Raw genomic sequence first — 243,793 nt, 5'->3', positions numbered from 1 at the left:
CGGGGGGCGGAGCTTGCAGTGAGCTGAGATCCGGCCACTGCACTCCTGCCTGGGCGACAGCGAGACTCCGTCTCAAAAAAAAAAAAAAAAAAAGCTGAGGGTGCACCCACAACCGGGAAAGGTGCAACCGGCCACACACCCAGTGACAGGAGTGTCAGCAAACCACAGAGCGTGGCGGAGGGGGAGGGCAGCCAGACTAAGTGTCCAGTGTTTGTAAAGTCTCCACTTGTGCACAGTAACATCCTAAGCCTTCACATTCACTCACCATTCACTGGCCGACTCACCCAGAGCAACTTCCAGTCCTGCAAGCTCCATCCATGGTGATGGATGTCAATGGGCTATTTCCCCAACGTAGAAAGCAGATTCAAGAAGATTCAACAAAACATAGCAAGACACTTGCCCTCTGCAGGTGGACCGTTTTTAATCTTTTTATATCATATTTTTACTGCACCTTTTCTGTGTTTAGATACACACATACTTACCATCGTGTTACAATTGCCTACAGCATTCAGTACAGGCCCATGTTGTATAGGTTTATGGCCTGGGAGCAATGGGTTAAATCATGTAGCCTAGGGGTGTGGTAGGTTACAGCCTCCAGGTTTGTGTAAGTACACTCTGATGTTTACATGGTAACAAAAATATCCTGCCTGGGACCAGAGGCAGGAGAATAGGGAGATTAGGAAATTGAGGCTAACTGCCTTCTTTTCACTTGTAGGAGATGCTACTGGTGTCCCAACGGCATTCCCTTTGCCCACCCTGGAAGTACCTAGTGCTTCAGTGGCAATTCTCATGTCTCAGGTGCCTCTGCCTGAGGGCTTTCTCTGGATACAGGGGTGTGCTTGGCCCAGGCATAGAGCAGGCTGCAAGTGCCCAGGGGCTTATAACCCACAGGAGAATCTCCTACTTGTATCTGAAACTTTTGTCTCAGAGTCTGCTTTTGGAGAGACCCAAATTGAAACAGATGGCAATAATATGAAATATTTTTAAGAATTTGAGTGATGAACTTTAATGAAGTTCTAATTCTTTTAAAAAGTATGTCAAATGTTCCGTTACATTTCGTTACTTTTGCAGTAATTGTTCCACTTCACTGAAATCCTTTTCACCCAAATATGCAGCTGGAAATACTATAATAAATAACACAGCTCCCATTTTAAAGGAAGGCAAGGCTGGGCATGGTGGCTCATGCCTGTAGTCCCAGCCTGTAATCCCAGCACTCTGGGGGGCCTTAGCAGGAGGATCACTGAGCCCAAGAGTTCGAGACCAGTGTGGGCAACATAGTGAGACCCTGTCTCTACAACAAATCAGATAATTAGCTGCGTGTGGGAGCATGCACCCTGTAGTCCCAGCTACTTGGGAGGCTGAGGCAGGAGGATTCCTTGAGCCCAGCAGGTCGGGCTGCAGTGAACCATGATCATGCCCCTGCACTCCAGCCTAGGTGACGAAGTGAGACTCTGTCTAAATGTATATATGTATATATCCCACAGTTCTGGAGGCTGGGAAGTTCAAGATCAAGGCACCAGCAGATTCGGTGTCTGATGAGGGCTGGCTCTTTGTTTCCAGCTGTGCCTTCACATGGTGGGAGCACAAAACAAGTGCCCTCAGGCTTCTTTTATAAGGGCACTGATCCTGTTCATGAGAGCTCTGCTCTGATGACCTAATCACCTTCCAGATGACCCACCTACCAGCACCACTGTTCAGTGGGTTACATTTCAACATATGCATTCTGGGGGACACAAGCATTCAGACCAGAGCAACATGTAAAATGGGATAGGCTCCAGACCTGAAAGAATACCAACAGGCTTTTCACCCACATAATAAGCATGTGGTAAGATAGTCAAAAGGTGGTTAGAATCGAGAACAATCTGGTTTTTGTGCAGCATTGTGTCTGCCACTGTTGGACCTCATGTAATATCTCCCAATTCATTGTCGACAACCAAAAATGCCCTGTGAGTTTCCAAACTGCTCCCTGTTGAGTAAACATCCATTGTGAATACTATTGGATCATTGAAAAGATTTAACTACCCTTTTCAAAGATTCCAGACCCACTTTCTTTCTTTTATCTTTTTCTTAGAGAAGGGGTCTCACTCTATGCCCAGGTTGGAGTGCAGCGGTGCGATTATGGCTCACTGCCGCTTTGAATTCCTGGGCTCAAACAATCCTCCTGCCTCAGCCACCCAAGTAGCTGAGACTACAGATGCACACAACCACGCCTGGCTAGTTCTTAAAATTTTTTGTTTGTAGAGGTGAGGCCTCCCTATGTTTCCCAGGCTGGTCTCAAACTCCTGGCCTCAAGGGATCCTCCTACCTCAGCCTCCAAAATTCTGGGATTACAGGTGTGAGCCACTGTGCCCAGCCCCATTTTCTAATAAGTATTAGTTTCATATTATATGTTGAAAGTGGATCTGAAGCAGTGCAAAGTACATTTGAAGCCTATTTTATCCAAGGATTGACCACCAACCCTAGTGATTATCTACCAATTTCCCCAGAAGGCTGCTGCAGAGAATCTCTGGAGATTTGGAGAGGGACTTCTCAGCCACAAAGTGGAACCGGATATCACCTCTATGCTGTGGGGACAGTAGATACCATTTGTATGCAGCTCGATACTTTGGAAGTTTGTGATTCTTTTTTGTTGTTGTTTTTCACCTTCTCTACTACTCAGTAATTTGTAGGAAGAATTTCAGTGTATCTCAGCTATTCAGAAGGAGCACTGTACTAAAGGCAGGTGAAAGCAAGGGGAAGGTGGTTGTTCAGGATGTTTGGCCAACCATCTTCCCTCCTGCCTGAAAAAGACTCTCTCCTTTGATCAAAACTCCAGTCAGGATTCTCTGAGTTCTCACTAGGCCCAACCTTGGGCTTTTCTCTCTGTCCTTGCAGAGCCCATTGTGAGCAAGAATCCTGCTAAGTGGGTCTAGTGAAAAGCCCCTACTCTTGGTTGATCACCCTTGATATCTGGTCACCCTGGTCTGCTTTCAGCGAGAATCCTATCAGGTCTGTTTAGACAGAAACCCCCTTATCCTTGGGACTTCCTCTTAGCAATTTTCCATGCGCTGCTTTCCTCCCTGCTCCTTGATTATAAATCCCCACATGTCCTTGGCAGAGTTGGTGTTGAGTTCAATTTCTCCCCACTGCAAGGCCCTGCAGCGCCCCACTACCTATCATCACGGCCCCCTGAAATGGAAGTCTGCTTTACCATCTAATATGGTTTGGCTGTGTCCTCACCCAAATCTCATCTTGAATTGTAATCCCCAGGTGTCTAGGGAGAGACCTGGTGGGAGGTGACTGGAAATGGGACAACAGCAACCATGTTGCTCCCATGATACTGAGTACTCACCAGATCTGATAGTTTTACAAGGGGCTTTTCCCCCTTCACTCGGCACTTCTCTCTCCTGCCACCTTGTGAAGGACGTGTTTGCTTCCCCTTCTGCCATGATTGCAAGTTTCCTCAGGCCTCCCCAGCCATGTGGAACTGTGAGTTAATTAAAACTCTTTCCTTTATAAATTACCCAGTCTTGGCTGGGTGTGGTGGCTCACATCTGTAATCCCAGCACTGTGGGGGGCCGAGGCGGGTGGATCACCTGAGGTCAGGAGTTCGAGACTAGCCTGGTCAACATAGTGAAACCCTGTCTCTACTAAAAATACAAAATTAGCTGGATGTGGTGAGGGGCACCTGTAATCCCAGTTACTGGGGAGGCTGAGGCAGGAGAAACACTTGAACCCGGGAGGCAGAGGTTGCAGTGAGCCGAGATCGTGCCAGTGCACTCCAGCCTGGGCAACAAGAATGAGACTCCATCTCAAAAAAATAAAAAAATAGGCTGGGTGTGGTGGCTCATGCCTGTAATCCCAGCACTTTCGGAGGCCAAGGTGGGTGGATCACGAGGTCAGGAGATCGAGACCATCCTGGGTAACACAGTGAAACCCCGTCTCTACTAAAAAAATGCAAAAAAATATTAGCCAAGTGTGATGGCGGGTGCCTGTAGTCCCAGCTACTCGGGAGGCTGAGGCAGGAGAATGGCGTGAACCTGAGAGGTGGAGCTTGCAGTGAGCCGAGTTTGTGCCACTGCGCTCCAGCCTGGGCGAAAGAGCGAGACTCCATCTCAAAAAAAAAAAAAAAAAAAAAAGGTAAAATAAAATAAATAATAAATAACCCAGTCTTGGGTATTTATAGCAGTGTAAGAACAGACTATTGCACCACATTGAACAAGTGTCATGAATAATTTTTTCTTTAACCTTACCCACTTGGAGATTTTCCTGATGCTAAGACCTCAGAAATGCTGTTTTTATTGAAGGAAGACAATAGCTTCACATCAAAATGAGCAGGATACAACATTTTGTAAGACACATTCCCTGTTTTTTATGGGCTCACCCATTCACAGTAGAAGACAGAAACCCAACAACAGAGACACTGGCCTAAGTATGATAAGTTAGGTGTGCATCAAGCGTGATGCCAGCACAAAAGAGGGGACACCTACTTCTGCCATTACAGTTTGGAAGAGGTATCATTTCAGTTGATATGGTGCAAAGTATTTTACCCGGCAGAGGGAGTGGGTAACTTATCCACTCAATGATGTTCTTAGAGTACCTAGGTAGGAGTGCTAGGCAGCAAATGATTATTTTAATGTGTATGTCCACACATTGTTACGTGTAAGTAGCCTTATTAATTTGGTTGTAAATAAAAGGTTGAGTAACAATAAAAATGAAATCACCAAATTCTATAAATTTGATCTCAAAATATGCTGTAAGTTCTGACATTATTCGTACTTTACCTGGGAAGGCAGAGCGGTTACCTAGGAAGGTGAGCTGTGGAAGTCCGCTGTGGATTGGGATACCTGATCTCATGATGAGTCAGGCTTACCCTGACTCCTGGGTCTCTCTGGTGGAGACAGCCCTTCACCTCTGCAAAGCTTATCCACATGTCCGGTGATTTCCTTATAGTGTACGTAGCTTTATCTAAGGTTTACAAACGTAATCCTATTTCCCCAATGTAGAAAGCATATTCAAAAACAGGTTGAACAAAACATAGCAAGGCAATAGGTGATTCCTAGGGATCAACAGAATGAGTTCTTGTAATAAAATCTAAAGAGAAAAGGTGGAAATATCAGCCAGGGTAACAGAAATGGTATGCACCAGGAGTTCCAGGAATTCACAGTAAAGGTCAGATGAGTCACACGGCTGTAGGGTTTCCTCCACCTCTGCACTACTATCTGGGCGGGGTAACTCTTTACTGTGGGCAGGAGTTGGGGGAGGCTGGCCCCGTATTGCTGGATGTTTGGCAGTACCCCTGACCTCAGCCCATTAGATGCAACTAGCATCCTCCCCCACCATGTTGTGACACCCAAAAATGTCTCCAGATATTGTCCCCTGGAGGTCAAAATTGTCCCCCGAGAATCACTACATTAGTGCATCTCAGACTTTAAGGTATGCACAAATTTCCTGGGGTGTCTTGTTAAATACCAGTTCTGCTTTAACAGGTCTAGGGTAGGGCTTGGCACTGATTAGTGCAAACAAAATCCCACGTGAGGCTGAAGCTGCCTGTCCACAGACCACACTTGCTCCTTAGAAGACAAATCTGCAGCCACCAGTTAGCCTGTTCAGGTCCTCGGGATGCAGAGTAGATGTACAATCAAGGTATGGATCACTGCAGATACGAGCAGAGTCTGGATGCCATAGTATCTTGCATTTAGTTGCAAAGAATATTTATAGAATTGAACGTAAGTGAAGGGTTTACGTTTTTTTAAGCTTTAGAGCACTTTTCAATTTCAGTTCTCAAACTTTTTGTCTTGGAATCCCTTTACTCTTAGAAATTATTAAGAACTACAGATCTTTAGTTTATGTGGGTTTATACCTATGAGTATTTACCATAGTAAGAATTGAAACTGAGAAATGTAAAAAAAAATGAAGTTCATTAAAAAAATAACAGTAACATACCCATTACATATTAACATATCTAACTTTTTTTATGCAAAATTACTTCCCCAAGCAAAAAGTTATTGGAAGAATAGCACAGTTTAACATTTTGGCAAATGTATGCATGTATGTATGTATTTATTTATTTTAGGATGGGGGTCTCTCTCTGTCCCCCAGGTTGGAGTGCAGTGGCACAACCTTGGCTCACTGCAACCTCCACCTCTGGGTTCAAGCTATTCTCATGCTTCAGCTTCCCGAGAAGCTGGAACTTCAGGTGTGCACCACCACACCCAGCTATTTTTTGTACTTTTTGTAGAGAAAGGGTTTCGCCATGTTGGCCAGGCTGGTCTGAAACTCTTGACCTCAAGCGAACCGTCTGCCTCAGCCTCCCAAAGTGCTGGAATTACAGGCCTAAGCCACTGTGTCTGGCAGGCAAATGTCTTGTTCAATAGAAAACAGCTGGGTCCTCATAGCTGCTTCTGCTTTCAGTTTGTTGCGATACACTGCTTTGGTTGAAGCATATGAGGAAAACCTGGCCTCACCTAGATACACCCTGTGGTTGGAAAAGGAAGCATTTTAATACCCTTTCACACGATACATTATTTTTTGATACTACACCATAACTTAGCCAGTGGTAGTTTCTTAAAGGTTAATTGCAATGAGGAATCTGAAACCATACGAATGAACAATTTGGACTGTTACACTAAAGTTTATCGGTGTATTTTATGGTTCAAATTGATCTTTTACCGACATAAGATTTCATAACATTATGCATCAGTCAACTGGAAAGTCCAGTTATGTAGCTCTGTACAGTGGTCCAACTGTACGGTGGAAAACTCCACTGTATACTTGAGAGAGCAGAAAATAAAACTATTGTCTTAGCATTACTCTGAAAGTAGTTTTGGACTTTGCATCCCCTTAATGGGTCAGGGTGTAGCCAATCAACAGCTTCTGCAAACATAAAGGACGTTTTGACTGTCGTTTTCCTGAAAAATAACTCGAACGAACCTAAAGGTAAATGTAAAATGTACTTCAAGACTGTGAAAATGGGCTGGGCTCACACCTGTAATCCCAACACTTTGGGAGGCCGAGGCGGGCGGATCAAGAGGTCAGGAGATCGAGAACAGCCTAACCAACATGGTGAAACCTCATCTCTACTAAAAATACGAAAAATAGCCAAGCGTGGTGTCAGGCACCTGTAGTCCCAGCTACTTGGGAGGCTAAGACAGGAGAATCGCTTGAACCGGGGAGGCAGAGGGTCTCCGTGAGCCGAGATCGCGCCACTGCACTCCAGCTGGGGAGAGTGAGACTCCGTCTCAAAACAAACGAACAAAAAAAAAGACTGTGAAAATGAACTTTCCGAATAAAGCCTAAAGAAGCAAATAAAAGTCATACTTTTGCCTTCTAAACATAATCAATGTTAACATTTTGGCCCACTGGAACCTCTCTTTGAGGGTAGGGACTCTTGATCTACGAATCTCAGATTTAGCACACTGGCTGGCACTTGTGAACACTGAAAAAGCTTTTTTAAAAAAGTACTCCATAGTCCATCCCTTTCATTTAGCTGGGTAGTCTAAATGGGGTCAATTTCCCCATAATATATTCTTACATAATTGTATGTATTTCTGGGGTACAGTATGATGTTTCCATACATATACACATTGTGCAACCATCTACTCAGCGTAATTAGCACATCCATTAGCAAAACACTTGTCATTTCTTTGTGGTGAGAACATTCAAAATCCTCTCTTCTAACTATTTTGAAGTTAACATTATTGTTGAGTATAGTCATCCAGATGTGCAAGAGAACACCAAAACGTATTCCTCCTAACTGTAACTGCGCCCGTTGACCAGCCTCTCCCCATCCTCCCTCCCCACTAACTCTCCTCTGCACAAGAATAACCACTCTTTTACTCTACTTTTACGAGATCAACTTAAAAAAAAAAAACTTTTTAAAACGACTGCATAATATGCTTTCAGGCTCACACTCATTTAAAAACCGTGACTTTGGCAGAGTAACCTCATTCTTCTAGGGGAAAAAATTTAAATGGTCTGAGTACGGAAGCTCGCCGGGGCACAAGTGCTGGGTCGCTCCGCCGGGCTCGCCGCGCCGGGGACCCCCAGACACCCGCCACCACGGCAGGGAGGGCAGGGTGCTGACTCCTGGGACCACGACACTCGGCTCCGGTGGTGGGGATTCCGCGCGGGACCCACGAGAGAACAAAGAGTGGGCTGGACGGCCCAGCTCTCCGCACCCGGAGGGACCTGTTCCACCTCTCCGGCTCCCGTACCCCTCCATCCGCATCTGAGCGACCAGATCCCACTGCAGTCAACAGCCCGCGGGGTGGTCAGCTTCGAGGGACCGCCCGGAAAGACACAACGCGCGGGGAAGGCGCCGGGCGTCCAGTCTCGGGAGAGACTAGAGATGGCGTTCCTGCCCAGCGCCGGCAATCCAGAGGAATCCGCGGCCATCGCGGATCCACCAGAGGTGAGGCGGCACTAAGCACAAGTGTGAGGCTCCCGGGAGCTACGCCTCCGCTGCCCCAGTGCCATCCGTTTTTGCCTCAGGCGGCTCTGACCGCCATCGTTTCAACCTGGAGAGATGGGCCCTCCCCTACGGACGCACTTCCCTTCCCGGGCAGGAAGGAGGGCGCTGACCCCGGGGGCACACGCCCCTGGCTGCGCATGCGCCTTTCATCCGCGGCGAGTGGCCTCGCGGAGCCGGATTCGTCGCTCTGCCGGGAGTGCGCCTGCGCGGTCGCCGGGGCTTCCCACCTCAGCTTCCCCTCCCCCGGCCCCCTCGGGGGCTCCGAGCCCGGCGGGACCATGTTCACCAGCACCGGCTCCAGTGGGTTCTGTGAGTACTGGCCTCCGCCATTCTGGCTGCCCCCTACACGCCACCCTGGGCACCTCTTTGAGGAGGCTGGGGCAGCGGGGACCCTCGGGTTTGCCGGAGGTGGTGGGGCCGACCCTCCAGACCGGCGTCCGAACCCTGCTAGTTCCTGGTCTTGGGGGTCAGCGGAAACCGTCTCCATTTAGGCCTGGAGGGGTTAATGGGAACAAAGCCCCGCTGCCCGCCCGGACCCCACCTGGTATCCCCAGGTGCGATGCCCAGGAGTCTGTTGGGGCCGCTGCAAGTGGGCAGGTGCCCTGGTGTGCTCGTGGGCCGACCCCAGGCCCTTTGCGGCGCGTGTGCCGCGCTGAAGGAAGGGGCCGTCCCCTCACCTTGCCCCATTCATTTAGGCTCCTGGGGGACCGAAGTGACTCCCCCCGCCCCCACTTGCAAAGTTCAGCCTCTGCTTTAGAAGCTGACCTCTCAGTTTCACTTGGATGTGTTTCTTCTCCAGCCTTCAAGAAGAGTTTTTAGACAGACAAACACTGATGAGAGTGCTTTCAAGTAGAGGGAAGTTAGGAAGTTGTGACGAGGGAGCGCAGCTGTGCTGCTGGATGTTGCTGTTTTCTTGGCGTATTAGCGGTGGTCAGCAGGTAGGGGACGGAGAAGTATTTTTACAGCCAGTTGAACGGCTTTTCTCGCTGACACTGAGTGTGTGGAATTGACTTTCCGTACGGTAGACTGCGTGTTAACAGTTAGGCACGGGTACAGCAATGGAGAACTGCTCTAATTTTGCAGTCGCTTGTCACTGTTCTTACTCCATGTGAAGTTAATGCTGCTGGAGGAGAGAAACATCTGACATTTCCAAATATTAAAGATCTGTTGGGAATGTCATGAATCTTCTGAGAATACGTGTCTTGTCTTATAGTCTGACAGTCAGTTAGTATCAGAGCCACAGGCATGATTTGAAATCTTCCTCACTTCTCAATTTCTCCGGTTTTGAAGTGGTTTCAATATTTATGATTCCCTTTGTTTTATAATTAATTTGATTTATGGCATCTTTCATGCGTTGGTCCCAGAGTATATTACAACTACCAACTAATCTTCCCTGGCCTGGCTTGGTGGCTCATGCCTGTAATTCCAGCACTTTGAGAGGCCGAGGCAGGCGGATCACCTGAGGTCAGGAGTTCGAGACCAGCCTGACTAACATGGAGAAACCCTGTCTCTGCTAAAAATACAACATTAGCCGGGTGTGGTGGTGCATGCCTGTAATCCCAGCTACTCGGGAGGCTGAGACAGGAGAATTGCTTGAACCCGGGATGTGGAGGTTGTAGTGGGCCAAGATTGTGCCATTGCACTCCAACCTGGGCAACAAGAGTGAAACTCCGTCTCAAAAAACAAAACAAAACTAATCTTCCCCAAACTACCCTGTAGATAAAGAGCGTTATGACTGTAGCTGAAGCTGACAGCTCAAGAAGGCGGTGTGGTTTTCCTGGGATCATACAGTGAGCCAGGTACTGGTGGTTATGAAATTAATGGTAGAATTCTTCAATTTCTGTTGTTCTTTAGCATTTTGATCTATTCTTGCTGGCCAAAGTACATAGAAAAAATTTAAAGGGCAAGAGAAATCTGTTATTGGTTGCTGTACTGTATTAGCCATGAGATTATATTGGCCAAGTGTATTCAAATTTGATACAGGGCGACTGTAGGGATGATAATGTTTCATTATCTATGGCACATGGTGGTGAGTGTTGAATTCTAGGAACCAAACTGTTGCCCAGGGAGAGACCTAGGCCCAGAGCCCCTCTGCAGCTGTCTTGGCCTGTTTCTAAAATTAAGTGCTTCTGCAGTGTAAGAGTTGTTGGGATGGCCGTTCCTCAGAAGGCTGTGTCTTACATGCTGGTTTTACAAACATTTTGGGCATCTCCTCTGGGCGATGAACTGGGCTAGGTGCTGGGAATGCAGCAATGAGCAGGTCCTGGTCTCAGTGCTTATGGTGCTGACGGAGCTTAGGCACAGTTTTCCAGGACTGGTCATTAGAAAATGCTGTGTGTCAGCTTTAACATTTTTCTCTGGAGAAGCTACCCGCTGAGGGGGAAGTGATTTTCTTTGTTTTATTTATTTATTTATTGAGATGGAGTCTCACCCTGTCACCCAGGCTGGAGTGCAGTGGCAGATCTCGGCTCACTGCAACCTCCGCCTCCCGGGTTCAAGCGATTCTTCCCCCTCAGCCTCCCAAGTAGCTGGGATTACAGGCGCCCACCATCACACCTGACTATTTTTGTATTTTTAATAGAGATGGGGTTTCGCCACGTTGACCAGGCTGGTCTTGAACTCCTGACCTCAAGTGATCCTCCTTCCTCGACCTCCCAAAGTGCTGGGATTACAGCCGTGAGCCACTGCCCATGATTTCCTTTAGATAAGTTGAAGGACCCTTTAGCAAATCAAAATTCTGATCCTGAGTAAGAATCTGAAAGAAGGATGATACGTGTGCCTACCCCCACCCCCATGGGTGGTGAATAACAGTCCCTTTCCAGGGAGAAATCCTTGACATTTCCTACCACCTGCATGTTTCCAACGTTTTGTGGTTAGTAGATAATAGTGTTTTAGTGTTCAACTTGCCTTTCTCTCTCAGCCTTTCAACAAGTGTCTGTTGAATACCTATATCAGCCACACATTGTTGATATACAGAGGATAAAGTAATAAGCAGGAAAAAGGAGACCAGCATCAAACAGGCTAACAAGTCAGTATGATTCACATAGTGGTAAGTGACATGAAGACAATGAAAGGGTAACTGTAAACACCGAAGTTATGGTGGAGGACCACGTCAGCACGCATGGTCACGGAGGGTAGCTGGGAAGGTGACACTGAGCTGAGGCCCAGATGGTGTGAAGGAGCCAGCCATATGAAAGTTTGTTGAAAACTCTTCATTTTGAAGAAAGGGGACAGCAATACAGTTGAAAACACCCTACTGTGGCTGTTTCAAGTGCTTGAAACTATATTGCTGTCTGCCCAGTCACGTAATTATGACCAGGTAAAAGTGCGTAGGATTAGTGATCATGACTTATTTTAGATTCCTTACTTATAGACCAATGCTGTCACTCAGCTCTACGTTAAGTAATACGTGTATCATTTACTGCATTTATTAATAAGCTCCTGTTTACCTCACAGTGTGTTCACTGTGTAATGATGGACTCAGCCAACATTAATTGCATGCCTAATATTTTCCAGATAGAGTTCCCACTCTCAAGGAGTTCAGTGTCTATTGGGGCAAAACTTTTTTAAAAAGAACGTCTGTGCTCGGTGCTGTGGGTTTGTTGCAGGGGGTGGGCTGGTTGTGGGGAGGCATAGTTAAGGAAGACTTCCCAATGTAGCAATATTTGGGCTGACTTTTGAGAGTTTGGCAGGCATCACAGTGTGGAGAAGGCCTCTGGGAGGGACAGAGACTGGACAGGGCTTGGCAAAGAGGCAGGAGGGAACGAATTAGGGGTGGTTATGGCTGGAGTGAGCAGTTCCTAAGAGGTGTGTGGTGAAGTCTTTCAGAGGACAGTGGAAGGTGAGACAAGAACTAGGGACAGAACTTGTGAACATTTTATTTTTTTATTTTTTTTTGAGACGGAGTCTCACTCTGCCACCCAGGCTGGAGTGCAGTGGCGCGATCTCGGCTCACTGCAAGCTCCGCCTCCCGGGTTCACGCCATTCTCCCGCCTCAGCCTCCGAGTAGCTGGGACTACAGGTGCCTGCCACCAGGCCCGGCTAATTTTTTGTATTTTTAGTAGAGACGGGGTTTCATCCTGTTAGCCAGGATGGTCTCGATCTCCTGACCTCGTGATCCGCCTGCCTCGGCCTCCCAAAGTGCTGGGATTACAGGCCTGAGCCACCACGCCCGGCCAGAACTTGTGAACATTTTAAACTTTAAAGAGGGAGAAGAGTAAGTGCCAGGGAAGAAAACTGAGGAATGGCCAAGGAAGTAGGGGGACACGTGGGAGGAGAGAATTTCAGGGGAGAGTGGCTGATAGCATTACACGTTGCAGAGATTTTCAAAACAGGCCTGAAGTGCGACCTGTGGGACAGAAAGAGGTCCCCCAGAACCTTTCCAGAATAGTTGGGGAAAGAATTCAGATTATAATTAGCTGAGAAATGAGTGGGATATAAATGGGAGACAGTGAGCTTGGAAAGTGCTTTCAAGATCTCAGTTCTGAGAATCAAGAGAGTGAGTTGTGGTTAGAGGTGGCCGCAGGTTTAAGGGGGAGTTTTTTTTTTTTTTTTTTGCGACAGAGTCTTGCTCTGTCACCAGGCTGGAGTGCAGTGGTGCGATCTCGGCTCACTGCAACCTCCGCCTCCTGGGTTCAAGCGATTCTTCTGCCTCAGCCTCCCAAGTAGCAGGGACTACAGGTGTGCGATACCACACCTGGCTAAGTTTTGGATTTTTAGTAGAGACAGGGTTTCATCATGTTGGCCAGGTTAGTCTTGATCTGATCTTGTGATCCGCCTGCCTCGGCCTCCCAAAGTGTTGGGACTATAGACGTGAGCCACTGTGCCAGGCTGGGGGAGTTTCTTTAAGTGAAGAGGAGGCTTAGCGTGTTTGAAAGGTGTTGGGAAAAACCCAGTGGGAAGGGTGTGATTGAAGATACAGACAGGAATGAGTGATAGACCTGAGTTGTGAGGAGGTGAGGATCTGGAGCCCAGGGCAGGTGTGCTTCTCATTGCTGTGGGAGGGAAGAGGAGGGGTTACTTTTGGTCATGGAGCAGTGGTTCTCAAATGCTGCTCCTGTACCAGCTGCAAACAAAAATCAATCACGGTGTTTTCTGAATGCACACCTTCCTGGTTCTCCTCCCCAGAGGGTCAGATTCAGAAGAGTTAGCATGAGTGTCAGAAACCTGTTATTTTTTGTTTTAAGAAATGTGTATTTTTAAAGCCTCCTTGTCCCCCCACCCCAGGACATTTTAGTGGACAAACAGATTGAGATGGAGGCAGGAGGGAAACCATAGGCAGGGCAGAGAGACGGAGTCTGATGGGCTGATGAGAGAAGATAGTAGGTTGTGTCAATAAAGCGGATTGGATCTGGGGAGAGGGAGGAGTTGAAGTTGACTCTGCTTTACCTCTTGGGCAGCTGGGTGGATAGATAAAGTTCCCAGTCACTAGAGAGGGAATGTAGAGAAGCAGGAGCTCCTTTCGGGGGAAGATGAGGTTAGCTTTGGACCTGTGCAGTGTTGAGGGGTTTGCAGAGTCCAGTCAGAGGTACTCGGGACACTTGGGGAAAGAAATCCAGAGTTGGATTGGATTGGACATGAGTAGGTGAGAGTTAGGTTGTGGGTGTGAGTGAGGACTCCAGAGGTGGGGGGGCAGTTGGAAGCTGAGGACAGATCTTCAGGCCATTCCAGTATGTAAGGGATGGATAGAGAAAGGGGAGGCAGAAAGTAGGCAGAGCTGGGGGCTTCTGTAGGATAAGCTGCATCTCCTCCCCTAGTCCAGTGGATGGATGTGCCCTCTTCCACGGAAGCGCTCATCCCACAGCTGCTTCCCTGGCTCTGCTCACCACTGTTTCTCTGCTTGCCAGCCTCTGATCCCTCCTTGTCTCCAGCGTATCAGCCCATTTGTGGCATCTCTTTCTTCATATCCTGTCTGGAACCTGTAGTTCATTACCGGAGCTATGGTCTCATCCAGACTCTCAGAGACCTGGCACGTCTGTTCTGCGGTGCTCATCGAGTAAAACCCTAACTTCGTAATGATTTATGGGGTCAAGTCTGGGCCCTTGACACCGTTTCTCAGCTAAGTTTCTGGTATTCAATTCTCAGCTAAGTTTCTGGGATTCAGTCATCTCCTTATGCTACCTCCATTTTGTCCTTGGCTCAAGGCTGTTCTCAGTCTCTCCCCATCTCTTCACCCCCCATCTCACTCTTCACCCATCCAAAAAATTGGGGCCATCACCTGGGTGCTCCTTCTACTTCCTGCTTCCTCTCCCTGACTTGTTTCTGTCCACACTCAGCTTTGTTCCTTTCCTCCAATCCAGAAGAATGAAGCAGCCTCCTCCTGAGGCCCACCCGCCACCGATTCTGAACTCTTTCCTGTCTTTTCTAGCACCACTCCTGCTTCTTTACCTTCATTCTCTCTCCTGCAGGAATGAGGCTGGCATGTGGTTACAGCGGATGCTTTCTCCAGCGGGTGCCTTAGTGGCACCCCCTCCCTGAGTTGGGAGCCTCTACCTGCTGCTGCGTTGACCTGGGGGGATGCATCCTTATTTGGTGAGAGGGCATAGTACAGAGACGTAGCACACAGGCCTGGAAGTGAGACTGCCCGTACTTCAGATGCTTTCTTGATGGGTAGGAGGATCAGAAAAGTTCATGTGTGTGGAGCTCCTAGAATTTTGCCATAGTAACTACTCAGGTGTAAGTAGTATTAACTGGATCTTTCTTCTGAGTCTATTCTTAAAAATACAAAAGTACAACCCATCCAACAACTCTAGCGTGTGCCTTCCCAACTACTGACCACCTTCTTTCCAGCTCTTAAAAGGTGATCTTCCCTTATTTTTTCCCCCTTCTCACTTCCCTTCACTTTTTAGCCTTGTGCCATTAGTCTGCTACTCTTCAATGGCAGGGCCCTGTTCTGGGCTTATTGTGGCTTGCTTCTGTTCCACTGTACCACTGAGCTGCTCTGAGTGAAACTCTTACTTGATCCAAAACATTTGGTAGGGAGCCTTGGGCCAGATGCAGTTAGAGAAGTTTGATGAGCCTAAGGTCCACTGGTATCAGCCTGTGGCGTGGACATTTGTCTCACTGTAGAGCTGGGTGAGCCCTCAGGACTGGTAGGGTCATTCGAGGCCTGTACTCTCCACCTTCATTCCAGCTTAGGATCCTGCCTTCGGAATCTGATACCCTGTCCCCCGCATACTGCTGAATTGGATACCAACGTTGACTCCTTTTTTTTGCATTCTCACGAAGGAGCAAACCATGTTCCTACTGACATTGTTTCTTACGTATGCATTCAGTGTGGGAGTTGATCCAAATAAATCTTTATTTTTGCCTCTCACTGTCTCTTTTTTTTTTGAGATGGAGTTTCGCTCTTGTTGCCTAGGCTGGAGTGCAATGGCGTGATTTTGGCTCACTGCAGCCTCCGCCTCCTGGGTTTGAGCGATTCTCATGCCTCAGCCCCCCAAGTAGCTGGGATTACAGGCATGCACCAATACACCTGGCTAATTTTGTATTTTCAGTAGAGATGGGGTTTCACTGTGCTGGTCAGGCTGGCCTCGAACTCCTGACCTCAGGTGATCTGCCTGCCTCTGCCTCCCAAAGTGTTGGAATTACAGGCGTGAGTCACCGTGCCTGGCCTTCACTGTCTCTTTAAAATACACTCAGTTGGGGAGCTGTTTGCTTTTATGAAAAGCTAGCAGGCCTTGTGACTTACCCTTTATGCTTTCATTCACTGATTCAGCAGATACTTACTGAGCACTCCTGTGGGCCAGCCGGTCTCCTAGGTTCTCAGGATTCAATAGGAAGTAAAAGGCCACATGTGCATTTAAGTGGTGATGATCTTAGGTGATAGAAGTCTTGAAATGTAGGCTCTCCTTAAAAATTAAAAGTGTCCAGTTCAATATGTTAATCAACACTTTAGTCTTCATTCAAAGATAAGACTTTCCCCCCCTTTTTTCCCAGTTAAAACTTGTAGTTGGCAACCATCTCTGTCAGAAAAAGCAGTGTGACAGGCTTCTGGTGCGTTCGGCTCCTCTCTGTCCCTCAGATTTCTTGTGTCTGACTTCACTAGGCTCTGGACTGCGTGGAATAGGAGGAGGAAGGAGTGGTGAGGCGCTCAGATTGTTTTTCTCGGGCTCCCTGAGCCTTGCACGTGGTTAAAGCCGACCCTGTGTCCTGCAGGTGCTTCAGGGGGCTCTTCAGAGACTCCTGACTTCTATCCCTGCTGCCTCCTTAACCTGAGGATTTGCATCTTTATTTTGGTCGATTTATTTTGGCCAGTTTATTTTGGTGACTCCTCAGCGCCTAGGAACTTAGATCCCCCTATAGTTTCCTCCTGCTGGAGTTCTTTTGGCCTGCGTGGGGACACTGTTGTTTGAACCCAAGAAGACCCTCTGCTGACTCTCGTGCACAGCCGGCTGGTACTGCGTGTTCCTTGCCCTGGTTGTGCACGTGGGTCCCAGTGCTCAGCACAGCTTCCCCGGCTCTCTAGATTTCCCGGATTGGAGATCCACTGTATCCTTGCCGGTCACAGATTTAGTGCATGAAATAGGCCATCGAACGACGACCTCAGCTTGGTATGAAAGTGTGGCTGAACTCACAGGCACTCAAGGGTTCACTTCACAAAGCCACCTCCTCCTGTCCCGTCTTCATGGGAGGGAACCCTCACATTCCACTGTCTGTAGCCCTGACCTGGCTGAGAGGACTGTGGGACTCAGGGGACTGCCTTGCAGTCACTCTTGGAAAGTTCTGCATTCTGCTATGGAGCCTCTCTTTGGTGGCCGCAGCCCTTCTCTTTTGGTACCTTAGCGGACACTCCTGTTTTATCATCTTGTTTTGGTTGCTTTTGTGTTTTGTGGGCCAGGAACTGTTTGACTCTCTTCTTTAAGGCAGGCTTTAGCGTTTATACTTTTCTGCTGTAACCAGGCCTGGGTTGCCCAAACCTGAACAGCTCATTTACTCTTGGGGACACACTCTTCCCCACCTGTCTTGCGTTTTTGGGAACTGTGTTATTGAAACTTCTGAGGAATATACTCTTCATAAATTTTAGCAGCCAGGCACAGTGGCTCACACCTCTAATCCCAGCACTTTGGGAGGCTAAGGCGTGTGGATCACCTGAGGCCAGGAGTTCGAGACCAGCCTGGCCAACATGTTGAAACCCCATCTCTACTAAAAATACAAAATTAGCTGGGCATGGTGGTTGGCTCCTGTAATCCCAGCTGCTCGGGAGGCTTAGGCAGGGAGAATTGCTTGAACCCGGGAGGTGGAGGTTGCGGTAAGCCGAGATCGCACCATTCCATTGCCCTTCAGCCTGGGTGCGAGACTCTGTCTCAAACAAACAAAATTTAGCTAAAAAGGAAAACTAGGCATTAACTATGGAGGGACAAGCTTAAGAGAGGATGCTTGGCCGGGCGTGGTGGCTCAAGCCTGTAATCCCAGCACTTTGGGAGGCTGAGACGGGCGGATCACGAGGTCAGGAGATCGAGGCCATCCTGGCTAACATGGTGAAACCCTGTCTCTACTAAAAAATACAAAAAATTAGCTGGGCGAGGTGGCAGGCGCCTGTAGTCCCAGCTACTCAGGAGGCTGGGGCAGGAGAATGGCGGGAACCCGGGAGGCGGAGCTTGCAGTCAGCCACTGCACTCCAGCCTGGGCGACAGAGCGAGACTCCGTCTCAAAAAAAAAAAAAAAAGAGAGGATGCTTTAAAAAATGTTTCTTTTCGTCGTAAAAGTAACATTAACCACACTATAGGAAGTTTGGAAAATAGAGAAATCCAGTCTTAGCATTTAATTTAATTTCTTCATCTTTTCTTTTTCTGTACACTTATGTTCTTGTTTTAAAATAACTGAGTTTGTTATAAAATGAGTACATGTTCATCAGAGACAATTCTGCGATGCAGGAAAGGAGTTCAGTGCAATGCAGGAAAGCACTAGGAATAAATAAAATGGCATTTATTGATATTTTGGTGTTTCTGCTGTTTTTCCAGTACAAAAACTAGTATCTAAATAAATAGGTAAAAATAAATTTATCTCAATACTATTTTCTTGCTTTTATTCCGCCTAACAGAATCTTTTAAAATGTAATCATAATGACCATGTATGCGCTCCGCTTTTTTCTTTTTCTTTGAGACGGAGTTTCACTCCTGTTGCCCAGGCTGGACCACAGTGGTGCGATCTCGGCTTGCTGCAATCTCTGCCTCCCGGGTTCTAGCGATTCTCCTGCCTCAGGCTCCCAAGTATCTGGGATTACAGGCATGTGCCATCACGCCCGGCTGATTTTGTGTTTTTAGTAGAGATGGGGTTTCTCCATTGGTCTCGAACTCCCGACCTCAGGTGATCCGCCCGCCTTGGCCTCCTAAAGTGCTGGGATTACAGGCGTGAGCTACCACGCCTGACCTATTTTTGTATTTTTAGTAGAGACAGGGTTTCACCTTGTTGACCAGGCTGGTCTTGAACTCTTGACCTCAGGTCATCCACCCACCTCGGCCTCCCAAAGTGCTGGGATTACAGGTGTGAGCCACCATGCCGGGCCCCGCTTTTTCCCTTTGTCATAAGCGTTCCCCTAGGATGCTGTGCTTGCAGAATTGGGTTGTTTCTCCCCTCTTTATTTTATTTTATTTTATTGTATTTTATTTTAGTAATACCGAGAGCATCTTAACTTTCAGATACTCGTAGAAGTGAAAGTAAGTTAAATAAAGTGTATTCTCATATAACTTTTAGTACATAAGTACATACGGCCAAATTCCAATCCCAAAGGGTAGTACCAATTTCAACTCCACCAGCAATTTAAGGGAGAAAAGATTGCTTTTCTTAAGTTATTACAGTTCATTTTCACAGTAGCCCTATGAGGATAGGTATTGTTATTTTTCCCCTCCACAAATGAGGCTTTTCAGGCTCAGAAAATAATTTGTCCAAGACCACATAGCTAGTAGTATGTGGAAGAGCTGAGATTTGACTCCAATTTGCTTGCTTCCAAAGCCGGTACTTTCTACTGTATCATACAGTGAAAATTTAGTCCCTTTAGTAGAAAATGGCAATGGCAATATGACTTGTTAAGCCTTAGGACAAACACCTGGGAAAAAGAATCATTATTTAAACAAGGGTGCTAAATGTCTATATATAGTTCTTATACCTTTTCAATCAGTGACTAATAAGTGTGAGTTATTTTTGGTTTTACTGATAAAATGCTATGTGCTAGGCACTGTTCTAAGCAGCTTACATATATTGACTCACTTAATTCTCAGAACAGCCCTGCGAGGTAGACAGTTATCCTCCCCAATTTGCAGCTGAGGAAACTGAGGCACAGACATTTAAGTAACTTTCCTACTGAGGAGCAGAACTAGGATTTGAACCCAGATGGTCTGGCTCCCTATTCTGTGTTGCTCACTACTGCTTCTCAGCCTTAAAGAAGTTTATCTCCGTGTGTCTCCCAACCACTGGGATTGTCTTAGGCGAGTGATGTAAATAGTAGCTCAGGTTAGTTTAGAGCTTGAGTCTCAGTCATTGGAAACTGCATCATTGTGTCCTGGCAATGTGCTTTTCCCTCCTCCCCTTGGGACCATGGCAGCTGCTTTCCTGGGCTCTACCGGGCTCCTTCTCCTGGCTGCCAGTGCACCAGTCTCCCTCTCCCCACATCAGAACCAAGATCCAGTTTACCTTCGGTAGACATGTTTTATGTCCTAATTAGGATCTTTTGTAGCAGTTAGTGCTCTACAGCTTGTTTTTATTTGTATATCCTCTGTTTTTCTCTTCCCTTATCAAGTCATCTTCCTTTTCCAACTTTTTCCATTCTCAGTCTGTCTCAATATCAGTTTTAGTAATGTAGGTGGAACCTATCTTACATCAAGAAATTTTAAAATTGGCATTTTTATAGCATTTTAATAAGTGAAACTTGCTAAAGTATATCTCATCGGTAAGTTAGCATTTTTGAAGTGTGCTTTGTGAAACGATACTATGAGGAGCTCCTGAAGTTTTAACCCTCATTTAAATTGTGAGTGTAAATGAGAATTATAAAGTAATCCTTATTTAAATCATGATTTTCCCCCCAGATTTTTCCCAAAGGCTTTCTAAGTTACACTGCCATTGTTTTCAGTCATTTCCCAGAATTTAGTCCAGTCACTGGACATGATACAATGGGAAGAGCATGACACTAATCTTTGGAAAGGGTTCTATAGCCAAGTTAGGTTGGGTATGTTGTTGGCCATATTGTTTTTTGACATTGACAATGCAGATTGACACTTCAAAGACCCTTTGCAGCCCTGCAACAGAGAAATCTATTTGACTTTATTAACTCTGTTTCTAAGATTTATTGGGGGAAATAAAATATAGGGAACAAACATAAATTTCCATTTCATTGTACTGCCCAGATTTGATAATTATTTCTGTATTGTTGTTGTATAATTTTTTTTCTCCTTTATGTGTGCATGTAAATACACATTTTTAAAGGAAAGGTCAGCCTAGCTACAGTTTCATATTCTGCTTTTTTCATTTACTCTTCTTGAATGAATTCACTCCATGTCATTAAGTAATCTTCAAGCCAACTTTTACCATTATCTTTGTTTTGCCTTATTACAAAACTGAAACATGTTGAAAAAGTTCAAAAATTATACAAATATTGTATGTAGTGTAGAAAGGACTAGTCCCACATAATGACTCCCACACCCACATCACCCTTGTTGGTAGTCTAGTGCTCATTCTTTTAGACTTTTTCTGTGTATGTGCTTATCTATGCATTCTTTTTTTTCCTGATACATGTGTATACACACATCCATACACCTATACATTTGGTTTTATACAGAAATGGCATTCAGATATACATTTGATGTTCTTCCAGCATCTCAGATATGAAAAAACATGAGTTTGAATGATTATAACTTTTTTTTTTTCAAATTTTTTTTTTTTAAATTTAAGATGGGTTTTCACCATGTGGGCCAGGCTGGTCTCGAACTCCTGACCTCAGGTGATCTGCCTTCCTTGGCCTCCCAAATTGCTGGGATTACAGGCATAAGCCACCACGCCCTGTCTGTAACTTTTTTTTTTTTTTTCCTGAGACGGGGTCTTGCTCTGTCATCCAGCCTGGAGTGCAATGGCATGATCTCAGCTCACTGCAACTGCCGCCTCCCGGGTTCAAGTGATTCTCCTGCCTCAGCCTCCTGAGTAGTTGGGATTACAGGCACCTGCCATCATGCCCTGCTAAGTTTTGTATTTTTGTAGAGACAGGGTTTTACCATGTTGACCAGGCTGGTCTTGAACTCCTGACCTCAGGTGATCCGCCTGACTCGGCCCCCTAAAGTGCTGGGATTACAGGCATGAGTCACTGCACCTGGTCAATTATAACATTTTATTGTACTAAAATAAGTTTTTTTGCAGTATTTTCTCACTTAGAAACACTTAGAATATCTTTGTAACTAAGTTATTGATTGCGTCTTTGACTTCATTTTAAAGAAATCATAAATGTTGAATTATAGAGTCAAAGGATAAGAATATTTTATTTTAATTTAGACAGAGTCTTGCTTTGTCGTCCAGGCTGGAGTGTAGTGGCATGATCTCAGCTCACTGCAAGCTCTGCCTCTCAGGTTCAAGCGATTCTCCTCTCTCAGCCTTCTAGTAGCTGGGATTACAGGTGTCTACCACCACACCTGGCTAATTTTTGTATTTTTACTAGAGATGGGGTTTCACCGTGTTGGCCTTGAAGTCTCAACCTCAAGTGATCTGCCTGCCTCATCCTCTCAAAGTGCTGGGATTACAGGCGTGAGCCACTGCCCCTGGCCTGATTGTGTATTTATTGTAGAGCCAGGGTTAGAACCTAGGTCAGAAAACCTGCCCTGTTGTTTCTTGAATCTTGCATTATTTTTTGCCTTGGCATCTTTGTTTGTTTGTTTTTTCCTGAAATCCCTCCTGGAGTAAATTTTTTTCGTGTAAGGACACAGGTAGTGAACTTCTGAATCTTGCTTGGCCATTCTTGTGCAGTCCTGAATGACTGGATTCCTAAGTACCTAGTGTGGGTTTCCTCTTTGTTTGTGGGTACAGCCTTTTCCAGCAAGAGGCTCAAACTTCAAATGGCAGGGCTGACTCTAGGTTCTGTTTCAGTATGCAAGGCATATGAATAGGCTGGTTTGCATATAGGGTGCAGAGGTGGGGAGTAGGTAGTGGTGGGGGGAGGCAGGAATGTGAGAACCCCTGCAGTTGTCAAAGCGTTAAAGCGGGGCTCAACGCTTTCTGTGGCTTGTACTCCTGAGTGAAGCTGCCCTTCTTATTACCCTCCTTTTCCATTCCCCGTCACCTGTGCTGTGATCTGGTTTGGAAGTTTGAAGTTACCCCAAGCTCTCTTCTAGTTTTTTGCAGACCTCTAACCCCCTTAATGTTCTCCTTAAGCAGATTGCCCCCCACCCCACCCTTTCTGGAGAGTTTCTAGGATTTTATTTTGGGGGAATAAATAAACTTCTTTTCCAACCTGGAATGGTGGGGGAAAGGCTGTTTGTAGACAGTGGGTTTGGGGACGGGTTTGAGGCCCCACTATCATGCTTGCTCGGTGGCATTTGCACCACTGGAGATTATTTTAGACAGGGTGTGGGCCCAACAGTAAACACCATTGAAATAAAAGTCAGGTCATAACTCCCTTTTCAGTTCTTGACTCCCTTTTCAGTTCTTTTTTTTTGAGATATGATTTTTATTGAGCTTATCCACCACAGTGGAAATAATGTCTGTACAAAACCAAATGTTTGTTACTATAACTTCTGCATCACAATTAAAATCCAAACAGTTTTAAAAACAGTTCACTCAATCAAAACCCACTACTCCAGAATCAATAGCTTCTTTGAAGCCACAGTAACACTTAAATATGGTTAAGACTCAAATGCAGAAATTTGGTTGGTTGGCAAGCTAATTAAACTTCCAACTTGCTCAAATAGAATCACAAAAAGACAAAATTGTGTTTTTCACAGAAATACAGTCCACTGGAATCACCAACACTGGACAGCTGTTCTAGTGTGTAAGAGTCCTGAGAGAACACGGAATCCAGGCATCCATTAGACAGTCCACTGGAATCACCAGCACTGGATAACTGTTCTAGTGTATAAGAGTCCTGAGATAACACGGAATCCAGGCATCCATTAGACAGTCTTCTGGTGTCCCTTCTTCCCAATCAGAGATGTGTGGATGTGTGGAATGACACCACCACCAGCAATTGTACCCTTGATGAGAGAATCCAATTCTTCATCTGCACAAATAGCAAGTTGCAAGTGACGAGGGGTAATATACACTTTACCTTTAAGTCTTTTGATGCATTTCCTGCCAGTTCAAGTCCCTCTGCGGTGAGGTACTCCAGGATGGCTGTGCTGTACACAGCGGCAGTCGTGCCCACACGTCCGTGACTGGTCATCCTAGATTTCAGGTGTCGATGAATATGGCCCACTGGGAACTGCAAGCTGGCTCTCTGCGAGCAGGAAACCGCCTTTGTCTTGGCCGTTCTGGAGTCCTTCCCAGCCTTACTGCCAGCCATTTCGAGTTCTGCTGAAGCTCAAGCAAGGCAGAGAAAGGGCTAATCAGACCCACTGTGAGATCCCACCGCCTACTCCTTCGTTGCACCGTGATTCAAACTGCCCTTTTCAGTTCTTACTATTCGTGATTGGATCAAATAGAAAATCTTGGTTTGGTGCTAGTCTGAAAGACCTCTCTAATAATGGCTATTTTCCCATTGTAACAAAAAGAGCAGGAGGTAATATTAGACTTTAATAACTTTGTTTTGTAATACGTTGGTGCAAAAGTAATTGTGGTTTTTGCCATTAAAAGTAAAATGGCAATTACTTTTTTTTTGTCTTTTTTTTTTTTTTTTTTTTTCCTTTTTGTGGAGAACGGGGTCTCGCTGTATTACCCAGGCAGGTCTCGAACTCCTGGGCTCAAGCTATCCTCCTGCCTCTGCCTCCCTGAGAGCTGGGATTACAGGCGTGAGCCACCGCGCCAGGCTGGCAATTACTTTTGTACCAACTTGTATTTGTGTGTGTGTGTGTGTGTGTGTGTGTGTTTGCGACACAGTCTCACTCTGACGCCCCAGCTGGAGTGCAGTGGTGCAATCTTGGCTCACTGCAACCTCTGCCTCCCTGGTTCAAGGGATTCTGATGCCTCAGCCTCCCAAGTAGTAGCTGGCATTATAGGTGCCCACCACCACACCTGGTTAATTTTTGTATTTTTAGTAGAGACAGGTTTTCACCATGTTGGCCAGACTGGTCTCGAACTCCTGACGTCAGGTGATCCGCCCACCTTGGCCTCCCAAAGTGCTGGAATTACAGGTGTGAGTCACCGTGCCTGGCCTAGTGTGTTTATTTTTATAGTTACCACCTACTAATGAGAAAGCGACACTTGTTTTCCATTTACTGTAGTGATACCAAATTTCCTTTAAAATATTTATGTAAATCACAGTAAGGTGATTTAAAGAAAAATATTAAATAACAGGATCAGGGCAGGCAGAAACTGTGGTGCTGTAGTGGTAATGCCTGCAGTTTGAGAAATGCCCTCAATTCTCCTGAGGATTGCTTGTATTCTTCCCCAGGTCTTGGTATTTGTTGATTCTTTCTCTGGACTCAGTTGAAAGGACACATTTCTCTGGTGTTTTGAGGGTTCTTTTATTTTGAAACAACTTTGGAAGGGCGGGAAGGTGGACAGGTGTCCTGGGTCTGCTGTCTTAGACTGGAATTTTACCTGGCGGTCTTCTTGGTTTCATTGTTTTTGCTGGATTCTTTTCCTCTTTCCTTTTTCTTTTTTCTTTCTTTTTTTTTCTTTTTTCTTTTTTTTTTTTTTTGAGATGATGTCTTGCTCTTGTCCCCCAGGCTGGAGTGCAATGGCGCGATCTTGGCTCACTGCAACCTCCGTCTCCCGGGTTCAAGCCATTCTCATGCCTCGGCCTCCCTAGTAACTGGGATTACAGGCGCCTGCCACCACGCCCGGCTAATTTTTGTAGAGACGGCATTTCACCATGTTGGCCAGGCTGATCTCGAATTCCTGACCTCAGGTGATCTGCCCGCCTCGGCCTCCCAAAGTGTTGGGATTACAGGCGTGAGCCACCACACCCGGCCTCTTTCCTCTTTTTCGAATTAATTTTAGTGTTTGGGGTTTCAATGGGGCTTGTTCCCCGCTTCAGCTAGGCCGTTGCTCAGTATCAGCCCCCCCACCCATTAGGTGCTGAAGGGCCACTCAGAAGCCCAAACTTGCAAGGATTTTTCTGCTCGGAGCTCTTACGCTTTTCTCCCAGGGAGAGGTCCCGTGGCTCATCAAAGCTTTAAAACAAGACTTGGGTCTCTCCGCCATGCAGGCGTGTGTTCTGCTTGCCCTCTTTCTCCAACCCAGACTCACATAGGCTACGCTGAAACTCTGTCGAGGCAGACCCTCTTGTGTGGCCTGGGGACGCTCCAGCGCCATCTTTGTAGCTCGGGCATGCTTGCTTGTCACCCTGTTTGGTTGATTCCGACTCCTTGGGTCGTTGAACACAGGGAGGCACCCCGGCTTGGGGCCAGCTGTTACCGCACACGCCTCGGCATGCGGCCCTCTGGTGTCTCAGCTGCGTTCATGGATGCCCACCCGGCGGGGCTTCTCCAGGCCCCAGGCGTTTCCTTTGGTCTCTGTAGAGGTTGTGGGGGGCGGGTTGGAGAGGAGAGTTACTTGCCAGCACTTTAAAATTGGCTTATTTCAGACCTAAGTTCAGGTGTCTGTGATGTCCTGAGGCGGATGAGTTGTTATGTGGCAGCATCCACCGAGCTGTCGCCCACCTTCTTCCCATCGATTCCCCCATTTCACTGTCTGCCTGGCCTCTGTAGGCACTTGAATTTACAACACATTTTCTTGCCACTAACCACACATTTCCCCTCCTTGAGAAGTATTATTTCTTCTCTCTTACAGTTTATCACATGGTCCAGAACTTTCTGTAAGCTTCCTGATTCACTTTTTAAGAGTTATTCCCACTGTTAACTGATTTATCCCATATTTATGTGTTACAGTCATAATTTTTTAAACTTCTTTTGGCTTTTAAAATTATTATTTCATTATAACTATATTTCTTGTGTAATTAGTACTTTTAGTAATTGCTGCTTTTTACATTTAATGAAAGTGTTAATGTCTGTATAAAATCTCCCTAAGAAGTATAAACCCAACTGTTGGCCACCACAGCGGTGGGACCAAAATGAACATTTAGGTGCCCAGTGCCTTTGCTGACTTGCAGATTTGATACACTTTTCTCTGGCATGCAGGCCTCTGTGTTTGGTGCTGTTTTAGGACTTCCTTTTAAAATTTTACAGCTCACTCTTTCCTCTCCTTTAATTCATACTGTTTAAGTATTTTAGATGTGGAACACATTTTTTGTATATAGAGGGTAAGTCCTTCTCTTTCCTGACCCTTTTTTTTTTTTCTGGAAACTTCTTAGCACTTTCTCCGGCTTATTTTCCAGATAAACTGTATAACTATTGCTTTGATAACAAGTGTTTATTGACTGCGGCCCTGAGCCAGTCACTCTGCCCAGTTGTTTGGGGACCTGCATGAGGAGCGTTCAGTGTGGCAAGTGTCCAGTGTCATTGAATTCTCCCCAATGCTTTAGGGACAGGAGCTGGTTGATGGCTTCCAGTGTTTTACTTCTAAACACTGTAGGGAAATGGGTGTAACAAAAATAAACCTGCAACATTTTGATTCCTTGGCAGTCTTTGTTGAGATGATCACCAGGAGGCACTCATTCCTCCCTAATGTGGTCACTGAATCTAAGTTTCATTAAGTTTTCTTCTAGGAAGTCCAGAGACTTGAGAAATAAATCATAGTGGAAGTGGAAGGTGTCTCTTGCAAGGCATGGGTTTACTGTGCGTTTATGGATTTCTGCCCTTAGTTTTGGTTTAGCTCCTTTCTGATGAAAAACTTTGTAAGAAAATTACTTTATGAGACATCAAGTCACCCCATACTTGTGAGAACCCTGAGAAATTTGCCAAATAGTTAAGAAGTCAGACATAGGAAAACCAATGTTGTGGTAGGATATGGCGGCCCCTCCTCTCAAGGGTGTGAACCATACAGGGCTTTTTGATGTCTGTATTTTTACAAGCGTGGCTTGTGGAGGCAGGCAGTTTCTGGGTTGCTCCCCTACCTGTCTGTCTTCAGCTAGAATGCTTCTGTAACAGCCCACAGGACAAAACTTTGCAAGGCCTGTGGTTAGTGTCTCCAGTAACCAAAAGATACATATTTTATTCAGGTAAAATTTGCCGTTTTAACCATTTAAAAATGTTCACTTATTGACTTCCAGTACATTTACGTTGTTGTACAATTAACACCAACCACAACTTAATTGCAGAACATTTTATCACGCCAGAAAGAAACAGAGTACCCATTAAGCCAAGCTTGTCACCCTGCAGCCCATGGGCCATATGTGGCCCACGACAGCTTTGAATGCAGCCCAACACAAATTTGTGAACTTTCTTAAAACATTCTGAGATTTTATCAATTTTTTTAAGCTTATCAACTATTGTTAGTGTTAGTGTACTTTATGTGTGGCCCTAGATAATTCTTCTTTTCCAGTGTGGCCCAGGGAAGCCAAAAGATTAGACATCCCTGTATAAAGCAGTCATGCCCTACTACCTTCTCCCAACTGCCCCTGACAAACACTAATCTGCTTTCAGTCTGTATGGATTTTAAAATTCTGGACATTTCATATAAGTGGAATCATGCAGTATGTAACTTTGTGTGACTGACTTTTTTTTCACTTAGCATACTGTTTTTGAGGTTCATCCATGTTGTAGCATGTATCAAGATCCATTCCTTTTATGGCTGAATAATATTCTATTGTATAGATATACATTTTGTTCATTTGTTGATGGACATTGGTTTGTATCCACTTTTTGTCTTACCATGATAATGCTACTATGAACATTTGTATGTAGGTTTTTGTGGAAAAACACTGTGTTTTCAGTTTTCTTGGGTATATGCCTCAGAGTGTAATTGCTAGGTCATGTTATAATTCTATGCTTGACTTTTTGAGGAACCAAAAAGATATATCTTAAGTATTAAAATAGTAATCATATAAAGTTATTGTACTTCCTTTTTATATATTAGAAAGAAATGGTTTCTTTATAGTCAGTCAGAACCAAGTTCAAATCCCGGCCCCTCTACTAACTAACCGTGACCTTCAGTGGGTTATTTACCCTTTCTTAGTTTATTTCTTCACCTAGAGAATGCTGATAATTAATTCCTGCTTTAGGGCTATTATAATCACTGAGATGGTATTACATGTAAAGTGCTTTTATTAGCATAGTGCCTGGCATAAAATACTCCACATATACTGTAACATTTATTTTAGGATAATACATAGTCACCCAAGCCTGATTAGTGTTTATTGCCTCAAAGAAATGACTGTGTACTTTGGTCAAACCAAAAAGGAATCAGACCCGAAAGGAAATCTTAAACTTTGTATTTTTATATTATCTTTGCCAGAGAGGTATTTTGCATTTTTACTTTTAGATTATGCATTGTCTGTTATTCTCAAAATTTGTAGCATCCCTATTTTCAAAGGTGGAAGGATCTCCTGCCGGGAAGTGACTTTTTCTTTTTCTTTTTTTTTTTTTTTTGAGACGGAGTCTTGCTCTGTCGCCCAGGCTGCAGTGCAGTGGCCAGATCTCAGCTCACTGCAAGCTCCGCCTCCCGGGTTCACGCCATTCTCCTGCCTCAGCCTCCTGGTAGCTGGGACTACAGGCGCCCGCCACCTCGCCTGGCTAGTTTTTTTGTATTTTTTAGTAGAGACGGGGTTTCACCGTGTTAGCCAGGATGGTCTCGATCTCCTGACCTCGTGATCCACCCGTCTCGGCCTCCCAAAGTGCTGGGATTACAGGCTGTGACTTTTTCTTAACCTTCTGTTTGATCTTTGCTTGGGTTCTGTATGTGTGAACCACTTCCTGGTTCTGCTCACAGAGAGGCCGAAGATTGCTAGTGACTTGCCCCATCTCAGTGTGTGAGGATTCGCCATATGGATCTTTTTCTTGAATTAGTAACTAGTTACAAATTATTTTTTCTTATTGTCAAAATAGATTTTTTTGTATAAAAAATTAAGATCTCCATGAACAGGCCAGAGATTATCACTGTTAATATTTTCGTAGATGCTTCTAAAAAAAGTATCGATATATTATTTTTTGTATAATAATACCACTAGACCATTTTGCACTTACTATTTAGGAACATCTTTCCAAGGTGTGAAATATTTTTCTACAACCTGTTTCTTAATGTTGAATATTATTCCATTTTTATGGATAGAACATAATTTACCCATTTCCCAATTGGATATTCATATTGTTTCTAGTCTTTTCACTATTATAAACAGTGCTGCGATGAGCATTTTTGTAGCAAAATCTTTGTGCTCATTTATGATAATTACTTTGGGCTAAATTTCTAGAAATGGATATCTTGGATCTGTGTTGCAACCTCCACAGACTGCAGTCTTTTTATATTTCATTCACAATTACATTTACTTTTGTTACACAGGGCACCACTTTGATTTCTGTTAGTGCTCTGATTTCTGTTCTGTTTGTGATTGTGTATGTCTTTTACTTGAAATCCACCATGAAGGTGAACATTTCTTTGAACTGTGGCACTATATGGCAATGCAGTGTAGTCAGTTGTGCTTGCAGTCCGGATTATCAGAGCTTGCATTCTGGTTCTGCTGCTCACTAGCCTCTTCTTGCGCACTGTTTCAGTGTACTCTGCCTCACCTTTTATTCTATTTCTACAGAGTCCCATTTGGTGTATAAGCTGGTTTGTTGTTCTTATTTCTCTGTTCCTCCTGTGGAGAGCTTCTTTTCTGTGGCCACTCTAGACCATTGAGGATGGAAGCTGATGGATAAAAATGCTGCCCTGTTCCACCTGAGATGGTAGTTGAGACACATTCACCAGGCTTCTTAGAAAGTCCTGTAGGTTCCAACACCCGTCAGAAACATCTGTCACTCATGGCGATCGCCTACTTGACAGTGCCCTTCTTTGGACTCTTCCTCTGTTTCCCTCCCTGTGTCCTTCACCACTGCTCCCTGGGATCATATCCCAAAATAAAGTACCTGCCTGTAAGCCTTTGCCTCACCTTTTACTCTCGGGGAACCCCAGCTAAGACATTTTGTTGTCATGGATAGGTATTCTCCGAGTCACATTTTTGTCTTCCGTATAAATCTGAGAAGAGTAATGTCGACCTCATAGGGTTATTTTGAGGATTAAACCATGTAATTCATTCATTCACCACATAGTTACTGAAAGGCAACTGTGTGCTAAGTGGTGGCATTCTGGCTATGGGGATATTGGCAGTGAGCAAGACAGCTAGGACCCTATCTTCATAGAGTTTACCTTCTGATGAAGGAGACAGACAAAGAAGCAAACAAAGAATTTCAAGTAGTAAAGAATGCCACAGAGTAAATTAACCAGGATGACGCACTCAAAAGCAAAAAATCACGATTGAAGGCCACTCTGGGGAGGTGCTGTTTGAAATGAGGACTGAATGATGAGGATAAGCTGGACATGGGAAGAACATTTTGGGTAGAGAGAGTAACAGGCACATAGGCCCTGTAGTGGAGTGGCAGGAGCAAAGTAGCACACATAAAGTGTCATGCTAATGCCTCCACTTCCTAAGGGCTTAATAAATGTTGGTTGGCATTAGTAGTTACTAGTTGGTTATATTAGTAATTAATAGTAGAGGTTAGATCAAAGGGATAGCCCATTGTTAACAAATAGCACTAAGTGGTCAGTTTAGCCTTATGGGTTGATGACAAATTGATTTCATAGAATAAGCAGTAATTGGGCAGGATGAGAATGGTTTCATAGTATACTTTAACTTGTTGATATGGTAAATTACACTGATTTGTTTCGTATTCCCCGGATAAGCTTTCTTTGGTCATGATGTATTTTTATATAATGCTAGGTTTGATTTACTGATGTTTTGTTGAGAATTTTGCATCTGTTAATATGTTAATAAAGTATATTGGTCTAATTTTTGCCTTTTAATATCTTTATCTGGTTTTGCTAACAGCGTATCATTGGCTTCATAATGTGAGTTGGAAAGCGTTCCCTATTTTTCTGTGTTGTAAAAGAGTTTGTGTGGAATTGGTATTTAAATGCTTGGTAGAATTCTCCCCTGAAGCCATCAGGCTTGGAGTTTTCTTTGTTGGAAGCCTTTTAACTATAAATTCAATTTCATAATATCTATAGGACTGTTTCAGTTATCTATTTCTTCTTGAATGAGCTTTGGTAGATTGTGTCTTCCAAGAAGTTTGCCTGTTTCATCTAAGTTGTCAAATTTATGGGTATAAAGTATTTCGTAACATTCCCTTTCAAAAAAAATCTAGTTGTGATAAATTTTAGTAGTGATAAGAAATACATAATATAAAACTTACTATTTTAACTATTTTTAAGTGCACAGTTCAGTGACATTAAGTACATTCACATTGTTGTGCAACTTCTTATTGTCCTTTTAGTGTCTCTGGGATCAGTAGTGATGCCCCTTCTTTATTCCTGATATTGATAATTGTGTCTTCTCTCTTTTTGTCCTGATCATTTCTGCTGGAAGTGTATCAGTTTTATTGATCTCAGATAACCAGCTTTGAGTTTCATTGATTTGTCTCTATTATAGTTTGGTTTTTCCATTTCATTGATTTCTACTCTTAATTATTTTTTTACATCTGCTTGCTTAGGTTTTAATTTGCTCTTTTTCTGTTTTTTTTTTTTTTTTTTTTTAAAGATTGTAACCTACACCATTATTTGAGACCATTTGTCTTCCTAATATAAGCATTTTTATGCTACACTTTCCTCTCTAAGCATTGCTTTAGCTACAGTCCACAAATTTTGCTTGGTTGTGCTTCAGTTTTTAATTCTGTTTTAAATATAGTCTAATTTCCTTTGTGACTTTCTCTTTGACCCAGATATTGTTTAGAAACGTGTTGTTGAGTTTTCACATATTTGGGGGATTGTCCATCTTTCTGTTGTTGGTTTCTAATTTTTTTGTGGCCAAGGAGCATGCTTTGTATGATTTTAATTCCTTTAAATTTTTTGAGGAATCTTTTATGCCCAGAATATAGTCTATTTTGGTGAATGCTCCATCTGCACTTGAACAAATGTGTAACTTGCTGTTGTTGGGTGGAGTGTTCTATGAATGTCAATCAGGCCAAATTGGTTGATAATGTTTTTCAGGTCTTGTATATCCTTACTGATTTTACTAGTCAGCTTGGGCTGCCATAACAATATACCACAGACTGGGTGGCTTAAAGAACAGAAATTAATTTTCTCACAGACCCAGAAGCTAGAAGTCCAAGCTCAGGATCTTGGCAAGTTTGGTTTCTCCTGGGGCCTTGCAGGAGCCTGCTGCCTTCTAGCTGGGTCATCACATGGTCTTTCCTTTGTGTGTGGGAGCATCCCTGGGTCTCTCCTTTTTCTTATAAAGACATGTCACATTGAATTAGGGCTCCATCTGTCCTTATGACCTCACTTAACCTTAATTCCCTCTTTAAAGGGCCTCTCTCCAAACACAGTCAACATAGAGCTTCAGCATACCAATTTGAGGGGGTCACATTCAGTCCATAACAGTGATTTTCTGTTTACTTGTACTATCAAATTACTGTGAGAAGAGTGCTGAATTCTCCAATTATGTTTGTGGATTTATCTATGTCTCATTTCAGTTCTATTAATTTTTGCTTCATTGAAGTCTTTTCTCAGCTCTCAGATTCTATGATTCTCTGTGTACCCCCCACCCAATGTTTTAATTATGAAAAATTTCAAACATGCCACAAAGTAGAAAGAGTGGTACTCTGAACACCCATATACCCACCACCTAGATTCTACAATTAACATTTTAGTATGTTTGCTTTAGCAAATATCAATCCCTCTATTTATTTGATCAGTACCATATTATTTTTAAAATGCATTTCAAAGTAGATTATAGTCATATTTTCTCTAAACACTTAGATGTGCATTGTTATTAACCAGAGTTTAAGAATTATTTAAAGGTTTTTTTTGAGTTAAAATTTTTATGTGGTAAAATACAAATCTTGAGTTGATGAGTGAATCTTATTGTGTATAATGATACTGTATACTTATCCTGTGATGTGCAACTTTTTGGATATTTGTGTATTATTGCTTTCCACATAGGTTTTTGAGATCTGACTTCTGCTCATCTTGAGAGGAATACTTAATGGTAATTATCAGATCTGTATTTTTAGGGGTTTGTTTGGTCCTGGACAGAATTAAAATGGTTGTGTAAACAGGGTCAGTTATTAGTTCAGTAAGTATTTGCTTATATTTAGTTTTAATTTTTAATTGTGGTAAAATGTACATAATATAAAATGTACAATCTTAACTATTTTTGTGTCTAGTACGGTAGTATTAAGTACGTTCATATTGTGCAACCGATGTCTGTAACTCTTCTCATCTTGCAGAACTGAAACTCTGTATCCATTAAACAACTTCCCATTTCCCCCTTCCTCCCCTCCGCTATACCCTTCCTCTGGCAACCACTTTTCTACTTTCTGCCTCTGTGAATTTTACTACTCTAGGTACTGCAAATAAGTGGAATCATATAATATTTATCTTTTTGTGACTGGCTTATTTCATATGGCATAATATCCTCAAGGTTCATACATGTTGTTGCATGTGCCAGTTTCCTTCCTTTTTAAGACTGAATTGATCACCCTTATATGTGTGTGCCACATTTTGTTTACCCGTTTATCCATCCATCTGCCGGTGACACTTGGGTTGCTCCCGCCAGTATTTGAGCACCTCCTTCACATCACTCCACTTTTGTTTAACAAACACTCTTGACTGCCTTTACGTGCCAGGTCCTGTTAGAGGCATGAGGGATGCTGCAACAGGGAATGTACCAGACAAAGCTGCTGCCCTAAATAAGCTTGTGTTCTAGTGGAGACTGAAGGTGGGGGAATGGACAGTAGACCAAGAAATATATTTCCTTGATTCTAAAATGCATTTGTTCCCACATTTTAATGATTCTAAAGTTGGAACGCGGCCTTATAATTGATGATGTCTTAGAATTATATTTGGCAGCGTTTATTTTTTAGTGGCCATAAAAATAATGGTGTATCAGTTTGAATCATAGAGTTGATGAATCACTATTAAATCCACTGTTAAGTACTATGAAAAAAGCGGGACAAAGGATAAGGTGACATTTGAGCAGAGCACGTGTTTAGTTTAAATGATGTGTTTTCATAGCAGGACATCATCCCTGAAGGAGGCAGTGTGTTGATTCACATTTGGCACAAGCTCTGACCCCAGTGTGAGCTGGTAGCACTTTGCAGACTGGTTATTTTCAGTGACACTGGTAGAGAGGAGAGAGACCTGGCAGGTGAAGGCTTGGGGACGCATTTTGCTAGATGGGCCCGGATCTTGTAGGTGGGAAAGACAGCATGTCCGGAACTTAGTCAGAGCCATGTCAGCAACTGCCAGCAGTTCTTCCAGTGGCCCAGAACAAAACTTAGTTTTATTCCTGACTTCTCCATCTGCCCATACACCCAGTCAGTCAGCATATCCTGTCTGCAGCACCTTCACAACATATCCCAATTCCGACCCCCCTCTTCATCTCCACCTCCACCCTGCTGGTTTGAACATCCTCCTTTCTTCCTTGGATTCCCTAACAGCCTCCTAACTGGTCTCCTATCTTCCACCCTTTCCTTGCTGTAATTTCTTCTCAATTTAACAACCAAAGTGATCATTTAAAAACATGTCCAATCATGTTACTCCTCTACTGAGACCTCCCCAAAGCACCCTGCACATCCAGAGGAAAGGTTTTAAAGTCCTCATAATAGACTGTAGGGCTCTCGACTGTTTTCTCCCATCACCACTTCTTTGACCTTAGCTCCCTCCCTGTGTGCCTCATGCTCATTCTGCTTTTGCCGGTTGGCAGCCTTATCATCTCTTAATCATGTTGAGCATGTTTTCATCTCAAAGCATTTGTACTTGCTTTTTTTCCCACCAGGATCACCCTTCCCTCAGTTATCTACAGGGCCTACATCTTCAGGTCTCTGCCCAGATCCACATGACAAGAAGGTCTTCCCTAACCAGGTTGGATAAGACGGCACCCCTCCTTCCCCACCAGCAGTGGGCCAAGTTATGCTGCAGTAGCAAACAACTCTGAAATATCAGGAACCCGAGACAACAAGGCTCACATCTCCCTGCTGTTCCATCTCCATTGCGAGTTACCTGGGAGGGGTCCACTCTACACTGTCGTCAGCCCCGGGAGCTGGCTGATGGCTACACTACCATCTTGCACATTGGCAGATGAAAAGAGCAAGAATGATTCCCTGGCTCTAAAAGGGTCCTCCTGGAAGTGACATAGCTTTCATTTACTTGGCCAGAGCAAGTCACATTGCCATGCCTCACTTCGTTTGGGAGTAGGGGTGGGGGGCAGTCCTACCATGGGTTTGGGAAGAGACAGGAAATATGTGGTGAATAACAAAGCCACAGGTTTTATTTTCCCTAGTTCATTTTGCGTAGGATTTATTTCCATCTGACATAATGTATATCTACCTTGTTTTGTTTGTTGTTGCTTTTCTCTCCTGTCTAGACTCTAAACTACAAGACTAGGGACTTTGTCCACAGTTTATTGCTGTGCTTCAGGACCTAGAATAATGCATGGTACAGCATGGATGCCTACTCATATTTAGAGAGTGATTGAGAATACCAAAGCAAACCACTCATTTATTCATTTGGTGAATGCGTTGGCAGTTTGGTATTCAAGTTGGGAATGTGGATTAGGGAGATTTGAGAGGTTGGAGAGGAAGAGATGGTGTGAGATAAGAAGTTGTAGAGCAGATATACTAGAGAAAATCAGTGGAAACACTCGTAAGTGGAGAGTGTCACCTTGAGATTTGAGACCCAAGAATTTGTGGTGAAATCTTGTAGCTCAGCTCTGTGACTTTCTCCAGTCATGTTGAGTTGCTCAAACTGGCAAGGAAGAGGAAGGAATGACGGGGCCCATTGCAAAAGGACAAGTGGAAACCCAAGTTGAAGGAAACATGAATCAAGCTGCCCCTTGCACTTACATCACCCCTGCTCCATCTTCAGTCCTGTCAGAGTCACAAAGGAGCTTGTCTTTAATGGGGGAAGCCTGGGGTGTTGTGATGGTGCTGGTGGTAGGAGCAATATTCTCTATATTCATTCTTTTCTTTGTTTTTTGAGATGGAGTCTCGCTTTGTTGCCCAGGCTGGAGTGCAGTGGCACAATCTCGGCTCACTGCAACCTCCACCTGCTGGATTCAGGAGATTCTCCTGCTTCAGCCTCCTGAATAGCTGGGATTACAGATGCCCTCCCACCACGCCTGGCTAATTTTTATATTTTTGGTAGTGACGGGGCTTCACGACGTTGGCCAGGCTAGTCTCAAACTTCTGACCTCAGGTGATCTGCCGGACTTGGCCTCCCAAAGTGCTGGGATTATAGGTGTGAGCCACTGCGCCCGGCCCTATATTCATTCTTTTATTGCATTTTCTTCTCGTGACACTTTTGAGGTAGATTCTTGTCTCCATTTTACAGATGAGGAAAATTGAGGCTGAAATGGCTCAAGAAAGGATTTAGGTTGGTTAGGCTCATAGTCATGGTACTCTTCTCTACTTTTGAATTACTATGCAATGAGGAACTCGGTTAAATTTTAGATTCCTTGGAGCCTTGTTTGCATTTTGGTCATGAAGAAAGTGTGCAGCCACTTTACTAATGGTTGCAGTTTAGATGCTCGCAAGACCTTACCAGAGAGGAAATAGTTGGGCTATTTTTATATGCTTAAACAAGTACAATAACCACAATGTCAACTGTAACTGGTAAATTCGCCCCCAGGGAATTTCTTATGAATAAGATGAAGGTGCACCTCACAGAATCTGAGACTGTCCCCATCAGTGAGGCTTTTCTGTGATATTGCCTGTTAATGATCTGGACATTTCATCTGTGCAAGGGACGATGCTAGGATTTATGATGGATATAGAGAAGAGTGAGGCATGTGGCCTCCCTTCAGGAATCTTTATTGTAGTTGGGATAGCAAAACTGTACAAACCCTGGCTGCTCACAGTAGTGTGTGGGAACGAGGGTGCAGAGTGGGGGAAAAGCCCTTCAGGCTAAAATGGTTCACTCAGGCTGATGGAGGAAAGTAGAAACAACTGTTATTTGAAGGCTGCATAAGATTTAGATAAGGGAATATCTGTGCTAGTAAGGAAGGCATTGATGATATTTGGGGATTTAAGTCTGGAAAAAATTTCCAAAGGCATTGAAACAGAAAGCAACATGTTCAGGAGGTAGTGAGCTGTGTGGTTTGATTGCAGCAAAGGCTCCTGAGAACAAAGCAATGGAGGTTGTGCTGAGGAGGCAGGAGGCCCAGAATGTGGGGAGGTCTGGACAACCAGGGACAGGGACTTGTCATTTGAGCTTGAAGGTCATACCAAAGTGACCACATTGCAGCCTTGTTTTAGGAAAGAGTATACACACACACACACACACACACACACACACAGTCCTTCCTTTGCAAGGTGATGCAGGACCGTAAAAATGACTGTGCAAGTTGAAACCAGGCAAAGCTATTTTAATAATCAATGGGGAAAATTTGGATTGTTCCGTGATTTTTAAAAATTTTTGTTGAAAGAATGCTTTGTTAAAACTTTAGACTTTCTCTTATATAGTTATAAATGCATAGGGAAATGAAAAAATAGTAAAACAGTATACTGTAATTTATTAAAAACATTAGCGACATTGAGAATTAAAGTGTTTTGTTTCTTTGTAAGAAACTTCCAAAGAGCGATTTGAGCAGTGTTTGCCTTCTTCCTATTGTGTAACTTATGGGGAGTATCTCTATGATACCTTGTGACTTGTCATACGCCTTTCTGAGTTTGGCTGAGTTTCCATTATTTTATTCTCTCTGCTTTCAATGTGACAAAATATCTCTGAGAGTTTCCTTAATATGTAGATTTTTGCCAGCGTCACTTCCCCAGGGACATCACAATCACTATTTTACTGTACTATTGCTTCTCCAGCAAATTATCACAAACGTGATGGTTTAAAACAAAAGAAATATGGCCAGGCACGGTGGCTCATGACTGTAATCGTAGCACTTTGGGAGGCTGAGGCGGGCGGATTGCCTGAGCTCAGGAGTTCGAGACCAGCTTGGGCAACATGGTGAAACCCTGTCTTTACTAAAAATACAAAAACATTAGCTGGGCGTGGTGACGTGCGCCTGTAGTCCCAGCTGCTTGGGAGGCTGAGGGAGCAGAATCGCTTGAACCTGGGAGGCGCCAGAGGTTGCAGTGAGCTGAGATCACGCCACTGCACTCCAGCCTGGGCAACAGAGCAGGACTCTGTCTCTTCAATAAACGAATAAATAAATAAATAAATAAAAATGAATTTATTATTCTACAGTTTGGAGGCCAGAAGTCCAAAATGGATCTCACTGGGAAAAAATCAGGGTGTCAGCAGGGCTGCATTTCTTTTGGAAGCTCTGAGAAGGAATCTGTTTCTTCGCCTTTTGTAGCTTTTTGAGGCAGCTCACATTTCTTGACTCATGACCCAATTTTATCGTCAAAGCCAAGGGTGATTGGTGGACTCTTTCTTACATTGTCACTCTGAAACTTACTCTCCTGCCTCCCTCTTGCATTTAAAAGGACTCCTGTGGGCCAGTCCAGCGGCTCACGCTTGTAATTCTAGCATTTTGGGAGGCCAAGGTGGGTGGGTCATGAGGTCAGGAGCCTGAGACCAGCCTCGCCAATATGGTGAAACCCCGTTTCTACTAAAAATACAAAAAATTAGCTGGATGTGGTGGCACGCGCCTATAGTCCCAGCTACTCGGGGGGCTGAGGTAGGAGAATCGCTTAAACCCGGGAGGCAGAGGTTGCAGTGAGCGGAGATTGTGCCACTGCACTCCAGCCTGGGCAACAGAGGGAGACTCTGTCTCAAAAAAAAAAAAGAAAAAAAAAAGACTGTTGTGATTGCATCGGATCCAGCTGGATATCTTGGATATCTTGGATAATTTCATCTCAAGGACATCTGGTTAGCAACCTCAATTCTGTCTGCAACCTTAACTCCCACTTGCTGTGTAATCCAACATAGTCACAGGTTCTGGGGATTAGGACGTGGACCTCCTTGGGGAGCCAGTATTCTATCACAGTCACCTTCCTGTTGGTAAGTTCACCTTCACTGAGTTTCTCTAGCTGCCTACCTTGAATGGTGGCAGTGTCAACATTCCCGTGGTTTGATATTTCTTTTATAACCTGATAACATTTGATTCAGATTTCACTTTCAGCACTATTACTTTTTGTTTCTTTGCTGTATACTTTTTTTTGTTGTTGTTTTTGAGATGGAGTTTCTCCCTGTCATCCAGGCTGGGGTACAATGGTATGATCTTGGCTCATTGCAGTCTCTGTCTCCTGGGTTCAAGTGAGTCTCCCACCTCAGCCTCCCAAGTAGCTAGGACTACAGGCATGCCACCATGCCCAGCTACTTTTTATATTTTTAGTAGAGACGGTTTTGCCATGTTGACCAGGCTGGTCTCAAACTCCTGACCTTAAGTGATCCATCCGTCTCAACCTCCCAAAGTGCTAGGATTATAGATGTGAGCCACCATGCTTGGCCCTCTTGGTTGTATACTTTCATGTTTATTGACTAGTTCCTTCTTTTGATGATATATTTTTGTAAAATGTCACATGAATTTATCATTGGAAGATGAGGCAACACAACAGCATGCTTCACTGTCTGTGCATGAATGAAATAACAGCTGCCTAGTGACCAGTGACTGACAGACTTGGAAAGAAGTGACATACATGATTGGTTGCCCGTCATAATGCACATCTTATTGACATAATGATCTACGTACTGAAGAGCTGGTGTTATTTTACCAAATCATGGTAACTGAAGTCTGTGCCTATTAGAGCTATGCAGAAATGAGGAACTGCCAGTGTGTGTATTTTTGTACCATGTCTACATGTGTATTTATATAGGTTAACGTGTGTTACTTGTTTTTTTAAAAAAGAAAATTGGGAGTTAAGATAAAAGTTATTAAAAGTGTGTATCTATGGGAGTGGGTTGGGGGTATAGGATAGAGGAGATAAATAACTGAAGTGAAAGTAAACCTTTGTTTTTCATAGTTTTGGTTTTTGAACAATGTAAATATTTAACATATTCAAAAATTTTAACGGAGAAAGAAGCAAACTTTAATAATGAATGTAAACAGAAATAAACAAATCTGAGTGTTATAACCACTAGGGATCTAAAAGAATTATTTCAAGTAGCTTTTGAACACAAGACCCTGTCCATCCTTAGTTGAGATATATATACACATAAACACACTCTAAGGACCAAAAAAGAAAAAAAAAATCTTCAAAGATATTTTAAACTTTGCCCAGTCGGCTTAATGAATAGGTTATTATTTGTAATGATACTGATATTGTAATATTAAAATTTTATGTATAACCTAGGATAAAGCAAGCAGGTAACTATTAATAATTAAGAGAGAAAAGACAGAAATGCAAAGAGCTTAGGAAAAAGCGCTGTAGGCCAGGCATGGTGGCTCACAGCTGTAATCCCAGCACTTTGGGAGGCCGAGGCGGGCAGATCGCTTGAGCTCAGGAGTTCGAGACCAGCCTGGGCCATGTGGTAAAACCCTGTCTCTACAAAAAAAAAAAAAAAAAAGGCCGGTTGTGGTGCCTTGCCACTGTAATCACAGCTACTTGGGAGACTGAGGCAGGAGGATTGCTTGAGCCTAGGAGATGGAGGTTACAGTCAGCTGAGATCACACCACTGCACTCCAGCCTGGGCAACACAAGGAGACCCTGTCTCAAAAAAAGAAAAGAAAAATGGCACTGTAGTGTTAAATTGTTAAATTTGAATAGGAAATATCATTATGAATCATGATTTCAAAAATATATTTTCTAGCTCTGATTACTGAAAGAGCTAGAAGCATTGGGACCCAAAATGACACTGAGCACATCTAGTGCTCAGATTTGGTTTCTTTTTTTTTTTCTTTCTTCTTTTTTTTTGAGATAAAGTCTTACTCTGTTGCCCAAGGTGGAGTACAGTGGCGCGAACTCAGCTCACTGCAACCTCCATTGCCCGAGTTCTAGCGATTCTCCTGCTTCAGCCTCCCAAGTAGCTGGGATCACAGGCACGCACCACCATGCCCAGCTAATTTTTGTATTTTTAGTAGAGACAGGGTTTCACTATGTTGGCCAGGCTGGTCTCAAACTCCTGACCTCATGATCTGCTTGCCTTGGTCTCCTAAAGTGCTGGGATTACAGGCATGAGCCACTGCGCCCAGCCTCAGATTTGGTTTCTAAAGGCCGTTTCCCAACATTCCCTAACAGGGATTCTTAGAGAAATTCTAGGTCTTGGGCAGGACGGGTACAGGTGAGCCTAAAGCAAGGATAGCTGGGGCAGACAGAGCAAGTCATTGAGGGCTATGGTTGAAAGACCACAGGAGCTGGTCAGAGGGCTTCCACCTGGACAGTTTGAACATTGGAAAAAGAATGCAACTGATTGTAACACATTGATTAAGTAAAAATCCATGAGTGTAGGGTGATACCGAGATACAAGGAGAACGAAGACAGAAGGCCAGCTAAGAAATAGAAAAGTAATGACACAATTATCAAAATTATTATTATGTAACCCCCAGCGTAAGTCTTAAATGTAAACTTTTTCACAGTAAAAGGATGGGAGAAAACAACTATATGAAGAGAAAAAAAAGGCAATGTTTTTGGTTCCTATGAAGCTTTAGTATTTCATTATTTGATGGAAATCTCAGTCATGTTTTTGTAACCAAATCTGCTGGTACCACTTGAATTCTCAAGACTAGTCTTTTGATACTATAAATATTACAGGGTTATTTTATTATTATTATTATTTTCAGTTGCAAGATTTAATAGAGTGAAAACAGAGCTCCCATACAAAGGGAGGTGCAGGGTTATTATATAAAGTAATTAATTATTTCCAAGGAAAACATGTTATTTCAGCGGTTTTCCTAGATTGAGATTCACTTCCTTTTTCTGAGCCCCCATCATGGGCCGGACACTGTGCTAGCCATTTCTACATGCATTACCTCACTTCTTTCTAATTCTAACCCTGAGAATTAGGTCAGATGAGGTGAATGAAGCTCAGAGAGATCAGATACTGTGTCCAATGGCAAGCATCAGTAAGTGTGAAAATGAGGGTTCCAGACCAAGTCTTCTGGGCCCCAGGTCCTTTCCCTTCTCATAGCTCTTGTTCTGTCCCATGGATTAGCTCAGCAAGTAGCTTGTTGAAAACAAGGGGCTTGTTTTCAGGGTCTGTGAGAGAGGAAGGCATGAAAATACAAAGGTGGAACCAAGGAAGACCAGAGGGAGAGAAGAGCTACTTAGATGTCTCACAATAGTGTACATTTTGATTAAATGACATGCTTGGAGGAAATGTTCCTGAGTAGGTAAAAGCTGATATTTTGTTCTATTGGAAAAAAAAAGTAAGCTAGAAGAAAACATAATTTGCTTCTTTTTTTCTCTCATATCAGAGGGAAGAGAGAAGACATTTATAGTTTCTAAAATACCCTTAGTAGTATAATTCTGTCATACTTAATATGTAAATGACTAGATCAAGGAGGAAGAGGGACGTGACTGCTTTTGGTACAAGGCAAAGGTCACACTAGCTTCTCCTGGAAAACTGACCTGGGCTCCAATTGTACTCATGGTGGAAAATCTCAGGAGGCCACTGCCATCAGCAGTGTTAACACTTTTAGCCTCGTTTAATTTTTTAAAAACAAAACACCTAGGAATCAATTAACCGAAGTGTAATATATGTACAAGGAAAACTATCAAACACTGATGAAAGAACTTGAAGAGGACACAAAAAAATGAAAGGGTATTCCATGCTTATGGTTTGGAAGAATTAGTATTGTTAAAGTGGCAATACTACCCAAAGCAATTTACAGATTCAATGCAATCCTCTTAAAATATCAACGACATTCTTCACAGAAATACAAACAAACGAAAAAATTCGTAAAATTTATATGGAACCACAAAAGACTCTGAGTAGCCAAAGCAATCCTGAGCAAAAAGAACAAAGTGAAGTATCACATTACCTGACTTGAAAATATACTACAGAGTAACCAAATCAGCAGGATACTCACATCAAAACAGATGCATGGACCAGTGGAGCAGATTAGAAGATCCAGATATATATCCATGCATTTGCAGCCAAAAAAGATGCCAAGAACATACAATGGAGAAAGAACAGTCCCTTCAAAAAAAATTGTTCTGGGGCCAGGTGCTGTGGCTCATGCCTATCATTCTAACCCTTTGGGGGCTGAGGCGAGAGGATCACTTGAGGCTAGGAGTTTGAGAGCAGCCTGGGCAACATGGCAAGACTCTATCTCTCCAAAAAAAAATTAGCCAAGTGTGGTGGCTTGGGCCTGTAGTCCCAGCTGCTAGGGAGGGTGAGGTGGGAGGATCACTTGAGCCCAGGAGTTCAAGACTGCAGTGAACTGTGATCATGCCACTGGACTCCAGCCTGGGCAATAGAGTGAGACCCTGTCTCAAAAAAAATTGTGCTGGTAAACCTGGTTAACCATATGCAGAAAAATGAAAGACCCATATTTCTTACTGTATATAAAAATCAAATCTAAATGGATTAAAGACTTAAGTCTAAGACCTGAAACTGTGAAACTACTAGCAGAAAATGTTGGAGAAATGCTCCAGGACATTGGTCTGGGCAAAGATTTTTTTTAATGTAAGACCTCAAAAGCGCAGACAGCCAAAGGAAGAATAGACAGATGGGATTATGTCAAACTAAAAAGCTCCTGTTGCACAGCAAAAGAAACAGTTAACAAAGAGATAACCCACAGAATGGGAGAAAACACTTGCAATACTTGCAGATTAATCCATCTGACAAGGGATTAGTCACCAGAATTTGTAAGGAGCTCAAACAACTCAATAGCAAAAACCCAAATAATCCAATTTAAAAGTGGGCGAAAGATCTGAATAGACATTTCTCAAAAGAAGACATACAAATGGCCAACAGGCATATGAAAATGTGCTCAACATCATTGATCATCAGAGAAATGCAAATCAAAACCACAATGAGATATTTCACCCGAGTTAGAATGGCTTTTATCAAAAAGACAGGAATAACAGAGGCTGGCTGCTGGGCACAGTGGCCCATGCCTGTAATCCTAGTACTTTGGGAGGCCAAGGCAGGTGGATCACCTGAGGTCAGGAGTTCAAGACCAGCCTGGCCAACATGGTGAAACCCCGGTCTCTACTAAAAATACAAAAATTAGCTGGGCATGGTGGCGGGTGCCTATAATCCCAGGTGTTCAGGAGGCTGAGGCAGGAGAATCGCTCGAACCTGTGGGGCCGAGGTTGCAGTGAGCCAAGATTGCACCACTTCACTCCAGCCTGGGCGAAAGAGCAAAACTCTGTCTCAAAAACAACAACATCCAGCCTGGGCGACAGAGCGAGACTCCATCTCAAAAAAACAAAAACAAAAACAACAACCAAACAAAACAGAGGCTGGCCAGGATGTGGAGAAAGGGGAACCCTGGTATACTGTTGGTGGGAATGTAAATTAGTACAGTCATGATGGAAAACAGTATGGAGGTTCTTCAAAAATAAAATAAAATAAAACTATCATATGCTCCACTACTGGATATATATTCAAAAGAAAGGAAATCAGTATATCAAAGAGATATCTGCACTTCCATGCTTATTGCAGCACTATTCACGATGGCCAAATATGGAATCAGCTGAAGTGTCCGTCAGTGCAGATGTGCGCCACCATGCCTGGCCCTCTTTGTTGTTATACTTTCATCTTTGTTATAGACTAGTTCCCTCTTAAGTTTCCGATGAATAGAAAAATATGGATAATGGATAAAGAAAATTTTATGTATGTGTATATATATGTATATATAATATATATACACATACACACACAGTGAAATATTATTCAGCCATAAAAAGAATGAAATCCTGTCATTTGCAGCAGCATGGATGGAACTAGAAGACATGTAAGTGAAATAAGCTAAGAACAAAAAGACAAAGATTGCATGTTCTCACTTACATATGGAAGCTAAAATAGTGGATCTCATGAAGATAGAGAGTAGGTTGGTGGTTATCAGAGGCTGGGAAGGTTAGGAGGGAGAGGGGGATAAAAAGAGGTTGATTAATGGGTACAAATACACACTTAGAAGAAATAAGACTTGGTGTTCAGTAGATCAGGAGGGTGTCTGTAGTTGACACTAATCTATCGTATGTTTCAAAATAGCTAGAAGAGAATAATTCAGCCTAAAGAAAAGAGAGATATTTAAGATAATTAGCTGGGCTGGTTGCTGTGGTCCATGCCTGTATTCCCAGCACATTGGGAGGCTGAGACAGGAGGGTCGCTTGAGCCCAGGAGTTCGAGACCAGCTTGGCCAACATGGTGAAACATGGTCTCTACTAAGAATACAAAAATTAGCCAGGCGTGGTGGCATGTGCATGTAATCCCAGCTATGCAGGAGGCTGAGGCAGGAGAATCGCGGTGAACCTGGGAGGTGGAGGTTGCAGTAAGCCAAGATTGCGCCACTGCACTCCAGCTTGGGTGACAAAATGAGACTCTCTCTGAATATGATTGTATGAATGTATCAAATTATCACATGCACTCCCAAAATGTGTTCCCTAATAGGTATCAATTAAAAAATAAAATTAAAAATGTATTTTTACATATGTATGAATTTTGTGCATGCTCAGGAGCTAACTGGCTGATTTGATAGAAAACATACTTCTCTGTTTCTTTACACTTGGGTAGCCATTTTCTCAAAGGTGTTCTATGGAAGTTCTGGCTGTAAACTTGGTCTCATTTAAGAGCCAACTGCCAATGAAGCCCTGCTAGGGCATTCTGCTTGTTTCCAGTGTCTTTTGATCACTTACTTCCCGAGGTTGATGTTTTGAAAGTGGTGTTAGAACCAAATTTCAAAGTTTCTGAACTTTGTCTTCATTCTGATTTAAAAGAAGTGAATTCTCCCGCTTTTCACCCATGTGGTTTTTTAAATCTTAGGAACAATCATTCTGAAAGTGGTTTCCTTTTTCCCTCCAGACAAGGCGCCTCTGTCGAAGAGCCTTCTGCTGGTCCCCAGTGCCGTCTCCCTCCTGCTAGCCCTCCTCCTGCCTCACTGCCAGAAGCTGTTTGTGTATGACCTCCACGCGGTCAAGAACGACTTCCAGGTGAGCTCTGCCTCTTTGGCCCCTTGGACTCGAGAGAGGACAGTTTTTTTTTTCTAGATTTGTTTTTTCTTCTTAGATGTGCTTTTCTTCCTGCTATTAGTTCCTCAAAGCCCCCAATTTGTAAGAAATATTTATTATTAATATTTCATTAAGTAACTTTTCTAGTTGTATTTATTGATTTTTCAGCAAAGCAGATAATAATGAAGCAATGGCAGTATTTCCTTTTATTAGGTACCTTTATTTTCAGTTTCACTTTTTATTTAGAGAAGTGCAACTTATAACTTCAAGGGAATTAAAAACAATGTTAAATCTTTTTTTTTAATGCCCAGTATGCATACTTAGCTTTGCCAAAACCTTGTCTCAATTTGAATGTTTGATGAGAGGAGCTAGGCTCTGTCAGCTGTATCAGATTATGAATTTATGATAACTTTTATGGTGGTGGTTAAATGAAGTAAGAGATTTATCTTGAGTTTCTGCTGTGGGAAAGAGCAGAAGTGCTTTTCAAGGTTTCTGGACTGATCTTGTTGAAAACACTGGTGCTGGCTTCTTGTCTATGAATTGGAGTTAGTGCACATTCTGGTATATGACTGCCACCCTTTCTTTGCTAAACACTTGGCTAGCCCATTTAAAGCATAATAATCCATTTCTTGAACACTGACACCTTTTCTTCATAGTCATGTAATTAATACCATTGCTCAGATTGGCTTCACCAACTTCCTGTGCAGGTCTTTCAGTTATTTATCCGTATTACTCATTTGTCAGAAGGTAGTATAGCTTCTGTATTATTTCAGTTGCTATAATGCAGTCGTTCTCAACCCTGGACACACATTAGAATCACCTGGAAAAACTTTAGAGCTCTGTCTGCATATCTATACTTAAGTGAAGGTATAATTTATACCTAGATTTACATAAACCCACTATCTCACCCCAGAACAACTGAGTCACAGAGTCTGGTGGTGGTACCTGGTCATTGCCGTACATTTAAAAACAACCCCCCGGGGATTCTAGTGTATGGCTGGCTTTGAGGACCACTAATGTAAGGGCCCCCGGGCCTTGGGTTGATACCTTCCTAATTTCTGGAGTTAATTTGGTTCGTTGGGCTAAACTCACTCTGTGGACATCTGTGCTTTAAAGGTGGTGACCTGCTTGGATGGAAGAGGACCGACCACCCTTCTGTCCAGGAGTGGAAATAGCCACTTCCACATTAACGCTGTTAAAACACCTAAGAGGCTGTCAGTGTATATTCATGAGAGAGATGGGAGTTTCAGTTCTGCCTGGGGAAATCGAAACACACACATACATGTAAGAACGTGATTCTGTAGGTCACAGGTGTACATGACTTCCTTGGGGGGTGATAAAGGAAGTAGGCACCAGTATTGGGGGAATACCTCCGGAGAGTCTTAGGGATGTGAGCTTTCAGTTTGGTCTGAAAGAAGGGATGACTGTTCGTTAGCAATGAAGAGAAGGAAGGGCACTTTACTTCAGGAAGCAACATGAATTTCAAACCTTTAGGAGTGGGGTATAGGAAGCATGCTTTGAGGCAAACCCAGGCTTTGAGGCAAACCCAGAATTAGATTGGAGAAGTCCAGGAGGTCTCAGATAATGAAGGGCTTTATTTTGTAAGTTCTGAACCTCCAGATTTTGGCAATTAATGCAGAGGTACAATCAGGTTTCTTTAGGTTGAGTTGCAGAAGCAGTGCTTTGCTGAGTGCAAGCCTGTAGCCAGTTACCAGTCTTTAGGGGACATTCACCTATATAATAATATGCAGTGGTTCATTCTTACACCAGCTCTCATAGTTTTGTGTCCTTGAGCATCATTGCAACACATAAATTATTTAAAACTGTAGCTAGCAGCTTTATTTTCATTAACTGAAGAAAAATGGGGTTTTGGAAATGCAGTTTGTTATATCTTAGTAATTACAAAGTTTCAATTTCCTTAATCCCCAGATGTTCTTAGTGGCTGTCAGAGCTTATGCCTGAGTAGAGTGTTTTCATTGTAATATTAAATGTGGGGATAGAGGACTTGGAGCTGCCTCTTACGGTTTTTGAATCTGGTGTTCTGCGGAGATGACAGTCATCATCATCTGCCATTGGTAAAGTACTTTGTGCTCTCATGTGTACTGCCTCATTGATCATATTGATAGAGGTATATGCTACCTAAAGTTTCAGTGTGACTCTGGTACTGTTTCTCCTTGAGCCCAGCTATGGCCTCAGCACAGCCTTGTAGGCAGCCATCCCCAGGTCAGCTGGGCTGGCAGGTGAAATGAACTCTGGTGGCCAGTACAGTCACGACAAAGACTCTGCCTGGTGTCTTGCTTGGAGTAGAGACATATGTGAAATGTTTTGACAGTTGATATGGTCAGACTTCTCATTTGTATTCTTATTTCTGTTGGCAAGAGCACAGATTGTATGACTTTAGACAGATAGTTTCTCTGTGCCTCTTTTTCCTTAAGACAGTTGGCTGGATGTGATGGTTCACACCTGTAATCTCAGCACCTTGGGAGGCCAAGGCTTGCGAATGGATTGCTTGAGCCCAGGAGTTCAAGACCAGCCTGGGCAACATGGCAAAGCACCATCTCTACAAAAAATACAAAAATTAGATGGGTGTGGTGGTGCACACCTGTAGTCCCAGCTATTCAGGAGGCTGAGGTGCGAGTATTGAATCAGTCCAGAGGGTTGAGCCTGCAGTGAGATGTGATCACGTCAGTGCACTACAGCCTGGGCAACAGAGTGAGACCCTGTCTCAAAAAAAAAGAAAAGAGTTAATATTACCAATGTTCGCAGCAGCATTATTCACAATAGCAAAAAGGTAGAAACCCAAATGCCTATTAACAGATAAATGGATAAACAAAATGTGGTGTATACATACCATAGAATATTATTCAACTATAAATGAGAATGAGATTGATACATGCTTTACTATGAACCTTGAAAATACTATGCAAAGTGAAATGAGCAAATGCAAAAGGACAAATATGTGATCTTACTTACATGAGGTTTCAAGTATAAGCAAATTCATAGAGACATTAAGTAGAATGGTGTTTCCTGGGGCTATGGGGAGAGGGAACAGGAAATTAGCATGGCGTTTCTGTCTAGGATGATGAAGAGTTCTGGAAATAGATAGTGGTGATGATTGTACAATATTGTGAATTTGCTTAATACCACCGAATTGTATACTCAGTAGTTAAAATTACAGCTTTTGTATCTGTTTTACCACAATAAAAATACAAAGAAAAATTGTCATTAATATTTGTTTTACTTATCTCATAAGGTCATTGTGAAGGGGAAATAAGATTAGGATGTTTTCAAATGTCATTGGGATTATCTTTAAAAATCTGAAAAATGTTTAAGCAGACTCAAAAATAGGCTTTTGAGTAGCTTTTTTTTTTTTTTTTTGGTATGTCCCCTTATATGTTTTTACACAACCGGAAGTTGGGTGAAACAGTGATTTAAATAAACTAACATTTCAAACCTAGTCATATTTAGCAACAGTTGCCATAAATTACTTTGCATAGTTGCTCTGAAGTAGGTTGATGATTAAAATTAAGCTCAGAAATGTATATTTTTGAGTTTATATCTAAGTTGTTTTTCAGTTACACCTTTGTCTTATTCAGTAGCATAATAATGAACATTTGTTAGCCTTTCATTCTGGCTTACGTATATAATTTTTTAAAATCTTACTAAACACAATCCTAAAATTTCTTTTTTTTTTTTTTTTTTTTTTTTTTTTGAGACGGAGTCTCGCTCTGTAGCCCGGGCTGGAGTGCAGTGGCCGGATCTCAGCTCACTGCAAGCTCTGCCTCCCGGGTTTACGCCATTCTCCTGCCTCCGCCTCCGGAGTAGCTGGGACTACAGGCGCCCGCCACCTCGCCCGGCTAGATTTTTGTATTTTTTTAGTAGAGACGGGGTTTCACCGTGTTAGCCAGGATGGTCTCGATCTCCTGACCTCGTGATCCGCCCGCCTCGGCCTCCCAAAGTGCTGGGATTACAGGCTTGAGCCACCGCGCCCGGCCCTAAAATTTCTTATAGGCAGTTTTCTGTTATCTTAATGAGAATATGTTTTCTTATAAGCACAAAAAAATTCAAGTACCTTTCGTGCCACTGTTGGAAGGAATTTTTACTGTGAGAGACTTGAGCTCAGAGAACATACATGTATAATGTTCCTTTTGTGTGTGCATTATGATTTTGTTTAGACTATTAAAAATAGACAGTATAAAAATAACAAATTTGCTAAGGAAGAGATCCGAACAAATTTTACTCTTGTTTGTTGTTCTTTTTTAAATCCCCATCTAGATTTGGAGGTTGATATGTGGAAGAATAATTTGCCTTGATTTGAAAGATACTTTCTGCAGTAGTCTGCTTATTTATAATTTTAGGATATTTGAAAGAAGATATGGAAGCAGAAAATTTGCAGTAAGTTTTTATGTCTTTTGTCTTTGCCACTTAGGCTATAGAAAAAAATTTTGTTTAAATGGATTTTACTTTGTTAAACTTGGTGTTATTATTTACAGTTTTTTAAAAATTATACTATTCTGTGTCTGATTTGAGGCATATGGACATTAACCAAAGAAAATTTTAGAATAGCATAATAATAATAATAGTGATAATGATAATATATAGTATTAGTTGTGAACAGCTAATACAAATTTTAATACTTTGACTTTTAATAAAATTATTTATTTTGCTTAGTGGTTTGTGTTTTACTTGTTAAAAATATATCTTCAACCTACTTAAAAATTATGGATGTTAATACATTTGAGCAATATGGGTTTACTCTGCCGATTTTCGAAAGTCTATTTTAATAAAAACAATTAATTTTGAATATATATACACACACACACATACATACAAATACATACCTCTGAGCTGATTCTAGCTGAATAAATGTTAGTTTATTTTTAGGAGACTCATCTTTATAATTTTTCTGCTGTTTTATCTTGTAGTCCTTTTTGCTGGGTTCCTGGGTTTTGTCAGCCTTATTTGACTTTCTCCTCGTCGAAGCTATGCAGTATTTCTTGAGCATCACTGCAGCTAGTAATTTGCCTTCTGGATTGTAAGTAGCACTTAAAGATTGACTTAATTTAGAACGACTTGAATGTGATTTAAAGTGTTATTATATGTGAAAGTCAGTAAAAGAATATTTTAAACTTTTAGATATAGTAAAATTGATTTTATATGTAAAAAGTCTAATCTATGCCTACATTTTTATTATGTTCTTGAAATATAATCAATTTTATATTCTTTCTTTAAAATTTATTTTACTTTTTTTTTGAGACAGAGTCTCGCTGTGTCACCCAGGCTGGAGTGCATTGGTGTGACCTCGGCTGACCACAACCTCCACCTCCTGGGTTCAAGTGATTCTCCTGCCTTAGCCTCCCAAGTAGCTGGGACTACAGGTGCGTGCCACCACGCCCAGCTAATTTTTGTAGTTTTTAGTAGAGATGGGGTTTCGCCATGTTGGCCAGGCTGGTCTCAAACTCCTGACCTCAGGTGATCCATCCTCCTTGGCCTCCCAGAGTGCTTGAGCCACCGTGTGAGCCACCGCGCCCAGTCACATTCTTTTTTTAGCTTTGAAATTTTGTGTTTTAGAGAATTTTAAGTGAATTTCCTATTCTGATCCTGATAGAATTAGTTTTGTGTGTTTTTATAGTGAAATGTGTCTTTGTAATTTTATGAACTAAACATAAAAATATAGTTTAATTAGATTAGGAAACAATTAATTTGTATGAAGTTAGGCTTCTGAAGCATAATTTTTAAAAGCTGATAATGTTTTATACGTTTCCATCAAACATAAAGCCAGTGTATAGGTTATAACTTTGTAGACAACCTGCAGTGGCCAACCCACTCAGAATTTGTATGCTTTCATATTGCGTTGATCTTCTTTTAAAAAAAAAATCATGTATTAGTGTGTGAAATAACTAGATTCTGGGAGCAGAGTTGACAGAGCGAGACTCCATCTCAAACAAACAAACAAACAAACAAACAGGCCAGGTGCGGTAACAGCCCGTAATTGATGGTAGCAAAGCTTCAAATATGGGCTCACGCCTGTAATCCCAGCACTTTGGGAGGCTGAGGTGGGTGGATCACAAGGTCAGGAGTTCGAGATCAGACTGGTCAATATGGTGAAACCCCGTCTCTACTAAAAATACAAAAATTAGTCAGGCATGGTGGCGTGCACCTGTAGTCCCAGCTGCTCAGGAGGCTGAGGCAGAAGAATCGCTTGAACCTGGGAGGCAGAGGTTTCAGTGAGCTGAGATCACACCACTGCACTTCAGCCTGGGCGAAAGAGTGAGACTCCGTCTCAAAAAACAAAAAACCCCCCAAAAACCATGTATTAGTGTGTGAAATAATCAGAATCTAGGAGCGGAGTTGTTAGCACATGTAAATGACCTCCAAGCATCTGAACGAAGTATCTGAGACACTATTTGGGAAATGAGATAGTATGAAATATAGATACCAGATATTTAAAATTCTGTGTGTACTATCTTCAGTCTTTTAATTTTAAATATGTGTTTTGAGAACTATTAAGCTACTGTATGTATCTTGATTCAATTCACTTTGGATCCCTATTTTAAAATTATAATTAGTGTTCTAATAGCTTTCGTACCTGCGTTGTTAATATTTACAGTGTAACTCCCTTTTGTGAATTATAATTGCTGTGAATATCCATGAATGTTGACCTTTAGCTGTTTTAATAATGTATGATTCTGAATAATGTTTGAATGGAGACATAAAATTCTGTGTCAGAATTAGCATGAAGTTTGAATTCCACAGGTGGTCGTTGTAATTAGACTGAGAAGTTAAAGTTGAGTATTCTGTTATTGGGGAAAATAGTGTTGACATCAGGAATGATTCCACGTTGACTCAGGGAAGCAGCAGCATTGCTAAATCATAATTTTTCCCCAAAACATCTCCTATCAGGCCAGTTCTTTTTCGTTCCCTGTATAGCCTGCTGAGTGATGGGAGGTGTGTGTGTCTGTGTTAGAATGAACTTTGGAGCTGGATAGTAACTTAGCATTAATTCTTATTTACACTGTCTCCCTGTCTTCTTTTTCCTGCTGCACATAGAGTTGAATGACAGTAGAACTTTTGTGTTCATTTAATTATGGAATCCTATTAACTTGTGCATAAAAAGAAGATTGATTCAATTTTGAAGTTGGCGGGAATATTTTTGCTTACTCTCAGAAGAGGGAAGGGATTTACCTACTTAAATCTCAGTTTGGCCGGGCGCGGTGGCTCAAGCCTGTAATCCCAGCACTTTGGGAGGCCGAGACGGGCGGATCACGAGGTCAGGAGATCGAGACCATCCTGGCTAACACAGTGAAACCCCGTCTTTACTAAAAACTACAAAAAACTAGCCGGGCGAGATGGCGGGCGCCTGTAGCTGGGAGGCTGAGGCAGGAGAATGGCGTGAACCCGGGAGGCGGAGCTTGCAGTGAGCTGAGATCCGGCCACAGCACTCCAGCCTGGGTGACAGAGCGAGACTCCGTCTCAAAAAAAAAAGAAAAAAAATCTCAGTGTGTAGCAAGAGTTACAAACTTGAATAAGTTGAAAAGTTATAGCATCCCCTTTGAAAGACACTATAAATGTTAATTCAGCCATCTCCTGAATAAGAATATATTTCTCTTCCTTTTCAAGTAACAAACATTATAGTATATAGTATGACTTTTTTAAATCTTGAGGCTTTCTCAAACGTAGACTTTTTGGAACACAATAAACTTTGTATTCTGTAAATATATCTCTTAAAAACATTTTTATTAGTATTACTTTTTGGTAGAGAAAAGGTTTTGCTATGTTGTCTAGGCTGATCTTGAATTCCTGGGCTCAAGTGATCCTCCTTTCTTGGCCTCCCAGAGTGCTGGGATTGCAGGTGTGAGCCACTGTACCCAGCCACAGATATATCTTTTATTGATGATAGCAAAGCTTCAAAAACTAAAGAGAGGAAACTACTGTTTTTTTTTTTTTTTTCCCAAATCAGTGTACTTCATGGACACAGGGAGGGGAACATCACACACTGGGGGCTGTCTGTGGGTGAGGGGCAAGGAGAGGGAGAGCATTAGGACAAATACCTAATGCATGCGAGGCTTAAAACCTAGATGATGGGTCAATAGGTGCAGCAAACCACCATGGCACATGTATACCTCTGTTTAACAAACCTACACATTCTGCACATGTATCCCGGAACTTCAAGTAAAATGAAAATATGTGCTTTACAGCTTTCAATGTTTTTCGCCTAACATCTAATACTTTTCTTTCCCATCAGTACCAAATTTTTCTGCACTCTTCTACAGTTCTTTACTTCCTATTTAATTCTCTCTTTTTTTTTTTCTTCACCTCACCACTACAGGAACTTCTCTTATAAAGGTCACCAGTGGCCACCTAATTTCTAAAGCCGCTGGCCATCTTCTTTAACCTTTCAGTAGCACATTAAATGCTTTTAACCTCTCCTTATTTCATGAAACCACCTGCTCTCTTGAGTCCCGCACACTGCTCCTTGCTAGTTCTTTTTGACCTTAGTTACTGCGTGCAGCTCTTTTCTCAAACTTTTTGGACTATCTTGCGCACTTTCTTGATTTCAACTACAGTGAACATGTATTGTTTGCTTCCAGGCTCTGTATTTCCAACCCACACTACTCTCTTATTCTGTTGCCCAGATCATAGCTCACTGTAACTTCAAACTCCTGGGTTCAAGCAATCCTCCTAGCTCAGCCTCCTGAGTAGCTGTGACTATAGGTGTGCCACCATGACCAACTATTTTTTTTTTTTTTTTTTTGAGACAGAGTTTCACTCTTGCTGCCCAGGCTGCAGTGCAATGGCGCGATCTCTGCTCACTGCAGCCTCCGCCTCCCTGGTTCAAGTGGTTCTCCTGCCTCAGCCTCCTGAGTGGCTGGGTTTGCCACCATGCCTGGCTAATTTTTTTGTAATTTTAATAGGACAGAGTTTCACCATATTGGTCAGGCTGGTCATGAACTCGTGACATCAGGTGATCCACCCTGCCTTGGCCTCCCCAAGTGCTGGGATTATAGGCGTGAGCCACCGCGTCCGGCCATTTTTTTTTTTTTTTTTTTTTTTTAGTTTGTTTGTGTTTTTTTTTTTTTTTGTAGAGATGGGGTCTTGTTATTTTACCCAGGCTGGTCTCAAACTTCTGGCCTCCAGTGATCCTCCTGCCTTGGCCTTCCAAAGTGCTGGGATTATAGGCATGACCACCATGTCTGGTCTAGAGTCTTACTTCCTAATTATTTATAGACTCAAAGAAAACTCATGTTCAGAAGGTCTCTTCTCTTCTGGCCTCCTCTCTATCCTCTTCCCCTCTTTCTTCTTATTTTAGTTAGTAGCATCTACCCAGAGTCATGCAAGCTGGAAATCTTTCATTTCGCTTGTCAATGGGGTAGGTCACTGAGTCTTAGTTTTTATTTTTTGAAATTTGAACGTTCAGATTCAAGGGGTACACATGAAGGTTTGTTATATGAGTATATTGCATGATGCTGAGGTTTGGGGTACAGATGGTCCCGTCACCCAGGTAGTGAGTGTAGTTTCCAGTCGTTAGTTTTTCAACCCTTGCTCGCTTCCCTTCTTCCCCCTCTAATAGTCCTCCGTGTCTATTGCTGCCATCTTGATGTCCATGTGTACCCAGTGTTTAGCTCCCACTTTTAAGTGAGTTCATGTGGTATTTGATTTTCTGTTCCTGCATTAATTTATTTAGGATAATGGCCTCCAACTGCATCCATGTTGCTGCAAAGGACATGATTTCATTCTTTTTTATGGCTGCATCATATTCCATGGTGCATATGTACCATATTTTCTTTATCCAGTCCATTGTTGATGGGCACTTAGGTTGATTCCATGTCTTTGCTATTGTGAATAGGTCTGCAATGAACATGTGAGTGCATGTGTCTTTTTGGTAGAATGATTTATTCTCTTTTGGCTATGTACTCAGTAGTTGGATTGTTGGGTTGAATGGTAGTCCTGTTTTAAGTTCTTTGAGAAATCTCCAAACTGCTTTCCATAATGGCTGAACTAATTGACATTCCCACCAACAGTGTATAAGAGTTCCCTTTTCTCACTTATATACAACAGTGTATAAGTTTCCCTCTTCTTCCCAGATCTCCCCAGCATCTGTTGTTTTTTTGGCTTTTTAGTAGCCATTCTGACTAATGTGAGATGGTATCTCATTGTGGTTTTGATTTGCATTTGATGATTACCGTTGAGCATTTTTTCTTGTATGTTGGCCGCTTGTGTGTCTTCTTTTGAAAAGTATCTGTGTCTTTTGCCCACTTTTTAATAGGGTTGTTTTGTGCTTGTTGAATCAAGTTCCTTGTAGATTCTGGATATTAGACCTTTGTCAGATGCAGTTTGTGAGCATTTTCTCCCATTTTATAGGTTGTTTGTTGACTCCGTTGATAGTTTATTTTGCTGCGCAGAAGCTCTTTAGTTTAAATGGGTCCCGTTTGTCAATTTTAGTTTTCTTTGCAATTGCTTTTGAGGACTTAGTCACAAATTCTTTCCCAAGGGCGATGTCCAGAGTGGTGTTTCCTAGGTTTTCTTCTAGGATTCTTATAGTTTGAGGTCTTACATTTGTATCTTTAATCCATCTTGAGTTAATTTTTGTATGTGGTGCAAGGTAGGGGTATAGTTTCATTCTTCTGCATATGACTAGCCAGCTGTCCTAGCACCATTAATTGAATAGGGAATCCTTTCACCACTGTTTATTTTTGTGAACTTTGTTGAAGGTCAGATGGCTGTAGGTGTGAGGCCTTATTTCTGGGTTCTCTATTCTGTTCCACTGGTCTATATGTCTGTTTTTGTACCAGTACTATGCTGTTTTGCTTACTGTAGCCTTATAGTCTGAAGTTGGGTAATGTGATGCCTCTGGCTTTGTTTTTTTCTTTGCTTTTTTGCTTAGGATTGCCTTGGCTATTTGGGCTCTTTTTTTGGTTCTATATGAATTTTAGAATAATTTTTTCTAATTCTGTGAAAAATGACATTGTAGTTTGCTAGGAATAGCCTTGAATCTGTAGATTGCTTTGGACAGTATGGCCATTTTAATGATATCAGTTGTTTCAGTCCATGAGAATGGAATGCTTTTTTCATTTGTTTGTGTCATCTTTGATTTTTTTTCGTTTTTCTTTTTTTTTTTTTTTTTTTTTGAGACGGAGTCTCACTCTGTCACGCAGGCTGGAGAGCAGTGGTGCGATCTTGGCTCACTGCAGCCTCTGCCTCCCAGATTCAAGCGATTTTCCTGCCTCAGTCTCCTGAGTAGTTGGGATTACAGGCACGTGCCACCATGCCTGGCTATTTTTTTTTTTTTGTATTTTTTACTAGAGACGGGATTTCACTGTGCTAGCCAGGATGGTCTCGATCTCCTGACCTTGGGATCAGCCTAGCCTGCCTTGGCCTCCCAAAGTGCTGGGATTATGGGCGTGAGCCACCACGCCTGGCCATCTTTGATTTTTTTCAGCAATGTTTTGTAGTTCTTGTAGAGATCTTTTACCTTCATGGTTAGATGTATTCCTAGGTATCTTTTTTTTGTGTGTGTGTGGCTATTGTAATTGGGGTTGTGTTCTTGGTTTGACTCTCAGCTTGAACTAAGTTATTGGTGTATAGAAATACTACTACTGATCTTTCTTCATTGATTTGGTATCCTGAAATTCTAGAGAAGTTGTTTCTTGATTCCTGGAGCCTTTTGGCAGAGTCTTTAGGGTTTTCTAGGTATAGAATCATATCGTCAGTAAAGAGAGATGGTTTGAGCTTTCCTATTTGGATGCCTTTTCCTTCTTTCTCTTGCCTAGTTGCTCTGGCTAGGACTTCTGGCACTGAGTCTTAGTAATGCAAAGTCCTGAATAACTCATTCATTCATCCCTTCTTCTCTACTTCTACTGTCATTGTTATCCCAGTCTCAACTCTTACATCTTTTCTTGTCTACTTTTTTACAGTAATTCTCTAGTTTCCCTGTGAATTTCAAAGCATTCCATACAATGCTGTCAGAAGTTATCTTTCTAAAATGCAGGCTTAACCACACTAGTTCTTTTAAAAACCCTCAAATTCTCATATCCATCAGAATAAAAGTCAGATTCCTCCAAGATGCTATCCAGGCAGTCTGGAATAGTGGAAATAGCACAGTCTTTGCCATCAGACAGACCAGATTTGAGATTCCAGCTCTGCCACTTACTAGTTATGTGAAATCTTGAGCAAGTTACTTCTCTCAAGCTCCATTTCCTGAGCTCAGTTTATAGATGACCCTCACATGTCAACGGTGGGGTTTCTGTGCTTCAAAGGGTAGCCCCGAGAATTAAAGAAGCTGTCTTACATCAAGCTTCTAGAAACAAGCGTATACCCCTTCCATGTATTGTTTTTCTTAAGAGACAAGGTCTTGCCATGTTATCCAGGCTGGCCTTGAACTCCTAGGCTCAAGCCCAGTCCTCCCACCTGAGCCTCCTGAGTAGCTGGGATTATAGGCATGTGCTACTATGCCCAGCTCTTCTTTCCTTTCAGAGCCCTCCTCATCTGACCACCAGCTAGTCTCAAACCACTTTCCAACTGGTCATCCAGCTTTCTTCGCTTGCTGCACATTTGCATTCTCAATGCCTACTCGGTTTGCTTTCTGCTTCCTTTTGCCCTTTGGCAGATTGCCCTTATATGTGTATTACAGCACATGTATTAATTATCTCTATTAGTATTTATTATATTACCTTGTCATTGTCTGTGCCTCCTAGGCTACCCACTGACTCTTTAAGGGAGAACCAAGTTTCACTTTATGTGCTCATTGCCCTACATTCAGTAATGGTGAAGGGCAAGCAAGCCTTGATTACAGTGTAGCCCCACTAAGACTGTAAGGGAAGGCCTTTGAACCACAGACTTGTTCATTTCTTTTTCTAGTGCTTTGCATAGAAATTGTAGCTGACATATGATGGATGCTCATGACTATGATTTAAACTCAGAAAATGTAACTGTTAGGTTTTGAAAGTAGAGATAACTCCATTATTAAAAGCCATATGTATTAGGCATTTCTAGTAACTCAGTCCTGCCACACATCTGGCCTTATATACCTATTATTTTTTGTTAGTATTTATATGTGGATGTTACATTGTTTTCCAGAATACAGTGAAATTTTGAATTTTACATATTATGTTAAAATATATTTGATTATAATGCTAAGTAAATTATTTTAAAAATAACTTTTAAGTGATCTACAATTAAAATTTAGATTATTTACAATTTTATTGTGAGAATCACAGCATACATTTTCACTTTGTTGATTTTGTATCAATAGAATCTTTTGTTGTGCTTTTTGCTTTGAGACTAAACTCTTCTTATCAAGACAAGCTCTGGCAGATAACTTTTCCATCTAATACGTTTAAGAGTAGATTCATCTGTATGGTTGAGAGTAGGCTCTGACTATGTATATGTGTACAATAAACCTACATGTCAAATACAAGAGTTGTTTTTCTTGTTTTAGAAATAATATATGTTAAATATATAAGATATATAAATAATATATAAAGATATAATATCTATAAAGATACTTATTTTGTGTATATAAAGTATATAAAGATACGTATTTTACTCATTTGACTATTGAAACTAAAAACTTTGTATTTTTCTCTTTTTTGAGAAACTGCATCTCAGTACCACCTTATGTAGCTCTGAGAATGTTTAAGCATGTTTGCTTTTTATTATTGAAAAATTAGTGTTCGACATGAAAGAACTGACCTGGGTTTCTAGGGGTGGTTCTTTAGCTGAGCAAGTCACATAACCTCTTCAGACTTCAGTTTTTTATATTTTGAAGAGAAGAATTGTACTAAGAAGATTGTCTAAGGGACCGTCTAGTGCAAAAATGCCATTTTATGATTAGACTTTTTGTGTTTTTTTAATCTTTTTTTTTTTTTAATAATATGAATTTACCTATGTTTTTTCCAGAAATCAATTTTGTTTTTTCTGGAGACAGAGTCTCGCTCTGTCGCCTAGGCTGGAGTGCAATGGTGCAATTTCGGCTCACTGCAGCCTCCGCCTCCTGGGTTCAAGCCATTCTACTGCCTCAGCCTCCCAAGTAGCTGGGATTACAGGAACCTGCCATCATGTCTGGCTAATTTTTGCATTTTTAGTAGAGACAGGGTTTCACTATGTTGGCCAGGCTGGTCTCGAACTCCTGACCTCAAGTGATCCGTCCACTTCAGCCTCCCAAAGTGCTAGGATTACAGGCGTGAGCCACCATGCCCAGCCAGAAATAAATTTCTAACCAATGCATATATTTGGTTCTAAGCCCCAGTAGGATATGATCATGTTAAGAATGATAAAGAGAGGAAGTTATAGTTGAATCATTTATTTTACTTCCATAAGTATTAAGAATAATAGGGGCTTTACTGATTATACTTCAGTTTTTTTCTGTTAGGTGGATAAGTCACTTGGTTTGTTACTTTATTTGGAGAAATTAAATGGCAAGACTAAGAATCCAAGGTTCCCATAGTACTATTTATACAGTGACATATGGCCTGGGAAAAAAAATCAATTAACCTCTTTTGTAAAAATGGGATCTTGAACCACATAAGAAGAACAAACTGTTTGTATTGGAGAATGGCATTTCACCGTATAGTAGGTAGATAATAGAAATGAACTTGGATTATTGGATAGAAATAGCATCTCAGGTTAGATTTTCATCATTAGTCCTAAATAGAGTTTGGTGCATAGTAGGCTCTCAGTGTTTGTTGAATGACTATCCTCTGTTTTCAAAAGGATGAATTCAGAGTAGGGGAGGGCTGATGGGGATGGCCTTTACAGGCCCCTTGGGTTCTTGTTCCTGTTAATTTTGCCTTGTAGTAAGTAACAGTAATGAGTTCAACATAATTTCTTATATGGGAATTCTGGAAGTCAGTGTTTGGGACATAAAGTACTGGATTTATAATTCCATTCCTGGTGCAAATTAGACCTAAGGGAGCTGCATCTAGATAGAAAATAATTTAATCAAATTATTTTGTATGGTAGTTTGATTTCCCCCTTACTGACTTGATTAACATACATGTGTCACTTGCACATAGAAATGCAAAAAGTTAATTATCTGTGTAAATAAGGCTTGACTGTGAAAGACAAATCAGATGCTTTTCTCCGAATAATTCACAAAAATGTTTTATATAAGTTTTTAAAATGAAGATAATGAATTTACTTTTTTCAAGAGAAAAGGGACTTGATAATATTATACAGAATATCCATTGATGCCAGAGTAGTTAGTGAAGTGAATTTTGATGGGATTGAGATAAAAGAACCTTTCTATTATTCATAACATTTCACTGTTTATATTGCTTAGTGACCGTAAACTACCAGATCGGAAACTTTTTCTGCGCATGCTTCGAAGGTAATTACGGTATAGCATGACACTAATGACTCGAGCCTGAAATTGTTTTGAAACGATGTAGTAGAGAATCACATCCAGACACGTGCTGAGGTTCATGAGGAAGGTGGTAAAGGCTCCCCAGGGACTATAACTGTTCTCCCCCGTTCCCAGCATCAGGAAAACGAAACAGATGTGGAAGGGCATAAAGCAGACAAGCACCTGCACCAGCAGTGTGATGATGATCCTTATGGACTTCTCCTTGACTTTGGGTTTCAGCTTAGACGTCCTGCCATGAAGGAGATTATGAATAATGACCAAGTAGCACCCAATCATGATGAACAAAGGAATCAAGAAAAAAAATGTCAGTCGAGTGAAGTTTAGCACATTCACAGCTTTTAGATAGACGATGTCAGAAATCTTGAGGCAGGTGGCGGGGGTGGAGTCTTGATCCGGGTCTTCATGGAGCAGTAGCAGAGGGATGGCCGTGGTCAGGGTCATTATCCAGACTCCCACACACGCCAGCACGGCTTTGCACGTGTTTTTAAGTTCTTTGGCATACTTCGGCTGTACAATGGCCATGTACCTGTCGGCACTGATAAAGGCAAGAAGCCATAGAGCAATGCTTGGGTAAAACACTGTGAGAGCTCCAAGAATCTGGCAGAAGTACTCTCCAAATGGCCATTCATCTTTTGCATAATAAAACATTCGAAAGGGTAAAGTCATTATAAATATCAAGTCCACTAATGCCACATTCATCATATAGATGGTTACAGTGGTTCTCTTTTTGGTGGTACAACTGAAAACCCATAATGCAGTGACGTTAACAAATAATCCAATTATGAAGATACAGCTATAGAAGACAAGGGCTGCAATTTTGTATTCATCTGGATGTGAGTTGTTAAAAGGGACAGGTTGATCTTGATTGTTCAGGGTGATCATTTTACAGCTTGTTGGTGGGCATGATACTTAGAAACTGTAAAAATAGTTAAGAAAAATAAGAATAGTTAAGAAAAATAAGAATAAAATCCTCGGTTAAAAAACAAATGCTTAACATTCTCCCACTCAGCTTGACTGCCAGTGAATTTTAAGTTTGAGAGCATTTTATGTTATAAACTCACTCGATGTGTCTTAGTATTTATTAAGGAATCCATTCCCTAGAGATTATTCCTAATTTGTATTAATCTATTAAAATGATCCTAGTGTCATAATTCATTGGGCAAGTTCATTCATCTCTCTCTCCCTGCTCACTTCCCTTCTTCCCACAAGAATAACCATTTCTTTACAGTTTTTTCCTATAGTGTGAAATTAGGTAGCAGTTGTTCCTGTAATAAGTGTCCTTTAATTTGGACTAATTGGGAAAAGGCCATTCTGAATTTTGACTCTTAATACAATTGTTTGCCACTTTTTATCATCTTCATTCTGTTAAAATATTTTGCAACCAGATGAGTAATGTCCAAATAATGTATTTTTTTCATTAAATACAATTTTAATATACAAAATATGTAAATAGAAACGTGGAAAATTAATCAAGGAACCATTCGGCTGGTTAACTACTGAACATTCACAGTAGTTCTCATTTGAGAGAGAATGGGAACTTTTCCTGTGTTACAGCTGCAGTCAGCCCCACTGTCTGTTGAGCATGTAATAGGTACTCAATAAATACATGTTTACTGAATTGATGAATAAATAAAGGAAGGAACTTTTGATGAGATGACTCACAGCAACTCTACTTTGCTAAAAAACTCTAGTTTGTAAATCTCTAGTTTGGAAATGAAGACTTGTGTAGCTGGCTATTAAACTTTTTGTTTTTTTAAAGTGGAAACACTTCATAGTGTTTATTACCTTATGTTCTCTTTAAATTGTCATAAGTCTAGAAACAGCAGTGTTTTGTGCCATGGTCAGCAGATCAAGAACTAGACTGTTAGAGCAATAGATGACCTATTTTCTAATGCACAATTGGGAGTACCTAATGCCAAGTCTTCCAAGTTTTGTGATTTCACCTGCTCTACTTCAGTGGTTCACAGAAAGCAGCACCTTGAAAACAAGCTAGTGCTATTAGTAACTTTCATATCCTCATTCCATCTAGATTCAGAAGTTTCAATATTATTTAAATTTAAAAAATTTTCAAAGTAAATCCAAAAAAGGAGTATCTAAGACAAGTAGATATTAATAAGAAGTCATTCAGTAACTTGATGTGTATGTAGAAACTAACAAATTTCCATCACCACATAAAAAAACCTGCCCATTTTAAATGGAAAGGAGGTTATTTGGGGTTGCAAATATCATTGACTCCTCAGTGTGAAACTTCACTCCCCCGTGATGCAACACCAACAACAGACTTTAAAAATAGACTTTGCTGCAATGAGATGGAACCTGTGGCATCCCCTTGAAATACAGAGGTGGATGAAAAGTTTCCTTCAAAAATGTCACTTTGCAGAGTGGGCTGTCTTCAAATCAGCCCAGAATTTCTCTTTAAGGAAAACTGTGGGGGAGATTTGCTATCTGTGGTCAGTGGCATCATGGGCTATTGATCATTAAAAATTAACTTGAGCAATTGCTGTGGATAAACAAGAAACGTGCCTGCCTGCCTTCCTGCCTTCCTGCCTTCCTGCCTTCCTGCCTTCCTGCCTTCCTGCCTTCCTGCCTCCCTTCCCTTCCCTTCCCTTCCTTGCTTCCTTCCCTTCCTTCCCTCCCTTCCCTTCCTTCCCTCCCTTCCTTCCCTTCCCTTCCCTTCCCTTCCTTCCCTCCTTCCCCTTCCCTTCCCCTTCCCCTTCCCTTCCCCTTCCCCTTCCCCTTCTCCTTCCCCTTCCCTTTCTTCCCTTCTTCTCCTTTCCTTCTCAAATATTTAGGTTAAATATGATTTTGGAGTATAATTCTATATATTTAAAAACATATTAAATTTTCCAAATATTGGTGTGACTAGAATATTAATTTCTATTAAATGAGGAAAGTGTTACAGAAAAAAATTATATCTCTAGTGTCATTCAAAGGAGAGTAATCATGGAGGCTTAAATCTTATGTTTAACTGGAATGAATTCTTAAATAGTAGCAATTATAATATAAATGAAATTTTGTATTTGTTTTTCTTTTTTAGTATTGCATCAGGACTCCCTTCACCTATCCTCATCATTTAATTTTGTGACATAAGTCCTATACTTACAAACCATCTTGAGTCTTTTTTCCCATGTTATGCTCAAGCAGTTTTTATGTAGCTTGTCACCAATACTTGTATTCATTTGCTCAAGTTTGAAAAAAAAATGAGTGATGCATGTGTTTTAAAGGCATTATAGTATTGATTGTCCTCTGCAAACACAGAAATTTTTGGATAAATACTAAAAAGTGATTGACTTTAAAGTCAGCTTTTTAAAAGCTGTAGATACCATGACTATCTGTAGCTTTTCTTTTCTTAAAAACCATTAAGTTATTTCATGAAACAACATAATTGAAACCATGTGATGAACATTTCTAAATATACGTATGATTTACCATAAACATTTTCTTTTCTTAAGTTGAAAAAAATTACATTTACTATTAATGTAAAGCAATATTGAAAATAAATGTAAAATTGTATTGTGGAAAGATGATTATATAGCCTATTTCAAGGTCTTTCACCAACATAGTTTGTTACGTTTATTTTTTAATCAATTTTTTTTTTTTTTTTATAAAGACAGGGTCTCACTATGTTGCTCCTGGGCACAACTGGTCCTCCTGCCTTGGCCTCCCAAAGTGCTGGAGTTACAGGTGTGGGCCGTCACGCCCAGCCTGCATTATTAAAATGAAATGATTTTTGAAATATAGTACATAAAGCATTACTTTTGACAATAATCGTGAAGTTAATTAAATGCTACTTACCTCCTGTCCATCAAAAGTCTGTATGAGAGATGAACATTTTTCAGCACTTCCACTTCTGTCGAAGGGATATCTTTGAGTTGCTTCTGTTAAAATAGCTCTTTCTGGAAACAGTGTATTTAAGAAATGTTTTATTTTGTTTTAGACTCTTGTTGCTTTAAAAAGTAGTTTCCAGTGTAATGCTTGGCATGGGAGTTGGTGCTGGGCTGACTGTAATTGCTGCTTTGTCTGTTTCAGGAAGTGCTCTCTGAAAGAGGCTTTTTCACCTTATGACTTTACCCTGGATGTGGTTTTTCTCTCTCACAAATGATTTGTTTATGAAGTCACACTTAGCATAAGCTCCCCTTGAAATGATGGCATATATTTGAGAGAATTATATACAAAGGACAAAGTTTCTTCAGTTTGTGTACTTTGATGCTTAAAGTCTGCATCATCTATGGAAAGAGAAGGAGATTTGATGTTGAGTAAAAAGGGGTTTAAAGTCTAGCTTCTTTGCTTTTTCTAAGCTGTGTAACTTTGTCTAGTTACCTGCCCACTCTGACTAACCCTTTGTTCCTACTTCATTTCTGTACAGTTGAAATAGAGATAATACCATCCAGCAGGATTGTGAGGGCCCTAAACCAGAAAGGTCCCAAGTGCTTAACATAGTACCTGGCACTTAGTAGGTAATCCTAAATGAAGTCTCACTTTTTACTACCAAGTTCTTAAAAATCATAGAATATCCACATTTCCACTTTTTACTATTTAAACAATTCTAAATGTTTAAAAGTAGGATCCTTGATTATTTGCTTCTGCTTTGCCACATACATTTATCCACTTTAGTTTGCTGTATTTTGTAAGTCTGCTTTTCTAGTGCATGGAAGTCTAGAAATAATTTCTTTTGCATAAAAATTTCTGCAAATCTTAACAGAAAGGACTCTGAAGTCTTTAGTGGACTGATTTACATATTAGGAGTGTTTTCACCTAAGAAGGGAAATGAAACCAACAGAAAGGGAAGTGAGCAACGAATCACTGCCTGCCTTGTTAGGTTAATTTTTTTTTTACTTTCTCATTTCTTAAAAAAAATTTATCCTCTCATTTGCTTATCCTAAAATTTTAATTATCTTTATATTTGGTTTGCATGGTTTGTCAACTTTTAAAAGGTTCATGAACTTAAATGTATTTGTTTTTTGAATTTTAGACAGTTTGGGGTCCATCCTTTTTTTTTTCCCTCAGACAAAACCATAGTAAGTCTGTGGCTTAGAAAAGTTACTTAAATCCTTGTCTTTGGTGATAAAATACTTTTGATTGTTAAACCTGCCAGAATGATGGGTTTTAGCAGTATTGGAGACAACCATAGCAACTATTTCTTGTGTAGATGAAGAAATTGAAGACCAGTTCCTTGCTTAAGAACTCAGGGTAAAGCCAGACCCAGTTTTTCCCCCTGTAATAACTTCTTCCGAGGTGATTATATTGATCTGTCCACTAGATATGACTTCCTATGGCTGAATTACGTTCATCAATTTTTTATATGTGATGTTGTATTTCAAACATCACACAGGAGTTTGATACTTCAGCTGGACAGAAATCTGCCTGCCTGGAGACCTAATCTGTTCTTTCTTTATTCACGTAGCTTACTACTTTTCTAAAATTAAGTATTGATTAGCTTCCCTATTGCTGCTAAAATCAACAGATACATTGATGGCGTGTGTCTAGAAGAGTCCTCTCATCAAGACTTGAGTTCTTCACGGCACACAGGGGCATTCTTGTTTCTGAATTGCCAGGCCCTTAGAGGAGGCATCCAGGAGACCTGAGGGCTCTCCATAGGCCTGGCTTCAGGTTGGGGTGAACTCTCCCTTTTTCCTCATCTCGCTGTCCATTCGAGCCCTTTGGACTGGCTACATTTGACTCTCGGAGTGTATGTTCTTTCTGTATTTTGCATTATGATATTATACTTTGTTTTAGTAATTATTGTTGAAGTTGGCCCTACTTAATAGAGAATCATCATAAATGGTAATTTGACTTATAGCAAACAGTCTCCTGAGGGAATAGATCATCTTTTTATCTCCCTGTTTTGTGCTAATGAGTTGATATTCTCAAGGAAAGGTTTTATAGCTGGATTCTGGCAGCTTGTACATGTAATTGTGGTGTCTGGGATCTCTGTCATTCAGTGTCCAAAAGACTTGAACAAGCACTCAAGAATGAGTAGATCCAAATGGTCAAAATGTAAGTCTGCCCAACCTTTTATTAGTAATTGGGAAAATGAAAATTAAAACCACAGTAAGGTATTAGCCATTCGCCAGCATGTCTACGATGAAAAAGACAGACAATGCGAAGTGGTGGCAAGGATGTTGAGTGATGAGGATATCGAGTAACAAGGAACATTGCTGGTGGGAGTTTAAACATGGAAAACGGTTTAATATTAAGTATTAAAATGAAGATACCAACACTCCATGACTCAGAGTCCACTTCTAGGTCTATAACCAGGAAAAACACATGCTGCATACCAGGAGACATGGACGAGAATGTTCACGGTAACATTATTTACAACAACTCCAAATTAGGAACAACCTGAATGTTCACCAACTGTAGAATGAATAAGTCACTTGTGGTGTAGGCATAGAGTGGAGTGCCAGTCACAATCACAATTGATGATAGATAGGGCAGATAGAACAGCATGGATGAATCTCATGAATCTAGTGTTAAGTTGAAAAAGCCAGACATGAAGGAATTCATATCATATGATTCCATTTGTATAACTTTCAAAAAGCAGACGAAATGAAAATACAGTGCTTAGGAATTCATGCTTAGGTGGTAAACCTTTTGGGTGGGGTGTGGGCGTGTGTAATAATAAGGAAGAGGCCCCCATCATCTATCTGCACGGCAGGATCCTGGAGCTGTTGCTTTTCTTACCCTCACCACCCTTAGGCCCAAAGAGATCAAGGGAGGGAGAGGTTACTAGAACTTGGAAGGAGAGACTCCAGTCAAGTCAGCTGCCTTGGAGCAGTGCTTTTCTTTTGAGAGACGGTAAGCCTGAGGTTCCCTTACAGGAAGGAACCAGGGAAATAAACACCCTGACCTCAGGTTCCTCTTGGCCTAAATCTCCCCTGAGGCTCCTATTAGCAGGACTTAGCTGGAAGCCAGGGGGCCGCAAGCCTTTGCATGGTGTTTGGACCCACCAGCCTCTGGGACAGAGAACAGGCTAGGGAAGGGAAAAGAAGCAAATGGATTTTCTGGCATGCTGCACTTTTCTATATATGTGTTACCTTTCCTGTTCAAAAACTGTCATAGCTTGTGTGAAGTACATGCTGTAGACACTAAGTACTAGTTCTCTCGGCCTCGTTTGTCCCCTTTTTTTTCTTTGTAGCATATTTATATTTTTCCTGTCTTTAGACTGGGACTGGATAGCTGTGCAGGAGCCCAGCCTGTGCCACTAATTGACCAGGTTGTCTTAACCATGTTAGCTCATTTCTCTGATAGTCTCTCTCCCCAGGGGAAGTTGGGTGAGGCCTTCTGTTTGGGGTCATCCACTTCCAGCCTTATGTAATTTGAAGGCATTCCTCTCCCCGACTCTTTCCATTGCAGAGTATTTACCTTTGGTGTTCCTCTGAATTTCTGTAGGACTGTGGATAGGAGCCAGCAGGAGTCTGCATGGAAGCCTGAATGTGTCCAGTATTCATTTCCTAAGTCTTCATCCCAGGGAGGAAAACCAAGAATGTGTCTGCTGAAGTTTGGGCCTACTCTAAATGCAAAGTACTCAGTCCCCTGATGGGGTCACTTTAGTTCCTGATCTTTGCCATCTTTTATTATTATTATTATTATTTTATTGTTCTTCAGCATATATGTCGACCTCTTGACGACGTTATAATCAACCTACAGAGGAAGACCTGTTATTTTTTTCTTGGTAATGAAACTGCGTTGATTTTGGTTACTCAGACGAGGTGTTTACCAGAACTCTGCCTCGTATGCTTATAAAATAAAACTAGTGCTCCATTCAGTTGAATATTTGCAGCGATATTCTTATTGCTAATACTATTTGTATGGGTAGACTTTATGAGAAGTTTGTGATTTTCAGCTCGTACAGCCTCTTGGGCTCAGCAAGCCACACAGTCTAAAGAGAGTCTTTAACAGAGAAGGGAAGGAAGGAGGCAGGCAGGACCACCCTGAGACCCCCAGGCCATCTGCTGCTGTGCTGCTTTGGAATGAAGGGTCTCAGACCCTTGCTTACATCTTTCTGCCTCTGGTGTAGGGTTTGCTCTTCTAACATGAATGGAACGTTTGATTTAGGACCAGTAATTACAGGTTTTAGAGATGGAGTTTGAAGTATCTGTGACACGTCTCTCTTTGACAGTCGTGTGGGTACTGATCCCTGATTGCACTTTCACCCCTTTTCTTCTTGTTCTCGTTTTGTGTGTGTCTTGTGAACAAGGACCTGGCACGTGCATCTTCAAACGTTTCAGCATATCTAGAGTAGTGCTTCACCCAGCAGGCCCTCAGTTAACAGGCATATGGATTCGACTGGTGTTTGTGTTTTTCTGTAAGAACGGTTATGCCATGTCTCAAAAAATGAATGGCTAATGTTTCTAGGTAGATAACAATCACAAAGACATATCAAATAAAATAATGAGGCAAAAAGAAATAGGTAGATTGGGATTGGCTGTGTAGAGGTTTTAAAGTGAAAGTGGGCAAGTTAAAAAGGTTTCGTATCAGAGAAGCTAGTTGTAATTTATTGAATGTAGGAGTACTCACACAGTTTATTTGAACATGAAATAGATCTAGATTTCTTACGTATGGTCTCCAGTTTTCCATACCGATTGACAGTTCAGGGCTGCTTTGACATAAATACTGTGCTTCTACTGCCACCTACAGATGATTAATGGTCTTGGAGCTCTTCACCTTTACTCGTTCTAAAGTCTTTCCAAAATTGAAGTAAATTTTTAAAAAAGCTATTAGTTGGTGGAATATTATAAAATATTTTAATGTTACTTTATGAATATTTCTATATTATGTTACATAATACTATATAATGTATAGTATTATATAATAGATATGAACTTATTCCTGTAAAACAAGGTGGCCAATCTTTTGGCTTCCCTGGGCCACATGGGGAGAACTGTCTTGGGCCACACATAAAATACACTAACACTAATGATAGCTGATGATCAAAAAAAATCGTGAAAAAAACTCATAGTATTTAAAGAAAGGTTACTAATTTGTGTTGGACTGCATTCAAAGCTGTCCTGGGCCCCTGGGCTGCAGCTTGGACAAGCTTACTCTGAAACATTTTGGCTTGTAGACCATTTTCTGCCCTCTTTGGAAGCATCCTCTTTTTTAGGAAACAGTTTTCGTCTGTAGGACTGTGTGTATTCCTGGGTTAGGGCCTTGAGAAGATTCCATTTTTACTCTTATTTGTATCTGATATTATACTAAGATATTAAACATAAATGTGGCCTTAGAACAAATTAGACATGTTAAAAATATATATATATATCTCTTAGAAAATTTTTCATCTTAACCATGTTTAAATGTGCAGTTTAGTAGTGTTAAGTTCATTCACATTGTTGTGCAGCCAATCTCCAGGACATTTTCGTCTACCCAGACTGAAAGCCTGTGTCCATCATACAGCAAATATCTCTTCAGTCCCTACTTTCAGTTCTTTTGGGTTCTATCCCTGAAAGTGAAATTGCCAGATCATGTGGTAATTCTGGTTTTAGTTTGTTGGGGAACGGCTGTACTGTTTCCCCAGCAGCTGCACCAGCAACACAATGCCCAGTTTCTCCCTATCTCGGCTCACACACATACCTCTCTTGTGCTCGCCCTTCCCTCCCCTCCCTCCCTGCCCTGCCTTCCTTTCCTGTAGTAGCCATCCTCATGGGCATAAGGTGGTATCTCATGGTGGTTTCATTTCCATTTCTGATGATGAGTGACTTCGAGAATCTTTTCGTGGGTTTCTTGGCCATTTATATTTCTTCTTTAGATAAGTGCCTATTCAAGTTCTTTGTCCATTTGTTGATCGGGTTGTTTGTTTCTTGGTTGTTGAGTTGTAGGAGCTCTTTATGTAATCTAGATGTTAACCCCTTATCAGATGATTTGCAAATATTTTTTCTCTTATTCCATAGGGTGCCTCTTTTTTTGGTTTGTGTCCTTTGATGCAATTTTTGGAGCATATTTTAGACCTGCTCATTTATCGTATACTAATGACAAGGATGAATGTCATAGCTTTGGATTTCTAAATGGTGAGGGAAAGTGAGGGGAAGTTATCCCGAGTAAAATCAATGAGTCATTTTGGAACCTTTCCTCATGACTTAAGCCGAAGCAGTATTTTCCTGCAGTCCTCAGCACCTTTGCCTTGTCCAGGAGGATATAAGTAAGGCAGGAAGAAACTAGCTCTGTTCCAGAGTCTGCTCCCTTCAGAGCCTTCCACTTGCTAGTGCTGCTTTCTTATGCTCTGAAAACTATCTGCCTTTATTATTACAGTCATTTGAAATTGAAAGAGTAACACTTATCTTTTTATAGCATTCTTGGTCCCTGCTGTTCTGATTAATATTTTATCAGTGATAAAAAATATCAAAATATAGTGTGTTTGCTCATCAGATTTGCAAATTACAAAAACTAGGAGGATATTTCAGTAATGGTGGAGGCGAAGCTCCTGTAACAAACCGCTGACACAGTGGCTCAAAGAGCACAGATGTTCATTTCACTTTTGTAACCACCCTGTGGGGTAGGTAGGCTCTGTACCAGTAGGTCGTCAGGGGCCTGGGCTGGTGGAGCACCTCTGCTCTCCTCAACATGTGCCTTCCAAGGAGACTCCATGAGTTCTGCTTCCAGCTGGCATGGAGGAAAGAAGGGGCATGCAGGAGGAGGGATTGCCTTTCCCCAGGTGCCTTCAAGGTTGCATTTGTCACTCCTGCTCCCAAACCGTTGGCAAGAACTTGGTCACGTGGCCACACCTAATCACAGGGAGGCGGGGGGCTATAATCTTACCTGGGCAGCGGTGTCCCTGGAGATAAGGGAACAGTGGGTTTTAGGGGAGCTGCTAGCAGCCTTCTCAGAAGAGCAATAGCTCTAACACATTAGCTGCCTCAGCAAGCTGGAGTTTTGGGCTTTATAGTCAAAATATGAAATATAGAAGGAGGCCGGGCATGGTGGCTCACACCTGTAATCTCAGCACTTTGGAAGGTGGAGGCAGGCGGATTGTTTGAGTTCAGCAGTTGGATACCAGCCTGGGCAACATAGCGAAACCTTGTGTCTACATAAAATACAAAAAATTAGCCAGATGTGGTGGTGTGTGCCTGTAGTCTCAGCTACCTAGGAGGCTGAGGTGGGAGGATCACCTGAACCTGGAGGACCAAGGCTACAGTGATCCATGATCCTGCCACTGCACTCCATTCAGCCTGGGCTACAGAGTGAGACTCTGTCTTAAAAAAAAAAAAAAAAAAAGAAACACAAAAGGTAAAGAAGGTAAGAGAAAGAACATCAGGTCTTTCTCTTGAGTCTTAAAAAATCAGCTATAGAGGCACTGAATGACAGAGTTGTTTGGCTTGTGAAATGGCATCATGGAGTGACTGCCATTTGACACTAATGTGCTCCCAGATGTCATTTGTAGGATTACAGGGAAACAAGGATGTTCCTGTGGTCCAGGTTGGCATCAGGATGGGGTGGAGATGGAGACTGGCCATGGGAGAAACAGGTGGAGAACAGGGATTGCTTACCCCAGAGAGAAGGAACTGGGGCAGAACTGTCTTCCACTGTTGAAAGGGCTGCACAGTGAAAGAGGTGTTAAATAAGGGGCAGATGGCCTGTGGTGAATGAAGACCACGGGGACATGCTACGGTGTATAGCTTTGGACTTGGCATAAGGAGTAACTTTGCAGCACTCACTGTCTCAAGATGAAGTGATCTCCCTTGGGAGCTGCTGAAGATACTCAGGCAGTGGCTGGGAGAGTGCGAGGCCGGGGTGTTGCAGGAGGTCCACTCATTGGTAGGTAACACAAATGGAGTGCCTATGAAATCCCTTTAAACCATGAGCATTCTGTGGTTTAAATGAGCTATATTCTGATTCTGTGCTCTTCTTTATTGTGAGATTCACAGGTAGGCTTAGAGAACTAGAGAAATTAATTGGAGTCCAGCCAAGGGACCACATTTCCCAGGATGTTCTGTGCAGCCTAATACTGGTACAGCAGAACTTGTTCCAGGACATAATTCACTGCAATATAGAGTTATTATTACATTACTCAAATAAACTCTGTAATACAAAGAGGTTTGATATTTTTTCTATATAATCTAAGTGATTGATTTTTTGCTTTCTTATAAGTAAGAAGTATTTTAAAATTTTGAAGTACATATTTCCAGAAAGTCTTTATAAATACTTAAAGAGGAACAGAAGGGGAAAATCCTGACACTATTAAGGTAAGAGCTAAATAATGAGTTGCTAGGGTGACATATTTGAAACATTTATGTAATAAAACATTCAAAATAAATTACATTTTTCGTATCGTTACTACGAATTCTTACAGGACTTTAATCTAGACTCCGTAAGCTTGTTTTACACTTTCTGAAATGAGCATGCTCAGCAGTTCAATAGGCGTTGCCTGCAGTAACACTGCACTAGATGGCAGTGTTACGTAGAACTTGATAAAAACTTTAATTCCTCGTTATTAAATGGGGCTCATATGGTGAAACACTTTTCTAATAAATAACAATGGTATTATACTTTATACAAACACCTTTAACAGTTTGATACCCTGTGACTATTTCAAAAAGATGTGTGCTGTAGTTAGAATTAAAAACTGGTATTGTGTATGTGTGTTAATTTTTTCCTAAACAACACAATAAATTATTTTAAACACCACTGGTATAGCAATTGTGAAACTCCTATGATGTAAACCTAAGAATGATTTTTAGTTGTGATTATTCATGGGCTCAGCACAGCACAGTTCCAAATTTTAACTACGTAAAGTGAGGTGACACACTACTTGGTCCTAATAGTAACATTAAAGAAAAAAATAATCATTATCTAAAAATTATTGGGCTAATCAAAGAGAATTGTAAACAGATATTTTTATCAAGGGCATATAGTAATATTGTTTGCCATTTTGTGTCTCTTTGAAATCTTATATGAGCCACAAACTGTTTTCACTAGAATGCACATATATGTAAATATTAATAAGAAAATAATTGGAATTTAACAGAGGTGAATATTATGGTCACATTTATAGTCATCAACTTTTGTCTTCCTAAATAATGTTCCTTAGCTAATTCTTGGGCGCAGATCAAGTGTTAGATTTTAATTCCTGCTTTTTACATTTCTATATCAATGTCCAAGAGTATACTGGTATCAACAACAAGTAGAGTATTTTCAAAACCCAGAAAGTAAGTAAGTAGGGAATAAGAGTTTGTACTTACAACATAGTTAGGTAGAAATTGATGGTTGGTGGTGTGGACATGCACATGAGTTCTGAAGAAGAATAAAAATAAGGAACAGGAAGCTGAATTGTAAAAGATTATTTTCAGTACATTGTGTACTTTTATTAAGTTAGAAAGTGTGCTAATATTTTATGGTTAATTATTGGCAAAGTCAATTTCAGTCACGTTTTAGGAGAAGAAAGAATTTCCAAAGTGAGGAAGAGAACACCTTGACACTTCCTTGTATAAAGTAGCCACTTAATAAATGTTTCAGCGTGTATGCATGCATGAATGAATGAGAGAATTCTACCTCGTATTTTACAAGAGCAATCGGCTCTTTTCTGATTTCCCCAATCTGTTTGCATTCTCTTTTCCTCTTGTTAAATTATTTGTTGAGCACCTACTTTATGATAAACGTTGTTCTGGGCTCTGAGGATCCTGCACTGATCAAAATAGACAAAAATCTTTGTCCTCGTTGACTGTACATTGTAATTGAGGGTAAAAGACTGTAAACAAAATAAAAATTTATAATATATATATGCCAGATCATGATCTATGCTGTACAAAACTAAATAAACTAGGGAAGGGAATGCCAGGTGTCAGTGGGATTGCAGTTTTAATGATTCTAGTAAGGAAAAGCTTCAGAGATCAGGTAATATTTGAGCAAAGACCTGAAGGGGTCAAGGAGTGAGCTATGTGGAGGTCTTGGGGGAAGTATTCCAGATATCAGAGACTGCCAGTGCCAAGGCCCTCAGGTGGAGACGGGACCTCCCATACGTGGACAGCTGGAGCAGAGTGTTGTGGGGACGGGGTGTGGGGAGATAGTAGGAGGTGAGGCCAGAGAGGTAAGAGTGGTTACAGGCCTTTCAGGCCATTGTACTAATTTCGGCCTTTAATCAGGGCATTCGGAAGCCATTGCATGATGCTTTGGGAGATGAAGTCGTGTTGGCCTGTGCTATGTTTTCATTGTTTCCCATTCTTTTTTAAAAAAGCACTTAATCATTTTATACATACTTATAGTTTTCAAATTGTTTTTCACTTCTGCTTCTCGGGTTATCAAATTCTCCCTCAGGGTAGTCTGTTGTTTCTTACAGTTTTAATTTTTTATTGTGAACTCATTTTCAGTGGTTTCATTTGCTCTTGGAATCCCCATGTCCCCCAGCTCTTGAAAGTATCTGTTGATGGATTTTGTGTTTACTACTGCTGGCTCCTGAGGGGTGTTTGTTGTCCTGGATTAGCTTTTACGTTATTTTCTTACCTTAGCACTCCCAGACCATTCAAGTGGGGGTAAATCTAGGTCACAAATTCAGGTATGATGTTGGCCTTAGATTTTAATTTTTTGTCAGGACTGTTTGATCTTTTTGTTTCCAAGGCTTTTAATGTAAGCTAACTTTCTTTGTTGTTTCAGCAGACGATAAATGGAATATTTTTAGTCTTCTCTCTAAAAGACAGTGATCTTTGATGGTCTGGGCTCAGTCCCAGCTCTCTTTCCTTGAGCTGCTTGAGGTCACCTCTTCTAGCTCTACTAGACCTAAAAATCCCAGCCCACAACTCCAGAGGCTTGTATCTAGGTCACGTCCCTTGTGGGCCACTGAAGCAGCCCATATTTTAATTTCTATCTTTGTTTCTGTTATCTGGGTTTATTAGAGAAATTTTTAAGCATGTGTAAGAAAGGAGAGAACACTATAATGAACCCCATGTTTCAACATCACCCACCTTCAATACTGATCAACTCATGGCCACGTTGTTTTATCTATATCCTTACTCTTAAGCTATTCTCATGGGTCTGTGACAGACTCTCTTTGGCATATAAACCCAGGAGCAGGAATGTAGGATTATAGGATATATGAGTGTCTTAGTAAACTCAAGCTGTCAAAGACTGAGTGGCTTACACAGAAATTTATTTTCTCACAGTTTTGGAGGCCAGAAGTCCAAGATCAGAATGTTGGCATGGTCAAGTTCTGGTGAGGGCCTGATTTGCAGATGGCCACCCTCTTGGTGTGTCCTTACATGGCTGAGAGAGCTCACTTTGGTCTCTCTTCCTCCTCTTACAAGGGCACTAATCTCACCATGGGGACCCCAGCCTCATGACCGCCCATGACCTAACCTAATTGCCTCCCAAAGGTCCTACCTCCAAATACCACCACATTGGGGGCTAATGCTTCAACATATGAATTTAGGGGTGGGAGACACAGTTCGGTGCTCAGCAGTGTGTGTGTGTGTACATTTTGAGTCTGTGTGTGTATCTGCTTTACTCTCTATTCTATTGGTCCGCATGTCTGTTCATGCGCTAGTACTTTTAACTATTTTGTTTTGTAGTATATATTGGTATCTAGTAGAACAGATTACTCTTTTTTTTTGGTTCATCTTTTTCAAGATTAACCTAACTACTCTTCCATATAAATTTTAGAGTAAGTTAATCAGTTATCTTTAAAAATTCAGCTGGAATTTGAGATAATAATATTTTCTTTTATCTCTTCTATTAGTATATCTATTAATATATTTTATCACTTGAGGTTCATCTTTTCTAAAAATGTTGCTTTCCTAATTAGTAATATTGTTCAGTTTGTTTCTTTTTTGTTGTGACTGTGTTCTAAGGTTGCCTAGTGATTTTGGCCTCTGAACTCATGTTTCCCTGAAAGGTATTCTTTAGCAGAGTCAGTTAGGTTAAGAGGGGCAGTGAGCGCCCAGCATAGGTTCCGCAGCCACTGCAGGACCTTTGTGATCCACTCCTGTTTGGTGAGGTTCCAGAGGTGTCTTGGCTAGTGAGGGATTCACTTTTAAACTCTCAGAAATTAGCAGTATTGAGAATAAGCAGTTTCTTTAGATGGTAGTTTGCCTGTCCTGGGGGAAAGGAAAGATGTAGAGGAAGAAATGGGTAAGGAAATGCTATCTCTTGTCACCAATACCTACCTTACAGTGTAGCTGTTGACGAATTTAGTGTTGATCTGATTATTAATAATTTGTGACAGTTTTGATGAGGTGCTTTGGAGTGAAGAATCCAAACAGATTCATCCATTTAGGTTGTACGCTTGGTGTGGGCCCTGTCAATCAGTAATCCCTGTATTTCTCTTCTTGAATTTTTCCTGAATTATGTTAATCACTTCCTCTTCCATTTTTCTCAGTTCTTTCTAGAAATCCTGTTATCTAGAAGTTCAGTCTCCTGTACAGGTCCAGTTTTCATCTTTTTTTTTTTTTCCCTGCTTTCTTTCTCTTTGTGTGTTTGCTGTCCTTGCTGGGAGATTTCCTGGGTTCTACCTTCCAATTATTCTAACTAATATTTTAAAATAAATTTTTGTTGAGGTATAAATGTATGTATCTTGAGTCCAGAGCTCATAGACTTTTTACAAAGTGACACCTTCTAAGCACCATCCAGTTGAAGAACAGAATGTGACCAACTCCCTAAAAGGTCTACTTTTGCTGCCTTACAGTTACTCCTTCCTCCCAGAAGTCTCCACTGACTTTTAACACCCTGATCTAGTTTTGTCTGTTTTTAAACTTTAGATAATAGAAATGTGGACTCTTCTGTATCTTGCTTATTTTTTTCAGTATTCTGTTTAGTTTCACCTGTGTTGCTGTATGTAGCTGTAGTTAATTTTTTTTTTTGTTATTGGTATAGTATTTTGGTGTATGAATACCACCATTTATACATTTTACTTTTTATTTTTTTCTTGAGATAGGGTCTTGCTCTGTTGCCCAGGCTGGAGTGCAGTGGCACGATCATGGCAGCCTCAACATCCTGGGCTCAAGTGGTTCTCCTGCCTCAGCCTCCCCAGTAGCTGAGACTACAGATGCACACCACCAGGACTGGCTAGTTAATTTTTATTTTTAGTAGAGATAAGGTCTTGCTATGTTGCCCAGGCTGGTCTTGAACTCATTAGCTCAAGTGATCCTCCTGCCTTGGTCTCCCAAAGTGTTAGGATTACAGGCATGAGGCACATGCCTGGCCTCATAATACTGTTAATGTTAATGGACATTGGGATTGTTTATAATTTGGGAATATTACAAATACTGTTATTAACGAATATCCTTTTTCCTTTTATTTTCTTTTTTTTGAGACAGGGTTTCACTGTTGCCCAGGCTGGAGTGTGGTGGCACACAGTCATGGTTCACTGTAGCCTCAACCATCTGGCCTCAGGTGATCGTCCCACCTCAGCCTCCCAAGTAGCTGGGATTACAGGTGTGCAACACCACTCCCAGCTAATTTTTGTATTCTTTGTAGAGATGAGATTTCTCCATGTTGCCCCGGCTAGTCTCAAACTCCTGGGCTCAAGCAGTCCTCCCACCTCCACCTCCCAAAGTGCTGGGATTATTGGTGTGAACCACTGCACCCATCTTGAATGTCTTTGAACATGTCGTTTGTTGCATATATGTATGCACTTCTGCTGGGTATGTACCTAGGAGTTGAAAGAGGAATCATAGTGTCTACATATGTTTAGATTTGGAAGATACTGCTAGTTTTCCTGTGGGTCAGGAATTTAAGGGCAATTTAGCTGGGTGATTCTGGCCTAGAGTCTCCTATGTGGTTGTAGTCAGGATGTCAGGGACCACAGTCATCTTCAGGCTTTACTGGGATTGGAAGATTCACGGGGCTGTTGGCAGGAAGCCTCAGCTCCTCACCATGGAGCTGCCTCCTGACGTGGCAGCTATTACAGCTTCCCCCAGGTGAGTGCTCCAAGAATGTTGCAGTCCTTTTAATTTTAGTTATTCTAGCAGATGTGTGGTGATATATTTTTGTGATTTCAGTTCACATTTCCTTGATGACAAATGAGATCGAGTAGGTTTTCATTTATTGGTTTGTTGTTTTGGTTTTCTTTTTTTGTTGTTGTTTTTTGAGACAGAGTCTCGCTCTGTCGCCCGGGCTGGATGCAGTGGCCAGATCTCAGCTCACTACAAGCTCCGTCTCCTGGATTTATGCCATTCTCCTGCCTCAGCCTCCCGAGTAGCCAGGACTACAGGCGCCTGTCACCTCGCCCAGCTAGTTTTTTTGTATTTTTTAGTAGAGATGGGGTTTCACCATGTTAGCCAGGATGGTCTCGATCTCCTGACCTCGTGATCCGCCTGTCTCGGCCTCCCAAAGTGCTGGGATTACAGGCTTGAGCCACTGCGCCCAGCCTGGTTTTCTTAAAAATATTTATAACCTATTTAAAATTTTTATTGGCTCTTTATTTTTTGAATATTCATTTTTCCTGACATCCTGTTTTCATTTTGTGGATGCAATATTTTTTATCCCTCTCATAATGAGGACAGTTTCTTCACCACCTGCCCCTTCCGCCCACCCCCCAGGTTTTATTTCTCTACACAGTTTCTGTTTCTTCTGATTTCCTTTTTACCTCTTTGTTTTCTGCTTTTGATGTCAGGAGTTTTCCTTACATATCTCTAAGCCTTTGGTTATCTGTTTGGATTTAAGATCCAGCTTTTTAAAAGCTGATTGGAGTCTCAGGATGAGGTCCTGGATGGCCGTGGTCTCTGTTTTAGGGTCCTCTGATGAGGATGTTTGGGAATGCCAATGTCAGGATCTGTGCGTTTGTTTCATCCCTGCCCATCCCCAATGGGTTGGTCACATTCCCCAGATCATACTCTCCACTCTAATACCTGTAGGGTGTAAGCCTGCGAGTCTTAATATTTACTAATAAACCTTGACTTGAGTGTACCAATTTTGATTTTTGGTATTGTATTTGTACTGTCAGTGGTGCCTGAGAGTCCCTCCAGTCTCAAGACCTTCCGTTTTACCGCTTCTAAATAATAAACCTCCAGTCATCTGACAAGATGGGGTGAGGCAGTGAGGGGTGTTTTCCAACGCTAACAAATAGTACTCCAGTTCTTCTGAGCGTCCAGCAGTTCAGTTCAGTTCTGACACTCTACCTGGGGTTAGTGTCAGATCCTACAAGTCAAAGAGCCCAGTCTCAGAAGACTGTCCCTACTTCAGATGGCAGTCACACGTTGCAGGACACCTGTTCTTCTGACTGACCCACTGTAAATTGGGGGTTCCCATAACCCTCCCCCCACCAGGTCTGATACATTTGCAGAAATGTCTCACAGAACTCGGGAACATACTTGACTTAACGTTTATTGGTTTATTATAAAGGATACAACTCAGGAACAGCCAAATGGAAGAGACGCATAGGGCAAGGTGCGACGGTGGAGTGAGAGTGCATGGAGCTCTCATGCCGTCTCTGGGCACCCCACCCTCTCAGCACCTCCATGTATTCACCAACCCAGAAGCTGTCTGAATGTCACTGAAGAAGAGTTTTTAGAGGGCTCCATCTCCCACCACCCCGCTTCCTGGAGGTGGGTGGGTGGTGCTGAAAGTTCCACCCCTCTAGTCACTTGGTCTTCCTGCTGGTCAACCAGCTCCATCTGAGGCTATCCAGGGGCTCTACCCTAAATAGCGCATTAGGGTAAATTCAGATGTGGTTGAAAGGGGCTCATTATGAAGAAGAAAAGGCACTTCTGTCACTTAGGTGATTCCAAAGATGTTTTGGGAGCCAAACACCAATACATTTTTGTAGAATACCACAGCCAGCCAGCAGGTGGGTAGAGTTCGGGTGGTGGCTGGGCAGTGCTCTGCCTGCCTCTTAGCACTTTTGGAAAACCCTGGCCCTGCAACCTTTGGGAAGTCAAATGTTAATCAGGTTGCCTCTCAGATTTCACTACTGCTGGCTTAGTATTTGGCTTTCTCAGGTTTGCCAAGATAGCTGCATATGCTCATGTCCCTGTCCTCAGGCCCAGCCCTCCTTCAGGGGAGATGAGGTCTTTCTCCTCAGGACAAGGCCTCGCTCACTCACTCCAAGGCCACTGGGGTCCCAGGAAGCCGGTGCCTGGGTGGCCATCCTACCCAGCGTGGCCCAGGCCAGGAAGAGCCACCTGGCAGGGCTCACACTCCTGGGCTCTGAACACGCATGCCAGCTCCTCTCTGAAGCGATTCTCCTGTTTGGAACGGCAAAAAAATTTTTTTTTTCTCTTTTTGGTGGTGGTTAAAAGGGAACACAAAACATTTAAATAAAACTTTCCAATATTTCTGGAAAAAAAAAAAAAAAAAAAAAAAACCTACCCCTGTACACTGTTGCTGTTTTCTAACTTAGAAAAATTTTTAGGATCATCTACTCTTCCTTATCTTTGTGGGCCTATACCTTTACAAAAATCCTTTTAATGTCACTCTTGTGAGATTTTAGGAAAGAACAGAGGAGATAAATATGTATGTTCAAAATACCATCTTTAAAAGGCAATAGTAAGGCGGGGCACGGTGGCTCATGCCTGTAATCAATCCCAGCACTTTGGGAGGCTGAGGCGGGTGGATCACCTGAGAGATTAGGAGTTCAAGACCAGCCTGGCTAACATGGAGAAACCTCGTCTCTACTAAAAATACAAAATTAGTCGGGCATGGTGTCACATGCCTGTAATTCCAGCTACTCGGGAGGCTGAGGCAGGAGAATTGCTTGAACCTGGGAGGCGGAGGTTGTGGTGAGCAGAGATCGCGCCATTGCACTCCAGCCTGGGCAACAAGAACGAAACTCTATCTCAAAAATTAATAAATAAAATAAAATAAAAGGCAATATTGATTTTTAAAAAGGTGTGTGTTTTAAGAATACTTGCAGTCGTGAAATCATTTTTTTCTCCTTTGATAGTTACCTCTACAATCATTCAAACATGTTGTCAAGGCCATTTTACATTGTGTCATCCTCAAGCATCACTTTCTTACTCGAAATAAAATTGTCCTTGTAATCACTGTGCTCTGTTGTCTCACTCTCTGGGCCTACTTACCGAGTCTCTGAGTATTTCAGGCAGTTTTGCCCCATCCCCTCTGTCACCACCCGCAAGCCTCATGTAGCCTCTAATCCGGAGGTGGGTAGTGGTAAATGAGCAAGAGGGAACTTGCTTAGTCTCAGGATCCATCTATAGGAACATAACGTTCTTCTAATTTCTGCAGATACCCAATTTCTGTAGGATAAATTTCCTCATGGTCTCCCGATAAAGGGGCCTTTCCTGCTGTTCTTGATGAGCAGATTAATGTAGGGCACAGGTCTCACCTTCTCCATGTTTTCCAGTTCTGCCTCTTGTATTGCACAGGATAAAGCTTTCCAGGACTGGGCACGGATAATTCGGGAAGCTAAGAAATAGCTGTAATGGTGCCAACATTATTCTGTGGATTAATTTGGTTATTTGGACCTATTTAAAAGAATCCATTATAGGTATTTTATGTAATGTTTTTCTTTAATTTGTAGCCCTGTGTGTGGCTTTCGTTGGGGCTATGCTATTATTAATTCTTACTACATTACTAATACATGTGGTAATAGAGTTGGTACCAGGCAGTAGTATTCACTGTCTCGGGCACATGAAGGGATTGCGCTGTTTGGAGGTGAGAGCCAGTCAGAGAGTAGCAGCACACCTACAATCATCTGTGGTCATCTTGAATTGCAACCGTTGGAATATTTTTAAGGGAAGTGGGTATTGTGGGCAAAGTTAGCAATAAGTGACAGTTAGCTTTCTAAATTATTGTGTCTCTGCTTTGAATTTGGGCTAAATAGCTAACATGTAAATAGTCATCATAGTTTGAAAAATGATCAGTGTCTTTAAAAGTGAAAAAAAGTGATATTTGTCAACCTAAAGATAGGACTACCAGGATCTCCAAATTTGAAGCGATCACGTGAACGTGTTAATAGATTAGATAAGTTGAATGAATAGATATTTTTAGATATCTTCTCTCCTTTAATTCCTATTTAAAAAATAAACTTTGTTGATAGGGTTATATCTGTTTTACTGCTAAGAAAACATTTTTAGAGAGACTAAGAAATCTGTCCCGAAACATATAACTCTTGAAATTTTAACCTACATCACTTGAATCTAAAACCACTGTGCCTCCAAGTCAAGATAAAGCAACAGAAACTGACAGGCTTATGGTTCCTCATGTTCCATCAGTTTGCGGAGAATTGTATTTCTGAGTATTGATTATAACAAATGTGTGTGAATGTTGTCTTTCTTTCCTTCATGAGTTACTCAGTATTTATACTGAGAAAAGTAGACTTTAGTCTGCTGTTGTGTAGCCAAAGCCTTTGGATTTTGAGCTGTTCTCTTTCTCCTTCCTTTTCCCACCTCCCTCTCGGCTTGCCACCTCCTTTTTTTACCCCTTTATCTCCCCTGCTTTTGCTGTGATCCCCACTCCTCTTCCCCTCCCAACAGTACCTGCTGGTTTGGTTAGCCCTACCAAGGATTTTAGTAAATAAATACTTAAATACTTGAATGTGATTGCACAGAGCAAAGTTGACTAATAAAAAAAATCAAAATTTGTATTTATAATAAAGGATGTGAGAAAATAAACTGCCACCGTTCAAAGGTTTCAGGAAAAGTTTAAAGGTCACTTCTTGCAGAAGCTGTCTTTGACTACCCCCACCCTCAGACTAGGTCACAGTCTCTTGTGATATGCTTTCTTAGAACATTTTTCTTTCTTACAGCATTCATCACTATAGATAGTAAGTAAGATGTAACAAATGATTTGCTATCTGCCACCTCCCCTAGAATACAGGCTTTGTGCCAGGAGGAGACTGTGTTAGTTTGTCTCACTAATGATGCCTGGCTGCCGTAGTCTGTTCAGGCTACTCTAACAAAATGCCCTAGACTGCGTGACTTATAAACCACAGATACTTATTTCACACAGTACTGGAGGCTGAGAAGTCCAGGATCAAGGCACTGGCAGATTTGGTGTTTGGGGCTGTCTTTTCACAGTGTCCTCACATGGCAGAAAGCAGAGAATTCAATGGGTTTCCTTTTATAAGGGCACTAATTCTGTGCACGAAGACGCCACCCTTGTGCCCTAATCACCTCTCAAAAGCCCCACCTCCTGAGACCATCACACTGAGGGTTAGGATTTTCACATATGAATTTGGAGAGGACAGAAACATTCAGTTGATAGCACTTGGTTCGCGTAGTGGCTCCCACGTAGTGGACACAACTGCGAGATGGATGGATTGATAGAGCAAATAGATGAATGAAAAGTATTTCATCTTTTGATTTCATCTCCTTTTGTTTGGACTATTAACGTAGCCTCCTAACTGTTGTCCCTGCCACCATCTCAATGCCATCATCGGCACTGCCCCACTCCCCTAATTTTATCTACAAAAGAGATGTGGTCTTATTCCTTTACACATTGAGAAATCTTCTGTGGCTTCCTCCTGCTGTTTTATAAAGTTTAACTTGCTTGTGACACACCTCAGAGCTCCAGCCAATCTTCCCAGCCTCATTTTCTGTCATCCCTTCCTTATACTCTGCCTGTCACCTAAATTGCATTACTCACTACTGCCTATCACACATACATCATTTCAGATTTCTCTGGATTCATTTATTACGACAGTTGTGGTTACAACACCCTTTCTTCTCTTTGCTGGACAAACTTCTACCAAGAAAACAAGGAGAACTTTAAGTGTTGGCTTGGATAGCTCTGCTCCATGAAACCCTGCTCCAGCCAGGGTTGGAATTAACGTCTCCTTCCTTCCTGCTCCCAGTTAACTTTGTGCTTGTAAGTTATGTCAAGCATTCCTTGAGATTGTAAATATTTACCTAATTGACCACTCTCTCAACTGGATGCTTTTGAAAGAGCAGGATCTTACTCTCTCTTACAGCTCCCTCAGCATGGAGTAGTGAGGAGTGTTCTTTAATACCAAAGAGACAAAGAAAGCTGACTGGGCTCGGTCTGCCACATGCTAGTTGCTTCAGTTATTTTTTTGCACTAAATTATTGTGTCTCTGCTAATGTCCTTTTTCCTTTCTTCCTTCCCTCCCTCCGTCCTTCTTTCTTTTCTCTCTCTCTCTCTCTCTCACTCAGTAAGCTACTTCAAATCTCTTAAGAGAAAAATATAGGCTGCGCGTGGTGGCTCACGCCTGTAATCCCACCACTTTGGGAGGCCGAGGCAGACAGATCACTTGAGGTCAGGAGTTTGAGACCAGCATGACCAACATGGTGAAACTCCATCTCTGCTAAAAATGCAAAAATAAACCAGATGTGTTGGTGGGCACCTGTAATCCCAGCTACTTGGGAGGCTGAGGCAGGAGAATAGCTTGAACCCAGGAGGCAGAGGAGGTTGCGGTGAGATGAGATCACACCATTGTACTCCAGCCTGGGTGACAGAGAGACTCCATCTCAAAAAAAAAAAAAAAAAAAAAAAAGAAAAGTATAAAAGTTGAATTTCACATTTGGGTTCAGTGATTTTTTTTTTTTTTAAGGATTGAAATGTGGACTTATAAAATCATTTCCCCATCTTACCTAGAGAGAAGCATATAATCCTTTCATTCTTATATTCACAAGATATCTCCTTTCTTGACCAAAAAGTTCTCACACTTTGGGCTCAGTTCAGTATTTGGGTGTTGAATACCATGTGTCCGGCATTGTACTTGGCACTGCGTCACCTTGGCAGTCAGCGAGCACACGCCAGGCTCATCCCAGACACTCTGCAGGTGTGCCCATTGATGTGACACTTTCCCTCCTCATAACAGCCCTGGAAGGTGAGAACTCGCGTCTCCTTTGAGGAAACAGGCTCAGAAACCTTCAGTGCTATTTTCTATAAATTGATAAAAGAAAAATCATGATGTTAGAAGATACATAACAAGACGAAGAGGCTTTTCTTGTCTCACTTATGTCTTGACGTTGCCTGAGGACTGATTAGGAACTGAGATTGCCAATCATTTTAACAAGATTTTAGTAATGTTTGAAGATCTGTGCCTTCTGAATCAGTGGCATGCAGAGGTACTTACCTTATGGAATTGCTGGCTAATTGTGAAAGGAGACTCAGGCTTTTAACACTGCAGGAATTTCAAAAGTGACAGTCTCATGGGCCAGAGTCTTACCAGGGAACAGACCTAATGTATCCAGTTTAAAAGGGCCTGTAAGCTGTTGCCAGAAGGCTACATGAAGCCACGTGATCAGTGATTTTATATTTGAACATGAAGGGCAGTGGCATCATTGACCTAAGCTAGAGTTTTCTCACCCTCAGCACTTTTGATATTTTAGTTGCATAACCCTTTGTGGTGGGGGTGGTCCCGTGCACTGCAGGGTGGCTGGCAGCATCACTGGCCTCCACCCAGTACATGCTGGTAGCAAAACCTCCTTCCTCCAGTCTTACCCCAGTCATGGCAACTGAAAATGTCTCCAGATAATGCCAAATGACACTTGGGGGGCAAAGTCACCAGTGATGGAGGGTCATGACATGCATGATGCTGGGTGGTAGATAGAACCTTGGAAAGAATTAGCCCACACCCTTGAGAAGCTGATGACCTATGAAGCTTGTTGAGACCTTTTGACTAGGTAGAATATTTCTAGTAGTTGACTGAAATAGCTTTGGTTGAGGCTATTAGTAAAAATTTGTTTTAAAGAGGTTTAACATCTGTTTTCATTTCTCCTTTTCTGAGTTGCTTTGCTGCTCAATTCCTTTATTTTAGCTGTCTTCCTCTTGGGACTTCAGACATTTGAGTGTGTCAAAATTTCCAGTCTGATAGGAAATATGTTTTGTTCAAAAAGAAATAAAGATATTAATAACCGTTAGGCTAGAATGATGGAAGTTTAACGCAGGTTAAGTCAGACTCGGGTGACAGACAGCAAAGGAGATACTTTAATAGTGAAGGGAACTTGTAGTCTGGTTGTTGTATTCAAGATTCACTTCCTGTTCTTGTTTATCATTGGAAAGTTGCACCTTGTGAAAGATTTTAGATTTAGATCATTGTATTGTTCTAAGAAAAAAAATTCGAAATGCTAACCATGTCTTGGTAACCATAGCAAAATATACAACACACAAAAATAATCTCATACCTATCTTAGGGTTGGATTTTTTGGTACATGTTATGTGAGTTCTGAAATATCGAATGTGCTTGAAATCTAATGCGCTTTTGTTACCTGAACTCAAGGAAAAAGGCTTTGTCAGTTACAAGAGAATAGGCATCTCTGTTTTGGCTGGATTGTTAGTTGAAGTAATAGAATGAATTCTGGCTGATTCAGCAGAAAGGGAATTTATGAAAGTAGCTCAGAGAGTATTTGAGAAGGCAAATAATCAGTCTTGGGTACACCAGAGCTAGAATCAACACTTTACAATTCTCCTATCTCCTAAAATTGTTTTGTTTGCTTACCTAATGTTTAATATTGGCTTCTAGGATGTAGGATTCAGAGAGCAACTTGTTCTGTGTGGTTTTCACTTGTTATTCCAGTCTGAATAACAGCTGGTTCATAGAGGCACTTGATAATTATTTGCTGTATAAATAAATGACAATACCAAGGATAGGTTTGTTAATATCAGTGACAATATGAAGAAAAAATATGGAGTAACATTATGAAATGTTAACGTTATACATTCCATTTGGAGATTTTTTTTTGACGGCAGGATTTACCCTTTCTCTTAAGAAAGCTTAATAAATTTGTATTGAACAATTTTGTACCATAGAACCTTGTTTGACGTATGTTCCTGATTTAAATGAATAGCCACAAGCAGACGTGCAAGAGTAGATGTTGGTATTGCTGTGTTCTGCATGAGAAAGCTGAGGGTCTGAGGATTGAGTCACTAAGTGATGGCTACTTAAGTGGCAAGCCTGGATGGAAACTCATGCCCATCTGAATTGTAGCTCAGACATTTCCTTAATGCCTTAATGCCACATTTTTTTTTTTTTCTTTTTGAGACTGAGTCTCGCTCTTTTGCCCAGGCTGGAGTGCAGTGGCGCAATCTTGGCTCACTGCAGCCTCTGCCTCCCAGGTTCAAGCGATTCTCCCCGCCTCAGCCTCCTGAGTAGCTGGGATTACAGGTGTGCACAACTACGCCCAGCTAATTTTTGTATTTTTAGTAGAGACGGCATTTCACCATGTTGGTCAGTCTGGTCCAAACTCCTGACCTCGTGATCTGCCCTCTTTGGCCTCCCAAAGTGCTGGGATAACAGGCGTGAGCCACCATGCCTGGCCAATACCACTTTATTTTTTAAGGTAAAACAGTCTAGTTAATGGTCATCTAGTCACTATAGCAGGAAGCAACTTGAGCATATAAACTTGCCAAACTGAGGCTGTGTATTTCAACTGCAGCAATGTAAATGTCCAAAGACAACTTATATGATTGTATTCAAACTTTGTTGCTAAAATTAGAAGTACAAATAAACACACAATGCAAAGGAAAAAAAAAAAAGTTCCAACTGGGGGGAGGTGCCCCCACGAATGGGGTCTGAAGAAGCACTGTATGACGTTCCAGTTATTTAGCTATTACTTTTATTTTCATTTAATTAAAATGCTGTTTAATTTGAAGAAACTGCTGTTTCTCTTCAGTAGCTACCAAATGCTGCCACTTATGTTTTATACTTTTTGAAAATTTTAAAATAGTTCTGGTTTATAGAAAAGTTGCAATGATAGAACAAAGGACTCCCATATGCCCTAAAACCAGATGCCCCCATTATTGACATTTTCCGCATTCGCTGTTATCATTTTCTCTCTACACACATGGTGTTTTTTCTGAATCATTTGAAAGCAAGTCGTAGACATAATGTCCCTTTGACTCCAAAATACCATGAGTATGTATTACTTTATTCACCTCTGGCAATTGTCATAATAATGTCCTTTATGGCAAAGAGGAAAAACAAAATTCTGGCCCATGGTCCAGTTCAGTATTACATGTTGCATTTCATTGGTACATTCCCTTACTGTTTAATCCGGACTGTTCCTCAGTCTGTCTTGGGCGACCTTGGTATTTTTGAAGACTATAAAGCCAGGACTTACAGAAGATGATACATATTCTAAGGCTGTGGGAAAATTAAAGTTTGTGAGGGTGAAGCAGTAGATGAAAATAATGTGTAGTTTTCATATTTCTCTTGGAATAACATTTTGTAACTTTTTCATGAAAAATTTCAGTGAAACAAGCAGAGAGAATAAAATGAGCCCTGTTACCCAGATTTAGTAATTAATGTTTTTGCTGTCCTCTTTCCATTCCCTGGCATTTTTAGTTAAAGTATTTTGAAGCAATTTCCAGACATCATAATACCGTATTTCATAGTTCAGTAAGCTCTAAAATGGCATTTCTTATATACTCATAATGTTACCTAACAAAATTATTCATAATTCTGTAATATTATTTACTACTGAAACTACTGTTTCCACATTTATCCTGTTAGCTTGGAAATGCCCTTTTACATTTGCTTTTACATTCGATTGTGGTGTATCTTAAGTAGCAGCTGCTGCTGCTCCTCTGGCCTCCTCCTCCTCCTCCTCCTCCTCCCTTTGGTAGAGTATTTTTGTACTTTATTAGAATGGTATGGTGGATATACTAGATTAACTGGCTCATTATCTTATTTATTGTTACCTTTTTTCTTTTTTTTTTTTTTAAGAGACGAGTGGCCTGCTCTGTCACCCAGGCTGGAGTGCAGTGATGCGATTATAACTCACTGTAACCTCGAACTTCTGGGCTCAAGGGATCCTCCTGCCTTAGCCTCCTGAGTAGCTAGGACTACAGGCATGCACCACCACGCCCAGCTAATTTTTAATTTTTATAGAGACAACGTCTCGTTATGTTGCCCAGGCTGGTCTCAAACTCCTGGCCTCAAGTGATCCTCCTGCCTTGGCCTCCCAAAGTGTTGGGATTATAGGCTTGAGCCACCATGCCCGACCAGCTGGCTCATTATCTGTTCCAGGGTTCTCCTGTTGTACTTCCCATAAAGCAGAGGTTGGAAAACTGAAAGTTCTATTTCTTAAACTCCCTTGCCTGGAGTTCTGGACATGATTTAGGTTCCGTTATTCAGAAAAACGTGTGGCTTTTGAATTCAGTATGAACCAAGGCATATGAGTTAGCCATTTTCCTGGTGCAGTTCTACACATCCAACGGGGTGCCAGAGTTCGCAGTTCAACCCCCTGAAGCTCCCTGATCCCTAGACTCTGCCGAAGTGGTTTGACCTTGAAGCTCACGGTTGATGTAATTAACTTTCGTGGTTTCCCAGACGCTTCAGTGTGTCAGAGGAAATAGTTCTGGTAGACCAGTCCTTATGTGTTCCAGGAGTCTATTCCTGGAGGCACTGGATCTGCCCTTCTGGCCTTTTCAACAATTGTATAAGCACCGAATTCTGTGTACTAAATCTGCTGCCCAAAATAGCTGAGGAGGTTTCTATTATCTATAGCTTAACCTTGGCTGACAGAACTGCTAATCAAAAGAATGTAACATTTATATTTTACTTCAAATGTATGTATACAAAGCAACATACCTGGATCTGAAACATTTAGATTTGAACTGGGACATAGTTCTTCCTTGTGGTCCTTTGTGTTAGGAGATCAAGTTCCTCAAAGAACATTGTGTGTGTGTTTATGAAGCGTTGCTGATCTTTTCATATGGCTTTCTGGTATAACCTGTTCTTTGCTGGTGACTTTGTTACCATCAGCCATCTCTTATTAGGACTTCTTTTTTTTTTTTTTTTTTTCATTTTTATTTATTTTTAATTCCCCCCCCCCCCCCCCCCCCCACTTTTAGGGTCAGGGGAGTACATATGCAAGTTTATTACATGGGTAAATTGTGTATCACTCAGGCTCGGGTTACAAATGAGCCCATCACCCAGGTAGTGACCATAGTACCCCATATGTAGCTTTTCAACCTCCATCACCCCACCCTTCCCCGGCAAGCAGTCCCCAGTGTCTGTTCTGTTGTTCCTGTCTTTGTGTCCATGTATATTCAGTGTTTAGCTCCCACTTATACATACAAACATGCGGAATTTGGTTTCCTTTTGCCGGGTTAGTATTAGGACTTCTTGAAGGTGCGCTGAGACTTCCTTCACACGTGATCTTAGAATGTGGCCAGTGCGCGTCCCATTCTCCTATGATTTGGATTGCTGTGCTTAACTGATTGGAGATGGAGACTGGTAACTATGTCTCTGTCAATTCTTTCTGAATCCGTCCCTGAATATCGCCTCTACCCTCTGATGTAACAAGAGTAAGGGTGTGTGTTAGAGAACAGTCTTGCCATTTTGAGAAATGTGTTACAGAAATTTTCAAATATACATAGATACAGAGAGAATGGTATAATGACTACCATGTACCCATCACCTTTTAATCATTTTTTTCAACACACAAACTTCAAATAATTTGACAACTGGATCCCTAATGGAACACTGGTTTCCATTTCTCATTTTACCATGTGGTTCCTAATTCTCCATGGTGGTGGCCTACAGTATTCCTCAACCCTGCCCCTGCCTCAGATTTGCCAGTATCTCTACGGGCCTCTCCAGAGGCCTGAGTGTCGGGTGCAGGCACAGGCAGGTACCAGGTTTCAGGCAGAGCCCATGAGAGATTGTTGGGATTGAAAACCAGGACTGTCTTGATTTCTTGTCACATGGGTGTCAGGCCTGTGGGTCTGCTTTGGTAACGTCTTCCTCTTAAGTGCTGTGTTTTTTGTTTTTTGTTTTTTTAAATTTTGAGACAGGGTCTCACTGTCACCCAGGCTGAAGTGCAGTGGCACGATCATAGCTAACTGCAGCCTTGACTTCCTGAGCTCAGGTGATTCTCCCACCCCAGCCTCAGTTCTTTCTGAATCCGTCCTGAATTTCTGCCTCCATCCCATGATGTAACAAGAGTAAGGAAAAATATTTCTTTTTTTTTTTTTTTTTGGTAGAGACGAGGTTTCACCATGTTGCCCCAGCTGATCTCCAACTCCTGGGCTCAAGTGAGCCTCCTGTCTCAGCCTCCCAAAGTGCTGGGATTATAGGCATGAGCCACCATGCACAGCCTTAGCTGCTGTTCTTTTAACAAACCAATAATGTTCAACTTTTGGACCTTCTCCTTGCCCTGGCTCCCTTACTGGGGAAAATAATAAGCAATAATACATGAAATGGCACTTGTGTATACTTTCATTACTCTCTTGAACATATAATACATGATATGCTAAAACATAACGTTTGCATTTATTTTTATAGGCTAATATAGGCAGTAACCTTATATACTTTTACTACGTAGCCCCTGCCAAAAATCTGATATTTCATGTCAGGACTTGATGGGAAAATTGTGAAACTGCTGCCCTCAAGCAATAAGAACATATCAAAATGTTACTTCTTTTAGGTTAGGTCTCAAACCTTTTGTAGCCTCTGTGTAGTTTCATTCTGACACACTTTTTTCTTCTCCATATCTGCCTGGGAAAAGTCATTCTTACACAGAAACCAGAAATAAATGTTTTAGCACTCTGAGAAAACGGATAAAAGCCAATCAGAAAAGCACTTGAGTTCTTGTTTTGGATCAGTTGTGGTAGGTGCCATGTGGGGCAGAAAGTAACGTGGCCCCTGCTCTGGAATGGTTTTCAGTTGAGTGGACAGGATATCTAAGAGCATTACTAACTACGAGAAACAACACAGTTAGCATGCAGATAGAGAACAGCTTTGAGAACAGCTTTATAATGTTTGAGGAAGATGAACTCTTGAAACAAAAAGGAAATAATATATTGTATTGCCCTCTTAAACAGCTTCTTCTTTCTAACAACTACAGTATTGCCAGGATTTCTCTCAGTTGGGGTATGCATTATCAGAGATAAAGTAGGATAGCAGTCATATGCTGCTTTTTTTACATGTGGAAGGAAACAGAAAAGCTAGTGGTGCTCCTCTTATACTCTCAACAGAAAAGTTTCTTTTTGGAAAATAAATCCTGACTGATTTAAATGTCATTCTAGTTTCTAATTTAACGTGTTTTCCATGATTAACATTTTAGTACCAAGCATGCATTAGTTATCTGTTGCTGCCTAACAAATTATGACATGCAATAATATCAACCTCTTGTTCACCATACTTTAAAACTACAAGTCATATAGTCTCCTCAGCTAATATTTGATGACCTATAGTCAACATATTTTTTGGAGCACTGTCTATGTTCAGGGTGTCATGCCCAGTGCTATCCAGAATAGAAAGAAGGAAAAACTAGTGTCTCTTCCCCAGTGGAGTTTATGTTTCATTTTAGGGATGCAAGAATATTGCACATGAAGTAATAGACCATAGACTGTATGGTGGCTGGCAAAGAGCTTGCCTATTATCTAACACTTACTTCACTGACAAAATAGTTGGAAGTCTAGAAAGGCTCAAAGACTGGACAAAGTGGGATGGAGCTGGGTTGGAGTCAGACAGAACCAGGCCACTAATCTCCAGGCCAGTGTGTTTTTTCTTCCTTTGTTGTAAAATCTAAATTAAAGCTATGTGGCATATACTGTAAAAGCCAAATAAGTTGAGGAAAGGAAGATGGATGGCTTTGAGTAGTCAAAGAAGGATTAAGGGAGGCGGTGTGATTTGGATGTAAGTGTAAACAAGAAGGGGAGGAAGCAGAAGAATCCCACCAGTGAGAACCAAACATTTTATCCACAGGACAGAGACAAAACCAACCAGATGAACTTGAAAGGCTCATATTGGGCAATGGAGAGAAATTAGGTTGGAGGGAGTTGAAAGTGTGGAAGAGGAACTTGGACTTGATGTGGTAGATCATGGGGAACTATTCTCAATCCCTGAGCATGAAATGACACAATGAAAGTGGAATTTAGGGAGATTATTTGCCAGAAGAACTGGATAGTGTCTGCATTTTTCTTTTCTTGCACTCTGTATATTGGTCTTTTTTTTTTCTCATTCCAAGTAGGTTAAACACTGTATTAATCAGAACCGGTTAGCTTATGTTGCAGCCACGAAATAACCCTGAAATCACAGTGGCTTAATCCATAGTGGGTTTCTTGTTTGCACCACTTGCCTAATACAGTTGGGTGGGTCATGGGGTGGGAGTTCTCACTTATTCATTCAGGGATCCAGGCTGACAAAGGTGTCACCATCTAGAACATTGCCGGATGCTGTGGCAGAGGATAATGCCGCTCCCTCACACCTTAGGCTAAAAGTGACACATGCCTCTTTTGCCCCCAGCCCATTAGTCAGAGGTAGTCACATGCTCTTCCTCCTCACCCTCAAGGAACTTGAGGATATTTGGTGAGCAGTGTGTGTCTCTTTCCAGGCTTTCTGAGAACCTGGAACATATACGTTTAAGAGAGAAAATACGATGATGAAGAGTGCAGACCCTGGAGCCAGACCCCAGAGTGTAGAGCCTGGCTGCCCCGCTTGCTGACTGTGACCTTGGGCAAGTTACTCAGCCTCTGTAGCGTAGTTTCATCATCTGGAAAGTGCGACTGGTAATAGAACAAGCCTCACAGCATTCTTGTGAGATTTGAATGAGCACTTTATATATGTAAAGTGCTTAAAGCACTATGCTATAGAATTGTTAGCAAGTATTTATTATTGTTATTAGTCATTTAATCTGCTGGCTTCTGGTACAGCATCCTAAAGAAAGGCTAAAGTTTCTGACTCTCATCAAGAGGCCTGGGGGGAAGAGATTGTAATTAGATGTGCCATGGCCAGTGTTTGGACTAGGATGATGACAGTGGGCAAAGAAAAAGATAGGCAAGGCCGGGCGTGGTGGCTTACACTTGTAATCCCAGCACTTTGGGAGGCCGAGGTGGGTATATCACTTGAGGTCAGGAGTTCGAGACCAGCCTGGCCAGCACGGTGAAACTCATCTCCACTAAAAATACAAAAATTAGCTGGGTGCGGTGGTGGGCACCTGTAATACCAGCTACTCGGGAGGCTGAGGCAGGTGAATAGTTTTGAACCCAGGAGGTGGAGGTTGCAGTGAGCCAAGATTGCACCACTGCACTCTAGCCTGGGTGACAGCAAGACACTGTCTCACCAAAAAAAAAAAAAAAAAATAGAGAAAAAGAAAAGATAGGCAAGAGTGCATTTAAGAGGAGAGCACCGAGGTAGGGATTTGTTCACCACCTGAATCCCATGCTTGAGAGAAAAGTATCAGGTGTGGGTGACAGAGACTGCAGGTAGAGTTTGAAGAGAAATTCAGGGGCTTGAGGGGAAGGGTGAACTGAATTCAGATGTGGTGATGGGGAGATATCCAAGACCCTGGGGGAAATAGGAAAGGGAGGAATGGAGCTCAGGCTACAGCGTGGAACCTCTTACTAAGCAAGTTTCAGTAAGTGGTGGCATGAATGCTCCAAGTCAGGCCACAGGTTCTGGGGCCAGAGTGTGGGATTAAACCGGCTCTGCCACACCATGTGACCTTGTTGCTGTAGTTTCCTCATCAGCAAGATGGGGATGATAGTCATACGATGTCTTAAGGTAGTGAAGATTAAATAAGATGATGCCTGTAGAGGACTTGGAAAGTGGCATGTAGTCAGTGATCAGCAAGGTCTTAATTGAATAGAAATTTGGGGGCTGTCTTTTAAGCAACCCACTTTTCTGAGTTTAATGAAAACCTTCCATTTGCAGCAGTTCTGATGCGTACTCATGTAGTCCTCCCTGGATTCAAAATAATGGCCTTGTCACCAGGTCACTTGTAATCCACATGCTTTTCATTTTCTCATTCTTCACCCAAATAGTCACTGAGTGAATATCTTTTAGCTATGAAGAGAATAAGAAATTACAATGGGCTGAAAAGTAACTAAAATAGACCATTTTAAGGGCTAATTTAAGATCAGTGCTTCCCCTTCTAAAATCGCATGCCACCTTGTACTCATTGGTAGGAGCCACTGACTGCCCTTGCCTCTTGAAATATAAAATTATTTCTGTATTTCGTTTTAAATTCCCTTGCCGGCTAATTAGCGCTCTCCTTTAATGTATCTAATTTAAATTACAGGCTCTTCAAGGGCATATACTCTATATTGTGTAACTGCCTTCAGTTACACACGTGCTCTTCATGTGTAATTGAACATTTGGGTTATTTCTTTTCATTGAGAATTAAGAACTTCACAGATATTTCAGTAGGGCTTTAGAATTTTGTTAGTAATAGTACAAAACATACGTTGTCAATTAAATGGATATTTGAGGACCTTCAGTGTACCAGGTTCTATGGCAGTGCTGTGTATATAGGAGAAGAGGCACTTGCCCTCACCGAGCCCACATCTTAGTCAAGTTTATAATCTATACTATTGTTGGGTTATTTGTCTTATTTAAGGATTATGCAGTTTGCTAGCATGTAAAAAAGCAAAAGCAATTGAGGCTTCTAACACCTTTTCAGGGGCCACATGATTGAGTTGTCTTCTTTATGGCTAGGATATGGAATTGGGGTTACATTCCTTTTTTTTTTTTTTGAGACAGTGTCTTGCGCTGTCGCCCAGGCTGGAGTGCAGTGGTGTGATCTCTGCTCACTGCATGCTCTGCCACCTGGGTTCACGCCATTCTCCTGCCTCAGCCTCCTGAGTAGCTGGGGCTACAGGTGCCCCCCACCACACCCAGCTAATTTTTTTTTTTTTTTGGTATTTTTAGTAGAGACGGGGTTTCACCGTGTTAGCCAGGATGGTCTTGATCTCCTGACCTTGTGATCCACCTGCGTCGGCCTCCCAAAATGCTGGGATTACAGGCGTGAGCCACCACGCCTGGCTGGGGTTACATTCCTAATGCTGCCTTTAATTTATCAGGTTGCCTCTTCTGAAGTTAGGTTTCTTTATAAAGTCTGGGTGACACTGTTTGCTCAACCTGTTTCACAGGATTGTAGAAAGGAAGACATTATATAATGTATGGACTGTTTTATAAATTATTGAGCTCTTCACATATACATGATGCCATTTCTAGTATCTGACACTGTTCTATATATACTATCCTCTCGCTGAGTAGTCAGTGCATTTATTTACACTGATCCAAACTAAATAGCTTTGAGAGTTTTTTTTTTAATGTGGTCAACTGCCATAATAACTATCCATTTTCCCAGATTAGTTTTTCTAGCTCACAATTATTATTTAAAATTGTTAATAATATATCACACAATTCATGTAGAAAATATTTACAGGGCTGTGGTTTTCAAACAATATGTTATATAATAAAGTCATGTTCTATAACAGAATATAACAGTTATACAGCCCTGCCCTGTTCTCCAAGTTGACCTCCTGGTTAGGGGAATGCCCCAGAAATAAATGTAAAGCTAACTAATAACAAGACAGTGAGAGGATGCCCACAGCCATGTATGAACAGTGGCTTGTTGAGTAGAATGGGCAGCCTTTAAGGGGAGTGATTAGCTGAGTTTGATTGGACTACAGACTTATAAGAAAACATTAATTGGAGATAGGATTAGAGTTTACCTTTTTGGCAGTATGGTTGCTGATGACTAGATAAAATCATTTATATGGATTTATGGTATAGTGGAGGGAGGAAGAGGCAGAAAACTGAACAGATAAAAGAATGTTATTCTGTTGTCAAATGTCATAGGTATTTACTCTCTTGTTTGCAGGATCCTAAGAATTGACTCCATTAGCCCAGAGAGGACTCTTGCCTACCCTAAGAGAGCGTGTTGGCTCATACATCCCAGAAAGTGTCTCTACTCCAGTGTAGTCACAGAACCAGGGCACCACAGAGAAGCTCTGAAATGGAGGAAGCTTTCTTTTTGGTTTTCCTTTAGTCGTCTTCACAGTGGTTCCTCTTTAGAGATCCAACTCAGATGACTACCTAAGTGCCAACTTACATGCAATTTGTTGTTTTGCCCTTTCTTTTCCTTCACTTGGGAAAGTTTAGAGGTGGAGTGAAGGAAAGGCACTAAGATTTGGGCTTTCATCCATGTTGTCTCACCTGTCTACATAAGATGTTACAAAGACCAATGCCTATTTTTGACAATGGCTTTAAAGTCAGGTGGCTGTTTGTGAAATAAATGTAATGCAAATCTGAATATATTAGTAAATGATGTTGAGTCAACCATTAAGATTAATTAAGATTAATTTTCTTACAGAGAAAAAGTTGAAAATGAGTAAGACAAGAACATTAAATAAAATGTTTTCAGGATATAAAGTCCAATAAAAATTTAAAGTGTAACAGAGTGAGACCCCCTTTCTGAAAAAAATTTTTAAAGTACTACTCAGAATTAACATTTTCTTTATCTACCATTACAAAAATTGGTGTCATTGACAACAGAGAATACTGTATTGGGGTAGTTTTGGGGATAAAACAAATTTGAACTGGCAGACCAGTTGACTACTTGGAAAGGTCCCGGTACTCCTACTAAGGTACTTATTTCAGCAAGTATATAATATTGTAAAGAATCCTAAGATGCTTAATTTTGTAAGTTTGCATTTTACTCTCTATCATATTTAAGCAAGCAGCAACTATATTTTCCACTGCTTATCATGTACCACTCTTCTCCTACGTGATAACTCAAACCACTGAAATACAAATGTAGGGTACTAACAGCTTGGGGGAAGAAAAGAGAAATGATCCCCTAGCGATCCCAAGAAAACCAATCATATATGCATGTCTTTTATTCCCAAGATGAATTTTGCAAGTAGACCCTCCTCCCAGTGGGCACCTCCACATAAAGTCTTTTTCATATTGCTAAGCAGAGGCCCTTAAAAACTATGCTGGCAGCTCCAGGAAAAGCTCAGTGCTTTCATTGCCTCAGTCATCGTCATTATTTATAATGTTGCAATTCAGAGTCTATCTATTGCCAATTATCTTTTCCCTGACACTCCCACTGGTAGTTGACAGTGAGCATTGAGGGACAGACTATAACTTTGCAGCATCCTGCTTTTTATTCCAAAAGAGTTCTTTAACAAAGTTTTATGACTCAGAACAAAACAAAACAAAACACTGATGTTATTGAGGGAATTAAATCTAACATTGAGAGAAATTTGGATTTAAGAAATATGTTATTTAAAAAGTATGTTACAGTATTAACATCTGGCAATATATAATCTATTCAGTCCTTTTTTGCCATTTGTTGGCAAGAAATATTAATAATTAAATTTTTTATTAAAACAAAACTTTTTACATTGGGAGTTATTAAGAGTGCCTTCTTTTGGTGTATTCGTTTACAAATAAAAATGAAATATTTATTTTCATTTTTTTGTGCTTTATGTTGTTTGCTTTATGTTGTTCTCTTGGGGTTACTTCCGAGTTGGAGATGGGAAAGTGCCCAGTGAAAGAAATGTAAAAGAATCCTCATTGGAAGCTGAACAATTATTTTGCTTTATAAGAAAAGTCCTGCAAAGTTTGTCCTACAGTTTACTTCACTATAAACCAAAATACAATCCATTTCACTTTCCATTTGAAGACTTGGAATGTATCATCATCTGCGTTTCTGTCATTTCACGTGAGTTTTCTTCAGGGGCTGACTTCACAGCACTAGAAATCGATACACTGACTTGCCGTTTCAGCATCCTCATAACCTTTCTCTTGTACCCTTTACATGCAAAGAAGTAGATAAAAGGGTCCATGCAGCAATTGAAGTTCATCAGGCATACTGTAAAGTGCAGAGAAATCTGGAACGAATGTCTTTGGCTACATTCCAGGAAATTAGAGAAACGAAGCTTCTTAATCATATGTTGAATAATTGCAACATGGTAAGGTGTGAAACAGAGAACAAACACAACGATAATAAGAATAATTGTGTTGAGAGCCTTTTTGTTTACACCAGATTTCTCAGTGAGTGGGTTTTGTTTGGCAGTTCTAAAGAGTTTGCAGCAGATCTGAGAATAGCAGATGAGAATGATTATAAGTGGAAGTACATATCCTATGAAACATGCCCCAAGCAGAATCCAGGGAAGAGATTCAGTTTCTTCAAAGTTTGGATACTCCATGCATGTAATCCTTTCAGCCTCCTGCTTTGACATAGGGTTGATGAGGAGTGGGAGTGTCTGAGCAAATACTAGAATCCAGACAAATATGCACACGCCTTTTGCATGTTCAATCCTTTTTATCTTGTTGTAGCGTAGAGGGTGCACCACAGCAATGAAGCGGTCAATACTCAGGCAGGTCATAAAGTTCACACCCGCATATGTGTTGATGTAAAACACTAGCGCAGTTATCCTGCACAAGGCATCTCCAATTCTCCAGTCAAAGCCCATTGCATAGTAGGCTATTCGTGTAGGCAGAGCAGTGGTAAAAAGTATATCAGAAATCACCAAATTAGTTGAATAGAGGGTGGTAGAGTTGATTTTTTTCCTGTTTTGAACAATGACGACCAAGGCTAGTAAGTTTCCCACGAGCCCAATGATAAAGACGAGGCTGTAATGCAGAGGCATTACTATCCTGGCTGTGCTGTGATGTGCATAGAGGTCACAGTCATTTCCCTGAGGAGGTGCAGAGGGCGTAGTAAAATTGTTAGCCATTTGTATATCCACTGGTGGTGGTCAAGGTGTCTAGAAAAAAACCAAGAAGTGTCATTTAAGTAAAAGCATACGTATTCAATTTGATTAATCATTAGTTTAAAAAAGATTTCAATAATCTATCAAAGCAGTCCAAATTGTCTTTTATATATCTAAGTTTTAACATTTCATGACATGCAATTTTTAACAGTTTGTAATTATAATATGGTTAAATATATGATAACAGGAAGAACAGAATAAAATTTATGTTTTTACTCTCACAATTTGCTGACTTTGGCAAAGCTCTGGCAAAGGAAACAGAACCAATTAAATAGGGCAAACGCGTTTTTGTGACAGAAGGGAATGCAGTAACTTTTTAGGCAGAAATTCCCCTTCCCTTGTTTGAATCATTGTCTGGTTAAGTAAAGCACCCTACATTTCAGACAGGCATTAACCTTTGGTTTTAAATTTAATTTCAGTTGGATTTTTTTTTTTTTTAACCAAATGCATATCACTGCCAGGAAATGAAATCAGTCACCACATTTATGTAGTGAAATACGAACTTACCACAGTGATCTGATTTGTGTTAACCTAAAAGTCTGAGAAATAAGCTTAGTCCATGTTAGGAACTGAAAGTTAGATTTTCTTTTTAAAAAGAAGAAGAAGACAACCACAACAACCATGACTAAAATGACAAAAAAAGAAGAAAGATAAAATGAGAGAGAAAAAGACTTAAGTTACTTCAAGGAGAAATTATTAAATTTTAAAACTACCAATCTGCAAGTACTCCATGGATCTGTGCAATCTACACTTCTACCTTTGCACGTAGTAGCAAGCATCACACATTATATATTCTTTCTTGCTTTATTCACTAAACATCTTCATATCAGTGCAATGTATATATTTGTCATATGTGTAGCTTTTGTATAAACATTTGATAGGTATTCTACAGTTTTCCAATGTGTCAATGCATAATTTGCTTAGCTACTCCCTTGATGAACTTTTGGATTCTTTCCAATTCTTTTCTTGTTATAAATCATGTTAAGACAGAAATTTTAAGTCCTAAACTGAAAAATGGAAAACTCCTACAATAAGGTTCTGTAGATGAGGGTAAACTTTGATTAAAGCAGGAAGAGCAGAGCAATAAATCCTGTGTGATTATTTTTAGAAGAAAAATAATTCCTCTGATAGAACTGTGTGTATGTAAATCTCACCTAGAAGTCACCAAAATTGAGAGGCACTTTCATCTAGTGATGTTGCTACTGTATATTTAAGGAAATATACAGTATTTCCTTAAAGACTATCTCTGCCCTGATCAACAGCACTGTCTGCAAATCTGCTGCTCTCCCTGCTGTATTAAATGAATTGGATATCAGCTAACTTCATTCTAACAACCTTAAAACTGATGGTCATAGACACTGAGGGTTATCAGGGTATTGTGGTCATGTTATGTTAGAGGTATGCATTCTGTACAGTGTTGATAGGTTAATCATTATAACCTAAATGGAAATAAAACCTAAAGCAAAAGAGAGCAAAAATGGAAGTAAAACATTTTATTATCCAGAAAAGAGACAATGGGGAAACAGCAAAGAATGAGGATAGTAAGTAGAAAACACAAGAGGGTAGGGATGTGTCACAACAAACTTAAATGGATTGAGCTTGCCTATTACAGGACAGAGACTATCAGTTTAGATTTAAAAAAAAAATCCAGTTGTATGCTGCTTAGAAGAGATACAGCTCGAAGTGATTCAGAAAGGTTGAAAGGAAAGGCAAGGGAAAATATGTACCAAGCAAATCCCAACCAATAAAAAGATAGAATGGCAGTATTAACAAAGAAAACATAGAATTCAAGGCAAATTCAATATTAATAGGAATACAGAGGTTAAAAAGAACAGTCTACAAAGAATATAAAAATAATCATGAAATTTGCATGTAACAGCAAAATTTGACAGAATTTGAAGGAGAAATTGGCAAATTCACAACCATAATGGGAGATCTTAACACATTTGTGTTATAATGTGCTAGATAAAAAGATTAAAGACTTAGGAGATTTACTCAACATGATTTAAAAGCTAGCAGAACTTGTACTGAAGACACATGAGCGTATCTTCAAATTTGACCGTGTGCTAGGTCACCAGAAGACTCAAAGCTTTCAGAAAATAATTATTTTCTGATCACATTGCTTGACTACAGTGCAGCTAAATTATAAACCAATGATAAAAAGATAAAAGGAAAGTTTGGAAATGAAAAAATATACTTCTAAGGAACTCATGGGTTAAAGAAGAAATCACAGTGGAAATTTTCAAATGGTTAGAACTAAATGATGAAAATACTACCTGTGAAAACTGTGGGATGCAGATAAGGCAATCTGAGATAGATATAAAGCCTTGAATGCCTTTATTTAAAAAAGAAAAGATTTAAAATAGATATGTTAAATGTACAGTTCAAGAAGCTAGAAAATAACTGTCCAAAGCAAGTAGAAGAAAACAGTAGAGATAATTGTGGAAATTAATGAGATAGGAAAGACAATAAATATCAGTTTTATATTTTGTGCAGGAAAAAAATGGAGTGGTTCTTAAATAGAAAATCATAGGGATTGCATTGTGGAATAAAAGTATAAAAAGATTTTTCCATTTACTTGGGAAAAGCTTAGTGTGAGAAGCAGCTTTTCAGAAACTAAGACTAGACACAAAGGAGAGGTGAAAATTACAGGCAGTGGTTGCAGCTTTGGAATAGGCAACAGTAACTTTTATTAATGTTTTTCTGAGTTCTGTGAAAGTGTTTTTTCCCCAAAAATCTGAATGTATATTTTTGAGTATTTATAAGCAGATTCATGGGAATTGCCTTTAAAATACATGACGGGAAAAAAATACTTCACTGTAGAGTCTGCAAATCTTCCATATGAATAATTATTATTGTAGAAATTAGGAAAGTAACACTCATGTAAGACTCAGAGGAGAAGGTGCCATTGCTTGCCAGTTTGTATACAAATGTGTGTCTGACTGCATCACCAAATAAGATGCAGCATCTGGGAGAGCCAGAGATTGCAGGAGTTTCAGAACAAAGTTCAAGAATGTTTAACATAGTTTGCAAACAGTTCAAATATCTTTCATTAGGGGATTAAATATTTTATGGCATAGCCATACAGTGGAATACAGGAATACAGCCATGTAGTGAATACAGTGCAGCTCTGAAAATGGCGACATGAAAATGCCTGTTTCTTGACTGGAAATTACGTTAAGTGAGGAAAGCAGATTATACAACATGCCACTTTTTTGGGGGATGGGGAAGCAAATATACACACACACGAACACACACACACACGCGCGCGCGAACACACACAGAAAGATGTCTGTATGCCAAAACATAATTTTGTATGAGTAATTTTGGGGCTTTACTCATATATTCTAGATTTTTAATGCTGAACGTATCTATTCAAAATGTTCATTTCTGTTCAGTGACTGGAATGAATAAATAGGTAAAAAAAAATTTTAATGGAAGAAAATTTTAATTCACTTCTTCTTGTAAAAACCTTGTTAGCCGACATGCTTTTCCAAGCTTGCCCTTCAGAGTTCCTTTTTCAGATTTCTGCATTAACTTACTAGTTCTGTACCTTTGCATTGTGTCATCATGTAGAAACCTCACAGCAGTCCTGTAAGCTTGAGCATTGCTACCCCTACCTACTTACCAGGTGATGAAACTGACAATAAATACCAATTTTATATTTTGCACAGGAAAAAAATCGGAGTGGTTCTTAAAGGCCACACTGGGGTTAAAAGCCATGCTGGATCCTTCTCTGTGATGACCTGGCTTCAGGTTTCTTCCTGTGTTCAGTTCTTTGCATAGGCAGCTGTTTCATGCTGCCCTTAAAGAACTGAAGGCTTGTGGTTTCAAAGTGGTCTAGGCTGTAAGGGCCATCCTCACCTATAATCATGGCACATACGCAACATGGCCCAGCTGCTCCAGAGCAAAGGGACAACTCCTTCTAAGGGCAGGGGATGCCCACTTCAACGAGAGGTGCCTTCCCAAATGGGAAGCCACTTGTGGCCACACATCATTGAGCCCCAAGGGGTAGCCTGTTGAGGGTCCTTAACTGACCATCATTGTGCGCTGGAGGTGGCCAAAGAAAGGCATTTGCAGAATGTGGACGTGTAAGTGGGATGGCTTGGAAATGATCTTAGGTAAAGGTAAATGCATGCTTTGGATTTTGGATGTTTAGTAACCTCTTGAAGGATGATTCCACTAGGTAGCCCTAATATGTCACTTTGGTTCTTGCTTATATTTATCCTGTGTTATTAATGCAGTAGTTTTAGCCAATTTTATGATCCCAAATTGAGAGGAAAATCCTTTCATATGGGTGACTGTTACTATCCCATTCTTATATTAACCAGTCCCAATTTATTACAGTCTTCCCTCAGAGATATTACTTCATATCTTCCTTTAATCTTCTTAAGGATTCCTTTCTGAAACTTGAATTAAGTCCATTCTTTTATTCAGCAGAAAAATGGCTGTTAGTGCCTCCATGTGCTAGATGCTGGGAATGCAGAAATGGTACCTTTTTGTATCAGAGGGTCTGGAACTGAAGGGTGAATATACAGCGTTGAGCATGTACTGTTATCTGAGTGAGGTGTTCCTCAGGGTTCTTTCACACACACAGCAGTGTGTGCTGGGTTCCTCCTCATACATAGCAGTATTCTGCTCACTTTGTGCATTACAGTGCACCAGTGTCAATATTTGGATAGTATAGTTAATCTTTTAATCATTTTCAGGTAGAAAATTTATTCTTAAGTATATTTTAAGTATTTTACATTTTAATTATTAGGCAGCAGCTTCTGACATGTTATTTAAGATATATACACTGAGGTACACTAGAAAGTATTATCATGTATCATTGTATTGCCTAGGGAAAAGCCCAAATAAATATTTGTTGTAAATATTTTTTCTTTTTTCTTTTTTTTTGAGACAGAGTCTCGCTCTGTCGCCCAGGCTGGAGTGCAGTGATGTGATCTCAGCTCACTGCAAGCTCCGCTTCCTGGGTTCACGCCACAGAGATAGTAATTATATGTTGTATTGTTAAGTGATGAGTGTTGTTTGATCTGATTCTTTCTCTGATACACTGTCCTTTGGCTACTTTGAGGAAAGGTTAAGACTGAGGAAAAATTTCTGGAGCAGGGAGAAATAAAATCTTTGGAAAGGAGAGGGGAGATGAAAGCTCAGGGTTAATTGAAATTCTCCTGCCTCAGCCTCCCGAGTAGCTGGGGCTACAGGCGCCTGCCACCACGCCCAGCTAGTTTTTTGTATTTTTTAGTAGAGACAGGGTTTCACCATATTAGCCAGGATGGTCTCGATCTCCTGACTTCGTGATCCGCCCGTCTCGGCCTCCCAAAGTGCTGGGATTACAGGCTTGAGCCACCGCGCCCGGCCCATATTTTTTCTTTAGAACACTAATATCAGAATTAGAGCTTCCTCGTAATGCATTCTAATGAAAAGGTGCACGTGGCTCCTCAGCTGTCCTTCATGCTGCACACACTGAGGGACAGGAGTCAGGATGGAGGCCTTTCCCTGGAGGACATGGATAATGACTGGGCTACAGGAAGCCTGGATCGTTTTTCAGGTTCCACCTGTGGAACAGGGCTCTGTCAGCCTTCAAGGCTCCTGTACCTTCTGCTGGGAGCCACCCTGGAAGCCATCTGTGCCATTCTCTTATTTGTATTGGTAAACAAGGACACCCTCCCAGTTTTTCCTCTGTAATGCAGTATTTAGTCCTTTTAACTTTACTGTTATCCTAACATGTGTAAAACAATAAGTTTCTTCCTCAGCAAAATATCTTCCAAAGTATTTTTACTTATGCTTTGGGAAGTGAGCCTGTGTGTGTTTTTCTCTAGAATGTATTTCATTGCTAATAGAGTTGGTAACACTTCTTGAGATATTATCATCTCATTTTTGCATAACCAGACATGTTGACATGAACTGACAGGTTCTTTCTAGCCACAAAAGGAAAAAAAAATAAAAGGCCCCCAAAAACTCATTTATTTAGTATCTAAGAAAATTGTCTAAGCGCTGATGTAGTTTGCACTCTGGAAATGTTTACCCTAGATACCCACTTGGAGGGATCTGTGAGTTTTCACAGAGGACATGTAGCTTCCGTGGTCCTAATTTACTCACTCAAGTAATTAAAGTGTTTTCTCAGCCTTTAATTTGAGCAGAAACAGAACAAAACCTTTACCGTATTCGGGGATTTAGTTGGCACTAGAATAACAGCTTTTGGTTTTTGCTGAAATGTCACCTTTGCCCTCTAATAGTTATTTATTTTAATAATAATCAACACCTTGAATGAAAAGGGGCTTACCTAGGAATTCTGTTTAAATGTAGCCATTAGCAGTGACTGGAATGGGTCCAGCTGTGTTGAGATGATCACCAATTGGAGGTGACTTCTCTGTAGTTCAAGTCTGCTCTAGACTCAGCTTTTACAGAGAGGTGACCTGAATCAACATGCCCACAGTGAATGTACCAAAGAGGAACTTCCAGAAGCTCACTTTCAAAAACAGCCAGGGGAGCCACCCAGATGCGGCCACACAGATACTAATTATATGTGTGTATTGTTAAGTGATGAGTGTTGTTTGATCTGATTCTTTCTCTGATACACTGTCCTTTGGCTACTTTGAGGAAAGGTTAAGACTGAGGAAAAATTTCTGGAGCAGGGAGAAATAAAATCTTTGGAAAGGAGAGGGGAGACGAAAGCTCAGGGTTAATTGAAATTACAAGGATATGGTTCTACTGAGGAAATAACGACAAGCACAGATTTATCAGATGGCAGGCCGGTACTGTTTCAGCTCCCTTGAGAATAAACCTGCTCCACGGAAGAAAGAAGTCATTACTTCTTCCTCTGGTTACCTGGTTTTATAAGTATTTGTCAATTATTTGAAAACACCTTCTTGTTCAAACAGGGACATCTAAATTTGGCCCAGTGTCACACATACCTTTTTCACTGACTAAACAGCCATCATCTGGCGTATTATGGGGGCCATTTGCCTGTAAAATGGACTGTGGGAAACATGCATTCCTGGTGTGCAAGAGGAACCTGCACTGCTGTGGAAATGTGACCAGCATAGTCAGAGCCTCCTGGTGCTTCATTAGTAAAGTCAGATTGTCCATTCTATTAATAATACACTGCTAACCAACTGTCATAGTAGTCAGTACATGCCTCTGTGGCCTGGTTAAATACATCTTTGTACAATGTAAGGTGACTTTTTCCCAACTAACTTTGAGTCCTAAATTGATAGCTATGTCTGGGTCCATGATTCATTTTTTAGAAGGATTGAGAACAATATTCCCTATATCCTTTCAAAAAATCACGCATACCAGAGTAATATTCAGCATAGAGTTGACTGTGGTCCATCTGTTTGGGGGACCTCCCCTGCCTCCTGGGGGGCTTGCTTTCTAGCTTATGGAGTGTGACTAGCCGAGGGACTTAGTAGAGGCAGCCTTACTGAGGAGCTCTGTGACCAGCCTGCTGACCCCATTGCATAGCCTGGGTCAGACCAGCTCCCAATAGATCTACAAAAGGCTATTTATAGGACCAAGCACAGAGAACTTCTTCAAGACAGAAAAACCTCTTCAAGACAGAAAAAGTGTTTAGCAGTCTACCATTTCCTCTTTGTGCTTTATATGTGTCCCGAACGCAGTGAATGTGCAGTGAAGACCCACTTCAGCTTCATAGACGCGTTCCTTGGAAATGATGGAAAGATGCTTGAGCGCAGGAATTCTTTGGTTGAACACCCACTTGCATATTTGGGGTTTCACGTATTCCAGTTATTTTCTTTCACCTTTCACTAGTAAAAGCCACCTGTGTGGCTTTTGGTGGCTTTTATATTGAAAAGTATGGAAGTTATTGAAGATGAAGATGACATATGTTTAGAGAACTAAGAAACTAAGAATCCCACTATAATACTCATTTTAGTGTAAGAAAGATATTCTGTGTTTCTATCTGGCATGATTTGTAGGATGCAACATGTGAGAAAACTAACTGCATAATATAAAAAGGCTCTTTATAATGAAGCTCTGTGTCTTTAATATTTCTCCTCTGAGTCCTGAATGTTTCTGGAAATCATATGTACCATTTCTCTTTCAAGTTCAAGGAGTTTCAATTTTGTTTTTGTCTCTATTATCGCATGGAAATTAGGGAGGAACGTTAGATGTCGTTATTTTATGGATAAACCAAATTCCAGGTCATTTGCTCAGGGATCTTACTGGGGTACTTAAGGCAGGGTTCATGAAGGCACCCAGGAGTCCGTGTTCTCCATCACCTACTGCCACTAGTCAACGAGCAGTCCCTGTGCCTCAGCCTGTGCTGTGCTGCACATCTGTGTCTGTCTGTCTGCCTGTTGTGTGCCATTCCCGCCCTTCTGCCTACAGCCATGGCAGCAGCTTCCCGCCAGGCTCTCAAACAGGGCCCATCCAACCCCAGGCAAACCACAAGCTCTGTGTCATGACTCACAAGTTCCCTCATGATTTGAGCTCCGTTCCCTCTTCAGGAGGGTTGCTGGCCAGCTTCTCCTGATCGTGCCCTGGCTCCAGCCGTACAAAATTACTTATAACCTTTGGATGTCCCATGTTCCCTCACAACTCTGTGCCTGGTAACACTCTTCCCTCTGTCTGATGTCTCCTGGCCCCTGTCCTGTATCCTCAGCTCCTTTCCTTCCAAGCTTAGTTCTAAATATCGCAGGAGTGTTCCTGTTCTCCATCCTCTGAAGGGCAGGGTGGCTGTATTTGTGAGGGTGCTGTGCTCTGTCATAGTATCTGTATCATTGATTTTCTTCCCTGTCTCCCATGAGCCTGTGAAGTACAGTGAGTGGGAATCCTGTGGTGTTAATTTCTTGTATCTCTAGGTGATGTATGATCGATATTCAATAAATACCCATTAAAGAATAGGAACATTGCAGCTTTCTTAATCCTTAATGAAAGATTCTTTATTACACTACAGTAAGCCCTTGATGAATAACAATCACCAAAATTACTAAGCAGAGACTGTGTTCCAGGTCCTGCCCTGGGCACTCTATGTGTGTCTACTCATTCAATCCTCTCAGAACTTTCACAAGTCCATTGACAGATGATGAAACGGAGGCACCTGGGCACTTAAGTGACTAGAGACCTAGCTGTTAAGTGTCAGGATTCAGACCCAGGCGGTTTGGCTTCAGAAGTCACATTCAGTACAATATACAGTTTATCTCCTATTTCCGACATGATCTGCTATTATGGGTAGAAAACAAGTAAAATAGGAAGGCATCTCAAAACCTTAACGTACACTAACTCATACCTATCTGAACAAGAAAGACTGGGAGAGCTGGGGAAGGGAGTCGGGGCAGGGAGAAGGAGACGTTGATTCAAATGAAGGAGTTTATTAGTTTATTTGTAGCATATTTTAAAGTAAGTAAAGGTTTTATAAATGGATTTAGACTTTACTCTTTTAACAATATTTTAATAATAAAGCAATTTAGACTGAAATTTCAATTGAAAAAATATGGTGAATACCTAGAATAGGCTTTTATCCTGTTAATTGATTTTTAAACTACTTTTTAGATATTTGCAGAGATTTAACAAAACATTTTTATTCTTCTCTTTGGGCTTCCAAAACACCACAGGCATCTGTGTTACTGTCACAGCTTTCAGAGGATTTTCACCTGTGTTATCTCATTTTATACGATACCCAGACTTCTTGGGAAGGTGATCAACCCCCCAGACCGGAGGACACCACACGTCCTCTACACAGGCCACGTCCAGGGCTGCCTAACAGCTCCAGCAGGCCTTAACCGTAGCACAGAGAAAAGCATCCCTGTGAACGGCTTTGTTAGGTGCGAAGCTCTTAAGCTTCTGAAGGATGATGACTTGATCTCATCCAACATTTTATCCCATAGAATGCTGCAGAACCAACCTACGATAGATATCTAGTAACTATCTATAGAATAAATAAATGAATTAAAGTCATATAGCAACCTGAGTTAATATTTATTCGATTAAGTGACTGGTCATGATACTAATTAGCTCTAGGAAGCCAGATGAAAGTAATTTATACAAGGGATCATCACCATTATCACTGACATGATACAAAAACATGTGAGTGAACATTTTGTGGAGTAGCATATTTTTTGTGGTTTTATGTCCAAAAAGTACAATGCGAGCCCCCAGAGAGAAAACATGCTAAAATATAAGTAGTGTGGAGTCCTACCAGTAAGCACAGTTAGATGTGTGATCATCCATAGACTCAGGGCCATTTATTTTATTTATTTATCGAGACAGAGTCTCGCACTGTCGCCCAGGCTGGAGTGCAGTGGCGCAATCTCAGCTCACTGTAACCTCCACCTCCCAGGTCAAGGGATTCTCCTGCCTCAGCCTCGCGAGTAGCTGGGATTATAGGTGAGTGCCACCATGCCTGGCTAACTTTTATATTTTTAGTAGAGATGGGGTTTCACCATGTTGGCCAGGCTGGTCTCGAACTCCTGACCTCAGGTGATCCGCCTGCCTCAGCCTCCCAAAGTGCTGGGATTACAGGAGTGAGCCATCACGCCCAGCCAGATTCAGGGTCTTTATGTAAAATATCCATAACATATCTGTTGGATTCTCCCTCTGGTACGTCAGTGGCCAGAGGGATGGGAGAAGAATCGTAAGAGACAGTTTCTTAGCACTTATATTGAGAGGCAATGTTGTAAGGACTTGGCAGTAATAATACTCCCCATTTTACAGGTAAAGCAGCTGAAGTCAGGTATTAGATAACTTGCGTGAGGGGCCACACAGCTTGTAAATTACATTTGAGCCTGATTTCAGAGCCCTTGCTCTTATTACACTATATTGTATTCAGAGTGACACCAAATAAACAAAATACTACTCCCCCTCCCCCAGCACACACACAAATACACATATACAAAACCCTCACCCCCCTTTAAAGGAAGTCTCTTCACAGGTTCTATTTTGCCAAGTTTCTGTTACCACCATTCCCAACCTGGACATAAATGTTGCCAAAGCACTGCGTAGAATTCATTGTGATTTCCACCCCGCCCCGCCCAGGCACATAGAAAAGATATGTTTAGTCTAACTAAACGTAAATATAAACCACACAACAGACTTTTTTTCGCTTATCTAATTAGTAGTATTTAGCATTTAAAAAACAAAGATTGGTACTCTTTGCTGGTGGGAGGGTAAATTGGTAAAATGTTTTTGTAAACCAAAAACTACCATTTTATATCTAAAGCTTTAGAAAATATATCCTTTGCCCTAGGAATTCTACCACTGAGATTCCATCCTGAGAAATAATCTTATATTTCTAATAATTCCTATAGTGTAGGAATATTCTATATTAAAATAACTTTGTTCCTTTTCCTTCATACTAAGTTATCCTGAAATATTGGCATTATTTGCATAGTTTTGCTTGATACTGTTTTTTGTCATTGTGAGTTTATACAGTAGTACATGAAGTAAGCCCTATTTTTTGACAAAGATATTTCTGGCGGACCCATCGCTTTCACTCAGCTTTGTAAGAACTAAGTAGACCTACCAGTTAGCAGAGAGTCTAAACTTACATTATTAATATAATTTTTGTTAGAAGTGATGGTAGCTTGTTCTTAAATAGATTCTTTTCCTTTTTACCTTTAACTTAAAACTTAGGCTTTTAAAATTTTTCTTAAAAAAATTTGTTGAAAAAGCAAAAGATCTTGTACTTACATATCAGTGACTCGTTTGGGTCTCTGTGTAGTAGCTGTCAGTACTTGTCCAAACTGAAGTCAGTTAACTGTGGCATGTTGTTTTAAGAGAGGCTATGCAGACGTCCTTTTATGGTGGTGACTTTTTTTTTTCTGTCACCCTGTGACTGAGCATGTAATGAGCAGTTCTTCTCGTGTACGTGTGTGCACTTTTTTTTTGTTTTAAATGGGAAGTGAAATTTTTTATAGTTATTAAAAAACAAAACAAAACAAAAAAAACGACTATCCAAAAACCCCTTGGAATTTATGAATTGTTGATACCTGTGGAACTTTATACATTTTTCTGTAAAGGTTTAAGTATCAGAAAATTCTTTGAAAGAGACTGAAGCAATAAACCTTAACCAAAAAAAAGGACCAAGTTACTGATGATTTTATATTGATTTTCTGTGTAAACGTGTGGGTTTTTTTAATGTTTTAAGGAAAACAATGTCAACTTTGACAGTGCTTTTTACCTGGAAACTTGGTATCAGGGAGTAGTTTACACATTCCACCTTATCCACAGCTTATGAGAAAGAAACAGGTTTATGTGGCGTGAGGGAGAATGACAGTCCAGGATGTGGAGTGAACAGAATTAGTCGCCGTTTTCAGTCGAGAGGCTGCCTGCGTCAGTGACTTCACGAGCACTTGAATAACAGGGAAGCAGTTGAAGGGAAGCCCATTAGAGATCAAATCCAGCCTCTTCAGCACGGGATGAAAGAGACTTACGCCATTCACTTCATAGTTTCAGTTGACTCAGTTTAAACCAACAGCATAACATATCTGTCAGAATGCAGTTTATTTGTAGGCTAAATTACCAGATATGCAGCACTCAGATCAGGAGAGGTGATGTTTACACTTAGTCAGGACTGATCTGGCCATTCCCAGCCACTTCTGGGTGCTGCATTTTATGAATGACATAGATGGCAGCTGTGGCAGTGAGGGGCCTGGAAAGCAGGTCTTAGGAGAACTGATTAAATAAGCTGAGGATGTATATGCTTTGTAGGCAGAGGGTCATTATCCTTACGCTTGTGGAAACTCTCATAGAAAAGTGTTTACATTGCTTATGTCAGTCTTCCTAACTCCAGAGACTAGCGGGAGGGCCAGTAAGAAGTTACTGGAGATAGCTTTCGCATCAAAAGATGAGAGTCATTCCCAAAAGTTGTGATTATTTTAAAAAATGGAGTATGCTGTTTCTTATTTAGATGCTTGTGTAAACTTGATGTTGATTTTGAGGGGTGATGTAGACAGAATTGAATCATTTGATAGGAATTTGTAACTCTGTGACCTCAGAGGCCTTTCTGCTCCAGGATTCTGTAAAAATAGTCGAGTAGCTTTTGCCTGTCACAGATGTCATTAGGTTCTTCTAACCTCTAAAGTGCTGAGAGTATGGAGAAACATTGTCAGACACAAGAAAGAGCATCAAGTAAGTCAGCTGAATTCTTTGGGCCACCACCTCTCTGTGTATAAACTAAAGGTATTGAACTAAATGATCTCCAAGGTAATTCCTAGTACAAAAATTCTATGAGGGGGTGTTACAGAGATTTTATGACTTGGTGGATAAACATGACATCATATTCTAGAACTAGTTCATTTAAAACTTAGACTGCAGGTCAGACGCAGTGGCCCACGCCTGTAATCCCAGCACTTTGGGAGGCCGAGGCAGGTGGATCACGAGGTCAGGAGATCAAGACCATCCTGGCTAACACGGTGAAACCCCGTCTCTACTAAAAATACAAAAAATTAGCCAGGCGTGGTGGCACCTGTAGTCCCAGCTACTTGGGAGGCTGAGGCAGGAGAACAGCGTGAACCCGGGAGGCGGAGCTTGCAGTGAGCTGAGATCGCGCCACTGTACTCCAGCCTGGGTGACAGAGCGAGACTCCGTCTCAAAACAAACAAACAAACAAAAAAACAAACCTTAGACTGCAGAGTACTTGAAGAAGACACTGTTGATAAATTTTTCAGTTTGTTGAAAGACCATTCTGGTGCGTTTTTAGCTTTTAATTTTGAAATAGTTATATTAAGTAAAACATTTTTATATAGTGAAGGACTCAACTAGGTAAAGTAATTCCTCTAACAAACTGGATCTGTCCCCCCACTTTGTTTTTATTTTTATTTTTATTTTTAGATGGAGTGTCGCTCTCTCCAGGCTGGAGTGCAGTGGCGCGATCTCGGCTCACTGCAGCCTCCACCTCCCAGGTTCAAGCGATTCTCCTGCCTCAGCCTGCTGAGTAGCTGGGGCTACAGGCACGCGCCACCATGCCCAGCTAATTTTTGTATTTTTAGTAGAGACAGGGTTTCACCATGTTGGCCAGGATGGTCTCAATCTCTTGACCTCATGATCCACCTGCCTTGGCCTCCCAAAGTGCTGGGATTACAGGCTTGAGCCACCGTGCCCAGCACCCTTTTTTTGATATCAGAGTAGTCAGGCAGATGAAGAGGTGAGGGGGTCATGATCCTGTAAGAGGCCACTGAAGCTGTATATTAGATCATTTCATGAGCTCACAAACCTTGTTTTATTGCTGTTGAAAGTTACCAGGGTTTCTTGAGTTGTGATTGTACTATAAAAATAGACTTGATCTTTACAGTTTTTTGTTTTTTTGTTTGTTTGTTTGAGAGAGACAGGGTCTCACTCTGTTGACCAGGCTGGAGTGCAGTGGCACAATCTTGGCTTACTGCAACCTCTGCCTCCTGGGCTCAAGTGACTCTCCCATCTCAGCCTCCTAAGTAGCTGGGGCTGTATGCACATGCCACCACATCCAGCTAATTTTTGTATTTTTATTTATTTACTTTTGTGGAAACAAGGTCTCATTATGTTGCCCAGGCTGGTCTCAAACTCTCCTGAGCTCAAGCCATCTGCCTGCGTTGGCTTCCCAAAGTGCTAGGATTACAGGTGTGAGCCACCACATCCAGTGACCTTTTCTGTAGAAGAAGTGAAATGGACATTTGCAACCTGAACAGGTGTCTCTGTTGTTTTATGTTTTCTATCGAGTGCAATCAAATATATAGCAGTAGATGCTCTGTAAGTATTAGTGTTATTAAAGGGTGAATTAGCAATAGCTCACACCTGTAATCCCAGCAGTTCAGAAGGCTGAGGCAGGAGGATTGCCTGATGCCAGGAGACTGAGATCAGTGTGGGCAACACAGCGAGACCCTGTTTCTAAAAAAATGTTTAAAAATTAGCCAGATGTGGTGGCTCACACCTGTAGTCCCAGTTACTCTGGAGGCTGAGGCGAGAAGATTGCTTGAGCCTAGGAATTAGAGGCTACAGTGAGCCGTGATTGTGCCACTGCGCTCTACTCCAGCTTGAGTGACAGACAGATACCCTGTCTCAAGAAAATAAAACAGAAAAAGAAAGGATGGATGAAATGTTTATAACCTGCTTTCTCTTTTCTGTGCTACAGCCTCATCTGCTTAAGCCAGAAAGGGCTTCCAGAAGGTAGTTCTTCACAGTATGAAAAAAGGTCAAACTGAATTACTGTTGACAGTATAAAGAACAGATGTTGTCATAAAATAAGGAAAAGAAAAAGACTGGTCAATGACTAATAACATTATGGTACTTTGTGAAGTCTGTGTGTATAGAAATAGCAACAGAAAATTTCTACAGAACAGCCTGTGTAGTTTTGGTCTGAAATGTGTATATGTGGCCTAGTATTTAGTCATCATTTAAAATCATACAGTAATTAGTATTTTTTAAGGAATTTTTAAACTTCTCTTGGTATATGAAATGTAAACAGTGGTCATTAAAATTTCTACCAGTATTTTTTTAGTTTACATTGAAATGTAACCTCAAACAAGAACTCTGCTTTAGATTATTTAGTTATAACATCATTATTTGTACTTTATTACTAAATGTGAACAGAAGAACTTCTATGAATTAAGCAACTCCAAGGGCATGTTCTGTGGTAAGAGACCTCTCGTGCAATTGGCTCCCCAGGTAGGGTTTCATAATCACCAAGAGAGCAGGCCATATTTTGAGCTACATATGAAACCATATGTTTTAATCCCATTAAAAATGATAAAAAGGAAGGGGGCTTTTTAAAACAAAAGGCAAGTTCTGCTGTATGGTTTTACTGTTTTAAAGGAAAACTGATTTCTTCTACAAGTATTTATTGAAACCTTACTCTATGCCAGGCACAATTCTAGACAGTGGGGATAAAACAGCAAACAAAACAGAGCAAAATCCCCGTCTCTGTGAAGCTTCCATTCTACTTTTAAGATAGACGATAGCTGGCAGTAATGAGAAGGCTGTACGTGCTGTGGGGGAAGAGAGTCAGGAAGAGAGTAGAGAATGCAGAAGGGAAAGCTGAGAGGATGGGAGGTGTGGTTTGAAATGGGGCAGTCAGGGAGGGCTTCTCTGAGAAGGTGCTGTCCTGCGGAGCACAGGATCAGGATGCGGACGGAGACTCAGGGCCTGGGATGTCTTTTTCATGACTGTAGGTGGGGAGGCATTGGAGGATTTATGCCCAAGAGTGACTAACTCATACTTTTCCATGAAAAGAAGGCCCAGCTGTTTTAATCAATTGTGCTTGGGTTTATAATTGGACAAAAGCAGTTATTTTGTGTAGTATTTAAAAACTGCTTTGTTAATTTTTAAAAAATCCAATATTGAATATGGATCATGTATAAGAATCTGCATTAGGCAAAGCTAGATAAAATATGATGCTTTCTCTCAGAATTAATAATCTGAAGTTTTTGAGAACTCTGTGTAGTTAATTCAAATGTGAGTCATAACAGTTGTTCTAGAATAAGGATTATTTTGTGGCCCTAAATGTAGTGAGCTCCTAAACTGTGCCAAGCATTATGCCAGGTGCTAGGAGAACCAGGACTGCCTCTTCTTCCCTGTCCTGGGGTGCTTAGCTTGGAAGGAAGGTCTGATATGTGAGGAATTCTAGACTGGGCAAGTGGCGGTAGGAGCCTGCTGTGACGTGCGCCTCCGTCTGCCACCCGGTCCCTGCCATCCTTCTCACTGGATGGCCAGCCGGGTGTATCTGGCATCTCTGTGTCTCCAGTCCTGGCACAGTGCCTGCGCTTAGGCCTTATCAGCTGGAGTTTTCCCTGTTCTAGCACTTGCTGCGTCTGTGTTGATAGCTGTTGATGCAGCTGCCATTTATCACATTTGTTTTGTGTTTGTTATACTTTGGTTTGATTTTGTTTTTAATAGTAGAATTGAGAGGACAGTGCATTTTTCAGAATAACATGGTCTCTATCAAGGATGACAAATTGCACAAGAGGCCAGGAGGGTCTTGTGTTTCCACAAAATGGCACCAAGGGTAGTTCTTTGTAGAAGTGAAACATATTTTTTGCATTTTTCTTGTGATAATGAAATAATTCTTTTTTTTTCTGGTGCCCTTTTCCCGAAAGTGGGAAAATAAAACAGACTGAGTAATTAAGCCAAGTATTTAATGAAAAACGGGTGCAAGTTTGTGCCCAAACCACTCTACTCATTCATATTACCTGCCCAGCACTTGTAGGAATGTAAGATTTCAGTCCTGTGATGAGTTCCTTGAGGTCAAGGACCGCTTCTTTCTCTTGGACATAGTTGTAGCTCCTATGCCGGGCGTCCTGCCGTGACATCCTCGGCACGCATTTGATTCACTGACTCATTGCAGCGGTGAAACTGACATAGCTTGGGGGCCACAAGGAAAGCCACCAGCTGCCAGGAGGAGTCAGAGAAGTCTTGTGGGAAGAGCTGAGCAGTGTTGCACAAGCTGAGTTTCCTAGGACTGAAAGTGGAAAGCAGAACCTGCATCAGTGGAGAGTCAGAGCAGCTAGCGTGTTCAAGGAGCAGCTGTGTGGATTTTTGAGGGGGCCTTGTGTGTGATGGGCCAGATGAGGGGAAGCAGAGAGGAGGACAGTGGTAACAATGTGCAGTGATGAGAGCGAACTGGGGAGCTTTTCCATCACATCTTTATGAAGCATTTTATCTTTGGATACTGGAGCCTATGAAAGAAGGTTTTTTTTTTGTTTTTGTTTTTGTTTTTTTTGTTTTTTGTTTTTGAGACAGTCTCACTCTATTGCCTAGGCTAGAGTGCAGTGGTGCAATCTTGGCTCATTGCAAGCTCCGCCTCTCGGATTCACGCCATTCTCTTGCCTCAGCCTCCCGAGTAGTAGCTGGGACTGCAGGTGTCCACCACCACGCCCGGCTAATTTTTTGTATTTTTAGTAGAGATGGGGTTATACCATGTTAGCCAGGATGGTCTCGATCTCCTGACCTTGTGATCCACCTGCGTTGGCCTCCCAAAGTGCTGGGATTACAGGCATGAGCCACCGCTCATGCCCAGCTGGAAGGAAGGGTTTTTAAGCAAGGGAGTGATGTGATCAGTGTTGTGTTTTAGGAAGAGAATACTGCCAACAATGTTAAGAAATGGATCAGAGAGAAGCAAGACTGTAAGTAGAAAGACACATAGGACTTTTGAATCTGTCAAGGTGAAGGTGTCAAATTGACATTCAGAAATGGGCAGGCAGTTTTAGGTCTCACTTCATTTTCTTAGCCCAAGCTATAGAAAGGGTTGAGATTATATGAGGAGATGAGCGAGCAAGAAGAAAAGGCTATAATGGAACCGTGGAGAAGCCAGAAGAGTGGTGTAAGAAATCACTGGTCAACCACTGAGAAACAGGGTTTCAGAGAAAGGGAGGAAGGAAGGGCCAGAGGTGAACCGTGTCAGAGCCATGGTGACAGATCACTAGACAGGGCCTGAGATGAGGCTTTTGGATTTGACTGTGAAGAATTCTAATGTTTGCTGCTTTTGGTTTGTCTAGTTTCTCATTAGATTTTAGTAATACCTGGGGAAAAAACATTGCCTCCACTTTTCTCACAATTAGTAGGTGCTGAACCACTTCTTTGCGGTGGTTTCAGGAGGGTCAGTAAGGATAGAATGATTAGAGTTTTCATAAAGTGTTCTGTACAAATTATTTTGGACATGATGCATATTTGGAAATCAATGTGTATATCTAAGACCATGCTTTCAGACTGAAATAAAATTATAAGCAGTGTTACTTCAAAGATACATCTGCCATTGGTGTTTAAAATTCACTATTATAGTGATTTTTTTTTATTTGTTTGCATAGCCTGGCACCTGTGTTTGCTCTGTTTGTACCATTTTACTGCTCCATACCAAGAGTCCAAGTGGCACAAATTCTGGGCCCGTTGTCCATCACAAACAAGACATTGATTTATATATTGGGACTACAGGTATAGTATGCATTTTTATGTTCACTTTTCTTTAACCAGATCGGGTTTTTTGGTCTTTCTCTCATTTGGTCTCCTTGAAAACAATGGTTTTTTTTCCCCCCATAATCTTGGCTTCATGATCTATATCAAATGTTTAAAGGAAGTGTTACAGAACAAGAACATCAAGGTATAGAAGGTACTAGAATACTTTCATAGTCTTTAGAAATCTGATAAGAGCTTTCACTGTAATTTGTATCTGTGGAAAATATTTTCATTTCATTGTACAATTGCACGTGAGTGCTTTTTAACAATCATAGTATGAAGTGGAAACAAATGAGAACAATCAAAAGGTAGAAAGTAGAAAATGAGTATCAAAATTAATTTATTGAATACAGTGTCGCAAATAAAGCTCTGAAGAAGAGTGTGCTCTACCAACCCGAGCTTTGGAGTTTTCAAGAAGCATTCAGCTTCATTATTTCCTTGTTTGTGTAGCTGTGATGGTAGTGTCACCATTTGCTAAATGGTTTGCTGTGAAGACTACTAGAGTACTACTGTCCAGCTTACATTTGAAAAGCTTCTTTGCCAATCCTCAGCGAATGTCAGTTGCTCCCTGCTGGGCTCCAGGTCTGTGGTAGGAGAATGATTTTCAGTTTTCTATCTGTACTACTTGTCACTTTTCTTTTACTCTCACGACTTTTGATGTAGTTTTATTCTACAGCTTCCTGTGTCACCATGTGTCACTTGGCCTTTTGATCCACTGATTAATACTCATAACATTCCTTATCCCACGCACATATAACCGGATACTAGCGTCGCTTCAGAATGCCTTCCTCCCTCCCCTTTTAACCTTTAGCATTTCCTCTCACTTCTCCAGTCTGCTGTCATGTATTATCAATGGCTCATCTGGGGCGTTTTCTTACCACTTTTACAACCGTTTCTCATGAAATCTGTTTATTCTCCATCTCTCAACCCCAGTACTGTTAAACACCCCCCTGATCCTACCTGATATCCGTGTAACCAAATAGCCCGTTTCTGCAGTTGATTCTTATAAGCAGGATTTGCTATAGCAGATTTAATATTTTTAAAGCTGTTATAACGGAGGCCATGTGGAATTTGAAGAACACTCCAGACCTTGCTCAGGAGACCCAAGTTCTAGTCCTATCTTGGCTCTCTCCAGCCATGAGACTTGGGTTGAGTCTTGGAACCCCTCTGAGCCTCACATTGACTGTATAGTTCTTCCAACTCTAAAGCTATGTAGAATCTTTGAGAATGAAAACACTGTTTTATTAATTGTGGAGTAGGAGTTCAGTGTGGCATTGTGGAAAGTCTTTGGAGCCAAGTCATTGGGTTTCGGTTTAATGACTTGGTCTGGTAATGATTTGCTTTGTCACTTACCTTTTCTGAGCCCCCATTTCCCCATCTATCAAGTGGGGATGATAATATCTACCTTATAGAGGTATTTGAAGGATAGCATGAAGTGTTTAGTGTAATCTGAACAGATAATAAGAGCTAAGTCAATTGGTTACTATTAATTAATAATTTATGTCTCTATAGCTACCACCATTCATTTTTCTGAGATTGTGAATGTATTTCTTGTTTTGTTTTATTTTTGGCATAAAGCAAAATAAGTATTATGTTTAATCTCTCGGGGAAAGGGGGTCTTAGTTGGATGAAGAGACACAGCATGGCCTTTGTCACAGGGCCATTGTAGTAGGTTGGTGCAAAAGTAATTGCGGTTTTTGCCATTAAAGTAAGGCGAAAACCGCAATTTTCCACCAACCTAATATCTAGTGCAGTTTTTGCGGTGTTACACAGCTCACCACGAGGGATCCCTCTTAGCCCTGCCGAAAGCAGAAAGGTAGATGCAACTACCACGGATAGTTTTTCAAAATAATAAAATTTCCAGTATTTTTGTATTATTTCCGGTAACTTTGAGAGGGAGAAGTTGAGATCAGAAAATAGAGGTGGAGATGCCTCGTTGGCTCCTTGATAAAATCTAGGTCCTTAGCATTAATGGCATGCAGGGTTCTTCTTGCCTGTCTGGTGTCAACTCCCACTTGTGCCCACCTTGAAGGAGTGTAACTGAACTCCTTATTGCTAAAGTGTACATCCTCTGCCTGCCTCCCTCCCCTCCAAGCCTTTGCATGTGTTTCTGTGCCTTTTTCTCTCCCCATTACAACCAGGTACATTGTTGAATGAATGAATGAATGAATGAATGAATGAAGACTTGAATCATAATCGGAAGAGCCAAAATGCTTAAGACTCATTTAAGTATCTGATGACTTGAGAGCCCATAACATCATGCCCTGTGCAATGGACTATGATGTTATGGGCTCTCAAGCTATCCGATACTTAAATCAGTATCACCCACTGAGTGAGATGTAGCCCCTGTCCTCAAGGAGCGCAGCCATGAGAAAACACACAGACACTGGCAAGATGTAGGCAGACATACTGGGGACCACACAGGCAATGAGAGGCTTCAGAACCCAGAGGAAATTACTTTTTTAATGACAAAATGATATGCTCTTTTTACTTGCATATGAGACATGGAAGAGTGGAGAGCATGACTGTGGAGGCAGTCCTGAATACACTCCAGCCCACCACCTGCTAGCTGTTGACCTGCAGCAAATTGCTTAACCACTCAGTTTTGCTGAAGTGCCTTGAGAGCAATGCCTGACACATGGAAAGTGTTAGCTAGTCTATTGTTCCTTCTATTTGTAGAAGAAAACTACAGCAAAATATTTGTCTACATGGTTCCCATCATTATTATCAGAGTCATTTCCACTGAACAAATGTCCATGCTACATCAAAGGTTCAGATTTAAAGTTGCAGCCAGTGCGCATTTCTAAGTGAGCCCATCACTAGAGCAAAGCTTGCCAGCCTCTCTGTGTGAATATGTCAACTCTTACCTTTTGTGTCTGTCTTCTTTCTGTGTGTCCTTGGTAAGTGTGCAGAACTTTGAGGTTTTCATCTAGCACAATGCCAGCGATGAACCTGGGCTGTCCTGCCTGAGTATCCTGCCTCTTCCTCTACAATCAGAAGTAAACCACCAATCTAGAGTTCTAAAAATTAACCAACAATAACCCACAAATCATTTCTTTGTTGCAGGAACATTTTCAGAGTCCTTACGATTTTTTTTTTAATTACCCTGAGCACAACTCTAAGATATAAACTATTTGGAAAACAAAGGGAAGAATTTCATGAGATCTAATTCTGATTACTTTTGCCATTAATTAACTTCATTACTGTGATTTAGTTTGCTCTTCCTTGGGTGAACTAGAATGAGAATATCAACACTTGAGAAAGTTACCATTGAATATAGACCTAAGTAGGCTGGCAGGGTTCTTCCCGTCTAAATTTAGGGTAACAATGTTAAGAAATTAAAATGAGAAAGTTATTTGCATAAATATCACATCATTGCCAAGCATGGGATGGTGATTACCTGTTTTGTATGTTAATTCTAATAATTTATTTGTATGTAGTATTTTACTTTAAGTCAGTCGAAGTTTATAAATAGCATCATACTTTGGTTTCACTTATTTTTCTTTGCATGGGGTGTGGGCCACGTTCAACTTGTTTTAGGCTATACAAAGTCTGATGTCTGAATAAAAAAAATTAATATATAATTTTCTTTTAAACAGTTGATATTTACTAATTTTCCATTTGCTTCTCTGTATTATGGCATATATAGTTAATACTTGATATAAATGGTCATGACTGTAGTTATGTAAAAATAAGTGTGCTGTGACTGGCAGTTGAATTTTATTTTTAGTTGCCTTTTTTTTTTTCTTTTATAGCTTTTCACCTCTGGTTCCTACATCTGGATTGTAGCCATAAGTGGACTTGTAAGTGTGACTACCCTTTTATACCCAATTCTCTCTCCTGTAAAAACATTAGTAAAATTGTCCTATTTAGATTTTGCGTCATATTCAACTGTCTCACCATTTTTTTTTTTTGAGACAGAATTTCACTCTTGTTGCCCAAGCTGGAGGGCAATGGTGCAGTCTCAGCTCACCACAACGTCTGCCTCCTGGGTTCAAGTGATTCTTCTGCCGCAGGAGACCGAGTAGCTGGGATTACAGGCATGCGGCACCACTGCCCGGCTAATTTTGCATTTTTAGTATGAGGATGGGGTTTCTCCATGTTGGTCAGGCAGGTCTCCAACTCCCGACCTCAGGTGATCTGCCCGCCTCAGCCTCCGAAAGTGCTGGGATTACAGGCATGAGCCACTGCACCCGGCTCTCAACATTCTTTTAACCATGGCAGGTCTGGCTCAATGCTACTTCTGTAGTGATTAAAAAGGGCCAGTCACGGCCAGGCACGTTGGCTCGCGCCTGTAATCCCAGCACTTTGGGAGGCCGAGGCGGGTGGATCACGAGGTCAGGAGGTGGAGACCATCCTGGCTGACATGATGAAACCCCATCTCTGCTAAAAATACAAAAAAAAGTAGCCAGGCGAGGTGGCGGGCGCCTGTAGTCCCAGCTACTCAGGAGGCTGAGGCAGGAGAATGGTGTGAACCTAGGAGGCGGAGCTTGCAGTGAGCCGAGGTGGCGCCACTGCTCTCCAGTCTGGGCGACTGAGCGAGACTCCCTCTCAAAAAAAAAAAAAAAAAAGGCCAGTCACATGGAAAATTGAGACAAGGGAGGCCAGTTTGTGCTTTCAAGGTGATTTTGATGAAAGTTTTAGCTGGATTTCTTGTCAGTGTTATCGTTTTTAAATCATAGGGAAAAAAAAGCCTGAAAATGAAGAAGTTGGACTTACTAAAAATAAGGAGAGATAGTCTGCTCATTTTGTAAAAAGACATTATCACACGAGGGAGAAAAAATGCCAACTGGAAAGTCAGGTGGGTTGGACCTGACCCAAAGGACTCATCATGGAAGAAGGGAATGAACCAAGCAGCCTCAGTATGTGTGCTGGAATTTTTTCATCTTGCCCATGCTATTGTATTTTATTTTAATAATAAGCATTTGTCCTAAATTCTCCATGAGGTATTTAAAAAGAAATTAGAGCATGAAATGGAGTTTTATTCTTCATCCATGACTTAAATTTGAACCTCCAGATTTATAAAAATACATTTTAACTAGTGGTTATAGAGCATAGTTTTAATTTCTTTCTTGGAAAAGACTAAAAATGACAGAATGGATTCATAATAATACAGATTTCACTGCAAGGACTGCACACATTTCAAGTAAATTATCACTATCCTTGTTTCTTGGGTGAACGACTGGTATTTGGGGCCAGTGTGTCATCCTGTATACCTGCTTACCCCTCTTCTTCCTTTAAGCTCTCTTTATTCCTTTTCTGTGTTCATTCTTTGCTTAAAACTATGCCTTCGTTCCCCATGGCTGATATGCTTGCAGCCAAGATTCTGGGGCTCCAAGTCACTTTGTTTTCTCCTCCCTAAAAATTTTCACATCTGCCCAGATACGTGATTTGGCTTCAGGACCACAGAACTAAACCCTGTTGTGAACTCTTCAGAACACCTGAGCTATCCGTCTGGTATTCTTGAGACTTGTGGTGGCTTAGGGCCATCCTGGGATTAGACTGATTCTCTGGGACACAGATGCCAGACTTTCCCAAGTCTAAGCTCACGCAGTTATTACTGCTGCATGACTGAGGAAGACTTAACCAGCCTGAGAACAGCAAAGAAGGAGCTCATTGCTTTGATCATGAGAGCTGCCTAAGGATGTACCATTTCTTCCATGGCATATTTGTTTCACTTAGCAGTAATGGTTTTGAGTTCTGTTTTAAGTATGTTCCAAAAGCATTCAAATATTGAAGTACCTTATTATATATGCTTTCATTGTGTTAGTTACTATTAATTCTTTTACTCTCAATATTTGTCCCCTTCTTTAGTAACTCTTATGTGACTCAGTTTTTTAAAACACATTCCATTTTCTTTCTTTATTCTTTTTTTAGACTCCTGGCTTTTAGTGCTTGCTGTCTCCTCAGAAAGTTTCATTGTATGACATTCAGTGCACTAGAATTGGAGGTTGCATTTTTCATCTCTTTGTAGGCTTTTTAAAATCTAAAATTGTATGTTAAGATCATAGTCTTTCCCAGTACACATGTTTAACAGGTAGTGGGGTACCTGTTTTAAGTTTTTAAAAGGAATCAGACGTTTAAAATAAAATTCTTGACAAAAAAAAAAAATTCCCTTGTTTCAGAAGCGTGAATAGAATTACAGTGTGTTTGGAATATTATTCAAAGATGATGTAGCATTTTGAAGAACCCTGCTAATAATAAACATTTCTGAGCCTTTTACAGTCATTGATTCAGCCAAAGTTACCAACCTTCTGTGACAAAAAAATCTGATAAATCTTCATATTAACCTTGTTCTTTATTATTATTTTACCATAATTAGATGACTGTGTTTATTTAAAATAATTAATTTTCATGAATCATAGCCGGTTTTCCTACATTCTATACCATAAGCGTTGGTGCTTATTTTGAACCTAAGGAACATTTTCTTTTTTTGTCTAGAAAATTCTCATTTTTATTATGAAATATTTACTGTGATATGGCATACTTTAGGTAAGGAAGATTGTAAAAGAGAGTATCAGTATGATTTGTGAGTGAGTGATTTGCACATCACTGACTATATAGGATGCAAGCCTGAGATTCACAAAGTCACAGTCTGCCTATTCCAGATGGCTCTTGCTCAACATGACTTCCCCTCTTCCTTCATAGATCAAGTGACTTCCCTTTTTGGGGAGATGTTATGCTGAATAAAATACAAACAAAATAAAATTCTTACTATGCAAAAGAAATGCACAGATAATTATAATCATAGATGATATTCAGTGTTTTGGGAAATGTTACAAAACCCGTTGATGAGATTTCACGTTTTGGTATTGAAACCAATAATTCACTTAACCATGTGTGTTAAGCAATGATTTTATTTCAGTCTGGCAACTAACGTGTTTTTTAAGAGAAAGAGTATTTTTTAAACAGATATTTGTATGAAGCATAAGTAATTTGTTATTTGCTGTCATAGAAACCAAAAACTTTACTCATGCTTTTCTGGAAAGCTGCCAACTTTGGATGAGCTTATTTTATTTAGCTAAGTACTGGTTGATTTATTTTGTTTAGGCTAGTTTTTTTTTGTTTTGTTTTTGTTTTTGTTTTTAAAGACAGGCTTGCTCTGTCACCCAGGCTGGAGTGCAATAACATGATCTTGGCTCACTGCAACCACTGCCTCCCTGGTTCAAGCGCTTCTCGTGTCTCAGCCTCCCGAGTAGCTGGGATTGCAGGTGCATGCCACCACGTCTGGCTACTTTTTTTGTATTTTCAGTAGAGACGAGGTTTCACCATGTTGGCCAGGCTGGTCTGGAACTCTTGACGTTAGGGAATCCGTCCACCTCAGCCACCCAAAGTGCTGGGATTATAGATGTGAGCCACCGCGCCTGGCCTAGACTAGTTTTTAATCTCTCCTCGGTGTCCCTTATTCTTGCATAATTATAGGTGTCTTTGAATATATAACTTTAAAGTATTCCACTGATTAAAATAGAAGGTTGATAAATTATGTCAGTACAGTATTTTACTAGGTAAGTTGACCACTTTTTATCTTCAGTGATATCACATAAAATAACTAAATCATTTTTCTGAGTTGAGGGAGGACAGTTTTTAGCTTACAGGAGCAATAGTAAGTTAGTTTGCCCAGGATGGCTGTCAGACCTCAGTTCTCTTTTGTTATCCAGTAGAGACTCCAGCTGCTGCCCAGGAAAGGTGAGGGGGATTCCCTTGTACTTAAAGATTACTGTAAGATTATTCACATGTATCATTGATAAATGTTTTTATGTTGCCTTTTTCCTCCTTTGACAGTTCTGATTTTTAATGCAAACATTTAGTATTTAAAATAGGACTTTTCATGAAATGTTGCAAAATTGTAATTGAAAAGCTTGGCTGTTACAGCCAAGTGACATATATCAGTTTAAACAAATACTTCAACATTTCAGTGACTGTATTAACTGTTCTTCTTAATGTCTGGTGAGAGACCTTCAGAAATTGAAGTCAGTCTTTATATATTCCTAATTCCACTAATTTTGTTACACATTAATACTTTTCCTTAAAGCGTTGCTTACTTACTGAACTTCATTTAAATTCTTTTTTGTGGTTCTGCAGAGAGCTTTTGAGCCATCTACATCCCAGAACTTCTTCATTTTCTGCAATTTTATGAATCATAGTACTGAGTCATTACCACAGGGATGCACCCTAATTCTCAAAAGCCGAGGCCTCAGGACTGATCTGATTCTGGCATGATTAAAATAGAAAGAGCCTTCTTTTGCCGATTTTTCTTTTTATTACAGTTCACACATTTATCTTTACTTGAGCCTCTTTCAAGCTGTTTGCGAGTGAATTAACAGGCTATATTCCTCAGACTTCTCCCTTCAACGCAGCCCTTCACTGTACCCATTTCCTGCATTCGTTACTTGTGTACAGTATATCAGACTTTGATTATCTCTGATCCAGCAACCTTAATGTGGAAAAAAAAAAATCTGTTATACCCAAAAGTAAGATTTGGGACTTCGAATGTGGTCTGAGTTTGGATTATTTTCTGTAAGCAGTGGGGATCTTTAAAGCACTTCAAGAGGAAACAATTTACGATGGTGCCAGATTACAGAACCCTTATCAGGGTTTGTAGATCATAGGACGGGGATAGGGAAAATGAGCCATCTGGAGGGAGTCAGGACAGCTCATTTGCGGTCTGTGATTTGCCTTTCTCTCTTCCCTCTGTAGTACTTTTAAAGACAAACAAAAAAACCCACACTACTGTCTTAAAGTAACTGTGAACAAATGGAAACAGCATAACCTGCTGTGGAAGCATAAGCATCCTTAGAGTATGTTTTGAGGCCCTGGCCTGCTTCTAGGCGAGGAATGGTAGGTGCAGGTTCCTCTGCGCTGCCTCTGCTTGTGCCCAGCTCTCTTCTCTCCATGCTTCCTTTTCTCCTACTTAACCTTCTTTCCCTTAGATTGCTTCTCCATTGACCAAAGAGAGGTATAGGTAGCAGGTCAGATAACTCCTCTGATGCACAAGCCTCCCAGTTAAACTTAGATTTGGATTATTTTCTAGTAGTTCATTGAAAATGAAGACAGAAGCTGCAAAGAAAAATCAAGGCTAACCGGATACAGTGACTCATGCCTGGAATCCCAGCTCTTTGAGAGACTGAGGCAGGTGGATCGCCTGAGCCCAAGAGTTCAACACCAGCCTAGGCAGCATGGCAAAACCCTGTTCCTACAAAAAACAAACAAGCAAAAATTTCAAGGCTGACCAAAGCCATGAGGGTGGTGGGACTTGAGAAAGGACCATGTGTAGAAGTTGAAGACGGGTCCTTAGGAAACATCCAAATTTGGAGGGTGTTTTATAATTAAAATAGCAAGTGTGATGTCAGTGCTTGTCCATTGTACACCCCACACACACTCACATTCACGTTGACTCGTCCATATGCACTCCCTTCTCTCCTTTTTCTTCCCTCCCTCTCTATGCCCCTTTCCCTGTCCTGACGACCGGGAGCCGGGACCGACTGGAAGAAGCCTTCTGTTAATATATTCTTCCTTGTGGCAATTGCAGCTCAGGCCCAGGATAACAAATGGTGTTGTAGGCCGTTGTTAACACAGGGAGGTAGTGACCAGTCGACACGTGATTTCTAAATGTTCAGTGCAGAATAAATGAAATGATGCCATTGTCTTAATAAAGCTGGCAGATAGAATTGACTTATAAAATTTATAAAAATAGCTGTAAAACTTTATTGTTGCAACTTATGTTCTACCTGTAGGCAAAAATGTAGCCTCCTTTCAAAGCCTTTCAAAATGCGACCTCTTCACCTGCCCCTGTCACTTCTGTGAACCATACATTGCAACGACACTCAATATTTTACTGTTCCCAAACATCCACTTTCAGGATTCTGTATCATTGTGCAAACACGTATTTTTCTTTAACAAACACACAGCACTTACTATGTACCAGACACTTGTGGTAGATTTTTTGTTCTGGTATTTTTGTTTGTTCAAATATATTTGGTCAAAATATGTTCTGCCCCTCAGAACAAAATATGTTCTGAAGCCGTCCCTATAGGGCCTCTGCGTGCCCTGTTGACATCAGGTTTTGTTCTTTGACTTACACCAGCCACTAAAATATGAGCAGAAGTGACAAATGCTTCATCTAGGCAGAAGCTTGAAGAGCCACTGCCTGGTTCCACCATTGCTCTTTCCCCTTTACCATGAGAAAAGCAGGGCCCAGAGAAGGGCTGCTCCTCAGACTCCAGAATGAAGAAGTCAAGTGGAGCAGGGTTGTACCAACATGTAGCATGAACAAGAAATAAATCTTTGTTATAAGCTACTGAAATTTGGGATAATTTGTTACCACAGTATAACTTAGAAAAAGCTAATAGTACTCTTTTCTAAGCACTTTACAAATATTATTTTAATTAGTCCTTATAAAAACCCGAAGAACTCGGGACTATTCTCCCCATTTTATAGATGAAGAAACTGAGGCACAGGGAAATTAACTAAGTCATGCACTGCATAACAACGTTTTGGTCAACAACCGAGTGCATATTCAGTGATGGCCCTGTGGATTCTAATGGAGCATAGGTAGAAACCTGGAGTATGGCAGTCAGTGTTGGCACTACAGATCGAGTAGGGGAAATGACTGATATTCAGTCATGGTGCTGGAACACCTGATTTTCTGTATGAAAAAACATACATCCATAAAAATACATATCCCGTCTAGGTTTGTGTAAGTACGTTGTACAATGTTCACATGATGACCAAATCACATAACAACACATTTCTCAGAATGTGTCCTTATCGTTAAGCACCACATGACTGTAATTTCCCAAGAACACCAGCTGAAAAGTAGTGGAGACAGGATTCAGATGTAGGTAGCATAACTGTAGTGTCTATGCTCTTTTTTTTTTTTTTTTTTGAGATGGAATCTCACACTGTCACCCAGACTGGAGTGCCGTGGGGCGATCTTGGCTCAGTGCAAGCTCCACCTCCCGGGTTCATGCCATTCTCCTGCCTCAGCCTCCCGAGTAGCTGGGACTACAGGCACCTGTCACCCCGCCTGGCTAATTTTTTTGTGTTTTTAGTAGAGATGGGGTTTCACCATGTTAGCCAGGATGGTCTCGATCTTCTGACCTCGTGATCCGCCCAGAGTGCTGGGATAACAGGCATGAGCCACCACGTCTGGCCTGTGTCTGTGCTCTTAAAAGATAGCTTTGCATAACCACATGCAGTTTCTTCCAATTATATCCCCTCTTTCACTCACATATCCCTTCTTCTAGGAAATCTTACTCATTTAAGTCCTGGCCCAACCTTTTTCCTGAGTCAGTCCTGACTTTATTTATGAGAGCTCCCCTCTTAAATGTTTCAGTTACAGTATGTTATTGTTGACTATAGGTATGGGGTTGTGCAGTGAATCTCTGGCACTTATTGATCTTGCTTAAATGAAACTTTATGCCTGCTGATTTTTAACTCTCCTTTTTCCTCTGCCTCTAGCCCCTAGCAACCACCATTTTACTCTCTGATTCTTTGAAATTAACTATCTTACATATCTCGTATAAGTGGAATCATGCAGTATTTGTCTTTTTGTGACTGGCTTGTTTCACTTAGCATATAGGTCCTCATGTTTCATCCGCGTTATCGCATATTACAAAATGTCTTTCTTTTTGAAGGGCTGAATAGTATTGCGTTGTATGCATGGATCACATTTTCTTCATCCCTTTGTCTGTCGATGGGCACGTAGGTTGTTTCCGCGTGTTGGCTATTGCAAATAATGCTGCGATGACGTGAGAGTGCCGAGACCTCTTTGAGATCCTGATTCATTTCTTTTGGATGTATACCCAATAGTGAGATTGCTAGATCATGTTAGTTCTATTTTTAATTTTTTGAGGAACCTCCATACTGTTTTCCATAGTTGTATCATTTGCATTTCTGCCAGCTGTGCACAGGGGTTCCAGTTTTCCCCACATCCTCACCAACACTTGTCTTTTGGTGTTTTGTTTTTTTATAATAGCCATTCCAGCAGGTGTGAGGTGATACCACATTGTGGTTTTGATTTGCATTTCCCTGATGGTTAGTGACATTGAGCATTTTTTCATGTACCTATTGGCCATTTGTATGTCTTCTTTGGAGAAATGTCTATTTAGGTTCTTAGCCCATTTTTAAACTAAGTTATTAGTTTTTTGGTATTTAATTGTAGGAGAGTCCTTTTAGTTTATAGGAATTATATGTTATTCTTCATAATCTTCAGTGCCTATCACAACGTCTGTTTGATACACATTCTAAAAATAATTTTTTAGTTTAAAAACTTAGTAGTGTCAAAAAATAATTTCTGTGTTGTAAAACATTATACTACATGATTGTCAGGATGCTTGCAACGTGTACTGCCTTACTAGGTTCTTGATGTGTTCTCTATAGTGGTAGAGTACCTGGACTGCCTATTTTAAAGATAGGGAGGCTGAGGTTCAGGTTGCACGAATGATGGGTGGTAGAGCCAGGACAAAGGCCAGGTGTTCTGCTCCAGGCCCAGTGAGTCCAGCACCTTGCACTGCACATTTCAAGGCTCTCGTCCATGTCTGTTCCAGCCACGAGATGCACAGACAGTTATTCTTAAAGTTTCCCTTAGCCACACCACTAGGATGAGGCCCCATTCATCAGCAATGGAGACATGATTCTGGAGGGCAATCTTGGGTATGGAGAGGTTTTCAAAGTCCCCAGAGGCCCTGAAAGACACAATCAACAACTTTTTGCAGCCTTCTGTATGCTGACCAATAGCCAAGGAAAATTTTTTCTTATTAGCAGTCTCTATTTTCTTCCTAATATGAAGAGTGTGGCCTGTAGCTATGCTTTCTCTTCTAAAATCATCAAGATATTTAACTGGTCCTCTCTCCATGCTTAGTTAAAAATGCAGCTTAAACCTCACCTTCAGCAAACTCATTGTCTTGTATTTCTTGCATTGTCATACTCAATCTGAAGTAAAGAAACATTTAGAGAAAACTTAAAGGATAATTTAAAGTATATTAGGCTGGTTTAGTAGTGTTACTGATTAAAGGAAAAAGAAGTGGAGATAAGGAAGAGGTTGCCAAGAAACACCCGTACTTTTACATTGTAGAGATTACTGGTAGATTATCATGTCCGTTGCAGCACAGAACGTTTTCCCATGGGGTCTTCACATTGTCTTTTTATCAAGAAATTAAAATTTTTTCATCAGTTTTGATTATCTCTTTAAACTGTGTAGTTTTGTTTTTTGGTTTTTGGTTTCTCTCTCTTTCTCCCTCTCTCTCTTTCTCTGTGTGTGTGTGTGTGTTTAATGTAAGTGTCCAATGTTTGTCTTTGGGGACTGACTGTGTTGATACTTCCTTTCTGTCTCTGGGAAGGGACTATGGTAAAATTAACATGTGTTGTTTTGAATTTATTTATTATTTATAAACAGCATAGGATGTTATCAAAGGTCTTCTCATGTTAGTTTATGTTGATAGCTGAGAACATTTTCAAAGCAGCAGCAGGTTTTTGTTGTTAAAAGCTTGTTTTTGTTCTGCTAAAATCCTACCTCTTATAAAATTTAAAAGATTTATGTATCTGTTTTAGATCTTTCTAGATCTTCACATTCTTTTTTATTAAAAAATTCTTTTTCCCTTTTTTTGTTTATTAAGATGTTATTTACATACAATAGAACTCACCAATTTTAAGTGTATAGTACATTGAACTTTGGTAGTTATATATAGTCATGTACTCACCACCATAATCAGTATGGAAAGCAGTCTCCTCACCATGAATGGTGTCTTCATGCCCCATGCTGTCTTTCCCCACATCTAGCTGCCAGCCCCAGGTAACAACCGATCTTCATGTCATTATAGTTTTGCCTTTGCTGGCATTTCATATACTTAGTATTGTATAATATGAAGTATTTTGGTTTTACTTCTTTCATTTGAACATGATGTTTCTGAGATTCACCAATTTTTTAAATTAATTTTTCATTTATTGTATTAAGTAACAATTAATAGATTAAGTGTTAATCTATAGTATGGATGCAGCATACACCATAGTTTGTTTATCCATTCACCAATTGATGGACATTTGAGTTGCTTCCAGGTTTGAATTATTATGAATAATGCTGCTATGAACATCTGTGTACACATTTGTGTGTGGGCATATGTTTTCCTTCTTTAGGAACGGAATTGCTGGATCATATGATAAGTGTATATTTGACATTAGGAAATACGACCATGTTATTTTACAAAGTGGCTCTACCATTTTGCATTTCCACCATCAATGTATGAAACTTCCAAATGCTCTACACCCTTGTCAACGCTTGATATTGTCAGTCATTTTAGCTTTAGCCACTCTGTTGGGTATGTAGTGGTATCTTGTGGTTTTAATTTGCATTTCTCTAATGATTAGTGATGTTGAGCATTTTTTTAATGTGCTTAGTGGTCATTTGCATATCTTCTTTTGTGAAGTATCTGTTCAAATCTTTTATCCATTTTGTTCATTAGGCTATTTATCTTTTAATTGAGTTAAAGTAATTCTTTGTATATTCTGAATATAAGCTCTTTGTTGGATATGTTTTATGAAAATTGTATTCCAATCTGTGGCTTGTCTGTTGCCAAAAAGCAAAATTTTTAAATCTTGATTCATTCATTGTTAACTGATTTTTAAAATAGTTTGTGCTTTTTATGTTCTATTTAAGAAATCTTGGCTAATCCAATGTCACAAAGATTTTCTCCTATATTTTCTTCTAGAATTTAATAGTTTTTGCCACTTCATTTAGGTCTGTGATCCAATTTGAGTATAATTCTTTTGAGGTAAAGGGTAAGATTTATTCTTTTCCACACAGATACTCAATTGTTCCATTACCAGTTATTGAAAAGACCCTTTTCTCCATTGCATGACCTTGGCACCAAAACTCAGTTGACCAGTATAGGTTTATTTCTTGACTCTTTTCTTTCTTAATTATCTATATGTCTGTCCTTATGCCAATACCACACTGCACTGATTACTCCAGCTTTATGGTAAGTCTTACAATCAGGCAATATAAGTCCTCCCACCTTGTTTTTCTTTTTTAAAACTGGTTTGCTTATTTTAGGACATTGACTTTTAATATACACTTTACAATCAGCCTGTAATTTCTTCAAAAAAGGGGAAAAAGAGTCAAGATTTTGCTTGGGATTGCATTGAAATGTTAGATCAACTTGGGAAGGATTGCCATGGTAATGGTCGTTAAGTGTTTCCACAGATTCTTTTACACATCAAGAGGTGGAGCTTATTTTTCCTCTGCTAGAGTTTGAGCTGTACTTGGTGATACTTATAATGAATAGAATGTGGCAAAAATGATGGAATGTGACTCCCAAGAGCAGATCATAAAAGACACAGCTGCTTTGATCTTGCTCCCTCCTGGATCACTTGCCCTTGGGGAGCCCGTCTGCCATGCCATGAGGACACTTAAGCAGACCTGTGGAGGAGTCCACATGGCCAACAGTTGTGGCCTCCTGCCAGCAGTCAGCACTAACTTGCTAGGTGTGTTTTTGAGCCACCTTGGAAGGTTATCCTCCAGTGCTAGTCAGGTCTTCAGATGAGTGCAGATAGGCTGACATCTTGACTGACTACAGCCTCATGAGAGACCTTGAGCCGTAACCACTCAGCTGAGTTACTCCCACATTCCTGCCCCCACAGAAACTGTATGGATAATAGATACTTATTGTTTTAAGCCACTGAGTCTTGGGTAATTTGTTGCTCAGTAATCAACAGCTAATACAACAATCTTAACAGTACTGAATTCTCCAACTCATGAACGTGATAAGTCTCTACATTTATTTAGCTCTTCTTTAATTCCCTTTTGCAGTTTTTAAATTTTCAATGTATAGGCCTTGCACATCTTTCATTAGATGTATTCCTTTTTTTTTTTTTTTTTTGAGGCGGAGTCTCGCTCTGTCGCCCGGACTGGAGTGCAGTGGCCGGATCTCAGCTCACTGCAAGCTCCGCCTCCCGGGTTTACGCCATTCTCCTGCCTCAGCCTCCCAAGTAGCTGGGACTACAGGCGCCCGCCACCTCGCCCGGCTAATTTTTTTTTTTGTATTTTTAGTAGAGACGGGGTTTCACTGTGTTAGCCAGGATGGTCTCGATCTCCTGACCTCGTGATCCGCCCGTCTCGGCCTCCCAAAGTGCTGGGATTACAGGCTTGAGCCACCGCGCCCGGCCTAGATGTATTCCTAAGTAATTCTGGTATTTTGATGCTATTATAATTGGAATTGGTTTTATAAATGTTTTCCCAATTTGTTTGTCAACTAGCGTATAGAAATACAGTTGATTAGCCGGGCGCAGTTACTCACGCCTGTAATCCCAGCACTTTGGGAGGCCGAGGCGGGCTGATCACAAGGTCAGGAGTTCGAGACCAGCCTGACCAACATGGTGAAACGTCATCTCTATTAAAAAAAAAATACAAAAATTAGCCAGGCTTGGTGGTGGGCACCTGTAATCCCAGCTATTCAGGAGGCTGAGGCAGGAAAATCCCTTGAACCTGGGAGGCCGAGGTTGCAGTGAGCTGAGATCATGCCACTGCACTCCAGCCTGGGCTACAGAGTGAGACTCTGTCTCTAAAAAAAAAAGAAAAGAAAAAAAAGAAATACGGTTGATTTCTGTATTTTGTTTTTGTGTCCTCCAACTTTTCTAAACGTGTTTATTAATTCTGGTAGCTTTTCTGTGGATTCCTTAGAGTTTTCAACATAGATGGTCTTTATCATCTGGAAATAAATTTTGTGTGTTTATATGCTTTATTTCTTCTTTCCCAATTTGTGCCTTTTATTTTTCTTTGTTATACTAGCTAAGACCTCTAATAGAATATTAAATTAAAGTGGTAAATGGATATCCTTGCTTCTTCCTGGTCTTAGATGGAAAACATTGAGTTTTTCACCATTGAGGCTGTATCTATAAATCCACAAATCTTTTAGATCTTCACATTCACTTTTAGTTTATTATTTTTCATCAAATGTAAGAAATTAGTTTCAACTGAAATAAGCCCATATTTTTATTTTTCATTTGTTGAATCCATTTAAGAAAGTACCTGTAGCTTTTAAAGGAGGATGGTCTCCATGTTAAAATAGATATTAGAAGGTGTTTGTTTACATATAAGCACCTGATTATGGTTTTCTCCATGTGCTAGAGACTCTAGTTGCCTCCCAGTGTATTTCTGAGCCAGCAGTGCCTCCAGCTGAGCTCACATATCTCAGTATCCTTCCCCTCTCAGTCTGACCACTGGATTAAGTCCTGGCATCCTGGCCATTGAAGTGTAAACACACATATTCCTGAGACTTCTGAGAAGGCTCCTTAAAGTCGCCTTTTGTCCTTTTTGTCCTTTCTTATTTTTTTCTTCTGACTGCTTTGACTATAGTTAAGATGGTTGGAGCTTTTTAAATATGAAGGTAAAATAAACTTCTCTTGTATTTAAGCAACTGTTGTTTGAAGTTTTCTACTTAGCATAGTTGACCTAATCCTCCTGATGCATGGTTTCCCAAAAGGAAAAGCCTAGAGCAGGTTTCTAAGACAGTATGTGAGAAATGAATGACCTGCGATTAGCCTAATTATTTCTGTCTCTATTCCGATTTGGTTTTCCAAGAATCAGAAGGATAGCCAGCATTTTAATTGGGTACCTCAAAATTTTTTAGTTTAATATTTCTGTTCCCTCATATGAGATAGAAAAGCTATAGAAAATTCAATCTGAATCAATTTTGCACTTAAAGAATAACCAGTCTCAGACTAACTGCGAAAGGCACCTGGTTCTGTCTCTCATGAAAAGAATAATCTTTTCAAAACGTTTCACAAATGGCAGAAATAACTTTGGGCATCTCTAATTTGCATTCACATTCTTGGGATAATTAATTAGGGAATGTACAAAGTTCCCTTATTCTTTCTCTAACATTTTCAGTGCAGAAGAAGGAATAGGAAAATGTAAGATGCATCAGGGCAGGGATTTTTCTGTTTTGCTCTCTAGTATGTTTCAGTGTTTAGAACATAGGCTGGCACATATTAGCATTGAGTAAATATTTGTGGAATGAATAAATGAGGTCTCAGTGGGTCTGGTTACCACAGGCCTTGAGGGCACACTAAGTCTGTGTGCTGGGGCTCATTTGCAAGGGGACATTTATTCCTTTGGCTGCTCCTTGTCATGCAGAGGCAATATCATGCCCCTGGGAAAGCAGCCCCCTAGGTTTGTCCTGTTGTCCCAGTAGACGGTCGGTTTCTTGAATGTGGGACTGGTGGTTGGCCCAGCTTGCCTTGTGGGTTTTTGTTCAGCCACAGTTGGCCAAAGAAAGCAGTCGACACCTGTGTGTCATTGCAAAGTCATGGTTTCTAACCTTTGCCTGTTGTGGTTTCAGGCTAGTACTAAACAGGACCAGAGGACAGTTGAAGTTTACTGTCTATAATCAAGAGTGTTTTGCATGTTTTCTACCCAGCAAATTAAATTATTTGCCTGATGAGCATTATTTCATGATTCCCTTCCTAAAAGGGCTAAGCATCTAGAAAACCTGAAGAACCGTGTAATCGATGTCCATGTTTATTAGTGGACTAAGAGAAAAGCATTTCCTCTTGCCTTACATTCTCAGACTTACAGGGTCCCAGCTTCCGCTATTGGCATATAGGGGGCTGCTCCCTGTAATGCGGAGCCAGCCTGGGTCTTTGGCCTAGACTCTCAGCTGGATGTGGGCCAGGGGTTCTCTGGTTGCGTGACCATGTGTCCCCTTTCCTAGACAGGGTTCCTACTTCCTGTTGCCCAAGTGCTCAAACTCCAGCTCGAGCTTGTCTTCCCAGGCATATGCTCTTTGTTCCTTTTTGCTTTATCTGGTCGTCCTGCACTGACCCCTTGCCTGCCAGAGACTGCACCACTGCTGCCTTCTTTTTCAGTGGCCCCTCTGTTTGCTCTTTGGCTTCCCCAGCTCTGAGGGCCTGCAAGACCTCCTTGGTAGAGCTCCCCCAGCCCCTTGACACACAAATCCAAGTATATGGTCTTTTTCTAAAGCCTTCTTTTCACAGAGTCTATGGATTTCAACAAAACTCTCTCATTCAGAATACCCAATGTAAAAAAGGTTTATGAGATAATGGAAATTAGGTCAGCCATGGTGGCTCACACCTGTAACCCCAGCACTTTGGGAAGCCGAGATGGGAGGATCACTTGAAGCCAGGAGTTTGAGACCAGCCTGAGCAACATGGCGAAAGCCCATCTCTAGGGAAAAAAAAAAAGAGAGAGAGATAATAAAATTTAAAATTAAAAATAATGTGTAAATGTAAGATAGTATTATAATAACTGATGCTCTCTCAAAGCTTTTGGCAGTAATTAAGTGAAATCTAATGTAATTATTTTTGTCTCATATTTCCATAGAATAGGGTTTTAAGCACTTTATATTTTACTCCTTTGTGAAAATCTCAAACATTGTGCAGTAGCACTTTATTTGACAACTTGAGGTCATGCTGGTGTGCCAGTGGCATAGACAAGTGAACTCTTTATCTTTTATCATATGGGAAAGTATAAACTTGGAACCAAAAAGAGTGCATAACTTTCCAATTTCCTTTAAAAGGATCTAAGATAATGTATTTATTTTTGTGGAGCATTTGTTAATTCACCATTCACCCCGGAAATACTTAGAGTACCATGTGCCAGACACTCTTCTAAGTGCAGAGGCCAAGTAGTGATCAAAAGCAACCCAAATCCTCCCCATTCAGAGTTTACATTTAGATAGATAGGATAGAAATGTAAGCAGATGAACACAAAAGCCCTACTTCTCTGCCGGAATTTGCAGTCTTATTTTTGTTTATTACTGGGTGGAGGATCCATATTCTTCACAGAAGGGTCCTGCTGAAATGGAATACATAGTTTTGTGAGTGTATACTCATGTCTCATTGTCATTGTAGGGGCAGGGAAGGCATGGACAGGAGTGTGAAGATCTTTAACTTTCCTCAGTTTCTTAAGGTTGTCTGTGGCCTCCCCCCATAAATTAAGAGCTTCTACCAAATTGTGAGCTCCTTAAATACTGACGAAAACTGCATTTTCGTTATATTTTTCTTAATTTATTATTTAAAAATATGATTTAAAAAAAATTAGCAACAGGGTCTTGCTCTGCCACCCAGGCTGGATACAGTGGTGCAATCACAGCTAACTGCAGCCTCGAATTCTTGGGCTCAAGGGATCCTCCCATGTCAGCCTTCCAAGTATCTAGGACTACAGGCATGCACCACCATGCCCAGCTGATTCTTTTTATTTATCCTTATTTTTTTGTAGAGATGGGGTCTTGCTCTGTTGCCGAGGCTGGTCTTGAACTCCTGGCCTCTAGTGATCCTCCTCCTTCAGCCTCCTAACATTCTGGGATTACAAGCGTGAGCACAGAAGAACCAACATTGTATTGTTGAGCTTTTAAGATATATAGGTGTAACATATGACAGAAGTAGCGCAGTGGATGGGAAGACATTACATGGAACTACAGTAAGTCTTAACCTTGTCAGTAGGTTCTTGGAAATTCCAACTTTAAGCAAAACATCATTCAAATAATGTCATTTCATTCAGCATCTTTTCATTATAGCATTGAGGAGACAAAATTATACTTTGTTTCAGTTAAATTTGGAGTTTCCAAGAACCTATCAGTGAGTTAAGGTGAGGACTTACTGTAGGGTCTTGCAAGCTTCTCCTGTTTTACATGAAGTAATTCAGTATTAACTCTAAATACATTATGCTCAATTTTGAATGCATATTATAATTTCTAGGGCAAATATGTGGGGAAAAATACAGTGATATATAGCTGAAAAAGACCAAAATACGAAATAATATTTTATAGTACAAAAGAACGTAGGAAAGGGGGAGTAAAGAGTAAAAAACAGATGAGACAGACAGAAACCAAATAGCAAAATCCAGCTATTCAATCAAATACTTTAAGTATGAATAATAGCTAAACACTCCAATCAAGAGGTAGAGATTGTCAGACTAATTTAAAAGAAAAAAATTGCCCTCTGCTATCTACAAGACACACTTTAAATACAAAGTCACGAAAAAAGCCTGAAATTAAAAGGATGAAGATATATTATGGAAACAGTAAGCATAAAAAAAGCTGAAATGGCTGTATTAAGATCAGACAAAGTAGACTTCTCTATGAGTATTACTAAACACGCAGCAGAATACTTTGTTGTGACGAGAGGGTAGGTTGTGTTTGTGTGCCTAATGACAGCATCCACAAACAGGAACAGCTTCCAGATACATGAAGTTAAAATAGCTAATGGGAGCAATGAACAAATCAACAATCAAGTTGGATGCTTTGAGACCGAAAAATAAAAATATTTAATTTTGTACTTAATTCAAATCTCACAGCTCTAATTTGTCTTATATTTTTAATATTTTGTTATGTTTATAACATTTTGCTATCTTCTGCTGAAATCAGTGTAATGCTGATATATACCCCATTTTCTGTTTTATACCAGATCTTCAGAAAAGGGATTTCTACTTCCTTACCTCCAATTCATTACTGTTTTTTTTTTCATATTGATTCATATATCTCTCTTCATTAAAAATATGTATTTGTATTTGTTACAAAGAATGCCACTCCCTACCCCCTACCGTGTCCCCCATCACCCCTCTACAGCAAAGGCTACTTTCTGTGATTCTGTAGTTACTGCAGACAGATGCGTGCACAAACAGCACAGACTATTATTTTGTTTTTTGAAATTTTGCAAGAAGATAAGCGCAACATGTGATACCTTGTATGTGTATTTTTCATTCCACTTTAAACACGTCAGTACACACACATGGAGTTCATCTGGATGGCTGTATAGCACTGTGTTGTATGAATAACCCACTCTTCAGCTGTTCCCCTCCTGGGGATGATTTGTTTCTGCTTCTTGTCTCTCTCATGCAGGGCTGCAGTGGAATGTGCCTCAAAGCACATGGCAGCTCTACTTGGTGTTGCCACATTGCTCCCCAGAGGCACCGTAGCTTCACCTTCCCTTGGGACTGTGTAAGAGTTTCTCAGTTCCCTCCATCCTTACCAAAACGCACACCTGGAATCCCAGCACTTAGGGAGACAGAGGCAGGAGGATGCTTGAGCCCAGGAGTTCAAGACCTGCCTGGGCAACATGGCAAGACCCCATTCGCCACAAAATGGGGGAAAAAAAAGAAGAGATAAAACTGGATGATAGAGGACCTTTACGTTTTCACCAGTTGTTGCTATATTTAAGATTGCTCATTTTAGATTTCAGTCCTCTAAAAACAAGTGAGGATAAACGTCTTTTCATGAGTTTGTTAGCCATTTGAGTTTTCTCTTCTGAAATTACCTATTCACATGCTTTTAAAACTGGGCTTTTTCTTACACATTTTTAGGGTTTCTTGATATGTTCTGAATGCTGACTTGGTTAGCTGTATGAATTCTGAGTACCTTCTTCAGGCCTCTTACTTGTGTTTTCACTTCATTTATGGTAGCTTTTGGCATACTACAGCCTTTAAATTGTAAAGTAGACCAACGTGTGTTTTCTTTTCTAGTTTGTACCTTGTGTTTCTTATTTTAAAATATTTTGCCACCCCAATGCCAAAAAGGTATTCCTTCTGTATTTTGTGCAGAAAGATTTACAATTTTATGGACTCTATTTGAGTCCTTATTCCATTGCAAGTTTATGTTTGGTGTCAGGAAGGGGCCCTGTTCTGTCTCTTCCTCGTGTGTAGCCCGTGTGCTCCTTCCCTCCCAATCTACCCATGTCTGCTGAATACCAGGTGCCCTTACACTGAGGATCCTATTTCTAAGCTCTTGTTCTCTTGGTCTATTTAAGTAACCCTAGATAAAGACCACACTGTTTTAGGTAGCCCAACTTTATAGTATGTCTTGGAATCTGAAAGGACTTATGCTTCTTTAAAATTGCCTTGCCTTTTCTGGATTTTTTATTTCTTTTGTCTTTTAACTCTAAATTGTGATGTATAACACAAACTGTAATTGTCACGAAGCTGTGTAAATCACTATAAAGCAAATATATCCATAATCCACTATGCAGGTAGAGACCATGCCTGGCCAGCCCCGCAGCCCATGGTGCCCCGCTTCCTTCCCACCTCTCTCCTGTGACCCCTTTCCCCTTTTTTCTCCCTCCCTTCTGTGACCCCTCCTAGCACACACCATCATCATCTTTGCGCTTTGCTGTCTCGTTTTACTGCTTAGTGTGTGGTTTAGGTTAATTCATTCACAGAAGTGGAATCATGTTTTCAGGCTTTGGGTCTGGCTTCTTTCTCCCAACATGGTGTTTTTAAAAAGCAAACCTTAAATATTAGGCATGAATTTGAGGACTGGCATTTACATTCCAACAAAACACCCTGTTAAGATTTTATTTTGAATGATATTTAATTTACATATTAATTTGATGAAAATTGGTATCTTAACAGTTTTGCATCTTCTTATTCATGGAACTGGTATCTTTATTATCACTAGGGTTGGTTTTGAAAAAATATCCCTTACTATCTTTTTCATTTTTTCTGTGTATATATACACACAGACACACACACACACACACATATATAAAATGCCCAAGTATCTTATCGTTTTTGTTGCTGTTATTTGCTAACAGTTTATTTTTTCTTTCCAAACAGTCTGTATTTTATCCCTGGTTGTTTTTCTTTTAAGGATTTATTTCTTTTGTTTCACCACAGTGAATCTAGATGTAAATTTCATTTTAACATTATTTTAGGGACTCTTGCACTTTCATCCTGAGGATTTATATTCTTTCTTTATTCCAGAAAACTCTCAGCTGTTTATCTCTTTAAATATAATATCTGTATTCCCTCTGTTGGCTTCTTCTGGAACCCCTATGCTGACAGCCCCATGAGATGCACATAGTCTGTCTGCACAGAGGCCTTGGCCTTCCCTACCCACATGAACCCTTCTTGGTTCATGCCCTGTAGAGCTTTCCCTTCTCTCTGTGGAGGAGAGAAAGGGTACATGGAGCATGAGGAGGAACTGGGGTGCCTCTTACCCAGACTTAAGTAACCCTCCTTCCACAGGGCCTAGACCCTCTAGTCCAGGCGTATCTAGTCTTTTGACTCCTCTGTGACACATTGGAAGAAGAATTGTCTTGGGCCACACATAATATACACTAACACTGACGATAGCTGATGAGCTTTAAAAAAAAATTGCAAGAAAATCTCATAACTCTTTTTGTTTTTTTTTTGTTTGTTTGTTTTTGTTTTTTGAGACAGAGTCTCGCTGTGTCGCCCAGGCTGGAGTGTAGTGGCACAATCTCGACTCACTGTAACCTCCACCACCCTTCAAGCGATTCTTGTGCTTCAACCTCCTGAGTAGCTGGGACCGTAGGTGTGCACCACCACTCCCGGCTAATTTTTGTATTTTTAGTAGAGATGGGGTTTCACCGTGTTGACCAGACTGGTCTCAAACTCCTGACCTCTTATGATCCACCCACCTTGGCCTCCCAAAGTGCAGGGATGACAGGTGTGAGCCACTGCTCCTGACCTTGTAATGTTTTAAGAAAGTTTACAAATTTGTGTTGGACCACATTGAAAGCTGTCCTAGGCCACATATGGCCCATAGGCCTCAGGTTGAACAAGCTTGCTCCAGTCCCTGTGCTTGTCTGAGTCCCACAGGACTCTCTGCAGGCATTTGGACTTAGCTGCTTATATGCAGAGTGGTTTATAATCACTTGATAAGCTTTCTATTTTGTTACCATGGTTGAGGATTACAGTTTCTAGTTTCACAGACCTTGGAGTTTGTTTCTGTCTTCATTTTCTTTGTTGTACTGTTTTTGAGAGAAGGGGCACAGGAATTATTTGAAACCAGAAGTTGTCCACCATTTACTCTTCAGCCCTCTACAGTTTGTCTTTGGTACCAAAACTGTTCTTGTAAACACCTTGTTTATCAAACACCTCCATTTGCGACATCCATCCTCTAGTTCTGTCTTACTTAGCAGCTGCAGTTGATGTAGCTGACCATCCCTATCTTAAAACACTTCTTAGCTTGAACTCCTCTATTTCCTTTCTCTTCACTGGCAGCCCTGTCTCAGATTTCCTTACTGGCGTTTCCTACTCTGTCCGTCCATAGAATATTAGTGCACTCCTGGGTTCAGTCCTTAGTCCTATTCTCTCTTCTACTGTATCTCCCCCACCCCCATTTTATCTCTTCTAGTCCCATTACCCTAAGTGTCATATCATATCCAGTGACTCCGAAATCCTTATCTCCACCTTTTCCTTTAGTTCTAGAATTACATAGCCACCTGCCCACTCAGTGGCCCCCCAAGATATCTAATAGACACTCCCAAGCTCGGGCTGCCTGAACTGTTCTTTCCCCAGTTTGTCAAGTCATGGGCACCCCATCATCCTTAAGATCTTCACTCAAGTAACACTTTCTCCGAGGGCACCCCTGATTTCCCCTGCCGCCCCCAGAGTAGGTTCATGCCCCAAGTCACTTTATTTCCTTCCCAGTACTTGCCAGAAATAGTTTCACGTGTTGACTTGATTACTGCCTGTTCTCCACATTGACTGCTGTAAGCCCTGTGAGAGTGGGGCCTTGCTTATCTTGTTCTCTGCTGTATTCTAAGTTCCCAGAACAGTGCCTAGTGTATAACACAGTCTCAAAGAATTCTTGCCAATTCATCAATTTAAATTTTATTATTAAAACATTGAAGTATACTTATATTAGAAAGTTGTCAAATATGTTCTAATTTGATCTTCTAATCCTAAGAATCAAATTCACATCAGGATTTTTTTGTTGTTGTTAAACAAAGGAATAGCCATAGTCATTTTTAGCTAGAAAATCATAGGAAGCCTTGAGACTTCTGTAACCGTACATTATAAATGACCTTCAAGATGAAGGCAGGGTTGGTTTATAAATGGAATTGTTCATTGCTAACTAATGTTGGTGAGGATTTTAAATATCTAGAAAGATCAGTACTTGAAAAACTGATTAAAACACTATGTAAATAAAAACCAAGATTTTAGATTGTGTTTACTCTCTGATAAATTGATCGTGTGACTGGGTCAGCTGAGACATGGCAGTTGTTTTCTGCTGGTGTCTCTGCGATGGCCATCTGCCAACAAAGGTAACCGCAGAGTCAGTACAGTGTGAAAGTGTTTCAATAGTCAGATCTCTTACAGCTTTTTAAAAAATGAAGACAGTGTCTTGACAATCTTTTACCTGAACTTCATATACTAAGTAATTAGAATTTTGCTAGCTCTTCTAATTCAATAAAAAACAATTTTGTTTTACTGAGTAAATTCAATTTTGTGTTGATTTGAACCGCTTAGTGTTCTGTGGTAGAGGAACTTGCTTATTGCTTAACACTGCTATAACTAAGAAGAACACTATGTGCAGTGTTTGGAGGCTGCTGATTTTTGTGTCATGTACATTTTTTAAATGATACTACATTTAATCAATCACATTGGACGTTTTTCTTTTAGATGTCCGTCTGTGCTACAACAGCAAAATGTTCCAGGTGCATCAGGTGCTCTGCATCCCCAGCTGGATGGCAGAATTCTTTTCTTGGACACTTGAACCCATCTTCTCTTCTTCAGAACCCACCAGCGAAGCCAGAATTGGGATGGGAGCCACGCTAGACATCCAGAGACAGCAGAGAATGGAGCTGCTGGACCGGCAGCTGATGTTCTCTCAGTTTGCACAAGGGAGGCGACAGAGGCAGCAGCAGGTAAAAGTGATAATAATCACTAAAAATTTAGAAAATCTCAGTGGCCTCAGCAAATCTTTCCTCTGTGATTGCATGTGAGATAGAGACTACATTTTATTCCAGTGCCTTGCAAGCGGATTTTGACATTTCCAAAGAGAATGTAGGTCTCTGTTAGTGGCGATTCTTAGTTTTTTAAGAAGGTAAAAAATAAATTGTAGCTGAAAGATTGGTCAAACTGGACATTGTTTTTCCACCTATATTAGATAAGCATAACTTCTTAGAGAAACACCAACCTAGTTAACAAGATGTGCTATTTATCTGTTTTTATAATCTTGTAAAAGCCACAGTGTCTTCCTGTTAAAATGCTGATCATATGCCATGGAGTGAAGAACAAATGTAAAACTTCTTGATTTTCCTTAATTGAAATGAAGAGAATATGAAGGTAAGAAGATTTTCAATGGAACAACCAAGGAGTAGATTAAAAAAATGCTGTGTTTTCTCAACCTTGCTATCAATAATCAGAAACTATTGCACATTTGTCTACAAATACTGCATCCAAACAATCTGATACCACACTTGTCTTCCATGGGCAGCGAGGGAAGGAGGGTTAGTGCACACATCAGGCTAAAACCTCAGGCCTGATCTTTCTAGGACACCTCTGTGAGCCAGCCTACAGGGCTCCCCATTTTTCGCCTCTACCTTCTTTACCCCTGGAGTAGTTGTAAACCATACAATTACCTCTGCCATCTCTCTGTCTCCCACTAGCATTGGATGCAAGAAGTAGGTCTGCAGATCTCATGATGGTTTGGAAAAGTGAAATCAGATTTGAGGTCCTTAGAGTCTCTTTGGAGATGCAGGTCCCAGAGTTTATATCGGGATGGGAGGAAGGGGACACCTTATCAGGTGCAGAGTCTACAAGAGAAAGAGAGAAGCAGAAGTTGTTTCTTAAAGATGTGCTTGAATTTGAGTGACTCTGGAACATGCCATAAAGATGCTCATGATGTATTTAAAGCTGGAGGATGGACATCTCTGTCTTGGAGATGTGGAAGCTACGTATATGTGTAGGTGATGGAGTCACGTCTGTAGGGATGAGAGCTGAGAGCCGAAAGCAAAGAACTAATAAGTTCTGTAAGAGAAGAACTACATCCAAGGTGAACACAGGCTACAGATGAAGCCTTGTATTTAGCAGGAGGTAAATCCTGCAAGGAAACAGAGAAGAGCGAAAGGTATGAGAACTCAGAATGATCAAGGTCAGAAAAATTGAGCAGTGATTGAGTATAAAGGTAGAGGCGCAGAGCTTATGAGGGGATGTTCTGATGTTTCTGGCCTAGATAATCTTGAAGATAGAGGACTGATAGTTCCATTTCACCAATATCAAAAGAGCAGATCTGGGGGAAATATGTTGTCTGAAATACCTTGGGAATTCTGGGAGGAGATTCTCCATTGGAGAGCTTTGAATTCGTACTCATAAGCAAACCAGAGAAGCTGCGTTTCTCAGATTGGCCTCCCCAGGAAGATTTTTATACAAGGAGTTTAAGAGAGAATACTGTCAGCATACAGTCACATCATAGGGTTAAGGCTTCAGTGTGTGAATTTGGGGCAGGGGTATGGGGTGGGGGACAGTGTGTTCCATAACACTGCAGAGTGGAAAGGGCCCAGCATAGTCTCGGCGCTGCGTGACTGTTCTCCTTGCGGACGGTAGTTATCAGATGCATGCAGTCTCTGTAGATGCCAGATTGGATGCTGCGTAGTGGAGGAAATAGGTCTGTCTGGGTGAGGGGACCGCACATTCCTCTGTGCCGCCACCGTGGCCGTCCATTCGTGTGCCAGCACTGGGTTATCTGGTGATGGAGCCACGGCCATTCTGCCCACCTTCCATTTGGTGCCTTTTCTGTGGTGGATGCCCGTGGTGGGCACTACCTGCAAAACACTTGATGCTGCTTTTCCTCTAGCTGGGTCCTCCTTGTGCCCTTCCTTCCAGTCCCCTGACCAACCAACCAGGTGATCTGCTATGCCCAACAGATCCGCACGTGTGATTGCCTCAGGCCACTTCTCTTTCCACCCAGAGTTGATGACCAAATGTGCTGCCCGGGTTCTGCCTATAGGGGTTCCCCTGATTGTTGTCTTTGAAGATCAAGCCATCATGTAGCCATTTCTTTCAGCTGCCACTCATGTCCTGAGCCAGCCTATCCATTGGCTGTTTTCCCCCTCTGTCACTTGGTCATGAGGGGCCCAACTGCTGTGGCAGGCGGTGTTAGCTGGGAAGAGGCTGTGGTGCAGCAGAGGTGGCTGCCAGGGTGGTCTGGCATGCCTGCTTCTGCAGCTCACCCATGCTCTGCAGCCCCACTCATGCTGAGCCCAGATGCCCGTGTCCATCTGGTGATGGGTTTCTGTCGGCCCACCTGGCTTGGTAACGTGGTGGTCTCCACTGCTGACCGCATGCTCACTTTACGGCCTACGGACAGGCACTTCGTGGTGCAGTAGTAGTTTATACAAGTGGGATTTTTGGCTGCGTGCGCACGCCCTCGCTCCAGGACCCTATGGACCCACATCATGGTTCTCCTTTCCTGCCTTGCCATAAACTCCGCACGGTGTCTTTCCCCACCCCAGATACTTGGAACATCATAGGATCTGCCAGCTTGCACCCAGGCCTCAGGGAATGAGACGGACCCAAATCCCTGCCCTGCTGGAGCGTGCATCCCCACCAGGCGCCTGTGAAGTGGCACAGGCCTTTATGGCTGTCCGTACTGCTGTCAGACTCTTCCACTTTCATAGGATGGTCTCACCAACAGGTCTGAAATCCAGAGCAGAACACCAGCCCCTGGGCCTTTCCCGGGCTTTTACGTTGAGTGGTCTGCTGGGCAGCACAGACCAGACTTGATTTTTCACTAAGCTTACTTCTAGGGTCCGCACATGGGTACACCCAAAACTCAGCGCTTAGCCTCCTGCTGAACTTCTTCATTCTTCACTCAGCTGTGTCTCCGTTTTATTCACATAAGTATGATAAATCACCACGTAGAGAACTCTTGTTAAACCACCGCTGGAAATTATCTGTCATGTTTGTGTGCATGCACGAGTACTGTACAGGGTGCAGTTGTATCAGAATGTAATACCAGGGGAAAAGTTTATTTTGATTTTCAGTTACTTTTCAACAAATAAGTACTTAGTGCTTATTATATGCTAGGCCTAGGGCTGGACATTGAGGACACAGGTATAAGAAAGATAGCCCCCAGTCCTTTTTCTTATGGAGCTTAGGTCCTGTCTCTCTTGCAGAATTAGCATATTTCACTCTTTATCAGTAAAAAGACCACCACCATTTATTATGCCAGTCCTATAGTAAGTACTCAGTACATGTTATCTCATTTATGCCCAGTGTGTGCCTAGAGAGATACAGGTGTTCCCTCATGGCCCCGGAGGTTCAGGGGAGTGCTTGCTTGTCCAGGGGCAGCTGCTGATGGGGATCTGGGAGTGAGATCCAGCTGTGTCTGACTCTGAGATCTCTGTTTCTGATCCCTAACTCATATACCTCCCAATGTGAGAGCTCCTTGGTGATTTTTTTTTTTCCCCTTTTCACTTTGGCTGGCAGGAAACTCAGTGCCAGGCTTCAGGTTTAATTAGGGTTAAGTAAGAACTTTTGCTTCCATCTTCTTCTTTATGTTTCAAATATATGTTTTTGTTGTTTGCTCCTGTATCTTTTTTTGTAGGCAATCTCATACGGTGTATTTCATTTAAAATGCAGCTGTTATTTATTTAAAAACTGTTGATTTTTAGATGCTTTTCATAGAATCTGAGTTTATTTAGTCAGAATGTCATTTTTTTCAGTTACTACCGTATGTTACACATGATCTGTCTGCAGTTTTTCATTTCAGGTATTCCAAAATAACACTCAAGTCTTGATTCAGTGTTGTATTTCTTTAGATTTCTCTTGCCTGCTTATGCCAGAGTTCATCCTGCCATCTGGCAGGTGCTTGCTGCCACCCCCTGCCACGTGCTCCTCGTGTGACTCTGGGGGCACAGACTGCTTGGGAAGCTCTCTGACCAACACTGGTGGCTTCTCTGTGGGGATAAAAGAAATGAAGAACATGTCCTTTCCCTCCGTGAGTTTGTGGCAGGCTTCAGGGAGCTCAGGCAGTTGTACTTGAAATAGATGAACATCCAAGAACAAGGAAATATTTACTGAAGCATCCATGCAGTGAAAAGCTGAGGAGGGAGCCACTGGTGTGGACTGATGCTGCCAAAAAAGATTTCAGGAAGTAGAAGGACGGGTGGAATTTGGATGGGTGGAGAGGGTAAGGCACATCATTCCAGAGGAGAGGACCAGCAAGAGTGAGGCATGGAGGTGCTAATGAGACCCTAAAAAGGAGAGGCCTCCAGGAGCCCTGTGACTGACATGTGGGCAGATACGTAGTGAGAAATGGGGAATGATCTAGTAACTCATAATGGAGGGAGGTAGTTTAAACCTGACGGTAGATTTCGGCTTGGACATTGGTTGTGAAAAATGGTTTATTCAGTAACAAAGATAGGACAGTTATCTCAGACAAATGTCATTTTATTGCAGTGTGTAAGATGGACGGGGGAGAAATGTCATTTTATTGCAGTGTGTAAGATGGACGGGGGAGAGGGGAAACCCCAGAGGAGGAGACAAATAGAAGGAGGTTTCTAAAGCCCAGCTCTCAGAGGAGTGCCTTGGCGGGGCTGATGCTGAACTTTGGATTGAGCTCTTCTTCCTCTGTTCACTCCCTAAATAGGTTGTTTCCCAAGACTCAGTTCTCTGCCTACTGAGCTTTTCACGCTAGACACCTAAGGGGACCCACTCAGCCTCTGTCCTCACCACTTTGTTGAGCTCATGGCTCCTGTGAGTCCCTCAGGATCCAGAGAATGGACCTCCCTCTCTCCTGGGGCCCCAGACCGAAATATCCTACTGCCTATAAGACTTCTCCACTTCAGTGTCCCATCGGCCCTTGACAGGTACCGTTTCTTTTTTTTTTTTTTGAGACAGAGTCTCGCTCTGTTGCCCAGGCCGGAGTGCAGTGGCACAATCTTGACTCACTGCAACCTCTGTCTCCTGGCTTCAAGCAATTCTCCTGCCTCAGCCTCCTGAGTAGCTGGGATTACAGGCGCTCGCCACCACGTCCGGCTAATTTTTGTATTTTTAGTAAAGATGGGGTTTCACCATGTTGGCTAGGCTGGTCTTGAACTCCTGACCTCATGATCCACACACCTTGGCCTCCCAAAGTGCTGGGATTACAGGCGTGAGCCACCGTGCACAGCCGATGTACTATTTCTTTGCTAAATTCGTTTCCCTTTCTCACTCCCTACCTGAGGAACCATCATTTACCCGAAAGTCCAAACCTAGGGTTTCACCCCAGGCGTTTCCGTCTTATGCATCCATGTCCTTCCTGCCCTCCCCACCAGTTCAGCCCCAAAGAGTCTCCCTCCTTGATGTAAGTCTGTCATTCATCTCCAGTGCTGTAGTTGAGGCCACTGGCGCCATTTGCCTGGATTTCTTCCCTTCCATCTCTGTCACCGACTGCCTCCCTCCTGAGCCTGCCCCACAGCCTCCACCAGTGATCTCTGTGAAAACACAAATCTAATTGTTTCACTCCAGCTATCATCCTTCAGGGCCTCTCCATAGCTTTCAGGGTGGTTCCAACACAAGGCTCCTGCCTGCTCTGTGGCCGCATCTCCTTTCTGCTGACACGTGGAAGCCCTTAGGCCAGCCATGCCGCTCTGGGTTACTTGCAGTTCACCGCTGCTCGTGTTGTTTCACGCGGTCTCACCTTTACATATTCCCTTTTCTCTGCCCAGAATGAACTTCCCCCCACCCCTCCCACATACACATCTTTTTCCCTTGCCTAGCTCCTATTTCCTTGGCTTTCCTGACAAATATCGCCTCCTTGGGGAAGCCTTCTCCAGCTTCCTAGGGGGCTTCCAGGGCTCTCTCTACCCCTGTAGCCACTGCGTGTCTCTCGTGGCACCGCTAACCTGATGCTCACTGCTGATTTACTGCCCTGTCTCCCCCAGTGTGTCTCAGGAAGGAGCAGACTTGTTTTCTCCGTATCTCCAGTATATGAATAATGCCTGGCAGTTGTTAGAAACTGTGGGAATTAATGAGCAAATATGAGCGTAATAAATAGATACAGAAAGACTTTAGGCATACTGCATACAGATGAATAATCAGGGCTGGAAACATCTACAGAGGCCAGGCGCAGTGGTTCACACCTGTAATCTCAGCACTTTGGGAAGACCAGGTGGGCAAATTGCTTGAGCCCAGGGGTTTGAGACCAGCTTGGGCCACACAGTGAGACCCCATCTCTATTTTTTTAAAAAAAGAACTACGGATACTCTGAGAGAACAGTAGAAAGTAAGACCCATGTTTAGAGAGTGCAAAGAGGGGGGAAAAAAAAAGAACACCCAGGGTCCAAGGAGAAAACCAGTTCAGTGGCCAGGGAGCCTGTTTCAGGAAAGTAGGTGTTTCAGGAACGGATTCAGATGTTACTACCCCCACCCCCTGAAAAAAAAAAGCCAGGTGGAGATGATGACTGGAAGAAGACCACTGGATTCAGCAGAATGAGTTCACTTTTGAAAGGGGTTTCGGTGGAGACATGGGGATGAGAAACACTGCATGAGCTGGAAGTGGGGGAGGGTCAGTATCACTCTGTTCTGACCGGCTGGCCTCATTCTGGGACGTCACTGTGGTCACGCTGGTACCAGTTGAAGTTACTTTCACTCTGGGAAAGTCAATATGATCTTATGCTCCTGAAGCATTTTTAGTCCATTGTGTGGCATATTCCCATTCCACAGCTCTGACGAACAGTAACCAGGGAGATGGCTCTGTACATCTCACTTCAACTGGGACATGAGACCTAGGTGCTGACGGGCGCAGGGTACAGTGGTCCCACACTCATCATTAAGCACAGGCATGTGATAACGTCATCAAGTGTGCTTTGACCTCTTACAGATCTTTCTGGACGTTTTCCGCCAGCACTGACTATCCAAAGGCCTTTGGAGGCTTGTCTCTTGGGCCTGTGGCAGTGAAGATGGAGTGGGCTGCAGAGCATTGGCTGAAGCCTGTGACGCCCACTTCTCATCTCCCTCCGCATCCGCTGCTGTCCCGTTCTTTTGTAAACTCATGTTGGGACACTGTGCTGGACACACATAAGCTGCTCTCAGTAGTTCCTTGCCTGCTGACTCACTCCTCTCTCCCTGCATAACTGCCTTCTCCAAAGCAGGTGGCATCTCAGAGTCATTTTGCTACTTGCAGCTGCGATCATCTTTCCACTGCCAGGGCCATTACATAACTTGTCATGGGTTTGTGTTTTATTCATCCCCAGTAGAACATGAGCTCTCGGAGGACAGGAGCTGTTGTACTTCTTTGTCTTTTGGCTCTAATGCAGTGTACTGCCCTGAGGGATTGAATAAGACACCGCCTGTACCTTCAAGAAGTTTGCAGCCAGCAAGGGGAAGACATGAGGCTGCACTAGGCACTAGGTTTCTATGGGAGTCTGTGCAAAGAGGAGAAAAAAGAACCCTGAGGCCTAAATGGTGGCCGTGGCCAGTTCTCCCTAAGGGACACAGCGGGGGTAATCTTGAGGCCAGCACTGGGGCAGGTGTTTCAGTCACAGGGGACCTTATGAAAAAAAACACATAGAGGCTCATAACAGCTGTGGGGACAGCAAGGAATTGCACTCGCCTGAGATTGAGGTTCCCATAAGAAAGAGGCAATGAAAGACATGGCTCGGAAGAGAGCAGAGGCCAGGACAGGGGTCTTCTACTAAACTAAGAATTGCTGTTGTGTTCATCCTGCCAGAAGTGGTGGGTCAGTGAGGCCTTTCAAACAGGAGAGTAAGTTAGATTTGTTTTTAAGAAAGCTCACTTTAGTCATAATATGAACATTGTTTGAAGGGATGATGCTAGGCTGGGCACAGTGACTCATGCCTGTAATCCCAGCACTTCGGGAGGCCAAGGCAGGAGGATAGCATGAGCTAGGAGTTTGAGACCAGCCTGGGCAACATAGTGAGACCTCTTCTCTACAAAAAAAATTTTTTAATCAGCTGGGCGTGGTGGCATGTGCCTGTAGTCCCAGCCACTCAGGAGGCTGAGATGGAATGATCACTTGATCCCTGAAGGTCAAGGTGCGGTGACGACTCAAAAAAAGAAAAGGTGACAGTAGAGGAAGAAGACCAGGTGGGAGACGGTGAAAGTTCTGTGTGCTCATGATATTGGTGGTGATGAGCTACAGCGTGCTTAGCTCATCACAGTGAAGGACCAGGGCAGGCTTTGCAGAGCCTCCTTGTCTTCAGACCTCCAGATCAATCACTGGAGTCTCCTATAGTAATGATCATCCGAGTGATGCCTGTGCGACCTGAGTCTCCACAGCTTCATGGTGCATGTCTCCCTCCCTTTGCTCACTGTAGCAAAGAAGCTCTGTGTGCTGGGATAAGAAAGATGTATCTGTTCTCTACCACTGGCCCCTGACACACAGCACCTAAAGCCATTGGAATCTCCACAGTGAGTATAGGGTCCAGCCCTATAGGGCTTAGCGGGTGTTCTCCCCGTGTGCGGAGACGAGAGATTGTAATAAATAAAGACACAAGACAGAGATAAAGAGAAAACAGCTGGGCCCCGGGGGACCACTACCATCAAGATGTGGAGACTGGTAGTGGCCACGAACGGCTGGGCGCGCTGATATTTATTACATATAAGACAAGGGCGCAGGGTAAGGAGGGTGAGTCTTCTAAGTGATTGACAAGGTGAAGCAAGTCACATCATCACAGGACAGGGGGACCTTCCCTCTTAGGTAGCCGAAGCAGAGAGAGAGAAGGCAGAATACATCAGTGTTTTCTTCTATGCACTTATAAGAAAGATCAAAGACTAAGATTTTTACTATTTCTTCTACCGCTATCTACTACGATATTCAAAGAGGAACCAGGAATACGGGAGGAACACGAAAGTGGACAAGGGGCGTGACCTTTGAAGCACAGCACCACAGGGAGGGGTTTCGGCCTCCGGATGACTGCGGGCCGGCCTGGATGATATCCAGCCTCCCACAAGAAGCTGGTGGAGCAGTGTTCCCTGACTCCTCCAAGGACAGGAGACTCCCTTTCATGGTCTGCTAAGTAACGGGTGTCTTCCCAGACACTGGCATTACCGCTTGACCAAGGAGCCCTCAAGCGGCCCTTATGTGGGCGTGACAGAGGGCTCACCTCTTGCCTTCTAGATCACTTCTCACAATGTCCCTTCAGCACCGGACCGTATGCCCGCCGGTTATTCCTAGGTTATATTAGTAATGTAACAAAGAGTAATATTAAAAGCTAATGATTCATAATGTTTATGAGGATTGATAATGTCCATGACCATCTCTATATCTAATTTGTATTATGACTATTCTTATTCTAACTCTTTTCTTTATTATACTGAAATAGTTTGTGCCTTCAGTCTCTTACCTCAGCACCTGGGTAATCCTTTGCGCACAGTGAGAAGTGTCTTTTCACATGGATGACTGATGTCCGGGCACTCCTGGGTGGCCTCAGATGGGGCCTGGTTACGAGGGGAACTAATAAGTGATTAGAGGGTTCAGACTTTCAGCCCCAGCCCCACCCCCACCCCCAACCTCTGTGATTAGGGAGAGGGGTTGAGGGATTGAGTTAATCACCAATGGCCAGTGATATAATCAATTATATCTGCATAATGAAGCTTCCATAAAACCCCCAAAGGACAGGGTTTAGAGAACTTCCAGATTGCTGAATATGTGCTAGAGCAGGGTGCAGGGGGTGCCAGAGAGGGGCTGGGGCCACGCCCCATGCCTTGCCCTGTGCATCTGTTCCATCTGACTGTTCATCTGTATCCCTTGTAATGTCCTTTCTAATAAATGGGTAGATGTCAGTGTTTCTCTGAGATCTGTGAGCCGTCCTAGCAAAAGAGGAGTGGACCACGGGAACCCTCATTTATAGCACATTGATCAGAACCTTAGGTTAGGGCTGGTGATTGCCACCTGAAGTAGGGGAGCAGTCTTGTGGGACTGGGCCCTTAACCTGTGGGCTCTGATGTTATCTCCTGGGAGATAGTGTGGGGATTGAATTAAGTTATAGGACACCCTGCTGGTGTCCACTGGAGCACTGCTTGGGGTATGGGGGAAGCCCCCCAGCACATCTGATGTCAGAATGTTGTATTGGGTGGTGTGTGAGTGTAGAAAGGAGGAAAACAGTGTTGTTTTTCTTCAGAGCCATGCTTACAATAGAAAGCAGTGTAATATAATGAAAAGAACAAGAATGGGCAGTTAGGAACTCAATCCTGGGTTGACAGGGACATCTATACACAATCTGTAGAATACTGTTGTCACTTGGGATAAAAAAAAATTATACAAAATTACCTTTAAGTACTGGACGCTCTATCAGATATTTGTTATTATCATAGTATTGGGCATCTGTTTTTGTGGCTCTCAGAAAGTTTGAGAGAGTCCTGATTTAGGAGCCAACCTTGATAGTTACTACGCATAAAAGCTTGTAACCTCTAGAGCAACGGTCAGCAGGTGATGGCCTGTGGACCAAACGACCTGTTTTTATATAATCTGAAGCTGGGAACCGTTTTTGAATTTTAAATGGTTATATAAGTAACTATATAATATCCTTGATCTCTTGCCTCTTTGTCTTCCAAATCTAAAATGTTTACTATGTGGCCCTTTACAGAAAAATGTTTGCCGGCCCCTGCTCTAGAAGGTTATATAGCCAGCAGCTTTGAAAGTAACCTTTTACCTGGAAATGTGAGTTCTCTCTTAGTTCTGGTCATCTGTTGTTTGTGGGAACCAGTCCTCTCTCAGTTGGCTGATGATGAGAATGCTGTTATATACCACAACACAAACTTGAGGATAAAGCTTTCCATATGACTTTTCTGTAAAAATTTCCATCTATTTTAGAAGCAGAACTAAGGTGAAGCCCACTGTGGATGAATCCTGCTTGTTGGTACAAGCCAAGTGGAACATTTGGCAGCAAAGCCCTGGAGTCCTTGGTGGTCTTCTTTTAATTGCCTCCTCATCTCATTGGGCTGTCCGGTGTTAACTGGTTGGTTATCACCTCTGTGTTTCACCTGCAAGAAAAGAAGCTGCCGACACACCGAGCAGCTCAACGTTATTCACACGTGCTTTCAGTTATTTTCGCAGCATTTGGTTACAGTGAGTTTAGCTGCACACCCTCCCTTAGTAACATTTTGTGGCTGTGAAAATTCTCTTTATCCTCCCCCAGCAACAGTCATTTGGTATCATCTGAGATGTGCTGCCCTGTCAGTCATGAGGGTTCCTCTCATTAATCAAGTATTTTTAATTCTATAACTTTTTTTTAGTGTTTTAAAAGTATTTTCTGGTCCTTGATGTATTTTTTAGCAGCCGATAGAATTCACATACTATATAACTCACCCCTTCGAAGTGTACAATTCAGTGGTTTTTAGTATTTTTTAGTTGTGCAAATACCATCACAATTTGAGAACTTTTTTCATCACCCCAAAAGAAACTGCACCCCATTAGCAGTCATTCCCATCCGCCCAGTCCTAGGCAGCCACTCATCTACTTTCTGTCTCTGTAGACTTGCTTCTTCTGGCCATTTTATAGAAGTGGAAGCACATGCAGCTGATCTTTATGACTGGCTTCTTTCGCTGAGCTTCACGTTTCTGAGCTTGACGCATATTGCAGCATGGTTGATTTTCCCTCTGTGGTTTACATAGCAAGATCTGCCTAGTAGAGCTTTATGTGTGCAAGTGCCACCCCACCAAATCAGTTTCTGTCACTGCCCCTTCATCGGTCCAGCTTCCTTAGGAAGCTTCCTGTTGCCTCTTGGCCTCACCAGTGCTACCATTTTCATTACCATCTATTCTGCAGAATACACTCAGTGCCAGGCTCTGGGGTGTCCCACGGTGACCAAGGCAGCACGATCCCTCCTCTCCCTGAGCTTAGAGTAGAAAGCGTCAGTTACAGTGAAATGTGATGGTCACTTTTCTGGGAGAAATGTGTAGCGCAGCCAGGAAGAGTCAAGAAATCATGTCTGGAGGCAGCACCATCAGAAACTCTGTACCTCCGTCTCCACCCCTGTGACAGGGGTCGGGGCATTGCACGTGTGTTGCAAAGGAGTCCACCAGGAATCCAAAGGGAGCGAATTCTCATGTGTCCCGAGCATCCTCAGAGACAGCAAGCTGACACGTGGCACCCTTCTCGGCACTTTTCCTTTTTGGCTATGCTCTTTCACTTTTTGGTGCAATTTGATTTGAAAACGATTCTTTTCGAGTTGCTATGCTTCCTTGTCAACAAAGCAATCTAATCAGTTAGAGCTAGTTCTTTTATGACTTTCTTCTTTCAAGAGTTTATAAGTGTATAGCATCAGATGTGGAATAAGTTACCAGGGCTTAGTTGATAAAAATCTGCAAATTAAATGAAAATTACATGCAAGAACTCTATTTTCAGTGAAGTTAAAGCTACGTTGTTTATCTCAATCTGTACCTCCTTGCAGAAACTACTGTTATGTTTCCAGTGCTTTTGTAGTTGATCATACTGATCTTTTTGACAAAATTCAGAACAGGAAGATAGGATCAATCTAAAGTGTGATCCTTTTCCAAGACTGACTCATTAAGTGACCTTGAGAAAATCATTTCTATTTTCCATTCTGCCTTGGTGTCTTCATGAGAAAGAAGAGTGAGGTACAGTCTCATGATACTTTAGAAAACAAGCAAATGATGATGAGGTACTTGGCATTTTGAAGATGTAAAAGTTATCAGCAATCCTAATTCTTTTCCTGGGTTTTCCTTTCATCACTTATTAATCACTTTTTGAAAGGATGAATGAATTTAGAGATGTACTCTGGAGCAGTATCTTGTTAAACCAGGGGAATATTAGAAAAATCCTCCTCATAATCATTCTGGGCAGTTTTTCCTCCCAAAAAAAGCCGTCCTGATGGGTTTTCAAAACCAGAAAACACTCTTAATGAGGAACAGACCACTGGAGTACCCATGAGCATCTCAGAAAAACTCCTGGGGCCCTTGATTTCGTGCAACCCCCTAAGGGTTCAGAGCCAGCAGCCCATTGCTGTGGTTGACAGACATGGTTTTGTGGAGAGAGCAGCCAGAGGCCAGGAATTTTCTGTGTCGTGAGTCACAATCTCCCACCCAAGATTAGAGCACAGATTTAGCTAGCCATACTGAGATTTGGTAAAAGCATTCTGTCTAAGTGATGGAGATGTGTGCACGTGCGCAGTGCCTGTTCACAGGGGATGCAGGCAGATGGTGGGTTTAGGATGGGGGAGGCCACTGCACCCCCCTTCACTCCTCTGCACCTGCTCCCTCACATGGACACTGTCCACAGCTGTGGCTCTCACAGGGCAGTTGCCCAAGGAGCTCATATCTTATTGGAGATAGGGGATCGTACAGGTGATATTCATGAGCAGTGTGAGGAGGGTGACATGGGGATATCAACCCAGCGTCTGCCCAGGAGCTCCTCCTGTAGCGGCTCTGGCGGGTGGCCTGAGGCTTCTTTTTGAGAGGGAACTGTTTGGCCTTCCAGATGTTCTTTAATATAATGATTGGGAAGAGGCAGCTCATAACTAGCTTAAGGCTATCTAGTCCAGCTTTCCATTTTACAGCTGGGGAAACCCAGATTCAGTGTTTTATTCTCTGTTCACTTGGCGGCTTGCCTGAGTTCTGTACAAGTTCAGCAGCGCGGGGGAGCAGGAGGGTCTGGGTTGCTGAGAAGCCACTTACAGATGGGAAACAGGAGCTGGGCCCTATGCAGATGGAAGGGGCCAGGGAGGGCACTTTAGGTGGCAGGGACAGTTTGAACCGACATAGTCTGCATCAAGTGGGCGACATGGGGTGGAAGGAGCGTGCCGAGGAGAGGAGAGAAGTAATTTAGGATGGGGCTGGTTTGGGCAGACCTGCAAAACAGGACAGACTCAGACAGGATGCCCGAGGGTTTTCGGTTGAGGCAGTGTCGTTGTGAAAGGGCTTCTCGTGCACACTCACTGACCGTGGCATGTGGATTGGATTGGGGAAATCTTATTGGCAGTCATGTCATCCAAGAAGTTGTTAGCATAATCTTGGAATGCAATAGCAAGGACCTACATGGGCAGATCCCCTCCCAGGGGAAAATCAGTAGTCCTTGAGCGTTGACTAGGTTTGATGGACAGAGGAGAGCCGAGCCCAGACATGAGCTGGAAAGTGGACACACGCCTGCCACAGTGAAGGCAGATAGGCAAGTGCGGGAATGAGACTCAGGCGGTCACTGAAGACATGAAAATGGATGAACTATCTGCGGAGGAAATGTAAAAAGAAGGGAAACCTTGAGTAATCCCCAGTCTCATTTTTAATTAGGAGTTTCACCTCTGTTTCTGTCAAAACATTTACTGTAACAAGTACCAGAACTAATTTTAATTTTCACTTTTACTTAATAATTTGTGTGTAGAACCAACGTTGGGAAGGAAAAAATGACCCCAAATTTGGCAGCCAAAGAAATGAAGAAAGGGAAAACGGAAGATACGATGCAGAAATGGGTAATCCACACTTTGAGAGATGCACTTCCATTCTTATGTCTTCAAAGCCGCTGTCTCAGTCCTCGCTGTGTGGCCCTTACCGTCACCAGCATTCAGTGCTTACAAGCATGTCACTCAGTCAAGAGAGTGAGGAAGCTGCAAGACAAGGCCTTGGCATGCTCTTCCTGCACTGATGTCCCTGACCTGCGGCCGGACTGTGGGCTGTGGAAGCCTGTGGTCCCCTCACGCCACCCTCACACCACCACCTCCTCCTCACAGAGCAACCTTAGCGTTCTCATTCTCTACCAAAACCAAAACCAAAACCAAACCAAAACACAGGAAAAGGTTGGGATACCTCTGGTCCTGATGGTCCCTGGAGGAAAGGTTCCCCTTGAGGAGTGATGGGTCAGTCACCTTTCAAAACAAGCGAGAGCCAGGGCTCCAGCCTGTGGCTCAGCCTGCAGTGTGTTTGGTGCCACACGCCCCCCACAGCCACCCACAGTCTTGCTCCCCTCTGTGCAGGGGGCAGCAGCGGCACAGTCCCACTGGATGCCCTGGTGCATGGCTGAGCCATGTGTGTCCCATGGCTCTCTCTAGAGTCCCTTCCCTACACCACCAAGGCCTCTGCAGATGGAACTGGCTGGGAGCCGTGCTTTGTTGAAACAAAGGGAAAACCTGTCTCTCTTGGGTTTGCAGCTGCTGTTGAAACCAGTTGAACCTGTTTTTAAAATTGTACCTATGTCACAGTAAGATCAGCTGCACTAGGTATGTCAGGCCTCTGAAAAGAAATGTCATTAAAGTAAACAAGCCTTGGGACACATGTGTCAGACTACACACGGTAGAAGCATCCCTTGCAGGGGCTGCTGGGTTGCATCCTAAGCTGGGCTGGAGCTTCCTGATGTGCTCTGTAGATGTCTTTGCACCTCTTGTCCTCACTGCCACCCCCAGTCAGTGCCTGGAACACTAGCCGTGGCCCTGACCCTTTTAGCCCCTGAATGGAATGCACAGGCAAGGCGTGTGTCCTTTGGGACTCCAGCCAACTAGAGCAAGACAGAGGAAGAAGAGACGGGGCAGAGGGCAGCCGATGGTTGGGGACTTCTGTCCTCCCAGCCAAAAAGTTCTCAGAACTGAGCAACAGGATGTATTGTGTCTCCTGATTGTATTGCCATGGAAACTGCCTTCTATTCTGCCTAGAAGAAATAGAGCTGTTTGAAGCATCTCATCCATCAACACTGGTCACTGCAAGAAACCGCAAAGGAAAAGTGAAACCGAGAGCTGCAAAACTAGTCTGGGACTTTGTTCAAGCCAACAAAGTTTATTATTTTTTCCAGTACCTACTGAGACTACCGCTAAGCAGCACAGAAAGATAAAATCCACTGTTTCTATAGCACGACACGAAGGTCACGGGTGGCACTTCACATAACAGGGTTAGATTCAGTCTTCTGAGTTTTCTAAGGTTCATGTTTTTAAGACTTTGCCAAGGAACCAAGGTTTTCAGATATGCAGCAGGGTTTCTTCTGGGCCTCGCGTTGCCCCATCTCTTATCCAGGCGGTGAATGTGTGGCTAGTTTGTGTGTGTGGTGCTGGTGGTGGGCTCTTTGGTTTTTCCCCGGTTTTGCCACAAAGCTTTTGCTGAGGACAGCAGCCTCTGTGGTGTCTTTCCCCTCCGTATAAGTTGTGCTCACTATTGTCGTCATGCACCACATAACAATATGTTTTGGTCCACGTCAGATCGCATGTATGACAGTGGTCTCATAAGATTATGATGCCATATTTTTGCTCTGTCTTTTCTATGTTTAGATACACAACTACCATTTTGTGTTACAACTGCCTCCAGTATTCAGTACAGTGACTTGCTGTACAGGTTTGTAGTCTGGTCGCCATAGGCTACACCAAGCAGCCTTGGTGAGTAGTAGGCGATCCCATCTATGTTTCTGTAAGTACACAGCAACAAAGTCACCCAACAGCACATTTCTCAGAATGAAGCCCAGTTGTTAAGCGACACGTGACTGCAGTTCTAAGTCTAACAAGGTGCCTCTCGTTCAGTCCTGAAGTGCTTCTTGTTTAGTTTTTAATGTACATTTGTTTTGTTATCTCAGCCAAACTCTTTTCAGGGCCATAGGAAATTAGTCATTTCTCTGTGTCACAGCCTCCTTATCTGGCCCCAGGACAGCGCACTACGCACAGAAAGCAAATGAGCGAAACTAAGTGTAAGCATATTCATGCATCAAAACCTGCAGCTTCCACAGAGCACAGGGAATTGCAAATAACTCTCTTCTATGAGAAGCTACCATTTGTGGTTTCACCACAGTTTCCCAGCGTTGCTTCTTTGTATCTCCTGGTTCTTGTGTTAGAAGAGGGTGCTATGTCCATGAAGAATGTAGGTATCAAGCATGTCCTTTGAGAGTCTCCTTGTTTTAACCCTTCTCACCCCTTCCACCCCACCTTCATTAGTAACCTACCACCTGGGTCTTCATGTCCCAACTAACTAGAGTCTTGGCTAAGTAAACCCCGTACACCTTAACTCAGCAATATGCTTCACTGTGTCTTTGTCCATTCAGTTATCCATTTTGCGACTGTTTCTTGAGCACTTGCATATGCCAGGCCGTACAGGAGGCCAGATCTACAAACAGGACAAGATGGAGAGTCACAGCCCCCATGGAGCTAATAGGCTATTACGAGATTCAAGCCAGTTAGCCTGCAAATGAAATGGGATGTGCTGAGCCCTGTAAGGGACGGTGAGGCGTGAGAGCACGCAGAAGAGTGCGGGGTGGTGAGAACAGACTCCCCAGCAGGAGTAGAGAATGTGAGGGCGGGGTGGTGAGAAAGTGACTCCAGTGGCAGACAGGAGTCTGGTAAGCCCAGGTGAGAAATTTCCGTTAGATTCTGAAAGCAACAGGGATGCATTGAGTAGCATCAAAGGGGAGGATGTCTATAGTCATCCAAAAAGGCCCTTAACGTACTCTTCCTTTTTTTTCTAACTATTTATCTATGTGACTGGATTTGCTTCATGTACTTCAAAAGCCAGAGTAACAGAACAGAATCCAATGCAGAAGTAGATAGGAGAATCCAGCAACCTTCTAGTAAGTCAGACATTAAAGAGATTTGCAAAAATGGAAAACAGTTCCACTCTTCTCAGTAATTCTGTTTGGGAAAACGTGGTTATTTTTTATTTCAAAAATCTGTGTTTATATTAGCAAGTAATAGGCTTGTGATTGTTAATGAGTTATTAAATATTTTAAAATTAATAAAAGGGCAATGAGGATCCAGCAAAAGGTTTCTACGTAGAAGAGGGGCTTGACGAGATTTGTATCTTAGGAACTAACTCTGGAGCCATCCCAGCCATGGACTGTGGTCCCACACGGGGCAGTGAGAGTGAGGGTGAAGACAGAGGCGGAGGAGTTACAGTGGACAGAGTCTGGAGATCTGGCTTATGCAGTGGATGGATGTGGATGTCACGCCCCAAGACAGGGGACACAGCAAGAGATACAGGGTTGGAGATGAGTTTGTTTGGGATGTGTTCTATCTTAGGTGTTTCCATAACATTTAGATGAAAGTGTATCCAGGAGACAGTGGGTTACATGGCTCTGAGACACGGCTTTTGGGTTGGAGGTTCGAGTTTAGGAGTCTCTACCCCATGAAGCCCTAGGAATGGATGGGCACCCAGAACACAGAAGAAGGAGAGAAACACTTCCCACATGGAACCTTCAAGAACACCCGTGTCTGAAGGACAGGAGTGGGAGGAGGAGAATCTGAGTACACTGAGAAAGTATAGCCAGAGGGCTAGAAAGAAAGCGGGATGCCACAAAGCCAGGGGAAGAGAACGTCGAGGAAGAGTGGTCAGTAAGACCTGGTGCTGCCAGAAGTCAGGTCAGAGAGCGCTCAGGAGGATCCACTGGATCTAACAAAGGGTGCTTTGATAACCTGGAAGAAAAAGGAAAAACTGTTTCATTATTAGAATACCAGACTCTGAGCTTCTAAAAGGCAGGGAGGTTGTCTTAATTCTCTTTCTACCTTTGTTGCTGAAAGTATCACCAGGTACATTAGTAGATGTGAAAATTTTGTGATTTTACATTAACTCATTCAAGTAAAACAATGTAGTCTTTTTATGCCCTTGATCTCCATGGTAGGTCATCCCCATTGTCAGAGGCTCCTATTAAATCAGCCTGTTTCCTAAATGTGTAGGTATTTCCTTATGGCCTGGGGTAGAGCTTCCCAGCCACTGTCCCATGGTCATAGATTGGCTGAGATACTGGTCCCCTGCCCTCTTAGGGGCAACTGGAAAGGGCCTGAAGCCACTGGGCCAGCTGTAAACAGTTTTGGCTTTTCCTGTGGGCCTTGCAAATCTGTCTTTGTCTGTGTGTGCCATGAGGTGAAAAACATTTGAAAGCCTTCGTCCATAGCACACTGAGTAAGTCCTTGTGTGGGCTCTGCCTTGCCTCCTGTGTGCCCAAGCACAGCACCCCTAAACAGTCACATCGCCCTTCGCTGCCTACCCCATGGTCTCCCTCAGAACCTTCCCTGCATGGTGGCCTGCAGGTGGCCACCGATTGTAGACTGGAGGTGGCCCTGCTGCATGCTTCACACTTCAAAACCTGGCATGCCAATAAAGGCTTTCTGAGCACCAGAGACTGAGAAGAAAGGGTGCATTTGTTTCCAATGGCCAGCAGTCTTAAAATAAGATGAAGATACTTTTGGAAGTAATTTGAGTTTTTCTAAAACATCACATTCATAATGCCCCCTCTGTGATTGTTCTCCATTTTACTCTTTTATGGGGCACCAATTTGTACAAGGACTGCACTGAGCTGAGAGTGGTACTGGCCACCTGGGAAATATGTTCAAGTCTTCCATCCTTCGCAGCCCTCCAGGATCCTTTAGTCTAGTTGGGAAGACGAGAAACAATACTGTATAAAGTGTAAGGCCAGGTAGTAAGGATGAAAATAATCATAGCTAAGCTGCAATAAGCTTGTAGATGGCTTTACGTTCTATTTTAAATGTTTCACATGAATTAACTCTTTTGATTCTCATACTCTCCATGTGAGGTGGGTGCAGTTATTATTACCACTTTACAGGTGAGAAAACCAAGGGTCATGGAAGTGTTTGAAAATGTACCTAAGGTGTTACAGTAAGAGGTAGAGCTGGAATTTGAGCCCAGGTGTTCTGGCTCTAGAGACTGTTCTTATTCAGCTTCCTCTACCTTTCTGTCCCTCTGCTTCCTCTACCTTTTTGTCCCTCTGCCGTTTTTCCTTAGCATTGCTTTGCTCCTTGAAAGCGGTATAAACCCACTTAGGCCCCTGTCTTTGAACACCTTGGGGAAAATGCCTTGCTTGCTTTCTTCTCCATCGTCGAAATCATTCTCTTTTAATATTCAACCCCAGCCCTATCCTCTTGGAAGTCTTACCCCTGTGCTTTGGCTGCAGTGGGTTGATGTCCACTCTGAGCTTTTCTAGTCCTTTTAATTTAGCTCACAGCTCCCGTCTTAATTATATATCATCTTGCATTGTTCCGGCTTTTCCATTTCTGGGTATCTTGCCTTCCCCCAAGGAGATGGTGCACCCCTCGGGAGCAAGGACGAGACCGTGTGCCTGGCTCACACTCTCTTGTGGACACTCGAGTGCCTGAGGTCAGCCACCCGTGAGCTCTTCTGGCGTCTCTGATGTAGACACTGCCTCACTCTCCCATCCAGAAATCTTTCAATGCCCGTAGAACATGGATTTCTGTTCCATGGAACTTCTGTTTAATAAAATGTCAGAAACTTTTACTGCTCCTCAGTTGGGAAACCATCATGTATGTATGTATGTATATATGTATTAATATATATTTATTCATTCATACATGTATATATACACAAGAATTTTTACTTCATTTGAAATCTTCTTACAAACTAATAATAAATACTTCATAAAGCGCCTGTTCAAACTGCAAGCTGTTTCCTTCTTCATTTTTAAAATATGTGGTTATTGCTTTTGAAGAAGACAAAGTAAAGGAAACATTTCCTGTTTATAGAGGCTCATATTTAACCCTGCGTAACGAGCAGATTCATGTCAAAACATCCTAGAACCTAGAGCCGTGACTTTCTGCTTTTTAAGCACTTTTCTACTATCACAGGAGTAGAGGGATTGGGGTTTTGTTTGCTTTGCCTACTCTCTGATTCTCCCACTCTCTTGTAAGAAATGAAATGTAACTCAAAGGCCATTCCCCTTCCACGGTCCTGGAGCGGGTGTGTTGTGTGCCTTTGCATGTTTTTGTATCTTTACTACATACGTACTTATCAGGGTTTCTCGACCTACACACCATTGACATTTTGATCCAGACCATCCTTTGTTATAAGGGGCTGCCCTATACATTGTAGGATGTTTAGCAACATCCCTGACCTCTGCCTACTAAATGTCAACAGCACCACCATCCTGTCCCCTCTCCCCTCCACTTAACAGCCAAAACTGTGACCAGTCTCCTGGGTTGGGGGTAGGAGAACGGAGTCATCATTATCATATATCCATCTAAAACAGTTAAAATAGATCAGACGCAATGGTGCACATCCATGGTCTCAGCTACTCAGGAGGCCGAGACGGAAGATTGCTTGGGTCCAGGAGTGAAGGACTGCAGTGCGCCATGATTGTGCCTGTGAATAGCCACTGCCCTCCAGCCTGGACAGTGTAGCAAGACCCTCATCTCAAAAAAAAAGTTAAAATAGTATATACTCTTGTTCTGAGTATTTTTAAATTTATGTAAATGGTATTACATTTTATCTGTATTATTTACATAAACTACATACAATTTATGTAAATGATATATGTATACATTGCATATGCATATTCTCGTACAACTTTATTCATTCAACATTGTATATTTTAGATTTACCCATGTAAATCTAGTTCATTTATTCTAGCTGCTTTTATAATGGTCTTTTGTATAATAGAACCACTTATTAATTTATTTCCCTCCTTAGGAACAACTGAATGTTTTCCGTTTTCTTACTTAATATTGTAACCAGTGCTTCACAAAAGATCCTCATACATGGCCCCCTCAGCATTGACAGCTCCCTGGAGGGGAAGTTCCCAGGCCATAGACTAGAATAGTTTTACTAGATCTTGAGATGTTACTCTCCAAAAAGATTGTGTCAGTTTATCCTCTGATCAGCAACTTATCAGAGTTCCCATTTCTTTCACATCATTCCCACACTCAGTATTATTGGGCTGTGTATTTTTGCTAGTCTTGTGGGTATAAAAAAACTTGTTGTTTTCATTTGCCTTTCCCTAACACTAGTGAGATTGAATATCTTTTCATATGTTTCTTGACTTGGGATTTCCCCTTCTATAAATGGACTATTCATATACATTATCTGCTTTTCTCTTGAGTCACTTATTTTTTTCTCATTGATTTATAAGTGTTGTCTTATAAATTCATAAGTGTCTTTGATTTATTAAGTCTCCTTGATTTGTAACTTTTGAGTTTTGAGCATATAGCATTTATATGTTGTAAACATTTTCTCTCAATCTTTAGTTTGTCTTACTTAATTCAGTAACAATTGAACTTTTAATGCAAAAGTTCTTGCAGGTAAAGTAATTTTTAACCACTTTTTTCTTTGTGATTTATGCTTCATATTTCTGTTTTAGAAATCCTTTCCTATCTTAATGACATAAAAATATTCTCCTATTTCTTCAAAAAATTTTCACAGTTTGGCTTTCCACTTTTAAATATTTAATCTTAGTGTTTCTTTTTGTGGGTGGTGTGAAGTAAAGGTCTAGTTTTATCTTTTCCCTGTCTATAGACAGTTGTGCCAGGACTGTGTATTCAGTGCAGACTCATAACCAAGTGCCCGTGTTTACTGTTGATTCCTAGACTCTGTCTCCTGTTTGGACTTTTTGCCTAACTTGCACTAATACCACATGACTTTAATTACTGCAGTCTAATACTAAGTCCTAATAACTGGTAGAGAACTCCTTTCTTATCATACTTCTTCAAAATAGTCATGCCTAGTTTTGAGCTTTAACTTCAAATAGTCTAGTCCCACCAAAATATACACACGTACATACTTTTGAATTTTGAGTATATAGCAGTTAGGAATAATTTATGGGAATAGGAATAATGATAGGAGTCTGACTCCAAAATGACAGATAACACAAAATAGCAGAAACTTAAACAAGGCAGTTTATTTCTATCTCGTACAGAAGTCCAGCAGTGGGCAGCCCAGGCCGGCGGGGCAGCGTCCTAAAGGTGTCAGCCCCCGGCTCCTTGCTGCTGCTGTATCCTCAGCGCAGGACTTCCACCTGATCCTCTAAGAAGGGCGAGCCCCTGCCTCTGAGGATCTTCTGGTCGGCCCATATTCCCTTTCTGCTGACATACCATTGTCAGAACCTAGTCAATGTGGCGGGAAACTGAGAAAGGTAGCAAGTCACACATATATACACACCCAAGAAAACCAAAACAGTTTTTTTCAAAGAGGGAAAATGGATATTGGAAGTGAACCAGCAGTCTGCTAGACTGGAGTTGGCAGTGTCTGGATAGATTATAGGATTATATGTTACCAGGCTCAATTCAGGAATATGCTGAATCTTTCCATTTACTTAGAGATCTTGCAGATCTTTTGTTTGATTTTATTCTTAACTACCTTATATTTTTTATTGCTCTTTATAAATAGTAATTTTTTGTACATACATTCTCTAAATGATTTCAGTAGAGGGAATGCTACTTTTTAATTATACTCTCTTGTTCTCATGCTTTGAGAGACATTTGTAAACACTCTTGGATTTTCTAGGTAGACAGTCATCATTTGAATAATGAGTTTTGTTTCTCTTTTTCTATCTTTAACTGAGATTTTTGTTTGGGTTTGGTTTTTGTTCTCATTATGCTGTAACTTGTGCTGAATGCGAGAATTGGTAATAGGCATTTTTGTCTCTTCATGAATGGCTACTGAATTTTGTCAAATTGTTTTCATACCTATTGAGATGAGTGATTTTTCTCCTTCAAACTGTTCATGTGTGGATTATGTTGCTAGATTTTCTAAGATTTCTAAGGTAAATCCTAGTATAGTACATCAAACTAGATAATTATTTTTTAAACATTGTTGGATTGAATTTGCTGATATTTTATTTAGGATTATTATATCTACCCAAGAAAAATAAACTATATATTATATAATTTTTCTTGCTCATAGTGGCCTTGTCTATTTTGGAAGCAATGTTTTGCTAGTCTCAAAAAATCAGGTGGGAAACTCTCCTTCCTTTTCTGTACTCTAGAGCAGTTTATATAAGATAAGGAGTCCTTAAAGATTTCATACACTTCACCTGTAGGTTTTTGGTGGGCAGATTTTTAAGTACTATTTCAGTTACATTAAAGTATGACATATATCCAGAAAAGTACATGCTATATAATAATCATCATCATACAAATGTACTTTTTATGTTTATTTTATCCAGCATCATTTGAGAGATTCAGCCATATTGTTGCATGTCATTATAGTTCATTCATTCAAACTGCTTTATTAGATTACAGTATGTGAATACACCATAACTTACCCATTCTATAGTTGATGGGCATTTGGGTAGTTCTCATCTTTGACTATTATAAATAATGCTGCTGAGAACATTCTAGTCCATGTCTTTTGATGAACATGTGTTTGAATTTCTTTTATCCAGGAGTGGAATTGCTGAGTCTCACGTGTGGCTCAGCTTAAGTAGATGGTCCTGAGCAATTTTCAAAGATAATTACCAATGTCTGTTTTCTCTAGAATAAGTTTTAATAAGTTATACTTTTCTAGAAAGTTGTCATTCATCAAAGTTATTGGTATGAATAAAGTATTCTTGTGATTTTTTAAAAATCTGCCATTATATCCCTTGTATTATCCTTAATACTGTTTATTTGTGCTCCTTCGTCTGTCTTTTCATCAAGCTTGCCAGGTTTGCCTATTTTATTTGACTTTGTAACAGCCAGCAGTGAGTTTTAGTGACTCCTTCTGTTTCTTTGTTTTCCACTTTAATGGCATTTGCTGTCAACTTTCTACTTTCTTCTTTCTCATTTCTTTAGATTATTGTTACTTTCTCTAACTTCTTAAATTAGGTATACATAACCCTTTAATTTTCAGTTTTCTTTTTTTATTTTAAGCTCAATATTTTAAAATTACATGAACCACTTTATTACATCCCATAAACTTTGATAGGTAGGTAATAGTTTTATTTTACTCATTCTGAGATATCTTCTAATTTCCATTATGAGGATTTTTTTGGTTTCCAAATGTGTGGGGTTTTTTGTTATAGTTATTATTTTGATATTGATTTCTAGTTTAATTGCATTGTGGTGAGAATATAATGTGTGTAATGTTTATGATTTGGTATTTGTGAATATTTCATATAGGATCTAGTGTACAATTACTTTGTAAATACTTTATATGTAATGGAAAGGAATGTATATTCTCTATTAAATGCAAGGTATATATGTCCATTCAGAAATAAACTTGTTATTTATTTTTTGTATTATTATTTTTGACTGGTTGATCTATCAGTTACTGAGTTATATGCTGAAAATTAAATATATGTCCGGATGTTTCCACTTCTCTTGTAATTCTGTTTATTTTTGCTTTCTGTGTTTTGATGCCATCGTGTTACATATAACTATATTCATGTATTCTATTGATTTTATCCCTAATACTGCCTTTTTTTGCCTTTGAGGTCTATTTATTTGGCATGAATGTAGCAACATCAGCTTTCTTTGATTAGTGTTTCTCTGATTTTTTTTCCATCTCTTTACATCAACTTGTGTACGTGTTTATATTTTAGATTTATCTTTTGTAGGGAAGAGGTGAGAGGTGAGAGTGGCTTTTGTTTCCCTAATTTTTTTTCACAGCTGTTTTTTCTCGTAATACCTTAGTCTTTTTTTTAAGATCCTCCTGTGACGTCCTAGTCTTTTTGAAGTGTGTAGTCATTTTCAGATCCTCCTATATTCAGGTCCTTGGGGACCCAGTCCTCCTCTGTGTTGTGTGTGCCGACTTGCTCATCATTGGTGATTTCCTTGTGGATTTTGTAGTTTTAAATTCTGAGTTTTTCCCCACTGGAGCTTTAACCATAAATCCCATGTAACCCCAAGGCAAGAGAATATCTCTCCAGAGTAGTTTTACATTTGCTTTTGCTTGGCTCCTTAGGTATCTCCATCCCAAAACCAATTTTATGTAACTTTTTTGATGGGTTCTGAGACCACATATGTATAGTATAACTTGAACCCCAAATTTGCCTGTGGTTCTTAATTCTCAGGCAGGACCAAGATTCCTGCTGTCTTCCAGGGGAAGACAGGCTTTTTAGTTTGATTTTTTTTCATCTCTTTCGCTGAGGGTGCTGCCATTTGCAGATTGTATCTTTAGACAGATAATTGAGCTCAGAATTGCTGCCTCTTTCAGACCCAAGGCCGCATCTTCTGAACCCAAACAGTGATAAAACCCAGTGTGGTTCTGGGTGAGCAGGACCTGTGCTCCCCCGTCTCCCGGGATGCTCACTGTTTGCGGCTCTGCTTTCCACGCCCGCTTGTTCCTGAGGCCTTTCGACTCCACTTACTTCTTTCATGTTTAGCTGTGTATAGAAATATTTATCTATTAATAGCTTTTTTAGGTCTTTATAGTAGGAAGATTTTCAGATACTTAGTCTATAATTTTGTCAGGACTAGAAGACTTCTAGAAATAGAGATTTAAATTCATAAATTCAAAGATTGCCATATAGCTAGAAACATGGATTTTTTAAAAGCAGCATGTGATACATTTTTCTTCCCATGGTGGCTTCTTTTTTTGTTGGTAACATAGACTAAGCAAGGAATGGCATTGCTGTCGGTCTTCAGGATCCGTGGAACCACCCTCAGAAAGATGGTTACTGATCCTCACTTCTTACCTTTTCCCTGTTTGTCAGATTTCCCTTCACACTCTCTAGCCTGTTGCTGAGTTTTTATCACAGTCTGCAGTCTTCCTGCACTGGGCACACTCAGGATTTACTTCAGTCATAAGAAGAAGAAAGGTAGAGTGGGGAAGCATTTTAAGGGCCATGGTGGAAACACCAGCTATCTGGCTGCCCTCAGTGACTTAGCCTCCTCTCCATGTCTTCCTTCCTATCGCACCCTGCCAAGCCCTGAGCTCCTAAGAGTTCACTGGAGTTGGGACAGTCAGTGGCGTCACAGTCGGGCTGAGATTAGGAGTGTTTGTATGTGTCTTTCACTGCCTTCCAGAGCCACAGTGCACAAACAGCTTTTGCACTGCCCATTACTTTCTTTTCGCCTAAGCACCTACTGCAGGTGCCAATTTTGTGCTATTGACTGAAGGATGTTGTGATACTTTTGGATTTGAATTGCTTGCCTGGAGCAGATCAATATGACACTACATTCCCAGTCTATAGATGTAACTGCATTGAGAGAAAGCTCTTCCAAGCATTATGATGGTTCTGCTCCTTCTGTGTCTGATAACCGTGTGTTGATCTCTTTTTAGGGAGGAATGATCAATTGGAATCGTCTTTTTCCTCCTTTACGTCAGCGACAAAACATAAACTATCAGGGTGGTCGGCAGTCTGAGCCAGCAGCGCCCCCTCCTCTAGAAGTTTCCGAGGAACAGGTAATTCATCAGTAATACCTGGTACTCATTCTAAATCCATGTTTCAGAGTCGAAGCAGTTTCGATCAACAGGACTTGAAAGTAATCAAGCATGTAAATACAAAGATGGTGACAGCGGTCCATCTGCCACCGTGATAGAGACTTTGGGCCTTTTTTTGCTACTATGGTTCTTATAAGTTTGAGGAAGGCATTATTGGTTGGGATTAGGGGGTGGGAATGCATTATGGTAGCTTGTTTTAGATGCTCTGACACTTTGTATAGACAAGAAACTAATGAGACTGGTTCTCTATAAAGGATCGGAACAAGGAGGTGGGAGGATGGGGAGGGAGTGTCCCTTTGGCATGGTTTCACTTTTGTGTGGTTTTGAGTCATGTTAATGTTTTACATATTCAGCAAGCAAACCAAAAGACAGGGACAAATGTAAAACTGAAAAGAAACAAATGATCTAACTACATTTCAAATGAATAACATAATCACATTGAAGGAGGGAAAATGGTTTTCAGTAACTTTTGAACCTGATATACCCTCAGACTAATGAAGAAACAAAAAGAACTGCAAACAAATCTTAAACATTTCTTCATAGGTTTAGTTTTCATAAGGGTATGAGTATAGCAATTCTAAAATTATGCTGTATTATAGGTTTGAGCAAATGAGGAACTAGGTTGATTTTATTGTGGAAGAAGGAAAATAAAAATATAAAGCAGGGGAAGGCAAGGGAGAACCCTGTGGGGTTGGGAAGGAATTATCACTATCATTGTAAACTCATGAGTGTGTGTGTGTGTGTGTGTGTGTGTGTGTGTGTGTATGTGTATGTACACATACCCTCTCTGACTGAGAGGGCTCAGAAGCAGTGGCCTCCTGGTAGCAATGGGCTCACCTACTGCCCAGATCTGGTTTCTAAACACTCTTCCCCACTAAAAGGAACCAGGCCTCTTTAGGGAAGCGGTGGATTCCAGGCCCAGGATAGGGAACGTACAGGATAGCCCTGGATCATTGTGTGCCAGGAAAGTAAGGAAGTGATCAGTCCCTGCTGGGGCATGTCAGAAGACACTGGAGCCAGCTGCAGGATCCTGCTGGCCACATCTGGGGCATCAGCTCTAGGGATCAAAATAAATGAAGGATAGTAAGAATTCATGCATTATAATGATATTAGTAGATAAATATTTGTATAAATACGTACACTGGAGGAAATGAAATGCTTTTCCCGAATGGAATGTCAAGTAATAAATATACAAAGAATGATAGTATTGGAAAATCACAGATTTGCAAGCATTGTAATAATCCATTCAGGGAAAAATCATCAATATATGAAGACTAGGCTATCTCTATATAGATGGTCCCTGACCTATAATGGTCAAACTTTAACAATTTTTCAGTTTTATAGTGGTGCAAAAGTGATACATACTCAGTAGAAGCCATACATCAAATTTTGAGTTTTGCTCTTTTCCCAGACTAGTGATACATGGTACGAGACTCTTTTGCGATGTTGGGCAGCGACTGTGAACCGTTCTATTTTTCACTTGCAGCACAATACTCAATCATTACATGAGATAGTCAACACTCTAGATTTGTGAGAGTTGATTTTGCCCGACTGTAGGGTAATGTTAAGTGTTCTGAGCATGTTTAAGGTAGGCTAGGTTAAGCTGTGATATTCAGTAGGTTAAGTATAACTAAATGCATTTCGACTTAGGATATTTTCAACTTACAGTGGATTTATTGGGACTTCACTCCATCGTAGGTTGAGGAGCACTTGTACTCTCAAAGTCCCCCTCCACAAGTTACTTACTAATTATAAAGGAAAACAGTAATTCTACAGAGGAGAAATGGGACACCACCTTAACCAAGTTATCAAAATTAACATCACCAGTTATGGAACAAAGAATTATTATGTTCATATCCTGAAAAGGACATATCAGTTATGTGTTACAATCAACATGCATAACTTTGATCGTAAAGGAAAATAAGATAAACTTAATTTGAGGGACATTCTATAAAATACCTGGCCTATGTTCTTTAGAAACACGATGTTGCAGATTAAAGGAGACTAGGGAGTCATGCTGTCCAAATGGAGAATGTGATCCTGGACTGGATTTTATACTGGAGAAAAAATTTCTGATGAAAGGCCATTTTAGGATCAGTTTCATCAATTGGACTATGGATTGGATATTGGTATTATATGAATTTTACATTTCCAGGACTTGGTACATACCGACTGTGGTTAGGAAAGAGAATATTCTTGTTCTTAGAAAATACACACTGACGTATGAAGGGAAAAAACACCATGATGTGTGCAACCTGCTCTCAAATGGCTGAGGCATAATGTCTGTGCGTGTCAGTACATTGTGTGTGATCGTGTGTATGTGTGACAGAGACAGAAAGAGAAAGCGGCTATGGCAAAATAACAATTGGTGAATCTGGTTAAGGAGGAATCAAGGGTTCCTGGTACTATTCTTGAAACTTTTCTGAATTTGAAATTATTTCAAACTACAATCTTTTAAAAATCTATAAAAGAAAGTTAAGAGTGTTGCCATCATAACACTTTGAAGTTTCCTTCTGCCTGTTGTTCTTTCTTCTCAGCAAACAAAACAAATTGAGATCAGCATTTCACAGCTGACACCATCCAGGCCGTCGCCTCCCCGTTCCCTGTCCCCAGAGTGAACAAATGCCAGGCACCTGCCTCTATGGCAAAACTTTGTCCTCACTTTTTCCAAAACTCAAAAGGTGCCCCTGGGCAGGGATCTCGTAGCCACCCCTGGGTTAGGCTGTGACAGGTGTTTTCCAGAGAAACCACTGTCATGTGCCCATTGAATTGATCCAACCCCTCCCGCTTGCGGCTTCTCCACGCGGACTGATGGTTTCAGTAGCTCTTCAGGATTAACAGGTGGAGTATGGAGCCACAGTTTTCCTCTTCTACCTCCACTAGAGAATTTATAGACAAAGGTTATCCCCATGGATAAGAAAAGTCCAATAACCGCCATGTGTAAAATCTTTCTATAATATGTTTAAAAAATAAGATACTGCTGTCAAATTCGCTGAAAAGAAGTATCAAAATTCTGTTATATTACTGTTTACTTGATACAGCAGTGAGTCACATTCCTCATGGGGCAGCCGTTAAGATGAGGTATTTAAAGGTGATGTATTTCTCAGTTTGGGCACTTCAGAAAAAAAAAAGTGTCAAAAAGGGAGAAAAAGGAATATGTGTGTGATTGAAGTCTTCAGGGTTGTTTTTTTTTTAATGAGTCATTTTTCCTTGATCATCCCAGAATGACAACAGCGAGGTTACATGTGGTCAACATCAGTTTAAAACAGCACTTAATTTCTTCCTTGCGCTGTTACGAGAAGTTGTAAAAACATGAGGGGTTGTTTTTAACATACGCTTTGTTATACATTGATTTTCGAAATCTTGTTTTTGATGTTTCTTGATTATCCTGCAAACAGCTGTTATAAACCATTGTTGCCTTAAAGACGCAAGGTTCTTACTGGCATTATTCATTCTGCAGGCTCTTGGTGTTTTCTTGCGGTGGGTACTATAGAGCTTATAAAAGATAAAAATGGTACTGTTCTTGCCCTCAAGATGCTTACAAAAAAGTTTATAAATTTATATTTTATAATCTCTTGGCCAGTTTGTTTAACCACTGTCTAAAATATTTGTTAATAATGTGTTAAGATAGCTTGAATTAACAAAAGCTTTTTTTTGCTTAATTTTTCAATTAAATGTTTGTATTTTCTTCTTTTAAATATCAGAGCCATGTAATTTTACTGCATTGAGAAACTCAGTAACTTTTTAAGCCAAGAAAAATAGAAATGATTATTTGAGTTTTTTTCTGCTGTAAACAAATACTTTAGGAATTTAGTGAGAGTTCAAGAAAACCTGGTAGACATGAAATGTATGCCGTGTGCTTTGAAAGCAGAAGATTCTAAGAAGAATGTGCATCCTTTAATAAATCCAATAATAGTTTGATAGCCATAGAAATCTTTTGCCACCTTTTCTACTTTTGCTGTTTTTGCTATTATTAAGATTCAAGACTTTTAGTTCTTCAGAATCCACTCCCACTTTTTGGTGAGTAAACCCACAGCACCTCTGCCAATTCATCACCCCTCAGAAATGCCACCCCAGCCCCATTTAAGAATATCCCAAGAAGGAGGCTGCTGTGCAGGCAGGCGGTGCGAGACTGGAGAGTGCCAAGCCACACAGTGCACCCTGTGCTGCCTGGCCTGCCAGCTAGATGGTCAGGATGGCGACAGCGACCCCCGGAAACCACAGGACGTGATGTCTGCTCATGCCTTCCCTGTGCAGGCGTGCGGGGAGGAAGATCAGAAGAAAACCCCACAAGTTCCTACCAATTTCACAGAACTTTCCAAGTGCTCTTAGAGTTGAAAGATAACATCTGGGGAAAGAGAAGTCTAAATTTGATGAAAGGACAAAGGTGGATAAAGTAGGCTGTGGGAGGAAAATGAAGGATTATGGACCAGCTAAGGGAGGCGAGGAAAAGGCCCCCCTAATGCCCCCCAAAGACTACTGCCTGTCCTGTTCAGAATCCCCAGCATCAAATCCATAGACCCTGGGATTGCTTTTGGAGATGTGTAGACAAGCTGGGTGAGCTGTGGAATCAGTGACCGTGAGAAGCAGCCTTAGGACAGCAAGGTGGGGAAGCTGCTGGAGAAGGACAGGCGGTGTCACTGGCTCTGAGTCTAAAGGGAAAATGGGTGGCAAGAAGGTCCTGCCAGGGTTGCCCAGAGAAAGCTAGGCAAGAAAGAGGAGGAGGAGGAGGAAGAAGATAAATAAAAACTGTTTGTCAACAATAGCAAAAATGCCAAACCAAAGGCCACTTGATAAAACTCTTTTGAGTAATCAAATGTGCTCAGATATCTGCTATCTTAGAAATAAGTATATCCAGGCTAGGCACGATGGCTCATGCCTGTGATCGCAGCACTTTGAGAGGCCAACGTGGGCGGATCACGAGGTCAGGAGATTGAGACCATCCTAGCTAACACAGTGAAACCCTGTCCCTACTAAAAAATAAAAAAATAAAAAATAGCCGGGCGTGGTGATGGGCGCCTGTAGTCCCAGCTACTCAGGAGGCTGAGGCAGGAGAATGGCCTGAACCCGAGAGGCAGAGCTTGCAGTGAGCCGAGATCGCACCACTGCAGTCCAGCCTGGGCGACAGAGCAAGACTCCGTCTCAAAATAATAATAATAATAATAAGTATATCCATTATTCCATCTCTCTTTTTTATTGTTTTTTTTTTTTAAAAAAAGGTATCTTTATACTACTACAACTCATACTCAAAATTAACAAATGATTACATTTTTCTCATATTTGCTTCTGATTTTTTTTTTTTTTTTTTTTTTTGAGACGGAGTCTGGCTCTGTCGCCCAGACTGGAGTGCAGTGGCGCGATCTCGGCTCACTGCAAGCTCCGCCTCCCGGCTTTACGCCATTCTCCTGCCTCAGCCTCCCGAGTAGCTGGGACTACAGGCGCCCGCCATCTCGCCCGGCTAATTTTTTGTATTTTTTAGTAGAGACGGGGTTTCACCATGTTAGCCAGGATGGTCTCGATCTCCTGACCTCGTGATCCACCCTTCTCGGCCTCCCAAAGTGCTGGGATTACAGGCTTGAGCCACCGCGCCCGGCCCCTGATTTTTTTTTAAACCAAAGAGGGAGGCCGGGCGTGGTGGCTCATGCCTGTAATCTCAGCACTTTGGGAGGTTGAGGCGGGCGGATCACGAGGTCAGGAGATCGAGGCCATCCTGGCTAACAGGGTGATACCCCGTCTCTACTAAAAATACAAAAAATTAGCCGGGCGTGGTGGCGGGCGCCTGTAGTCCCAGCTACTCAGGAGGCTCAGGCAGGAGAAGGGCGTGAACCCGGCAGGCGGAGCTTGCAGTGAGCTGAGATGGCGCCACCGCACTCCAGCCTGGGCAACGAGCGAGACTCCATCAAAAAAAAAAATTGGGGAGGCGGAGGCGGGCGGATCACGAGGTCAGGAGATCAAGACCATGGTGAAACCCTGTCTCTACTAAAAATACAAAAAAAAATTAGCCGGGCGCGGTGGCGGGTGCCTGTAGTCCCAGCTACTCAGGAGGCTGAGGCAGGAGAATGGCGTGAACCCGAGAGGCGAAGCTGGCAGTGAGCCGAGATGGCGCCACTGCACTCCAGCCTGGGGGACAGAGCGAGACTCCGTCTCAAAAAAAGAAAACAAAGGGGGAAAAAACTCATCAAGCGTATCTCTTCTGAACCCTTCCAAAGCTTAGAAAATGACTGTTAGGTAAAATCAGACAAGAAAGTTAAATAAGACTAGAACGAAGCTGGAACTTAGCAAAAGGAAGATGAGCAAATTTCAGCTTCTTCTCTCCCATTCATGTCTTTCCTTCCTTTAGCCAACAGTGACCAGCTGTCTGCTCTGCACCAGGGCTAAGTGCTGTGCTAAGTTCTGAAAACACTGAGATGGATAAGGCGGAATGTCCAGCCCTGAGGAGTTGTGAGCCCAGGGCAGGGAAACAGGTGGACAAAGAACGTGTGGAAGTGTTCAGGTGCTGCTGAGGCCGAGAAAGGCCGTCAGGGCAGTGGTGTTGCAGAGAAGGGGCCTGAGGACAAGTACACTGGAGATGGGGAGCCATGGATGGGTGGGCTGGAGTGGAGGGGACTCGCGGGCCAGGGCACTGCCTGGGATTCTGGAAGCTGGACAGGAAGGAGGCCAGACAGGCTCACCAAGGGTCTGATGTGTGGCATGTGGTTATGCTCTAGACACTAAGGAACCATGCAGGATCTTGCACAAGAAACACCATCACTGGGTTTCCCAAGAGGATGGACTGGACACGGGGGGCGGGGGGCAGGTTATAGTTATATGATTTTATCCATCCAGGCCCAGGAAACATGGCGCAACTGCCCAGACAAGAGATGTTACCATTTGGTGCATTAATATTAATAATACATTTGTAATGCATGTCAAATGGCAGAATTACAGCAAATTTAGTGACAGATCTATTTGGCTTTTATTTGCAGCTTACGAATTAGTGCGGCCTGCGTTCTACAAAACAGAATGTGAGCTCCCGCCAGGCAGTACTGAAACAGTGCGTTTTGTAAGAAGGAAACGGAACAATAGAAAAATAACTGATAGGTTAACATTGAGGTACTTCAGGTTGCTTTTTTTTTAAAGGTTAAAGCAGAGGGGAGTTCCTTATTATGCTGACTCTTGTAGTCTGGGATCTCGTATTTTTAGAAAAAGCAGGTCTTTTTGTTTTGGCATCTGCCTGCTTCCCTAAAGTTTCAGTTTGATTATGTGGCATTTAGCATGAGTGACTCCATTTAGTTTGGTCTTCTGGTTTGTTGGAGCTCAAAACAATGGCCCCTCATAATTTTTGTTTAATTCACATGACATGCCGTGTGGATTCTGTTTACGTCTGAGATATCCATTAGCCCAAGTAGAGAGAATGGCTTTAAACCCACAAGGTGCTTTCACTCTTAGCTGATAAATAGCAAAATGTATTTAGTATTAGAGAATCTAAATCTTAATGAGGCTGTCTCCTCTCTTCTCGTCTCAGGAATCCTTACCACTATTTCTAGAGAACCCACCTAAACTCCTAAAATGTTCACGTCCTGAAAGCAGGGATCTAATATTTATTGGTTTCGAGACACACTTGTGCTTCTGCTCTGAGTAGCCAAGCATGGCAGCACATTGGGTATGGGGTTAACCTCCCATGGCGTCTGGTCTCCCTGTGGACAGCAAGCTCCCTGAGGGCTGGGGCCAGGTCTGCCTTGTTTCCTACCCTATGAAAAGCCTGATACACGTAGATGCCCCAGCATCGGTTGGAGAGGGGTTGAACACGAAGGTGTGGCCAGTAAACTTCCCTTTCAGAACTCTTGTTTTCACGTCAAAACTGTGCTAGAGAGTGGTATTATGCCAGATTTTTCCATTGCTTGCTCTAGTGGATTGAAAATGTTTTGTAACAAGATCCCAAAGTTAGATGTGTTACAATGAAATACTAGGTGGTACTCAAATAGCAACCAACTTGTGTGGGGTGTCTCATTCTGCTGGGTGCTCTGAGAGATGTACACAAAGGAGCTCGGCCAGCCTTCACTGAAGACCTGCTCCATACCAGACCCTGACGAGGCCCTAGACACACTTGATCTCAAAGCAGCCCAGAGCCCTGGCAGGGGCATATAATAACCAGAAACCTGAGTTCAGCCAAGAGATGTGAAAGGAGGGGGGTTCTGCCGTTCTCCCAAAGAAGAGAGTGGTCAGATGGGGAAAGGGAGTGGGGGCTTCACTGCCTTGCAAGGGTCTCAACCATGCGTCCGCGTGGGGGTGGGCGGCTGGTGCCGACTGGTAACCGGTGCCAGTTGCTGTGACAGCAGCAGTGGGTGAGGCAGGCCCAGCACATCTGGGCTCCCCCAACAGGGTGTGCGTGCCACCCTGCACCCAGTGTGAGCTCAGGATCGGGTGGGGACCGTCTTCAGGTGGGCATCACTTTCTGCAAGCATCAGAATATGGGAAGTAAAAACCCAAAAAAATTTTGTTTTTGACGCGCTTAGCTAAAAGGGAAGTTAAAGAAAACCACACTCTAGTTTGAATAAACCAAGAGGAGTATTTCACTGAGGGGAGTTGCTAGAAATCTCATTGGAATGAATGTCCCATTTTACTTATGTCAAAGAGGAGTTGAATTGCAAGTAAAATACCAAAGTGGGATTTCATTTATTTTCTTTTCTCTTTTTTTTTTTTTTTTTTTTTTGAGACATGGTCTTGCTCTGTATCCCAAGCTGGAGTGCAGTAGTGCTACATGGCTCACTGCTCACTGCACCCTCGACCTCCTGGGTTCAAGCCATCCTCCCAACCCCGCCTCCTGAGTAGCTGGGACTACAGGCACATGCCACCATGCCCAGCTAATTTTTTTTTGTTTTGGTGGAGACAAGGGTCACCCAGGCTGGCATTTTCTTAAATGAGAATTATCTTAAGGTAGTAGGGACACACATCCCAATCATAGAAGGTGTTTAAAAATAAAAAATAAGGAAAGAGAAACTGGTACAGATTTATTTCCATCTCTAGGGTGTTTTCCTCATTCAGTGAGTTCTCTGAAAAGTACATTATAGGGCAATGTATTCCATCTTGCTCCTTTGGAATATTGTCAGGTGACGGTGACAGTGCTCTTGTGGCAACGCCTGTTTCTGTCATGCTCGTCTGCCTTGGTCAGCCAGCCATGCGGAAGCGTCACACCAGGGCTGGTGGAGGGAGGGCTGCTGACGCCTGTGGTTCAGGAGCTTGTGATGAAAGGCAGCTGATGGACTCACGCCTTGCTCCATTGGTGCACCCTGGACACCTCCAAGTGGGTCTTCATCCCTGTGGGGGCTCTGGTGGGGCACCCTGGACACCTCCAGAGCGGTCTTCATCCGCCTGAGGACGGAGCTGGAGTTTGCTGTTGCCGCAGCACCAGCCGCCCCCTGGTGTCCTCTGAGTGGCCTTATCTCTGCTCCTCACCTCTGGAAGTCAGGTTTCCTGTTACAGAAAGCAGACTCTGGATGTTACATTTGTGGAATGTTAGTGTCTAGAAATAAGAAATAAGTAGATGTGGAAGACAGGAAAGCATAGCATGCTGGAGGTGAACCCAACTAGAGCTGGCTTCTCAGTGAGGTTAGAGGAAGGAATCATTTCGATTTGGGGGCTAGAAACCAAGCTGCACTCTAATCTGATATTTTGTGGTGAGGATTTTTAGGCAGAAACTTCCTGTGATGCCTGAGCAGGAGGAAGGTACTGACTGTGCTCTGAGATGGAGAGGGAATGTTGAAAGAATGCCGTTTTAGAAAATTTCTTTGGGACATTTTTAAAATTTTCCAGACCAATGACCACAAGCCTATCAAGCCAAGGCTGACGGAGTTGCAGCATGCTGCGCCGCGCCTCGCCGCGCCATTGCCTCCGCTCACGCCAGAGCAGGTCCTAGCACGCGGTCTTTTCCAGAGTCTCATTGTCCTCCCAGCATTCTCATTTTGTCCTCCACATGTTTATTGGTCACTTTTGATCTTCACGTTCAGCCCTCTCTAACCGGTGCTAGGCACGGGTGTGTCAGGCTCTGTGTTGGGAGGAAGCAAGCCAGACCTAGTGCCTGCCCTCAGGGAGCTCACCATCTGTGAGGGAGACCACATCAATGCAAGGCCCTAACCCGGTACCCAACTCATGCAAGTACCTAGTGCCAGTCCTTAGAGCAGAGGAGACCGTCTGTAAATATTCATTCCTGTACTTGAACAACTTGACATCAGGAGATTTTACATTGAAACTTTCTCTTCCTGTGGATGTTAGATCGGATCAGGTGCTCGTGGTGAGTTCTGATGCTTCTCATCCCAGTAGCTGAACTACAAAGACAGGAAGCAGCGTGCAGAGAAAATGAAATAGTTCAGGGTTTCAATGTGAGTTAATGTGTGTTGTGGCTAAAATATGGTGCTTTCGATAGGGAGATGGGCTGACCATCTATAAATACCATTATTTATATAGTCATCAGAGTTGTGTATTTGCTAAACTTTATAAATACATAAAGTGTTTCCAGGAGTCACTAGAACAACACAGACTTTTTGTTAGAATGTTATGCTCACCATTTAAAAAGATTGCTCCTGTCTTTTTGACTTCACTAGGGCCCACCACACACCTGACCCCGCTGCCCTCCATAGGATAATAGTGGTCCTGAGAGGTCATGTTTACTGAGGGCTTGTCATGTGCCCATCACTATTCTGGGCTTCTCACATACATCCCTCTCATCTCCCAAACTGCGAGGAAACAGAGAGCCAGAGCCTGGTCCCCTGCATGTGGTCACACGGGGCCAACTCCAGAGCTGGGGTCCCCCTGCCACCCAGCGCTGGAGGCAGACCTGAGACAGCATACGGCCTCCCCTGCATTTTTATTTCACAGAAACATGAACCTGGTTTTCTGTCCCTACAATGGAGTACCCCTTATCCAAAATGCATGCTGCTCTAGTCCTTCAGTAAGCCCATCACACATTTTCACCGTGTCGTCTGTAGACACTTTTTCTGCAGTGTTAACATCATCTCCATCATCTGACTGTTGTCAGATGACTGTTGTCACAATCACCTTGACTCAGAACCATCTCAGCTATTTCACCATGGGTCAGTTGATGAACAGCTGGAGCCCCCTTATCGATGTTAAAAACTTCAATATCTGGCTCACGCCTGTAATTCCAGCATGTTGGGAGGCCGAAGTGGGCAGATCACTTGAGGTCAAGAGTTCAAGACCAGCCTGGCCAACATAGTGAAACACAGAAACACAAAAATTAGCCGGTCATGGTGACGCATGCCTGTAGTCCCAGCTACTTGGGAGGCTGAAGCAGGAGAATGGCTTGAACCCAGGAGGTGGAGGTTGCAGTGAGCCGATACTGTGCCACTGCACTCTAACCTCGGTGACCCAGTGAGACTGTGTCTCAAAAATAAAGTAAAACTTCAACATCCACTTCTTCCAGCATACTGACAGACTCCAAAGGTACGTCATTTTATCCTCACTTGACATGTGGAATCCTTCAAAGTCACCACCTCATTCATCATCATCACTGAACATAGCAGAGGCCAGAGATTGTGCCAGGCTTGCATAGCTGTGCTGTGAGTCACTGTGTTGAATGCATTGGCAACAGCACGTATGGCAGCCTTCACGCCAAACACCTCTTGAAACTCTTCGTACCCATTCATTGCTGCTAGCATGTTGTTCTAGAAGGTACTTTTATATTTATCCTTCATTGATCTAAGAATACCTTGGCCACAAGGCTGAATGAATGAAGTCACATTTGGGGAAAAGTACATGGCATAAACATTATTTTTGATGAGCATTTCAGCTGGAGGATGAACGGGAAAGCTGTCAAGGAATAACAAAATATTTCAGTCATCATCCAGCCCAGCTTCCCTCCAGTGAGCACAAGCCACAGGTCCAAAATGTTTGTGAGACCAATCAGAAAAGATACCCCTAGTTAAACATGCCTTTTTGTTAACATAATGATGGTCTGGTAAGAAATTCACTCCTTGAAAACAGCAAGGACACAAGCTTTTGCCTGTCATGCAAGTTTATGCTTATGCATGCCTCTGCGTTAGCACATCCCAGCAGAGTTGTTCTGCCCTTGGTGTCTTCAGTTCCTGGAGGGGCTGTCTTATCACCTGTAGTTTGTGTCTTTCTGGAACAATAAACCAAAACAGTGATTCCATCAGCATTATAGACTTGTTCTGGCATCAGATTTTCATCAGCAATGACCTTGGCAAACTCAACAGTGAATTTCTTTGCTGCTTCGTGATGCTTTATCACCACATTAAAAAATTTAGTTCCATGTTTTTTCTTAAATTTCTGCAGCCAACATGTTGAATATTCATAGTTCCCTTTCATTTTCGGTTCATCCTGATAGATCCTTGCTTGTTTCCTGACCCACATAGCATTAAGTGGCAGGTGTTCACTGCAACACCAAGGGATTCATCCTCGGTACATGATCAGGATCTTCATTTTTAGCTTTATGCAGTGTTCCTCTATTTTTCATTAATTTCTGTTTATCACTTTTAGCACAGAACTTCAACAGTTTATCCTTCTGTTTCTTTAGGTCCTATATGGTGGTCACTCCAACTCCATACTCTCCTGTACGACATTTTACACTCACACTGCTCTCCACTTTCTTCAACAGCTTGACTTTCTGTGCTATAGAGAAACATAAATCTTTTTCTTATCACTGTTACCCAGAAGGGTATCTGCAGGCCTTTTAGATGTTTTAACAACATTTTTATAACACAGAGCAGAAAGTAAGCAAAAAAACACAGTGAGTGATGCACATGGGTTTTGGCCCCATGCAGGGCATTGTGGGGAACCTGCCCACTGGCATGTGCTTGTGTGGGGGAATCGGGGCATGTGCAGAAAAGGCACGTCACAGCTGAAGGAGAGTGAGAGGGTCTCTTTTCCCTTGGAGACACTGAATAAACTACATGTTGTGGCCTGCGTTTTGACTGCAGCCCATCTCATGAGGTCAGGTGTGGAACTTTTTCCATTTGTACTGCCATGTTGGTACTCAAAAAGTTTCAAATTCTGGAGCATTTTCAATTTTGAATTTTCAGATTAGGAATGCTTAATGTATGTTTTGCTACCTGACTGCACATCTGCACAGGCCTCGATTTCATCTTTCTGTAATTTGAGCATAGGAGTTGATGCTTCACATGCTAAATAAACTTTCCCAGGAGAGACCATAATGAAATGGGCGGGGATTGGTTGTGCTGGGCTTCTCTAAGCAGATGAATAGTAAGAGCCAGCAGTAATAGTTAGTGTCTGCCAAAGAGCCCTGTAGACAACTGTTCTTGTGTTGCTAGTTTTTACTCCAGTTCTTACTGTCTATATTGTGAACCACTGAAACTACATAGAGAAAGGACAGCAGGGGCCACTTGGCTAACTTGCCGGGCTGTGAGCACTGCACCACACCCCTCCACTGGGGAGTATTGGGTAAGCACCCGTCGGAACACCTATCCCCTGACCCTCATCGTCCTTGCTGGCTGGTTGTCATCGCATACCCAAGCCAAAGCATGCAATTTCAGTTTGTCATGAATGTTTAGTTTTGGACACTAGAGGACACTTTCAGGTACCATTTCTTAGCGTAATTGTTTATTCTTTTTAAAGAACTGTGCTGGCCGGGCGCGGTGGCTCAAGCCTGTAATCCCAGCACTTTGGGAGGCTGAGACGGGCGGATCACGAGGTCAGGAGATCGAGACCATCCTGGCTAACACGGTGAAACCCCGTCTCTACTAAAAAAATACAAAAAATTAGCCGGGCGAGATGGCGGGCGCCTGTAGTCCCAGCTACTTGGGAGGCTGAGGCGAGAGAATGGCGTAAACCCAGGAGGCGGAGCTTGCAGTGAGCTGAGATCCGGCCACTGCACTCCAGCCTGGGCGACAGAGCGAGACTCCATCTCAAAAAAAAAAAAAAAAAAAAAAAGAACTGTGCTAACATTATTGCTACTTAGCAGTTGTTTTTAATCTGGTGAAAATACAGGTCAGTGGGCAGTGAAAGTTCTCCTATCACACTTGTCTTCTCACCCATAAAAATTGCATAAAGCTCTGAAGCCAGCTTTGGCTAAAGGAACATGATCCACCCCTCAGAGGATGAAGAGCAAACCTGCTGCAACCTTGTGACAGCAGACACTCTCTTCTGCCGAGACCTGTGAAAAGCCAGTCTTAGTTGTCAAAACCAGCACCACGGCACATGTCATTCATGTCTGAGAGAGAATGAACTCAGAAGGAAATCTCGTGTACATGGAAAACTTTTGTTCTTGCTCTAGGATGTCACCTACATGACTTACAACCCAGCCCAGCCATCCCAGACCTAAGGGCGTCTTCCCTCTCCAGGGCAGGGCCTGCGTGCAGTCCGTGCTGCTGTCCTGTCTTGGTGGCCTGTGTGCAGCCAGCCCATTATCAGCATCCTCTGGATTCCAAACCAGATGCATCATCAGTGGAGGGAGAGCTCAAGTGCCAGGTGGAGCTGTGGCCTAAGGTCACACTTCATCACTCCACATTATGAATCGTGATTTACCAAATCTCCAAATTGCTGAGTGTGGACAGCAGATGGATTTGTTTCTGCTGGCTGGCTGCAAAGAAGCAGCCAGTCTTCAGCTGTGCTTGAAGTACTACAGGTAGTAGTAAAGGTAGCTTTTCCAAGCCATTTAAATAAATGTCATTAAGAGTGGCCAAGTTGTTTGGGGGCCATGGCATCATGGTGGTAGATAACAGGTGGAAGGAAGGCAGGCCACCTCCCATTTGGCCTGAGTTACCTCCACCAATGACAGTGGTCCTTAACTGGAAGTAACTGGAGGAAACATCATACAGGTTATTTCAACCCAAGATTGGAAAGACCACCTTGATCAGAGAGAGTTTTCCTTCCACGTGATACATATCCAACCTGAGTCCTCCAGCCCCTCTCCCTGCGCAACCTGATGGAGGCTTGAGAAAGCAGTTAGCTTGAAAATGTTCCTAAGGAAAAGGAAAGTGTGAATTCTGAGAACCGAATGGCAGAATTGAAGTTTCACGTCTGGCAAAAGCCAGAACAGATTATTATCAAATAGATGATTTGTGAACATTGAAAAGAGAGCTGTGGCCTAGGACACCAAACCAATGCCGTTGGCAAGATGTCACCAAGACCTTTGACAACATCTCATCAGCTTATGAGAGATGTTGGTGACATGCAGAATGGGTAATGATAGTGCAATAAAGTGGGTTTGAAACTGATTAAAAATGTTCATTAACCCCTTGAACACAGAGTTCTGGACTCTTTGACCTGACCTGTTTAACATTTTCATCAATAATAACTTGAACGAAGTTGTAGAGGTTTACTAATCAAATTTAGGCATATGCAAGTTTGAGGGAGATGATTAACAGCAGATAACAAAACTAGAATTGAAAAGAACTGATTTTGGTTGGCTGGAAAATGATCAGATGGAATTTAACAGAGATATGTACAGTCCTAGACTTAAAAGGTCAGGTAGGATTTGAGAGACCTGACCTGAGAGCATTTTATGTGAAAATTTGTGAGTGCTTTCAGCAGGCCCAGCTTAACTGGCCACACCAGTGATGCGGCTCCTTACACAAGAGCGTGCACAGACACACACACACATGCACACTCCTCATGCAGTCCTCTGCTCTCATTGAAGCTAAGGGCCAGACTGTCGGAGGGCAGCAGCCCCACTGCTCATTGCCCCGGTGAGAACACACCCATGGTGTCACACTCAAGTTTGGGCACGGTGTTCTGAGATGGTGTGCACAAATGCGAGGGGACTGGGCTGAAAGGAACTGTATCCTGAAACACAGGAATAAGCAAAGGCAGCCACGGCCCTCATGCTGGGAGTTCACAGCGGTGGGGAGAAGCTATCGCCCCACAGACACAGCTGCAGGGAGCCCAGGACAGAAGGCAGTGGGGCCATGAAGACTTCACTCTGGGAGCCTTCTAGTCTGGGAGACATGGGAAAGGGCAGGGGCCCCAAGACTCACCAGGGGAAGAGGAGTCAGCAGGCTCAGGGCAGAGGGCAGAGACAGCAACAGGCAGGACAAGCCGCGGTGCCCACAGGCCAGGGTGGGGCCGAGAAAAGCCCGTGGGTTGAGGGAGGAAGGAGAGGGCTGTCACACCCGCAAAGCACTTTATTGTAGGAAAAGAGAATAGGGTTGTTCTCGGTTACTTCAAAGGGCAAAATCAAGAGCTGTGGTGTTGTGCGAATGGCAGCTCATGAGAGGCAGAACACCAGGGTGGCAGCGTTCTCAGCCACCTGGCAGCAAGGCCAGGGCACTCAGCCACAGCTGATGTGCATATGATGCATGAGGAGTGTGCATGTGTGTGTGTGCACGCTCTTGTGTAAGGAGCCGCATCACTGGTGTGGCCAGTTAAGCTGGGCCTGCTGAAAGCACTCAGGAATTTTCACATAAAATGCTCTCAGGTCAGGTCTCTCAAATCGTATCTGACCTTTTAAGTCTAGGACTGTACATATCTCTGTTAAATTCCATCTGATCATTTTCCAGCCAACCAAAATGAATTCTTTTCAATTCTAGTTTTGTTATCTATTGTTTTGTTAGCTACACCACTCTCTCCTCTGGCGGGAAAACAAACTAGAAGGTTTCTGCCTTCGCTGTACGCTGTCCACCAGCCCTGGGCAGCTGAGCGTGAGTCACCTGAGGGTACCATAGTGTCCCAGGTGCTGGGCCTCTTGCTGCCCCGAGACAACCCTCCCCACCACAAGGCGTGTAGAGGACACCTAGCAGCCCTTCGTAGCTTCCTAGCCAGGGCTGTGCGTCTGTCCCTGTGCTAAGGGTTGAAAGCAGTGTTCCAGGAAGGAGCACACTCAGTGCGTGCGTTTGTAAGCCTAGTCCTCACCCACTGAATGGTCCCATGACATGGGCAGCAACCTCCGTTTGGAAAAGCCCTGGCTGGACTCCAGCTTCTGAGCAGTGTCCACTGTGTGTCCCTGTTTACCCTCAGGTCTTCCCTAAGGCTTTTGGGGGAGGATGGGGTCTGGGTGTCTGGGCCTGCGTGGTCACTGGGGGGTTCCCTCCCCCACCTGCCTCTCTCCTGGCTGCACCTTCTTCCTCACCTTGCTGGGTCCTTGGGTTAATTTTGCTCAGAATATCCAGAGTTAGCCACTAGGCTGCGGGTGAAATGGGATGGAGAGGAAGAACAGCAGGCTTTCTGGAGACACATGCCCGTCCCTTCCTTCAGCTACCCCATGCCATAGTCCCCACTCACACACCCCGAGTCCCCTGAGCAGGGGAAGGGGTGGCAATACTGGGCCTCTTCTCTTTCCACCATGTAACACCAAGTAGCTCGCTCTCTTTCGGAAAAAAAATTGGAAACTCTGACTAAGTCCTCAGGTGAACCCACAAAAGCCTCTTTAATGCGCAAGTGACTGAAAAACTCAACATGTACAAGACTGTTGACTTTTACGAGATGTTATTGCAAGTGCAGTTTATTTTAATGTAAGTACAAAAAAACGTATTCCCGTGGCAATCTGGGGCCATGAATATTTTTATAATACATTCTTAATTGGGAAAAAAGGTTGCAAATAAGCTTTAGTAACACTGCCGATTTCGATACTGGAGACTGCCTGTAGAGGAAAGTACAGGAAATCTCCATATGCACAGAATCAGGATTTGTGGTCAAAAACAATGCATGCCTGCTCCCCCCTGCTTCTGGTGGCTTTCGCTATCTCCTTCCCTCGGTTGCTGCCCCAGGCTCAGCCCCACTTTGCTGCCTGTGTAAGCCCCAGGCTGCGAGTGGGACAGCTGTTAAAAGTAGTCCGAGCACGCAAAGGCAGGCAGTTCTGTGGCAGTGGCGCCAGAAGTGTGATGTCAGGGCTGAGCGTGTGTCACCATCCTAGGGAATCACATTTGACACTGAGGTGTATGGCCTCCAGTGAGCCTAGGCAGCTCATGCTGACCTGCTCCCAAGGCCTGGTCCCACTAGGCCACTTGACCCTCAGAAACCCTATGTCTTCGTCTGTACAGTGAGGGCTACATGCAAGAATGCATGTATATCAGCTACCCCTAGTAAACATTGAAAAATTTGTACCTGGTATAACTTTTAAGTATCAGATTCCATATTGAAATGAAAATGGTTTTTTTTGTAAACAGTTTTGACCTTTGCCACAAGGCTCACCTGAGGACCATTTGGGGCCAGCAGTGTCGTCAGCGCCCTCAGGTTTCTGGGTTTTCTCTGCCTGCAGGTCGCCCGGCTCATGGAGATGGGATTTTCCAGAGGTGATGCCTTGGAAGCCCTGAGAGCTTCAAACAATGACCTCAATGTCGCCACCAACTTCCTGCTGCAGCACTGATAGTCCCAGGCCAACACTGGGACCGGACCGGCTGCCGAGTGACAGTGCGTGGTCCCCACCATCAGATCAGCCCGGGGACCGAGCACCTCTGGTGCTGACGTTCTTGTGGGAAGAGGGAGGTTCCACCGCACCCCTGCCTTCAACCCCAAGACTGTTGCCATTATAGTATGGAAATAAGTTTGCCATTACGTTAGCATGTATTTTCTACCTATATTTTTTATTGGGCATGTTCCCTAGGTCGGAGAGTCATCACTCGTTTTGAATGTGTTTAAAATGCATTAAAATGGAAGATTCTGCAGGCAGTCGAATGGCACTCCAGATGGGGAATTGCTGTAACCCTCTTACTGTAACGTGTCATCTCCTGCATTGTGATGGGGAGAGGGGGATGTTATTTCACAAAGGACATGTCAGATCCTTCTTCATGGAATTTTTTAGTTACTGTTTCTTCTCTCGAACTTATTTTCAAGTCTCTTGGGAGTGAGGGAGAAACGGGGAGCTGAATCCTCCCCCAAGCTGTTCCAGGCCAGGAGACTCCGCAGTACCTTCTCCTATATCTAGTAACAAAGAATGGTGATAACCATGCACTGGTTCAAGGTTCTGGAGTTCTCCATGAAACTTGGGTTAATTTTGCTCAGAATATCCAGAGTTAGCCACTAGGCTGCGGGTGAAATGGGATGGAGAAGAACAGCAGGCTCTCTAGAGTCACATGGGCTGACTAGGGCACTCTGTGGCTGGCCTGGCACGGGCTCAGCCTGGGAAGAGGAGAAACGATCCCTTGCCTGCCCCGTTCCTGTAGCAGGGCTAGCTGCCTGGCCCTCTCAGCTTGGAGCCAGTCAGCCCCTCTGGCAGCAGGTTCTCCTCAGGGCTTGGGTCTTGAACCTGTAGCGGCAGGAGGCAGGGCAGACTGTGGAGGACGGGATGCAGGTCGGGGAGAGGGAAGGCAGGGGTGGACTGCCCTGAGCATGAAAAGACCCGAAGCAAGTTGACTCTTGTAATGTGCAACTGTTATGTTCTGCAAAATGAGCAACGATGTATCAAATTGATGCAAATTTAGATGTTAATACTTACAATAAAGTTTTTAATGTGTTTTACTCTTCAGTATTTTTCTTTTCTTTTTTTTTTTTTTTTTGAGGCGGAGTCTCGCTCTGTCGCCCGGACTGGAGTGCAGTGGCCGGATCTCAGCTCACTGCAAGCTCCGCCTTCCGGGTTTACACCATTCTCCTGCCTCAGCCTCCCGAGGAGCTGGGACTACAGGCGCCCGCCACCTCGCCCGGCTAGTTTTTGTATTTTTTTTAGTAGAGATGGGGTTTCACCGTGTTAGCCAGGATGGTCTCGATCTCCTGACCTCGTGATCCGCCCGTCTCGGCCTCCCAAAGTGCTGGGATTACAGGCTTGAGCCACCGCGCCCGGCCCCACTCTTCAGTATTTTTCTATCAGACTTGTACAAATAAAGCCTTGTTCCAGGCTATGCATTTACCAGTCACCCAAATCCTCCGCACTGCTTGTCTTTCTTCATAAGACTGAGTGCTTGTTTGAAGTGAGTGAAGCGCTTTTGTTCCTGTAAGTAGCACTGCCCACAGAATACCCCAGGTCAGTGGCATTAGCAGTGGAAACCTGGAAGCTCGGTCTCACTGAGGCTGCCTGGGGCCACTGAGCTGCTCAGAAATGGGGGTCAAGGTGACTTTCTTGGAGCCCAGCTGGTCCCACGCACAAGCCCCTCCTTGAGTCTGAGTTGCGCCACCTCAGGTTGAAAGGAATGATTGACGGTGGTGGAGACGTCCCTGACCTCATTCACTAACCAGGCCTCATTCAACACCTCCTGAGAGTGCTGAGCAAAGCCATGTGGGTCTGACCTCTGAGGCAAACCAAAATCCACTCTCTGTGTTCCCCGTGAAAGGGGCACAGGCAGAGAACAACCAAAAATACACCCCCTCCTGCATGCCACCCCTTCAAACAGCACCTAGCCAAGTAAAACCAAACTAGAGGCAAAGGTCTCCCTTGGGTACTGGGGGGCAACAAATAGCCCCTTTGCAAGTAGCTAATTAGAGGCCTCAGTTCACAGCTGCCAGCTGTTCTTGAGTGTTTGCTAATCAGGATTCCCTTGGGAATGAGCTTGTATTTTGAAGACCTTTGTGCCCACGGGAACCTTAGTGACCCTCTGTCGGTTGTTCAGAGAGTAGAGGATTGAGGACCTAAATCGTGGCAGAGCTGGGAGACAACTACAGGCTTGATTTGTTCTCTTTAGTTCTTTGACCTCTTTCCCAGTTCCTCGCAGCTGCCAAGTCCTCACCTTTGCAGTGGTGGCCCGTGATTCTCCATCCTTGTCATGCAACTGCCAGGCCACTCTCCCTCCATCACCACCGTCTGGACAGTCACACGCACACACACACGTCTACCTTTTCACGCTTGGCCATGTTTTCTGTCTTACTGGGGTTCGCGTAGCTCACCCACTCTTGCTTCCTGCAAATATTGACACAAAAGCATTGACACAGGCATTCCCGGCAGAAGTTTGAATACCTGAGAGCTCCCCCACCTCTTGTCGAGACACTGGGACTCTTTTCAGACTGATGGCACCCGCGAGGAAGACCTGTGCAGCCGTGCCAACCAGAGGAGGGCGCCAGTGAGCGGCTTGACTCGGCTTCCTAAGGTCTAGAAAAGGTTTAGCCTTTGGATTTTGTGCACACGGTAACAGATTGGGCTTAATTTTCGGGTGAGCAGATTATAGATTGTGAAATGAGAAAAGGAGGGAAGATTGTCCGTAGTGACCCCTGCTCCTGACATTAAGGAAAGCCTGCCTGTGAAGTTCCAAATCATAAAGCTAGAGTGAGTTTGGGTTAGAAAGGTGGAGATGTTAGGGAAATTGAGTACAAACTTGTGAACACACTCCAGTGTCATTTAGAATATTCTGTGAGTCCCTGAGTTTATGTTCCTACAGTTGTTCTTAAGTTGAAATGGAAGTGTCTAAACCATAGACTTAAGAATTCTGTCTTAACCTGAGAGCTTACCTGATATTTAATTTGTGAGAGTCAGGAGTAGTTTCTTCACTTCCAAGTTCCCCTAACCAATAGCCAGTAGCGTTTTTGTAAAGGGGTGGACCAAGAATGCCAAAATGGGCTTTCCAGCTCAGACTAAAATTCCAGCTCTAAGACTGAAATCTTACACGTGATGAAAATTGCCAGAAGCATGTGAATTTATAACCTGCCCATATAGCCCTGTCTGATGGAGAAACAACCCCACCAGCTACATTTTAACAATGCCACGAATAGGCTTGGGATTCAGGTAGAAGGGATGGGGGAAGTGGTCACTGGATGTTGGAAATCAGTCTGAACAGAGGCGGGGACTAGAGAGCCAAATCACAAGTCCTGCTCTTGGGATAATGGAGTGAATCAGGGAATTAGGAGAGAGGAGGGCTGAGGATGGAACCCTGAGGAATTCGGCATCTGGAGAGGAGGAAGAGGCTGAGAGGCGGCAGGAGGATCAGGAGAGGGCAGCTCAAGTGGGGACGTGGGAGAGTCAAGGGTTGGAGGCGCTACTGTTGGGAAGGGCAAGGGCAAGGGCCGAGTGGTGGTGGCTTCTAGAGGAAATGTAAAGACCGGTGAGAAAGTGGAAGTGGGGCACAGGCTCAACAAGGACACTTGGCAGGGGGGAAGGGGAGAGCCAGGGACAGAGACCATGAGATCCAGGCCCAGAATGGAGTGCACTCAGGAGCCATGAAGCGGGGCACCACAGGAACCAGGAGCATGCTTCGTTCAGTCACCTGGACCTAGAGGAAGGAGAAGATGAAGGGCAAAATGAGGAGTGAAGGCGAGGAAACTCCTGTCCTGGAGTCTTTAGCTCCCTAGTAGAGGAGGGCCTGGGGGCTAACAGAGAGCAGACGGACATCTGCAAATGAGAGAAGCACGAAGGATGTACATTGGCTAGAAACAATGGCTTTGGCCTCTTTTTAATTTTATTTTATTTTATTTTATTTTTATTTTTATTTTGAGACACAGTTTCACTCTGTTGCCCAGGTTGGAGTGCAGTGGTGCCATCTTGGCTTACTACAACCTCTGCCTCCCAGGTTCAAGCAATTCTCCTGCCTCAGCCTTCCAAGTAGCTGGGATTACAAGCGCACACCACTACACCCAGCTGATTTTTGTATTTTAAGTAGAAAAGAGATTTCGCCATGTTGGCCAGGCTGGTCTCGAACTGCTGACCTCAGGTGATCCGCCACTTGGCCTCCCAAAGTGCTGGGATTACAGGCGTGAGCCACCATGCCCGGCTCTCTTTTGTTTATTAACTACAGTGTTGTGGTCTGCTGAACCCCCTGCCTAATGGGAATTTCAAATATCCTGGAGATTTACACAATGCCAAGAAACTAGCTGGAGTGTGTAGGCCCCTGATGGCCAGTCCACAATTCCCAGGGAAGTTGATCAGTTCTGTGACCTTTCTGGAATGTTCTTTGTGAGCTGCCCTGGGAGTCTGAGTGTACTTGGAGTGGTAGAGAAGAAAGGAACCTAGGTGTGTGGAGGAGGAGTAGGGGAGAGAGGTCTGCAATAGGAATCTCCCCAGATTAACACCAGCAAATTGAGTTACGACCCACCATAGTCCTCACCCGGACACAAAAATCGTTTAGAGACAAGGTGCTGTCCCCAAATGGCCAGACCCACAGATTCCAGGGCCTCCAGCTTCACCACAGTGAAACAGAAGCAGCAGCAACAGTCCTGCACGACCTCCAGGCAGAAGGACTGGAGAAAACCTCCAGCATCGCACTCGGCCCAGGCACAGTGGACTCTCCCCAAGCTGACAGCACCCTTGCCCAGCCGCTTCTCCCCAAGGGTCTGTCTGTTCTGAAACACAGGGGGCTCACAGGTTCCTAGAATGTTGGAACCAGAGAACGTTTATCTGGTGTAGCCCACCTCTTCAGCTGAGGAGACAGGTCAGAGAAGGTGCCAGGGTAACTCGGCCGGGGTCCCGAGGGCCGTGATGGACTTGAGGCCAAAGTCAGCTCCCTGAGCCAGGCCTGTCCTCAGCCCTCCCCTGGCTGCTTTGGGCCTCCCCTCAACCTAGGCAGTGGGAGGAGAGCAAGAAGGTCCCCAAGGTTGGCCCTCAGACTCCTCTTGGGACTGTTCTGCTCCCTCATCCCACCCACACCGTGCCCAGCAGCACCCACGGCTCCTCTTCAGGCCAGCCCTCCTTGCCGTCTGCGCAAGAGGGGAGCCCGGAGGGATGTGGCAGTGAAACACAGGCCCGATTCTCCCCTGGGGCCAGAGTTTTCTTCCAAACCCACTACATCTGCCTGAAGCCATGCCCACCTGGCTATCACCACAGACAGAATGGGAGACTCGGCCTTGGAATCAAAGGTGCTCCTGCCACGCAGGATGATGGCCCCATGACATGCTAAAGTGGGCTCGTGGTGACACAGTGTCTCCTGAGATTCAACTCGCTTTGAAGACAATTCACCTTTGCAAAGGTGGCCAGTTGGAACCTGAGCAGAAAGCTGGATTTGCTGTTGGGTTTTCCCCAGATGATGTGCAGCCATGGAGCCTTTGCACACCGCTTTGCATCCACCAAAGACAGACCCAGGCCCAGGGAAGCGTGGAGACTGCGGATATCAGGGAAGGCCTGGGAGAGCTTCCCTCGCTTCTGTCCAGTGTGTTCACCAGCCTGCTGTAAAGGGAGGAGTTGCCAGAGGCTCTGGGAACACCAAAGGCAAGGGCCCTGGGCACTGGCTTCTTGCTTCTTGGGAGCCCAGGGAAGCCACTTCTTCCCCTTCTGATCAGCCCTGCCCCATCAGAGACGGCTCTGCTCGCCGGTGGGAGAAGCTCCCGCCATCCTCTGCCTTCCCCTGTCCCTAGACAATCCTATCAGAGCCCACGTGATGGACTTTTCTGTTCAACAAGGCTTTCAGTGCTTCGTGGGGCTATAGGCAGTTTTGCTCTTTTGCTATCTTGGCGGTTCTGTGTACAGAGTTCCTATCATACGATGCTAATATGATGTTAAACAGAAGCACCATATTATATCCGGAAGCTGATCAGCCTAAAACTATCGATGCAGATTTTGTAAAACCCACATTTGTATAACCTATGGCTGACCCCAGTTTTTCATATGAATAAAGCTGTCGGAACCACAGAGATCTTTTGCAAAATAGGCAGTCTCTTTGGAGGTAGGCCCCTACTGTGCTTAAATGTGCATAAAGATGAAGGTGATATTAACTCTTAAGGCCTGTTTAAAGGAGGGGTGCATTTGTTTTGCTTAAACATAAAAAGTCTAGCAAATAATTCTAAAAAACCAACCCCCTTAACACAGTGAGAGCAGCCAAGGCGAGCCCTTCTCCAGCCCTGGGGGAGGCGTGATGAGGCTCCTACTTGGAGATCACCCGAATCTGTCTGGGCGACAGCAAGACTCTGTCTCAAAAGAAAAAAAGAATAAAGCCAGGTACTCACTCCTAGCCTGTCTTACTCCTGATTGTGTGAATGGCCATTTCAAATTATGACATTTCAAATTATGAAATTTCTAAATTCAGAGCTCAAAACTACTTCAAAATGATAAAAGAGGCCGGGCGCGGTGGCTCAGGCCTGTAATCCCAGCACTTTGGGAGGCCGAGACGGGCGGATCATGAGGTCAGGAGATCAAGACCCTCCTGGCTAACACGGTGAAACCCCATCTCTACTAAAAAAAAAAAAAATACAAAAAGCTAGCGTGGCGAGGTGGCGGGCGCCTGTAGCCCCAGCTACTTGGGAGGCTGAGGCAGGAGAATGGCGTGAACCTGGGAGGTGGAGCTTGCAGTGAGCTGAGATCCGGCCACTGCACTCCAGCCTGGGCGACAGGGTGAGACTCTGTCTCAAAAAAAAAAAAAAAAAAAAGAAAATGATAAAAGCAAATCAGGATACAGTTGCCTTGGGGGCAGGGCACCCCAGGGCTTCAGAAGCTCCAGGAATTTGAATTTCTGAAGCTGGGTGGAGGCACAGGGTATCTGTTTTACTGGTTTTTAAATGTCCTACATATATCCTGTATGTACTCTTCTGTATTATGATGTATTCAATCAAAAGTTGAAATTCTCCAGAGATAAATTCTCTCCCCTCTTTGATCATTTGCCAACTCGTCCAGAGATTCCTATACACTCTTGGACCCCTTTTCCCTGGGAGAGCTCCAGAACTCTGGAGCTGGGTAGACGGGGGTGTAGACCAGGCAGCGTGGTGCAAGGGATTCCAGCCTGGAGCCTGAGCACCGAGAGTTGGGGAGACTCCCGTCTAGTTGAGCCTCTGACACCGCTCCTCTCCTTTCATGTGAAAGCTCTGTTTCCAGCCCCTGCTGCGGCTGGGAGAGGGCAAAGTTTTCCTCGGTGTTTACCCACGGATTCTCACACTTTCCAGATGATTCCTGTTTGCTTCCAAACCTTATCCCTCCTGTTCAAGGCTTCTGCCTCAAGGGGAGAAGTAAGGACATTGCAGCTGTCACCCAACAGACCACAGAGGTGAATGAAGAGAAAGGGGTGGCCTTCACTTTCCAGACCTCTTATAACGCAGCCATCAAACACACTGGGATTCCAGGCAGAGCCCCTCTTGTCCCCCGAGGCTGCATGGCTTGGATGTCAGGGCATTTCTGTAAGATGGGAAGACGCCCTGCTCAGCTCCACCTGGCTGGAGTGCTCCTGTGGAGGGCGAGGGAGATGGGGAGTGTGGCTCTGTTTCCTAAAATGTCAAATGCTGCGTTTGTGGCATATTCTTAGTACCACTGGAATACCAGTGGAATAATAAGCTAGGGTCTGATTTTGAAAGTGAATAATAAAGATTTTGAAATATCTTTAACCGGCTGGCCTTGGAAAGTGTTCCCGCCAAGCGGGAAAAGATTCAGGGGGACAGAGGCGCCCTCCCCAGGCACTTGCCAGCAGTGCAGTTGTCTCTGTGCCCACCACCTCCTGTCCCCTGAAAAAAGGTTTGTGTTTAAAAGGGGTGCTTAGGAGCCCTCTGTCCATCATCTCCTCCTTCCTTCTCTGAATCTCCCCCTTTGCCCTTGTTACTGACCCTTCCCTAACAATTTCTCTGGTTAAAAAAAAAAAGAAAAAGGACCATGATATGGTTTGGTTTTGTCCCCACCTCAATCTCATCTTGAAAATTGTGGCCGGGCGCGGTGGCTCAAGCCTGTAATCCCAGCACTTTGGGAGGCCGAGACGGGTGGATCACGAGGTCAGGAGATCGAGACCATCCTGGCTAACACGGTGAAACCCCGTCTCTACTAAAAAAATACAAAAAATTAGCCGGGCGAGATGGCGGGCGCCTGTAGTCCCAGCTACTCGGGAGGCTGAGGCAGGAGAATGGCGTAAACCCGGGAGGCGGAGCTTGCAGTGAGCCGAGATGGCGCCACTGCACTCCAGCCTGGGTGACAGAGCGAGACTCCGTCTCAAAAAAAAAAAAAAAAAAGAAAATTGTAATCCCCAGGCCGGGCATGGTGGCTCACACCTGTAATCCCAGAACTTTGGGAGGCCAAGGCGGCCGGATCAGCTGAGGTCAGAAGTTGGAGACCAGCCTGACCAACGTAGAGAAGCCCTGTCTCTACTAAAAATACAAAATTAGCCAGGCGTGGTGGCACATGCCTATAATCCCAGCTACTTGGGAGGCTGAGGCAGGAGAATCGCTTGAACCTGGGAGGCAGAGATTGTGGTGAGCCGAGATCATGCCATTGCACTCCAGCCTGGGCAACAAAAGTGAAACTCTGCCTCAAAAAAAAAAAGAAAAAAAGAAAAGAAAAAAGAAAATTGTAATACCCATAATCCCCACGTGTCTAGGGAGAGACCTGGTGGGAGGTGACTGGATCGTGGGGGCGGGTCCCCCAAGCTGTTCTTACGATCGTGAGTTCTCACAAGAGCTACTGGTTTTATAAGGGGCTCTTCCCGCTTCGCTCCTCACTCCTCTCTCCTGCCACCTCGTGAAGAAGGTGGCTGCTTCCTCTTCACCCTTTTGTCATGATCGTAAGTTTCCTGAGGCCTCCCAGCCATGCAGAACTGTGAGTCAATTACACCTCTTTCCTTTATAAATTACCCAGTCTCGGGTATTTCTTTAAGGACAAATTCCTTGAAACTAGTTGTGACATGTGCTGTCCCAATTCTGTCAGCTCCCTAACACCTGGCCTCCGTCCGTACCAGCCAGTTTTTGGCTGGATGCCATGGCCTGCTCTTGGGCTGCTGGTAACCCCCTCAACTCCATGGTTGGAGCCGCGGCCTCCTGTCCTGGTTCCCCCACCACTGCCTCTCTGTCTCTCCCGCAGCTTCCTCAGCCTCTTCCCTCCCCATGAATGTTGGTGCTCCTGGGTCCTTTCTAGGCCTCCGTGTGAGCCCGGGCTTTTGACTCTCTGCCTTCCAGTGCTTTCACATCGTGGGGCCTTACTGACCCTGGAGGGACAAACCCTGTACCCCGGGGCCAGCCAGTCCCTAGAGACAGGAAAAGGCCTGAAGGGAGCACACTGTTCAGAGGCAAGGCAGCCAACCCAATGCCTGCACCCCCCACCTCCACCACCTGTCTGGGGCGCTCACACTCCAGGCCATTATCAAGCAGCACCAGGTACCAGACCCCTGAGGACAGCCCCTCTGCCCCAGAGCCTGCATGCCCCCCGCTGCCATTGTGGCTTCCCCTGGAAACCACATTCAAGGCCTTGCCCATGCTCTCCTGACCCTCCCTCTGCCTGCTGACCAGCCCTGGTGCTCCCCTCGCTGGCCCTGGGCGGCCGGGTGTGTCCCTCTTCTTGGGAGCTGTGAGTAACGAACTGTCTTTTTAATGGTGCTCGGCGGCTCATCTGTTGGCCTCATCATACATGAGTAACAATAAAGCCTACAGTTAAGCCTCCCTCAACTCTCCCTGGGATTGTCGTCCGCCTCACCCTTCCTGTGCCCTCACCCTAAATCGCTCTTCCAGACTGCACACCTCGTATGTCCCACTTTATACTGGACACCGCCATGTGCCTGTCCCAGGACCCCTAAGCCCACTTCTTCTACCCTCAAACTTCATCTGACTCCACACTCCATATCTGAGGAAGTGACAGCACCTTCAATCCAGTCCCCCAACCCCAAACCCGGAAGCTCTCCCAGAATTTTCCTAACCCCTTCTCCGATGTCAGTCTCCACCCAGCACCTAACACACTTTGCATGTTACATTGTAATTGTCTGATTACAATTCTGTGTGTCCCCTGCTGGCCTACCTGGGCCACGAGACTGGAGACGACGTCTACCCCCTATGTCTCCAACACCCAGGACCACACGGGATGAATGTGGCAATGAATGTGGAAGATGAGTATTGGCCTAGAGACAAAATCGTAAATTACTAGAGCTGAAGAAGGTTCCCACCCTGCGCTTCACGCATGCGTCCTCACCCATGTCTCAGAGGGCAGTCCTTTACATGCGGGGACTGAGCTGAGTCAGCCTGGGACTGAAGTTCTGGCAATGTTCTACCTTGGTCAATTTCTAGCATTTTACACCTTATGTGCAACCTACCCAAGAGGCTTATATCAGGTATTACTGCACATGCACACACACACATACACACACACACATACACACACACACACACACACACACATATACACATGGGCTCTTCACCCCCTGAGACCAGCTCCCCTGCTGCCTGTCCTGCTAATCACAGAGCTCAGCAGACCATGTGTCAAGATTCCTTAGGATCCACAGATCCGAGCCTCAAAAGGTGAAACTGGCCTTTGGCATTAGAAAATGTGACCCTCGCGTGGTGGCTCAAGCCTGTAATCTCAGCACTTTGGGAGGCCGATACGGGTGGATCACGAGGTCAGGAGATCGAGACCATCCTGGCTAACACAGTGAAACCCGTCTCCACTAAAAAAAATACAAAAATCTAGCCGGGCAAGGTGGCGGGCGCCTGTAGTCCCAGCTCCTCGGGAGGCTGAGGCAGGAGAATGGTGTAAACCCGGGAGGTGGAGCTTGCAGTGAGCTGAGATCTGGCCACTGCACTCCAGCCTGGGCAACAGAGCCAGACTCCGTCTCAAAAAAAAAAAAAAAAAAATGTGACTTTCCAGATTTCTTCAATTACAGAGGAACAGGGCGCCCATACCAAGAGGAACTCACGTTGCCTGAGATGTGGTCTGACTCGTGTGCCGCAGGGTTGCTGTGCCCTCAGGTGGCACGGCCTGCCCCGAGCCTGGCTGCCCACAACCGTCACAGGCCAGGGGAACTTGTTAGTCTCTGTGTCCATCCGGTATGCTGTGACTTAGTGAAGTGAGAGAACCGTAGTGAAAGCTGGATAGTGGGTACCTGGGGAGTGCAGCAGTACCCAGGAAGTGGGACTCTCGGTGGAAATGTGCTTTCTGGAGAAAGTCAAGAGCCCATCGGAACATGTGAGAATCTACAAATATGATTCATGAAACTTTCTGTTCTTCCTCCTTAAAATGTCAAGTGATTACAATTCTTAGGTGTCATTACACCATCCTCCAGTCAGTGGTAAAGTCCTTGGACATTCTGGTTGGGTGGTCACTGTCCGCCCACAGGGAACAGGGTTCGAGGCCTCCTTACTGTAGAGTAATGTGGAGCCCTGGCTCACAGGGCTGCTCCTGGCCTGTGCCCTGCCTCTGTCCTGATCCTGTGGGATGAGGAAACCCTCAGAAGTGGTTCCTCTCATGCTTCCATTTTGACACGAGATTATTTTGATAGGGTCTGAAAAACAAACCATACAAGTTAAACTTGTTTTAAAAAGCAACTAGTGTTTAAAAGAGACCCCTCCCATTCCTTCTCCAAGCCTCACCTTTGCAGTCGGGCTCTGAGGCAGTGTGTAGGGACTTGAAGTGGGAGAGGCGTCAGGGATTAGATGAGAATCAGAGAACGGGAGAGTGACTGGAAAGAGGGGTGTTCAGAAATGGGTGGGTGTTGTGGGTCCCCCCAGAAGATATGATGAAATCCTAACCCCTGGCATCTGTATGTTCTTAAATGGAAATAAGGTCTTTGTAGATGTCATCAAGCCAACATGAGGTCATTAGGGTGGGTCTAACCCAGCACGACTGGTGTCCTTATTCGAGGAGAGAAACACCAGGTAAAGGAGAGACATGGGGGGAGAAGGCCGCACGAAGATGGCGGCAGAGGCTGGAGCAACGGATCTGCCAGGTTGGAAATGTCGAAGAGCGCCAGCAAGAACCAGCAGTCTGGGGAGGACGGGCAGGTTCTCCCTAACAGCCCCCAGAAGGAACCAGCCCCACCAGTGCCTTGATCTCAGACTTCCACCTCCAGAACTGTGGGACAAGAAGTTTCCGTTGTGTTTCAGCCTCACCGTTCACAGCACTTCGTTACAGCAGCCCGAACGGACTACCATGGTGGGCCAGAGTCAGGTGTTGGCAAAGGTCTCCAAAAAGGGGCCCTGGACCTGGCCTGTCAGACTCACTCACATTCTCCCCAAACCCACTTCCCTGCCAATCATTCCTAGTTTTATTCACATTCCCACAGACATTTGACCTTGTAGTCACCTGTGATGGTTCATATTCTGTGGCAACTTGGATAGGCTATGATGCTCAGCTCTTTGGACGAACACTGCTGTAGATGTTGTGGGGAAGGTATTTTTTAGATGAGGTTAACATTTAAATCAGTGGACTTTGGGTAGAGCTGATTGCCCTCCATAACAGGGGGAAGGTGAGCCTCCCCGCATCCGCTGGAGGCATTAAGAGCAAAGACTGAGTTTTCTGGAGAAGAAGCAATTCTGCCTCAATCCCACAACATAGAAGTCCTGCTCGAGTCTCCGGCCTGCCTGGCCTCCTTTGTGGATTTCAGATTTGCGAGGTCCCACTACTCCGGTGCAAACACACACGTGTGTGTATCCGTGTGTGTGTGTTGTGTGTGTGTCAGATTGCTTCTGTTTCTCTGGAGACCCCTAATATATAATCCCTCACTTTATTTTTCAAAAAAAAAAAAAACACAGGCGGGCCTCCTCTCTTGATTTCACCTTTGAAATGTCTCTTAAATCTCTTCCCTTCTTTAGTGCTCGGGTTCTCAGAAGAGGCCACACATCAGAATCACTGGAGACCTCTGGAAAATCCTAACACCAGCCACACCCACAACAGTTACATCAGATCTCTGCGGGGGGGACCCAGGTAGGTGCGCATCAGGAGTTTTTCAAAGTCCCCCGACGATTCTCATGTGCAGCCAAAGTTGCGGACCAACGGTTTGATGAGGAAAGCAAGCCAGGAGGCCACGGGCCCCGCCACCGCTGAGCTCCCTGCTCAAAGCACAAGGCCTGGATCAGCAGCATCAGCATCAGCTTAGACATGCAGACTCTCAGGCCCCAGCCCAGACTGACAGGAGAAGAAGCTGCATCTTAAGACCCCAGGCGATGCCTGTGTCCACATGAAAGCGTTGAAGCTTGAGGAGCTTTGTCCAGGACGAACTGAAAGCAGTCAGTGTCCCGGGCAGGCTGCCATGGATGAGTTCTGTGGAAACCCAGGGGTGTGGGGGGCTGACCGTGGGCCATGCTGACCTTGTCATGAGCTCGGGGCCTGCGCTCACAGCCTTTTTGTGACGAGCGTGAATTTGTACGTGGGCTCTGCCGTCAGGGGTTTCTTTGAATCTCAGCTCTGCTGTCCACCCCTGTGTGACTTTGATGGCCCAGTTTCCTCATCTGTTGTGTGCTGATAATAATGATGCCTAAATGAAATAATCACAAGAAATGCAAAAAAAGATCGTCTCTGTGAATGGCTTAGCAAAGGGCCTGGAAAAATCAAAGCCTCGGTAAATGGGAGAGCTGCTGTCAACAGCGGCCCGGCAGCACAGTTAGAGCCACTGCGGGCCCCCCGCCCACTGCAGGCTCTCAGCAGACACTGGCTGCACCAGGAGGGCCTGATGGGCTTGGTGTGACCAAGACAGCCCTAAGGTTCTCCTCACCTTGACTTGGCTGTCAGCAGGCTCTTTCCTCATTCTAGGCCTTTGACCTTCCCTTTACAGGCCCCTGATGCATTTACTTTAGAAAACTTGGAATTGTCGGCTGGGCGCGGTGGCTCAAGCCTGTAATCCCAGCACTTTGGGAGGCCAAGACTGGCGGATCACGAGGTCAGGAGATCGAGACCATCCTGGCTAACACAGTGAAACCCCGTCTCTACTAAAAAAATACAAAAAACTAGCCGGGCGCAGTGGGCGCGGTGGTGGGCGCCTGTAGTCCCAGCTACCGGAGGCTGAGGCAGGAGAATGGCATAAACCCGGGAGGCGGAGCTTGCAGTGAGCTGAGATCTGGCCACTGCATTCCAGCCTGGGCGACAGAGCGAGACTCCGTCTCAAAAAAAAAAAAAAAAGAAAACTTGCAATTGTCAATTCTTTCTCTGCCTCTATGAGACAGAAATCTTCTCCCAGCCTCTAACCAGTTGTATGAAACAGGACTGTCCTCCTCAAGGACCCAGGAGCCATCTCTTTGAAATGTCATCGTCAAGGAAGACAGTGCCTCTGCCTCCTGGTCCCTTTGGCAGGGCAGGCCCCTTGCTCCCTGCACAACTGTCCCCCATCAAAAGCTAGGAGAAGTTTATTTCACCTTTGTAGAAAGCCACTTAGCAAACGCAGATGACCTTGGACCTCCCCCAACATCACCCAGGACTTTTCTGGCTCACTATGGTGTTTAAAAACCCTCCACCCTTTATTTCCACAGAATTGAGTTCCGATTGAGCTTTGGCCTCTTTGCTCTTGCAGTAGCCTTGAGTGAAGTATTCCCTGCCTGTTTAATACTGTCTACTGCAGTTTTACTTTGGCGAGTTCCAGCCTCAGATCTACTCAGATCTTCTGCAGCTGCAGAAGATGGTTATTAGAACAGGGACAGTTGATCTCATCTCCTAATCTCAGCAGGATATCAAGATCAGAAGCCACGTCTGTGCTGGAAGAATTGATGGGAACTCAGGTGGGAGGGTTTGTACCTGCCTTACCAGCCAGACGGTTAGGGCTGGGGTACCAAGCGTTCCCAGCCGCTGTCAGCTGGCCTAGCAGAGCCCTGGTGGGATTTGGGGGTGAGTCTGGGTCTCAGTCCATGACCTCCTCCTCTCTGCAACTTCTTGCTCCTCCCACCTGCATTCACCTTCTCTCCTGTCTCAACCCCACTCCCTCACACAGTTGAAGCAGACTGACCCCACCCTCTGACCTGTCCAAAGTCCAGAAAACACAAATCCCTCACTAGGGTCCCGCTCTTCCTTCCTTCCCCATCTATTCAGATAATCCTTGAAATCCACTCAAAGTGACTGGGATCACTGGCCATCAGAGAAGTGCAAATCCAAACCACAATGAGATACCACCTCACACCAGTTAGTATGGCCATCATTAAAAAGTCAGGAAACAACAGGTGCTGGAGAAGATGTGGAGAAGTAGGAACACTTTTACACTGTTGGTGGGACTGTAAACTAGTTCAACCATTGTGGAAGACAGTGTGGCGATTCTTCAAGGATCTAGAACTAGAAATACCATTTGACCCAGCCATCCCATTACTGGGTGTATACCCAAAGGATTATAAATCATACTGCTATAAAGACACATGCATATGTATGTTTATTGCGGCACTATTCACGATAGCAAAGACTTGGAACCAACCCAAATGTCCATCAATGATAGACTGGATTAAGAAAATGTGGCACATATACACCATGGAATACTATGCAGCCATAAAAAAGGATGCGTTCATGTCCTTTGTAGGGACATGGATGAAGCTGGAAACGATCATTCTGAGCAAACTATCGCAAGGACAGAAAGCCAAACACTGCATGTTCTCACTGATAAGTGGAAATTGAACAATGAGAACACATAGACACAGGATGGGGAACATCACACACTGGGGCCTGTAGTGGGTGGGAGGCTGTGGGCAGGATAACATTAGAAGAAATACCTAATGCAAATTATGAGTTAATGGGTGCAGCACACCAACATGGCACACGTATACATATGTAACAAACCTGCACGTTGTGCACGTGTACCCTAGAACTTAAAGTATAATAAAAAAAAAATTGAATTAAATGAAAATAAAAATAAATAAATAACCTGTGCCTGAGTCCCTCTCCTAGAGATGCTGACTGAACTCATCTTGGCCAGTGGTTCTCAGACTTGGGCACTAGGATTTTCCAAAGGTCCGTCGGAGGGCTGGTAAAACAGTGAAGGCCCCACCCTAGTGGGGCTGACTCGGCAGGTCTGGGCAGGGTCCGGAGTCGCTGCTGCTGCTGGTCCCCGGACCACAGTCTGAGAACCGCGGCTCTTGGGTTGAGGGGGTGGCCTGGGTGTTCACACTTTCTAACTCCAGTAACAGGAAAAGATGCACTGATATCCCCACTGATGTGAGTTGGTCTAGCACCGCTTACAAATATCAGTGGCCACAATCTGTTTCCATTTTAAATGAGTTTTTAGTTTTAAAGAATTGACACACATGGTGCTCCATGGAATCCTCACAAATATGCCACGTGGCAAATATGATAGTCCCTTGTGCAGATATGATAGTTTCCTTTAACAGATGAGGAAAGTGAGGTGTGGGTATGTGTGGGTGCAGATCCTTCGCAAGGTGCCTCCTCCCATCGCCCTGGGTTACTCTGTTTTCCTTGCTATAAAGAAAGTCTGAGGCTGGGTAATTTATCAGGAAAAGAGTTTAACTGGCTCGGGTTCTGCAGGCTGTACGAGCACGGCATCTGCATCTGCTCGGCTTCTGGGAAGACCTCAGGGAGCTTTGACTCCTGGTGGAAGGTGAAGCAGGAGCAGGCGGTCACACGACGAAAGTGGGAACAAGAGAGAGAAGAAGGAGGTGCCAGGCTCTTTAAGCAACCAGATCTCGCCTGTCTGAGTAAGAAGTCACTCATCACCATGGACAGGGCACCAAACGGTTCATGAGAGATCCGCCCCCATAACCCAACCTTGGGGATCACATTTCAATGCAAATATCCAGTCCCTATTCAGAACTCAGCCTTCAGAACTGAGACCTCTCTCTGTAAATCCAACCCATCATGGCCATCGCTAAAAAGAACACCCACTGCCATTCATGGCCAGCACCGCAAGCAGACGGGCATCTCGGTTGTGCTCTCTCTTCCCACCCGGTTCTACCTCTTCTTGCCAGACCTCGCGATCTCGGGCCTCTTTCCTGCTCCTGTTTCATCCTCAAATGCCCTCTGGTATGACTGTCTCCTTCCAGCTTCCTCATGCTTGTAACAGGCAAGCCCCACGCAGCTTTGGAGCTGAAACAGGCCGGGTTGGGTGTGAGAAACACTTGAGAGGTGGCCCAGGAAGGAGGATCTGTAATGTCTGGAGGCAGCCAGACCTCGGTGTCCCTGCTGGAGGCCCCTCTGCCGCCCCTGGTCCCTCCTCCTCTTCACACCACTGGCTGGCCAGCCTCTCTCGTACCTTCATGCCCTTTGAGAAGAGATCGGTTAGTGCAAATGCATCAGGGGTGTGTGCTTTGCATTTAGCCCGGCCAGGTGTGGAAGCAAACTACTGGGCACCTACAGGATTTGCTCAGCACGGCCACCAGCAGATGCAGAGGAGGCCGTTCAGTGGAGTTTCTTCACTCTTGAAGTCACAGGGCTCCAAGAGCAGAGTTCCAAATTCTTTGAGCCTTTGAGCCTCTCTGCCTCCAAGCTGGAAGCAGACATGGAGGAGAAGTGTGGCCAGGACCTCAACATGAGCTCCTGAGGGTTTTTCGTAGGATTTGACAAATCAGACTTCATAAGAGAAACGATCCTCGTCCATTCAAACCAGTGGGGCATCCGGAGCGCTAACTCCCTGCCTGGGGTAGTGCCAGCTGTCCGGGGCATCAAGCAAGGGTGCCACAGCAGACATTTCCTTCAGGACCTTGCAATCCAGTTGCCAGGATGTAAGTGGAACAAAACGTGCTTCTTTATACACCAACAATTAATTCTCTGAGGACACCAACTAGGTGTCCTGCAATGTAATTCAATCCTGACACTAGCTACCCAAAGTTAGTGCAGCCCCCTGACCCTGGGTTAGGGCCCTATCCCACAAGACTGCCCCCCACTTCAGATGCCAGTCTCAACTAGTGGGTCCTCAGGTTACCACGCTTCTGTCCAACTTGGCTACAAATTGAGAGTCCCCTCCTCAGGTTTGATAATTTGCTATGACAGCTCACAGTACTCAAGGGGCATTTTACTTACTATTAATTACCAGCTTATTCGAAAGGATATAATACATAAAGGATGCAGACAAACATCCCAATGAAGAGATGCTTGGGTTGGGAAGGGGCTTGATTTCAGGGACTTCTGTCCCTATGGAGTTTGACGTGCACCATCCTCCAGGCATGTGGAGTTCACCACCAGAAGCTTCTAGAACTCCATTACTTCTGGGTTTTATGGAGGGTCTATTACAGACACGTGATTGATTAAATCATTGGTGATTGGACTCAATCTTCGGCCCCTCTCTTCTCTCCAGGAGCTAAGGGATGGGGCTGAAAGTTCCAACCCTCTAACTACATGGTGGTTCCTCCAGCAACCAACCTTATCTTCTGGGTCCAGGCAAGAGTCGCCTCATTGGCATAAACTCAAGTGTGATCGCAAAGGGCTTGTGATGAAGAAAGAAAGATGCCCTCTCACCCCTACCTCTTAGAAAATTCCAAGGGTTTTAGGAGCTCTATGCCAGGAACGAGGGGAAAGGCCAAATACATGTTCCTTATTTGATCACAACATCACAGGATGAGATATTCCCCACTCAAGAAAGTGTACGTGAAGTCCTGCCTTGAAGAGAGTCAAATGTCCAAAACGTAGCCGGAAATTGGAAGATGCAAGAAGCATCAGGAGAGAAGTGGGTCTCTGGGAGACAGTGACTGGGGAGGGCTTGAGGCAGGACTCCATGTTTATTCCTGTTTGAACCGCCAGAGTGGGAGGGATGGTGGGGACACAGGGAAAGGCCAGGGACTGTCAGGGAGGGCCAGGGACTGTCAGGAACACGCGCTTGACAGGAAAGCACACATTCTATTAGGTTGGTGCAAAAGTCACGGCAGAACCGCAGTTTTGCACCAACCTAATACTTTACAAAACACAAAATTACCCATGTCACCCATGTCAAAATGCTCCATAAATGGCATCCGACTTGGCCAGGCACGGTGGCTCATGCCTGTAATCCCCGCACTTTGGGAGGCCAAGGCGGGTGTATCACGAGGTCAGGAGTTCGAGACCAGCCTGGCCAACAAGGTGAAACTCCGTCTCTACTAAAGACACAAAAAATTAGCTGGGTGTGGTGACGCGCACCTGTAATCCCAGCTACTCTGGAGGCTGAGGCAGGAGAATCGCTTGAACCTGGGAGGTGGAGGTTGCAGTGAGACGAAATTGTGCCATTGCACTCCAGCCTGGGTGACAGGGCGAGACTCTGTCTCAAAAAAAAAAAAAAAAAAAAAACTGCTTCAGTTAGTCTGAAGAAGTTGCAATGAAACTTCTTTCAAAGTTCGTTCTTGCAAAGGTTTGTTTTGATCTAATGTAAGCAGCATTTAAATGGATACAGCCTTTCTGACACACTAAACAAATGAAAAAAAAAGTGCCTGCTTTTCTGACTTTTTCCTTTCCCCAATGTTCTTCCCAATGGCACGTGCATCCGTGAATGCTTTCGCATTGTCCAAGATCCAAACCACCACACAAAAGCACACAAAGTCCCTTCCCCACTTGGCACAGCCCCTCCCGACCCCCTGCAGAGGGTCAGCCCAGCGCCTGGCTGTGCATCTTCTCCATGCTTTCCAAGTTTTTCAGAAAAACCTTGACATTTTAGTAAATGCTAATGCTAAGAATTGGGAAGTGTTTTTTTGGAAGAGAAGGGGAAGTGTTCTTGCTCTTTACAGCATTTCACCCCAAAAACTGGAAGCAGCCTCCATTGCTGACCTAGTGCTCAGCCATTTCTTCCAGTCTCTTCTGCACTGACCATGAAAATAGACTTTTCCCAGAAAAAAAAAAAAAAAAAAAAAAAACACACACACCCCTTAGGGGCAGAGGAACTCCACTGCCATTTACTAAGAGATGTTAGAGCTGTGGTTGTCAGGAAACTGAAGTCCAAACCTCAGGACTCCATCCTTACACTGTCCCTTCAAAGACCCTGTCTCTGATTTTATATTTCTTTTCTTTTTTTTTTTTTTTTTTGAGACGGAGTCCCGCTCTGTCGCCCAGGCTGGAGTGCAGTGGCCGGATCTCAGCTCACTGCAAGCTCCGCCTCCCGGGTTTACGCCATTCTCCTGCCTCAGCCTCCCGAGTAGCTGGGACTACAGGCGCCCGCCACCTCGCCCGGCTAGTTTTTTGTATGTTTTTTAGTAGAGACGGGGTTTCACCGTGTTAGCCAGGATGGTCTCCATCTCCTGACCTTGTGATCCGCCCGTCTCGGCCTCCCAAAGTGCTGGGATTACAGACTTGAGCCACCGCGCCCGGCCTCTAATTTTGTATTTCTTTTCTTTTTGGTTCTTTGTTTTTGTTTTTGTTTTTGTTTTGAGACGGAGTTTCGCTCTTGTCGCCCAGGCTGGAGTGCAGTGGTGCAATCTCGGCTCACTGCAACCTGTGGTTCAAGTGATTCTCCTGCCTCAGCCTCCTGAGTGGCTGGGATTACAGGCACCCACCACCACACCTGGCTAATTTTTGTACTTTAGTAGAGACGGGGTTTCCCCGTGTTGGCCAGGCTGGTCTTGAACTCCTGACCTCAGGTGATCTGCCCCTCGGCCTCCCACAGTGCTAGTATTACAGGAGTGAGCCACCACGCTGGCCTCATTTTATATTTCTTATTCTGTATTCTTTTCCTTAAAGATCCTTTTGCCCAAAATGTATCAACTTCAACACCCCCACGCTGGACCCCTCCCTAGATATAGTCATAAAGCAAATGACACATTAGACCACATGCTCCACTAAGGACATAGAACCTCTGGCCTGCGTGACTCTTGGTGTTTCTGAAGAAGCTTTTCCTGGGGCAGAGGAGGAGGAGGCGGAAGACACTTTGAGCTTTAAAATGCCCAGGAGCCATTTCCTGTAATGCATGGATGCAAAGAAATAAATGATGAGCTCAGTGCTGCAGTTCATGTTCATGAGGGCCACGGGGGCCTGAAGGAACAGTTCAAAAGCCCTCCGCTCGGCGCAGGATGGCAGGCGGAGCGTACCTCTGGCCACGAACCGCATGATGTTGAGGTGGTAGGGGCTGAAGCAGACCACCACGACCACCAGTACCAGCAGCGTGAGCAGGCAGCCTCGCCGGTGGCATCCTTTCTAGCTGGTCACTGGGTCCTCCCGGGCTGTCCCGCCGGTGATACCCTTTTCCGCTGGTCACTGGGTCCTCCCGGGCTGTCCCGCCGGTGATATCCTTTCCCGCTGGTCACTGGGTCCTCCTGGGCTGTCCCACAGGTGATGTCCTTTCCCGCTGGTCACTGGGTCCTCCCAGCTGTCCTGCACAGCTTCCAGGTGATCTTCACGTAACAGGACAGGATGATCCACACTGGCCCACAGAAGCCAATGGCACAGGCCGCCAGGACCATGAGGGGCAGCCCGAGGACCAGCTCCACAATGCTGTACTCCATGCAGGCCAGCTTGCCCGCCAGCGACTTGGTCATGGGCATCAAGAGCAAGGGCATCGTCTGCAGCAGCACCAAGGTCCAGACAGTCATGCAGACCAGCCCGGCGAGGCCAGCCGTGTGGAGCCACGGGCCCCCGTGGGGTGCAGACCACAGCCAGCTAATGGTCCACGCTCCTTCAGGCCATGAGGTTGAGCACCCCATAGGTGTTGGTGTAGAGCACAAACGCCATCAGCCTGCAGAGCCCCTCGCTGAAAGGGCAGCTGAAGCCCAGCACATAACACACCACCCTTCCCAGCAAGGCCACAGTGAACAGCAGGTCGGGCACAGCCAGGTGCACCAGGTAGACACCTGTGGAGTTGATCTTCCTGCCCTTTTGACAGGTAAGAAAAAGGGCAAGGATGTCCCCGGGGTACTGAAGACCAGGAGGGCTGTGTAGAACAGCGCGCCATGCCGGCCACTGGAGCCGGGAGGTTAGGACGGCAGGAGCTGGCATTGCCGGGGAGGCTGCTCACGCCAGTAGCACCAGAAGCCATCTCACGCAGGTGCCCGGAGAGGAAAAAAGAAAAAAAAACAAAAACAAATACAAAAAACACTGTATCTGTGGAGTTGTGCCTCTGGAGTTGTAATAATGAATAGTTTTGCTGAGGCAACACGCACAAGTATAATAAAACATATCTTTTCCAGTAAGCTTTTTGTTGAAATGCAACACACTGTTCTAGTTACTGTGGCTGTGTAACAAATGACCCCAAACAGCAACTGGAAACATAGTTTTATCATGTTTGTGGATTCTGTGGGTCAGGATATTCAAGAGGGCACAGTGAGAATGGCTTTTCTTTGCTCCCTAATCTTGGAGGTCTCTGCTGGGAAGGATCAACAGCTGGGGGTTACTCCGGGGCAGGGGTTGGGGCCTCCTGGAAGTGACTTCACTTCCGTGTGTGGCTGTTGAAGCTGTCTGCTGGCTGGGACCTCGGCTAGGGCTGTCCACTGGAGCATATGCCTATGGCTTCTCCCAGCATGCCAGCCTCAGGATAATCAGACTTCTGATATGACAACTCGAGGCGCTGAAAGAGAGTGTCCCAGCAAACAGGACAGAAGCTGCATGTGTTAACCACGTCTTTTATTTTCTGTACTCTGATGCTTTGATATTTGGGGACCTTGCTGACTGTGGAGGGACTGCCTCTCCCAGGGTTAGCCAGTGCCCAGAGACAGTAAACAACTCACCCACGAACACGCTCTTCAGTTCTTCAAATGCAAACCTACCAATCCAGAGTCCTTCGTTTCCATGGGCTCCATTTACTGGCTCTCACACACCAGGACGCTATCCACCTGCCCTAACCACCCCAGGGCCAGGTGCCACACAACTGGGGACAGTCCCCATGTCTCAGAGCTTGCTGAAATGATTCAAACCAGCCAATCCTAAGCCTGTGTACCCTAAAACTACCCTTGCCCACATTTTTCCCTGCTCCCTTTACCTCCTGACCAACCCTCTGTCTCCCCGCTGGCCCTGCGTGATGGGGTGTGACCTCTCCTCTTAGATCTGTGAGTAGCAAACTGTCCTTCAATGGCAGTTATCTGCTGACCTGTTGGCCTTCCTGAACCTCGACTTTTCTTCTTTTTTTTTTTTTCTTTTTTTTTTTGAGACAGAGTCTTACTCTGTCGCCCAGGCTGGAGTGCAGAGGAGTGATCTTGGCTCACCGCAACCTCCACCTCCTTGGTTCAAGCAATTCTCATGCCTTGGCCTCCTAAGTAGTAGAGATGGGGTTTCACCATGACTCCTGACCTCAAGTGATTCAGCTGCCTCGGCCTCCCAAAGTGCTGGGATTATAGGCATGAGCCCCAGTGCCTGGCCCCAGATTTTCTATTAATACTCTCTATTCTAAAACACTGCCTCACCTTTTCTAACCTAGTCCTGAAAGTGTCATATCGTCACTTCCACTGCCTTCTGTCACTTACAAGCTAGTCACAAACTCATCTAGATTCAAAGGGGTACAGGGGCAGAATAGTCTTCACTTCTCCATGGGAGAAAAGTAGAAGAATTTGGAGCCTTTTTTTTGCTTTTGAGATGGAGTTTCACTCTGTCACCCAGGCTGGAGTGCAGTGGTGTGATCTTGGCTCATTGCAGCCTCCGCCTCCCGGGTTCAAGTGATTCTCCTGCCTCAGCCTCCCAAGTAGCTGGAATTACAGGTGTGCACCACCATGCCTGGCTAATTTTTATATTTTTAGTGGAGACGGGGTTTGCCCATGTTGGCCAGGCTTGTCTCGAACTCCTGACCTCAGGTGATCCGCCCACTTCAGCCTGCTAAATTGCTGGGATCACAGGTGTGAGTCACCACACCTAGCCTACAGCCATTTTTTAAACCACAACACATACATACAAAAATGGGTGCAGATCTTAAAAGCACACCTTGTCAATTTTCACAAAGTGAACTCACCCATGTGATCGGCACCCAGATTAGGAAGCACAACCTCACAGCCTCCCAGAAACTCTCCTTTGCCCTCCCAACCTCCACCTTCACTCAAGTGTGGCCACTCTCCTAACTTGTAAAATCACAACTCAGTTTTGCATGCCTTTGACCTTTAAATAAATGAAACCATGCTATACGATCTTATGTGTGTCGCTTCTTGGGCTCAACGTTAGTTTGTGAGCGTCACCTGCATTGTTGGGTGTAGTTGTAGTCTGCTCATTCTCATTGCTGAATGCTATTCCATTGTATTTGCATTTGAAGAACTGAAGAGCGTGTTCATGGGTGAGTTGTTTACTGTCTCTAGGAATTGGCTAACCCAAGAGAGGAGCACCAGAAAGCCCTTTGAACCTCAGGATAGGTGTATGGATGGGTGGCTGGATGGATGCATAGATGGATGAATAGATAGAGACAGAGATGCTAGATTAGATAGGTAGGTAGACAGATATGACAGATTACTTACATATAGAGATGACAGCGTTGGTAGATAGAGATGCCAGGTGACTGATAGATAGATGGATATAGAGATAATACAAAGATGAATAGAGGGATAGAGGATGGATGGACAGATAGATTAGATATATAGATGATAGGTAGACAGATGATAGAGAGATATAGAGATTATAGATTACATAATGGATAGATGAATAGAGGGATGGAGGATGGATGAATCCATAGATTAGATAGATAGATAGATAGATAGATGGCTAATGTCAGATGGATCTAGAGGTGATAGATTAGATAATGGATAGACGAATAGAGAGATGGGTGGCTGGATAGATATAGATAGGTGAAGATAGAGCTGATATATCAACAGAGGTAGAGATAGTCATGCTCTCTGAAAATTGAATTTAAACGTATTTTTAATTTTATCAAGAATTCTCCAAGAGCTGTGCCAGCTACTGGCTGTATTTGGAAGATGGTCTCCTACTGCCTGTGGTAGAGTGTTAGGACCTGTTTGAGAAGAGAAGACGTGCAGGGGAAACATCGCTCAAGCAAAGCTGTGGCTAGAGCTGTTCAGGCTTTGCTTTCTTCTGAGTTTGGCCCTGATAAAACGGCAATACCATAAGAAATATGTAAAAACCCACGCAATGATCCTTTTGCTACTTTATTTCCTATTGTTCTTTCTTTTACAGATTACACTCAGGCAAGAGAGTTGTTTTTCTAGCATTCTAACCCCTTAACTAAGTAAATAGCCATGCCCTGGAGTTGATGAGAGAAGCCACCTCTGCCTCAGTTCATGAGCTGCTCCCAGGGAAGGAGAGTGCAGAGAACAAACGGAAGGAATGGCAAGATCTCGGAGAGCTCGGCCCAGCTCAAGAGTCAAGGACAGCCCCCAGGTGGCTCCCGCCTGCCCGGGGAAAGCAGCCGGGGGAAACCATGTCCCAGGACAAAAGCAGCCCAGCTTACAGGCCTGCCAGGTCTCTCCCCACAAGCACAAGCACCTCACCCTTCCCCCATCCCATCTGCTCTCAGGAAAGGACCTAACGTCGGTCATTTGTGCCTTCATCTGAAGGCATCCCCGACTTGTGATCCTACTGTGCGGGCGGCTTCAGGGCCTGAAAGGTGCAGAGTCGGTAACGTTAGATGAGAGAAGGTTTCCCTCTCACAAGGTCCTTTGCCTTCCGAGATTCACTGCGCTGGTTGCAGCGTGCCAGGCATGCCTCTGCTCAGAGATGATCAATCAATGCAGTCATGAAGGGGGAGAATGATCAAAAGTGCTTCCAGAAGTTGTCTAAAATTCTCTCCCAGGGGGTGACCCAGCAAAGCTAGCCTGGTCTTGTCGGTGGCTGGAGGCTGATGCTGGCCTCTGCTCCTTCTGGCCTGACAGCAGTGGCTGGGATCCTGGAGTATCCGCGTAGGTGAGGGCATGCTGTACACCAACGACGGGTGGAGGCAGAGTGAGCTACGGCCCAGCAGGCCGTGGGGACAGAGCAGCTGCAATCCGAGCCCAAGCACATTTCTCATGCCCTGGGAAGACCCCTTGGCCTGCTTACCTCACCCACCAAGAACACGCACCAGGAGGCCAGTGGAGGCCTGTGAGCAGCCAGCCTCCTTCCCGGGTGGCTCCAAAGCCTCAGAGGGTGTCCCCGTGCACACTGTCCTCTGCAGAAATGGAATCTGCTCATGGCACGAGACTCGACACTCTTCCTCCCTTTATACCCCTGCTGAAAAAAAAGAAGAGAGAGAGAGAGAAAAAAACCACCCAGGGTATCAGCCAAGGTGATCCCCTGCCACAGGATGCCTGTGCACAGCCATGAGTCCCCCACCATCCCCTAGAAAAGAGAGGAGGAGGAAAGTCACCCGGGAGGCCAATTTCCTTTCAGCTCCATTTCCCTGCCTACCCCTCAGGCTGGGATTCAGCCCATAGATGTGACAGTGAAGCCACTAGAGTCAGGAAAATCAAAAGCAGCCACCGTCCTCCCTTCACTGGGGCAGTGAGCAAAGGAAAGCAAGAAGTGCCCCCCGGGGACCCAGGCACTCTTAGCTCCGTGTGTGAAGGTGGAGGGGAGACGGCCCTGGCTCTGGATTTCCCAGGTTTTGTGACCAGGCAAGGTGCCTTGATGGGGCCTGACAGGTGCATTTGCAGCCCAGACAGGCAGTGCTCCGAGAGCAGCAGTTAGCAGGGGCTGGGCAGCGGGACTGCAGGTTAAACCCACCACACCCCAGCAGAGAAAGGCTGGGGGCTGCGGCCACCAGGCCACCGCTCTTTTGCTCCTCTCATTTCAAAGGGCAAGAATGGTTTTCACTGCCATATCACTAGCTAATAAATGAGGCACCGAGCAGCTCCTTTGATTAAGACTATGTGGCCCTCACTACATTATTGTCATCATTGACATGGTAAGTGTACCCGTTCTTTCTGAGGCTGCCTGTGAACCCAGCGTGAAGCCCAGCTCTCCAGCCCAGTGGAACAGCTGCCCCCAGTCCACTGTGTCCCAGCTTCCCCCAATCTAGAATGTGGTCAACACACTCCCTTACCTGGCCTCCCATTGACGGAGGCTACGGGACCCAGTTTTCCCCATATGTAAATTGGGCCTTCAAATATGCCCCCAAAACTCCAGGCCTGTTGGGGATAACTTAGATGAAAAGTCCTGTCTTATCATATACCTTTACCATAAACTTCCCCTCCCGCCACCCCCAGAAGGAAGAGCTGAGGCAGTTTCCAAAGGTGCCTGACTTGTCCACAGACCACAAGCTCCAGGAGAAATGTCCTGGGGCTCCTCATGACGTTTAGGATTAAATGTTTGAAAAAAAAGAGACCTAGAAGGCCCCCAAAAAAGGCAAGAAATGGTAGAATACCGCCTACACGGAGTTTATTCCTGATTCATTCAGTAAGCATGTACTGAGCCACAGCTGGCCTCAGCCACGGGCGCTAAGTTGCCTGTGTACAAGTGATGGAGGGATGTGCAGGGGAATCCCACACAGGAGGGCCTGGAGTCTGCCCCGCCCCGTGCCAAGTTATAGTCTCCGCTGCCCATCAGGGACCTTGTCTAAGCGGGAGCTGCAGCCCCCACAGGCCCAGGCAACCTGACAGAACCAGACCCTGCCCCAAGTGCCGCGGCTCCCCCACCACTCCTGCGGGTCCTTCCTTCTATGTTTATCGCTGCGGCCACGCACCGAATGCCACATTGTCTTGGGTTATTGTCTAATTGTTTCTTGGGCAGAGACATTTCATTTCAGCCAGCTGAGTTCCATGGGGTAGAAACGGCAGCAGGCTCTTACATAAATCCTCTGCTGGGGCGGAAGAGATTATCCAGCCTGTCGTGGGGGCCAGAATTCAGGGGTGGCTGTGAGACTGGCCCACATCATCCAGAGACGTCTTCCCACAGGACACATCAAGCATCTGCTTAGCTCCCTGTGCTGGCCACTGGGGAGGGGGTGTGAAGGCACATCCATGGCCTGCAAGGAGCTTAAAAGTTGAGGGGAAAGTTGAGAAACCCAAAAGTCACTGAGAACCACATGGCACTGAACGTGGGGATGACAGCTGGGGATGAGAAACCACCCTTATGTCTCCCCCTTGGCCTCACAGAGTCACCACACAGAGCAATCAGATCAAGGCTCCTGTCTAGTCCGGCCAGGTTGCAGATGAGGATGCTGAGACCCAGAGAGGTGAACTGAGTCACTGCAGTCACCCAGGTAGCCACCAACGTCACTGCAACCCAGACCAGCCTCAGATCTCCGCAGCAAACGCTCTTTAGGAAAAGGCAGACGTGGACACCTTCCACTTCTGTGCAACATGTTGTGGCGTAAGAGGAGCCTCAAATATCTGAAAGCAACCGTGTTTTTTCCCTGCCCCTTCCTTCAAGAGGAAGTTGCAACTTAATGGAATTATTTCTTCTTTCTCTCCTTTAGTCAAAAATTGTGATTTAAGCACCTTTTATGTTTAAGGCACCCTGCTGGCCACCAGGTGATAATCCAAAAGAAGCAAAACCACCCTTGCTTCAGGGCATGGGAACAAGTCAGTGAACCAAGATCGGGAGGGAAATGCCAAAGGAGTGGTTCAAGCAGTTGGCAAAAATTTCACGAGGAAATGCCCCAAGGAGCTATTTAGTCAGAAAAGCAACTTCTGGGGAGATCCCTGGGTTCAACACAATCCCCTGTCCTGACCATCCCCGACCTGTGATCCTACTGTGCGGGCAGCTTCAGAGCCTGAAAGGTGCAGAGTTGGTAACGTTAGATGAGAGTCTCTTCACCTGGTCAGACTTCGTTAGGGCCAAGCTCCTCCAGCAGGATGGAGGTGGCGTCCTCCCCCAGTGCCTGACTCAGTCGCCAGCACCCCATGTGTGTACTGGGTGAATGCAGACACTCTTCTTTCTACAGTGCCCATGGCAGGGGGTCAGCGCCCATGGAGTATGATGGGGTTCAGGCCATGCTACCCCAAAATATGGCATCTTGGCATTTAAGAAAACACGAGGAGCAAGAAGGTCACCCTTACCCCCCACTATGCCCCTCCCCACCCCCGAAGCAGCTTACAGACCCTCGTTTGAAAGGTCCCCTGCACACACTCGGAGGAAAGGAACATCCTTACCTCTGAAGGCACCAGGGTCACAGGGAGGAGCCTGAGCAAACAGGCCTTGCTCAGTCCCCCAGGGTTTCCCCATTCGATCAGACCCTTTTCATCCTCCAATCTGATTTCTCCAAAACCATCCACTCTTCATCAAACCTAAGCACAGAAAAATCACAGGTCTCTTTGTTTCTTTAGGTTTCTTCAATTTCCTTCTTCTTTTTTTTTTGTTTTTTTGTTTTTTGTTTTTCTTTCTGAGATGGAGTCTCACTCTGTTGCCCAGGCTGGAGTGCAGTGGCACGATCTCAGCTCACTGCAACCTCTGCCTGCTGGGCTCAAGCGATTCTCCTGCCTCAGCCTCCTGAGTAGCTGGGATGACAGATGTGCACCACCATGCCCAGCTAACTTTTGTATTTTTAGTAGAGACGGGTTTTCACCATGTTGGCCAGGCTGGTCTCAAACTCCTGACCTCAAGTCCTCCTGTCTCGGCCTCCCAAAGTGCTAACAGGATCATAAGCGTGAGCCACCACACCTGGTCCTGGAAGGAGGATCTTACGATCTGTTTTCTGGTGAAATAGGTCAGAGGATTCCTTTATAGCCAATTGTCACATAAAAGGGTGAGGGAAGGGTCTGTGATCATCTTGTTTCTTCATCAGTTGCCAGGGTGCCATGTTTTGCGGTATCAGGTGCCGAGCCCAACAGGTGGAACTCATTTACATTGCTAACAGTTGTAGCTCATTCACTCTCATTATTATATACTATTCATTTGTTTGGCTGTACCAACACTTATACATTCATGCTCTTTTTTTTTTTTTTTTTTTTTGCTTTTTTTTTTGGAGACAGGCTTTCGCTCCATCACCCAGGCTGGAGCACAGTGGCGTAAACATGGCTCACTGCAGCCTTGACCTCAAAGGCTCAAATGATTCTCTTGCCTCAGTCTCTCAAGTAGCTGGGACCAGAGGTGCATGCCACTATGCCTGGCTAATTTTGTATTTTTTGGTAGAGACAGGGTTACGCCATGTTGGCCAGGCAGGTCTCAAACTTCTGAGCTCAGGCAGTCCACCGGCTTCAGCCTCCCAAAGTGTTGGGATTACAGTTATTCTCCTTTTAATAAACATCTGAGTTGTATTTCATGCAGGGCTGTTACAAACAGCGCTGCTGTGAACATTTCTGTGCACGTCACTTGGTGAACTTACATACTCATTTTCTTTAGGATGTACCCAGATTGAGAAATGCTGGGCCATGGGGTATTTCGATTTACCTTTAGTTGAAACTACCTCGGTTGATTTTTTTTTAAAAGAAAACATTTTAAAACTTGATTTTTTAAAAAACTGAAAATAAAATTTTAAATGATCAATGTTTTGTCAAAGAGGCACTTTTCCTCTGTGATTGAACAATTAGATTTTTAAAAATAATTGGAGGAGGCCGGGCGCGGTGGCTCAAGCCTGTAATCCCAGCACTTTGGGAGGCCGAGACGGGTGGATCACGAGGTCAGGAGATCGAGACCATCCTGGCTAATATGGTGAAACCCCGTCTCTACTAAAAAGACAAAAAACTAGCCGGCCGACGTGGCGGGCGCCTGTAGTCCCAGCTACTCGGGAGGCTGAGGCAGGAGAATGGCGTGAACCTGGGAGGCGGAGCTTGCAGTGAGCTGAGATCCGGCCACTGCACTCTAGCCTGGGCAGCAGAGCGAGACTCCGTCTCAAAATAATAATAATTGGAGGAGAACTTAAATATGTGTAGTCCAGTATTTTTCAACCATTGGGTTAAAATCCACAATTAGTTGGTTAAAAAAAAAAAAAAAAAACAGCTGTTTTGGGCCAGGCAAGGTGGCTCATGCCTATAATCCCAGTACTTTGGGAGACCGAAGCAGGAGGATCCCTTGAGCTCAGGAGTTTGAGACCAGCCCGGGCAACATAGTGAGATCCTATCTCTACACAAGTAATTTAAAAATTAGCTGAGTGTGGCGCTGCATGCCTGTAGTCCTAGCTACTCGGGAGGCTGAGGCTGGAAGATTGCTTGAGCCTGGGAGATGCAGGCTGCAGTGAGCCATGACTACCACTGCACTCCAGCTTGGGTGACAGAGCAGGACCCTCTCTCAAGAAAAAAAAAATTGCTTTAATTGTGATAAAATATACATAAAATTTACTACTTTAACAATTTATAGTGGGTTTCAAGATCATTTTAGTGGGCCATGATCAGAATTTTTAAAAAATGAGATAGAAAAGGAAACAGAACAGAAAAGGGAATGCATCGTAATAAGGACAAATACTGTTTCATGACTTCTGTTTCCATTGTGTGTGCTCTGTGTTTTAAAAGTTTGTAAAACACGGGTCTAGTCCAACTCTTAATTTACAGAGAGGGAAATATACTCAGAGACGGAAGTAATATCCCAAACAGAGCTTGAACTAGAACATGGCATCAGGCTTCCAGTTCAGGGTCCGATATTTTCCAACTCCCATCTCACCAAACTCACGTGCTAGATCAGGCAAAATACTTCACGAAATACTTCATGACCCCGTATGTTCTTGGTGGAAAAGGGTCTCCTGTTCCTGCCCCTTGAGTTAGTCCCAGATAGGCTGCAGAGAGGAGCCAGGACTCAGCCAGCACCTTCTGAATGCCGCTGTGATAACCCAAGCGTGCCCCATTTGACCTTGTCTACTTTGGGGTCAACGAGGAATAGTACAAACCTAGAACTTAACAGAAGCTTAGGGGAAAGGACCTGTGGTTTGACATTTTTCAGAATTTTTCTCTTCTATGTGTTTCAAGAGCACTTTTCACGCAGAGCTCAAGAGAGGAAGCACTATAAATAGAGGGCCTGGAGGAGGGGCGGCCGCGAGAGGAGGAAGTTCTCAGAACACCTGCTTGTCTCTAAATCAAGGGTCAGCGGGGTTTTTCAGGGGGCAGTTCCCAAGGAGGCCCCTACCCAATCCCTGGCCAGAAACTTTCCCAGGCTCTTCTTCAGCCCATCGAAACCAGTGCTTAACCCAAGCTCTCTGGCCTGGATTGCCACACCCCAAATGCAGCCACAACCCCAAGTCCACCCCAGAGCCCTGGGAGGGGCGACCTTGCCCCCCTGGATCTAACATCCCTCGTCACTCAGCTCAGAGGCACGAGCTGCTCCCCAGCCCGTAGTTGACCTAAATGAGGTCAGGGCTGACCCCAGTCCACACCTCAGCAATGCCTTCCCATGTCTGAGGACAAGAACCACCAACGGCAGATTGGTCATCTCTGACCCGCAGGCGGGATGGGAAACAGGCTGTCTTGAGGCTGTCCCTGCAGCAGCCACTGTTTTTACTTGGAGTGTGTTTCTCTGGGGGCTGCCTTTAGTGGGAGAGGAAAAGGCCATGCAGATTGCTTGGGGAGGGGCCAGACCCCCCCCTCGTTCCTCCACTGTCTTCTCCCCTGCCCTCTCCGCACCCAGCCCTGCACCCCTCTCCTGCCACTAAGTGGCCTAGGCCTTTCTGTCCACTCTCCTCGTCTCTCCTCTTTTCTCCTCACCTGGGGGCCCCTCTCGCCTTGCAAGTCTCCACCTCAGTATCCCCTTGGCCAAGAGCGTTTCAAGGACCTTGCTGTAAGTTACACCCCCAGTTACATGGCAGACTTGTCCTTCAGACACCGTATGTGTTCACCTCAGGCTTGGATGTGTGTAATCATGAGATTAATCTATCTCGCCCCCAGCGAGCTGCGAGCTCTGAAGGAGGGGCCAAGTTGGTTTTGCTCCCTGCTTCTACCACCTTCCAGCACAAGGTCCAGCAGGAGTCATGCCCAGCACATCCCTCCAGCCAGCAGGGAGGGAAAGGGAGGGGAGGTCGCAGGAGAGATGGGGGAAGCGGGGAGGAGAAGAGAGAGGGGAGGAGAGAAGAGAGGATGCAGGGGAGAAGGGAGATGGTGGAGGAGAGGATGGAAGAGAAGAGGGAGGAGAGGGTGGAAGGGATGAGGGAGGGGAGAATAAATGGGAGGAGGGAGGAGGGAGGGGAAGGCGGGAGGGAGGAGAGGGGAGGGTGGGGGGAGGAGGGAGGAGAGGTGGAAGAGAGGCAGGGGGAGTAGGGCAGAAGGGAAGAGGGTGGAAGGGAGAAGTGAGGGCAGGGTGGGAGGGAGGAGGGACGGCAGCATGGAAGGGAAGACGGAGAGCATGGTTGGAGGGAGGAGGAAGGGGAGGATAGAGAAGAGGAGAGAGAATAGGATGGAAGGGAGGACAGAGGGGAGGATGAAAGGGAGGAGGGAGGGCAGGGAGTCCGTTTTCAGCAGGAATTGAACAGCTGTCTCCCTTCTGGTCACTCCATGAAAAATAGTTTGAGAGTTTCCCCTGTTCTAGCCAGTCACGTGGCTGTTTTAGAATGGACCCCAGCTTCCTCTCAGGGCACACCCCTTCTTCTTGGAAACAGCCAGGAAGCAGCCAGAGCCAGCGAGTGGCGCGCCTCAGCCTCCCTCCGGAGAACAAGCCTCACAGGTCACAGGTTTCGCATCCACCATTCCTGGGCATTGCACAGCCCTTGGGAGGCCGGGAGCCCATCGGACTCATCCTTTCCAAGTGAAGGGGAAAAGAGTGAATCCTATATACCACAGGACTCACCTTTTCCAGTGTGATTCAATAATTTCTAGTTAATTCCGAGTTGTGCAGCGTTACCACAATCCAGTTCTAGACCTTTCCAGTCACTGAAAAAGAGCCCTGTGTCCTTTCACAGTTATTCTCGGTCCCACCCTGGCCCCAGCCAACCTCTGATCCACTTTCTCTCTCTATAGATTTGCCTTTCTGGACACCTCCTGTTATGGACTCAAACAATATTTGGTCTCTGGTGTCTGGCTTCTTTTGCTGAGCACGACGTTTCCACGGTTCCTGTTGGAGCATGCTGCTGTCAGTAGTTTGATTATTTTTATTTTGCTGGATGGTATTCCCAGGCCTTGGTTTTTTATCAATGGGGGGAAGATATTGTTAGTCACATAGAAACCATTTCTTCCGACAACGACACAACTAAAAGGAAGATTGGCTCGGGTGAGGCTTCCATGTCTAGGAAACTCAGAGATGCGTAAGGATACAGACGTCAGAAAGACGTCCATACAGAAAGCATGGCTGTCCTAGCCCGAATACACTGGATGGCAAAGCGGATCAGATCAGAAAGATCTCAGTGGGACAGAATGATGAGCAGAAACCAGTTAAGTCCAATGTTCTTTACAACTCTCTTCCTTGTTTCAAATATCAATTGCAAAAGTTGCAGTCGATGCACCAGATAGCACTTTGGGGGTTCGGGAGAGCGGTCCTCAGAGCATCATCCAGGGAAATTTTAAGAATTCCAATGCCAGTCCCACCCTTGGAGCAAATAAATGAGACTCTCCACGGACAGGCATCAGTGGTGTTGAACCCCGGGCGATTCCAATGTTCAGCCAACGTCAAAGTCACCGACAACTGCACAAAATAGTTATTAGGAACCTAAAGTAACTGACTGGCTTGGACCGTGAGGCAGAATCCCATGCCTTCCTTTCCAGGAAGTGGAATCTCTGGTCCTGCCCCAAGCAGTCCCACCAGACCTCCTCTTCTGGAAGCTCACCCGGGAGGTCACAGCTGTGGTCCCTCACATCCTCCACACTAACACTGATCCCAAGGAGATGGGCTGGAGCAAACACCATGGTGCGGCACCGTCTGAAACCCTGAGCCACCAACCATACCTCCCCTGCTGGAGACAGAGACAAGGCCAGCTTGTCACAGCACTAAGAAGCCTGGGTCTTACTATTTTATTTAAAAAGAAAATAATTGACAAGTACTACACGAATACATTCTCATAGAAAATATCTAAAGGAAATGGCCCCCAGAACTAACCACAGTAATGGTTTGACATGTATCTTTCCAGGCATTTTTCTGTGCATTTATCTCTACACATAAATATATCAACATATAGTTTTTGTTTACGCTGGATAAATTATATTAGAACTTGCTTTTCAATATACCGCCGAGATCATTCCATGTCAGAACTCACAGTAATGCTTCCTTTCTAAATAAAACAACTGCAAATGTGAGGTAACATAATTCATTTAACCATTCTCCTGCTGATGAAAACTCACATTGGTCTCAATGTTTTTGCTCCTGCAAATGTTATTTCTGAGCCTCTTTGTACGTATCCCTTTGTGCACGTGTCCACTTTTAAACAGGGTCGATTCTTTGAAGTGGGGTGGCTGAGAATTCTGGACTCTCCACTCAGCTTTGTTCTTTTGTTTGCCTGTTCTAATCACAAAAACTATATTCTGGTTTCGTTCTTGGTTGTAGTATGGCTCTTGTTGCTCTTGTGAGTAACTTCCTTTCCTGCTTCATTTTCTCATTAAAAAGGAGTGATTTTTAGCCTGGTTTGGTGGCTTGTGCCAGAAGTCCCAGCTGCTTGGGAGGCTGAGCGGGGAGGATCACTTGAGTTCAGGAGTTTGAAGCTGTGGTGAACCATGATTGTGATCGCTCCCCTGCACTTCAGCCTGGGTGACAGAGCAAGAGCCTGTCTCAAAACAAAAATGATTTTTTAAAAATCATTGATTTTTTAAATTGTGGTAAAATACATATAATATAAAATCTACTATTTAAAAATGATTACATAGCATTAAATACATTCACACGGTTGTGTAACCATCACCACCATCTATCTCCAGAACTTTATCTTCATCCCAAACAGAAACTCTGTACCAGTGAAACAGACTCCCCATTTCCCTCTCCCAGCCGCTGGCACCCCCGCCCCATTCTACCTTCTAAGAATTTGATGACTCTAGGGACCTCATACAAGTGGATTCACATCGCATTTGTCCTTTCGTGATTGGCTTATTTCACTTGGCATAACATCCTCAAGGCTCATCCTGTTGTCGAATGTGTCAGGATTTCCCTCCTTTTGAAGGCAGAATCATATTCTGATGTAAGCATATATCACATTTTCTTTTTCCATCCATCTGTTGATGAACACTTGGGCTGCGTCCACCTTTCAGCTATGGTGAGTAAGCTGCCGTGAACATGATTGTATAAATCTCTCTTCAAGTCTCTGCTTTCCATTCTTTTAGATACGTACCCAGAAGTGGAATTTCCGGGTCCTACGGTGATTCTAGACTTAATTTTCTGAGGAGCCACCATAGTGTTTTTCACAGTGGCTGCACTGTTTTGCATTCGCACTAACAACGCACAAGGGTTCTGATTTCTGCCCCTCCTCTCCAACACTGGTTATTTTGTTTTGTTTGATAATAGCCATCCTAATGGATGTGAAAGCCATTGAGTTTTGTATGGCAATCTTGAATCCAACCATCTCACCAAGCTCGCAGATTACGTTTTCATTGGATGTCTGGGATTTTCTAGGCATATTGTCACATCATCTGGAATGGTGACAGTTTTGGTTTTGCTCACTTTAGTATTCGTGCCCCCTTTTTCTGACTTTACTACGTTGACAAGGACCCACATTACAAGGTTGGAGAGAAGCAGTGATGGCAGGCACCCCGTTCGCTTAGGTTTCGCTGTTATATGTCTTAATCTGTGTGAGTTTCTGTAGCCACGCTTACCAAGCTAGGAATGCAGCATTCTGAGCCCGGACTGCTAGGAGCTTCATCAACAATATTCAGATTTGCCAGATGCTTTTTGGGGTGTCTACTGAGATGTCTGTATGACTCAGTGCAGTGAATTACATTGGTTGATTCCCTAATGATCACTCATGCTTGCATTTGTCAGAAAAACCTATTTGCCATAAACTACTTGTGTCCCACCCAGCGTCCCGATGTGATAAGGACTCCACAGGGACTCTGGGCTGCGCTAGCTTACCCCAAATGAACAGGTGTCCAGTGATTGCAGAAAAGGAGATACTGATGGATATGGATCATGTCTTTGCCCCCAAAGAGGGCACATCCGTGGAGGAAAGTCCCAAAGGAGCAAGATTCTTCAAAGAACCATTGACCCTGACCTGTTGTAATAAGACGGAGAAAATTGTATTCATCAAAACTAACCTTGAGGAGAGTTCTGGGTGCATTCAGGAGAAATCCTTTGATAAATAGCTTGAAATGATTGAGCTGGCTACCCAAGGAGACCCTCATGTTGGGCTGAGAACCCAAAGGCTGGGCCGAGCGAGCCAGGACATGAGCTTGGACAGAGCCTCCTTGTCTGTGGAGTGACGGGAGAGGAAGCAAAGAAGGAAGGCGGAAAGCCAGAAAGCACAGCAGTGGTTGGGAAAAAGGAGAAAAAGAAAAGACGCAAACCCTGGCATTGAGGCCTCCCCAAAGCCACCAAGGAGGGCCTCTGAGAGAGCGCGAAGTCTGCTCCAGCTGCAGGTGTTTGCTGCGGTCTGTGCCTGTCACTCCCTGCTTGCTGAGGCTGTCTTGGGGTCCACTGGGGAGCAGGAGAAAGTGCCCAGTTCTGTCTGTAGAAAGAGGACATCACTCAGGGAGAGGGGCAGGAGCTGAGGGCACCTGACTTACACCAAGGCTAAGTTGCAACGCGAAGCCACTCACACCTGAGCTCCTGGGGGTTGAAAGGCGACAGGCTAAGCTGGAGGATGAGCGGTAGAGTCCGGAGGTTCTAAATGGAGCACAAGTGGACCCTTGAGCTACGTGAAAATAGAACCCAGAGGGCTCATGAACTGACATGGGAAAAAATAAGACGTCTGTTTTCATTCACCTCTCTTTGAAACTGAGCAGTTCCTTGTATTAGGAACATAGGTGGCAACCACTTAGTATTAGCCAGCAGAAATAACGGGAAGTTTCATTCCACACTTTTGTTGTGGCCAATATCCCAAAATGTTGTTCAGGCTCATTGCTTTTTCAAAATCCCATGGTCAGGGACCCATCCTCCTGGGTATGAGAAAGCGTGGGAGCCCTGACCCTAGCGGCCACCAGGCTGCAGGCAGAGGGGCATGGCCCGCTTGGACCTGAGGGTGTGCCATTCCATCCAGCAAACATTCTTTGAGCACATTCTCTGTGCTGGCCACCAGGTGGAAAGGTGAACAAGGCCGAGACTCTGCCAGGAGGAACTCAGGGAATGCAACAGGCACAGAGGAGCAAGACAGTAGCAAGAAGGGACGTGATTCATGCTGAGAGTGCTGGGGAGGGCGGGAGGCCAGGCAGGGTTTCTCATGGGAAGTCACATTTGAACTGGCATTTTCACACTTGCGAAAGCGTGCCCAAGGACGCAGGACTTTCGTTAACCAGAAAAATCCCTGCTTGCGAGTGTGCACGTCTCGGCTTAGAGTGCAGAGGCGCAAACAGCAGAAACTTCCCCCGGCTGTGGAGCCGAAACAGGAAACCACCCAGGAGCCCTGTGCAGAAGCCGCCAGGGATTCCCGGTTCCCCAGGACCCAGTGGGCGTTTTCACAGGAAGAGTCTCTGGGTGAAGTCCCCTGCTGTACCCCTCCCCATAGGGATGGAGGCTCCATGAGGTCACAGGTTGTTGTCTGTTTTGTTGGCTAATGAATCCCAAGCATCTATGCCTAGCACGAATTTGCCTTCTACAAACATGTGTTAAATGAATGAAGAAATGCGAATGGATCCTTCAAAAATTGACAGGGGCCCGACACAGTGGCTCACACCTGTAATCCCAGGACTTTGGGAGGCCGAGGCGGGAGGACTGCTTGTGGCCAGGAGTTTGAGACCAGCCTAGGCATTGTATTGAGACCCTGTCTTGACAAAGAAAGTGTTTTTAATTAGCTGGTGCACACCTGTAGTCCCAGCTACTCTGGAGGCTGAAGTGGGAGGATCACCTGAGCGCAGGAGCTCAAGGCTGTAGTGAGCAATGATCACACCACTGCATTCCAGCCTGGGCAATACAGTGAGACCCTGTCTATTTTTTTAAAAAATGCTGGGGGCAGCAGAATAAGGCAGGTTGTGTCTCTCTCTCTCTGTGTGGCACTTGTATCTGCAAATCGCCATGGTGCCCTGCATGTAGGTGATCTAGAAAGACGCCCCCTCCAGGTCCAGTGGACGCAGAACTGTGTCATGCCATTGAGCAGGTGGAGTGCTGTTGAGGTGTGGCTGACTCTGCCCTCTGCCGGGACTGCAGGGTGTGCTCTTGCGGGGGTCTGGAGGGTCCTAGCAGGTGTCTGAGCTGCCTGGATTAGGGATCTTTTTCCTCAGAGTGTGATCTGAGCTGGAAGGATGGGTTCCAGGCCAGTGGGGCAGGGCTGGGACCATCCTCTCTGGGAGCCTCCATCTTTGGCTCTCAGTGGGTGGGCACAGTCACCTGGCAAGGCCTGACGTAGGCTGGTCCCCGATCAGCGTAGGGAGAGCAGAGCATTGGAACCCACTGACCAACATCACCTCCATCACTTCCAGCGAAGTCAGGGACGAATTGCACCCCACACATTCGTAGGGTGAAGTCCTAACCTCCAGTAGCTCAGAATGGGACTGTATTTGGAGACAGGGTCTTTAAAGAGGTGATTGTGATTAAACAAGGTGCCATGACGGGTGTCCTTACAAGAAGAGGTGAATAGAACACAGACGCACACAGAGGGAAGACCGCGTGAAGCCCCTGGTGGAAGATGCTGTGGAGAGCCTCAGGGGACAGCAGCCTTGCCCACACCTTTACCAGGTCCTCCCAGCTTCCAGACAGCGAGGAAATACACTTCTGTCGTCAGAGGCCCCGAGTCTGTTCCGGCGGCCCCGGAGACCCAACCGAGCCTTCTCACTCTATGAACTTCTTCAATGGGCTCCCCAAGGTAATACCCACATTGTCACCACAAAGAAGAAATAAACAGAGCTGCTCTCCAGAGTCATAGGTCAGAAAGGCCTCGTGACTCAGGAGTGGGTTATTTGAGTGACCTTACTGCTCACTCAGTAAGAAAAACAGCCTTTCAGGCCTGCAGTTCCCAGCAGCATAGCCTGCTCCTTCCTGGCTGATGTCAGAGGGCCCAACTTCCGATAAGCTGCTGTTTGCTAACGTAGGTCTACACACAGAGAACCGTGGGCCCTGAGTCAGGTGAAGGGCCTGATGTCTGCGGGGAGCTTAGTAGGTTTTTATGTGAAAAAAAAGAAAAGTCTTACGCCATTGGCTGTCTTTTATCAGGGCTGTTGGAAACACCTGGCTTGACAGCACAAAGAGGATGATGAAAGTAAGTCCAGTTCGGGAGTTCCATGAGGGATTGGCAGCCAGTCTTCACATTTTAAATACATTTTACTTATTAACTGGAAGTGCCTCGGGGGACTCTGGCAAGCATGCAGGGACCCCACTCTCTCCACCCCTCTCAGCCCCCTGCTTCCTCATTGCTGGGCCTGTCTCTACCTCTAGTTGGGCTCCACATTTTTAATTTTAATTTTTATTTTGAGACAGGGTCTCACTCTGTTGCTCAGGCTGGAGTGCAGTGGCAAGACTGTGGTTCACTGCAGCCTCGACCTCCTGGGCTCAAGCCCAGCTCAGCCTCCAGAGTCGCTGGGACCACAGGTGTGCACCACCACGTGAGGTCCAGTTTAACACGTCCAAACCTCCCTGTGCCTCTGGGAAAGTCTGGGCAATTTCTTGGTTTCCCAAATAAGAGTGACTGATGGTCAAAACTCCTTTATCCTTCCCACTGGAGCATTCCCCCTGCCAGGGCCCACACTGCCTGCCTGACATTGTTAAGGAACCCTTCACGGGCCCGAGTCTGGCAGGGCAGGGCAGGCAGGGATTCCAGAGGTGCAGGTTTTGCTGTTACCTGGCACAGTAGCTTCCCATTCTGGGCTTCAGTTTGCTCCTCTGCAGGATGAGGATCATAATAACAGCTCCACAGACGTCCTTTGTGAATATTAAGGGAGTCATGTGTGTATAAACTGTGTCTGGGGTACAATAAGTCCTAAAGGTCCCTTCCCTTCCATCCCTTTCCTCCCCTTTATGGCAGAACGGTGGCTCCTCCTCCTGTCTCCCCTCATCACCAAGCGCAGTGCTATACACACACTGAGATCGGAATACAAACGTGCTGATGAACGGATTCCCTGACCTCAGGGTGCACCCCATCATGTATCACTCACCTGTATCTGCCTCAGCTGGGACTAGCTTTGATTAATGTGAATCTTTAAACTATAATAATTCATGCTCTTGTAGAAAGCATGGGATATGTTTGCAAACACAAAGAAGAAAATAAATATAGTCAAGACCACAGAGTCTGTTTTGCTCAGCTGCTTGAGCTCTCCATAACTGTCCCAGAGTATCTTAGAGTAACCACTTGGCTTCTCAAACCTCCAAGAAAAAGATCTTCTTTATAGCAGAGCTACATTTAATAGCTTTTCATCTCACAACAGATGAAATACCTGTATATTCCGGGTCTTATCTCACACTTCCACCCTGTGGACAATAAAAATCTCCTCCTGCACCAGAAACACGATTGAGAAAGCTGCCTGGATACTTCAAGCCTCTCAGCTGATAATGAGTACCTATTTAACCCAGGCTGATAACTCAGGGAAAATAATTTCTCAATGCTGGGTGCGGTGGCTCACACCTGTAATCCCACACTTCGGGAGGCTGAAGCAGGAGGATCACTTGAGCCCAGGAATTCAAGACCAGCCTGGGCTACAAAACTAGACCTTGTCTCTACTAAAAATAAGTAAATAAATAAATTAGCCAAACTTGGTGGTGCGTGACTGTAGTCCCTGCTACTCAGGAGGCTGCAGTGGAAGGATCGCTTGGGCCCAGGAGGTTGAAGCTGCAGTGAGCTGTGATCACACTACTGCACTCCAGCCTGGGGGACAGAATGAGACTGTCTCAGTAAACAAATAACTAAATAAGTATCTGCTTCTCTGTACAATTTTTCTTCATTGTGTTTATGCTGTGCACTCCACCCTGAAATGTACTAAATACCTAGAATACATTATATGGGTATATGTACATATGATGTTTCTGTATATATTATGTATGTACCTGTGGGGAAAAGAAAGAGAGATCAGCCTGTTACTGTGTCTGTATAGAAAGAAGTAGACATAAGAGACTCCATTTTGTTCTGTATTTGAGATGCTGTTAATCTGTGACCCTACCCCCAACCTTGTCCTTGCAAGAGACATGTGCTGTGGTGACTCAAGGTTTAATGGATTTTGGACTGTGCAGCATGTGTCTTTGTTAAACAAGTGCCTGAACGCAGCTTGCTGGTTAAAAATCCTGCCCGTCCCTGGGCAATGGAACATCTCCGTGTAAAACCCGATTGTATGCTTTGTTTACTGAGATAGGAGATAACCACCTTACGGCATAAGGTGGGACTTGCTGGCGCAATGCTACTAAAAGGTTTATGGAGATGTCTGCATATGCATCTCAAGGCACAGCATTTTCTTTTGAACTTACATCACAGAGATCTTTATCCATATGTCTTACTACTAATTTCCTTCCTAAAATGATCCTATTGTCCTGCCACTCCCTTATCTTTAAGATGGTAAAGATAATTATCAATAAATACTAAGGGAACTCAGAGACTGGTGCCTATGTGGGTCCTCTGTATGCTGAGCACCGGTCCTCTGGGCCCACTTTTTCTTTCTCTATACTTTGTCTCTGTGTCTCATTTCTTTTCTCAAGTCTCTCGTTCCACCTAATGAGAAACGCCCACAGGTGTGGAGGGGCAGGCCACCCCTTCATGTACCCACAGGTGCTTGCATGCACACGTGTGTGCACACACACACACATGCAGACTCACACAGACACGCACACACAGACCCACGCACAAACACACACACACAGACACAGTCACACACACAGACACACATAGACACACACACACACACAGACCCACAGACACACACACACGCAGCTTCACTCAGAGCCCAGCAGATATGAAATAAATTACAGCTATTTTTTATCATTGATGCTTCCGATGAGAGTCTGGACTTTAGAACACTGTTCCTGGGGCTCCAGGAAGGCGGCGGACGCACAACCTGCGCCCCTCAGCGGACGCTCCGGGTTCTTGCTCGTAAAATAAATTGAGCTAGTGCCTGCGCCCCCTTGTGGTGGGAAGGGAGCATGACGCGGTGACTGGCCAGGGCCCTGACAGTTTCCTTGCTGTGATGTCAGCCCCTCTACTGATGTAGTTACCCCCACACTTTGTGCTGGCTGACTGGTATTCATGAACGTAATATAACATTAGCTATACAGTGGGCGCTGTGCTAAGGAAGCCCTTTCCAAACCCCATCTCATGAAATATCTATGACAACGCTACTGGGTAACTATTGTTAGCATTGCCATGTAGAGAGCAGGGAGCTGTCACAGCTCAGAGAGGTTGAGTTGCCGGTCCAGAGGCACGCAGCACAGAGGAAATGGGTGTAGGACTTAACCCCAGGCCAGACCCACGCTCTGAACCACTTACCTTCTGCACGAGTCCCACCAGGCATGGTGAGAGTGGCCTGTCTTAAACGCAAGATCCATGCAGGCTCCTTTGAAAGAAAATACTTTCTTGTGAATTAAAAAAAAAATAAAAATAAATAAACGGAGACTTCAGCTTGAGAAACTGCATTAAAAGTAAAACCCTGCAAGGGCAGGAGATCGGTAGGCACGTCCCACCATCGACACAGCACGGACCTGACCCTGCAAGCACCGTACTTCCCTAGAACGCACCATCCAGTTGGTTCAAAAAACAAAAACCTACTCATTTTTTAAGGTTATCACGGACATGAAAACATCACCAAATTTAATTCCCAAAGGACATGTGACAAGGCACCACCTTCCTCCCTCCACTCTGCCAAGCATTTTTAATGGGCCTTGGTGTAATAAATCCTAGTCTACAATATGGGAAAATAATAAAGCCATAGGTGTCACTTTGTCCAGTTAATAGTGATCATACTCACATTTCTAGTTGGCTAGTCCTTTAATCTTCCATTTATAAAAATTCCCTTAATGTCCACATGCAGAAGAATGAAATGTCTCTTATCTCACACCATATACAAAAATCAACTCAAAATGGATTAAAGACTGAAATAGAAGACCTGGAAGCTGTAAAAGTACTAGAAGAAAATATAGGGGGAAATCATGAGTTAGTCTGGGCAGTGATTTCTTGGATATAACCCCCAAAGCACAGGAAACAACAGTGGAACCAGATAAACAAAATTGCATCCAATTAAAAGGCTTCTGTGGAGGAAAGGAAGCAACAGCAAGAAGAGACAGCCTACAGAATAGGAAAAAATATTATAAACCCATGCATCTGATAAGGGGTTAACATCCAAAATATATTAGGAACTCAAACAATTCAATAGCAAGAAAACAAATACTCTGATTTGAAAAATGGTCCAAGGACCTGAATAAACAGTTTTCAAAAGAAGACATATGAATGGCTAACAGGTCTATGAAAAATTGCTCAACATCACTAATCATTAGAGCAATGCAAATTAAAACCACAGGGAGACAGAACCTCACACCTGTTAGAACAGCTATTACCAAAAAGATGAAAGGTATGTTGGTGAGGATGTGGAGAAAAAGGGAATCCTTTCACACTGTTGGTGGAAATGCAAATTAGCACAGCCATAATGGAAAGCAGTATAAAGGTTCCCAAAAAATGAAAAATAGAACAGATATGATCTGGCAATCTCACTACTAGGTATATACCCAAGGACAGCAAAATCAGTATTTTGAAAAGATACCTGCATTCCCATGTTTATTGTAGATACTTGTTGCCTCCTTCCAAGGGCTCTAGGGGAGGATCCTTCCTGACCTCCTCCAGCTAAGCTTGTGGCCATGTGGGCTTGTCACTCTGACCTCTGCCTCATCTTCACATCACCTTCTCCTCTGTGTGTCCTCACATCTTCCTCTGCCTCTCTCTTAAAAGAACCCTTGTGATGACATCCATGGCCCATCTGGCAATAAGAAGGGACACTCTCCTCATCCAAAGACCTTTAGTCACATCTGCAAAGACCTTTTCCCAAAATAAGGCCACATTTACAGGCTCTACAAACTATGACATGGACATACCTTTGGGGGGTCATTTTTCAGCCTGCCATGGATGGGATGCAACAGACAAATGGCGCTCGCTTGAGCTGAGACTTGTTGGAACGGTTCACCCTCACCTGGGCTGGAATCAGAGGTAAGGCTGACAGCACGAGGACAAGAGGCTTCCGACAGAAGGACAAAGTGGGACAAAACTGTGCACCTTTGGCCAAAACAGCAGAGCTGGCATGATAACCGTGCAAGCAAGTCTCTGCAATGTGAAGGACTGTGCAAATGTCCCCACTCAAGTGCATATTAGCCAGGTATTGTGGCACTGGCTTGATTCATTTCTGTAGGAGAGAGCCAGTTACCACTTATCAGTTCTGTCCAGGGATGCATAATTAAAATAACCTGGGATTGACGGCTGCTACAGCTTGTTCTACATGGGTTTGTTTTTCACCCACCTTTGATGTTACTGGAATAATTGCAGCAGGTGCCTGCCTGGCCATCAAATCTTGTCTCCAAAGGGCAAATCTGCCCATGCTCCATCGTACCAGGGTCCTCAGTGGCTCCTAGTGTCCACGGTCCTTCTACAGTGTACAGGACGGTGCTTCTTTACACTGGCAACTCCTTGGTTTCTTAGTCCCTCGCTTATGGGAGGTGGGGATTTGAAGACACAAGGGGCAGAAAGACAGACTTTCATAGCATCATAACCCACTGCTGTTGAAAGTCAGTGAATATTAGGCAGAGGAGGGTTTATGGTGGGACAGTCTCCACTCTGGGACACCAGAAGCTCTGAAGACTGCGGACAAGAGCAGCCCTTCCACGATGGTGCTGGATCAGCCCCTGTGCTTCTGTGCTGGCCACATAACCACTGGCCAAATGGATAAATGCATCAAAGACAAGCTAGTAACAGCAGTCGTAATTCAAAAGTACTACCAAATTGTGATCAGCTTACTGCATATGGTTATGCATTGATGTCGTCCAAAATTTGGAAGGTGCAGAAGGATGCACGTCCCTCTCCCAGGCCTTGGTAGTGGCAACCAGTGTTGCCAGCATCACGTGTACCTTCGTAGGATATCTTATTCGTCTATGAGCGAAAACATACATGCACTGCTGCTGTTTTCATTCACGATAGCTTAGAAATCATTCCGTAGTAGGGAGGGACGTTCAGGATGCTACCCCAAAATACGCAGCTTGGCATAGTGAATATTTTAAGCCAAAGACATTTGAGAAAAGGTAAGTAGAGAAAGGGCTCCCTGACTTTCCCCTGGAGTAGGTCAGGAGACCCTCATGTGAGAGGTGCCCTCCCTATTCCTGGAGGAAAAGACTGTCCTTATCTCTGGAGACCAGGGGACCCCAGGAAAAATCTGAATGCACAGACCTTGCTAACTTTCCCCCAGTTTACTGCTCTTAGCGCATACCTTTTCTCTCCTACTACATTTTTGTATGACTCAGCACTCTTCATCAAATCGAGGCTGAAACACTCAGGTGTAACCATTTCTTCAGGTCCCTATTTCCTTATGAAGACTTCCAGGTCAGGTAAAGTTTAAATAAATTTGTATTATTTTCTCTTGTTCATCTGTCTTTTGCTACAGGGGCCCCAGCTGAGAACCAAGAAGGGTAGAAGGCACATATTTCCCCCCCACCTACAGCAGTGTTTTAAAGGAATTCTTTATTATTTTTTTCTTTTACAGTTGCCTATTATTTCACTGTATAGATGTGCTATGTGGACATTTTGTTTCCAGCCTTTTGCAAGCCAAAGAGCAATTAATTACCTTTTCAAAAGTAATATTCATGCATGCAAGGGTATCTGCAACAAAAAGAAGTGGATTTTCAAAAGGTTTCAAAAGGTGTATGTATTTGCAATTGTGATAAATATTGCCAGAATGACCGCCAAAGAGATTATACCAATTTACACCCTCCTCCTGCAAGAAATGAGTTGCCAATGCAGTATATTATCAAGTGTTTTAATCTTTGCCAATCTAATAGATAAAAATGACGTGAGTATAATTTTAATTTGTACTTTTCTTATGAGTAAGATTGCACATCTCTTTATATGTTTCAGAACCTTTTGTCCTTTGTATTTGTGAGTAGGCAGGTCATTTTCTTTGAACATTTTGTTTTTGTCCTTTTTTTCTTGTTGGTTTGTATCTAGAGCTCCTTATCTACTAGGGAAATTAAGCCTTTGCATGGAGTATTTGTAGAATGAAGTGGAAATTACACAATGTTTAAGCGGAATGTTTTTCTCTCATTTTGTGTAGAGTTCATTATAATAGCATAATTGATTATGCAAGCTCATTTTCTTATTTATTTCTGGAGATTAGATCTTCCATTGATTTTAAATGTGGTACGCTTTCCCAAGTTTCATTTTTGTATGAGTTAAATCTTTTTGTGGTGCTTGAGTTCTCTGAGATTTTATTAATGTTTGGCTCATGCTATTTCCACCACCTGACATATGTCCTGGTGGGTCCCATCCTCCCGGCATCCTAAACCCAAACCAAGTCCCCCAGCCTCCATAAAACATGCCCTGCTGCTCCCATCCACACATGGCCCGCTGCTCCCATCCACACAGCCTCTCCCTTCTCTGGGCCTCTGGAGGATGAAACACTGAAATTCACGCCACAAAGTCTCACACTGCTGGGTAGTGTTCTTGGTTGTTTTGCATGTATAAATCTCATCCCACTTAGACAGAAAACTTCCACAAACGAAGGAAGCGCATCTTTCATGTCTTCACATTCCTTGAGATTCTCCTGGGAACAGGGTATGAATGTGATGAATACTTATTAACTTGAAATAACTTCTAGAGGATCTTAATCTATGCTCCATGGATACAATTCAGGGTGTCCTGGATTATATTATTATATTATATTTTTGTTATATTAATTTATATACTATTACTGCTGGAGTCCTCATAAGAAGAGAGAGATGCAGAGAGAAGACGGCCGTAGAAAGACAGAGGTAGAGATTGGAGGGGTGCTGCCACAAGCCAAGAAATGCATGGGGCCACCACAATCTGGGAGAGGCAAGGAAGCCTCCTCTTCTGCAGGCTGCGGAGGGAGCATGGTCCTGCTGACACGTTGCACTTAGACTTCCAGCCCCCAGAACGGTCAGACCACACACTTCTATTATTTTAAGCCACCTAGTTTGTGGAACTTTTTATGGCAGCCCTAGGGAACCCATAGACACACTGTGTATAAGTTTGTCACCAACAGAAATCACGGATATTTTCATGCAAGATGATGGTTGCTGCAGATATCTGCAAATGTTGTTCAAGCTCATCACTACTTTGAAATTATAGTAGTTATTAGATCCAAAGCTAGATATTTTAATCTAATAGGGTAATAAATAAGCTATAAATGTGTTTTTAAAATATTTTGATATTTTCATAACTTTATTTCAGTATGATTTTCCTTATTATTCTCTTTATCTTATGCATTTTAAAACATAATTCCGGAAAGAGGTCTGCAGGCGTCACCAGAATGCCGAAGGGGTTCCATCAAGTTCGGCCTGAGCCGCAGTACTCCAACATATCCAGAAGAGGGCACTAGAGCACCTAGGCAAAGTTTCACAGACATTAACAGGACTTTTTTTTATCCTTCTCTTTCTCCCATCATCTATCCCAGAACCCACGGCCCACTAGAGACAGCAAATTTGCAGCTTTCTGCCCGGAAGAACAAGAATGGAGAAGGAGGACCATGCATTCCTAGGGGGAGCCCCACCTATTTCTGGCATTCAACTTGCTGGGTGAGGCCTCTGAATTGACAGCAAAGTTTCCTAAGGATCACAAAAGTGGTTTCAGCCCCCGGGCCTCCCTGTGGTCAGGATATAGGGGAGAAATTGTCGCCAAACCCCAAAACTCTACATAGAGCAGGGCTCTCTCCTCACCAAACTGGATGGCATAATTTTGGTTTCCATGGATACAACTTCAAATCCTAATGTAAATCCTAAATAATATTGGTGTTGGAGCTCAGAAAACGATGCACCAAAGGATGGTGCTTTGGCAGGCCGAGAACTGTGAGCTAAAGCAGATTGGAAGGCCTCAGGAGAAACCTCAGAAGCAACGTCTCTCTGACCTTCTCCTGCCTTCCTGACACCTGCCACCCGTCCCCATCACCCCCAGACAAGCCATAGAAACTAGAATTCCTCTTCCCCAAGGCGGCCATAGAAACTAGAGCTCCTCTCCTAAAAATAAAAAGCAAGCCGTCAAACTTAGAAAGATCACTCTCCCTTCTCTCTGGAAGACCCTCATTCTAGAGAAGTTCTGCCCCACACCCAGAAGGAAGGAATGTTGCACAGAGAGGCCAAGAAGGATCTGGAAGACAGGCCCTGCTGGGTTCCCCACGCAGTCTCCTGCGGTTAGATCACACACCCTTTCGTCCACTCCCATCTCTGCATGGCTGTTCACTCTTCATTGAATTTAAGCATCAAAAGTGTTCCCTTGTCTTAGTGCTTCCTTGCTGAAGGCTGTGTATCACATAAAACTTTGATTACATAAACCTGTGGCCGGGAACAGTGGCTCACACCTGTAATCCCAGCACTTTGGGAGGCCAAAGCAGGTGGATCGCTTGAGCCGAGGAGTTCAAGACTAGCCTGGGCAACATGGGCGAAACCCCATCTCTACTTTTTAAAAACTTAAGTACAGGCCGGGCGCAGTGGCTCATGCCTGTAATCCCAGCACTTTGGGAGGCCGAGGCGGGTGGATCAAGACGTCAGGCGATCTAGACCATCCTGGCTAATACGGTGAAATTCCGTCTCTACTAAAAATACAAAAATTTAGCCGGGCGAGGTGGTGGGCGCCTGTAGTCCCAGCTAATCTGCAGGCTGAGGCAGGAGAATGGCGTAAACCCGGGAGGCGGAGCTTGCAGTGAGCTGAGATCCGGCCACTGCGCTCCAGCCTGGGCGGCAGAGCGAGACTCCGTCTCAAAAAAAATAATAATAAATTAAACAAATAAATACATAAAGAAGTTATTATGCTTTTCTCTAGGTAACCTGCCTTGTTAGAGCCGTGTGGGCTGTGACGTTACGGTGGGGAAAAAGGGATCACACTTTTCCATCCCTACAGTTTCTGCCCCCAACCCTGGGGCGCCTAGGACACCTGACCGTGGCAGAGCCCGCAGACGCCAACCTGGGACAACGGACAGAACGCCGGCAAGGAAAATCTAAGACCCTTAAAACTTTTTTTTAACCAAGGCCAGCTCTCCCAGATCTCTGCCTGCAGTGCCCAGTTGAGAATGGAAGGTAAAATTTTCTCTTTATTCCTTCCTTTGCAAATTCAGATTAGCAGGAGAAAATTATTTGTATGAACTAGTTCTTGGGGGTTGTGACTCTGGTGATTTTTTCTTGGTTTGAAAACTCTTGTTTTATGATCCCTTCCCTCTCGGAGATGGTCTTTGTTTTACACAAACACCAAGAAGAGAGCAGAACAGGAACGTGGGTGGGACCCCTTATGCAGCAAGCATGCCAGCTGCTGCCGGCTCCGGGAGTTACCTGTCTCCCCTTCTTTTGGCTGTCTTTGGGAGGGCTTGATCTTGAGAGGGCTGTGTCTTTGCACTTCTTTAGAGAGACTCCACACATCCTTGGTTAAGTCATAAAAGGCTTATTGGTTTCGATTTCCAAATCACTTGGCAGATACCTTTGGTTTTCTTTCTTTTTTAAAAAAGGAGGAAAAGTACAATACTGCCAGGAATATTTGCTGTTTGTCGTGGCTAAAATCTGATAGTGCAATATTTCAAAGGACTTTTTTTTTTTTTTTTTTTTGAGACGGATTTTCACTCTTTTTGCCCAGGCTGGAGTGCAATGGTGAGATTGCAGCTCACTGCAACCTCCACCTCCCGGGTTCAAACAATTCTTTTGCTTCAGCCTCCCTAATAGGATGGATTACAGGTGTGCACCACCACGCCTGGCTAATTTTTGTAGTTTAGTAGAGACGGGGTTTCACCATGTTGGCCAGACTGGTCTTGAACTCCTGACCTCAAGTGATCCACCCACCTCGGCCTCCCAAAGTGCTGGGATTATAGGTGTGAGCCACTGTGCCCAGCCAGGATTATTTTTAAAGAGCTCTATGGTCAGAAGTCGGCTTGATTGGAAGATGATATTGACGCTGTGCTTTTTTCAGGCCTCTCTGCTCTTGTTCTCTCTTTGGGAATCCTGCTTCTCCCATGGGAACTTCTCAGTTGACTGAAAACTCTCTTCTCGAACCCCTGATAATTACATGCTCGGGCCCTCGGCTGCTTCCTTTCTTGTTGGCCTGATTTTTGCTAAGAATAATATAGAACTTCATTAGCCTTTTTGGGAAATGTGAGGTCTACTTAAAAACAGTTTCAAAAATAGTTTTGGTAACTTGAAACCTTAAAGTGAAATTAAGTAATAGGTATGTGTTAAATGGCTGAATCATTTCTAAGTTAAAATACTGAAATACTAATAAATAAGCATAAGTTTAAGTTTATATACTTTGGTATCTTGTTTTTATATGGCAAAAACTAAATATATTTGTTTCTGTTAAGATACATGAACGATTGGGGAAACATCTTTCTAGATATTATGAAATGGTGAATGCTGATATAAGACCATTCACAACGCTTGCTGGCTTTCACCAGAAATTAAGGTTATTATGAAATAACATTATAGTTAATAAATAGAATTAAACCTGTTATAAGGGAAACAGCTCTGTATACAGGACATAAAGAATATATCTTATAAGGAAAGTTATGAAGGATGCATTTTTGTTCAAAAAGGAGAAAAAAGAAAAGCCAATAGATATTTTTTAAAGGTTATAATAAGGTTTGCAAAAATCTTGTGTGGCCAAAGCTGACTGAGATTGCCTGGGTTTAAGATTTTTTTTAAAATTAGCTTTAGTATTAATAGTACACTGCTGCAAAAGT

At 43.4% G+C, this 243,793-nt stretch overlaps 3 protein-coding genes, 3 long non-coding RNA genes and 1 pseudogene across 7 annotated transcripts; 1 reads left to right on the top strand and 6 right to left on the bottom strand.

Annotated features, from left to right (window-relative positions):
• Window positions 1–8,560: 8,560 nt before the first annotated feature.
• Window positions 8,561–193,270, top strand: UBAC2 (UBA domain containing 2). Its single transcript, XM_033177364.1, has 9 exons — window positions 8,561–8,761; window positions 46,478–46,605; window positions 50,899–51,018; window positions 51,549–51,658; window positions 120,031–120,154; window positions 123,931–123,985; window positions 146,562–146,800; window positions 173,741–173,863; window positions 192,072–193,270. The coding sequence occupies exons 1-9, from the start codon at window positions 8,590–8,592 to the stop codon at window positions 192,177–192,179; spliced, it is 1,179 nt and encodes a 392-aa protein (XP_033033255.1). The 5' UTR covers window positions 8,561–8,589; the 3' UTR covers window positions 192,180–193,270.
• LOC117063567 lies at window positions 23,076–24,214 on the bottom strand (annotated as a pseudogene).
• GPR18 (G protein-coupled receptor 18) lies at window positions 61,707–66,214 on the bottom strand. Its single transcript, XM_033177363.1, has 2 exons — window positions 65,783–66,214; window positions 61,707–62,903 (listed from the first exon to the last, which is right to left on the bottom strand). Exon 2 carries the CDS (start codon window positions 62,867–62,869, stop codon window positions 61,874–61,876), a length of 996 nt encoding a protein of 331 aa, XP_033033254.1. The 5' UTR covers window positions 62,870–62,903; window positions 65,783–66,214; the 3' UTR covers window positions 61,707–61,873.
• Window positions 81,230–87,870, bottom strand: LOC117063570. Its single transcript, XR_004428992.1, has 3 exons — window positions 86,907–87,870; window positions 86,419–86,713; window positions 81,230–81,546 (listed from the first exon to the last, which is right to left on the bottom strand). It is a non-coding gene; the product is annotated as an uncharacterized LOC117063570 (long non-coding RNA).
• GPR183 (G protein-coupled receptor 183) lies at window positions 99,658–113,099 on the bottom strand. The gene is made up of 2 exons (XM_033177362.1): window positions 112,946–113,099; window positions 99,658–101,284 (listed from the first exon to the last, which is right to left on the bottom strand). The coding sequence occupies exon 2, from the start codon at window positions 101,252–101,254 to the stop codon at window positions 100,181–100,183; it is 1,074 nt and encodes a 357-aa protein (XP_033033253.1). The 5' UTR covers window positions 101,255–101,284; window positions 112,946–113,099; the 3' UTR covers window positions 99,658–100,180.
• Window positions 154,478–159,120, bottom strand: LOC117063569. Of its 2 annotated transcripts, XR_004428991.1 has the most exons (4): window positions 158,190–159,120; window positions 157,534–157,879; window positions 156,226–156,319; window positions 154,478–154,609 (listed from the first exon to the last, which is right to left on the bottom strand). It is a non-coding gene; the product is annotated as an uncharacterized LOC117063569 (long non-coding RNA). The 2 variants fall into 2 exon arrangements; XR_004428990.1 differs by having other exon boundaries at window positions 157,534–159,120.
• Window positions 193,271–217,230: 23,960 nt separating the features above from the next.
• LOC117063563 lies at window positions 217,231–221,314 on the bottom strand. The gene is made up of 3 exons (XR_004428988.1): window positions 221,132–221,314; window positions 218,100–218,270; window positions 217,231–217,975 (listed from the first exon to the last, which is right to left on the bottom strand). It is a non-coding gene; the product is annotated as an uncharacterized LOC117063563 (long non-coding RNA).
• Between the last annotated feature and the right edge of the window lie 22,479 nt (window positions 221,315–243,793).

This window comes from Trachypithecus francoisi, unplaced genomic scaffold (genome assembly GCF_009764315.1).
Source record: "Trachypithecus francoisi isolate TF-2019V2 unplaced genomic scaffold, Tfra_2.0 Lachesis_group18, whole genome shotgun sequence".
Lineage (NCBI taxonomy): Eukaryota > Metazoa > Chordata > Mammalia > Primates > Cercopithecidae > Trachypithecus > Trachypithecus francoisi.
This window is presented reverse-complemented; position numbering and strand designations above follow the sequence as displayed.

Bases quoted from the DNA above. Each gene is read 5' to 3' on its own strand.
- GPR183 (XM_033177362.1), bottom strand. From the start codon at position 101,254: ATGGCTAACAATTTTACTACGCCCTCTGCACCTCCTCAGGGAAATGAC.
- UBAC2 (XM_033177364.1), top strand. From the start codon at position 8,590: ATGCGCCTTTCATCCGCGGCGAGTGGCCTCGCGGAGCCGGATTCGTCG. The intron at 8,762-46,477 runs GTGAGTACTGGC...TTTTCCCTCCAG, and splicing joins CACCGGCTCCAGTGGGTTCT to ACAAGGCGCCTCTGTCGAAG. The intron at 123,986-146,561 runs TGACTACCCTTT...TTTTAGATGTCC, and splicing joins CATAAGTGGACTTGTAAGTG to GTCTGTGCTACAACAGCAAA.
- GPR18 (XM_033177363.1), bottom strand. From the start codon at position 62,869: ATGATCACCCTGAACAATCAAGATCAACCTGTCCCTTTTAACAACTCA.